The 270,987-nt window shown below is 49.2% G+C and overlaps 17 protein-coding genes and 3 non-coding genes across 24 annotated transcripts in view; 12 read left to right on the top strand and 8 right to left on the bottom strand.

Moving 5' to 3' along the window:
• Positions 1-61,281: 61,281 nt before the first annotated feature.
• Positions 61,282-84,711, bottom strand: TMEM132E (transmembrane protein 132E). The gene is made up of 9 exons (XM_030962612.1): positions 84,575-84,711; positions 72,903-73,788; positions 71,654-71,794; positions 68,449-68,641; positions 67,875-68,018; positions 63,864-64,069; positions 63,023-63,302; positions 62,756-62,947; positions 61,282-62,329 (listed from the first exon to the last, which is right to left on the bottom strand). The coding sequence occupies exons 1-9, from the start codon at positions 84,645-84,647 to the stop codon at positions 61,301-61,303; spliced, it is 3,144 nt and encodes a 1,047-aa protein (XP_030818472.1). The 5' UTR covers positions 84,648-84,711; the 3' UTR covers positions 61,282-61,300.
• Positions 84,712-104,916: 20,205 nt separating this feature from the next.
• LOC115911681 (C-C motif chemokine 4-like) lies at positions 104,917-105,972 on the top strand. Its single transcript, XM_030962836.1, has 3 exons — positions 104,917-105,006; positions 105,372-105,486; positions 105,608-105,972. Exons 1-3 carry the CDS (start codon positions 104,934-104,936, stop codon positions 105,711-105,713), a joined length of 294 nt encoding a protein of 97 aa, XP_030818696.1. The 5' UTR covers positions 104,917-104,933; the 3' UTR covers positions 105,714-105,972.
• A 1,156-nt stretch (positions 105,973-107,128) lies between these two features.
• LOC115911772 (C-C motif chemokine 7-like) lies at positions 107,129-108,161 on the top strand. The gene is made up of 3 exons (XM_030962969.1): positions 107,129-107,198; positions 107,696-107,813; positions 108,062-108,161. The coding sequence occupies exons 1-3, from the start codon at positions 107,129-107,131 to the stop codon at positions 108,159-108,161; spliced, it is 288 nt and encodes a 95-aa protein (XP_030818829.1).
• A 6,918-nt stretch (positions 108,162-115,079) lies between these two features.
• On the top strand, positions 115,080-115,859 carry LOC115911702 (C-C motif chemokine 5-like). The gene is made up of 3 exons (XM_030962878.1): positions 115,080-115,201; positions 115,400-115,508; positions 115,691-115,859. The coding sequence occupies exons 1-3, from the start codon at positions 115,129-115,131 to the stop codon at positions 115,782-115,784; spliced, it is 276 nt and encodes a 91-aa protein (XP_030818738.1). The 5' UTR covers positions 115,080-115,128; the 3' UTR covers positions 115,785-115,859.
• Positions 115,860-122,046: 6,187 nt separating this feature from the next.
• On the bottom strand, positions 122,047-142,793 carry LOC115911517 (merlin-like). Of its 2 annotated transcripts, XM_030962550.1 has the most exons (19): positions 142,610-142,793; positions 139,619-139,857; positions 138,330-138,447; positions 136,610-136,735; positions 136,129-136,251; positions 133,650-133,733; positions 133,257-133,325; positions 132,732-132,814; positions 131,989-132,064; positions 131,439-131,576; positions 129,721-129,795; positions 129,268-129,381; positions 128,043-128,165; positions 127,347-127,564; positions 126,366-126,468; positions 125,601-125,728; positions 124,919-125,069; positions 124,018-124,227; positions 122,047-123,070 (listed from the first exon to the last, which is right to left on the bottom strand). In XM_030962550.1, exons 2-19 carry the CDS (start codon positions 139,624-139,626, stop codon positions 123,035-123,037), a joined length of 1,983 nt encoding a protein of 660 aa, XP_030818410.1. In that variant the 5' UTR covers positions 139,627-139,857; positions 142,610-142,793; the 3' UTR covers positions 122,047-123,034. The 2 variants fall into 2 exon arrangements, with proteins under 2 accessions (XP_030818410.1, XP_030818411.1); XM_030962551.1 differs by lacking the exon at positions 136,129-136,251.
• Positions 142,794-144,536: 1,743 nt separating this feature from the next.
• Positions 144,537-147,640, top strand: MRPS17 (mitochondrial ribosomal protein S17). Of its 2 annotated transcripts, none has more exons than XM_030962613.1 (3): positions 144,537-144,620; positions 145,800-145,946; positions 146,922-147,640. In XM_030962613.1, exons 2-3 carry the CDS (start codon positions 145,824-145,826, stop codon positions 147,210-147,212), a joined length of 414 nt encoding a protein of 137 aa, XP_030818473.1. In that variant the 5' UTR covers positions 144,537-144,620; positions 145,800-145,823; the 3' UTR covers positions 147,213-147,640. The 2 variants fall into 2 exon arrangements, with proteins under 2 accessions (XP_030818473.1, XP_030818474.1); XM_030962614.1 differs by lacking the exon at positions 144,537-144,620 and adding an exon at positions 144,649-144,744.
• Positions 147,641-150,106: 2,466 nt separating this feature from the next.
• Positions 150,107-164,794, top strand: NIPSNAP2 (nipsnap homolog 2). The gene is made up of 10 exons (XM_030962708.1): positions 150,107-150,255; positions 154,779-154,918; positions 155,174-155,219; positions 157,861-157,955; positions 159,831-159,901; positions 160,243-160,383; positions 160,784-160,815; positions 162,010-162,104; positions 162,887-162,970; positions 163,683-164,794. The coding sequence occupies exons 1-10, from the start codon at positions 150,170-150,172 to the stop codon at positions 163,745-163,747; spliced, it is 855 nt and encodes a 284-aa protein (XP_030818568.1). The 5' UTR covers positions 150,107-150,169; the 3' UTR covers positions 163,748-164,794.
• A 3,912-nt stretch (positions 164,795-168,706) lies between these two features.
• PSPH (phosphoserine phosphatase) lies at positions 168,707-178,452 on the bottom strand. 2 transcript variants are annotated; one of them, XM_030962698.1, is made up of 6 exons: positions 178,217-178,452; positions 173,042-173,200; positions 172,043-172,177; positions 170,461-170,606; positions 169,619-169,767; positions 168,707-168,893 (listed from the first exon to the last, which is right to left on the bottom strand). In XM_030962698.1, exons 2-6 carry the CDS (start codon positions 173,179-173,181, stop codon positions 168,783-168,785), a joined length of 681 nt encoding a protein of 226 aa, XP_030818558.1. In that variant the 5' UTR covers positions 173,182-173,200; positions 178,217-178,452; the 3' UTR covers positions 168,707-168,782. The 2 variants fall into 2 exon arrangements, with proteins under 2 accessions (XP_030818558.1, XP_030818557.1); XM_030962697.1 differs by lacking the exon at positions 178,217-178,452 and having other exon boundaries at positions 173,042-173,215.
• A 4,156-nt stretch (positions 178,453-182,608) lies between these two features.
• CCT6A (chaperonin containing TCP1 subunit 6A) lies at positions 182,609-188,460 on the top strand. The gene is made up of 14 exons (XM_030962831.1): positions 182,609-182,793; positions 183,090-183,153; positions 183,481-183,615; positions 184,190-184,363; positions 184,512-184,615; positions 185,216-185,326; positions 185,790-185,949; positions 186,136-186,218; positions 186,567-186,663; positions 186,911-187,058; positions 187,287-187,420; positions 187,536-187,638; positions 187,911-187,983; positions 188,137-188,460. The coding sequence occupies exons 1-14, from the start codon at positions 182,660-182,662 to the stop codon at positions 188,207-188,209; spliced, it is 1,593 nt and encodes a 530-aa protein (XP_030818691.1). The 5' UTR covers positions 182,609-182,659; the 3' UTR covers positions 188,210-188,460.
• On the top strand, positions 183,935-184,066 carry LOC115911790. Its single transcript, XR_004061288.1, has one exon. It is a non-coding gene; the product is annotated as a small nucleolar RNA SNORA22 (small nucleolar RNA).
• Positions 184,973-185,109, top strand: LOC115911789. The gene has a single exon (XR_004061287.1). It is a non-coding gene; the product is annotated as a small nucleolar RNA SNORA15 (small nucleolar RNA).
• Positions 188,461-188,688: 228 nt separating the features above from the next.
• Positions 188,689-193,361, top strand: SUMF2 (sulfatase modifying factor 2). Its single transcript, XM_030962815.1, has 9 exons — positions 188,689-189,163; positions 189,481-189,631; positions 190,340-190,454; positions 190,902-190,946; positions 191,181-191,331; positions 191,599-191,654; positions 192,084-192,168; positions 192,584-192,743; positions 193,098-193,361. The coding sequence occupies exons 1-9, from the start codon at positions 189,106-189,108 to the stop codon at positions 193,201-193,203; spliced, it is 927 nt and encodes a 308-aa protein (XP_030818675.1). The 5' UTR covers positions 188,689-189,105; the 3' UTR covers positions 193,204-193,361.
• PHKG1 (phosphorylase kinase catalytic subunit gamma 1) lies at positions 192,769-200,984 on the bottom strand. Of its 2 annotated transcripts, none has more exons than XM_030962814.1 (10): positions 200,750-200,984; positions 199,020-199,136; positions 198,562-198,737; positions 198,002-198,056; positions 197,317-197,382; positions 196,984-197,147; positions 196,383-196,473; positions 195,453-195,606; positions 195,242-195,367; positions 192,769-194,334 (listed from the first exon to the last, which is right to left on the bottom strand). In XM_030962814.1, the coding sequence occupies exons 2-10, from the start codon at positions 199,100-199,102 to the stop codon at positions 194,083-194,085; spliced, it is 1,167 nt and encodes a 388-aa protein (XP_030818674.1). In that variant the 5' UTR covers positions 199,103-199,136; positions 200,750-200,984; the 3' UTR covers positions 192,769-194,082. The 2 variants fall into 2 exon arrangements, with proteins under 2 accessions (XP_030818674.1, XP_030818673.1); XM_030962813.1 differs by having other exon boundaries at positions 192,770-194,334; positions 199,020-199,153.
• Positions 200,985-201,986: 1,002 nt separating this feature from the next.
• Positions 201,987-204,587, bottom strand: CHCHD2 (coiled-coil-helix-coiled-coil-helix domain containing 2). Its single transcript, XM_030962610.1, is given in 5 exon segments — positions 201,987-202,311; positions 202,849-202,999; positions 203,627-203,818; positions 203,820-203,874; positions 204,418-204,587. Coding segments are annotated over 5 exon segments (459 nt in total). The 5' UTR covers positions 204,468-204,587; the 3' UTR covers positions 201,987-202,300.
• A 2,890-nt stretch (positions 204,588-207,477) lies between these two features.
• Positions 207,478-224,916, top strand: VKORC1L1 (vitamin K epoxide reductase complex subunit 1 like 1). Its single transcript, XM_030962565.1, has 3 exons — positions 207,478-207,701; positions 217,343-217,452; positions 218,101-224,916. Exons 1-3 carry the CDS (start codon positions 207,508-207,510, stop codon positions 218,325-218,327), a joined length of 531 nt encoding a protein of 176 aa, XP_030818425.1. The 5' UTR covers positions 207,478-207,507; the 3' UTR covers positions 218,328-224,916.
• Positions 224,217-235,204, bottom strand: GUSB (glucuronidase beta). The gene is made up of 12 exons (XM_030962564.1): positions 234,958-235,204; positions 233,217-233,405; positions 232,097-232,278; positions 231,548-231,690; positions 231,200-231,387; positions 230,325-230,477; positions 229,672-229,850; positions 228,867-229,013; positions 227,767-227,851; positions 226,125-226,301; positions 225,516-225,651; positions 224,217-224,436 (listed from the first exon to the last, which is right to left on the bottom strand). Exons 1-12 carry the CDS (start codon positions 235,192-235,194, stop codon positions 224,279-224,281), a joined length of 1,974 nt encoding a protein of 657 aa, XP_030818424.1. The 5' UTR covers positions 235,195-235,204; the 3' UTR covers positions 224,217-224,278.
• An 865-nt stretch (positions 235,205-236,069) lies between these two features.
• On the bottom strand, positions 236,070-243,080 carry ASL (argininosuccinate lyase). The gene is made up of 16 exons (XM_030962601.1): positions 243,066-243,080; positions 241,172-241,366; positions 240,978-241,061; positions 240,614-240,670; positions 239,958-240,055; positions 239,723-239,800; positions 239,410-239,487; positions 238,976-239,028; positions 238,704-238,766; positions 238,419-238,533; positions 237,712-237,796; positions 237,487-237,546; positions 237,269-237,352; positions 236,950-237,030; positions 236,751-236,857; positions 236,070-236,308 (listed from the first exon to the last, which is right to left on the bottom strand). Exons 1-16 carry the CDS (start codon positions 243,078-243,080, stop codon positions 236,158-236,160), a joined length of 1,404 nt encoding a protein of 467 aa, XP_030818461.1. The 3' UTR covers positions 236,070-236,157.
• A 2,389-nt stretch (positions 243,081-245,469) lies between these two features.
• LOC115911640 (argininosuccinate lyase) lies at positions 245,470-253,151 on the bottom strand. The gene is made up of 17 exons (XM_030962772.1): positions 253,130-253,151; positions 252,707-252,769; positions 251,277-251,471; positions 250,593-250,676; positions 250,229-250,285; positions 249,902-249,999; positions 249,199-249,276; positions 248,894-248,971; positions 248,698-248,750; positions 248,321-248,383; positions 248,042-248,156; positions 247,354-247,438; positions 247,138-247,197; positions 246,808-246,891; positions 246,530-246,610; positions 246,066-246,172; positions 245,470-245,710 (listed from the first exon to the last, which is right to left on the bottom strand). The coding sequence occupies exons 2-17, from the start codon at positions 252,716-252,718 to the stop codon at positions 245,560-245,562; spliced, it is 1,401 nt and encodes a 466-aa protein (XP_030818632.1). The 5' UTR covers positions 252,719-252,769; positions 253,130-253,151; the 3' UTR covers positions 245,470-245,559.
• A 4,129-nt stretch (positions 253,152-257,280) lies between these two features.
• Positions 257,281-257,351, top strand: TRNAG-GCC. Its single transcript has one exon. It is a non-coding gene; the product is annotated as a tRNA-Gly (tRNA).
• Positions 257,344-270,987, top strand: part of CRCP (CGRP receptor component) — a 22,254-nt gene continuing 8,610 nt past the window's right edge. The window contains exons 1-4 of the mRNA XM_030962774.1: positions 257,344-257,561; positions 259,489-259,525; positions 260,824-260,922; positions 263,092-263,186. Of these exons, the coding sequence (XP_030818634.1) occupies positions 257,554-257,561; positions 259,489-259,525; positions 260,824-260,922; positions 263,092-263,186 (239 nt within the window). The 5' untranslated portion in view covers positions 257,344-257,553. The remainder of the gene's footprint in view (positions 257,562-259,488; positions 259,526-260,823; positions 260,923-263,091; positions 263,187-270,987) is intronic.

Here is a 270,987-nt window from a genome sequence, read left to right on the forward strand (position 1 = left end):
CACGGAGCAGATCAAGGCTGAGGGACACCACAAAGGGAATGAAACAAAGCAAGGAGAAGGAGAAACTCCTGTCTCCAACCACACACTCCTCCTCCTCTGTTTGCTTGGGTTTCTACTCCTGCTGAGGAATTCCTCCTCCCCATGCTCTGCCTGCTCAGGGAAAACAAACCTCCATATCCCACTGGCTTCTCGGTGCTGTGCAAAACATAAACAAGGAAAGCTTTTGATGTCGGGGAAGTTGGGAGCTCAGCAGCCCTGTTTGCACAGCTTTGAAGGTGAGGATTTGCTCAGGTGGGTGGGCAGAGGATGCCCCTGGTGGGAGAAAGGAGCTGAGCTCAGTGTGCAAACAGGAACCTGATGGGATGGGAGAAATGAGGGGAAAGAGGAGCCGGTGTTGGATTTTGTCCCCATTGACTTGCAGAGCTGGGGGAGGCAGCAGGGAATTCCCTGCTGGAAAGGGCAGCAGGGGTTTTACAAGGAAAAAGGGATTTTTCTGGGTGTGGGGAGGTGCCTCTGCCAGTTTTGTCCAGCCCAGGAGGGAGTTGTGGTCACTCAAACTGCTCTCCAGACCCTCCTGGTCAGGATGGACAGGAGCTGGAGCGAGGTTCCTGCACACATGGGATTGGGAATGGTGAGCTCACACTGGGATGCCCCTGGAGACCCCTGAGGAAAGGGTGAGGGAGAGGAAACAGAAGGGAAGGACAGGGGCACTCCCAGCTCCCAGAGTCCCATTCAGGTTTAGGTCTCCTCTCCCACACCATGGACAGGAATGACCATCAGTTTCCATCCTGCTGCCTCTCCTCAGGGCTCAGAGGCTCTGGGAATTCCCACCAGGATCTCCCCACCCTGACCCATGGGCAGTAACAGGTCTGTGGATGTGGGAGCTGCTTCTGAGGAGGATTTGGGGGAGCTGTGCACATCCTGAACCACCGTGGTACCCCAAGGAGCTGTGAGCCCGTGCTGAGCTCAGGAATGCTGGTTCTGCCATCCTGGGAAAACCCAGATGTGTTAGAGCAGACTCTGTCACAGACATCTTTTCTGAAAAATCCTTTCCTTAGGATTTTTCCTCCTGGGAAGCTGAGAGGCCTCAGGAACAAAATGTAAACATTGATTATCTGCTGCTGTGGAATGCAACAGGTGCATCTGTGATTGGCCCATGTTGGTTGTTTCTAATTAATGGCCAATCACATGGCTGGCTCGGACAGAGAGTCTGAGAGAGAGCCTTTGTTATCATTTCTTCTTTTTCTATTCTTAGCCAGCCTTCTGATGAAATCCTTTTTTCTATTCTTTTAGTATAGTTTTAATGTAATATATATCATAAAATAATCAATCAGCCTTCTGAAACATGGAGTCAGATCCTCGTCTCTTCCCTCACCCACAGACCCCTGTGAACACGGTCACAAGACTCCAAGGCCATTTTCCCTGGGATGAGCAGCCAGGAGGGAGCAGAGCAGAGGAGCTGCAGGTCCAGCAGCTGCCATCCATCCCCATTCTCATGGCTGACCACAGCATTCCCTCTTCATCCTCTTTTCCAGCTCCTGAGGGTGTGATTCAGGAGCTTGACACCCCTGCACATCCTCCAGCATGGAAACTGCAGAGAGGAGCCAGCCCAGGGCCGGAGCTGCAGCCAGCACTGAGCTGGGTTTGCTTGGTTTAGTTCTCAATCCAAAAACAAAAATTGAGCTGCGTCCAAGCGAGAGCTGAAGGGAGGGGTGGGGATTCATCTCCTGGTGGGAGCAGGATCCCATTCCCAGCTCCATCCATCACTCTGCTCTGGGAAAGGAGAGATGTAAGCACAGAGAAACCTTCGGAGTAGAGCCCAACACAGACCTTGAGGGCATCAGAGGGAGGTCCCACAGCTGCTGGCCACAGGTGGGTCCCCACAGCCTCCTTTGAAGCTGCCCCACTTTGTTTGAAGTGCCAAGTTTTCCCTAAGAGCTGGGATTTCAACCCAAATCTAATCCCGGGCTGGGGAGCTGTGCCTGGCTGCTCCTGTTTTTGATCTGTGTTGTTTATAGCCACGGATGTGTCCCTCAGGAGAGCCTGAGGCAGGGGCAGCCCCTCAGCCTCCCCTCTCCTCAGGCTGCACCAGCTCTCTCCAGCTTTGCTGGATGTCCTGGGAGCTCAGCTTTTCTGGGAAGGTCCAGCTCGGGCTGAGCCAATTCTCCTTGTGCTTCTGTTTTTATCCCAATGGGTTTGGATTGAGCCCTAAAGAGCTGGGAGGGTTTTGCCTCTTTTTTTTAATTTTCTTTTTTTTTTTTTGTTTCTCTCCAGGATGCTGCCTCCCGTCCCCCTGCATCTGCTGGAGCTTCTGTAACCATGAGAAATGAGGAGATAAAACCACTCCTAGCTCTGCAGCTGGAGCAAGGATTTGGTGCTATCAAGTGGCTCCAAAGGTGACCATCATCACCACCACGAGGGTCACCAGTGTCCCACAGACTGACCCAACAGCAAACTCAGCACTGGGACCTCTTGCAGGAGAGATCTGCATAAATCCAGGCCTCATCTCATCCTTCAAATGTGGGGTTTTTTGGGCACTGGTGTTGGAGAGGAGCTCTTGGTGTAGTATAAATAGATTTTGGCGTGTATAAAAGCCTGGGCAGAGGCGCAGGGAGGTCCTGGGTGGTGTGAATCTGCTCCTGGCCCTGAGGGTGGGAAAGATTTGCAACGTTTTTGTGGCTTTTGGAGCAGGTTTGTTTGGGTTTTCAAACTTTCCTCGACTGATTTAGGGCAGCTTGGGGATAATTTCATTTAATGGGTTTCTCTGGGGGGCTGCTGTGGGGTATTTGCTGCTGCAGTGTCCTGCCTGTGGGAAGAGCTGCTGAAAACCCTGGGGGAGGTCATTTCTTAGGGCTGGGGTGTGTTGGAGCCCATGGATGATGTTTGGAGGATTTGGGAGATGATCCAGCTCTGTCCCAAGGTGAGGAGAGGGTCTGGAGCTGCTGCTGTGGGGGAAGAGGGGCAGATCTGGAGGATTCCACAGGGGTGAGGTTAAACAAACTCCTGGTGCAGATCTGCTGCAGCTGGGGGGTGCTGGAGACCTGCCCTGGAGCCTGAGACCTGCTCTCCCTGCAGGGCTGTGGGAGAGGGGAAGGTTCAGGTTCAGCGCAGCCACAAAACTCAGTTTCAGCTGAGGAATTGGTGCCAAGGGCAGAGCTCAGCCCTGCAGCCCCTTCTGAAACCTGAGAGAAGCCCAGGGCAGGGGCACAGTCAGGCTCAGCCCCCTCAGAGGACCCAAAACCGCAGGGGACAGGGGAGCTCTCAGCATTTCGTGTGCCTGGTGCTGTCCAAGCGTGGTCAGGGGCTGGAGAGCTGCTCCAGCTCCAGAAACATTTTTTTTTTAATGCAGAATAAGAGTCCTCTGTACTATCTTCACAATTCACTGCCACTACACCTAATAAAGCAAATGCTTTCCAAAGCATTTAATAGATATTGCCAGCTTTGGAGAATGAGGAAGGACAGAGCTGAGATTGTATTGGTATGGGTCATAATGCTTCGTTTTATACAATTCACATGTGTGAAAAGCTTTCTTTTCCCCAAAACAGTTTCGGTGTATTTTAAACAATCTCTTGTGTTTAATTTTTGTTTGTCCTCAAACAACTTGGTCCTGGGGCAAGTGTATTTTAACTGTCTGCCCGTGGCTGAAATATGAGATCAGCCAATAGGTTTTTAAAATACATATAAGCAGTTTTAGCTCAGTCAATGGTCTCAGAACAGGGCCTTCTCTGGGGTCTTTGCCTGCAGAAAAACCCTAAAAGTGATTGGAGATCACAGCCATATTATGCAAAACACAATTTGCATAATCATCATGCAAATTGAGATGGATAACAAGCTTTAACCAGACTCGAGTTGCTTTCAAGTGCCTCTTTCTCAGCTGCTACTTCAATCACTTAAAGGAAAGGAAAAAAAAAGAACCAAAAGTTCCAACTTTCCTCTCCTGGTTGAGCACGGTCACGGGGCCAGGGAGGGACAGGAGGCGACAAGTGCAGTCCCCGAGTGGCCTGGAGGGGTCACTGGTGGCTTTCACATCCAGGAGACCCCGAAGGGAGCAGCCAGAGCTGAAAGCCCTCGGGGCTGGAAGAGCCCAGCGCCATTCTCTGCTCTATCCCAGCTTTCCCAGACCTTTGGAAAGTCTCTGGGTCTCTCCACCTGCCAACAATTTGTGGGATTGTAGGGACAGAGGACGTGGTGGGATGTTCAGGTGATTTGTTGGGAGCTGAGCTGTTCCTCTTGAGAGTTCTGTCTCCTGCTAGAAAAGGTGTCTGATATTAAATATAACTGTGTGGAGCAAAATGAAACAGAGATCTTGCTTGTGCCTTCCCTCCTTCCTGATGTGGAGGGATCATTCCTAGAGGATCCCATCCCTCTTGTGAGGGAGCTGGGCCAGGATCTGTTCATCCCCTGGCAGGCATGGGCACAACTGCTGCACATTTCCAGCTCCCATCTCCCTGCCCTCCCTGTGCCTGGTGCTTTGGGCACAGCAATGGCTCTGTGGCTGCACTGACAGCTCCTTCCTGGGGAGCTGGGAGCTGCTCATCTATGGCTGGCCGGCTGCTGGAGCGCTGTGATCCCACACTCATCCTGCATCCGTCCTGCATTGGTCCCACATCCATCCCACATCCATCCCACATCCATCCCACATCCATCCTTCATCCATCCTTCCTCCATCCTCCATCCATCCCACATCCATCCCCCATCCATCCTACATCCATTCTCCATCCATCCCAGATCCATCCTGCATCCATCCCACATCTGTCCCACATCCATCCTTTCATCCTGATTGGTTCCACATCCATCCTGCATCCATCTCGCATCCATCCCACATCCACCCCACATCCATCCCCTATCCATCCCCCATTAATTCCCCATTCATCCTGCATTCATCCCACATCCATCTCCCATCCATCGCACATCTGTCCCACAACCATCCCACATTCCTCCTTCACTGGTCCCACATCCATCTCCCATCCATCTCCCATCCATCCATCCATCCATCCATCCATCCATCCATCCATCCATCCATCCATCCATCCATCCATCCATCCCTCATCCATCCCCATCCATCTCAAATCCATCCCCCATCCATCCCCCATCCATCCCACATCCATTCCACATCCATCCCCCATCCATCCCCCATCCATCCCCCATCCATCTCAAATCCATCCCCCATCCATCCCACATCCATTCCACATCCATCCCCCATCCATCCCCCATCCATCCCACATCCATCCCATCTCCATCCCACATCCACCCCACATCCATCCCAGTTAGGCATCACTTGGAGCTTTTCCTTCGGCTCTCTGCAGGGAAATTCCCGGTCATGGTCCTCCCAGATGCTGGCGATCTGCAGATCCTGCAGAACCACCCAAAATCTCAGCTCTTCCCCCTCTCCAGCCCCTGGGAACCCTCGGGCAATTCCTAACGAAGCCGTTTCTCTTATCTGCGGAGTGATTAAGGGATATCACTGCATGTCCCCGGGGAAAACAGATTAGGGAGAGCACAGGGTGACCCAGATAAGGACTTTTATCAAGCACAGAGGCGTCTTGAACACAAGAGGTGACATGAAGATGTCACCTCATTAGTGACAGCTGCCCAGGGCTCAGTGCAAACCACCCTGGGTGCATTTCAGCATCTCCTGACCCAGCTGACACAGTGGCTCAGGTTCCTGCCAAATTCCTGGTCCCATTGCAGGGAAATGGGGTCCCAAAGGGTTTTGGGGTGACCTGAGGACAGGGCTGGAGCTGCAGCTGCCTTCAGCCCATGGGATTTCTGGGACAAGAGTGATGGGCACACACCTGAGTGGGAATAAGGTGGAGAGGGGAATTTCAGCTTGATTAAAAGAGGTGAAGCAGGGTCTGTAATGTTCCCTGGGTTAAAAGGCAGCACTGAAACCCCTCCTGTGGCACCAACGCTGCTGGGGATGGAGGCGAGGGGTAAAACCCCTGAGGGTGTATGGAGCACACACACACACACCTGCAGGAGCACGGCGATCTGAACTGGTACAGAATGGGTAAAATCCTGCTGGAACGCTCGAGGGTTTAATGGCAAACAGGAGAAATTGCTGAACCATCTGTCTGTGAGCTTCAGGGAGATGATTCAGGACTCGGGGGTAGGGAGAGGGGCGACTTTGGGAACACTTTGTGTCTTGAGGAACAAGCCAGCCCCCAAGAGAACGCAGATGAGGGATGACTTCATCGTGCAGTGCTGGCACACAGCACAGCCCAAACCTTGTCCCCGCTGAGAGAGGAACATCAAAAATAAATTAGCAAAAAGAAAACTCCCGATTTCCATAAGGAGGAGCAAATATAATTTGATTCCAACCCTTTCCTATTGCTGCAGCCAGCAGTGAGCAGTGTCTGACACTTCAAGTGTGCTGAAACTGGGATTTTTTCCCTTGTTTTCCTGCTTCAGTTGTGCACAGGTGTGGGGAGGAGGGAGAAAACAGAGAAACAAATGTACTGGCAAATGCTAAAAAAAGGAATGTGTTCCTTAAAAATACAAGTAGCAGCGGTTGAGAGGAATCAAAGAAAATAATGGACTATGAATGACCAGAAGGGTCAAAGAAAATAAGAAAGCACTTAGAGAGAGCAGGGGATTTATTTCTGTGTCAGAATGGCTCTGTTGTTAGAGCCAGATGGCAAAATTGTAAAACAGCAGAGTGGGAAAGGTAGGGATGCTCCACAGATATTCCAAATCCAGAAAAAAAAAGGAGGCAGGAGCTTTTATTTGCTGCAGTTCTCAGTGCAGGAGGGGCTGGAGGGCATCCAGGGATTGTCAGCCTCAGCTTGCAGCTGCAAAATTGTTCCCCAAATTCTTCTTCCAGCTTCTCCAAGCTTCTTCCACCCAAATCATTAAAAACTGGGAGATTCCCTGGGTGCTGAGGGATCCCTAAATTATTGCAACTTTTAGGGAAGTAATTGGGTCATCCTAAAGCAAAGGAAAATCCATTTGGGGTTTAACTGGAGAAGGAGCTGCGAACACCTCAGTGAGTCAGTGAGGGGTAGATTGGGTGGATTTAAGGTTTTTCCAAGAACTTTGGCTGGGCCCCGTGTGGCCTCTTGTTCATTTCAGGAGTATTGTGGGGAATTAAAAGGGTCCTGGTTTGCTGGAGGGGTCACTGATGTAATAACAGAGGGATCAATGGATGTTTGTTCCCATGGATTCTTCCCCTGGTTCAGTGCCATTTAATAACCTGCTGAGGAACAGGAACAACCACACTGAAGTGCAAGAATCACAGTGAGAGGGGGGAAAATCCGGCAGGGACATCCCCAGTGGCAGCAATGGGGTGAAATCATCCCACTGTTCCATCAGGGCCACACAAAAGGTGTTCCATGCTGCTGGAAAGCAGGAAAATCCAAGTTTTTTTATATCTACATGCACAGGGCAAAGGACCAGCCTCTAAACAGTGACTCTGAGTCAGCAGGGATCTCTATCTGCAGCAAGAGGAGAGTGCTGGGGGTCCCGGGTGATCCCTTTCCCAGTCATGAGCCCATGCCTACTGCAATTCAAATCAGCATTATCCCTAAAATCCATCACTGTTTGTGTGGCTCGTTATCCAGCGGCTCAAGGAGTTGTTAAAGCACCAGGCAAGGTCAGGCCTGGAGCAAGGTGTGAAAAGCAGGAGCTGAGATGTGTAAATGTGGGATTTAGGGCATTCTTGGGGTGGTTTTGAGGGAAGTTTCAGCAGGGACAGCTCCATCAGCATCCCACAGCTCACTTGCTTCATCTTGGAGGATGGAATCATTGCAAGGAGCTGTTCCCCCCTGGATCACCCATCCCTGATCCCAGCTGGGATCCACCGGGGCTGGCTGGGGTGGTTACATGCATTATTCTTTTTTAAGCTGAAAATAAGGAAATAACACTCCGAGCTCCTTGCTCCCACACTGGAATCACAACCAGCCATGAATAATTCATTTTCAAATAATTAATTATTCAGCTTATTTCTTCATTAGCTGAAGAACCTGAACGTAATTAGCTGCTTACCTCCACAAAAAGTACCAACTTTTTCTGGCACAAATAAATAAAATATGAGCAGATTTTCACCCCAGAAAAACCCAAACAACCCAACCACTGGTGACCCTTTAGAGCAGGGTCCCTGAGGATTTTTCTGGATGTTCCCATGCTGCTGCTTATCCATGGAGGTGGAATTGGATCAAAGTCTCCAGTGTTCCCCTGGAGAGAACCCCTAAAAATCAGATCTGAGCCAGCTGGGATGGGGTTGGAGATCACTGGGGGATCTGGAGGAACTTTCTCAGCCTGGTTTCCAGAGCTGCCACATCTCCTGGGGCGTGGGGGGAATGCTGCCTTCCCATCTCCTTCAAATATCGGTGTACTGTGCTTGTGGATCCTTTAAAAATTTATCCTTCCAGGTGAGACTTGCCCCATGCCATGGGCTGTGGATCAAACCCTGCTGGGCTCCTGAATTCCCAAAGGTGTTGGCAGAGATGGACACCAGGAAAGTTCTTGTCCCTTGTCCCTTGTCCTCGTCCCTTTAGCTGGCATTCCTTATCCCACCAGGGCTTAGCAGGGTGGCTTTGAGGGGAAAACTGGACCTTTCCTCGTCTTGTCCCGCCTGTTCCCCTCTCATTCCTGTGGCTGTGGAGGGGAATTTCCTGGGAAAAGCTCCAGTTTTCCATGGTGGCTTGTGGCTGGCAGAGGTGACATCCCAGCCAGGGCCTCCTGGAATGGATCCTGGGGCTTTTCCTGCTTTGCTTTGTCCTCTGCAGCCACCTCAGCCCTGTCTGGTTGTGTTTTCATTGGCAGGGCAGTAATTTCTCCTCCCCACCACCCTGAATGTCCCTGCTGGATTTGGGAACTCCTGGCGCTCTGGGCTCTGTTATCCTTGGCCTTGCATGTGCTCTGCCCCTCCATTCAATATCCACCCAGGCTCTGGGATCAATCCCTGTCTCCCCTTTGTTCTGCTGTCTCCCACAACCAGAGGAGGGTTGGGGTGAGCAGAATGTTAGGAAAATTAATCCACAAGCACCAGAGGTTTATGTCCAAAAATGAGACAGGGGAGTCCTTTCTGGCTTTATTCCAATAAAGGGAGAGGCCATGGGGCATTCCCCTGGGATCTCTCCAAGTTTTGGAGGATGCAGCCTCCTTTTTATCCCAATTTCCAGCCACATTTCCCTTCTCTCTTTCCCCATTGGCTGAGGTGCTTGAGAGGTTCAGACTCTTCAATATGCCTGAAATCAAAGATTTCCCTCTAATGTATAAACCTCCCTTTTAATTTTTAATTCTTACAGAATTTAGGGGTTTTTCTTCCCCATTGTTTCTTTCATCTCTCAATGTCTAATTTCGTTTATCAGCAAACCTAAAGTTTATTTGTAAAAGCAAGTATCTTTTCCCATTCATCAATCAGTGGGATCCTTTCCATTGTTTCTTTTATTTTCCAGAGCTAGTTTCATCTACTAGCAGCCCCACAGCTTGTTTGTAAAGACAAATCTGCTATTCCTCTCGAGAAGATCCCAATTGCTTGCTCTGAAGAAGGCTCTGCATCCTCTGCTTGAGGCATCCCTCTGCCTTCCCCCTCCTCCAACAGCTCCGAGCGTTCCTTCCCTTCCATTGTGATGCCCTTGCAGCTTTCAGGATCAGCCTTGGCAGGGAAGGAGCTGGAGATGTCAGGGCTGCCTCCCTGGGGCTGTGAGCTCTGGTTTCACACCTGTGGGCACATCCAGGGGGGCTCAGCCAGGGGAAGCTCCATCCCACAGAGGGCTCAGGTGGGGATGGGCGGCTGGAGGCGCCTTTTGCTCCCGTGGGAGAAGGAGCTTGGGGCAGGGCCAGAGCTGGGACAAGCCTGACAGTTCTCTGGCCAATAATTCCTGCTCTTCACAGAGGGTTTGGAATACTCAGTATTCCATGGTGTCTGTGGCAGCCCCAGGCTGGCCCAGCAGAGCAGCCTTTTGGCAGCTGCAGGAATGGTCCCAGGCCCTGGGATTTGTGGATTTTGGGGTCACAGTGGCTGCTGCAGCTCAGCCTGGGCAGTGCAGGAAGCCCTGGGGTGGCCTTTGGATCCTGTGCACCTGCTGGATGCCCCTGTGAATCCCAGAATGGTTTGGGTTGGAAGGGACCTTAAAGCTCATGGAATTCCCACCCTGCCATAAGAATTCCCAGCCTTCCACTATCCCAGGTTGCTCCAAGCCCTGTCCAACCTGGCCTTGGACCCTCCCACAGCTTCTCGGGACAAGCTGTTCCATCAGGATTTCAGCCCATTCCAGCGATCCTGAGACTCCCCAGCAGTATTTGGGCAGTGCTGGCTGTGACTGCTGTCCCAAAGCTCCCAGCCCTGCTTTGCTCTCCCCCTGCACGTGATGCCAGCTCCTCTTTTTCTCCTGCCTTCCTGTTTGCCATGCAGTTCTGCTTGAGCTGGCTCTGTCAGCTCCACGCTTTCCTGCCTTTCTGCTGAGCTTGGTTGGAGCTGTGCAGGCTTTATCCCACTCCTTTTTTTATTTATTCCTATTCTTCTGCCTTGTACCAGAGCCAGGAGTGCCTCAGCTCTGCAGCTGTGTGCTGTGTACACCCTGTACCTTCCTGTGTGTTCACACCAACTTTCCTGTGCCCTAAATATTTTTTGGGGGAGAGATATTTTAAAGTATTAAATTATTAAAATATTTTATAATGTTTTATTATATTATAATAAAATTATAATATAAATTTATATGAAAATTATATTTTATTTCTATAATATACTATATATAATTATATAATTATATCCTATTTAATATATTAATTCTTATATATTAAATATGATATATTAATATATTTTATTTAATATATCAATTGTTAATTATATTTTATTTATATAAAACGTTTATTATATTTTTATATAAATAATATATAAATATGTTTTTTATATAAAAATACATTCTAAATTGTTTTTCCTCCCCAGCTGTCCCCTTCCCCTGATGCCCACACCTTTTGCACAGCCTCTCCTGGAGGCTGCAGGTGGTTTTCCCCCCCCATCCTCTGGCTGTATCTTTGTTTTTATCACCCATTTCGACAGGTTGTAATGACAGCTTTTATCTGTTCTCCTAGCAGTCTGCATCTCCAGGCAGCTTTTGCAAATGCTGACTTCTCTTCCTTCAGTGATCTCCCTGCCTCAAATTCCAGCTGCTGGAGATTAGGCTGTGTGCTCAAGGATATGCATCTCAAAATTGCCTCCCTTATCAGGTTTAATGGCTTTGCTCCCTGTTCAGCTCTTCCCATGGAAAACTTTGCAGTGCCTGCTGTACCTGAGGTCCTGGGGAGGAGGGCAGTGCTTTTGGGACCAGGAAAGGGGGAGACAGAGGTGGGGAATGCTGGAGCAGATCCTGTTTGGAGCTGTCTGTGGTGCAAGCAGACCCTGAAGCAGCAGCAGGGTTGTTTACAAGGGGCTGTTGAAGTCATCATTTGACCATATTGATGCAGCCAGATCCTCACTGCCCGTGGGAGGAGCTGCTCCCAGGCCTGGGCGGGGATCAGGGCTGCTCCAGGATGGATGGGGCACCTCTGGGGAGATGCCACTGCAGCACCAGTGAGGCCCCTTACCCCATCCATCCATCCATCCATCCATCCATCCATCCATCCATCCATCCATCCATCCATCCATCCATCCATCCCATCCCATCCCATCCCATCCCATCCCATCCCATTCATCCATCCATCCCATCCCATCCATCCATCATCCATCCATCCATCCCATCCATCCCATCCATCATCCATCCATCATCCATCCATCCATCCATCATCCAACCATCCATCATCCATCCATCCATCCATCATCCAACCATCCATCATCCATCCCATCCATCATCCATCCATCATCCATCCATCTATCCATCATCCATCCATCCATCCATCATCCAACCATCCATCATCCATCCATCCATCCATCCATCCATCCATCCATCCATCCATCCATCCCATCCCATCCCATCCCATCCCATCCCATCCCATCCCATCCCATCCCATCCCAGGGGCTGGCACTGCTCTCCCACCATCGCCTTCTCTCCCTCCAGCCCCTCACAGGACTGCAAGCACCAAACCCCTTCAGGGTGCCCATGCCAGGGAGATCCAGAGGGTGTTTGCATTGCTGAGGAACATCCCTAATTTTCTTCTCAGACCTGGCTGGAATTCCCATGGCACCACCTGATTCCAAGTCCTAAACGGGCATGGTCTCACCCTGTGCCTGAGGAAGATCAAGGTAATTTTATTTTAATGATGAAATAAAAGGAGGATCCTGCCATAGGCTCAGTGGTGCTGCTGTGGCCGTGGGGTGGTTCCTATCTGGAGGTGTCCTGAGGGGATCTTTGGAATTTTTCCATCTTTCCTGCCTTGCTGTCAGTGCCTCCCTGTCCCTCTGTCCCTCTCCAGGTGGATGGGAAGAGCTGATCCCACAGGCAAAAGGGGATGAGACAAATCCACTTATTCTGGCGTGATCTCCCCTGGCTAAGCCCTTGTAATGTTGTTTGCTCACTTTCAATTAGCCCCGTGTTGGAATCCTCTACGAGATCAGATTAATGGGTTTGTGCCTCATGTTTAAACACAGCCCCCACGTGTGCTGTGCTCCAAACCAATAATACTTTATCTTGATGTAATAAAAATAATTGCAGGCAGAAATGCTCTCCCTCGTGCCTGCTCCTCACCACTCCAGGGAATTGCTGGCTCCTCTCTCCCATTTCCCTGCTTCACCCTGGTGTGAAATCCATGAAAAAACAGTGCTGGGATGTGCCCCAAGTTATCCTTTCATGTTTTCCCTGCTCTCCTCACCTCACACCCCTTGTTCTGTGAGCCGCAGAGGTTCTGAGGCTCTGTTTGAGATCTATCAGCAGCTTTTTGCTCCAGGACCTTTTCTGTGAGGTTCAGCCCTGTCTTGATGCAATTTGTTCAAATCTTGGTGGCCTCTGCGACCTCCTACCCCAGGGCTCCTCTCTCCCATCCTGTGCAGGGTTTCTGCTGCTTCCCAACCTTCAGGTGCCTGCTCAGCCCATTACCTCACAAAGCTCTTCTCTGGGAGTTTTATTTTTAGTTTCTCTTCCTCTTGCTTGGGATTTCTTGCAGCTCCAACACCCTTTCACTTGATGCCATTCCAGGTATCCTGCCCATTTCTGTCCTTGACCTCTCTCCGGCTGAATTCACTAAAAATTCCTTTTGTTTCTTGATGTCCACTCTGCTTGAAATCAAGATCCACAGCTGCAGCGTTATTCCCTTTTGTTCCTCCCTCCAATCACTTGTGGATTTAGGTCAAAGTCTTCCATTCAGGGCTCAATTCTGCAATCAGCCCTTCCATAATATCCCCATTTCTCACCAGAATAACCTAAATAATCATTGCCTCATGGGTTCAGGTGAAATTCAGCTTGCCACCTCTCACGGTGGCTCCAAGGCTTTTTCCAGACTTCCTGCAGACCGGAGTCATGAATTGGTTTTCACAATGAAGAATTTGCCTCCCCAAGGGGAGCTTTGGTGTACAACGAGGTCACAGTTGGTCTTCACATTCCCAGTTATTCCTGTGAGGAGGATTTACCCAACCTGGGTGTTCAAAGCACTTTTTCCTTCCTCTCAGTGCTTTGGAGTGCCCAGTGGATGCTTGGAGAAGACCCAGAGCATCCAATGGGGCCCATTCTGAGCTGAGCTACCCCAAACAGGACAGTTTGGGTTGGAAAGGACCTTAAAGCTCATCTTGTTCCACCCCCTGCCGCCTTCCCCTGGATTCCATCTCCCCATCCACCCTTCCTGATGCTGCCAGAGCTGAGCCTGCCCTCAGGAAGGACAGAAATGTTCATTCCTCAGTTTCCAGGGCAGTTTCTCTCAGGGGCAGGAGATTCTGGAATTTGCCAGAGCTCGTTAATCCAGGCTGGACTCTGCAGGTGGAGGCCCCACTCTGTCACAGACATCTTTTCTGAAAAATCCTTTCCTTAGGATTTTTCCTCCTGAGAAGCTGAGAGGCCTCAGGAACAAAATGTAAACATTGATTGTCTGCTGCTGTGGAATGCAACAGGTGCATCTTTGATTGGCCCATGTTGGATGTTTCTAATTAATGGCCAATCACAGTGAGCTAGCTCGGACAGAAAGTCTGAGCCACAAGCCTTTGTTATCATTCTTTCTTTTTCTATTCTTAGTTGGCCTTCTGATGAAATCCTTTCTTCTATTCTTTTAGTATAGTTTTAATGTAATATATATCATAAAATAATAAATGAAGCCTTCTGAAACATGGAGTCAGATCCTCGTCTCTTCCCTCACCCTCAGACCCCTGTGAACACGGTCACACCACTCTGCTGGCTCAGAGGACACTTGATGATCTCCTGACATTGATTTTCTTCCCCCCACCCCAGCCCCAGGAAGCTCTGGGATAATGGAATGCATATCTGAGGGAACTCATCCAGAGGGCTCTCCCTCACCATTGGCTGCCTGGCTCAATTTGACCCCCTGGGTCACCTGTGCACTAGAGAAACTGCCAAAAGAGCAAAATCAAGCTGGGAAGGTTGTCAAGAAGACTAGGAGGGAAATCTCCTTGTGCCCAGCTTTTGGGCCCTTTGTAGATAAAGCTGAATTTCCAGCAGCTCAGGGCAACATTTAATTTTCTGGTTGGCTTTCCTCGCACTCCACCTGGCTGCTCTTTGCCCCTTTGTTGCTCCATGGCCAAGCCACCCACATCCTCCCTCCAGCTGCCATTCCAGACCCTTGGAGGATCAGACCTGAGCCTGACAAGCACCCCACTATCCCACTGCCCACTCTTCCAGCTGGGACTGAGCCCCCAGAGCCACCAGAGCCAGGCTGGAATGTGACAGGGTGCCAGGTGAAAAGGAGGGGTGAGGAAATCATGGCAAATAGGAGCTGACTGCCCAATAATTGTGGACAACCAGGCTTTTCAGCAGGGCCATAAATCAATGGCAGATGGAGCCACGTTGGGTGGTGCTTATTGATTTCTCTTTTTCTTTTTTTGGTTTTTTTATTTTATTGGTTCTTCTTCCCCCCGTTTGCTGCCCGCCGGAGTGGAAAGGCTCCTCAGACAGCTCTCTGGGTTTTCTCTCCGCCTGGCAGCTTTCCCACCTTCCCTCTCCTCTCCATCCTGGCAGGGAGGGAGGGCAGCACTCCCAGCACCCATCCATGGAGCCAGGTGCTGGATCTGGGCCTGGCTTGGAGCCCCAGCAGCAGCTTTTGGGGGAAAATCGAGGCTGGAGGTGGGGGTAGGATGGGGTTAAAAGAGGGAACGTCTCAGTTGTGGCCAAAATCCCCTTTTAGCACCTCCAGGACCACCCTGCACCACCCATCTCAGACCCCATCCCTGACTCAGCCCTTGTGTCCCTGCTTCTCCTCCTCTCTGCCACTTGCAGCTCCCAGATGTGACTGAAGGGACCTGCCAGCTCCCTCTGTCCCCTCTGTGAGGGGACACCAGGGCTGTGTGGGTCTGTCCTGAGGGACACCTCCACCCTTGCAGTCCCATGAACAAGAATAACTCTGCTAAAGGAAATCCAGCCACAGGAATGGGCAATACCACGGGGGGTTTGCTTGGAGCAGTGCTTAAAAAAAATAGGATTTTTCTTCTTGTTTATGCTTTTTAAAGCTCTCTCCTCCACCTCCTGCGCTCTGAGGGGGCTCAGCCCTTCAAGGAGATCTCTGAACAGGATTTTGGCTAATGAGGGGCTGCATCCTCTGGTCCCTCAGGGTGGCACTGAGGGTCTTGCTGTCCTCTGGCTGCTGAAGGCTCTGTTATCCATGTGGGATGTTCCTTTAGGAATGCCTTTCTTTCCAGCATGAAAAGCTCTGCTGTTACAGCTGGTCCAGACTGTAGGGTTTGGAGGGTTTTTTTTGGTTTTGTTTTTTTTTCCTTCTCTTTTGTTCAGGGCTGTGCAGAGCACTTATGGATTCATAAAGTGGTAATTTATCGAACAAGTCTTTGGAGAAGGAAAGTAATGAAAGCTGCTGGATAAATGACGGGAACGTTCGGGATCCGATTGCTGCCAAGAGCTTGGTGGCTCCAGGGGCTCTCTCGTGGGGGAGCAGGAGCCTCACAAAGCCACACAAAAAAATGGGATTTGGGCCAAAATCAAAGCAGGAGCCACCTCCTTGGAGCAGCAGCACTCCAAGGAAGATGTGGGGGATTTGTTATCCCTGGAGTTCCAGTATGGAGAGGCTGCGAGGGCGTTTTTGGCTGATTGGAAATTCCAGTTATTGGAAATTCCTGTCTGCCCCAAGTGCTCTGTGAGGATCAAGGAGATCCTCAGGGAGAGGGAGCCAAAACATCAACACAGGATCACTGGGGTTTTCCTAGTGCTGTGCAAAGGGAAAAGCCAATTTTTGGGATTGGGGAGGAATCTGGGTGGATGAGGCTTTTTTTTGCTGTTGGGAGCGGCCGACACTGAGCCCCTTTTCCATCTCCAGGTGCCTCTGCTCCTGGAAATGAGGGAGGTTTGGTCCAGCACTTCCAAGCCAGAACTCCTGGAGAGTGCTCTGGAAAACTCTTCCAGGGAAATGCCCCCTCAGCTCCACGTGGAAGCTGCTTTGGGGTTAAAAACCATCTCTGGGTGAATCCTGCTGTGAGCTCCCTACCTGAGCAGCATCAATAAATGAATTAATGAATGGATGAAATGTAAATTGTGGCAGCTTTAAAATGAAAGTCAGAGTTTCCAAAAGTGCTTTTAACCAGCACTTATTTCTGCAGCAATATAACTGTCAGCAAGGGCTTAATTCATTAGCACCAGAACAAAATGAAGACCCTGTAAATTTGAAGTCCAATTTAATTTCTCACAGAAAGAGCCTTTTTCTCATCTTCCTTTCCCTTTGCTCTCTCTCTCTGCCCAAGGAAGGAGGATTTCCATCACTTAGAGCTGCTCTGGGCCTCCTGCAAATGGGATTTTCTCAGCCTGGTGGGCTGGGGAGAGGAGGTAGCCCTGAGGAAGGCCAGCACTGCTTGGAGGGTTCAGGATGCAAATCCACTGGGATCAGCTGCATGGGGAGGGACACAGAGACTCAGAGGAGCCTTGCCCCAGGTTGGGTTCATGGCAAGGACCTGAGTGCCCAAACCTTCCCCTCTGCCCAGCCCCAGGGCCATCAGTGATGTCCCAAAAGAGTTTGTAGGGCCTGTTGGTCACAGCTGAGTTAAAATCCCCCAGGTTTGGGTCCTGCTGCTGGTAGGTCATGGCTTGAGGACCCCAGGGAAGGCAGGTCCTGGCAGGGAGATGGAGGTGGAGCTGGGGCTCCTGGGGATCTCCACCTCGGGGGTCTCTGCCTATAAACCATCCTCCGAGTCCCCTGCCCCTCTCTCTGCCACCTGCTGCCCCTCACTTTGTCACCAAGGAGAGGGAGCAGTGGCACAGCCCAGCCCTGGTGCCACCCAGGTGGCTGCACAGGAGCTTGGTGTGTGTGTGGGTGTGTAGGTATGTGCCTCTCCCAGAGCTACAGAAACCCAGCAACAGCATCTTCCTGCCCTAAAATGTGAGACAGAGAAATGGGGGAAGGGACCTGATGCAGCTGGAGGAGCCGAAACCCGTGGTCTCCATGGAGTCTTTGTTTATACTCCTCTCATTTCCCTGTCTTCAATTATTTTCCCTTTTTATTTTTTCTAATTTTTTGTGTGCGTGGTGGGTTTTTTGTGTGGGTTTTTTGGTGTTTTTTTTTTTGAAAGGGAATATTTTTAGCACGGAGGGAAGAGAGCAGTGCTGGTTCTCTGCATGCAGGGTGCTCAGGAGCAGATGGTGCAGGAGCTTCTCACGCTGCTGTGCTCCCTGGAAAAACACCTCTGTACCTCTGTCTGGAGTTACCCCGCTGTCCTGGGCTCTCCATCCTCCTCCTCCTCCACAGCCCAGACCTTTCCTGGCTCTCCAACCACATCCTGGACTCCTGGCACTGCTGTCACAGGGAGAGGTGGAGGATGAGCCCTTGTCCAGCTGGGTCAGGTGCAGTGGATGTGCCACCACCCTCCCCTGGCTTTTCTGTCCCCTCCCTGCGCTCAGGAATTTCATTCATAACACCAGGACATTACACCGGGGCATTCATTACACCAGGACACCCCGCCAATCACTCTGGGCATCACCTCAAAACCTCTTCGCTCCTTCCCCAAAATCCCGGGAGCAAAGGGAGCGCCTCCAGAGCAGCATTCCCAGCTCGGGGGCTCCTACACCATCCCCACATTTAATTAGAGACCCCAAATTCCTGCCAGGAATGACTCGCAGGGAGCTCCCGGAGTTCATCTGGAGCACGGCTGCTGAGACCTGCGGGTAATTAACGGGCGGCACGTAATTAGCAGGAACAATTGCAGCGCTCCCCATGGAGCCTGGGTGTGGCCTTGGGGACATCGTGTCGTGGAGGGGACAGGTGTGCAGGGCTTGTGGGGCGGCCCAGAGAGCTCCCACCTGCTTTTTTTCCAGCCCTAAGCATGGAAATGTGGGAAAAATGTGAGGGGCTGCACTTTCTGGTTGTGTTTGCTGGGATCTGCCCAGCCCAGCCAAAACATCCCCTTCCACCTCCAGCTCTTCCACCCCAGCAGTCAAACATTCACTGGAATATTTAGGTGTAATTAATTCATGTAATTTCAGCTTTTATACTCTAGTGAAATATTCATTTTCAGATAGCGTAAAGGTTGAGACTACATCCATCAAGAATTAAGGGGGTGAAAAAAAGATAAAGCCTGAAATAAAGTACGAGTCTGGGTGGGGGAGAGGTGAAACCAGGGATTTGTCACAGGGGAAGGAGAACCCTTGGGAAGCACCTGGGTATTCCCAGTGCCAGGAGAGGATGGGAACTCACTGGAGAGCTCCTTTTCCTCAAGCACAACCAGCTCATGGGCAGGGGGAGCCAGAACCAACCCCGCTCTTACAAAATAAACCAAGCTTCAAACAACACCCCTTGCAAACAGCCTGGAGGAGAAATTCCTCGTATTCCAGGACCTCCAGGCTGGGAAATCCTCTTGCAGGATTTTGGGGTCCTTCTGGAGAAAAAGAGTTGCTACAAGTGGCAGAAGTTTCTCCTGTTCCCCAAGAGTCCTAGGAGTCCTAGAAGAACCTGGGACCTAGTTTGGTCTCCTTCCTGTGCAGCAGAGCCCGGGATGTTTGAGCCCACATTTCTCCCGCTTGCCAGGGGTTGGCTGCACTCTGGGATACAGAATGTCCAGGAAAAGGCCGCCATGGATCTCTCCATGCTGCCTTGCCTGGAGCGCATCACGGCTTCTCTTGCCCACCTCCAGCATGCCCAGTGCCACACTGGGGGAGCACCTGGCCTATGGTCAGGGGCTGGAGTGACCCCCAGACCTGTCCTGGAGCTGCTTCAGTGACCAGCCCCAGCTTGGATGGTGTTGTGGGGGACCTGGGCCACCCTCTGGCCCTGGTGAAAGGTTTTCATGGAGCAGTGTTCTCCAAAAATCACCTGGTGGAGAGCAGTGGAGAGGGAAGAGCAATGATTGGGGCAGTGCAGGAGATCTCTGGGCTGAACCTGGGACAGTGAATTCCTCCAAGATGGGCTTAGTGTTTTGTTGGGGATTTGGGTGTGGAGTAGAATCAAAAGCTGAGTGTTTGAGTGTTGTTCTAATTACAGCCAGGCTCCTTTGAAGGAACAGAGAGGCCTCAGCCATCAATAACATCGCTGGAGGAGAAAATTGAAGGGATATCTGCCCAATTAAATAACCTGCGGGGCTGGAATTGAGAATCAATGTGCCATGAACCATGAGGGATGGGCTGCTGGAGCCCAGCACTCCATCCACCTCTGCAGCCTCGGGTCTCCCCAAGGACAGGATGGGAATTCTGCCACTGTCACTTGTCCAGGAGATGGACAGAGAAGGGCTTGGCATTGTCCTGTGGGCTGTGACACTCTGGATCTTGGGCGGCTCAGGTGGGGGACATAGGCACAGGTGGAGCAGGGATGGATCCGTGTTCCCAGGGAGCACCCAGGAGCTGCCTGTGGGTGCCAAACTCCCAGTGGTTTTCTGGATGTCTTCCTTTTCAGGGAGGCCTGGAGAAGTGGAAGGGAATTTGCTGCGTGTTTGAAGGGCTGGGCTTGTTGAACATGAGAGGGATGGGATGGGATGGGATGGGATGGGATGGGATGGGATGGGATGGGATGGGATGGGATGGGATGGGATGGGATGGGATGGGATGGGATGGGATGGGATGGGATGGGATGGGATGGGATGGGATGGGATGGGGGGGCTGCTGAGGACACAGGGCTGCAGCTGGAGAACATCAGATTTGTCATAAAAAGGTGGGTAATTGGAGCAGGATTTTAGGGAAGAACTGTAGATCTATTTTTCCCTCCTGGAAGAAAACCAAGGCTTGATCCATGGTGTTTGTGTGGTTTTGCAGGACCCAAGGCAGAGCAGGCCCTCTGCCTCTGTGGAAGTGTTTTTCCATCATCCTGGCACTTTTCCAGCTGGGATTAAGGGTAAGAAACCCCTGCTCTGTGTTTCTGCTTCCTCCTCCTCCTCCTCCCACCTTGCCACTGTGGCACAGGGGCCATAAAGCCAAGCCCACCCCGTGCTGGGACAGCAGGAGCCGGGCACAGCCAAATCCTGCTCTGCCACTTTAATTTTTTACAAAGGAGAAATTAATTTCATCTTTGCCTAAGTACCTGTCACGTTCAATTACTGCGGCTGATAGTGAAAATGACGAAGCAGCCAGGTCATTAGGCAAATTTTAATTAGAGACTCAGCTGCCCTTTACTAATAAGATGCTACAACTCTTTCCTGGTGTTCCCGCTCTCCATCCACGGGGTCTTTCCAAGCCTACCCAAGGATGTTGTTCCTCTTCTCAGCACCCTTGGGGGCTTCCCACATTGAGAAAGAGCTTGGGATGAGATGAGGGATGCAGGGGATGGTGGCCAATGGCTCAGTGTCCAGGTGCAGATTGGTGACAACCTGGGGGTCTGGAGTGGGACCAGTAATGTGTGATGTCCCCACCAGTGTCACAGAGTGAGATTGAGGGCACCCTCAGCAAGGGTGGGGCACCCTCAAGCCTCAGGGGTGGGATGCCTTCCACAGGGACTTGGACAAGACCAAAAAAATGGGTCCTCATGAGGTCCAGCAAGGCCAAGAGAGGAGAAATCCAGGAGCAACCCCATGGAGAGGGGAAAACCAGGATGGAGGAGGAGAGGAACAGGTTCTTTCTCCCCCTCCTGGCTGGTGACAGGATCCACCCTCCTCACAATGTCCCCAAGCCTCTGTGCCCTGCAGGGACCTGTTTCTGCGTGGGCAATCTCACCAGGGATCCATCACTGAGCTGCCCATCCCAGTCATTCCACTGCTGTCAAAGATCCCACAAATGCAGTCCTGACCCATTTCTATTTTTTCTCCCTGTCCATGGAGCTGGGCAGGGATGCAGGAAGGGAATCTGTGCCTGGATCCCGCTCTTTTGGGAGGCTGGGGACAGAATCCTGTGGTCCAGCCTGTGATAGATGAGTAATGTGATGGTTGACTCTCACAATTAAAAAGCAAATATCATGTATATGTGTTAAGAGAAGTTTTATTGATTTATAGACGTGTTTTACCCCCCTTGTGTTGTTATCAGGGGCTGGCCTGGGTTTGGGACATTTGAAAGGGTCAGTTTGTTTGGCAGCACCTGAGCTCCAATCAATTTAATGAAGTGATCTCCACCCCTGGATAGTGAAGGAGTTGATGGACAGAACTTTTGAGAGGGGCTGAAGGGTTAAAAAGTGAAACCTCCATTGTGTGGGTGAGCACATGGTGGGAAAAATCCTTCTCTCCCAGCACCATAATATTTTCTCTATTCAGTCTCCTGTTGTATTTTTGAGAATATTTTAATAAACCTTTTAAATCTTTTTGAAAGTGAATATAATTTCTCACAAGCCCAAACATTTTCTGTGGTGCCTTCACCACGCTGATTTTATCGTTCCCATCACTTGCCCATCCCCGTGGATCTCCACGGTGCCTGGGAATCCCCAGCAGGAGCAGCTTTATTGACAGGAAAGGAGGTTTTCTCATCACGAAAACTTCCTGCAGGAAAGTGGTGCTTTCAATCAAATCCCACGCAGGAGGGCCAAGGGAAGGGAAAATTCTGTCACGGAGCTTTTTGGCAAAGTGAAAACATCCCTGTTTCCACACATCTGGAAGGGAAAGCTTCAATTTTACACCTCAAAGTGATTTTCACGCTGACATTTCTTTTATTCCATATAATCAGGCAGCTCTAAATATTAGAGTTTCGTCGCCAGAAGGAAACATTTTGAGTGGCATTTCCCTGCCTTTCCCACCTTCCCTTTTCCTTGCTTTCCCTCCCTTTAGGTGTTTGGGAAGAGTGGAGTTTTTCTCAGGCGCTAAAAATTTCACTGCTTCTTTGACTGGGAGAATTTTCAGCCTCTTTGCCCCCCCAAAAGCCCCCCAAAAATCTCATCCGTTGCTTGATTCTTCCCACCTTTCTGGAATTTCTCCAGCCTTTCCCTCTTCGGATGTTCAGCCTAAAACTCGGTGGTTTTCACCAGCAACCAGGAGAGAGGAGATTTAGAAAGAAGATTATGCAAAGAAGTAGTGGCCCTTTTCTTTTTCCCCCTTTCTCCTCATCTTGTGCAAATTACCCTATTATTCTGCTCCCTTAGGATGCCTGAGTGTCCTTATTTCTTCTTTTGAGCTAAAGTCATCCATGCATTAAATTAGTTCTCTGCCTAGAAATAGCTTGATTACTTTCTCCAAGCCACACTTAATGGGAGGCTCCAGGAGAGTTTTAAAAATAAAAACTGGGCAAAAAAGGGAAAAAGGGGAGGGAAAAGGAGGAGCAGGGGTAGGATGCAGCCTCCTGGAGCAAATAGAGGAGGGATTTGCCTTGTGTGGGAGGTGTCCTGGAGGGATCCATCCCCATCCTGGTGCTCAGGGAATGGCTGGGGCTGGATTTGGAGTTCTGTGAAGTCCTGGCCATCATCCCTCCCACAGCTCTGGGTGAATAATGGGAGTTTTCCTCGTTATTTGCTTGAATTTTGCCTCAGATTTCCGATTTTTGCATGTGGTTGCTGTGATGGAAGGGGAAGAAGGGAAATCTTGGTGGGATACCCCAGAGCAGAGTGTGGGACTACTGAGAAAAATGCCAGAGCTTGGGAAGGGCCAGGATCCCTCAGGATTCCTGATTTTCCTCCCTACAATCAGCCTGCCCCCAGTGCAAGGCTCCCGAGGTGCAGAAAGGAGCAGATTTGGATAATAAACCTCAATTCTGCTGATGTTTTTGCTGTAATAACGCCACAGGAGCCAGCACAAATTTCATTCTGGGAAAGCTGCAGGACCACAAAACTCCCTTCAAGCCTCCCAAATTCCTCCCCTCTTCCTACAGCACCTTTGAGCCCTCCTTGCTGGGGCAGCCAAGATCCTCATCCCGCATTTATTTCCTCACATCCCTCTATTTCCCTCCACATTCCTCATTTTTTCCCTCATACCCCTCATTATTTCCCTCAGATCTCTCATTATCTCCTTCATACCCTCATTATCTCCCTCAAACCCCTCATTATTTCCCTCACACCCCTCCTTGTCTTGCTCCCATCCCACATTTTTCCCTCATATCCCTCACTTTTTCCCTTACATCCCTCTTTATTTCCCTCACATTCCTCAATTTTTCCCTCACATCCCTCACTTTTCCCCCTCACATCCCTCACTTTTTCCCTCACATCCCTCATTATTTCCCTCACACCCCTCCTTACCTCACTCCCATCCCACATTTTTCCCTCACATCCCTCATTATTTCCCTCACATTCCTCACTTTTTCCCTCACATTCCTCAATTTTCCTTCCCATTCCTCACTTTTCCCCTCACATCCCTCATTTCCCTCATACCCCTCATTATTTCCTCACCCTCCTCCTTATCTCGCTCCCATCTCTCATTTTTTCTCTTTATTTCCCTCACATTCCTCATTTTTCCCTCACATCCCTCACTTTTTCCCTCACACCCCTCATAATTTCCCTCACATCCCTCCTTATCTCGCTCCCATCCCACATTTTTTCCCTCACATCCCTCTTTATTTCCCTCACATTCCTCACTTTTCCCCTCACATTTCTCACTCTTCCCCTCACATTTCTCTTTATTTCCCTCACATTCCTCACTTTTCCCCTCACATTTCTCACTTTTCCCCTCACATTCCTCACTTTTTCCCTCATATTTCTCACTTTTCCCCTCACATTTCTCTTTATTTCCCTCACATTCCTCACTTTTCCCCTCACATGTCTCACTTTTCCCCTCACATTTCTCTTTATTTCCCCCACATTCCTTACTTTTCCCCTCACATTTCTCTTTATTTCCCTCACATTCCTCACTTTTTCCCTCACATTCCTCACTTTTTCCCTCACATCCTTCTCTTTTCCCCTCGCACCCCTCATTATTTCCCTCACACCCCCTCCTTATCTCGCTCCCATCTCTCATTTTTCCCCCTCATCCTCCTCATTTCTTTCCCCTCCCTTTTCCTTCGCACCACCCAGGCTGCTTTCCCATGGGAATTCCCACTCCGAGCATCCCTCCCGGAGCTAAAATTCCCCAGCTCACTTTTCCCGAGGCACAGAGGAGCTCCTGGCCGCGGGTGTCACCGGGTGGGACGGTGACATCTCCAACCTGGGAAACACCAGCACAGGAAATGTCCCCAGGCCCTTCCCTGATTGCTGGAGGAGACACAAAAACGCTCCGGGAAAATCCTGCCCGAGCTGAGAGAGGCTTTTCTTCCTTTAATTAAACAGAAAATGTCTCCCTCCAAAGTCATTAATTACTAATGACACAATTAGAGCCCTCAGTTAAAGAGGGGAAGGAGGGATACGACAAAAAAAAAGAAACAAAGAAGAGACAAAATAAACTCAACCCCCCCCAAAAACCCACTGGCAATCAGAGACGTTTGAAACTTGAGAGAAATTAAGGAAATAATTGTTCGATTTGAAGTTAATTCTCATTCCTGCTGGGCCCACACAGGATGGGATGGAAACCACCTTCCCAGTGCTTCCCAGAGCAGGGAGAGACGTTTCTCTGGAATGTGATTCTCCTGCTTGGAGCAGATCCTGAAGAATGTCAGGCTCCTGAAAATCTGGACTAACTCCATAATCCCAATATTCACCCTTTTCCACACCTCCCTGGCCATCTCTCACAGCCTCAGCCCTGCTTTTCTCTTCCCAGCCAAGGAACATTCCCCTCCTGCCCCATCCCGAGCTCTGCTGGTCCCAGGGATGGAGCAGAGCTGAGGACAAGCAGGGACAACTCATTCCTGAGGTTGAATCTCCTTGGCTTCCAAAGGCCAACTCCAATTGCTTGAGGACTCCCTGAAGAAACAGATTAAGGGTATGGGAAGGAGGGAGCCCAGCAGAATTTCTTATTCCTGCCAGTTTAAACTCCAGAATCTCACACTGGAATGGCTTTGGGGAGCAGAGGGAGGAGAGGCTGGATTGGGAAAAAAGAGCAAATTCCAGCCTCTGTTTTGGGGGTGAAATCAATCTCTGAGCTTGAGGTGGGGTGGGAACAGCCCAGGGAGTGGCAGAGGAATGGGTGAAGGTCACCTTGTGGGGGATCTCCAGGGTTTCCACATTTATTTCCATGCTGGACATGCCTTGGGAAGTGAAGCTCCCAAAGCTCGGCTTTGAATGTCTGGAAGGGATGAGGACCTTGGCTGTCCCTCTCCTCTGGGGCCCACAGGGTTTCTGTAGGTCCTGCTTTAAGTCCCCTGGCACTGATGATTTCATTGTATCCCAAAAGTGAAGTTTTCCAGAGGGATGGCTCCCACCCCACAACATCTCTGTCTCACCCCTCTCCCACTCCAAAATTTCCCAGCCCCGAGATCAGAAAATCAGGAAGGAGGAAGGTCCATCCTTACTGTTCCTGCCCTTCAGGCCACCAAACCCTGCTGGGCACCACGCTCCTCCCTCAGAAAGCTGCAAAGTTCTTGCAGAATTCCCAGGGCAAAGCCAAGCCCTTTTCCCTGTGCCACAGCACCCTCAGGCAGCAAAATGTGCTCAGCATCAGTTGTGAAGGGCCCAGTGAAGGTCTCTGGGCTGTCTCTTCTACGGGGATGCCCTTTCGCATCAATTCCCACCGACTTTTTATCAGGGATGTGCAAAAAAAAACCAATGAAAGGCAAAAAATGGGAAGAAAAATCCAAGATTTTTTGACTGTTCAGTCCCCAGGGAGGTGGGGAGGGAGAAAAGCTCCTAATCCATGGTTTTGTCTTCCAGCAATTATGTGCAAATGAGTTAATCACAGGGTCACAGGAGCCAGAACCATTAATTAATCCCCAGCATGAGCTGGAAAGATGAATTCTTTGCTGCAGTAAACAAATGTGAGGAACATGGGGAGGAATCAGCTCCTGCTGGATGATCCCAGAGCTTCCTGGAATGCTTCGTTTGCTCCCCCAGACCACAGAGCAGCCCTTTGCATCCCTGCCAAACCTCAGGAACAGCTTTCCTGGAAAATCCCTGTGTTTGGGAAAGGGGAGCAGGGGAATGAGCACAAATCCAGATGTTCAGTCACCCCTGGAAAAGGTCTGAGACAAAGAGTGCTGCTTCCTCCTGGTGTTCCCAATGTTTGGAGCAGGGGTAGGAGGACACTGGATCCCATTAAATCCCAGATGGATCCAACATATCTCCAATGAAAGGGCTCTGAAACCAGCCCAGAAAAAGGAAACTTTGTTGTAAATCCTAGGAAAATATCCTATTTTCTCATTTTTCATCTTTCCCCCTCCGCCTTTTTTTTTGGTACTTCCCCTCATTTCCCCACATGAAGCAGTTGGAAAGGGTAAGAAACCTCCTGAGATTCTTGTGGCAAATTCTTCCTCTAAACCCAAACCACCCCAATTTCAAAAAAATCCTGATTTGCTTTAGGCTGTGTGAGCTGACTGCAGACAATGAAATGAGTTTAAACCCTCTATTTATTCAGCTAAATTGAATAGGAATAATGGAAATCATCCCAAATTCCTCCTGGATCGGGCAAGGCAGGATGAAACTCCCCTGTCTGGGTCTCACCAGCTCCCTGCTCTGCATTCCTTTTTCATCCCCCTGTTCTCCCTGGATCTGTGGGCTCATCCCAAGGGAGAGGCCCCCAGATCCCCATGGAGATGCTCAGCATGGGGACTGCAATCCCAAAAAAACAACTGAGGAAGCTGGGAAGGACCTTCCCTTCCAGATCAGTGGGAAAGGTGAGGGGGTTTTACATACTTTCCCCAAAACCCCATAATTTTAGGTCTCATCCACTCTTTTTTTTTTAATCTCAGTCAATTAAAACAAATAAATCCATTTAAAAAGAAGTCATAACTCTCACTTCAAAGCGATCTAAAGGGAGCTGGGTGTCCTGAAGCGAAATTTCTTGGTTTGAAAGCAGCAGAATGAAACATCCCAGCTCCTTCCAGACACATTTCTGGGCTGTCCCTTTGTTGGGTGTCACCAGTGGTGGGGTTTGATATTGGACCGAGGGACTCTCCTATTGACACTGGTTAATTCCACAATTCCAAGTCGTTTCTGCTCTTGCATCCAGGATAAACCACACAGGGATAAACGTGGAACCCAAAAACCACCCTGGGTGTTGCCCCAGGAGCTCCAGGTGTGACACTTAAATCCCCACCCACATCTTCATCTTCAACCCAAATAAATTCCTCGGAGCAGCAAAAATCTTTTTTAGGGATAGGGAGCAAAATTAACTCCAGACTCCAACCAGTGATGAGAGATCCATCCATTCATGTGCTCAGCCCATTTCCAAGAGATCAGGGGCGTTTTCCTGGGATTTCCCCTCTCATTTCTGGGATCCCTGACCTTTACAGACTTGGCCAAGTCTCCCAAGGCCCAGCACTGTTTGTTCTCCCTGCTCCTACTGATCCCTCTCTTCCCAGCCCTGATAACCTTTGGGAAGAGCATTTTGGGAGCCTTGTCAGCCACAGGGAAAGGTGTCCCATGGCCCTGGAGATGAAGGGAGGGATCAGGATGAGGAATCTCCCCATGAAATGGGATATTTTGCATCAGAACCGTGCTGGGAGATCAGATGGGAAGAGCTGGGCTGGGAGAAGCAGGGAAGTGTGAGCTGGGAAGGAGCTGCTGGTGACATTCTGGGGACAAGTGAATCGTGGCCCCAACCCCAGTGGTCAGAGAGCAAAAGCTGCTGGTGCCACGGGGAACAAAATTCCTGCTTTGATGAGTTGAGGATGGGAATGCTGAAATGCAGGGATGGGGATGTCTCTTTCCCAGGAGTCCTGGAGGACCTGGAATCCAGCCCTGATTCACCCCAGCAAAACCCTGAAAACCCCACAGATGGTTCTGGGGCTACAGCACCCGGGAACAGCAGGATGGAAAATTCCTTGGACCATGGGGAGTCTGTGGGGAAATCAGCCAAACAAGCTGCCCACCCTGCACTGAGACATAATCCCCTGCTGGAAAAGGGGAAAAAAGGTTGGGTTATCTAAACCCTGCCAGCAGCAGAGCAGGAGGGAGGCCAGGCAGCACCCTGTGTTAAAGGAGAGAGAGAAAATGAGTCCTTTTTGGTCTCCTCACCCATTTACACACATCAAACTTCCCAAATGCTAAGCCAAATAAAGTCTTCTTATCGGTGTATTACCACTTAAGGCTCTTTCAGGCAGATTTATGATGAATTAGTGCTTTTTTTAACCACAAAAAAAAGAGCAAATTGAAATTTCTCACTCCATCAACCCATGCAGCCTCTGCCTTAACCCTTGGAGGGGACAGCGGGGTCAAGGCTGGGCCAAGGTCCCTCCTGGTGCCAAGTTTTGGTGTGGAAAGTGCTGCTTCCCATGGATCCTGGAGATTCTGGGAGAGGTGTTGGATTGGCTCCAGAGCATCCTGATAGTCCCCTTGTTAGGGTGAGTTATGCAGCTTTTGGGAGCACAGGGAGTGCTCCAAAGTCCCACCTCAGCTCCAGCAGTGGGAAAACGCCACTGTGGCTCATTAGGAAGGTAAATTGGCCACTTGGGATCCACAACAGATCCAGGTCTTGTCCTCCTTCCCACCCAAGCTGGATGTGGGACGCAGCAGGACGTTGTCTCCACCTGTGCATGGAGGCAGGAGTCATGAGGAACTGGAGCACAGAACCTGTCTCAGCTGGGAAAATGGGAATGGGGAGCCTGGAAGTGCTGGGTGATGCACCCCTCTCCCAGTGCCCTGGTCTCAGGGGAATATTTGCAGCTCCATGCCCAGGAGCACAAAAGATTCACTTGATGTGAGTTCACAGGGGTGGAATTGTCCTCCCAGAGGAGCCACCAAACCCATCAGGGAGCCACCACTCGTTAGCAATTAACTGCTTGACTTAATTGCTCTCCATCCCTCCCACTGTTCCGCTGTTTCAGGAATGCTGATGCTTTCCAAAGCTTTTTTTTTATTTTTTTTTCCCTGTGTGTGTGTTTAGCAGGGAGCAGCCGTTGGAGGTTTTGTGGCTAAAATTATTCCTGGGGATGAATGGCTGTGGCTTCTGGAGCCTCCAGGAATGGAGTCACCATCTGCTCGTGCTTCTCAGGGAGACACATCTTCAGCACACACCCACCCCCACACAGCTCTGCTCCTCCTGGGCAGCCACAGAGGGCCCAGCCTGGCTGGGAAGTTATTCCAGGGGGGAAAAGCAGCTCCAGAGGGGACCACAGCACTTGGGAATCTGCCAGGAGGATAAGGGCTCTCCAAAGGATGCTCCAGCTGCTGTGGGTCCATCCTGACCAAGGCTGGTGGTCCCTGCTCTGGAGGGGGTTTGAGGAGGAGTGGTTGAGTCCCATCCACCGTTCCTTCTTCTCCATCCACCATTCCTCCCTTCTCCAGCCACCATTCCTTCTCCATCCACCATCCTTTCCTTCTCCATCCACCATTCCTCCCTTCTCCAGCCACCATCCTTTCCTTCTCCAGCCACCATCCCTTCCTTCTCCAGCCACCATCCCTTCCTTCTCCAGCCACCATTCCTTCTTCTCCATCCACCATCCCTTCCTTCTCCAGCCACCATCTCTTCTCCAGCCACCATTCCTCCTTCTCCATCCACCATTCCTCCTTCTCCAGCCACCATCCCTTCTCCATCCACCATCCCTCCCTTCTCCATCCACCATCCCTTCTCCAGCCACCTCTCCTCCCTTCTACAGCCACCATTCCTCCTTCTCCAGCTTCAGGAATGTGCTCCTACTCATGTTCCAGAAAAACCTCCTCCGTGTCCCCAGAATTCCAGGCTGAACTGCCAGCGCTGGAGATGCTGCACAAACCAGCCCTTGGGAATAAAGCTGGGCTTTTTTAGGACTTGGCAATGTTTTTCCTTATCCTCAGCTGCTCCAGGGCTGAACCAGGATGGGAACAGGTCACTCCAGGGTGGCTTCCAACACCTCCTTCCTGATATTCACGGGGCTGCCATAGGCACAGCACTTTGGGCTTTTCAGTTGGGATCTTCCAGGGTCAGCCACGACCCAGAGCTTTGGGAATGGGGCTTTTGGCCTCTCTGTGGTGGTTCCCTCTGCCCTACCCTGGACACAGCTTTGGGACCCACCACCAGGAATTGTAATTCCCTGTCTCCCAGAAGGAGAAGCTGCTGAGATGTTGCTCCTTTGGAACCAACCTTCTGCAGGATGCCGCAGGGTCTGGGGTGGGCTGGCACCCGGGATATGGAGACCCAAAAAACCTTGGGAATGACCCAGCCAGTGGCCACCAACCCCCACAAAGCCTCCCAGGCCATCCCTGGTGGTGCGGAGCTGATCTGGGCCGTTTGTGCGGAGCTGATCTGGGCCGTTTGTGGAGGTGAAGATCCAGAGCTAAACCTTGGCAGGTTCACCTTCAAGTGGGACAGCCCTGGTGCCCTTCCCACATCCTGCTATGGATTAGGAGCCATCCACAGAGCTGGGAAAAACCTCCCAGGACCCAGCCTGGCAGAGCCAGATGGTGCAGGAGGGATGGTGGAGGAGCTCCATCGGCATCTCCCGGCGTGGGAGGCACCTCCTGCCACATGCCAGGGGCTGGATGGTGCCAGGAGCTGCTCCAGGTGCTCCCTTTCCTCATGTCACTCCTGGATATCTGCCCTGGGCTGGGGCCACGAGGCTCTGCCACGCGTGGCTGCTCTGGTGGCTCGAGGGAAGTTGGCCTAGAAATGATTCGGGGTTTTCTGGTCACTCCTGGGCTCCGTGGTGATCCCCCCACTCTCCAGCAGACTCCAGTTCCCAGCTCTGGCTGGAAAGAGAGTTTTACCCTCAGTGAGGAGTCAGCTCCTCTCTGATTTCTTCTCAGGGACTGCCAGGATGAGAGGAAAAATCAAAATATGCTAAAGCTCCAGCTGGGTCTGAGAGACCCTCCTCGACCCTTCTCTGCAGTCTGTTAGCACCAACTCCACACTCTCATTCTCACTGATTTTTCAGAGCTCCTGGGCCATCCTACTGAATTCTGAAGCTGTCCAGGCCTCTTTTTTTATTTTATTTTATTTTTTTTTTTTTAAGAACACTTTCTTCCCAAGGCAAAAGCCAACTCTTTGTGTCCTTTTCACATGAGGCAAGTGGAGCTCACTTTGAAAAAAAAACACCACAAAGGCAGGAGTGATGCCACATCCCCCCACCCCAGCTCTCCTCCACTGCACCAAAGCAAATTAAAAGGGAATTTTCAAGTCCTCATTCACAATGGGGAAAGTGCAAGGGCTGAGTTTGGATTCAGGTGGGAGGAAGTGATGCCTTGATCCTTTCCTACAGCTGCCCCCGGCATCTCCATCCTAATATTAGATTAGATGTGGTTGTGGAGAACTGCCCCCAGAAAGATCCATCTTCTCCCAGGAAATACAAACTCCAAAAGAAAATTTAATGCAAAGCAAGGATCCTTCCCCCCCACCCCCAGCTGCAGCCACAAATTGTCATTTACTGGTGAATTTAGAGAGGTTTTTTTGGGGGAAAGATGTGCTTGGAGACCTTTGCTTGCCTCCCACTTCCAGCCCTGTTTTTCTGACTTTGGAAAAGACAAAAATCTGGTCTTTGTGAAAACCTCACATTGCTGCTGTGGGAGAACCCAGTTTTTTGGTTTTTTTGTTGCTTTGCTCTGGGATGGCTTCATGGGCTCAGTGTGGTGAGGAGCAGGAGGCTCCTGGGAAATGAGGGGTGGAAGATGGAAAACTGACAAATATCCAACCCCACTGAGTCCCTCCAGTGCAGCTTGGACCTTCTGGGGGGCAGCAAGACTGTAAAGTGGGGCTGGAGCTGCCTTCCCAAGAGCTGGAAATCCCTGGATTGTGCAAATTAAGGGCATAATTAGGTGCATCAGTCATTAATGCAACCCACAGAGACTCACGGCTGCTCCCTCCATGGGTGTGGGACATGGCTTTGTTCATTTTCCCCCAAATTCCTGGGATCACTGAAGTCTGGGGAATGGATCCAGCTCCCAGATCCCAACATCCCAGCCCATCTGCAGGGCCCCAGATCCCAGTTCCCCTCTGAGCTCCCAGAAAAGCTCTCAGGTTCTCCCAATCCCCCAGCCTGGGGACATGACCATGCAGGGGACAATTCCCACCCTGCAGTGACACTTTCTCCATGGATCACCATCACATTCCTGCTCCCTTTTCCCACCCCTGCCTGGCTCTGAGCCAGCAGAAGCATTTCTCTGCATTTCCTTTGCAGACCTGGAAGGCAAAAGGGATGAAGAGCCGTGGCTGTGCATCCCAAATGTTTGAGGGGAAAGCTCTGGCAGCTTGGAACTGTGAGGGGTGAGAAGCAGGGAAAGAACTGAGTTAATTAACAGCAGCAAAATGAGGATCTGAGGGAGATGATGGATCAAGGACTGCTCACAAACTCTCCAAACACCTCCTGTGTGTCACAGGACTGCAGGAAATGTGACTTTATTGCCCAAACTTATGGCAGAGACAGCTTTTCTTGGGAATAAAAAATCCTTTTTGTGCCGCTCACAGAAAACAGGAGGTTCACATCACTCTGACCTCCTGCTTTATTCCCATCTCCACTGTATTATTACTCCTGAAAAGTCATCATTTTTCCACTTGATCCCCCAAGCTCTTGGGGAGGGAGATGGAGCATCCAAGGTCCATTTACAGCATTGCTCTGACCCCAGGGCTCCCAGGGTGTTTGGGATGCTTTGGGAAGCTTTCCTGAGCTAAAAGCCTGCTCCACTCAGGTGGCTCCTCTCCACAGACACCACTTCCCTTGGGCTCTCCCTCTCACACTTCCAGGGCACTTCCAGCATGTAAATGCCCAAAGTTTTTCCCTGGGATGAAGCTGGGAACCTTTTCCTTTGAACAAAACCCACACCAGTGCGAGAAATGATCCTCACTTCCAAAAAGATTTAAAAGGTTTATTAAAACCTTATCAAAAATACAACAGAAGACTGAATAGAGAAAATATTATGGTGATATATGCCTTCTAATTGTGAGAGTCAACCATTAGCATTGCTCATCTATCACACCAGGAACTGGCTGAACCTCTGCACAGGTGGGGTGGTTGGAAGGGCAGCACAGAGCTGAGTTCTCCAATGGGATTGGACAGGTAGAATTTGGATAATTCTGGTTTTTGGATCTGTTATCCTGTGGAGTTTTCCCTCAGAGCTGCTCCCAGTATCCACATTCCCAGCAGCCAGCCCTCTCTCAGGTTTAAGCAGGAAGCATTTTTGGCTCCTTTGGATGCCAAACCTTCAGCTCAGCATCTCCAAGTGAAGCTAAAACAGAACAAAGACTCTCCCAGGCCAATCCTGTTGTTGTGTCCTCTCAATTCCAACATTTAACTTGCAGAGCCCCTTCATTTTTGCTTTTTTTTAGCCAAATTTGGTCCTGTTCAACTTGAAGGGAAAGTTTTTCCTTCCTGGAGCAGTGCAATTTGGTGCCAGACACCCATCTGACTGCATGGCTCTGGGCCAGCAGCTCCCAGCCTCGCCAAGGATCTGAGGAATTTCAGAATTTCACCCCCAGACTCCAGATCCTGTTTGCTTCCCATAGCAGGGACTGGTGCTGGTACTGAGCTGGATGGAAACAGCACCCCCAGAAGTTGTTCTGGGAGATGAAAATGGGTTTTTTCCCCCTCTTTGCATCAAGCTTGGAGCTGCAGATGGGCCCAGCTCAGAGAAGGGATGGACTCAGCTCCATGCCAGGACTAACCTCAGACATTCCAGACACTCCAGAAAATTTCCCTCTCCAAATTTTTGCCTTTCTGGAGCTGTCACAACCTAGATTGTCCTTCCTGGGTCACCCTTCATATCTTCCCATGTCCTGATTCTGCACCCTCACATGGTGCACAGGTGATCTCCTCCCATGCGCAGGTCACTGAATCCCTGGGAGCCGGTACCAGTGGGAGATCAGCACTTTCCTGGCCAAAACCTCACTAATCTGTGCAGGAATGAGCCCAATTCACCTCCCTGATGGATTTTCAAGCCCACCCAGCAGCAGCCTGGGGTCTCAGCTGGAGGCTGAGCTCAGAATCCTCCTCTGCTTCCCTCCCATGCCCATCCTTGGGGAGTGACTTTGCTTTTCCCACCTTGGAATGTGACTGGCAGGAATTAGGTGCTCCAGCTTGGAGCAGCCTCTTGCAGGAGCCTGGGGCAAGGGAACAAGCCCACAGCAGGGGACAGGGTGGGTGAAGGTCCCAGTGTACATTCGGGAACTTTTTCTCCCTTTCCTTTCCCTAAAACCCAGGCTGGAACATTGCAGGGTTTATCAGAGATCTCCCCTGGCTTTCCAGGGCTGAGCAGGTGGGTGGAACTGGAGCAGCTGCTCGGGAGTTGGGGATATTCCTGTCTCATCCCAGTGGCTTGGAGAGGCCTGCAGGAACCCTTTCCCTGATTTATTGCCCTGTTGTCACCTCCTGTCCCCACTCCTGGGGAGGAAATCAAAGCCTGGAGCCGGAGGGCACCAGCTCCTCTCTGAGCAGGGATTCATTTCCCCCAAACAAAGGAGGGCTTCTCATCTCCCAAACCCCATCTAAATCCAGGAATATACCATAATTTACAGCAAAATAGAAAACCTTTTGTTTAAATCGCTGAATCCATGAGAAAAATCGATCCTTTAAGTGCGGGGCTGGGCCCAGCCTCACCTGTGAGGGTTGGGGGAGGATCGGAGCTCTTTGGGATTTCGGGGGAATTTTGGCTGCTGCGTGGTGGTGGCGGCGGCTCCATTTGGCAGTGCAGCAGCAGGGACCTATTTCTGTCGTCCTTCTGGCGCTGGGAGGGCTCAGGCTTTTTTAGGGGCTGCGGGTGCTGCTTGGCTCCCGTTTCGCAGGGAGGGGGAGCTGCCAATTGCATGACTCAGGGTGCTTTGAGGAAAAGCGGGATGAAAACACCAGGGGCTGCTGCTGGCTCCCACCTCCTGTCTCTCCTGCTGCCAGAGTTCATACAGCTGTTTCCTCCAGCTCAAAACCCGCTGCTAAAAATACTTCGGAGAACTCGAGGATGCTGGCGTTCCAAATCGCCTCATTCCGAGGTCTTTCCATGGTTTTTTTTTCCCCTTTCAGTTGTTTTTCCCTGTGCAAAGGAGCTGTCCAGGTGCTTCCTGTGCTGTACCAAGGTTTGGGATGGGTCATGAGCAGGAGGAGGAGGATGGGGGTGGCAGGGACAGTGATGAGCTGAGCCCAGCTGAGTCAGAGCTGCGAATGTGACCCCCGGGAATGGCCAGATTTACACCAGCCCCAGGCTGATCTTGGTCCAGCAGGGAAATATTCCTGCTCTCCCACTCCCTGCTGGCTGTGGTACAGGAGTTCTCCAGCCTGGAGCTGCCCACGAGGCAAGATTTGGGCAGCTGGGGCATCCCATATCCCTAAAATCCAGATCCTGGGAGCTGGGCAGAGCAGCAGGATGCTCCCAAGCACCATTTGCCTTTTTTGCTGCTGGGCACAGTCAGATTTTGGGGAAAGGCTGGATTTGGGGCTGCCCTGGGAGGGCAGTTTTGCTTTGCCAGCCTCTTCAGAGCAAGAGGAAAGAGGAGCAGGAATGTGATGGCTTTTTCTCCATATCATCCCTGGGGTTTTGGATTCTGTGACAGTGTTCACAGGGGTCTTAGGATGAGGGAAGAGACGAGGATCTGACTCCATGTTTCACAAGGCTGATTTATTATTTTATTATATATATTACATTAAAACTATACAAAAAGAATGGAAGAAAGGATTTCATCAGAAGGCTGGCTAAGAATAGAAAAAGAAAGATGATAACACAGGTTTGTGGCTCAGATTCTCTGTCCAAGCCAGCTGGGCTGTGATTGGCCATTCATTAGAAACAACCAACATGGGCCAATCACAGATCCACCTGTTGCATTCCACAGCAGCAGATAATCAATGTTTACATTTTGTTCCTGAGGCCTCTCAGCTTCTCAGGAGGAAAAATCCTAAGGAAAGGATTTTTCAGAAAAGATGTCTACAACAGGATTCTGCCCCGTGTGATCCTGTCCATCAGTTCTCCCAGCACCCTGAATTATCTCCTGCTCCCAGCCTGGAAGGATAGAGTCCAGGCGCTGTAATTCCAAGAAAAACCAGAAAAAACCACTCTGCTTGGTTTTTGCTCTTTTTTTCCCCCCTCTCTGGTGTCCCCCAATCCAGAGCCATCCTTGGGCAGGGTGCAACCCAAATTCCTGCCCCTCAGAGCAGCCCCACAGCGGGATTGGAATTCTCCTTGGATCCAGGTGCTCTGGGACTTTCTCTGCACCCCCCTAGGGGCCACAGCTCCCCAACCGAGCAGGGAATCACCACAAGGAGAAGTTTCCTTTCAGATGTTCAATTTCAACTCCCTCTTCCTTCATTTAATTCCATCATTCCTCCCTTCCACCCCGGGGGAAGCGATAGCACATCCTGATACCCGGCGAGAATTCGCTTCGCTTGTCTTTCATTTGCCTCCGCCACAAAAAGAGGAAAAGAAGATGCCACAATTTGTCTGATGGGATTTTTTTGTTGTTGTTTTCCTCTCACCCCGTGCTTCCTAAATCCCCGAGTTCGTGCTGGCAGCACCTTTAGGCGCTGCTGGTGCTGGGGCTGCTCCGTCCCAGTCCCTCCCAGTTGCTCCACCAGTTAATCCCTTAATGCTCTCCCGACAAGCTCCCATTTCCTGAGTGTTTCTCTCCCCCACCCCGAGCTATTTTTACGAGGCCTTTTGTTACTTCCTAATTGTCCAAACCACTTTTCCACATTTCTCTTGATAAAGGCAGATTTCTAAAAGCAGTTCGGCATCTCAGCCATTTCAGCCTCATCATCTGTCTCATCCCTTTTATTGTTTAGCAAATGCCCTACTTTTGCTGGAGCATTTTTATTCCCCCCCAAGAGAGGGTTTATTCCCCCCCTCCCTTTTTTTTTAACAGCTTTTTCTTTCTCTTAAATAATTCCACTTACACTGATTCCTCTTGCCTTTATTTCACTATTTTATTCCCAGTCATTCCTCTACTGGGCCAGCCTCCATGGGCTCTCGCAGTGCTTAGAGTTGGGTTTATTTATTTTATTCTATTTTTCTTACAAACATTTTGGGTTTTGAGGGGGGTTTAGTGCATTTATCAAAGGAGGGGAAGTACTGGTGCTGAGTCCCACCCACCCACAGTGATGTGCTGGGGGCTCTCAGTGGCCAAACAGAGCAGGTTATTGAGGTTTTTGAATTTTCCAGCCTTTTCTTGGCCAAAAAAATTCACATTTCAACACTTTTCTGAGGCTTCCAATTGTTGGAGGGAAATCCCAACAGGCCCTTGGTTCCTCACCGCAGTAAGAGGAATTTGGTCCCTAAATGGAGCTTTTAGAGCTGCCTGGGGACCACTCGAGCAAATTATCTCCTCTCAGGGGGAAGGAAATGGAGAGGAGACAAAACTTTGCTGCACAAGGGTGTTGTTTGTTTCCAAATACTGCAATAAGGGACGTGAAGGGAAAGGGAATCTTGGAGACAAACAAAGCCTTTCCCTCCAGCTGAGGCAGGGGAGAGAAAAATCCCTCTGGGAGAGGAGAGGATCCTGAATCCCACCCTGGATGGTTTGTACAGAACTCGCTTTGCTCTGAGCTCGACAGAACCAGGAGCTTTTTGCTGTTTAAGTCGTTTTTTCTTACAAGGGAAACAAAAGATGTCAAGAAGATTCAAGCCCAGGTTTGAAACAAACCTTTCTATGAGCCCTCCTGAGGATCCAAACTGGTGTTTCCTCAGCTCACAACAGCCACATTCCGTGGGATTCTGGGGGAAAGAGTGACATTTTAAGATGAAAGGGATGTAGAGCCCATCCCTGTGGCTGAGTGGGAATGGCAGGACAAGCACAGGGGGATGGTGTCCGTGCCTGGAAAATTAGGGCAGCACAGCCTGAGGTGCCTTGGTGGAGGGTGAGGATGGGGGAAGGATCCAGACTGGGAGGATTGGGGTGTCCATGGGCTCCTGGCTCTGGCTGATGCTCCTTCTTCCTCCCATGAGTGTGGGACAGGAGGGGACAGGGGAGGTGAGGATGGAGGGAGGGATCCGGGCAGGGAGGATCCATGAATTCCTCAAATCTTCCCGCAGCTCCTGCTTCCTCCCATGAGCTTGGGACATTGAGGGTGAGGATGGAAGGAAGGATGCAGACTGGGAGGACTGGGAGTGTCCATGGGTTCCTGGGTCTGGTGAAGCTCCTGCTTCCTGCTGTGAGTGTGAAACAGGGAGGATGAGGATGGAGGGAGGGATCCGGGCAGGGAGGATCCATGAATTCCTCATTCTGCCTGCAGCTCCTGCTTCCTCCAATGAGTTTGGGACAGGGAATTTGAGGATGGAAGGAAGGATCCAGCCAGGGATGATCTATGAATTCCTCAGGTCTGGCTGTAGCTCCTTCTTCCTCTTATGCCAAAGGGGACAGGGTGGATGAAGATGGAAGGAAGGATCCAGCCAGGGAAGATCCATGAATTCCTTGGGTCTGGCTGTAGCTCCTGCTTCCTGCTGTGCGTGTGGGAGAGGGAAGGTAAGGATGGAAGGAAGGATCCAGCCAGGGAGGATCCATGAATTCCTCAAATCTGGCTGCAGCTCCCTGTTCCCCTCATTCCACAGGAGGGGACAGGGAGGGTGAGGTGGCTGCCAAGCAAAGGGAAAGGGAACTTTTCATCCTGGAGGCAAACAAATGCATGGAGCAGACACCAGAGCATCCACACAGGACTGGGGTCTCAAATAGGAAACACCTCCCTGAGGCAGGACTGTCCCACAAACCACCCCAAAGGAGCACAGCCAGCTGTGGATTTCTTGCTGCTGCTGGATGAAGCTCCAGGAATTTCCCCAGGGACTGCTCCTAATTGCCTGGAGAGTCCCTGACGGCTGGTGAAACAAAGGACGACATTCCCAGCACGGCCCTTTCCTCAGCAGGGCCATTAATTATGTCCTTCACTCCTCTGGCAGGCTGGGGATCCTCACCAAGCCTGTCAGAACATAATTCTCCTCAGATTCCCATTATTGCTGTCAAATCCTGTTCCACTTGCTTCCTAAAGTGGAACATGAGGAGAGCAGACGCTCCAGCTGCCTCAGGCACAGGGAGGGAGACCCCATAAACCTCTTTTCCTCAGGAAATCAGGCTTGCGGAAACCAAAATGCTCCCTTTTTGTTGTTGTTGTTTCTCTGGAGCTCAGCACATCTGTGCTGGCACTGATCTCCAGCAGAATGCAGGGGCCCCTTTCTCCAGGAATCTTGGGGCACTCCTGGAAAGCTGTCCCAGCAGGAATGACCTGTCCTGGTGTCACAGGAAAAGCTCCTGCAGCAAACCCAGCCCTGGAAGCAGCTGATGAGAACCACGGTAGGAGAAATCCCTCTGCCTTGGGATTTCACCCTGGGAATTTACACAGGCTTTAGCTATGGGATAATTCCTTTTTTTTTTCCTTCCCTCTGTGGGGTGCAGAGCTTGGTGCTTTCAGGGATTGGGAGCAGCTCTATTTTGAGGGCTCAAAAACCAGTTAATCCCTTCCCTGGGGTGCACCAATGTCTCTGCTCATGGACAGCTTGGCACTTGCCATCTGCAGGGAAAAAAAATCAAATAAAAATATCTTTACAAGGTGGAATCCTGTCCATCCTTTGTCACCATTCTGCAGGGAAAGCAGGAGCCAGCTGGGGCTGGAGGAGGGATCCTGAGATCCAGATCCATCTCAGCTCTGGAACAAACTAGAACAGAAATTCAGTGTTTTCTCTCCCTTTTTAGTGTGCCTGATGCCTTTTTTAGGACTCTCATGGGAGGCAGGGAGAGTGCAGGGATGTGGCAGAATAAAGCACTGGCTAAAGGTGGGGGAAAGGAATTCCAGGTGGGAATAACTCCTTGCAGGGGGAGTGACACAGGGACCTGTGCTGGGTGGGCACATTGGGGTTTGGAGCGAAACACAGCTCAGGAGCTGGAATATAAAAGGTGGGAAGAGAAAATCAGCAGTGGATGAGGGTTGGGAACAGGGCAGGGCAGGACCTTGGGGACAGCTGAGCCAGTGTCACCTTGGTGGGCACAAGGATTTGGGCTGGGGTGCTGTGACAGTGTTCACAGGGGTCTGAGGATGAGGGAAGGGACGAGGGTCTGACTCCATGTTTCACAAGGCTTGATTTATTATTTTATGATATATATTATATTAAAACTATACTAAAAGAATAGAAGAAAGGATTTAATCAGGAGGCTAGCTGAGAATAGAAAAAGAAGGAATGATAACAAAGGCTCTGTCTCGGACTCTCTGTCCGAGCCCGAGCCAGCTGACTGTGATTGGCCATTAATTAGCAACAACCAACATGGGCCAATCACAGATCCACCTGTTGCATTCCACAGCAGCAGATAATCATTGTTTACATTTTGTTCCTGAGGCCTCTCAGCTTCTCAGGAGGAAAAATCCTAAGGAAAGGATTTTTCATAAAAGATGTCTGCGACAGGGCGTCACATTGGGAAGGTGAAGGATCAGGATTGATCTTTCCTGTCTGGGAGGAGAATTTTTAGGGGCTTCTCTGGTCCCTGTGACAAAGAAGCTGCAAGGAAAACTCTGCCTGAGTGCTCAGGGACTTTGTTCCCTCGGCCCATCCTTGCTGGCTGGGATTTGGGAGAAGGGATCTGGTTGGGATGAAGGTGCTGAGCTCCCCTCTGCTGCCTGAGCATCCAGCCCCGAGCACAGCATGCAGCTCCCAGAACTCCAGAAGGAGAAACCAGGAGAGTCTCTCCCTTTCCCAGCACTTCACAGCTCACAGGAGCTGTTGGTGCTGCAAACAGGAGTCCTCGTTTCCTCTGCTGGGAAAGAACCAGGCAAGGGAAGGAAGGAAATGAAATCATCCTCCTCCACAAGGCACCAGAATGCCAAAACCAGCCAGGATCCAGCTCACAGACACCTGCAGAGAGTTTGGGGGTTTGGTGTCAGGGTGTGACAGCACTGGGGGCTCTGTGTGACCTGTGCTGGCTGTGCTACCACTGGGCAGCGCTGGCTTTGCACCTCCTTCCCTTTAACATCCCAAAGAACTGGAAATGCTGGAAGTGCTGGGAATGCTGGAAATGCTGGAAATGCTGGAAGTGCTGGGAATGTTGGAAGTGCTGGGAATGCTGGAAATGCTGGAAGTGCTGGGAATGCTGGAAATGTGACTGCCAAGGTGCGGGGCTCCGCGCCTCCGAGCAGATGTTGCTCCTCCTGCTACACCAACGCTCATCTGCTTCCCAGATGTCCCTGACTAATGAGCAGCTCCTTCCCCTCGTTCCAGGGTCATCCCAGGTCTGAGGGGTTTAAAAATATCCATGGACACTGCAGCTCAGCACAGTCAGGGTGTTGTGCTGTGCTTTGGGAAGTTCTGGTCCAGTGAGTGACCAGGAGGTGGATGTGGGGAGCATTTTAAACTCCTTTATAAACCAGGAATGGAGCAGAAGTGTTGATGCACGATACATCCCTCACTTTTCCTCCAGCAAACTCCATGGATGCTGCAGCCAGAGGATTCACCCATCCTGGTGGAGGTGGGCTGAGTTTCTACATCATTCCATGCAGGAGGTGGATAGAAAATCCCAAACCATCCCATGCAGGAGGTAAATGGAGAATCCCAAGGTGGATGGAGAATCCCAAATCATCCATCCCATGTAGGAGCTGGATGGAAAATCCCAAATCATCCATCCCATGGAGGAGGTGACTGGGGAATCCCAAACCATCCTATGTAGGAGGTGGATGGAAAATCCCAAACCATCCCATGCAGGAAGTGGATGGAAAATCCCAAACTATCCCATGCAGGTTGTGACTGGAGAATCCCAAACCATCCCATGCAGGATGCTCCACCTGGTCTTTTTCTGAGGGATTTTGGAAGGGGATGAGCATCCTGCCCCTGACACCTGCACTGAGCCATATTATTGGGCTGGGATTAAGCAGAAACCCCTCTGCAGGTGCCAATGCTGTAAAAATAAATAGGTACCAGGGCTGGAGTGGTGAGGAGGAGGCAGGAGCCTGCAGCTCTGGCTGCACTCGTAATCCGGGGGGAAATGAGTGTGTGAATAATGAATGGGCACTGGAAAAATAAAACACATTATTGTGGGGAAGATAAGTCTATTAAAGTCTTGCTGCAGAGCCTGCCTGATGGATTATGGAGTTCTCTGCCTCTGGCTGCAGCTCTTCCCTGCGCTGGGCTGGGTGAGATCCACCCAGAGCTTTCCATGTGCTGTCCCTGCGTCCCAGCTCACCTGGATGGACATTCCTGGCCTCTCTTCCTGCTCCCCATAAGTGCCCTGCAGTGGCTTTTAGTGAGCCCAAGGGAATCCCCCCTGAATCTGCCTAAAAACAGAGGCCAGACAGAATTAAGGGAATACAAAGCAGTTTATTTATATTTATTGAAGGGCCTTCAGGTAGATTTAGGGCAGATGAAGTCCCTCAGAGGCTACACCCAAAGTGGATGTGGGGTCACAGGTTTTTATGCTTTTATAGTTTTGGTCCATTTGCATATTGGGGGTTAACCTTCCAATTACAGCTTCATGTTATGAAGTCATTTACCACAGGTTTGCTCCCCCCAGCTCACTTTTATTTACATTTCTCAGGGCCTGAGGCAGTGAGGTGGCCTTGATTGCCAGGCCTGGAGAGGAATTTTTGTGTCTGACCAAAATGGGAAAGCAGCAGCTCACACTGGATATGGAATTCAGAGTTATGCACCAAAGAACTGCAGGATTACAAATACATGAAAAATACAACAGCTAAAATCCAAAGGGATCAGTGGGAGCTGAATTTGGGTGAATTTGGGTGAATTTGAGAGCACAGCATCCTCAGTCCGTGAGTCCTGGGAACCCCCCACTCCTGTCCCTTGGGATGCCACCTCAGCTGCTGTGTCCTGCTCTCCTCCCAGAGGTGTTGGAAGCTCTGTTCCTTCCCCATCACCCCTGTGTCACCCTGGTTTTTTAAGATTTTCTAAGCCTTCTGACGTTGACATTCTTGTAGTGAACTTTCTCACGCACTTTCTGTAAGTAACTCATTGTTTTGCATTCCTTTATGGAGGAGGAGAAAATTGATGGGCTGTTGGTTTGCCCAGTGTCATTGGAGAGGTGGCACTGTCACCCTCCAATCCACTGTCACTCGTGGAACACTATAAATGTTGGAGTCAGAAAATAAACTCCCCTTTTTTCTTCACCTTGAGAACGGTGCTGTGCATGTGTTCCTTCGTGTCCGATAAGTGACAGCCCTGGCTGTGCTGGCAAAGGGGGAAAACACCTCTGGCCGTCCCTCCTGGCCGTGAGTTTTGCTGTCACTGCTGCTCCAGGGGATAAAGGCACCTCCTCACCCACCATCTGGGCCATCCTGGAGCTCCAGAGCAGCCCCACCCGAGCAGGTGGGCAGCAAAAGCTGCTTCTCCTCTCCCTCAACCCCAAAGCAGCAGCAGCAGTCAAAGCCCCCATGTGCCAGGACCCTGTGGGACACACCTGTGGGCAGGGATGGGGTCACAGTGCTGTCCCCAGGCTCAGCCCCACAGCACCGAGCCTGGCTGTGCTGCCCTAATTAGAAACACCCAAATTAATCAGTGCACTGCAGCTCTGAGAGGAGCCTGTGTTGTTCTGCACTGACCTGAAAGGATTTGTCAGTGGTCGCTGCAGCTTGGGTGGGGAATGGTGTCTGCTCCCATTCCAGCTTTCCCTCTGCTCCGGGCTTGTTTCTTTTCTTTCCCTCAAAGAAAAAGCGGTTTTGTTTGTGTTTCTCCTTCAGTAGCAGGAGATTTCCAGAGGAGCAGCCACTTTCAGTCAAAGTCTATCCTTTCTGAAGGGGCTGGTGTAGCTTGGGGAGGTTTTCCCCATTTCTTTTTGAACTTCTCTGGGATGGGACTTGGGCAAGGTGGAAGTGGGGTGTGGGGTCAGCACCCTCAGCTGTGTGCAGGGACAGATGTGAGGGGACAAACTGCTGTGGGATCACTGCCTGGCAGCCAGACTCATCCAGGGAAGGCTTCGGGGTCTTCCTCCCTCCACCTCAGTCTGGAGCTGTGGCAGCTCAGGCTGTGCTGAGTTCATCACCCCAAACAGGGCAGGGAGGCTCCTTTTGTTTCCAGCTGAGCCTCAGTCCTGAGCTTTGATGGCGACAGGTGGGGATCAGTCTTTTCTCCCAGGTAACAAGAGGAAACGGCCTCAAGCTGCTCCAGGGGAGGGTTAGGTTGGACATTATGGAAAATATCTTCATAAAAGGGCTGTCAAGCTCTGGCACCGCTGCCCAGAGCAGTGATGGAGTCTCCATCCCTGCAGGGGTTTCAGGGCAGCGTGGATGTGGCACTTGGGGACATGTCTGTGGTGGCCTTGGCTGTGCTAACACTGAACTCAGTGACCTTGGAGGGCTTTTCCAACCTAAATGGCCCCATAATTCCATGCCCACGGTGCCAATGCTCCCACGAGGGAAAGTTTCCATCCCTATTTCTGCTTCCTGCCCTCCTCCACGCACACACCAGCCCCTCAGTCCATCTGTCACGCCCTGGAAAAGGTGAGCAGGGCACAGACCAGCCCTGAGCAGAGGTGGGATCTCAGCTGGAGCCTGGGATTGTCCCATCCTGCAGTGGGACATTACCCCACTGTCACTGTCACTGCTGAGAGGCAGCACAGAAAGGAGGGATTTACTTTGGGATGGTCATGGAACCTCCAGCCACGGGCAAAGTGGCATTTTGGGGCATGTTTGAGCTGCTGGGCTTCATCTCCTCACTCAGATCTGCACCATAAGAGCTCAGGGATGTTGATCCAAACCAGTCTGAGGTGTCACACCCCATCCCAGCTTTGCTCTGTCCCAGAGTGATGCTCACAGTCTCGAGGGCAAAGCTGCAGCTTTTCCATTTTCTTTTCCTTCTCCTTTTCCTTTTTCTTCTCCTTCTCCTTTGCTTTCTCCTTTTCCTTTTCCTTCTCTCTCTTTCTCCTTTTCCTTCTTTCTCTTTCTCTTTTTCCTTTTCCTTCTCCTTTTCCTTCTCCTTCTCTTTTCCCTTTTCCTTTTCCTTCTCCTTCTCCTTTTCCTTCTCTTTCTCCTTTTCCTTTTTTCTCCTTCTCTTTCCTTTTCCTTCTTTCTCCTTCTCCTCCTCCTTCTCCTTTTCCTTCTCTTTCTCCCTCTCTTTCTCCTTTTCCTTTTTTCTCCTTCTCTCTTTCCTTTTCCTTCATTCTCCTTCTCCTCCTCCTTTTCCTCCTCCTTCTCCCTCTCCTTCTCCTCCCTGGGTTCCACCCTTGGGGAAGGTTCCTGCAGCACAGAGGCAGCCCCAGCCCAGGACTGATGTTTGGAGAAGGAGCTCAATGCCTGCTGCGTGATTTTGGGAATTGCAGGGGGGAGCAGCAGCTGGGAATGTTGGGGGTAAAATCACATCAATAATGGAGAGAGCACGAAGGGAAGCAGCCAGGGCTGCCTGATTTAGGATTCACTTTGAAAACAGATCCCCCTTCAGGGGAAACACGTGTGTGCCCCTCTAGGAGGAGAGGGAAGGGAAGGGAAGGGAAGGGAAGGGAAGGGAAGGGAAGGGAAGGGAAGGGAAGGGAAGGGAAGGGAAGGGAAGGGAAGGGAAGGGAAGGGAAGGGAAGGGAAGGGAAGGGAAGGGAAGGGAAGGGAAGGGAAGGGAAGGGAAGGGAAGGGAAGGGTTGCGGGAGCAAAGCAGAGTGAAATCCGTTTGGGAGAGGAGCTGGGCTGGCAATTCCCTCTCCATCAATGGATGTGAGTGGCCACGCTTTGGCTCCAGGTCATCCTCAGTGCAGGAATCCAGGCACATCCCTCTGGGAAGAGCTTCAAAGGCTCTCGAGCACCTTTCCTGCTTGTAGCCTCTGCTTTGCCTTTTCACTGCTCAAACACCGCCCAATCACGCTAATTAATACATTCTGGGATAATTCTTCCTGGCTTCCATCGAATTGAAACCAGCTTTTCTCAGCATTTTGCCGTGGCTCTGGTGGTTGCTCAGGTCCTGGTGCTCCTTCCCAGCCGCTTTCTCCTCCCCAAAGGTGACACCACGGGATGGTGCTGTTTGGAGCTGCCCTTTACAGCCAAAATTGATCATTGTGCCCTCTGATCCTGCTCTCTTCTTGCCTCCCCTTCCCTGGTGCCAGCAGGAGCAGTGAGGGACGCTGGGGATGGATCAGGACAGGCACATATGTGGGTTTTTCTCCCCAAAGCCAATTCCTGGGGCACACAGGAGCTCACACACCCTCCTGCTTCATCCCTGTGGATGATGGGGGAGAAGGAGGGGCTCAGGTCCATCAGACATGGGATGGGAGGCTGCATCCCTCTCCCTCATCTCTCACAGTGGAGAAGTGGGTGTTTAATCCCAGATTTCTGTGGCTGGGGAGCTGAGAAGGTTTGGAGGTTACTACAGGAATCACTCCAGATTTTGTCCCTCATGTTTGAGGTCAAAATTCCCCCTCTGACACCACAGAGAAAGCAGAGGCTGTAATGGAAGAGGCTTCAGGAGGTTTTTGGCACATTCACTGATATTTCCCGGGGGAAATTCCTGCTGCAGAGCCGAGCCACCCCTCCCTCCCTCCTGTCCCTGCTGTCCGTGATTGATCCCCCATGTCACCCCGGGCCAGGTCAGGGCTCCTCGAGCTGCGGGGGAAGAGTCACCCACATCATCCTCACGGTCATTAATCTTAATTAGACATGCCAGGGCTCGGAGCCCATCAAGCCCGGCTCATCTGGGCTGTCAAACCCAGCCCCTGCGTGCCCAGGGGCAGGAGGGGGAAAGGATGGAAATTCAGGGAGAGGAGGAGTGCAGACACCTGTGTCACAGACATCTTCTATGGAAAATCCTTTCCTTAGGATTTTTTCCTCCTGAGAAGCTGAGAGGCCTCAGGAACAAAATGTAAATAATGATTATCTGCTGCTGTGGAATGCAACAGGTGCATCTGTGATTGGTCTCATGTGGTTGTTGCTAATTAATGGCCAATCACAGCCCAGCTGGCTCGGACAGAGAGCCGAGCCACAAACCTTTGTTATCATTCTTTCTTTTTCTATTCTTAGCCAGCCTTCTGATGAAATCCTTTCTTCTATTCTTTTAGTATAGTTTTAATGTAATATATATCATAAAATAATAAATGAAGCCTTCTGAAACATGGAGTCAGATCCTCGTCTCTTCCCTCAGCCTCAGACCCCTGTGAACACGGTCACACCTGGTTTTTAAAGCACACAGATATTGGAGCCTGCCCTTGCTGTCATCCTCTCCCTTCCCATCCCAATCTCCCCTTTCACAGCCCGATGCAGAAGCCCCCAAAAGGTCCAGAAGGCAGGGTTAACACTATCCCGATTTTTTTCCTCTTTTCCCAGCAATTATTTGCATTGAAAATCTCAGAGATTTTTGCCTCTGGCTAACACAGCCCCTCATCTCTGCACTTCTTCTGAAAGCATTCCCAAAATATTCTGGTTGTGGGGGGGGAGAGGAGGGGGTTTCCCAGCTGTCTGGCCATTTAGGAGGGCAAAAAAATGATCAAATTCCAGCAGCTGCTCAGTGCGGGAGACTTTGCTGCTGCATTAGCTGGATCAGCTTGGAAAATGTATCCTTCAATCAGTTTAAGCCCCTAGGCTTGATGTAATTTTGCTGCTGCCTTCTCTCCGAGGTGCTTTCACGGCTGCTATCTCTGAGTATTTACAGCAAAGTGAGGAGAGGCTTGGCTGGGTCTGTCCCCACCTCGGGTGGCAGCTCCAGGGTGGTTTTCCGGGGATTCATCCTGCTCTGACACCAGCAAAACCCCCAGCCTGGGCAGGAACCGGTCCTTCAATCCTCCCATCCCAGCTTTTCCCTCCCGGGAGCTGAATTCGCTGTGGGTGCAGCTCCTCCTGGATGGACGAGGCTGCTCTCTGATTTTTGCCACCCCTTCTGTTATAAGTAAAAAAATCTGCCAATTTTTTTTTTTTTTGGGGAAATAAAGGTTGCAGAACCAGTTAAGCCAGTTGCTGCCAAAGTGAAATTCTACCTGTCCGTTATTGTAATCAGCGGTCGTTCTCATTAATTGCTCCTTTTGCATCGGTATGGCCCTGCCTGGGGCTGAGCTGATGGTTCTTCTCCCCGGACGGTGAGAGGAGGGCGCATGGTGGGGGGGGGCATCAGAAGATGCAAAATAACCTCGGGACCAGCATGCCATGGGAAGATACTCCTCCAAACTTACCGAAAATACCCCAAAAACAACGAGCCAATACAGAATTAAGAGATCAGAGTGATGTCTGGACGTGAGGAGGAACAGAGCGCTGAGCCTGCGGAGATGCTGAGAACCTTTGTTGCCCCTCGCCCGGAGCACAGACCTCATCTGGAACCATGACCTGAGCCTGGAAAAGCCAAAAGTCAAAATCTGGGGTTATGTTGACTGCTCTTGTGAGAATGGACATCCCAGCTCTGCCTTTTAGGGGACAAATCTGCACCTTCCTCCTCCTCCGAGCCACTCTGGGAGCCTCGACAGAGCGGCCGCGGAGCCGTCCCAGCCTTAACCGGATCACTTTTAATAAAGGCATTGAAAGGAGAAAAGGTCTCCTGCCCTGTTTATTTCACTTCCATCCAGGATTTCAGGAGGAAAAGCCTCCCTGGGGGTGAGGAAAGCCGCAAATCCAGCGGTGGTGCTGCACACGCCGAGCTTGGACCGAGGCTTGGTTTTAAAGCGGGCGCAGAACAAGCGCCAGGTTTGGGCGTGAGTTTAATCCCAACTCCAGTAAAGGACTAAAGGGCGCTGCTTAAAGTTCAGCGCGAGTTTAAAATCGCTCTGCGAGCGAGGTGGAGCCAAAGCCGCCGAATCCAGCCCCGCAGCGAGCGCTTTAAATGGAGCTAATTGCGCATTGTGTGCCATGGGCGAGCCCTCGCCTCCAAAATCACCGCCCGTGAATTCTTGGGAAGGCTCGGCAGCAGCTGCAGAACACTTTTTCCATTCATTTTTCTATCCAGTGAACAAAATTCCAGCAAATCCAGCTGGAAGCACCGCTGGTGTGGACAGGGGTTTATTAAATCAGCCCCGGGCTGTGTTTTAGGTACCTGGGGTAAACCCGAGTGGGATTTACCAAAAACCCACAGGGGACCAGAGCAGGGAGAGGAGAAATGGTGGGAACCCTCACCGTGGCCTGCAGTGCTCCGTGTTTGTCCTGCACCCCGAAAATGGGAGATTTCTGCATCATTTCTGCTGCCCTGGATCTTTCTCTCCATCCAGAGCATCCCTGCTGTCCCTGCTTCTGGCGGGGGCACCATCCTTGCTCTCCTCCATCACTTCTGGTGCTCCTGGGATGCTCAGGGTGGTGGCACCTCCAGTGGTGCCTCGTGTCCCAGTGCTGCAGGGTCACCCGGGGGTGCTGGGCAGGAGAAATGTGACAAAATCCAAGTGTCCCCAACAAGGGCTGAGGTGACAGCCCAGGTTGTGGCTCCTGGGGACGTTCACCCCCATTGAACCCCTTGAAACAGCTGATCCCACATCCCAGGGCCTTCAACTCCATCCAGCTTCCCTGGATGGAAGAAAATCCTAAACCCACCCTGTAAATATTTTATATCCCCTGTTTTTTTATCCCACCTCGCAGATAATCCAAATTCACCCTCATGGCCCCAGAACTACAATGACTTTCCCCAGCAGCTCCCTTGGCCTTTGACACATCCCTGCTGCAGTCATTTTGAAATAAAACAGCCTGGGTGGATGGAAATGCTCCAGATTTGGGTGGCAGGGACAAAAACTTGTCCTGGGAATTTTCAGCTGCCCTTTCACCTCATCCATGCACCACAAGGGATGCGACCGAACTGATTTTGTTGTCTGGGACAAAGCCCATTTGTCCATCCCTCTGTCCATCCCTCTGTCCCTCACATCTCAATTTAGCCAAGGCTGAGCCAGGGCCTTTTGCTGCCTGGACCATGCAGATGAAGGTAAAGTTGTTAATGTGCTAAATGAAATTCATTAATCAAGAGGAAGAGAAGATTCTGAAGGGATGGGCTCTCATCCATCCCCTCCCTGCCACCTCTAATGGGACTTTTGTTTGCCTGCATCTTCATCTCACAGATGCAGAAATTCCAGCACTGAGTTGGAAATTCCAGCAGGAGGAAACTCAAAAATCCTTCTCCCCACCTCCCTGTGCATCCTCCAGGCTGGGGAGGTTGCTAAGTGACAGCGTTTCTGCTCTCACTAACTCACGGGGAGAACCTGAGTGCTTAAAAGCAAAACAAAAAAAAAAAAAGGTAAAAAAGGTGATTTAAGGACCTGATAACGCCTGGGTTTGGGGGGCTCTTTGTTCTGGGAGGAATGGGGGGAATTCCCCGCGGGAATTTGGAGGGGATGGCTGGGAATTCCACCTTGCCTGCAGAGCTGGACAGGCATCCCTGGGGGCATGAGGGATGCCGTGCCTCAGTTTCCCCATCTGTGTGAGGAAAATCAGGTCTGTAGGGACAGCCGGGTGCCACATCTGGATGCTCAGGACCGTGGATCCTGTGTCAGGCGTGATGCTGAAGGGCTGATCCCAATTTTACTGGCTGTGACAAAGGAGCCAGAAATCTTCACCTTTTCTTTGCAACCTTGCCTCTTTACCCAGGCAAATTCCCGAATGGATTGGGGGGATCCCGAGCCCCCGGAGCCCACCCAGCAGCAGAGCTGGGTGCAATCAGCCCAGCCCTTCCCCTCTCCCTCCTGCCAGGCAGCTCCATTTGTATTTTTTTATCCCGCTGTTGCTGGGATTGCTGCTCTGCGATCCCGTTTAAAACCATTGATTTACCGCCGAGGCCTCAATAAGCAATTTGGAGCAATTGGAGCTGTTATCTGGCTGTAAATCACGTGCTGCAGGCAGTGAGAGGGGGAAAAGGGGGAAAGGAGAGGGAAAAGAAGGAAGGGAAACAGCTGGAGCTCCCCACAGCCAGCCTGGGTCCATCCCTCCCTCCACTCCTCAGCTCTGGAAGGCTGTGGTCCAGGAGCAGGGAGATGCTCCTGGCTCCTTTTGTTGGGATTTATCCTGGATTTGCCAGCACAAAGCACCTGCAGGACAGGGAAGATCCAAGGAGGGCCCTGAGGGTGAGAATTTGGGAATAAACTGGATTTTTCCGTCGCTGATTGGACACGAGGACAACGGCAGCCACGGGCACTTGTGGGAAGTGTGGCGCAGCCCCAGCAGCAGTGCTGGCTTCAAAAGTTTCCCCTCTCTCTGCTCAGGTTTGCCAGCTTCCCTCCAGGCCGTGTCTTCTGCTGAATCCTTGGAAAAACCTTTTTGGGGGAGAGGAAAATGAAATCCCAGCCTGATTAGAGGGAAATCTCTGCACCAGTGAGCTCAGAAACAAAACCTCCCCCAGCTCCATCAGGCAAAAAAAAAAAACAATTTCCAGCATCGAGGGGAAGGATAAAACATCCCAGCACTGTCATTTTTAGCAATAAATTTCTGGTACCTTCAGGGCCCACCTGGAAAAGAGTTCAGGTGTTCAGAGTGCCTCAAACAGCACAATTCAGGGGGGTTTTGGGGGCGTCTGTGTCTTTTCAATCAACAGAATGAAATCACAGAGCCCTGGGAGGCTGGGCCAGAGAGGCTTTGCCTCCTTGCTGGTGGGTGGAGAATTCTCTCCTGGCCAAAACCTCCAAGACAAACCCCAAAACCCAAAATCTGCTCATGGAGAGAGTGAGAGGATCTGGTAAATGTGAGCACTGGAGTGACTGAAAACCAGTTGTGAGCATCCTTAGAGTGGAGAGGAAATAAATCAGCAGTAAAGCAGCTACCTGAGAGCTTTAACAGCACCCTAATGAAGTGATCCAGCTGCTTCCCAGAGGGTTTGGGAGCTCTTTTTGGGATGTGCAGGGGGTTCCTGCGCCCTGCTTGCACTCAGTGTGCAAAGTGATGCTCTTTGGTGGCAGGGAAACACCTCAGAAACGATGGGTTTTGGTGATTTGACACCAAATTTGTTGCTGCTGCTCCCAGAAATCCCTGGTTTGTGTTTCTCCCAGCTCCAGTTCTTGCTGCTGGGATGGAGATCGCCCTCAGTGTTTGTTTCACGTGTTCTGGGTGGTTTGGCATGGGAGGCATTGATGGAAGCGATGCAAAGCTTCTGTGGGATTGACAATTTGTTGAACCACTAAAAAGCTGTACAAGCTCCTGTAAAAAACACACTTTAAACATTAAAAATCCAGGGAAATCTCAAAACCACTACACCTGGTTTGTGTGGGTACCACACACAGAGAACCTGGGGTGACCCCGGCCAGTGGAACCAGCAAAAAACACCCAAGAAAGCACCTCAGAAAAAAAAAAAAAAAACAAAAACAAAACAAAACAAAATAAACAAAAAAAACAACAAAAAAAAAAAAAAAACAAAAAAAGCAAAAAACCCCACAAGAACAAAAAAATCCCAAAAATCCCACAAAAAAACCAACCAACCAAACAAACAAAAAACCACAAAAACCCACCAAAAACCACAAAAAAAACCCAAACCAACAAAAAACCAAACAAACAAAAAAAAAAACAACAAAAAAAACCCAAAAACAAAAAAAAAAAAAAAAAACCAAAAACAAAAAACCCCACCAAAAACAAAAACAAAAACCCAAAACCAAAAACCCCTTCCAAGTTGTAAAGGTCCCCAAATTCCCTTCAGCTTCTTTCCAGAGGCTTTTTGGCATCTCCAGCTCCTGGCAGAGCAGAGCCAAGGCCATTCCTGCCAGAGACCTCCACAAACCCAATCTCTCCTTCCCAGCCATGCCAACAACAGATTTATTTGGGTTTTTTCTTTTTCCTGGTTCTGGAGTAGTTGAGGAAATAAAATAAAACCAGAAATCACTTTCCAGAGACATCATCTGCGCTCTATCTCCGTTCCAGTCAAAATCAAAAGGGCTTGGGTTGATTTCCAGCTTTTTAAGGTGAAAAATAAATAAATGCAATCAAAGGATGTGTCAGGGGGGAAGAAACTCCAGATCAAAAGATTGAGGCGGCTCCTTGCGAGCCAAGGAAACATGTCAAGAGGAAATATTTTTATTTCTGAATGTGGGGTTTTTTTCTGTCTTTTTTCCTCTGGGAGTTTTCAGGGGATAAATCCAAGGGGTTTGGAGCAACTTGGGACAGTGGGAGGGGTTGAAGGTGTCCAGGAGGGGTGGAAGGAGATGATTTTTAAGGTTTCTTCCAACCTAAAGCTTTCCATGATCCAGCAGGTCCCTGTGGGGGATCTGGGGTGGGGGGGGGCAGGGAGTTTCCGGGGGATGTGCGGCTTCCCATGGATCTCCTGCTTCCAGAGGGGTTGGGATGGATCCAGAGGGGTTGGGGTGGATCCAGAGGGGTTGGGGTGGATCCAGAGGGGCTGGGATGGATCCAGAGGGGCTGGGATGGATCCAGAGGGGCTGGGATGGATCCAGAGGGGTTGGGATGGATCCAGAGGGGTTGGGGTGAGCCAAGGGGTTGGGAGGGCTGGCCAGGGGGTTGGGGTGGATCCAGAGGGGCTGGGATGGATCTAGAGGGGGTGGGATGGGTCTGGAGGGGTTGGGATGGATCCAGAGGGGCTGGGGTGGATCCAGAGGGGCTGGGATGGATCCAGAGGGGTTGGGATGGATCCAGAGGGGCTGGGGTGGATCCAGAGGGGCTGGGGTGGATCCAGAGGGGCTGGGATGGATCCAGAGGGGTTGGGATGGATCCAGAGGGGCTGGGGTGGATCAGGGGTGGTGGATCCAGGGGGTTAGGATGGATCCAGAGGGGCTGGGGTGGATCCAGAGGGGCTGGGATGGATCCAGAGGGGTTGGGGTGGATCCAGAGGGGCTGGGATGGATCCAGAGGGGTCGGGATCATCAGCATGGGGGGTGAATGGGTGGGCACAGCCCTAGAGATCAAAGGTGGGACTCAGAGGTGCTCATGGACCTCTCCCAGCGCTTCTCCCAGCTCATGTCCCCTCTCTGCAGCTCCAAAAATCCCTGATTGGGTTAAACCAACCCCAAAACAGCATTTTCCCCACCTCCACTGTGGATCCCACTCAGAGAATCCCGCCCTTCCTCTGGGTAATCCCATCTGAGCAGCAATTTTCCCTCATTTTTTTCAGCAGTAAAACCAGGAACTGTGGTACCTCTGTGTCCCCCACAAACCCCAACCAGGACTGGGTTTGTTAATCTGCTCTGGGGGGTCCTGCCAGATGAAATGTGAGGACAGAAAGGGATGAGCTCCCAGGAAGCAGCAGGATCATTTCCATGGCATTGATCAGGGCAGAGCTGCTGCTGCCTCAGCACTTTGAACCCCTGGATTTCATCAGCGGAGTGCTCAGCCCTCAGCTAATTGGATTTGCATCGTTAGGGTGATCTATGCCTCCTCCAAGTGTTCTGGGCACGGGCCTGGCTGGGATTTTAGCAGGGACAGGGAGCCAAAAAGGCCTGAACCTGCAAGGTCAGGCAGGCAAAGGCATCCTGGAGAGCTGGGACATCAAATATTGGGACACCAAACCTTGGGACACCAAACCTTGGGACATTATCCCCAGGGACAGAGCTGGAGCTGAAGTTTGGGCTGAGGGAGGGTTTTATTTCTAACTGGCACCTTGCAAAGGACGCAGTCAGACCCTGCAAATCCAGGGTCAGAGAGGGTGTGAAAACCAGCTGGGATTAATTACTGAGCAGTGAATTCCTGTCGCGTTAATTAGGCTGCATCCCAGCCTGCAGCCCTGAGCCCGCCACGGGCCAGGGGCAAGGTAAACTGAGGCACGGGTGGTGAAGCTTTGTCACTGGGCCACCTAGTGGGGCTTTGAGGGGCTCTGCACCTTGTCCCTGTCATGCTGGACCATGACAAAATTCTGTTTCCATCCCCACTTTGGTTTTTCCAGATGTGTCTCAGTTTAAGCCGCTTTTCCCTCAATCTGGTTTCTCCCCATCCTGTGGAGCAGCTCTTTAGATTTCCAATGAAGACACAGAGCCACAACCAAAACCAGCTGTAAACTCACCAATTTACAGGGAATTAAAATCCATGATTTTTTTTTTCCTGGCCAATGGGCTTTGCTTTACCCAAGCTGGCAAAAAAAAAAAAAAAATATATATATATATATATATATATATATATATACACTCAATTTTGGCTCCAAGAAGGAGCTCAGCTGTGCCTCAAAAATCAGGTATTTGGGAGATGTTTTCTCCCATGGATAGAAGGAAAGCCTCCAGCCCTGCCCAGCCCTCACAGCCTGGTTTTCAGTCATGTCCAAGGGGAGCCAGGATAATTGGGAGCTCTGTCACAGCAGGTCAGACAAGCTGCTCTTCCCTGACCTTTAAATCCAGGAACTCACAAAATTGGGGCTTTTCTGCAGCCAGGCAGCCGGGACAGCATCTGCTGCCTGCCCTGCCTGGCTGTGCATCCAGGAACTGGGATTTATCCATGGATTTATCCCAACCATCCCTCCGGGTCTGTGGGAACCCAGGAAATTCCTCTGGCTGCCCTGGAGGACTCGAGACCCTGCCCAGGGGGCTCAGAGACCTTGGCACAGAACCCAAGACCCCTGTGCCTTTGATTTAGCCCTTGGGAAAAACAATTACCAACCTTTACATGAAGGATTACAAGCCATGAAAGTTTAAGTAGAATGACAGTGAATTTATCACGGGGTGGGAAAGTAGATTTTGGGGTTTTTAGAATGGGGGTTCAGGGGGCAAGATGGAGGGATCTGGGTGTATCCAGCCTTCCTCCTTCTTCTTCTTCTTGGCCTCCATCTTCTGCTGTGATGTTGGCACTTTTGGATTGGTTTAGAGTAGAAGCTCACTGTCTAACATAGGTGATGGGTATTGGGAAGGAATTGTAAGTATTGTACATGTAGTTTTTAGTATAAAAAGATAACACCGCCCTGGGGCAGGCAGAGTGCCTGGGACTGTCCTGCTGGATGGACCTCGGCAGGGCAGGAGAACAATTTTTATAGATAAGGAACAATAAACAACCTTGAGACCGAGAAATTAAAAGCTCTGACTCCTTCTTCAAGCATCAGGCTGGGAAAAGAGACTTTTAACTTTTCTTGGGGTCACTCTGGCCAGCTAGAGACCCCGACATGGGTCCACCCCAGAGCAGAGTGGGGAGGGGGGACAGGGAATCCTGGCATGGGACCCCCAAGAACAGTCGGGTTTATCCATGGATTTATCCCAAACATCCCCCAGGAGGGGGGACAGGGAATCCTGGCCTGGGACACCCCTGGCAGCGCCGGGATGGTCCCGGCAGGGGCAGGAGAGAACCGCGGGAAGGATCCCCGGCCGTGCTGAGTCGGGGGAAAGGGAATGAGTCTGCTCCTTTACAGGAATCCACGGGAGCTCATTGGAAATGCAGCCGTGGTTAAAGGATCTGCCTCTCCCAGAGCCGACCTGGGGATGGCTCCGGTTTCAGCTTTTCTATTTTTCACGTTCTGTGCTGCTTTAGTGTGTGGGTCTGAGCTTTATATCAGGGGATGCTGAGCTCTGTGCACAGAGCAGGGAGACAAAACAATTCCTGCTCCAGCTGGGCACCAAGGACAAATGATCCAAATCTCAGCCCCAAGAGCATAAATAATGCTCTTCAATAGTGGTGATAATAATATAATATAATAAAAAATGGTGAATTGAAGAGAGAAAAACAAGAAGGATGGGACTGCATAACCTAAAGCTACAACTGGACAATTAACCCCAATATGCAAATGGAGCAGAATTTATAAAAGTGAGAGACCTCATGACTGGTTGTCCATTTTGTGACCATTTTGGTCCATCTTGGGTTCATTTTGGGACCATTTTGGTCCATCTTGGGTTCATATTGGGACCATTTTGGTTCATTTTGGGTTCATTTTGGGACCATTTTGGTTCATCTTGGGTGCAGCCCTGGCTGGGCTCTTGTGCTGCCCAAGGTGGATCCATGGAGGAGATCCTTTGAATAAATCCCTGCTTTATTCTCTGTCCAGCCTCTGCTCTGGCTCAGCCTTCTCGAGGCATCACTGGTGATTATCCTTTAATGAAATGCTGGAAGGAAAGCCCAGAGGTTTGGGGGAGCAGCCTCTGTCCCAAATCAGAGAATTCCTGAATGATTCGGGTTGGAAAGGACCTTAAAGCTCATTTAATTCCAATGACATTAGCAGAGACACCTTGTCCCACACTAAAGAAACCCAGAAAGGCCCCAAAATTCCTGGCAAGCCCGAAGGGAATCCTGGAAAGCAACAAAAGCTCCCAGCAAGCCCTGAAAAAAAAATTCAGAGGGAAAAAATCAGGAAAATCCCTGCTGTCCTTGGAAAGTGCTGGGGGAGAGAAAAAGGGGAGAATTTGAGGCTCCATGGTGCTCCTGGGGGATTTGGGAACCTGCAGCCAGGATATTTAGAAGGATTCTCAGCTGAGAGGATGGGAACAACCTGGTGCAGAGGAGCAGCCCCAAAATTCGGTGTCTGATGGGTTTTCCTTCTCCTGCTCCCTGGAGAAGCCGGTGCTGAGCTCCAGCTGGTGCAGAGACAGGAGCATCCCTCCTTCCTCTCTCCCTAGGGAGGGATCTTCGCTGAGCCAGGCACAAAAAAAAATAAAAACACCAAAAAAAAACCCAAAAAACAAACCAGCCTCGAGCCCCCAGAAATAACAGCGCAATTAGCAAAGTAATTAAATCGCAAATCCTGCCCCGGTAATGTCAACAGCGGGGAGGGGGGACAGAGCCGGGTCCTGCCTTGATTAAACCTGCCCTGGAGAGTCAGGGATGGCTTTTCTGATCCCGGGAAATGAATCTGCCTGGCTGTGGGGAATATCCCTCCATCCCCTGGGGTGTGGGGCAGCTCGGGATGCAGCACCTCCTCCTGCCCCACAAATTTTGGGGTCCTCGTTCCTGGACAAATCCCACACGGCTGGGAGTGGCTGGAGGCATCCCAAGGTGGGGAATTGGGGAAAAAAGGCTCTGAGTGAGGTTGGAGGGTGAGGAAGTGATGGAGGGAAAGGGAAGGGGCTCAGCTCAGCGCAGGATAATCCCCATTTTTCACTGTGCTTTGATCCCTCCTCTCTCTGAGCCCGGAGACATGGATGCTCCGCGAGGTCTGTGGGGTTCTGTGAGAGTTTAAAGGATTTGTGAGGCGCGGCTGGGGGCACAAGCGCCCCGTGGGGAGCAGGGGGACATCAGGGTGCAGGCCCCCAGCTCTGCCTGCTCCTCACAGGTGGCTCCTGCAGCCTCACAAGGCCAAATTAAAATGCAAATATGTCCCTGCCTGCTGGGAACAGATAGTGAACCACTGAGCAGGGAAAAGGCAGCAGGAATAAACACGGAGAGAGCTGCTTTTTCATTATTTTACACTGGTTTTTTTTCTTTCTGTGGCACTTGGCTGTTTGGTTGGGGATTATTTAATGGGGTCTCAGGCAGTCAAGGGGGAGGTGCTGGGTTTGGGGTAGCACAGGTGGGTTTGGGGTTTGTCCCCATGGGTGCCACCAACCCCCAGCTGCAGCCTCCATCTCCAAGAGCACTCTGGGGTCTTTTTTTATAAATTATTGTGTCCCAACTGGATCATTCTTATGGAGAAAAAAAGAAACTGGCAGCGGTAGGAGTGAAGAGGACCAGACACCATCAGAGCCTTCAGAGAGTTCCCATTTTCCTGGGGTTTGTCCCTGGGTGTTTTGCATTTGCTGATGGACTCCCAGGGCATCATGACCTTGGAAAAATTGGTGGGGAGCTGCTTTCCTGGTATTCTGAATTCCCAGAGGGGCTGGGATGGTGGGTGAGACTCGGGGGAGTGTATTTAGGGGTGTCTGTAAGTGCACCCCTGCCCCTGAGCAAAGCCTGTATATATTATACAGCATTTATACATATATATATATACACACATTAGAGATTCATATATATGTATGAAGTCTAAACACATCCATATGTATGAATTATAAATATCTGCATCTAAAGGTACCAATAAATAGATGGAGCCACACAGAAGGGTTTGCTCTCTTCACCCTGAGCAGGAAAGGCAGCAGGAGCAAACACAAAACCCTGAGCAGGGATTTTTCTCTGGTCCCTCACCCAGGAACGGTTGGAACCAGGGATACTGGGATGCTGGATATAGCCTGGAGGAGATGCCAGGGGGTGCAGGGATGCTGCAGGACACAAACGGGGGACACACAGCCCTGAGAGCCTCCTACAAACCCCGTGGGGCTGTGGGTGCTGAATTCCCAGCGCTGAGCTGGATCCATCAGCTGGGATGGGAAGTGATGGGCTGGAAAACCTCTGCTGGTGCTTGGTGCCAGACCTTGGGCTTGGCTACAGCTGGGAGAGCAGCCAGGAGAGGTGGGAGAGCCTGGCACTGGGGACAGCCCCTGCCAAGCCCGGCCAAGCTCCCTGATTCCCACAGCTCTGGCCCTGCTGTCTCCATCTCCCACCTCCACACGGACCAGAGTCAGGCACTGCCAGCTCTTATTACAACTACAAAATTTTATTCCACCCCTTCCCGACCTTCCCCCCCCACCTTTATTTTTTTTTTCTTCCCTTTGTAGATCTTTTTTTTCTCCCCACAAATATTCATTTATGTTAATTCAGCGAGGAGGTTTGGTGGTTCCAGGCAGGGGAGGCAGCTGTGTTAATTTTCCTGCTCGGAGCCACAATCAGCGCTGTGGCTGGTTCAGACAAAACCAGCTCCCTGCGTGCCCTGCCTGCACTCTGAGCACGTCTCGACTCCCTTGTATTTATATTTATATGTACATATTTGTATATAGAAAACCAGCATAGAGCTCTCAGGTAAATTTTAAGGCCACCCAGGGGAGAAACTTTCACAGACCCAAAATTGATAAACTCCTTAAAGAGGCTTTTGAGACACCACACACCACCCCAGACCACGGCTCGCCTGCCAGGGAAACTGAGGCACAGGTGGGGCTGCTCTCTGCCCACCCAGGCTGCCCAAGAGGGGAGGATTTTGGAGGGGAAACCCTCAAAACCACAGTCAAAGCTGAGCCATCCCCCAGCAGACCCCACAGCCACCCCCAAACCCACAGCAGAGGCAGGGCCCATGACAGTGCTGCCGCTTTGCTTTTTGTATCATTTTTTTCCTTTTCTGGTCTTTTATTTAAGAAAAAAAAAAAAAAAAAAAAAAAAGAAAAAAAAAAAGAGACACAGTGGTGGGTAACTTTCGATCCAGAAATAATCCGCTGCCAACTTCCACCAGGTGATGCTGGGGGGGTCCCTGTCCCCACATGCTCAGTGCCCATGGGGACAATTGCACAGCCCAGGGTGCCCTGGTGTCCCCCCAAGGCTGGGGATGCTCCACACTGGGCTGGGAGATGGGGAGGCCCTGGGCTGGGGGGGCCCCTTGGGTGAGCCAGAGGGGCTGGGAGGTGCCACCAGCACAGGGGGACCGGGAGGCATCGGGTTATGGCAGTCAGAAGGCACCACACAGGCTGAGCCTGGCCCCGGGCATCCCTGCTGGGCTGGCACTGGGGGAGCTGGGCTGGCCCTGGGACACACGGGCCAGGTCCCATCGAGGGTGTCCCCAGGGCACTGGGGAGCCCCCGCTCCACATTTCCATCCCAGAGCCACATTCCAGCCCTGGGAGGGGGCACAAAGCAGTGGCTGCCCCTGCAGACCCCAGCAGGGCTGTGGGGTGGAGGGGTCCCAGCACTGGGACAGAAGGACAGGCAGGGTGGACAGCAAATGGCCCCACTGGTCACCCCCAAACTGCCCAACAGCCAGGGAGTGGGGCACAGCGGGAATTTGGGGCTGTGGTGGGGACAGCAGTGCCCTGGGCCCGTGGCCATTGTGCCCCCAACTCCTGCCTCCCCCAGCATCACCCAGCGTGGGCCAATACCCCAAAAACCGTGGGGTGACCCAGCACTCACCTCCAAAATTGTGCAACTGAGCGCGGCAAAGGCTGGGGGAGGCCCTTGGGGAGCCCTCACCCACCACCTCCCTGCTGGGCTCCGGGGGGAATTCGGGATCTCTCCCTTGTCCCAGCCCCTTCCCGGCAGGACCCCCAGCCTCCTCCTGCCCGGGCCACCCGCACACCCTGAGCTGTGACCCCATCCCCTGTGGGCAGCCGGGGGGCCACGCTGTGCTGCTGCTCCCCTGGGACACCCGCTGAGGAAAACTGAAAAAAGGCCCCCCCGGAGGTGCCTTTGGAGGGGGTGAGGACGTGAGATGTGCGGAAGAAGGAGCCGAACGTGGGTGCCCGGCCCCGGGGAAGCGTGGTGGCGGCGTGGCACGGCGTGGCGTGGCACAGCGTGGCAGCCCCTCCCTCCCACCCCATCGCTGCTGCTGCTGCCCCTGCGTTAAGCAATCTCCTTGATCCTGCGGATGTAGTTGTGGAGCTCCTCGGGGTCCTGCAGCCCCATGTCCTGGCACACCCATTCCAAGTCCTCCTCGTCGGCGATGGGGATGGAGTTGTAGGCCAGCTCGTCCGAGGGCATGGTGGCGAAGGTGGTGAACTTCACCCGCTTCCGTTTGGAGGTGGGCGAGTTGAGCGGGTCCTCGCTCTGGTCCCGCGTGGAGCCCCCCGAGGAGCCGTCCCCGCGCCCGTGCACCTGGCTCTGCACGCTGGTCTGCGAGCTCCCGCTGCTGTGGTGGTCCCCGTGGCAGCAGGTCTGCACGTTTTCCAGCGGGTTCCCCGGGCTCTCGGGCTGCGGGGAGAGGTCATTGTGAGCCCTCAAGGGCTGCCCGTTGCCCAGGAAGACCCAGTGGTGGGAGTGGTCCATGTTGGTCTGGCCTTCCGGCGGGATGCGCTTGTGCCGGTACTTCAGCACAAAGACGATGCAGTTGATGAGGAAGACCAAGATGGCCAGGCAGAAGACGCCCAGCAGGGCGTACATCCCAATCTCCAGGTCCGTCAGCCCCCGCGTCACCTGCACGAGGCCGGTGGGGATGGTGGGGAAGTCCTCGGTGGGATGAGACGCGCTGGACATCCGGCTGTCCTGGCTCGGGTCCGCCTTCCTGTCCACCTCTGCCCGCAGGGTGGTGCTGGCCCCGGCCTCCCCCAGCCCCGGCCTGCTGGACACGTGGTCGTAGTCATACGTGGGGTCCTCCTCGGAGCCGAAGTGGACGCGCACGGTGGCCAAGGCCGTGGAGAGGACGCTCTTGCGCTTGGTCTTCTGGCAGCTCTCGCAGATGACCAGCTCCGCCCGCAGCAGCTCCCCCGCGCCCTCGCTCTCTGCCACCACCAAGGGGAACGCCCGGTCCTGGGTCACCGACACCACCTTCTCGTCCAGGCTGGTCACCACCAGGTTGTAGTCCTTGGGGTCGTACAGGGACAGGGGGGCCGTGGTGCCGTCGCTGTAGGAAATCCACAGGCTCAGCAGCGCTTCCTGCAGGACCAACACACGCACCGGTTGCCCAGCAGGAGGCCAGTCCCACCCCTTTGTCCATCCCCCATCCACCCTTTTATCCCTCCATAATCCGCCTTGTTCCAAACATTCCCTGTTTTTTCTCCTCAGCCTATTCTTCTCTCCATGTCCGCCGTGCTTGCCCAGGCTCAACCCAAATCCCAGGTGTGGCTCCCAGAGCTGGGCCAGGAGCTGTACAGGATTCCATCCCTCCCCCTTTGTCCCCACGGTTGTGTCCTGTCCCCAGGCTTGGATCACAGGTCTCCATGAAGGTTTCTGAGGTGTTTTGGGGTCACCAGGGTGTTGTGAGGACAGTGAGTGCTGTGAGGGCTGGAGTGTGGCAGGATTTGGGAGGAGGAGGTTGCACCCCAAGTTCCCCCCCAGGCCTGGATGCACCCCTGGCCTCACCTGCTTGAAGAAGCTCAGGGTTTGCTGCACGGACGTGCGGGCAATGATGGTGTGGCTGTTGCCAGGGCTGGGGTGGAGGGACAGAGAGAGGCTGGAGACCACCTGGGCCTTCAGATCCGTGATGCTGACCTTCTCCTCCGCCACTGTCACCAGCGTCTCGCCCAGCACCGCCTCCACCAGCGGGGACACCACCTGCAGGGGACGAGGTTCTTGTCACCCCCACCAGCCCAGCCAGGCTGGCAGAGGGGGAAAGGTGGCCAGGGGTACCTTGAAGAGGGTGGTCCCTGGCTCCCGCCCGGCCAGCGTGGAGCTGTCCACCATGTGGGCCACCCGCGGGTCGTCCACATGCATGAAATCGCTGACCAGGTCGGTGACCTCCACCAGCCAGTCTGGCCCCAGCATGGTGACCACCTGGCCCGTGCCCTCGGCCGCCGTGGTGTGGAACTGGGTGAAGACCTGCAGCGTGGAGTGCTGGTACTGCAGGGCACAGCCCCGGCTCTGCTTCCGCTCATCCTCATCCTCCTCGTGCTCGCTGTCCCTCACCGACCTGCAGACAGACGGATGGATGGACAGATGGATGGATAGGGCAGTGAGTGGGAAGTGCTGCCAAGCTCCCCACACTATGGCTCCTCAGCCTCCCTCAGGAAAGGTGACCAATCAGGGAAAAACAAGATGTCACCAAAAAATGGTGGCTCCTGGGCAAAAGATGCCTGCTGTCCATGAGGGATTCCAGGGATTTAGCAGGACGTGGTAACAGCAGGGTCACCAGCATCTCTGCCCACTCAGTAAATGAGAGGACAAGGTGTCTCTGCTTGGGATGGACACTTGGAGGTCTTTAGATCTCAAAAAAGGGACTTGGGAGCTTGGCTGTTCCCAGTTTCATCCAGGGAACTTTTGACCACAGCCAAGGAGGGATGTTCTCCACCAACCTCACTGTGAAATTTATTCCTTACCCATAACCTGTGCCCATGACCTCTCCCCTTTCCACCAAAGACCCCTGAGACACCTCTCTCCCCACCACCTTTAAAAACCTCCTCATGAAGTAGCTGAGAAAGACAATTAACCCATGACCACCTCGCCTTCTCCAGGCTGGCTCCTCAGAACCCACCTCCTGTCCGGCAGGATGGGCACCCTCCAGCCCTTGACCTGGCTCAGCCGGGCGTCCGAGAGCTCGATGTGCAGGGGCAGTTTGGGCACCCACACCGTCATCTCCAGCGGGGCCGACAAGTGCTCATAGGTGAAGGTGACCCGGGCACTCATGGAGCCCCGCGACTCCTTCCCGCTGACAAAGACGTAGTCGCAGCTGCTGGAGACCTGTGGGACAAGAGAGAGGGTGGGAATGGTCCCGTAGGCATGGCAGAGATGCTGGCAGGAGGCTGGAAGAGCAGAACGTCACCCAGCATGAATCCAGCTCATGCCCCTGGAGCAGGGATGCTCCCTCCTCCTGGAGATCCTGCTCAGACAGAGGTCCACACCTCATGTCCACCATGCAAAATGTCCCCTGACCCAGATGCTCCTGAGATACAGATCCACATCCCGTGTCCACCCTGCAAAATGTCCCTTGATCCAGGTCCTCCAGCCAGCCCGCACTCTCTCTCACCTCACCAAGAACCTCTACTTGATGCCTCAGCTTCTCTTTGGCCTCCACACTGAATTGTCCCTGAGCTAGAGGTACCCATGTGTGATTTACAGAGGTTGCAAATTGCTCAACCTGGAGATTTGCCCCAAAATCTCCTCCAGAGGAGGCAGCAAGCACAGATCCCTCTCATGCCTGTCCTCACCATTGCCTTGTCCTCATCCCTCCTGCTCATCCCAGAGCAGGATTCCTGTGGTTTGAATGAATCCTCCTGAACCTCTTCTCGTTCCTCCTCCTGTAATTCCCACTTATGCAAACGCCATTCATTAAATTTGCTATAAAACAAACCCATCCTGCAGGGGGGGGTCATTCATTACCACCCGCCTGAGCCAGGTAAGGAGCTCAGGGGACACCAAGCTCCAGGGTTTGGGGTCAGGTCACCAATCAACAACTCCTTCCCAGCCAGAGCGGCAGAAGACAGCCAGAAGAGGACTCCAAGCTTTCATCTACAGCTGCCCCATGGCCAAACCCTGATCCCCTGTCAGGAATTGCACCTGATTTGTTGGATGGTGAGGAAGAAGAGAACCCGTTTGCTCAGCCAGCAGCACTGAGCACCTGAAGAGCACAAAAGAGTTGATTTCCAGCAGCTGGGAATCCCTGGATTCTCTGGTGGCTGATATAGGGCTGAGGCCAGGCTGCAGTGGAGGTGGCTGACATCCCCGTCTTTCTCCCAGCCTGTTCCTTGAGCATCTCTGGGCAACCAGTGCAGGAACTTTGCTTTTTTGAGCCCACAGCAGGGTTTGACTTCTACAACAGCTCCAGGAGCTCGATGCACAGTGTCCACAGTCCCCTAGGGCTGGTGGAGGAGGCAGAGTCCTGGACCTGAGCTCCTGGGGACATCCCCGAGCCCAGGAGGGAAGGGTGATGCAGGAGGGTTTGTTCCTTGTCTTCCTATCAGAGGTACCAGCTCAGCAAGTCTGACAAGACAATCTCATCCGTGGCGAGGCAGTGCCTGAATAAAGATGAGCTCCCAGGTGAATCCTGCAGCAGAGGATCTCTGGATATTGTGCCATTTATCACAATAAACACGATGGGCTCTGCTGGCGTTACCGCGGCTAATAAACCCCCCCGGCACCTCCTTCTGGGCACCACTTGCTCTGCAGCCAGGAGGGGGCTGAAACTATGACAACAGAAGATCCCTGCACACCAGGCCTGTCCCGAAGATGGAGTGAGTGCAGATTAGCTTGGAAATGAAGCTTGTTCGGGGAAACTTCCCGGATTTACGGCGAGCTGTCAGGAACAGAGAGGCTGAGGGCTGCCTGGGCTCCCAGCCAAGCACCGCTGCCTCCGCTGCTGTGGCCAGGAGTTCCCAGCTTGGCACAGGGACAGGCCTGGGATCAAGGGGACACACGTTCTCCAAGGCCCCCAGGAGTGGGGAGAGCCAGCATGGTCCTGGTGGTGGCTGTGGGTGAGCAGGGTCCCTGAGGATCGGTCCCATTGAGCTCCTGGGGGTTCTCCAGGGGATGTGGAGTGTGGGGTTCTCAGAAGGGTCACACACAGGTGAGGTTGAGCATCTCCCACTCTCTGTGTGACCCTCCACAGCCCACAAGGTCACCACCCATTTTAAAAACAGGGGGTGATTTCCACACTACCTTGAGTGGTGATGTCCTCCTGTACACCTTTGTCACCGCAGAAGGGGATGAGCATGACAACTCCCACTCATGCTCTCCCACCACATCCTTCAGAGCCACGTCCACACCAAGCCCAGGACAAATTCCACGTTACACAAGAGAGCAACCACCAGGGAGCCAGCCCAGAGGCAGCTCCCCATCCCGCCCTCACGTTAAATTATTTACAGCAACAGATAGCACATCCCACTCCGTAAGCTGTGATTTATGGAGCAGGTTTGGAGCCCTGACACCGCAATCATACTCCCCGATCTCAGCAGGTAACTGAGAGCTCCCTCGGAAATGAAGCTCCAACACAAACACCAAATAACTCAGCAAGAAATGGCACAGGGCTCCGAGCAGGATGAGAGCTGGGGCCGGAGGGCTGCTCCCTGCATCATTCATCCCAGCTCCTGGGCATGTGCCTGCTCCCCCCAGGGCTGGGGACAGAGTGTCAATAGATTTATGAGCAGAAAGGCAGCACATTAAACAGTTTAAGTGTCTTGGAGTCCATCCTGAAGTGTATTATTGCTCCAGTGTTTTATCACGCTGGGGAGGACCGGGCTCCATAAATTAGAGCCGGTCCTGTAAATCCCACGGGTGTGAGTTTGAGTCAAGAACTTGGCTAAGCACTTTGGGGCACTGGATGTCCCCCATGGAGAGCAAATCCCAGCAGGGACAGAGCTCTGCCATCACCCCTGTGGCAAAGAGGACAAGGGGCTACAGCCCCCTGGAGAATCCAGACCCTTCCCTGCCTCTGCCCAGCCCAGCAGAACATGGAAAGGGAAAGCTGGCTGGGTGCACGCAGGGAGAGGGGTAGGAGGTGTTCAGGAGAAGGGAATGATGTCTGGGGGCGGATGGATGGATGGAAATGGTGGCAGAGTGACACGGGCAGTGGGCAGATGGATTTATTCAGGGATGGAAAAAATGTATATGGATGAACAGGGCTGGTGGTGGAAAATTGGAGGGTTTGAGGATCAGGGGCTGCCTCAGGGCAGGGGCAGGGAGACTTTGGCACTGGCCCCATCAGCACCTCTCCCACCCGGATCTTCCCCCTCAGCTCCCCTTTTCCCTCCATCATTCCCATCTCACCAGTCCCCTGATCCTATCAGGACATCAATGTCACTCAAGGCCCGAGTGCAGGCGCTGATGGGAGCGTGCAGCTCAGCCCACAGTGACAATATTTCCCCTTATCAGCACTTAGTGTTTTGATAACCCACAGTTACAGCTGCTGCCTGCTGCCAGCGTGGGAGCATCCCATGGCCTCTCCAGGGACAGTGACAAAGTGTCTTGTCCTTCTCCCAACAGACCCCAGGGAGAAGCTTGCACAGACTTGTCACAGACATCTTTTATGAAAAATCTTCAGGATTTTTCCTCTTGAGAAGCTGAGAGGCCTCAAGAACAAAATATAAACATTGATTATCTGCTGCTGTGGAATGCAACAATAGATCTTTGATTGGCCCATGTTGGTTGTTCCTAATTAATGGTCAATCACAACCCAGCTGGCTCGGACAGAAAGTCTGAGCCACAAGCCTTTGTTATCATTCCTTCTTATTCTATTCTTAGCTAGCCTTCTGAGGAAATCCTTTCTTCTATTCTTTTAGTATAGTTTTAATGTAATATATATCATAAAATAATAAATCAAGACTTCTGAAACATGGAGTCAGATCCTCGTCTCTTCCCTCAACCTGAGACTCCAGCAAACACGGTCACACAGACTGGAGCCACCAAGGGGTTGACACTTGGTTTAGGTGGGGTTGTGAGCCACATCAGCTCAGTCACCAGCCCCAGCCCAGGGTGCTGTTGGGGTCAGCACTCCTGGAAGAACCCCAGCCACCCATGAGGGTCACAAGACCCCCCCATTCCTCACACCCACCTTGATGATGTCCTCGTTGTTGGACTTGCACTCCACCATGGCCGAGACGTCCACGATGACGCCGCTGAGCTCGATGGCAATGACCTTCACGGGAATGGCCACCGTGCGCCCCGTCAGGATGGCCGTGTTGATGATCTCTGTGTCCTGGGGGGGGCATGGAGAGGGTAACATCGTGTTAGAGGGCAGAGGAGGACCTGGGTGGGCATGGGATGGAGGGATGGATGGAGGGAGGGAGGGATGGAGGAATGGACGTAGAGATGGATGGATGGATGGATGGATGGACATACAGATGGATGGATGGATAGATGGATGGATGGATGGACATACAGATGGATGGATGGACGGATGGACGGATATACAGATGGATGGACATACAGATGGATGGACATACAGATGGATGGACATACAGATGGATGGATGGATGGATGGACATACAGATGGATAGATGGATGGACATGCAGATGCATGGATGGATGGATGATGGATGGAGGGATGCTATAGGGCAGGTGGTCAATCTCTCAGGGGTTGCCAACCCCTCAAAGCAGGTAACAACAGAGGGCAGGAACCTGCTCACCATGGCCAGGGGCACGATGGCCCTGATGTCCCTCTGGATGACCGTCAGCTCCGTGACCACCTTCTCCAGGTCGGGCGGGGGGTTGCGGCCCCGGTAGTCGATGTGCCACATGATGCGGCGCGTCACCGACTGGCTCGTGAAGTTCTCCATCTCAAAATCCAGCTGCATGATCTCAGACGAGGAGTCCCCATCCCTGGGCAGGGGGACAGGAGGTGAGGTGGCTGTCCCAGGTCCCACAGACGCCCTGGGATAAGCACCAGGCCATCAGAGTCCCCAGCAGGCGTCCTTGGTGTCCCCAGGCTGCCAAGGGGGACTGGCAGTGGGTGCCACCCAAACCCAGCAGCCCTGACCCCACCTCTGCAGAGGCTGCTCCTGCAGATTCCCATGGGGATCTCCCCAGTGGGAGAGAGAAATGTTTTTCACCACCTCCCCCAGCAGGACGAAAAACCTCATCAGCTCTGCCAGGGCTGCTGGGTGACATCACAGGGTGGACAGTGGGTGGCTGCAGGTGCTGGCCTTGTCTCCCTGACTCCATCTTCCCAGCAGTGTGGATGGATTTACTGCTCCTGCCTGGACGCTCATGTCCCACAGGCCAGATCCCACACCCAGAGCACTCAGGAATGACAAACGAGTGTCAACACATGAGCTCAGCCCAAACTGGTGACTTTACAGGCCTTTCCAAGGGGATCCCACAGGGAAACTGAGTCACAGGAGAGTTTCAAGCCCTGACAGCAGGTGGGACAGCACTGAGCTGGGACATGGGACAGGGCTGTGCCCAGCCTGTGACGGAGGATGGGCAGGGGACAGGGGAGAACAGCCCAGGACCATCAGCTCAGCAAACACACACAAATTAATGCCAGGGCTGAGGACAGCAGGACATGGAGCTAAAGGACAGGGTGGACACCACCTCTGGGGTGTCCCCAAGGCAGGACATCATGGCCTGGACACAACCTCACAGCCACAGCATGAATTATTGCTACAGCCCACGCCTACAATCAAACCTCCCCAGACCTGAGCCTGCCCTCCCAGCTCTGCAAATCCTTGGAGTGACGCAGGCTTCAGCCCTGCCCCAAGTCAAACTTCACTGCTCCCCAAAAGTTGAACACCCCCAGAGGAAATCCCAGAGCCCCCACAAACCACAGCACTGGTAAAAGCCCCCCAGAGCCAGCGAGGAGGGGAGGAAAAGTGAAATTCCAGTGGGAGGGAAGCCAGGACTGGCTCCAGTTTCATCTCAGCGCAGCAGCAATGGAGAAGGTCCCATCGATCTGGGGATGCAGGGCACAGCTGGGTTTCTCTCTAATCAATACCTAATGAGTGACAGGGAGCAGGGAGAGAGGAGAGCAAGAAGCTGGAGCTGCTCCAGGCCACGGCAAGCCCTGATCCCTGCTCCCTTCTCCCTCATCCCACAGCAGCTGTGATGGGCTTTGCAGTGGGGCTGACCCACAGGGGCTGCTGGGGTCTTGCCCTGCCCCAAGGCAGCTCTGGGCTTCAAGAGGAATCACCAAAGGCCACAGGGTTTAAAAAAGCAGATTCGGCTGCTCTTCCAATGCCAGGAGTACCAAACCCAGCTGGGAAGAGGCAAGTCCAAAGGCAGAGCAGAGCCAGAGGTGGTGTGGCAATGGGACTCCTCGCTGTGGGGTGCCCCGAGGTGTCCCAGAAGCGTTGCCAGGTCCAGCCACCATCCTCTGCCCTCACCCAGCATCACCTGCTCAGAACAGACAGGAGCCAGGCTGCCAGCATTGGGGGAGCAATTTAGGATGCAGCTGCTGGGGTGTAAAACACCCCAAACTGGCCATTCTGACCCCAAAGCTCAGGGCTCGCAGCCCCTCCCTGCACAGCCAGCACTGCCAAAAGCCCCCAGGGCTCCAGTGAAGCAACTCCTCTATTTGCACAGCCTGGAGGGCAACACGGCTCGGAGTCATTCATCCTCTCCATTCGTTAATATTTGATGGAGTTGTTTGTCTAAAAGGTGATTGTAATCACTTTAAATTCCTCGCCCGTCTCTAACCTTTGCAGGCTGATTGGAAGCAGTGCTGGCAGCGGGAGAGGGGGAAGGGGGACAGGATCCTGCTGCTGGCAGCTCTGCTCTCTGTGCTGTGGGGTGGCCAGGCATGGGACAGGACACTGGTGGCCCTGGGGACGCTCCAGGATCATCCATAGGGCAGTGGCTGCTTTTACTGCCTAGGGTTTAGGGTTTCACCTAGGGTTAGGGTTTTGAAACACAAAGCCCAGAGCTCCAGGCCCTCTGCAGCTGCCAAAGGCATCCCAAGGGGAAAGTAAAGCTGCCACACCATGGCTGCCTCCACAGCTTTTTCCTTGGAAACAGCCTTAGCTGGTGTTGGTGTTTTGGGTGCCTTTTGGAAGAAATGGGATGTGTTGAAGGAAAATCTGCTCTCCTGGTATGAAATGGGTTCTGCAGGGCTTAGGAGGTCACACCAGGGCGAGCAGAGCTGAGGAGATCTTTTTCAAAGAGTCTGGCCCAAGATTTGCTCAATTTTGTGGTGGAGGACAGAGATGTGGGGAGATTTCCACGGCAGAGGACAGGAATGGCTTGAGCACCTCCCGTTGCTTTTACCCAGCTCCTGGAGACACTTGTGTCCCTTTCTCCAAGGCACAGTGACAGAGACATCTCTGTTGTTTTCCAGCACTTCAGAATCTTTCCTGCTGCTGCTTTTTACCCCGTGCCCATCCCCTGCCCTCACATGCCGTGTCCTGCCAGTCTCACATCTCCCCTTCAGGCTGAGAGCCCTCTGAGGTCTCAGCTTGGCTTTGTGGGTCCTTTCTCCTTCAGATCATTCTCAACTCCATCTCCAGGGCTCTCCTCAGCTGCTCTTTCCCAGCGTCTCAGGAATGTGTGAGCAGGGCAGAACTGCCTGTCTCAGGAGCTGACTTGGATCCTGCTCCCCATCTAACACTCATCCATCACTTTAGGGTTCAGATGGGACCTTGCCTTTCTCCCTTTCCTTCCCAGAGGAGACACCAGGACAGACAGCAAAGAGCTGCTGCTTCTCACACCATTAAAACCTAATTTAAAAAATTAAAATTCTTCCACCCCAGACTAAGGAATTCTCCACATCTTCACACCTCAGCCCTGAAATCCTCAGTTTCCCTTGTGAGCACCCAGGCAGCACTGCAGCCACCCAAGCAGAGCTGCTCCAGGCCCAATCCCAGCCCTCCCCAGCATTCCCAGAGGTGCAGCCCTTACCTGGGCCCGGCCCCATCCACCCTGGACACGTCGACGGTGGCAGTGGAGTGCTTGCCACCCGTCAGCAGCTCCGAGCTCACCAGCCACTGCCCGCTCCTGGACTTGGTGCTGAGCAGGTTCACACCTTTCTTGGCCTTCACCCTGCAGAGAGCAAGTCAGGGATGGATCCTCACCCTCAGGCACCCCTGGGTGCCCTGGGATACCCTGCCACGGCACGGGTGGAGTTTTTTTCCCTGATCCCTTCAGGCTGTGGGAAGCACCACCCAGGCTGGCAGCAACAGCCCATTCCAGCTCCTGTTTCATGGCACTTTGTCCCTCCAGCAGGATTTTGGACCCCCAGCGTCAGTGCTGACCCCAGGCCTTGGGCACCCCTGGGGTGAAAGACAGGAGAGCCTGGAGCACCACATCCCCCATTCCAGGGGCTCCCTGCTGGTCCAGAGGCCACAGCAACTCTTGCAGGTACCCTTTGAAGAGGTGTGGCCGGGGCTTGTGTCCCCATCTTCAGGGACACGCAGTGATGGGGGTCCCCCCTGCACACCTGCCCACACTGGGGTTCTCAGCACCTCCTGCCCACCACCCCATTCTGCTCCCACCTGGTTCTGGGGCAGGAGGAGGGGATATGGGGCAACCCCCTCACTCCACAGCAGCCCCAAAGCCGTACCACACCTTGTCCCCAAAGTGGCTGGGAATAAACCCAGAGCTGCTGGCAGGATCCCAGTGCAACTGGGAGCACTGGGAGAGCAAAGGCAGCAGTGCAGAGATGTCCTGCAGGGACAGCCCTTCCCTTTCCTGTAGGAAGTTCCCGCTGCAAACCCACATTCCATGTGCTGGATTCAGAGGCCTGTGTGCCAGGAATAAAGCTCTGGATCGAAAACCTCCAGCAGAACTTGACTCCTTTCCTTCACCTCGCCTTGAAGCCTCTCCACCAGAGGTAAACCTGAGCTCCTGCATGCCTGGTACCTGTCCCAAGTGCCCAGCTGCATCATCCAGCTTAGCCAAAGGTGTCTCTGAGGTGAAACACCACACATCCGGCTAGCCAAAGGTGTCTCTGAGGTGAAACCACCACAGTTACCACCTTTGGTCAAGCAGCAAGGGCCAGACATGTTCCATCCGGCTATATTGGTATTTAATTCCAATAATTCCAGATATTCCAGACCTGCCCCAGCCTCCAGCAGATCCTACAAACACCCCATCCTCCCACAGCTGCTTTTCCTTTTCCAAAGCAGCAGGAACAGCCCCAGGGCCTCACCTGAGGGTGAAATGCTCCACCGTGGAGTTGGACATCAGGTAGAGGAGGATGCTCAGCACCTCCCCGGGCTTCAGGGGCTTGTCGGGCAGGCGGATGAAGACGTTTCCATCGAGGTGGTGCTCCTGCAGGGCGGGCCCCGGCGGGGGCTGCAGGAGGCTGACGCTGCCGATGCGCAGCAGCGGGTGCTGCGTGGGACCCTCGGTGCGGGCGCCGCCAAGGCCGCGGCGAGCGTCCCCCAGGCACTGCCCGGCGCCGTCGGGCGCATGCAGGGTGTAGTACAGCTCTGCCTGCTGGCTCTCCACCTCCAGGCTCTCGGCGCTCTTCCTCCTGCCCAGCGGCACGGCCGAGGGGCCGAACCAGGCGTGGGGCAGCTCGGCCTGCACCAGGCACATGGCCAGGCTGCCCCGCAGCCGGCACGAGCTCTTGAGCTCGCGGGCGTCGCGGAAGGCGTGGAGCCGCACGCACGGCAGCCGGTCCGTCACGTCGAAGTCGTCCCAGTCCCGGCCGGCCACGTAGAAGAGCACTTGGACCACGGGCTGGCTGGCCACCAGCCGGGGCTGGACGATGAAGGCGCGCACCTTCCAGTTGACGGTGAGGCGGTCGGGCACCTCCAGGGTGCTGGAGGGCTGCAGGTGCTCCTTGGGCAGCACCAGCCCCGTGCTGAAGGGCCCCAGGGTGACGTTGAGGACGGGCAGCTCCTTGGTCTGGAAGACGACGAAAGGCTCGGAGCGCTGCAGAGGGGCGCTGCCGTTGCCCGCCGGGCTGGCTCCCAGCTCCTTGAGGAAGAAGGCCAGGCGGGTGTTGGACAGGCGGTAGCTGACGGGCAGCAGCATGGCACCAGGGGGCTCGGCGGGCTCGGGGCTGGGGGCCGGGCCCTTGGCGTGGGCTGCAGAGGGGAGGGAAAGTGCAGGTTAGCATGGGCATCCCCTCTGGAACAGCTCCTGAGCAGGGAATGCTGAGCCAGGCAAGAGCAGAGCAAGGAGGAGCTGGAGTTTCAGCCCCTCAAACCAGCAAGAGCCTGGCTGGGTTTCTGTGCCACAAACCAAAAATGCAGAAGATCCCAGGAGCTCGAGCAGAGCCAAAGCCACCCTCGTGGGATGGGGTGTCCAGGGTGTGCTGAAGCCACGTCCAGCCTCATGTGGTCCCTGGGGAGCCCAAAGCATTTTCATCTCATTGCAAAGCTCCCACACCTTCTCGGTGATTTCTCATGGGTATCTTCCTCACAGCACAGCCAACAAACTCCAGCTCTCTCCTCACCCAGCTAACCCACTCTTTTTTGGCACTCATCCTCATGGAACACAGCTGTGGCCTGTTAAAGGCAGGCCTGTTCCTAACCTTTGGTAATTAGCACACCTGCAACTCCTCAGCGGTGAGATTACCTTCTACATTATCTTTCTTTTCTTACATTCTATCCCCCCACACCAAAGCACTGGTCACCCACCCCAGCACTGCCTGAACCAGCACAAACCCTTCCACAGAAACAGGGCTGGCTTCCTCCCAGCTCCATCCCTGCTTCCCAAGGCACAGATGCTGAGTTTCTCCAGAGGCTCGTGACCAAATGTTACATCCAGGTTGATTTTTGGCTGGCAGATCCCACCATGTATTTATTATTATCATCAAGGCTTTCCTTCCGCTTCCAGCTCCCAGATCACCCAGGAAAGGTGGCTAAATCAGCCCCCAGACCTGCTCTGTCCCCACACCTGCCTTAAGCATGGTGTCACAGCCACCCTGTCACCTGCCACCCACCCAGGGGTGTCACCCACATTCTGCTGTCCCCACATGACAAACCTGTCCCAGACTAAATTATTCCAGACCTGGCGGAAAGATGACACAGGTGATGTTGGTGCCACTTTGTGCAAACCCCAACAGCGCCCAGGACCCTTCAAAACTCCCCTTTTGTCCTTCATTTTGATCAATTTTGCCTTAAAAAAAAATAACTCCAGGGCTGGCAGAGCAGGGAGCCCCTGCCAGCCGAAGGGCAGAGCTGCTCGAGCCCCTCGGAAGGATCTGGTTACCACACTGCAAGCAGAGGGAAAACCCACGGAAATCTTCCTGGGAAAGGTGTTGTGCTGGCAGCTGCGGGAGCCTGGAAGACATCTCAAGGTCTTTGCCTTCTCCAGCGGCTGCCAGGAATTCCCAGGAGCGCTGGATCCCCCCCGCTCCCCGCATCCTCCGTTCCCGGTGCTGATTGCAGCCGCTCCCAAGCGGCTCCCGAGCAGCAGAGCCCAAATTACCGATGTCAAACCACGGCGAGGAAAGGCGCGGATGTGACGGCTCCTCTCCCGGCAATCACTCAGTCCCGTTCCCCACAGGGGCTTTGCATCGTGCTAGGACCCGGAGGAATTTTCCAGCCCTAAAAAGTGGCCCCAGACGCTTTCCTGGGGGCTCCAAAGATGCAGGAACCCCCAGCCCCATCCGCTTTCCCAGGGGCTCAAGGGATGCAGGAACCCCCAGCCCAGCCCCTTTCCTGGGGGCTCAGGGGATGCAGGAACCCCCGGGCCAGGAGGGGAGGCCTCTGCTGTGGGGCACAGGGGAGTTAAGCAGCTTAGAGGGTTCATATGAAAGGATTAGCACTGGATGGGGGACAGGCAGGACCTGCATCCCGGGATGGAAGCTGTCCCGGAGCCAGGCAGAGAATTCCCCGGGGCTGGGGGAATGCTGGGGATGCGCTGCCACAGCTGCAGCCCCTGCCACCCCATCCTGCCGGCTCTGCCTGTTCTCCCATCTCCCGGAGAGGCAGGAGCTGCAGGAGAGGTGCTAAACCCTGGAATGCACCCATGGGTGCCCCTCTGCTCAGGGGCACCAGCACTGCTCCAGAACCAGCAGCTTTCTGCCCTCAAGATTCATGGGAGTTGGTTTCTGCTGTGAAAGGTGAAGGTTTGCATCCTCCTGCCATCCCCAACGAGTGGAAAAGGGAATTTTTTTCCAGGGTATGAGATTATTAGAGGAAAAGGATCCAGCAGCTGGAGCGACACGAGCTGGGCCCACTTGGGTACAGGGAAAGGGCTTTGCTCAACCCACTCTGAAACAGCATCAGATTTCAGCCCTCCAAAACCTCCAGGGTTTGATCAGGACATTTCACAGGGAAAACCCACCCAAATCCCACCCAAATCCCACCCAGCTCAGTGCCCAGCACAGCCCCAAGCAAATCCAGCCTTGAGGTGCTGCAGGATTTCTGGTGTCACAGGAGAAGCTCTGGTGAGCACCCCATGCCTGCAGTGAGGGGCACCCTGTGTCACCCACCCTATGCAGGGTTCGGGTGCCATTTGGCCCCTCCAGCACCCAGCTCCTCCCTCCCTGCCTCCGTGGGGATTCTCTGCTGGATAATCAGGGTTGGGTGTAGCAGGATGAGGAAATCGCCTCCCAAACTCGTTTTGGTGGCGCAGTGGGGACAAGCAGGGTGGCCCTGTCACCGAGCCCTGCCAGCTGGGGCGGGGACAGGGCCAGGCTGGGCTGGAGATTAATGGCATGGTCATGATGAGCTGAGCGCCGGCGGATTGGCGGCACCCAGGGAAGCGATTTCCTGCCCAGACAAAATGCATTTAAATGATGCTCTGATCTGCGGCCGGGAGGGGACGGGAGCGGCGCCTCCCTTCGCTGGCCCTAAACTAATCCCGACAGGAGCGGGTCTAACCCAGGCTGGAATTACAGCCGGAGGGACGGAGAAGGCAGGCAGGAGATGCGTGGAGCTGTGGGTGCAGGAAAGGGGGAATAGGGATAAATAAAACAGAGGGGAGAATAAAGAATGGATGTCAAAAGTGACAGGACAGCAAGAGAACAGCTCCTGGATAAGGAAAGGGGGAAAAGGGAAAGGGGGGAAAAGGAAAGGACCCAACAAAGAAGGGTGCCTGGAAGGAGACAGGAAGGATGGACATACAGCAGAGCCCAGCACTCTGCAGTCCCCACACCGCTGTCCCCAGCCCCTATTTCCCTGTCACCCCCGGGAGCGGAGGTGGCCTCACGTCCCCCTGTGGCCGGGCCTGGGGGACAGAAGGGTTAAGCCCTGCCGGCCGGCTCTGCCCTGCAGCCCTGCTGCCGCTGTGGTGAGCGGGATTTGCAGCACCTGACCTGCATTCCGGGTTTATTGGGCCGGCACTGAGGGGCCCATCTGGCCCTTCCAGCCCGGCAGCTCAGCACGGGCAGCCAGGGCAGAGCTCTCCGTGCCTGGCACATCCCCGCTGCCCCGGGCTGAGCAGCCGCCCCCAGCCCCATTGCAGGACGGGGCAGGGCTGCCCTGTGTCCCTCGGGAAGCTGGGGGGACCTGCCCAGATGTAAACACACCCTGGTGATCCCTTTGTGGAGCGCCACATCTGCCCTGCCAGATGTGCCCCAGCCACGGGGCCAGATGGGCAGAGCTGCTCTGCCCGCCCGGGAGGGCACGTGGGGACAGAGGCAGAGCCCTCCTGCACTGCCTGAAACCCCAGGACGGGGAAAAACAGCACCAAAGGCCCTGCACATCCTCCCAGCATCGGGCAGGTGGGTGCCCCGTGAAAATTAATTGATTCTCATGTTCTGCCGGTCCTGGGGAAGAGCTCAGAGCAAACCCAAACTCCCGCAGGGGATCAGAGGTGACAGCGCCACGAGAGGTAGCAAAGCCACCCCAGCAGCACCTGCTTGGGCTTTTAGGGAAAATCCAGCATGACATCATCATCTTCATCATCATCATCTTCATCATCCCCACTCCTGATGCAGGGGATGCTGGGCTTGGCCAGCCTGGTGGAGAGGAGGATGGACAGACTGCATGGAGCCACCAGCTCCTCAACCACCTTCCCCTCCTGCCCTGAATGCCCAGAAAACGGGGCACAGGCAGAGCCTCTCCATCCTGCTGCCTGCATCCCTGCTCCCACCTCCTCTCCTGAGGCTGAAGAGCTTCCTCCTCCTCCTGTTGCCCTGCTCCAGAACCAGCAGCTTAGCCCAGCCCAGCTGTCAGCACTCGGGATCACTGCAGCCACGCTCCAGGGGGGAATCTTGATCCTGGCTTATCCCCTGGGCCACAGCGGGGGCTCCCGGGGCTATATCCCCACTTATGGGGGGAAAAGCACACAGGGAAAGCCCTGGACAGGAGGGAGGGGAGGTTTGGGGTCAGCCCAGGAGGGTTCAAAGCTCTCTGGATGTTAATGGGTGGCTCTGGGGGCTCGGAGGGTCGATGGATGAATGCAGCTCCGGGGAATGTGGGACTCCAGCCCCAGCTCCTGCCAGGCTCCCGTGCTGTCCCAGCTTGGAACAAGGCAGGAGAGCTGTCCCGAAAGCAGTGACCTGAGCTGCCATAGTGGCAAGGCCGCCCCAAATGCCCAGGGAGGGATGGAGGGGGTGTCACTGTCCCTGCCAGAGGGCTCTACCCCGGCTCCCAGCCCAGCTCGGGGCTCCTGTGGAGGGGTTTTTGTGCCCACCAGTGCTCCTCATCCCCAGCTCCAGCGCCATTCCAGGGTGACAAGGTGACAATTTTAGCCCTGAGCAGGGTGATGATGGCAGGACACACCCAGAGGGGTCAGTGGGGTGACGGATTCCCCCAAAACCCCGAGAACCAGGAGTCCCCAAAGAGGACACCCAGCCTGGCTATTCCCCACTGGACACCAGCATGGACCTCTCCCTTCCCTTTGCTTCCAGCCCATTCCCCTGAGCCTCCTGTGGATCCCAGGCCCAGCCCCAAAATCTGCTGGTTCAGGCTTTGCCACCCCATCCATTCAGGACCAAGCACAAAGGGAAAACAGGGGTGGCAGTGGCCCCAGACACCTGGGATGTGCCACATCTGAAGCTTCTAGAGATGCCCCACACCTGGAGCTCGCACAGCTGGATGTTCCCACAGCTGGAGGTGGTCCCAGGGAAGGGTCAGGCTCAGACATCTCCCTACCTCTCTCCTGGGAATCCCTTCCCTCCTCATCCCACAGCACCGACCCCAGTGGGGTCAGCACCTCCAAAAACCCTAAAAACCAACAAAAAGGGAAAAAAGAATCCTCCAGGCCTCCATTAAAACTCAGCCAGCTTCAACATGTGCCCCTCTCCACTCCACACTCTCCCAGAGTGAAAAAAAAAAATAGAACTAGGAATTAAATACAAACCAAAAGCAGAAAATACAGAGAGACCCCTCATGGAAACCTCCAAAACATTCCCTGCAGGCAAAGCCTTGGAAATTGGTTTTGGTGGCATAAATGACAACAAGCCTTCCCTCTGATGCATCCAGAGCCTCCATCTCCAGTCCCAGCTAATTGGAACTCAATTAGGTGAATAATTGTTACAAATGTGGAATCACCTTCCCCTGGCACAGAGCGGGGAGAGCGTGGGAAGAGCAGGATGCAGGGATGCTCCTGGAGCTGTCCAGGAGCCATGGCAGGGATGAGCTGGGAATTCCCATGGCTCTGAGAAGATAAACTGCTTCCCAAAAATCAGCCTGGGGCAGGAATTGAGTGGGAGCTGGATGGGATGTGGAGTCCTGGGAGCAGCAGGAGGGGATTCTCTAACACAGGGCTGTGCCTGGTGGGCTCATTTCTTGTAGATCCCTGAGATTTCTCCCTCTCCCAAAAGTCCAACCTGGCTTTTCCATCAGCAGGAGCAATAAAATCCAATAGCAGTGGTGGGACAAATCCTGGGATATTTTTGGGTGGAGAAGAAGCATTGAGCAAAAGGGAACCGTTCCAGCAGTGCCAAGGGCTGTGCTTCCCCCAGGAAATTAATAAAAGGGAATAAACAAAACAGGGGAAGGAAAAAAAAAAAAAAAAAACAACAAACCAGAGACCTAAAGGAATAAATAAATATGGCCTAAATGGGATGTGCCGTGCAGAGGCACAGCCTGCCATAAATTCCTGGAGCCAGCAAGGCTTTTACACAGCAGCTACTTTAGAGCAATTTCCACAAATCACGCAAGGGACAGGCTGGGGGACGGGCAGGAGAAGGCCTTTCCAGAGGAGGGAGGAAAAAAAAGGAAGAAATTAATTAAAAAGGGGGGATAAAAAAAAGGACAGGGAAGTGGCTGATTATGAATGTCCAGAAAGGAATTCAATGGGAGGGGAGATAGCCTGGGATAAACGGGGCAGCCTTGGATGTTCTGTGGGGCTGCTGGGCTGGGGGAGCTCCACGCTGGGGGCAGCCCAGGTGCTTTCTCCTAAAAACCACCCTGGGGATGCAGAAATGGGAATCAGGGGCAGGGACAGCAGCTCTCAAGGGACAAACCCCCAAACCCCCAGCGTGGGGACAGAGGCAATGCAGGGACACCCCCGAGGCCGCGTGTCCTGCTCGGATCACCCCATCCCCTGTCCATCCCTTGCCAGCAGGGCCAGGAGCTGGAACATCCCCTCTGAGCACTGAATGTGTCCCCAGGCTGCCCTCCCCAGCACTCCAGGCTGTGCCCACAACACCTTCCAGAAGGATTCCAGCTCATTCCTTTCCCTCTGGCGGCGCGTGGTGGAGCCGGATTTGATTCCAGAGGATTTCCCAAGGGAAATCCAGCCCCGGATCTCAGCTTTGGGGTCCAACATCAGCCCCAGACCCCCCAAAAGCAGGGCTGGGAACTGGTACCAGCTCAAACACAGCTGGAATTCATCCCGTTCCCTGGCTCCAGGAGAGGAGCTGATCCCGCAGCCGCACGGAGCCGGCAGCAGCAGCGATTGCATTTCCAACCTGATTTATCCTCCAGAGCAAAACCACAGCTTCTCCTTAAAGGAAAAATAAATGAAAAATTAATTCATTCTCATGTTTTGCCGGTCCTGGGGAAGAGCTCAGAGCAAACCCAAACTCCTGCAGGGGATCAGAGGTGACAGCTCCACGTGAGGTGGCAAAGCCACCCCAGCAGCACCTGCTTGGGCTTTTAGGGAAAGTCCAGGATGACAAATTTTATCCAGGAGGTGGGAAAATGCTCAGCAGAAGGCGACAGTGGCTTCATCAGAAGACTGAATTGGCCTTGGTGGTGATGTCGTCGCCAAGGCCAGGGCAGAGGTGAGGGGGGATGAGGGACACGGGACAGGCCAGGAGCAGCAACAGGTCAGGGAGCAGCTCAGGGAAAAGGGACATCCTGAGGAATCCCCCAGCCCAGCTTGGCCACCCCCAAACGCGCCTGGAGGAGCCCAGAGCTCCCAAACTCCAGCCAGGGGAGCTCCGGCCTCCTTTTCCCTGGGGGATGAGCAGCAGGACTGCCTCACTCCACCCCGCTGAACCATTTCTCCTTCTGCCACCACCACCTCCAGGGGCCACCCCTGGTGTCCCCAACCCCATCCCAGTGTGTCCCACCCCAGGAGCAGCCACTGCCCTGCCTGCCCGCCCGGGGGGCTGCTTGTTAGCAGAGCCATGTATTTAATAATAAAAGATTCTGATTAGATTAGCAGGAGTGACCTTTTCCAGATGGATGGGACGCTCCTGCGGTGGCAGTGACAGGCGCCACGCGGGAGGGGACACCCAGCAGCTCACACACCCCTGATATTATTTTGGCCAGGCAATGCAGGGGCCAAAAAAATCAAAATTGTCAAAATTGTGCTGTCTAAGCAGCCTTTCCCTCACCCACCATCCCCCAGGGTGATGCCACATCCCCCTGACTCCCTCCACAAGAGGCTCTGGAGCTGGGATGTGCTGCTGGAACGTTTGGGATGCTCTGCAGGGATCCTCAGTTTTCCCTTTTTTAGTGTTTTTTAGGATGCAGAGGAGCTGGGAGAGGGATCTCAGCAGCTGGGGTGGTTTAAATAGTAGCACTTCAAAAGAAAAATTCTCAAGGAAATAGCCAGGTTTCCAAAAATCCCTGAGCAATCCCCAGCCAGGGGGTGCTGCCACCCCATCCCCTGCCTCAGTTTCCCCCAAAAGGACTGGATGAGGACCAAACCCTGTGGCTGGTGCTCCCCAAAACCATTGCTCAGAGGATCTCCCTCAGCCTTTGCCCTTCCCTCAAAAACACCAAGAGGGCAAAAGGGAGAGAAGAAAAGAATTTCCCACGGGGGAAATTCAACTTCATACCCCTAAACCCCAGCATCGAGCTGAGATTTCAGTTATTGGGGTTTGGGCGAGCTGGAGCGGGTTTTGGGGTCACACAGGGCCACTCCGGAGCCACAATCCACAAGGAATATCCCTGCACATCCCCCTTTTCTGTGGCACCAAGGTAAAACTTGTGCCAGCTTCAACCCAGCTCAGAGACTGGGTCCTCCCCCAAAAAAATCCCATTGCCCTTCCCTGCCCCTGGGAATGCCCAGCTGCTCCGAGCCCACCCCAAAAGCCGGCCTGGGGGGGCTGCAAACCCCGGGAGGGGTTCCCGGGGCACATTCCCGGTGTTCCCTGAGCAGAGGCCGGTGTGGGTTCCCGGTTCCCGGCAAGTTATGGCACATCTCCACCTGCTGGTGTGCAAACCCCGGAGCTGGAGCCCTCACAGGGACGGGCACGGGGCTGGTTTGGGGTGTGTCCCCCCGGGTTTGGGGTGTCCGGGCTGGAGACCCCGGCAGGGATGGAGCCCTGGAGCAGCATCCTCCTCCTCCAGGATCCCACCGGCCTGGGGTGTGGGGGCAGCCAGGGATTGGATGGGATATGGGATCCAGCACAGGACCCTAAAACCTGCCCGGAATGCTGGCACAGGATCACCCCAGCAGAGCCTCCAGGCTCGTGTGGGAGCAGGGAAACTGAGGCACGCTGCAGGGAGCTGAGGGAAGAGGCAGAATCCAGGTTCGACCCTACAAGACAGCTGAAATCATCCCATAAACCCAGAAATGCTACATCCCAACAGGTCCCAGCACAACTGCGCCGAGCAGACACCACCAGCGTCCATGCTCCACATGTCCATCTGTCCATCCTGCCGTCCTGGGGCCATCCCACACTAGAGATGCCAAAAAACAACCCCAAAAATCCCATTTCTGGGAGCATTCCTGATCTGGGGCCTCGGCCAAGCAGCTCCATGCAGCGAGGCTGGCACAGAGGGCTGCTCTTAAATAAAAAAAACAAGAGAAAAAGGGAAAAAGGGGATGAAATCCTGCAAGCAGGAGAGCAGAGCTGTGCTTCACCACGGGCTGACCCCGAGCCATTTGGAAGGATCTCTGGAGAATCAGGAGCTCTCCGTGGCTTTTTCCGCCTCCCTCCGAGACCTTTATTTGTCCAGGAAAGGCCAGAGAGGGCAGCTGAGCGTCCTGGAAGGGGAATAAAAACTCCTGGCAGAGGTTTCCCTTCCCGTGGGCACAGCCCTGGCACAGGCCACCCTCACCCACCTCCCAGTGGCACCAGGGACCCCCCAGCGATGGGGACACATCCCCAGTGATGGGGGGACAGGGCATCCCCCAGCCCAGGGGACACATCCAGGCCTGACCCTGGGGGTTTGTGTGCTCCCAGCAGCAATGGGGGATCAGGAACAGCCAGCAGGGGATGGGGAGCAGGGGGCACATCCAGCCCCTGCAGCAGAGGCCGTTCCCCATGGATCGCATTGCCACGGGGATGCTTCCCACAGCCCAGCCAGACAGCTGGATCTGCTCCAGGGAGATGGGGCAGGGGGAGATCCTGCTTCCCCTCCAGGCTGCCAGACCCCTGAGCTGGTGCTCCCAGCGAGCTGTGCCAGCAGAGCCACCCCAGGAACAGTCTGGGCTGGGAACAGGGAGCTCTGCCACCCCTGAGGATGGATGCTACGGAAAGTTGTGGCTCCGCAGCCTGGAGCATCCCTGCTCCTCCACTGGGCTCTGAAAACCCCTTCCAGCCCCCATCAATGCTCCCAGTATCCCCCTCCTCGTTATTTCACCCCTCCTCAAGCTCCTCCAAGACCCTCGGGGTGCTGCAGATGCCGGGAGAGCCCCCAGAGTGCCTCGGCCGAGGGCTCTCGGTGTGACACAGAGCCAGGCACGGTCCAGGGATCCCTGCCACTCCTGGAGGGGTCACTTGAGCTGGGCAGTGTCCCCAGGACACCCCGAGCCCCAGGCCAGAGCCAGGTGCCCCCCCAGACTGCAAACAGCCCCCACTTTCTGCTTGGCCGGGCCGGGCAAAGCGGCTTCAGCCGGGGCTCGATTTTAAATGGAAAGCATCCACAAAAACCATTGCTGGAAGCCAGCCCCGTGTCCCTGGGGGTGTGTGACCCCTCGCTGGCCCATCACAGCCCCCAGCAGCAGGTGCTGTCACCAGGGCAGGCCGGGATGTCACCACAGCGCTCAGGATGCGACTGAGAGCCAGGGGAGGGCAGGGCCCCCAAACCCAGGGGTGGGAGGAGGGGGGAGGGGGATGCCAGGGGCTGCACCCCCACCCCAAAACGCTGCCACCCGGGCAGAGCCTGCCCAGCAACTCGGCGCAGAGCGGGGCAGTGTCTGGGTGGGGGTCTGGGGGATCAGCGAGTGGATAATAGCAGATAAACCCCTGATCCTGCCGCTAAAGCAGCTCTGCATTAAGGAGACAAGACTCGGAAAGGGGGGGGAGGGGGTCAGGGGACACCCCCCTCGCCTGGTGTGTCCCCCTGCCACCCTGCTGGCAGCCCAGGCTCAGCCCAGCCCGCTCACAAGCACAAGCTGTCATTTTATTAAGCCAGGAATAAACTCTAATCTTCACCCATTCGGCTTTGGGGGGGCACCGAGGGAGCCAGGGAGGGGGTGGCCGTGGGAGGGGGGACACGGAGGGGCAGGGGGTTACCCGAGGCGGGGGGGCAGATGGCGCAAAGCTCCGTATTGCAGGCAGGGATGATATAGAGATGTATTTGTAAATATTGCCCCCCCTCCATCTCCCCCGGTGCCCGCACTTACCGGGGAGCAGCAGGGAGCAGAGGCAGCAGAGCAGCGCGGCCGGTCCGGGCAGCATCTTCTCCAGAGAGGCCATTGCAAGGTGGGGGACAGCCAGGAAAAAGCAGTGGGGGAGAAAAAAAAAAAAAAACCCGAGGCACCCCAGCGGCGAAAAATAAAAAAATTAAAAAAAATAATAATAAAAGGAATCCAAACCAAGCACCGAAAAAACCCGCAGAAATCCCCCTAAATCCAACCACGTGCGAGCCGGGAGCAGCAGCCAGCGGCGGAATTTGGGGAGGGGAGGGGGAACCGGGTCAGGTTAGGGGGGGCTCGGCTTTGCCCCCCAGCTCAGCGAGCAGAGCGCCCCATCTCCGGTCCCCCAACCCCTCCCCAGCCCGCACCCCAAAGCTGCCGCAACCCCCCCCAGCGCCTGCAGGGCGGCCGGGGGAGCGCCCAGCCGGCGGGGGAGGGTCCCCCTCCTCTTCCTCCTCCTCCTCCTCTTCCTCCTCGGGAGCCGCGAGCGGGGGGAGCAGAGCACGTGGAACCCCCTTTTCCCGGAGGCAAAAGCAGCCCCGATGTGCCGATGGAGGATGAGGAGGATGATGCTGCAGGGTGCGGGTCGCCAGCACAACCCCCTTCCCCCCCCACACCTTGCACGAGAAGAAAAATCAGAATTCCAAGCGCTGTTCTTCCAAAGGGAAAAAAAAAAATAAAAATTGGGGGGGGGGGGGGGGGAAGCGGAAAAAAAAAAAAAGCGGAATTAACGCGCTCCCCCCGAGGAAAAAGATAAACAGGCAAAAAAAAAGAATCAAGCAAAAATACAAGAAAACAAGAAGAACGTAACGCAAAAACCACAGCCCAGAGCCGGGTGAATAATTAATCCCAGGCAGATGCGATTAATCGGCGGCAGGAGCAGCTCGGCGGCGGAGTCCCCGCATCCCAAGGCAAAGTTTGGGGGGCTGGGGAGAATGGGGGGGGGACACCCCGGGGCTCAGCGCTGGCAGCGGGGGGACCCCGCCAGGAGCCCTCCAAAGAGGGGGTCCCCGCGTTAAAGGCGGGGTGTCCCCCCCGCTGCTGGCAGGGGGAGGCAGGCAGGGGGTGCCGGGGGCTCGGGAGGTTGTGGGGGGCTCTGCCGGGGCCCCCCCAACCTGCGCCGGGCCGGGCTGAGCGCTCCGGTGCCCGCTCGCCCGGCCCGAGCCGCATCGGGCTCCGCTGGGCGCCAGCGAGCGGCAGGGGGAGGCGCCTTCCTCCTCCTCCTCCTCCTCCTCCTCCACTTCCACCACTCCCTCCTCCTTCTCCCTCTCCCCGAGCCCCCCCACCCGGGGTGGTGAAATCTGGGGGGTTCCGAGCCCTCCTGGGCAAGGGGAGTGCGGGGAGCAGCAGCCGGGCTCGGCCACCCTGGCGGTCCCGGTGCCACCTCTGCAGATTGTCCCCTCCGTGCCACACCTGCAGTGTGTGCAGGGGGACAGTCAAGGTGTGTCTCCGGTGCCACACCTGCAGATTGTCCCCTCCGTGCCACTCGGGGGATCAGCCCTGCCACCCCTCCTGGCTGTGCACACAGGCTGGGGGTATTGGGGACCCCCTGTGCCCCCCTGGGCTGGGGGATCCCTCCCCCTGTCCCTTCCTGGTGCCCTTCACACCTCGGCACATCCCGGGATCGGCTCCTGCAGGGCCTGGAGATGCTCCCAGCACGGCTGGGGAGGGATTCCCTTATCCCTTATCCCTTATTCCCTCATCCTGGCTTGCTGGAGCCATGGGACAGTTGGGTTTTTGGGAATGCCACACTCCCCTCAATGCCCAACAGGAATGTGAGAGCATTTTGGGGGGCTGAGACCCCATTCCCAGCCATTCCCACCAGGGCTGGCTGCGTTTTCCTGCCCGCACCAAGCCCGGGTGCCTGCCCTCTCCCTGCTCTGCTTCCATCCATTCCCTCCCATCTCCCTTTCCCAGGAAAGCTCGGCCAGCACGCTCCTCCTGGCAGCCTCGCTCAGCGGTGGAAGTGCACAAGACATCTCCATTAACGCCAAAATAATTCACGGCAATTAATGGGACTGACCTTGAGCAGTGACAGGAGCTGAAGATGCCCCCGGGAAGAGGCGGCCCAGCAGCGCTGAGGAGGAGGAGGAGGATGGATCCCCCCACCCCGAGGGTCCCCAGCACCTTTGGGTGCTGCTGGGAGAGCTTTGGGAACAACACCAGGGTGAGGATGAGGAGGAGGGAGATGGGATGTGCCTCAATCCCCGCCACCTGGAATTCTGCAGGAATGGCCGAGCGTTGTTTTGGAGCGGCCCCGCCACCTGCCAGGCTTGTTTCCATAAAAATCCCATAATTTATAAACCAATCTCCCAATTGCTTCGGGAGAGGAGGGCTGAGCCCCCCGGCACGGCACCGCCCAGCCCTTGATCTCCTCCCCAGCCTGCCCAGGTGGGACAAACCCTCAATTTCCCCACTCCAGAACGAGCCCTGGCAAACTGGGGATAGTGCCCTGTCCTTCCCCGCCTCGGGATGCTTTTCCCACTGATGGATGAGGCTTTTAAAGAGGAATGTTTGGGTGCAATCCCTCCCGCGTTCCCGCGGTGCCTCTGGCAGGCTCTTGGCAGCACCGCTGGGAGATTTTTATTTTTTTTCCCAGCCGTTCCAGAAAGGAGTATTTTTACCCCAGCTGGATTTTATTTATGACTCCAGCGCTGGAGTGGGCTGGGATCTCTCCCGAGTGAGGAGCAAAGCCGGGGGGAGATGCCAGAGATAAATCCCCTTATTTCAGCAGGAGCTGAGGCAGGGAAGGGCAAAACGTAACCCCAGAACCATTTCCCATGTGTCCTTGTGGGGACCCACCTGAGCAACTCCTGGATGGATTTTCCAAGGAGTTATCCCCAAAAAAACCCAAACACTGAGAGATGTCCAGGCAGGATTGGGTCTGGACAAATTCCCAAATGGTGATTCCCATGTGTCCTTGTAGGGACCCACCTGAGCAACTTCTGGGTGGATTTTCCAAGGAGTTATCCCCCAAAAAAACCCCAAACACTGAGGGATGTCCAGGCAGGATTGGGTCTGGTCAAATTCCCAAATGGCGATTCCCAAATGGCGATTCCCAAATGGTGATTTCCACGTGTCCTTGTGGGGACCCACCTGAGCAACTCCTGGATCGATTTTCCAAGGAGCTATCCCAAAAAAAAACCACTGAGGGATGTCCAGGTCTGGACAAATTCCCAAATGGTGATTCCCATGTGTCCTTGTGGGGACCCACCTGAAAAACTCGTGGATGGATTTTCCAAGGAGTTATCCCAAAAAAGCCACTGAGGGGTGTCGAGGCAGGATTGGGTCTGGTCAAATTCCCAAATGGTGATTCCCAAATGGTGATTCCCAAATGGTTATCACCCCCGGGACAGCAGCTCCGTCCCACTCACCCCATGGGCTCCGCTCCCCAAAACACCACAAGCACCCCATTGTCACCCAGCAGGACGGGACGGGCTGGAGGCGCTTCCCACGTGGATCAATCCAACCCCAGGGAGGATTCGGTGCCAGCTCGGGCAGGGAGCAGCGCCGGCCTCTCCATGTCGGTAATAATCCCTGGCCGGCGGTTCACCTGCCCTAATCCCACTAATCGCTGGGATAACAGGGCGCTAATCACCCCCGAGCCAGCCCTAATCCCTGTGGGAGCCGCTCTGGAGGTGTCGCTGCTGCCAGGGGACCTCCGGGGGTGGCATCAGGAGGGAGACACGTCCCCTTTTCCTGGGGAAACTGAGGCACGGCCTCTCTCTCCAGCTCTGCTGTTTGCAAGGCTTTGCTGGGATGAATCCACGAAGAGCAAGGAGAGCTGCTGGCATGCAAACCACTCCTCTGGATGCATGAAAACACATCCTAAACCCCATTTTTGGGGGGTTTTACCAAAAAGCCAAGAGCCCCAGCGCTGAGCTTCGCACCTGGAGTTGTTCTTTTTCACCCTTAGGACCCTCCAAAGGAGATAAATTCCTCATAAACCAGAAAGAATTAATCCAATCCAGCCCTGGGGACGTGTCAGGTGAGGGAAAGCCTCACTCCAAGCCTCTGTTTTTCCCATTATTTTCCAATAATGCACACAGGGAAATTCCTTGGGAGTGGCAGGAGCATCCCAGCCCTGCCCCGGAGCTAATCCTGGGTGGGAGCTGAGTGGCTGATCCTAAAACGTGATTAAAAACACATCCCAATTCCCTCTCTTCCAGAAATCCATTTGCATCCTCAGCCCTTCCTTCTGTAGTTCTGATAATGACAGAAATAGAGGAATCCCGTAATTGCCATAAATTCATTTTATGTGATTATTCCTAAGGAGACAGAGGGGGGAAAGCCTTTTATTGGAATTAATTGTCCAGCTGGATTAATGATTTATTCTGTGGATCCATGGCTCTGTCACTGGTCCCAGAGGCCACCCCAAGGTTCTCCATCCTCCCAGAAAAAAATGGGTGGAAAAAGCAAAAAAAAAGGGCTGAAATACTTCGCTCCCGAGCTGCTGCAGGTCCCGAGCACATCCCAGCAAATTGGCCTGACTTTTGGGTGCCCCAAAGAGTGCAAAGGCACCATTAGGTATTGAATGCAATATTTATAATATTAAAATGAATATTTTAATAGGCCCATAAAAGGAGCGGAAGGAAGAAGCAAAGCAGTGGCGCCAAAGCCGCTCCTTCCTGCGAGATGAAAATGTTTCATTTCAGTTTTACTGCTCGGCTCCATCCCTGCCTCGACTTTTATATTCTATTAAAATATTAATTCCGGGGTAGAACGGAGGAATTTAATATTTCAGCTGATTTAAAAAGTCAATATTATCAAAGTTGGGGGTTGGGGAGGGGTCTCAGAGGAGAACATCTCAATAGACCAGCAGTGACATTATTTCCCCTTTTCCTTCCAAAAATTCTTTATCCCGTGGGGAAATTTCTCCCTTTCCGCTTTTACCTCTATTTTGAGAGGAAAAATAACCACCAAGGATGGGTTCCCCGATGTTTAAATCACTGTTTTGTGTGCATCCAGAAGTCCCTGATGGAAACAGAGCATCCCAACATCCTCCAAATCCAGGGAATTGATGAGCACCCCCTTCCTCCAGCACCAGGGAATCAAAGCACCTAATTACAGCAGCTCGTTAGGAGGGTTGGTTATCTTGGCAGCCAGAGAGGCCGACAAGAGAGTTTCTTTCCTTGGCTTGCTGCTTGTTTTGGGTTTAAAATTAAAAAAAAATTAAAATATGGAGATTTGGAGTTGGATTTAAGCACTGGGTGAGCTCAAAAGCAGCTCCTCTGAAATCAGGGCTGGGCTGGCCGTGGGAATTTGGGGCTGGGAGCAGTGGGGGGAGGACCAGAACATCATTTTACCCCACTTTTGGAAGGGCTGAGGGCATTTATGGCACAATGAGGGCCAGCATCCCATTTTATCCTCATTTTGGAGAGGTTGAGAGGATTTGCAGCGTGGTGAGGACCAGCATCTCATTTTATCCTCATTTTGGACAGGTTGAGGAAGGGATTTGCAGGACAGTGAGGACCACCTCATCATTTTATTCTCATTTTGGAGGGGCTGAGGGCATTTGCAGCCCCTAAATCAGGCTCTTGAAGTGAGCAAGGCCTAGCAGATGCTGATAAAACCCAAAAGCGACAGGTCCTGCCTTAAACAGAGCCCATTTTGCCTCCTGACCCTGAGCTTTCGTGAGGGCAGGACCCCAAATAGATAAACACATAAAAATCAAAGAATCCTTTCTGTTCCAGCCCTGCTCCACTCCCTGTGCAGGTGAGACCTTGCAGGAGAGCACCTGGAGGTGTCCCCAGCAGCATCAAGGACACTTTGGGGACTGTCCCCACTCCATCCCACAGCCTGGTTTGTTTTTTGGGGTGCCTTGGGATCAATTTGCTCCATCCCACAGCCTGATTTGGTTTTGGATTTTGTTTTGTTTTGTTTTTTATTTGGGGTGCCTTGGGATCAGCTTGCTTGTGATCCTACAGCCTGATTTGGTTTTGATTTTTTTGTTTGTTTGTTTTTTGATTTGGGGTGCCTTGAGACCAGTTTGCTCCATCCCACAGCCTGATTTGGTTTTTAGATTTTGGTTTTTTGTTTTTTTGATTTGGGGTCCTTTGGGATCAGCTTGTTCCATCCCACAGCCTGATTTGGTTTTGGATTTTGTTTTGTTTTGGTGGTTTTTTGTTTGTTTTGGGGTTTTTTTGGTTTTTTGTTTGTTTGTTTTTTAATTTGGGGTGCCTTGAGATCAGCTTGCTCCATCCCGCACCCTGATTTGGTTTTTTGGGCTGCCTTGGCCATGGGGTGGTGGCAGCTCAGGGGTCCCACCACCCCCATGAGTGTCACCTGTGTCCCCAGCTGGGCTGGGGTGTCGCCTGCTGCACCCCAAACCCACCCAAGCACCCCCCAAACCCCCAAACCCACCCAAGCACCCCCAAACCCCCAAACCCATCCAAGCACCTCCAAAACCCCAAACTCCCCCAAGCATCCCCAAACCCCCAAACCCATCCAAGCATCCCCCAAACCCCAAACTCCCCCAAGCATCTCCAAACCCCCAAACCCATCCAAGCATCCCCAAAATCCCAAACTCCCCCAAGCACCCCCAAACCCCCAAACCCACAAACCCCAAAAAACTCCCCAAAACACCCCAAACCCCCAACACCCATCCAAACCCCCAAACCCACCCAAGCATCTCCAAACCCCCAAACCCCCCCAAGCACCTCCAACCCCCAAACTCCCCCAAGCACCTCCAAAATCCCAAACCCATCCAAGCACCCCCAAAACCACCCAAGCACTTCCAAAACCCCAAACCCCCCAAACCCCAACACCAGCAGCAGCAGCAGGAGGGGGTTCCCCTTCTCCCTCCGTGCCTCCCCCGGGGGATTTTAACCCCGACACTTCCCCAGGGGAATCTCCCCGAGCAAGGAGGGACCAAACCCATCCCAAATCGCCCCGGAGCCCCAGCGGGCACTGCCCAGCCCGGAGCGCCCCGGTGCCCGCGGGGCTCGGCAAAGCGGAGCCAGCCTGGCTCTGATCCCGGAGCTCCCTCCCGCTGTCCGGCGCGATAACGATGGAGCAGCTGCGCAACCAGCTGGGTCAGCCTAATGGGCATCCCATAATGGCCAGGGGGGTGCTGGGGCTGCGGGATCCCAGCTGGAACAGGAACAGGATCCGGGAAAATCCTTCCCTGGCTGCCATTAGCAATCCCAGCTGGGATTGGGGCTGGTCCCATCCCGCCTGGACCCCCCTGGAAAGAGCGTTTAGGAACATGAATTTTTCAGGAGCTCGTTTAGCGTCTTCCCAGCTGGTTCTGGGCAAAGAGGATTAACCCCTTGGGGTGGGGATGGAGGGGGCAGATCCCCAGTGTGAATGGGGCCGCTGGGATTTGGGGGGTGGACAAAGCAGAATTAGGAGCAGGGGATGGGTTTGGCTCCTTGATTTCCTCTCCGGGATCAGGGAATGGCAGCAGGGATTGGGTGTCACCCAAAATATCCGTGAAACAAGCAGGGGAAACCCTTCAGGAGAGGCAAAACATGCCGGGAAACCCGTGCAGAGGGTTTTGCCCGCATCCCCCATCCGGCAAACCCGGATCCGACGGGAAGGAGCCACCGGCAGGACCGGGAGGCGTCGGGGGAAATTGCATTTGAAGCACAGCCAGTGCTGGAGTCTGCAGTAATTATAGCAGCAGGGTCAAAAGAGCCTCCTGCAACATCGTTTGGGGTTTTTTTTTCCCTGCTCAATAGGCAGCAGCTGTTTAAAATAAAATTTTAAAAAGCCCCCAGAAAGTCCACACGAGGGAAGGGTGGAGAACAGCCAGGAGAGAGCGAGGATTCTCCACTGGGATAATGGCTGGGCTGTCTCGGGGGAAAGAAAATCAGCATTTTCTGGCCGATTCTGCTGTTGAAGGTTTCTAGCAATGATTTCTCTCAGAGGTTTTTCAGCAAAACTCCCCTGCCCTCGGTGGTGTCTGGCCAAAAATGATTCAGGGTTTGGCTACAGGTGGGCACAGCTCAATTAAAGCCCCCAGGGCCTCTGGGGAGGGTCTGATCGATCCTTTCCATCGACCTGATAATGGGGCTGGCTGTGGGCAGGGATTTTCTGATGTTTCCAACCCTTTCAGACCCTCTGGGAGCCAGGGGAGCATCCGCTGGGTTATCCCATCCTTCCTCATCCTCGTCTTCCTCCCCCGGAGCTGGGAGTGCAGAGAGCCCCCATAGCTGCATTTCTCCAGTCTGGGATTAGGATTTCTAAAATCCAGCAGTTTTTGAGGGCTCTGCAAAAGGACTGAGGTGCTGTCACCGATGTCCAGGGTGTCCTTTGTCACCTCCCTTCACTCAAAAAAAAAAATTCAAAGCCAAACACCCTGGGATTTTTGACCAAAATCACACAAATTTGAAGCCAAACCCCCTGGAATGGCCAAACCATCAGATCCCAGAGCATCTGCCCAGTGGGGGATGGCAGAGAAGAGCCTGGATCCACACAGGGAGAAATTCCTGGCAGGAATATTGAATTTCATAACTGATGGATGGGAGTTTTACCAGCAGCTTTTGATGGCAGCAGATTTTGGTAATATCCCAGCCTTATTGCTGGGAAAAAATGTGAGGATTCCAAGCAGATTTTAGGGTCCTTAAAGGCATTTTCCAGTCATTTCTCCCTTCTCCCATCGCTGCTGCTTCACCCAGGGATGCTGAAGGATCTGGGAAAGGGATGGGAAGGTGCAGAATCCCAGTAAAACCAGTGGGCAGGTGGATGGGATGCACTGGTGAGGATTTGTGGGCACCAATTTTTGGGATGGGATGGCTTGGGATGGGCTCATCCCAGCGGGGCAGCTGCTGCAAGCACCAGGGATTATCCTGAGGAAAATCCCTGAATTCCCTTTCCTCCAGACAGAACTCCTGGTTCTGTGCCTGACAGGGGATATTTGTTCCTCTTTTGGGAATAAAATAGGGGAAATTCCCGAGGGATCCTCAGCCCTTCCTCATCCTGGTGATGGAGGGAGGAGCAGGAGGATGGAGAGTGGGGAAATGGCCAAAATGCTGGGAAAAAGGGTTGGCAAATCCAGGAGAGGGCTGAGCAGGGAGTGAGGGGTGGCAGCTCCTCCGTGACTGCAGCTGAATTCTGGCCCTGGCTTTGGCAAAGACAGGAAAGAAAATCCCCCTCTGGGACTGCGGGCTGGCATGCTCTGGATCACCCAAATGGGGTTATTTTCCTGCTTTTTGGCCAAAGCTGCTGGCGCTTGACCTTGAACCAGTGTCTGGTTCCCTCCTGCCAGGTTTCCAGCAGAATGAAATCAGGGCTGGGTGAGAGCTGCTCCCGCCCAGCCCTGGCTGGCCCCCCAGATACCCCAAATGACCTCAGGGTGGCTGCCAGGCTCCAGGGGGGGTTTGCAGGTGAATTTTGGGGGCTCCCAGCAGCAGTGAAAGGGAAGGGGAAGCAAACAGCCCCTCCCACCCCCAAATCTCCCAATTAATGCTCCTAATTCCTCGTTTGCAGCCCAATCATGGTGCTGATGGAATCAAGGATCCCTCTGGAGGCTCCCTGCCCCACGGGCCGAGCCTGACTCCAGCACGGCGGCGTCACACGGGGGATATTGAATTATTTCCCTGCCTTTTTCTGGGAATTGCCAGTTAAGGCTCTTAGGCAGGGCTCACTCCCAGCTCCTAATCTCATTCACCTGCCATTTACCCCAGGAGCAGAGCACGAGGCAGCCCTGCCTTCCCAGCACGCACAGATACGGGGAGCACGTTGCTAATTAGGGGGAATAATCAATATTTAGCAATGGGATCACACTGCTTAGCAGAGGGAATAATCAATGTTTACCAGGGGTGCTGCAAATTGCAGAGCAGGGCAATTCCAGGTGTGTGGAGTTGGGGTGCAGCAAAGGGAAAAACGGGTCCTGGCACTCCAAAATTCCTCAAGAAAGGAAATGGAAAAGCAAAAATTGGGGTTTGTTGTGCATGTGGATTAATCACATTAATAAAAAATCAAAATAATTACCGAGTTATTTAATTTTAAAATTATATTATAAATATAATAAATATATATATTATAAATACTGTGTATAATTTATATCATTAATATAATATAATATAATATAATATAATATAATATAATATAATATAATATAATATAATATAATATAATATAATATAATATAATATAATATAATATAATATAATATAATATAATCTTACATTACATTATACTTTTTAATTTTGAAATTTATTTTCATTTAAAATTTAAAATAATTCCCTAAGCATCCAAAACTCCAGCCTGGCACCTGGGAGTCTTCAGGGAATGTTCTCCCAATCCCCAGGATTTCTGGGCCCTAAAACCAGATTTGGGGGCACCAAAACCATTTGCAAGCTCAATCAAACTTGGCCAAGTTGCTCATGAAATAAGGAGAGAGGAAATCTGACAGTTTGGGTTTCACACTGGCAGAGGGAGAGGCTTTGTCCTGAAATCCCTTCTCCACTTCCAAGTTGCCTTTGGGAATGCTGGAAATGCCCTGAAATCCAAGCAGCCCCTCTCAAATCCCTTCCTTTTGGCCCTCAAAGTTATCATTTAATTAAATACAACCCAAAACGCTTTGATTAGGGCCCAAGACTGATATGCCTCTTTTTTCAAACCTATTAAAAAATTAAAAACCCCAAAAGCCATGGGGGTGGAAGTTCCCGTCAGTTTGAGGCAGAACAAAGCAGCACCAGGAATGGATGTGGTGCCACGGAGGCAGATGGAGGAGAGCTCTGGATGAGAAATGCTCTTTACCCCACCTATATTTTGCTAAATTTTGATTTTTGTTTTTTGACCATAAAGTTTTTTAAATACCCTGTTTTTTAACACCTTTCCATAGGGCTGCAGCTCCCTGCCGAAAATAGGGAGCCTGCTGACACCCACTCCACGACTCCTGCCGTCCTCAGTTCCACTTTTTTGTGCTATTGATATGATTTTTTTTTTCTTTCTCCTGGCTCATTTCAAGCCTGAGCTCCCCAGACTCCGGCTGACATCTGTTAATATCCTGAAACCCCAGCCCCAAGGCTCTGAAACCACGACTGCTGCTATTTTCAGGCCGTGCTGGGATCAGGAGGGGTTTTCCCCACCCTGGGCTCGCTGGCAGCCCCGGGCGATCCAGGACATCAACCCGCTGAGTTTTCCACTGGATTTGCTCTCCTGGGACTGCACAGGCTCCAGAGAAGGCAGAGAAGCTGCTGGGCTCGGGTGAAACCAAAATTGTCCCCAATAGTGGGGACAGAGGTGAGAGGAATGGCAGATCCATCTTTATAAACAAGCTGTGGGTCTGCTGGTAGATAAAACCATCTCTGGAAAATAAAAGAAGCAAGGGGAAGAATTCCACTGATTGGAAAGGAATGGAAATGGAATGGAATGGAATGATTGGAAATGAATGGAAAAAGATATTTGCTTTTACAAATAAACTTTAGGTTTGTTGATAAATCAAATTAGACATTGAGAGATGAAAGAAACAATGGGGAAGAAAAACCCCTAAATTCCGTAAGAATTAAAAATTAAAAGGGAGGGTTATACATTAGAGGGAAATCTCTGGTATCAGGTGTTTTGGGAAGTGTGTACCTCTCAAGTACCTCAGCCAATGGGGAAAGAGAGAAGGGAAATGTGGCTGGGAAATTGGGATAAAAAGGAGGCTGAGTCCTCCAAAAATTCGAGAGATTCCAGAGGAATGCCCCATGGCCTCTCACTTTATTCAAATAAAGCCAGAAAGCACTCTTCTGTCTCCTTTTTGGACATAAACCTCTGGTGTTTGTGGATTAATTTTCCTAATAGAAAGAACCAGCAGACCCCAGGAAAGACAAAGCACATCCCACCATGCCCAGCCACCTTCCAGCCTCACCTCTTCAGCCTGCTAACTCAAATCAAGGAAAACGCCATCTGGGGAGAAGAGAAAAACAATAATTTAATTTTTTTTTAATTATTTTTTGTGCATATTGAGTGTGCCGCGCTCTCCGCCCGAGCCCAGCCTCTGTTTTACTGTACTAATGACTTTTTACACTCCAGGTAAAATCAGAACAAGACAAGGAGGCTTTTCGAAAGCTCGTTCTGACAAATTCCTCGCTGTAATTACTGGAGCAGAAAGAACTCATCAGCAGAACACGCCGTTGCTCGGGGCCCTAAAAGTCTCGAGTGCTGGTGAATGGCCCAGATCTGGGAGCGGGGCAGGGCTCGGCAGGTCCTGCACGCCCAGCCCCGCTCCCCTCCCCGGCCCAGGAGCGATTTTATACCCCAGTGATCCCGAGAAATGCCCGTCCCCCCGGGGCACGGAGGGGGCTGGGCTGGGTTTGGTGGTTAAAGGAGATTCGGGGCTGGTTGGATTCCCTGTGAAGGGTGAGGGTCCCCACAGGATCGTTCCCACTGATCACCCAGCTCTGGGTGCTGTGGTGGGAAAAAAAAATCCATTTCCATCAAAATCAGAATGAAATCCACGGAAAGCAAGAGGGGGGAATAAAGCCCAGCCTGGTCTGGTGGCAGTGGTTTCAGCAGCCAGCTGAATATCCCTTGGAACATCCCTTGGAACGTCCCTTGGAACGTCCCTTGGAACGTCCCTTGGAACATCCCTTGGGATATCCTTTGGAATATCCCTTGGGATACCCCTTGGAACATCCCTTAGAATGTCCCTTGGGATATCCCTTGGGATATCCTTTGGAATATCCCATGGAATGCCCCTTTGATCATCCCTTGGAACATCCCTTGGGATATCTCTTGGAATATCCCTTGGAATATCCTTGGAACATCCCTTGGAACATCCCTTGGAATATTCCTTGGAACATCCCTTGGAACATCCTTGGAACATCCCTTGGGATATCCCTTGGAATATCCCTTGGAATATCCTTGGAACATCCCTTGGAACATCCCTTGGAACATCCCTTGGGATATCCCTTGGAATATCCCTTGGAACGTCCCTTGGAACATCCTTGGAACGTCCCTTGGGATATCCCTTGGAATATCCCTTGGGATATCCCTTGGAACATCCTTGGAAAAAGAAAGAGTCGGTGCTCTGAGGAGCAGCCCACAAGAAACACCAAGAAGGTGTGGAACTTTTGTGATAAGGAGACAACAGTGTGGAACTCCTGCAATCAGATGACAACATCGTCCCTCACGTCCTGGCCACAGCACAGGGAAAACCCATCCCAGCTTGGCTCTCACTGCCCTCTCCAGCCAAGGCAGCTCCCAAAGAGGGAAATCCCACAAAAAATGGGCTCTAAACTTGGACTGAGCAGGTGAGAGATGAGGGAGAGGAGAAATCCCTCCATCCCTGATCCTCTCAGCATGGAGGGCTGGGGGCTGCAGAGGTGTCCCCCTGCCGCAGGGGACAATGAGGACACACAGCCCAGGAGGGTCCCCAGCATCACACAGAGTGTCCCTCCCCTGCCACCACCCCGCAGCCACTGCTGCCACCTAAAAGGACTTGTCATTAGGGATTCATGGTGGATTAGACACCCAGCCCCAGATGGCTTCAACACCCCGGGCAGAGCATCAGCGGGAAACTCCCTGGGAGGGACGGGCTGGGACAGGCTGGGGGACACCTGGGGATGGGCAGCACCTCCCTGTCCCCATGGCTGGGGCTGAGAGCTGGGGGCGTTCCCAGGCACCAGGGCAGGAGGGGGATTTGAAGCCCAAAAAGGGACAAACATGGACCTGGATGGATCCAAAGCAAAATGGATCCAGAGCAAGATGGATCCATGGAGCTGGATGGATCCAGAGCAGGATGGATTCATGGTGGACCTGGATGGATCCAGAGCAGGATGGATTCATGATGGACTTGGATGGATCCATGATGGACTTGGATGGATCCAGAGCAGGATGGATCCAGAGCAGGATAGATCCATGATGGACCTGGTAGGAACCAGAGTGCGGATGGATCCATGGACCTGGATGGATCCATGACGGACTTGGATGGATCCATGATGGACCTGGTTAGATCCAGAGGATGGATGGTTCCATGATGGACCTAGATGGATCCAGAGCAGGATGGATCCATGATGGACCAGGAAGGATCCAAGATTGACCTGGATGGATCCAGAGCACGGATGGACCCAGAAAGGACCCGGATGGATCCAGAGCAAGAGGAGAAGTCACCTCCAGCTCACCCCCACCGAGGTCAGCCCCACAGAGCGCCCCAAACTGAGCGCTTCCAGCAGCACCACGATCCCACAAAGCTCTCCCTGCCCCCTGGAAAAGCTGGAGCTTGGATCCTGACCCACCCTCTGCACTCTCCAGCTGCGTTCGCTGCCCTCAGCAGCCAATCCATTGATGGGCAGCGATGCTGTTTTGGATCCTGAATCTCCAAAAAGACTTTTAGCTGTTTCCTTGGCTGGCTGGTTTGGATTTACAACACCCAGGTCAAGAGTTCTCTCTGTTGGAAAACAAAACCTTCCCTTTTTGGAGGGGCTCCCTCCCTTCCTTTGGGGTCCCTGCACCCCAATTCTGGCACTGGGTGTGACCCCAAGAGTTCCCCAGCACCCCGAGAGCGGGGCTGGAGCAAACAGGGAGAATGGATCCCTCTGCTCTTAATCTCCCTCTATCTGCTCATTAAATATTGATGGTAGTTAAATATTCATAGAACATTTGGCTCGGAGTTTTTATCTGTCTTCAGGCGGACGTGGGGTCTTTGATGTGTTATTTTCCTGGTCACCCAAGGTCCCAGAAGCCTCCAGACTTGTCAACACTCTTTTGAGGGAGCTTTTCCCCCCCCTTTTTGCCACGTGTTGCTGGGAGAGGGTTTGGATTCTTTCATCCCCAGCTTCTTTTTGCTTTGCATCCTCTTTCCTCCTGGATCTGTCCCCAGATGATTCCCGTGGTTCTGGAGGTGCCTGGGAGCATCCAAAGGGGAGGTTGAGCATCACTCGCTGCTCTGGGAGCCTCTATCAGCAGGGAGAGGCCCCTGTGGGTCTCCCCGGGTACGTCCGGACCCCGAGGTGCTGCACCCCAGTTTGGGGACCCCCAGGGAGCACCGTGACCCGGCCAGGCCGTGCGGAGGAACAGCACCGAGAGCCGTTCGTGGGGCAGCACTGACATCTTGTGCCAGACGCCGGGAAAACAGCATCCAGGGGTTGTTGGGATGGATGCAGGGGCTCCTGCGCTGCTGCTGCTGCGCCCCAAACCCTGCCCGTGCCCACCCGGGGCTGGCACCGCACCCAGATCAGGGCTGGGCTGCTGCCATGAACGCCCTGAGGGGACAAAAGTGACAGAGGGACCCAGGCCTCACCCCAGACCTGTATAGCTGGTGCTCATCCCCAGCTTCATCCCCATCTTCATCCCCAGTTTCATCCCCAGCTTCATCCGCATCATCCCCATCTTCATCCTCATCTTCATCTTCATCCTCTTCATCATCCCGTCTTCATCTCCATCATCATCCCCAGCTTCATCCCATTCATCATCTCCATCTTCATCCCTGTCTTCATCCCCTTCATCATCCCCATTTTCATCTCCATCATCATCCCCAGCTTCATCCCATTCATCATCTCCATCTTCATCCCTGTCTTCATCCCCTTCATCATCCCCATTTTCATCTCCATCATCATCCCCTCCATCATCCCCTTCATCATCCCCATCTTCATCCCCATCTTCATCTCCATCATCACCCCCACCATCATCCCCTTCATCATCCCCTTCGTCATCCCCATCTTCATCCTCTTCATCATCCCCATCATCTTCACCCCCATCTTCACCCCATCTTCACCCTCATTTTCATCCCCATCATCCCCATCTTCATCCCCACCTTCATCCCCTTCACCATCTCCATCATCATCCCCAGCTTCATCCCCATCCTCACCCCCACCATCTCCCTCATCCCCTTTGAGCTGTCCCCATTCCAACCCTTCCCACCTGGAATTCTCCCTGCAGCAAACTCCTGGGGACATCAGGAAGGTCCTTCCCCACTCCCAGCCCAGGAAATATTTCTGGGAGGATTTTAGGGGAATTTCCAGCACGGGGGAAGGGGAGTTCCCACCGGGGCTCCATCCACCCCACCTGCTCGGAGCGATGCCAGGGGAAGATTCTCAAGGAAAACACCCCGGGCTGGGCCTGGAGGAAATGAATTCACCTCCCTTGGGGTGTCTTTTCCTCCCTGGTCAGGCGGTGGCAGAAAATACGTGTGAAAAAGGTCACCGAGGCCACAAAGGCAGATCGGAGCTGCTGATAGCTGGGAAAGCACCGCGGGAAGCCGGGGCCGGCTAGGGGAGGGGGATTGGGGTGGGCTGAAACAGAATTCCCCAAACCCTGGTGATGCTGATCCCCCTTACCCATCACCTGCATCCCATGGGCACTGTCCAGCCTTAGGGCTGCAGCCTGGAGGAAACCCAGAGAGCTCCCGGTGTGGGTTGTTGGGATTAGTTTTGATCCCAACGCCTGGGTGCAGAGGATTTTATGAGCATCTTCCTTGCTGGTTTGGGATTTATCCTTCTTTTTCGTGTTTTGTGCCTTTCAGGTTGCTAGGAAATGATGAGGAGAGTGGAAACTGCAGGAATGGGGGTGCAGGTCAGGAATGGGGGTGCAGGTCAGGAGTCAGAGGAGGCTTTGGGTTTATTTGAGTTCTGAACTCGGGGTTTTCAAAGGCCAGGGCTGGGGAGAGCTCACTCAGCTCGAGCAGCCCAGCCCTGATCGCAATCTCAGGCAGAGGAGCTGGGTGTGAAATCAGCGTTTGAGCCGGGGCGTCCCTGCGGGGGCAGCCAGGATGCCGGGGCCAAAGGACACGGGAAATGAGTCAGTGAGCACCCGGAGATGTGCGGGGAACGGGGAGAGTTCAGCTCGGGACGGCTGAGAGAGGCTGAAATGCCCAGGGGGAAGGGGACAGCCACAAAACCCCTGCCCTGTGCCCAGGGACAAGGGGATAGCCACAAAATCCCCTCCCTCAGGAGATGGGGACAGGGGTTGTCACTCCAAATGGGAACTTTTCACCTCTCCGAGGTCACCATCACTGTTTTGGGCTCAAACCCCTTCCCTTTGGGGCTGCTCTCTCTCTGGGCCAGCGGGATGTGGGGACGCAGCTCCAAAATCAAGAGAGGAGCCCAAACTCCCAGAGATTTACACCAAAGCCACACAATGCCATGTTTTTCAGGGTGTTTCCACTTCCCACAGGTGAGAACATCACTCCCAAGCTTTCCTGAATTAGGGAGGTGAGGGTGACATGGGCTGATCCAAGCCTGGACCAGCTTCTTCTTCCAGCAACACCTGGGACCTGCCCAGCACTCCTCCCACAGGACTGACATGTCTGAAATTGGATTTAGCTGTGATTTTCCTGGTGAAATCTCCCCTGGAAAAGGACGGCAGCACTCATTTCATCTCGATTCCATAGGAGGAAGGAGTCTCAGGCCAGCTGGGTGCCAGGCGATGCCTTGGACAAAAAAATACCCCAAAACATCTCCACTGCCCCAAAACATCTCTGCTTTCTGGATGCAGAATCCAGCTGGGCTCTGCAGGGTCGTGGGTGGCAAAGGGGACACCTATTTTTGGGGACATTTTTTTGGTGGCCCAATCTGACAGAAACCATCTCTGCAGCAGCTGGGGAAGTCCTGGGTGGCTGGGGCCGGACAAGGACTTCATAAAACAAGGAAATGGCACGAACGGGGTGTGAATTCAGCGGTTACCTCGGCGTCAGATGGAAAAGCTGACCCGACCACGCTTGAAAAGGGAGAAGAAGAAACCAAACAGAGGGAGAAGAAGAAATCAAACAAATCCTTGTTAGAAACAGCCCTGACCTGACAAAGCAGTTCTGCTCCCGGGCTGACTTTGGCTGCCCCAGCTGCAGCAGCTGCCCCGGGGGTTATTGATCGGCTGGGAGGGAAATGCAGCATCGATAAAGCATCGGCTGGAAAAGCAGCTCTGCCCCGGGGGCGAGCGGCATTCCAGGGCTGTCCCGGGTTGTCCCGGGCTGTCCCTGCGTGTCCCAGGCTGTCTCACACCCAGAGCTGGGAGTACAGGCACAGAGCCCCCAAGAAACAATATTGTTTTGGTTTTTCTTTAATTTTTTCTAAGCCTTCTGATGTTTATGTTTTTGTAACAAAATTTTTTACGCACTTTAGGCAAATAGCTTATTGTTGTGTATTCTTTTATGGAGGGAGAAAAAATTAATAAACTGTTAATTTGTCTAGTGTCATTGGAGAGGTAGCACTGCCATCTTCGAATCTACTGTCACTTTTGGAAATCTGTAAATATTAAAGTTAGAAATTAAACTTTCTTCTTTTTTACTTTAGAGAGCTGCATGACAGTGTTGTTTTATTTCGTGTCCTGTAGCAACAGAAACAGGGGAAGAAAGGGGGGGAAAAGATGTTTTCCAGCCCAGATGATTTGTGGGATCAAAGGACTTTTGGGGCCACCCCAGAGCAGAGATTCTGCCCATGTCCTGTGCCCTTCTCTGCATCAAACACTGATGAGCTGGGAATGTCATTCCCAGCCTTCTTTTCCTGCTGCAAATTTTAAAATTCCTGAGATAGAATTTTACCTCGGAGTCACTAAATGGGGTTTTCCCAGAACGATAAACCCTCTTTTGTTTCCCTTCGTTTTGTTTTCCAGGGAACATTTTCTACCCTTAGAGGGCCGTGTTTGCCCCAGCTGTAGCAGGAGCTCTGTGGTGCGTGGGGGTGGGAAGAGGGATGAGGGAAAAGATGGATCCAGTCAGGGAAAGGCGAGCCAAGAGCTGGGCCAGAGCAGAGCCAGAGACATCTCTGCTCCCCCAGGAGGGATGAATTGGGAATTTGGGGGATGACAAAAGGTGCTCAGCTCTACCAGACAAACACAAACCCCAATTATCTGCTCCCACCACCCTTGGGGCATCCCCTGGCACCTCACTGTCATCCCACACAGCATCCCAGACAAACTGAGGCTGGTTTCTGGGAAGTGGCTTTGGAGAAGAGCAAATTCCCATTCCTGTCACAGACATCTTTTATGAAAAATCCTTTCCTTAGGATTTTTCCTCCTGAGAAGCTGAGAGGCCTCAGGAACAAAATGTAAACAATGATTATCTGCTGCTGTGGAATGCAACAGGTGGATCTGTGATTGGTCTCATGTGGTTGTTTCTAATGAATGGCCAATCACAGCCCAGCTGGCTCAGACTCTCTGTCTGACACACAAGCCTTTGTTATTCATTCTTTCTTTTTCTATTCTTAGCCAGCCTTCTGATGAAATGCTTTCTTCTATTCTTTTAGTATAGTTTTAATGTAACATATATCATAAAATAATAAATCAGCCTTCTGAAACATGGAGTCAGGTCCTCGTCTCTTCCCTCATCCTCAGACCCCTGTGAACACCATCACACATTCCCCTTCCAGGAGCAGCACCCCAAGGCAGTCCAGGACACAGCCTCAAGCTGCACCAAGGGAAATACAAGTTGGATATCAGGAAGAAGTTTATTACAGAGAGGGTGATAAAGTTCTGGAATTGCTGCCCGGGGAAGTGGTGGAGTCCCCATCCCTGGGCGTGCTTAACAAAGCCTGGATGTGGCACTCAGTGCCAGGGTTTAGCTGAGGTGCTGGGGCTGGGTTGGACTCGATCTTTAAGGTCTCTTCCAGCCTGGAGGATCTGTGGTTCTGTGCAGGGCTGTGTCCCCAGCACCCCAGGATCCCTCGGCGTTCCCAGCTCAGCCTCCGCCTCTCCCGCTGCTCCCCTTCCTGCGCCAGCTGCAGGCAGCTGGGAAGCGCCCTGGGACCTGCAGGGCTGGGGGGAGAAGGGGCTTTTTTGACAGCTGCAGCCAGGCAAAATCCACCAGGGATTCCCTCACTGGCCTCTGCTTTCCCAGCCCAGCACGGCCAAGAACATGAGCTGCAGCTTTGGCACCGAGAGCGGGGAAGTGGAGCCACCTGCCCGTCCTCCCCCTGGGCCCCAAACACCCCCAAAAATGCACAGAGGAGTTTGTGTGACTGATGCAAGCACACAAATGTTTTGTGGTTGCTCTATAGCTTTATTTTCTCTATGGCTGGGTGTTTTGGGGCGTTTTTGGCTGGTGGTCCCCAGGGCCAGGATACAAAACTGCAGGGCAGGGAGAGGACAGACACTCTGCAGGATGCTGTGCCTGTCCCTTGACCCATCCAAAGGACATCTCCAAACCCTCTCACCTCCCCTGGGGCTCCCCCACACAGCCTGCCCAGGCACTGAGGGTGCAGAGCCAAGCTTTGGGAACAGCCTGTCCATCAGCCCCAGCGCTGGAGGCCCGAGCTCAGGAAAAATCCCAAGCCCATCGGTGCCAGAAGCACGGCCTGGGAGCACATTTTTCCTTTCCCAGGGCTGGGGAGGGGATGAGGCGATGAAGTATCACTTTCCCTCTGTGCTTTGGGACGTGGCAGCGGCCAGGCCCTCCCCCTGGCCCTGGGGGAAGATCCCCCATAAAAGCAGCCGGGGCAGGCTGGCCCCAGCACAGGCGGCTCAGCCACTGCCACAGCCCAGCATGGGGACAGCCTCCAGGGTGGTGTGTGCCCTCCTCATCCTCTGCACGCTGTGCTGGCACAGCCTGGCTCAGAGTGAGCATCGCCCCCAACCCAGGGGCTGGGGATGGGGACAGGACCTGGGCATGGGGGGACAAGGACGGGGATGGGGATGGACAAACCGGGGCAAACGGGATGGGATGGGATGGGGGGACAGAGTGGGGATGGGGCCCAGAGCGGGAATGGGGACAGAACCCAGGGATGGGGATGGGGCAGAACCCCGGGCTGTGGACAGAACCCAGGGATGGAGCACAGGGACAGAACCCAGGGCTGTGGGGTCCGGTTTGCTTCATGCACAGAGTGCAGGGGGATCCCCCCCAAAGAGCTGCCACTGCCATGGCAGGAGGGCTGAGGAGGGGCTGGGGGTCTCCAGGCTGAGCCAGGCTTGTGCTGTCCCCCAGGAGCTCCAGCCATGCCGGACAAGTGCTGCTTCAACTTCCAGACCAGGAGGATCAAGAGGGACAACGTGGTGGCCTGCTACCCCACCAGCCCCGAGTGCCCGCACCAGGCTGTGATGTGAGTACCCCAAACCCACCCCTGCACCCTGCCACACCCCTGCCTTGCTTTGGTGACCCCCTGAGCCCCTCAGGAGCTCTGTGTTGGGGTCCCCACTGACCCCAGCCCCTCTGTGCCCCAGCTTCAGGGTGAGGAACGGGAAGGAGATCTGCACCCAGGCCAGCAGAGCGTGGGTCAAGAGGTACCAGCAGAGCTTCCAAGTCAGCTCCTTCTCCATCCCCAGCTAGTGGGGTGGCTGGGGACAGCCCCGTGGGGGACAGCACCCCGGCAGAGGGGACACTTCTGGGTGGAGCAGCTCACAAGGGACATCCTCCCCATCACCATGACCCTCACCACAGGAGGAGGCCTTCTCCAGCCTTTGCCAGCCCAGCAGGATGGGGTGCCCAGACTCTCTGTGGTCCACGGAGAGGCTGCAGCAGGCGGGGGGTGAAGGGGGAGCAGCTCCACATTTGTTTTTTGTCGACTCTGAACAGAATTAAACGCGATTCCCACACGCAAACATCTGTCTGTGCGAGTCTCTGGGGCCTGGGCAGGTCCTGCTGCCGCCTTTCCTGCCCAGGTGTTGGGAGCAGCAAGGAGCCAGCAGCAGCTGGAGCCTCAGCCAGGTCTCTGTGAGGCTGTCCAGGGGTGAATGGGGCCAAACCAAACCCAGGAGAGCTCTGGGGAAGAACCAGAGGGACAACACGGCGGGGAGGAGGGAGCTCCCTGTGCTCCTCATCCACCATCCTAATTAACAGCCCAAATTACCTTAGAGGGGGATCTCAGGCAGCCCAAAACCCCAGGATGCCACCAGGAAATGTGATGGGCGCTGTGACAGTGGCAGAGCCAGCCAGCAATGGGTGATGGATGTGACCGTGTTCACAGGGGTCTGAGGATGAGGGAAGAGGCGAGGATCTGACTCCATGTTTCAGAAGGCTTGATTTATTATTTTATGATATATATTATATTAAAACTATACTAAAAGAATAGAAGAAAGGATTTCATAAGAAGGCTGGCTAAGAATAGAAAAAGAAAGAATGATAACAAAGGCTTGTGGCTCAGGCTCTCTGTCTGAGCCAGCTCACTTTGATTGGCCATTAATTAGAAACAACCAACATGAGACCAATCACAGATGCACCTGTTGCATTCCACAGCAGCAGATAACCTTTGTTCCTGAGGCCTCTCAGCTTCTCAGGAGAAAAAAATCCTAAGGAAAAGGATTTTCCATGAAAGATGTCTGCGACAGATGGAGAAACAAACCCGGCCACCAGCCCAGAGCAAGCAGAGGCCCCAGAGCCAATGGCAAGGGGTGGTTTTTGCACAGGAACTCACAAGTGTGAGCATCATCCTGTGCTCTTTGCTGGTGGCCACAACCCAACCCAAAATAGACTCCCAGCCCAGCATCACCAGCCTCTCCCACACCTCTCAGCAGCCCTGGGGTGTCACGGTGGCCAGAGTGGCTGCCAGGAGGAATTTCCCCTCACCACTCACCCCTCATGGAGAGATCCAAGCGGTTCTTTCCACGGGGAGGGTCCAGAGCTGTCATGGAAAGGCTGGCAGGGGTTGTTATAAACCACACAGGGCTGCAGGCAGGAGGGCAGGCAGCTCCTGGTGGGTTGAGGAGAACCAGAGCTGCTGGTGCTGACAGAACCTCGGGGTGGACATGAGGATCTCCTTGGCCCTGCTCATCCTGCTGCTGGCAGCTGCCTGGACTGGAAGCCGGGGGATGTCCTGTAAGTGCCAGCAGGGAGATTTTCCCTTCTGAGGTTTTTCCTCCGATGGGATTTGAGGGAGGGGAAAGGGAGCAGAGCTCAGCTCCTGATGGGGTTGTGGGGCTGTGGGGCATCAGCAGCTGCCTGAGCATGGGGGTGGCCTGGATTTGCTCAAAATGGGTAAAAATGGGGTTGGTTCAGCCTCAGAGTCCCAGATGGGGAGATCTATGGGCAGAGAACTCACACTCTGGGGCAGAGCATCACCCCTGGGGCTGCAAGATGCTCCAGCTGCCTGAGCATGGGGATGGCCTGGATTTGTTCAAAATGGGTAAAAATGGGGTTGGCTCAGCCTCAGAGTCCCAGCTGGGGAGATCTATGGGCAGGGAGCTCACACCCTGGGGCAGAGCATCACCCCTGGGGCTGCAATTTTTCCCTTTGTGGGATGAGGGAGCAGGAGCAGAACCCACACCCCTCATGCCAGGATGGGGAGAGCACTGATCCCTCCCTCCTGCTCCCAGTGCGCAGCTCCAGAGCCACGTGCTGCTCCAAGGGAATGTTCTACCATCGGAAAATCCCGGAGTCCAGGATCCTGGGCTACCTGGAAACACCCTCCACCTGCACCCACAGGGCTGTCTTGTGAGTAACCCCAGCTCCCAGCCAGCCTTCCTCCCCTCCACCCCATCCTCACCTCGCTCACCCTCCTTCCCCACCAATCCCCATTTTTGGGGTCTCCCCTCCCTCCCTGCTTGACCCAAGCAGCCCCAAACGGCCCCATTTGTGCTGCCAGCAGGCCCTGGCAGGGAAAAGGGGGGCAGGATGCTGCAGGAACCCCTGGGGGCATCCCCCACTCCCAGGCTCACTCAGGATATTCTTTCCTCCCCAAGTGTGAAGCTGCTGAAGGGGATGGTGTGTGTGGACCCAGAGAAGAAATGGTTCCAGGAGTACCTGAGGAGGCAGAAGAATCCAGACAGCACCTCCACGTGAAGCTGCCTTCCCCAAATCTCTATTTAATTGTACCCCATAATTCTCTGTGTGTGGTTTTTTTTTTGTATCATTAATTTACAGAGCTGGCTCTGTCCCCTTCCCCTGCACTCAATAAACCCTCCTGTAAATAAACCTGTAGCTGGAGTGAGATGTCAATCCTGGGCAGCAAATGGGTCACATCCAGGCTCAGTTTTCCCAGGAATAGCCCAGGAAACCCAAAGGGATCATCTCCCCTCCAAGGCGGAGCAGCCCTGCCCAGCTGTGGGGTTTAAGGATGCCCATGGGATGGGGAGAAATGGGAGAAAAATTCCCTTTGGGGTGTTTGGGGGTGTTTAGGGGTTGGGTTGGCTCAGTCCCTGGGGAGCAGCACTGGTGACAGCCCCAGCTGGGTGTCACTGCCTTCCCCAGCTTGTCACCCAAGCAGGGCACCCGTCCCAGCCACGGGCAGGCAGTTTCTCCAGAAAAACGCAGCATTGTTCACTTTCCTGTTAGTTTGTGACTCACTTGAATCATTTTTTTGATGAGCTAGGACATGCCTCACTCTTAAAGACACCTTTACACGCACTGCCGGATTTGTTGCCATTTATCTGCCCCCATTTAGGGCATTTTTTGTACAAAACAATGACCAATTTTGTACAAACCAATGGCCAATGGACAATCAATCTGCCACAATGCCCACAGGACTACATCACCCACAACCAGTCTGGAATTAGAAGGAATATCCTTGCCTAGGACTGTGTAACTGCAATCCTCAGTGTTTTGCAGAGAAAATGAGAGTTAACCAGATTTTTTCTGGTTGCTCTTTGGTGCTGGGAATCCCAGCATCCAGCAGAATATTTGGGATGTGTGAAGGACAGGGCAGGAATTGGTTCTCTAAACCATAGGAGCGTTAAGGAAAAGACCTTGAAGGTCAAGTCCAAGCGTTAACCCAGCCCCAAACCACATCCCCAGGGGTGACACATCTTTGGAGCACCCCCAGGGCTGGGGATCCCACCCAAACGCCACATTCACCCCGAGAATCTGACTCAGAGCTGGAGCCCACACAGTGGTGCCAGATGTTCAAAATGAGTAAAAATTTCATCCTCTTGGAGATGAAAGGTTGCCAAGGGTGGGGCTGAGGGCGCCAGCTCGGTGTCCCCGTGCCTCTGGTGGTGCTGGGTGGCAGGCATGGTGCCTCAGGTTTCAGCGTTTATATTTTTCACATTCTGTGCTGCTTTGGTGTGCGGGTCTGGGCTTCTTATTATGGGATGGTGAGCTCTGTGCACAGAGCAGGGAGACAAAGCAATTCCTGCTCCAGCTGGGGACCAAGGACAAATGATCCAAATCTCAGCCCCAAGAGCATAAATAATGCTCTTCAATAGCGGTGAATATAATATAATATAATATAATATAATATAATATAATATAATATAATATAATATAATATAATATAATATAATATAATATAATATAATATAATATAATATAATATAATATAATATAATATAATATAATATAATATAATATAACATAGCATAACATAATATATAATAAATAATGGTGAATTGAAGAGAGAAAAACAAGCAGGATGGGATTACACGGGCTAAAGCTGGAACTGGACAATGAACTCCAAGATGCAAATGGAGCAGAACTGATCAAAGGGAGAGACCCTGTGAGCAGTCGTGCATTTTGGGACCATTTTAGGTCCATCTTGGGTTCATTTTGGGGTCGTTTTTGTTCATCTTGGGTGCAGCCCTGGCTGGGCTCTTGTGCTGCCCAAGGTGGAGCCATTGAGGAGATGGATTTTAATAAATCCCTGCTTTATTCTTTCACTCCATCTAGACTCAGTTCTAGCTCAGCCTTCCCAAGGCAGCAGGCACGTGTGGCTGCAGTGCCAAATCACCCCCCCTGTTGCTGGACATCGTCCCCCTCTGATCCCACTAAAGATTGGGATTAAATGTGTGAGATGGTATTTTTTTGTTTGGACTTAGATCTTTATTAATTCTTATTTATATTACAGTCTCACAAACTGTGAGTTCTACAGCACTAAAAATAAACTAAATGGAGAGTTAGAAATAAACTAAAAATTGAGCTGTATCTCTCTCTCTACAAGCCTTTTTAAGGACAAACTGTCTAATTAAGAAATGACACAAATTATTTTTGCTTTTAACTTAATAACTAATTACTCGTGGCCCACAATGAGGATTTTCTAATGTAATTATACAATACCACTCAAACCTATGAAGAAGGTGACAAAGGACTAGTTTTTGCCTTAAAACTTCTATTTTGTTTTTTATATATTACTATATTCTAAAACTTCAAACTCTGAGTTTTTTACTCTGTGATATTACACATTTCTATTCAAACTACACACTCATAATCTCAGTTCTATAATTCAATTCTGGAAGCCTTCTTTATGGCCTCAGGTTAAATGCAGTGTTCTCTTGGGGGTCAGCACTTGTCAGCACAGAAATGTTTAATAATTCTTTAATTAATTTAATTAATTTAAGAATTAATTTAAGGGGGATTTTCTGGAATGCCAACTGTGCTGCAGCCTCCTGCCTAGGAGAGGTTGTTCTTTTTCTTACCATTCTTCCTCTCAGTCTGGTGCTAAAGCCACTCTGACCACAGAAAACCTGTCCTGGGCTGGGGGTCTGTGGTATTTTCTGAGACCCCCATCAAAGGGAAGAATGATGAATCTGACTCCATGTTCTTAGAAGGCTAATTTATTATTATTATTATTATTATTATTATTATTATTATTAGTATTAGTATTATTATATTACATTATTATATTACAATTATATTATATTTATAATAATATTATTTTATTATATTATATTATATATATTATATCATTATTATATTATATTATATTATATTATATTATTATATTTATAATAATATATTATATTATATTATATATTATATATTATATCATTATTATATTATATCATTATTATATTACATTATATTATATTATATTACATTATATTATATTATGGTATACTAAAACTATACTAAAGAATAGAGAAAGGATACAGACAGAAGGCTAAAAGATAATAATGAATAACACGTGACTCCTTCCAGAGTCCTGACACAGCCTGACTGTGATTGGTCATTAAGTAAAAACAATTCACATGTTGGATAAACAATCTCCAACCACGTTCCAAAGCAGCAAAACACAGGAGAAGTAAATGAGATAATATTATTTTCCTTTTTCTCTGAGGCTTCTCAGCTTCCCAGGAGAAGAAATCCTGGGCGAGGGGATTTTTCAGAAAATGTGCAGTGACAGGGGTCTTACCACAGGATCCTCAGGGAGGGAAGGAACTTTTGGAAATTTGAGCTACAAATCCATCAGCAGGGCCTGCTGCAGGAACTGTGCTTTGAACGCTGAATTATTCCCAGAAAAACCCCACACAGCAGGGTCAGGGCCAGCTCATGAGGCTGCCCCGTGCTCTCCCCGGAACCCTGAGCCACAGGAGCCCTTTGCAGCATTTTTATCAATGAGTGTCACTTCCAGGGGGATGTTGCATAACCCCTGTGGCTTCCTCTGCCCTGGCACGGGATCGAGGTGCTGGCAGTGACTTTCATTTCTTCCTGCTGTGGGTTCCTGCCCTGGGGAAGGCAGAGGTGGCTTTGATCCCTTTGGTGCTCCCCAGAGCATCCCTCTGCCTCAGGGTCAGAGCTGGACTTGATGATCCTTGTGGATCCCTTCCAGCTCAAGAATATTCTGTGATTCTCCTCTTATGTCTTATTTCTGGGATAAGAGCCCTAAGGGAGAGTTCCTCACCCTGGGACAGAGCAAATCTGGGGTCTGCTCTGGCCCCACACTGTCCCTGCTGCTCCCCCTTGTCCTGTCCTCAGCCAGGGATGGTCCCTCTGCACAGCCCCAGGGGGTGAGGGGGTTTCTGACCTAATTCCCTCCTTTTCTTTGGGATACTCATGAGAGGCAGTGCCAAAATCGTCAGATTTTGTGAGACCAGTGCCACGTTTGCTCTCCCACCCCATGTGAGTTTATCTGGTGGTGAGGTGGCCACAGCCTGGCTCAGGAGCAATTTATGGGAATCTTTGTAGCCCTTTTGTTTTGGCTGCACCTGCCTCAACTGCCTCTTCCTTCCTTGTTTATTCCTCATTTATTATTTGTTCTCTTTATTATTTGCCTCTTCCTTCCTTATTTATTCCTTATTTATTATTCCTTATTTATTATTTGTTCTTTTTCACTTTTCTTTCCTGAGCGCACAAAATTTTGGTGGTATTGAGGACTCAATCATAACCAGACAAGCCAAAAAAGAAGTGGCATCTTTGGCTCTTTACTCCCTACCATTAACTAATGGGCTTTTTCTTTCTTTAATTTTTCAAATTTGCATTTGTAAAGCTGAAGTTTCTCTTTCCCTGTGTTTCCTCCCCTCCAAATTCCTGTTCCTCTGCTGGATTCCAACGTCACCTGCTCACAGAGATCTTCCACTGCAGGAGAAATAAAACCACAACTCATTTCTTTACTCTCCCTTTATATCAGTTCCTGATATCTAATTCCTTAAACAGAATTAAACACCAACTGCCTGCTCTTGCTGAGCTGCACTTTTGTGCAATTCTCTGTAATATCCTCGATTCCAGTCACAATGGAAAGTATTTCATCAGCATCCAGTAAGAAGTCCCATCCGGCCCTCAGCTGAATGGAGAACTGAAAGCTTGGCCAGTCACTTCTGCAGCAAAGAGGAAATAATTTTTTTTTGCTTTTTCCATCAGAAATAATCTATTAGTTGTGAGATTTTCTGTGGTTCCTGCCGGATGAGAATTCATCCTCTGCAAACTGCAGTGCCCACAGAGCCCTGATCTCAGTTTCCAGGTTTTTCTGGCTGTAGGATATTCCTCACCCTGCTCCTGGTGTTTGTTGGCCCCAGTGCTGCTCTCTTGCCCATGCTGCCCCTTTCCCTCTGTTTGGGCACCCAAGCCAAGCTCAGCTCATCCCTGGCTCAGAGCTGTTCTCTCCAGAAAAAAAACCCATCCAGGCTTTGGATAGCTCAGGGTCTCATTCCTGTGGTTGACCCAGACAGCAATTCCAGGTTTCTTTCCTCCTGTCTGTCCCTCTCCCACTTCTCCCCCATGCACAAACCCAGCTGGCCCTGGTGAGGCAGGAGAGGTGCCAGAATTCCAGGGGTGGCTGGAGGGCAGAGAAATCTCTGTGGGTTTACAGGCAGAGAGGGTCACGAAAGCACAAAAATCTTCCACTGGCTGGCCCTGAGCTTGGGACTCCTCTGCACACACAGGGTGCTTTGAGCTCTGGAGAAACCTCTTGGTGTGTCTGCAATCAGCAGGGCAGAAAAACAGAATAAATTAATGCAGATCTGCATTACTCTGGGGAATTGAGCCCCTTCCTTTGTGCATCCAGGGACATGTGACAAGCAGGAGCCTTTACAGCAGGTGAATTTTCCAAGCCTTCCTTCAACCACCACGAATGGCTATTGGCAAATCCAAAGGATTTATTCATTTATTTATTCCTTTGTAGCCCCATGCACAGAGTGGCTGACACAGAAAGAGCTGAAAAATGGGAGGTGGAGAAAGAGCTGGAACAGCTGGAACAGCTGGACCTGTTCTTCCACCAGCCCAAGGGCACATCAGCCCTGCCCAGCACCCATTCCCTGTCCTGCTGACACCAGGCAGGACCTGTTGTTGGCTGGGGAAGCTTTGCTGGACGAGAGCAGGCAGTGCCATGGCTCAGCATTTTGGGCAGTCGGACTTTTCCCTTGAATCAGTCAGGAATTAGTCACAGCCCAGGCAGGGTCAGCAGCAGGGCCAGGGGAAGCTGGGCTTTGCATGGTAACTGCAAACCCTCTGTGGCAGCATCAGGAAAAGCCTGGAAAAAGCAAAAAAAAATGGAGGAAGGAGTGATTTTGGCAGCTCACTCTGTTTGGGTGTGCAGCAGAGAGGAGTGTTTGGGGAATTACCCTCTGGAATTGCAAGTGCTGCACTTTTTCAGTCGCTCTGCAGTTTCCTGGAGATTTTATCTGCAATGAGCTGATCCCAGTGGGTACCAGCAGGATCCTCTCCTCCCTCCATGCTGTGTCCTGCCATGGGAGTCTCAGCTTGTTGGGGCTAAATCAGGAGAGATTAAATTGGACTCAATTATTAAATTGGATTAAATTCTGCTTCGGGAGAAGTGGGCAAGCAGTTATTGCAACAACTTCAGCGTTGAGAGGCTGCAGCCAAAACTGAAACTCTTCAGTGTAAATTCAGTCAGGGGAAAGGGAGGAAAGGGAGGAAAGGGTGGGCTGCAGCCAAAAATGAAACCCTTGGAGAGGTGTAAATTCAGTCAGAGGACAGGGAGGGTGGCAGGGTGAGCTGCTGGCCTGGGGCAGGGCACCAGAGTCCAGGCCCTGCACCTGCACCTGCACGGACTTCATGTCTCTGCAGCCTTTCCAGTAGGGAATTTGTTCTTTTGACCAACCCCAGCAAAAAGGGACAAATGTGAGGCCCACAGTGACTTCTAGCTTGACACAACCTCATTCCCTCATGACTTCCCCTGTCCAAGCAGGAGCTGGTGTTATCAGTGGGGATGAACGCGCATGCAGTGGTTGTGGACTTCGCTCTGGATCCCCATGGTGGAGCAGGGTGAAAAGTGGCATTTGTGGCAAACCCAGGGAGAAGTTGGCACCTATCTCCTGGCAGGGCTCTTCTGCCAGCACCACCAGAGCTGCTGCAGAGCCCTGACACAGTCTGGGAGCACCAGGCACCCAAGGAGCACCTCGGAAGCTGCAGCCTCATGGACGGCGCTTCCCCTTCTGCGGTTTCGTTGCCTTTTCCAGCTCAGCAAAAACTGGGTGGTCCTGACATAATTTTCCTGGTATGATGCTCTCACTTTCCTTCTCTGAAACCCTGCACCCGCCCCTGGGATGGGGATAAAAGGGGAGCACGGCCCCAGGGCCACAGACAGAGTCCTGCAGCCTCCCCAGCTCCAGCTCCAGCTCCTCTCCGAGCCCACAGCACCATGAAGGTCCTGGCAGCCACCCTGGCCACTCTGCTCCTTCTGGCCACCTGCTCCCCAGCTGAAGGTCACCTTGGTGAGTCCAGCATCGCTGTGTCCTCCTGGAGAGTCCCAGCCCTGGCAGGGTGGCTCTGGGGAGGGTTTGGGGGGGGTCTGTGTCACGCTGAGGTTTGGAGCTGGGGGTTCTGCCAGGGGATGTGGAGATCCCTGGAGGGGGCAGAGGCTGTGCCGGGCTCTCACCAGGGCCATGTGTGTGTGTCCCCTGCCCTCACAGATGGTGTCCCCAGCACCTGCTGCTTCAGCTACCAGAGGCAGCCCATCCCTCGGCGCCGCGTCAGCTCCGTGTTCAACACCAGCAGCTCCTGCAGCCAGCCAGGGGTGATGTGAGTACCCAGGGGGGACAGGGGGGACCTGGGGACACACAGGGGTGTGATGTGAGCACCCAGCAGTGCCAGCACTGCCAGGGAGGACCTGGGGACACCCATGGGACGCTCAGAGTGCTGCTGCTGGCACCCAGATGCCGCTGCCCCAGCCCAGCAGCTCAAGGCAGGTTTTGTCCTGGCAGCGTGGTCACCCTGAAGAAGAAGCAGCTGTGTGCAGATCCACAGGAAAAATGGGTGCAGGAGCTCCTGAAGCACTTCCAGAGCCCAGGAAACTGAGCCTTCCCTGCTGACAGCCACAACCCCACCCCTGCACAGCTTCCAGACTCGGGCACAACAGAGAGGATTTGACCCCCCAGCCTTCTTCAAAGGAGAAAATTATTTTATTTAACTTATTTAAGTTAAACTAAATATTGTTTTTCTAAGCATTATTTTTAAAAATAATTTCTAAAAATTATTTAAACTATGTCAGAATAATACACTAAAAATAAAGAACATTTCAATCACATCCACGTGTCTGTTAATGAAGGGTCAGTTTTGATGCCTCCTTGCTCCAAGGTGGGAGAAGGGACCATGGGGACCCCTGGGTTTGCTGTTCTCAGCCTGGTGCCACCCAATTTGTCCCCACAGGTGACACCTGTGTCTCACCTGGGGCTGCCAGTGGTGGCTCTTGTTTGGGGAATGTTCTGGAAGCACCTGTGGTACCACAGGAGAGCTGGGGTATGATTTTCTATGGGATGGAAAATCCTTTGGTCAGCGTGGATCACCTGGCCTGACCCTGCCCCTTCACAGCAGCTCCTGAGTCCCTGATGAAGGAAAACATCACTTAGGAACAGCTAAAACAGCAACATTACTCTCATTTGCTGAATCCATCAGCAAATGGCTATAAAAATAATAAAGTTGAGCTGCAGATCCATTGTCCCACACCACTGGTGACACCACCAGACAGCAAACAGGACACAGGACATGGGGACCCAAATTTCTGTGCCACCCAACTCTTCCTCTACAGGCACATTGATATAATGGAAGCTATTTTTGTGTGAACTTATTATCCTGACATCTTTGAAATACCACACCTAATAGCTGCCTTTGGTAAGTTCAGAGGTATTTGTGCTGAAGGAAATGCAGTAGATTTCACTCATCTGGGCCCCAGGAAGACACTTGAATTAAGGCCAGATAGTAAATTATGAGCAAAGGCAGAGAAGATGTGACTGGCATGTGAAGAGTAAATTTGGTGAAGAGCTGCCTGCAAGGGGCATGGTAATTGCTTCAGCTGGAAGGGGCTGTGTCACACTCACAGGGGCTGACCCACACAGTTCCTTGAGTTTCTGCCTCAAAAAATATCCTGCTTGACATTTGCATTAATGACCTTGGCACACAAAGCAGGAGAAGGCAGAGGAAATGTGCTGATGAGGCAAAACGAGATGGGATCATCAATCTGCAGCAGGCCAGGACATCACACAGAGGGATTCCAACGCCCTTGAGCGGTGGAGGAGGATCCAAGGCAACAGTGCAGAGCAGATCCTGCTGGTGGGGACAGGGATAACAGGAATAGGAACTCCAGTTTGGGAGCTGGGAATGGCCGGGGCAGGGAAAAGCCCTTGGCACACATCACAGGACTGATGCTACCATGAAAAGGGTTAAATGCAAAAGGTTTGGGTTGAAAAACGAGGGACTGGTCCATGTGAAGGCACCAGGGGTTGGGAGGAGGTGCTGCTGGTGTGAGGCCAGGCTGGGAAGCAACAGAGAGGAAACCAGATTTGCACAGGGATGTTGTAGAGTTCTCATGCAGGTTTCTGACCCAAAATAAAAATCAAGCACTGCTCCCATGGACGCCAGTCCCACTGATGCCACAGGTTTTGGCTTTTCTATTTTTCACATTCTGTGCTGCTTTAGTGTGTGGGTCTGAACTTCATATGAGGGGATGGTGAGCTCTGTGCACAGAGCAGGGAGACAAAACAATTCCTGCTCCAGCTGGGGACCAAGGACAAATGATCCAGATCTCAGCCCAAGAGCACAAACACCATGGGCTGGAGAGAAAAAAACAAGGATGGGACTGCAGGGGCTAAAGCTGGAATGGGACATGAACTGCAAGATGCAAATGGAGCAGAACTAATCACAGTGAGAGACCCTGTGAGCGGTCGTGCATTTTGTGGCCATTTTGGATCATCTTGGGTTCATTTTGTGGCCATTTTGGGTCCATCTTGGGTTCATTTTGTGCCCATTTTGGTTCACCTTGGGTGCAGCCCTGGCTGGGCTCTTGTGCTGCCCAAGGTGGAGCCATTGAGGAGATCCTTTGAATAAATCCCTGCTTTATTCTTTAGCTCTGCCCAGTCTCTGTTCTAGCTCAGCCTTCTCAAGGCATCACCACCAGCACATTCCACAGCCATCCTGCAGCTGAGATTCCTTCCCAGGAGAGCTGCCCTGTGCTCACAAGGGCCAATTCCCAGAGGCCTTTCAGAGCCCAAGGTGTCCCTCGAAGCAGCTTTGCTGTGGAATCCAATGTTCTCCAAGGCTGTCCAAGCACCAGCAAACCAGGAAATTCCTCCCCAGGACAAACTGTACTCATCCCCCTGCAGGCCTGGAGGTGGTTTTGGTGTGAGCTGCCTCATTCTGAAACTGCTCAGCTCATCCCTTCAGCCTGGAGCAGCAGAATAGCAGCACTTCTGCCCAATTTCCTCCAGAATGTCCTTTTTGGACACTCCCACCCCTAACACCCCTTGTTCTGTGCCCTGAAGGAGCAGAGCTGAGGCAGCCTGGCTGCAAACACCCCCATTTCCTAAGCTGACCCCTTGCTGCTCCCTCAGGGCTGGATTCATTTTGTGGTTCCAACATTTCACTCTCCACATTCCCTGTGTGCGCCCACCCCAGCTCACTGTCCTTGGGACGTGTGTCCATCTCTGCAGAACTTCAGGACATCAAATCTCCTCTGAGATCATCAGGGGTTTCTATTTCTTTATTTCTCTCCTTTCGGTTTCCTCCACATCCTCATCTCTGACCAAATCCCTCAGAGCTTCCTGGGCCACCTCACTGCTGAGTTGAAAGATTTTTATAGCACGATTTGAAATTTTCAGGCTTTTTCTGTCGACTTCCTCTTTCTCTGGAATTTCTCTTTCGAATTAACAGGGACAAGACTAATCCTGGGGTCTGCTTGGATCCCTTTCCTTTTCAACCACAGGATGTGGGACTGACTCACATTTTAGGGAGAATTACTCCTATCCCCCCTGATGTGTGAATCCCAGCACCCACAGCATCCCTCCACTCCCAAATGCCAGCCAAAGCTGTCACTCTGGACACTCTCTCCTGCTTTTCTCCTGAATTTTCCTTCTGTGAATTCCCCAGCTGTGAAACCTTTGCTTTGCTTTTAGGACCAAGCCAGGTGATGGCACCCATCAGCCCTTTCCCATCCTTTTCAGAGCCACTTTTTTCCTGCAGCCTCCATGCCTGGACCCTGCTGGGTGTAATTCAGCATGACAAAGCCTCCTCCTCCTCCCAGAGAGGCATCACTCCTGATTCAAAGTGCTTTTTGGTGTAAAAACTGCTTTTTACCCCGGGCTAAATGCCTCAGAGCAGCCCCAGGGTGGGCTCCCCTGTGTCCCTCCAAAGAGCTGACCCTGCTACCCCCAAAAATGCATTGCAGGAAGGTGGGGAAGAGCCCAGACAGTGCAGAGAACCAGAAATAACAAAACATAGGCAAGTTTTGCATCTGGGCCTGCCTTTTGTCTATAAAGCTGAGTGAAAACAAAGCTGATTTTACAAGCAAGGACTGAGCACAGCAGGACTGTGTCCCCATCACCAAGAGCAGCAGGCTGGGTGCTCAGGTGACAATGACAAATGACAGGTGCCAGCCCGGAGCTCATGCACACCCCTGAGGCTGGGGCAGGGATGCTCTGGGAAGGACCCAACCTCCAGCAGACCTTGGTGGCTCAGAGGGCACGAGCAGAGGAACAAGCCAGACCCAGGGGTGTCTGCAAGGAGAAAGAGGAAGGAATTTGCTCCGGGTGTGATTCTGCAAGGGGCAAGATGTGAACTCATCCTGCTGCTGGTAAGCGGCTCCAGAGCAGCAGCACGGGCAGGAAAGGGTCAGGATGAGTCAAGGCTCAGCCACATGTGTGGTGGTGCCCAAATTCCAGGGCCAGGTCAGCCCTGGGTCATCCAGGAGGTGGAAATAATCTGGTTTTTGAGAGATAGGTAGCAGAGGATGTGCTGCCCTCCACAACTCCGGGCACCCTGAGGAGCTTCCCATGTGCACAGTTCACCATCCCAGGGCTTCTGAGGGAAGGGAGAGGCCCTTGGGGTTACAGCACGTGGCCTTTCAGAGAAACAGAGCAAGCAGGGCTGAGGAAACACAACTTCCACTCACTGTGTCACTCTAGGAACAGACTCTTCCCCTCTCTCCAGGTGATCTCCCAGCACCTCCTCACTGCTGCAGGAATTTTTCTCCCATTTTTTTCTCCGTTTGAGATCAGAACACCACGTCCTTTCCAGCAGGAAAACAAAGGATGAAATTGTTCAGTGACCCCTGTGGCCCATTCTCAGGCCTCTCTCACCCTCCTTGCACTGCACGCCACGATTCTTCCACGCTCTGCAAATTTAACAAATCCCCGCTTGTTTCAAGCAGGATTAATAAAAATATCACATAGCAGCAGAGCTGTGGGGTCCCACACACTCCTGGCAGCCAGGGCTGAAACCCACCCAGGCCATTTCCAGGCTGACAATGACAATGAGGTGTCAGAAGCATGAGGGGATTTTTATTTTTTCGCAATTTGGGGATCTGCTCAGGACCAAGCTGCTCATGCAATAATCCTTTCCCAGAGCACAGCACTCCCAGATTTTGAATCCCTGTCAAAAATGACGTCAGGTTAAACTCCTGGAGAAGAACAGGAGCCTGCTGGTGTGGGAACACAGGGCTGGGCAGAGATTCCCAAGGATTTCCCAGCCAGCTCTTCCCAAGCTGCTGCAGAGCAGCATTGCAGCACCACCTGCTGCTCCCCAGCTCCCCAGCAGGCAGCTGAGAAATGCCTCAGTCACCCCTCAGGGTGACAAATCCTGCACTCACTGATGAGGACGTGGATCTGCGGTCTCTTCTTGGGGGGAAATCAGGGCTCAGGCTCCTCAGAGCTCCCTCAGTCTCAGACCTTGTGGTCAATACTGCAGGTGAGTGTGAGCAGCAGAAGCACCAAGTTACAGAGTTTAATTGCTGCAAATATTTACTCAGGGTTTAAGCAAATGAACACCCTGCTGGCACTGCCCTTTGCAGCAGCCTGCCTGTGAGGGCACAGCACACCTGGCTCCGTGTGGGGCTGTGCATTTCTCAAGCTGATCCCAGCTCCTCCTGCCCCATCTGAAAGGTTCACAGCAGATTCCAGCTCCTCCTGACCCATCTGAAAGGCTCATAGCAAATTCCAGGTCCTCCCGTCCCTTCTAAAAGGTTCACTGCAGTTCCCAGCTCCTCTTTCTCCATCTAAAAGGTTCACAAGAGATTCCAGATCCTCCTGCCCCATCTGAAAGGTTCACAGCAAATTCCAGCTCCTCCTGACATCTGAAAGGTTCACAGCAGATCTCAGCCACTCCTGACACATCAAAAAGGTTCACCTAAAAGGCTCACGGCAGTTCCCAGCTCCTTTTTCTCCATCTAAAAGGTTCACAGGAGACTCCAGCTCCTCTTTCTCCATCTAAAGGGTTCACAGCAGATCCCAGCTCCTCCTGGCCCACCTCAGAGCCCAAACACCCATGCCAGCTGCAGGAAGGTGGTGCTGCCCAGCAGCAATGCCCAGCAAGGACACAGCAGGCTGAGAACAGCATGTAAAGGCAGGTTTTGTATTTGAGCTGGCAGGAGTGTGACCCTGCCCTTTTCTTCACTGGGATTTACAGGACTAAATCCAAAGAAATAAATCAAAGGTGCAAATGGAGCAGGTCTCCTCCTCTGGGCCCTGTTCCATGGGGCAGCTCAGACCCAGGAGCAGAAGGAAGGCCCAGCACGTGGGGAGGATGAGGCACAAGCTGCCTTGGCTGTGGTAAGGCACATGCCAGAAAAAAAGAGGGAACAGGAAAAGAAGAACCAGGGGAATCCCAGCATTTCTCCTCACCCTCAAACCCAAGAATGCCACATTCAAAGCTGCTGCAGCATGGTTAATACAGGAGATGGTTCACTGTCCCAAATCCTGGCCCATGCCCCCTCCCCAGCCTTGGGACCATGACAGCATCTGCCTCATCATTGTGGCATTTCTGACAGCTTCACACACCAGGTTTCTGCAGACAGCTCAGGAATTGTGTGTACCAGCCAATATTCTGCAAACATCTCGTGCCAGACTGAGCTGGGAGAGAATGGACACAGCCCAAGGCAGCCAGGCAAGGCAGGGCAGCCCTGCAGAGCACTCCTGTCCCCTCCACAGGCAGCTGCCATCCCCCTGTGTGCTCAGCCTGCTGCAGATGTGTACAGAGCAGATTTGGCTGTTTGTTCTCCAAAGCTGCCTTGTTAATGCTGGAGGAATATTGACACAACGCTCCCTTTGAAGCAAGTGGAAATTGAAGCTTTTTGTTGAACCTGGCTTATTCTTTAATCTCAGCTTTTAGAACAAGACATTTAACAACATTACCATTCATTTTTACCTCACATGTCACAAGTTCAGCTGGGTTCCTGCTTTAGCTGCAGCTGAATGTTGTCTGCTTCCCCAGAAGTCCTCAGAGTGAAGATTCATGGAGAAGCAGGCACTTAAACACACACAAAACCAGAAAATGCAACTGGGTTTTACTAATGAGGCAGGCACTTTGCTGCATGCACCTCTCTCCACCAGAAACAAGTCCCACTTTAGCAGACACCAACAGCATCTTTTGTCTTTGTCTAATTTGGGAGCTGTGCTGCACAGAAGTAGGAAGGCAGTTAATGTATGCACAGTCTGCTCGAGCAGAAAATGCTTGATCTGGTCAGGGACTGGAAGAACAGAAGCTTTGCATTCCAAACAAAGGATTCCCCCAGGAATGGGAGGTACTTGAAGATGTCCACTTCTGCGTCTGGAATTAAAAGCTGCGATTTCTCACAGAGAAATGCAAATCAATTAAGTGAACCAAGAAATGTTTGGGGAGGAGAAGGAAAATACTTGGCAGGCAAACACTAAAACGTCGAGCAGCTCTGTGGGAGTCATGTCCCAGGGACTGGACCAAAACCATAATTAGTCTGTTGTGGAGATAAACACCAAGCTTGTGTTCTGTTTTCTCATCCCAAACACCTCCTGGGCACTTGCTGCCTCACATCCTTCCTCCAGCAGCAGAGGTGAAACACCTGGGGGAGGAAGGGTTTTAGCAAAGTGTGAAGTGTTCCTTCCAAAGTGCACAGGCAATAAACCACATTTCCTCTGGCTTTGCACTTGTGGCATTCCCAGCTGACGGCACCTGCCTGGGAGCTGGATGGCAGCTCTGGATCCACAGTGCTTGTCTCTCACAGCTGGCAGCAGCCAGAGCTGCCCAAGTGTCCCCACAGAGGCAAAAAGGCCACCAGCCCCACCAGGCTGGCAAGGAAATGAGGGGCTTCAAATGTAGATCACATCTGAGTCATGCTGCTGAACCTGCAGGCAAATCAAAGAGGGAGAATTAGTGCTGGCTGAAAGCAACTCCCTTTGCTCTGGGTCTTCCTCTTCTCCAGCTCTGGAGCCTTTTGCAAGATGCTCTGCAATAGTTTTTTCTTCCTTCTTTAAACAAATTTGCCTCACCCCTGAGTTTAGTCTTAAAAGTTGTTTCTGTTGCTGCTCCCTCAGCTGCTGCTGCACTCAGCTGTGTCCTTTAGTTCTAAGCACACCAACCCTGAAGGAGGTATTGAATGTTATATTCAGGAGCTTTTAATTGATCCTAAACCCCTCCAGTTTTGTTCAGCTAAACCACAGCAAATCCATCAGGCTTTCCCCATTCCCAACACCTTGCCCAATTAGCATTGCCCACAGACAGCTGATTTCCTTCCCACTGCTCCAGACCACATTTCCTTCCAGCTCTTCCTCATTCTCCAGCCCAGTGACATTTCAAAGCAGGCTGTTTTCTCCTGCCACCCAGCTCATTGCTCTTCAGGCCTCTTTGACAGGGAGCACATGGAAGAGAACTGAGCTGTTGGGAGCCTGGGGATTTATTGGTCTCTTCCTCCCTGCCTTTTAAAAGCAGGAGACAGGCACAGTATGTTTTAAGCTCTCTATACCTGGGAGCACATTTCTCATTTCCAAGTCTGGCTGGTACAAATAAAATTTAACACAGATCCTCCTACTGTGTACAGACATCTTTGCTTCATTTACCAAGGCTTACAGCTTTGCACTCCAGCTTAGATCAGAAGTGAGAAAAAACAGGCAGCCTCGAGTTATAAACATTCCCAAATGATGTGCCAGCACCAGGGGCTCCAAAATCCTGCAAAAGCCTTGTCAGCTGTGAGGCTGGGACAGAGCAGGACAAACCAGGTCCCTACAGGCAGCCAGCCTCTCTGAACTCCCAACTTTTAGGCAACATTTAGGAATTTATTTATGAATCTGATTACCTTTATAATCTGTTTTCTGGTTCCTGTGCCCACACTGTTGGCAGCCAGGGAATTGGCTTGGGAAGATGACTTTTCCACTGGCACCATGTGCTGAATTTTGTTGGTGCAGGGCCAGCTGCTTGCTGTGTTTAACAAGTAAGCAGGGAAAGGTCTTTGCAGATTTACATCCACTGCATCTCCAGTTTCGAAGGTTTTCATCCATGATGGGGCCTTTAAAAGAACAGAGCACATGGAAATTTAATGCCCTCTCTATATCAACACTCATCAAGCCAAAAAGAACATCAGATGAGCAGTCAGAAAATAAAGACCATCTTTCCTCATCATTTTTCAAGCCTCCCTTCTGTCTCTAAAAAACCATTGACTCAGAGCCATTTTTGCTACATGAGGAAAAACCTGTAGACAAAGCCAGCCCTATTCCTGCCCTGCTGCAGGAAGAAGCCAAAGAGTTTATTTAAATAACAAGCAACTTATGACAAAAATCTGGGTCTGGTTCCTCATTGCCTCCAAAAAAAAAAAAGAAAATGCACCAAGGCTTTTATGACTTTCAGCAACCACAAAGCACATGAATGAGAATGTGAAGCAAACTGTAAGAAACCACATTTAAATGTGTTAGTCACAACAATTTCATTTGCTCCAAGACCTTAAACCCTGATTGGGATTTCATAATCATAAAATGAGATGATTATTTTTTGCTGATGGTCCTGGTATTCAGTGCAGGAAAAAAGGCTTTAAGATTTTGTTTTGACATGAATTTTCCTCTAAAAGTGCTCATGCTTCTAATATTTTATCATCAAGGGTAGTGAAGGCTTGGGCTGGAACAGAGCAGCTCCCTTTGGCACACCCACACTGTTCCATTTTGGGGTTCATGGTGGAGAAAGGGGCAGGGATTTGGGGTTCTTACACTTCCTAAGGAGCGATCCAAGGAGCCCAGGACTTCATTCCAGTGACTGTAAAGCCCAGCCTGTTTTTCCTCCAGCTTCAGAGCATGAATTTCAGATTTCAGTTCTTTCAGTCGATCTTCGAATTTCCTGCTGTTTTCTAAGTAGTCCAGCCTGAGTCCACACATTGGAGGCAAAAGGTTTAGGGTGGCACAATTTAACTCAAGAACAGGTGTTTGTGGAAGGAGCAGAGCTGGTTTTTGTTTCCTTTTATGTTTTATAAGTAAAATGAACTCTGGCAATGCCAGCCTGGCTCCCCTGACCCAGTGACAAGTTCACTCCTTTGCTTTTTGCTTCCTAACTTTGCACCAAGCATTTCCTTCCAGACTAAGGGATGGCTGATGGATCAGCCCCCAGCAATTCCACACTTCAGCACTAGAGGGAAACTTCTGTCCTCTCACATGCTGTTGGTTCAGCAAGGTGCTTTGTCCCTCCCCAAGACAGAAGGTTCTGGATTTACCATGGCTTGATGCCACCAAAAAACCCTTCCCCTGTATGAAAAGTCAGTGTGACACAGACATCACACACACCAGCTCAGTAAAAGGCCTCCAGCCACATGCACATCCAAAATTATTTTAAAATTAAACTGATTCTGAAAGATTTCATTGCCTTTCTCATCCATTTGCACCACAAGCATGCTGATACCTCTCTCTCTCTATCTCAAAGGAGAGTCTCTTGAGGTCGATGTCCTTCAAATCCAGCTTGATGGAGCCTTTGTCAAAGTTGGCATCTCTGCTGTCACCTGGGGAGTACTGGGGGTACTTGGCCATGTGCTGGAAGAGGCAACACAAGCACTGTCAGCCAGATCTGATGGATTTGGGATTTCTCTCCTCAGTTCTGCAAGACTGCCATGTTGAGCTATTTTCTGGGACACACAGGTGCTCCTGCAGCCCTTCCCTTGCACCCAGCTGAAGCCCACAACCCACAGATCCAAGAGCAGAGATTTATCCTGGCTGCAGTGCTTCTACTTCAGCAGAGAATGAAAACCCAGCCTCAGCATGGGTGGAGAAGAGGGAGCTGGAGTGCAGACCTTCAGCAGTGCCTTCCTGCAGGGGACAACTTCACCTGCTTTGCCTAAAGACAGATGGATGTGCCAGGATGACACAGCTGGCTCAGCACAGCCATGTCCACAAAAACTGCCTGGCTGAAATGGCACCACGAGTCAGGCATGAAGGCAAGCCAGCCTCTGCTCCCAAGTGCATCTCCAGTTCTGGTTTTAACTCTTCCCTTGCCCTTCTGAGCACCCTGAACAAACCCAGCTCCCACTCTCCCTACTCTGCTTTTCCACACCACTTTGTCCCCCCGCTGGATGCAGCCATGCCACTACTCAGCTTGATGGGGGCTATAAAAATGCCATCAACACCTGACTATCCCCGAGGATGAAGTGGTGCCCAGTGGAGCAGAACTTACAGGATAATTAAGCCTGGTTATGTCTAAGAGCTTCTGCTTGGCTTTGCGTTCGGCCTCGCGGGCTTCGTGCAGGTCTTGCTTCAGGTGCTCTGCTTCCTTGGCTCTGCAAGAGAAACATCCTGAGGGCAATGGCTGATGGTTTCCAACCAACACAGGGAGTTCAGGGCTCACTACCTTCCAGAGAAGCCCACTACTGTGTTATCTTTACACCAAGGCACTCATGGAGGATGCTCGTGACTGGGCACAGCAAGACAGAGCCACTGCTGCACAGAGTGGCTGAATTACCATGATTTTCCTACTCCTAATTTCCATGGGCTCAGTCACAACCTGCTGATACAGATTCTCACCAGGCCATTAGAGATCCTCCCTGAGGTGAGGAGAGGTTGCTCTTTATTTTGGCAAGCTTCCTAAAACAAGTAGCAGGATTTCTTAATAACAGGGTTAAACATCCTGTCAACACTGGCCAGCTCTGCATGTTCAGGGAACACGCAAACACTCAGAGTTGTTTATATTCCACATGAGTTTACCTGGCTTTACACTTCTCAAAGATCTGAAAGGGAAACAAGAGACCATCCACTTGGTACTAATGAATGAAAACAGCCTCATATCTCACAGGGTACAAAGAGTAAATTTAGATTGGTAGCCAGTGCTTATTTGATAACACTAAATAGAAGATGCTTCAGCATTCTGGATATTTCTTGCTGAACATTCTCTTTCTTGCTAAATATTCTCTTTTTTGCTAAACATTCTCTTTCTTGCTAAACATTCTCTTTCTTGCCAAACAAGCTTTGCATCTGATCCTCTGTAAACCTGACCTGCAATACAACAACAGCATCCAGGTGGAACAAACACGGCACAAGGAGGCTTAGTTCCTCTGAAGTGTCACTTCAGGAGTGATTCCCCCTTCCTGGGCTGGGTTCTGGGGAAAGCAGCGCTCCCTGCAGCCCAGCTGGGAGCACACAGAGCCGGGGAAAACCCCACCTCCTGTCGGACTCCTTCACCAGCTTCACGGCGATCAGCTCCGCCTCCCGCATCTTCTGCTCCATCAGCCGCTTCTCCTCCTTGCTTTTCAGAGCTGTGATCTCCAGCCTCTGGCGTTCCTGCTCGGCCTCCGCAGCATTCTGGGCCAGCAGCTTGGCCTCTTCTTCTGCAATCTGGGCTTTCTCAGCCAGCAGCTCTGCTGCTTCCTGGGATCGGAGCTGAGGAGAAAGAATTTTCCTTAGTTCCTTGTCTAGAGCCTCCACCCCTGCAAGCAGAAGACATCTTTTACCAAGTGATAAAATATATTTCTTAAATAAAAACCAGACAATTTAAGGGTCTGATGTTCCTCCTCTGCTCCAGAATTTCCTGTGTCTCACCTCTACAAAGCAAGGAGAAAAATCTTAGAGCTGGAGAGAGCTGAAGCCAGCCCCTTCAGCTGCCTCTTTCTCCCAGTTTCAGCTCCAAGATTGTTTCCTTTCCCCTTCTCTTAGCCTGAAGAGAGCGCTGTGAGCCAAATGGAGAGAATGGCTCACAGATTAGGGCAGACCAGGGTTTTCCCAGGGATTCCTGCATGCCCTTTCCACCAGTGATCAGAAACTCTCCGGCCTTGTCTGAGCTACAATTCCTGGTGTCAAGAAAAAAAATAAAAATCCTGCTTCCAATCCAAGAAAGCCCATCAAGCACAAGAATATTCACCAGGGCCTCGTTGGCCTGCCTGGCTTCATCTTCCAGCTGGAAAAGGCGCCTTTCCAGCTCTTCTTTGGCTCTCTCAGCTTCTTCCCTGAGCTGCTTCTCCCTGGCCAGCCTCTGGTTCTCCATCTGGAAACAGGAGAGCTATAGTTGGTGGGATGTTGTATTTTCAGGGACCCCCGAGGAAAGGAGGAATGATGAATCTGACTCCATGTTCTCAGAAGGCTCATTTATTATTTTATGATATTATATTTATTAAAGAACACTATACTAACTATACTAAAGAATACAGAAAGGATATTTATAGAAGGTTAAAAAGATAATAATGAAAACTCGTGACTCCTTCCAGAGTCCTGACACAGCTTGACAGTGATTTTAGGTTAAAACAATTCACATGAAACCAATGAAACAATGACCCGTTGGTAAATAATTTATTATTTATTATTACTATTCCAATTAATCATATTATTTATTATTATATTTATTTTAATATTATTTATTTATTATTGTGTTATTTATAATATATTATAATTATTATGATTAATTTATTCTTTTATGATACCATATTATATTAAAGAATACTAAGCTAAAATATACTAAAGAATAGAGAAAGGATACTGACAGAGGGCTAAAAGATACTAATGAAAAACTCATGACTCCTTCCAGAGTCCTGACACAGCTTGACAGTGATTTTAAGTTAAAACAATTGACATGAAACCAATGAAACAATCACCTGTTGGTAAAAAATACCCAACCACATTCCAAAGCAGCAAAACACAGGAGAAGCAAATGAGATAATGATTGTTTTCCTTTTTCTCTGAGGCTTCTCAGCTTCCCAGGAGAAAATCCTGGGCAAGGGGATTTTTCAGAAAATGTGGCAGTGACAGTGGGATTGCAGCAGAACCTCACCTGGGCCTGAGTGAAATGCATCAAATGAAGAAGGGGCTGCTCTCCAGCTCACCAGAGATGCTGAAGCTGCCTGAACTTTGCAGCACTGAACTCCTCAGGCAGGCACTCTTGGTTATTTCAGACTGCTGGGAGAGCCCTTGGTTTGTGCCCCAAATCTTTGGGATCACCTCTCCACACAAACACCTCTGACCCCCTCAGATGCCAGAGCTGCTCCCACACTCAATCCTGCTGCACTTCCTCACCTCCCACACACACACTGATGGAACACAGAGCTGCAATAATAATCACTGTCTTCAACAACAGAGGAGCAGGAAAAATCTACCTTTTTTCTAGCTTTTTCTTCCCTGGCTTGTGCTTTCATTTGCTGGATCTCTATGGAGTCCACTTTTCTCCTCCTCATAAATAGGTCGTGGTTTCCAATGCACAGCTGGAAAATCTGCATAGGAAAGGCAAAGCAAATGGGGTTTTGATGGATTTGTGCCCCTGCCAGAGGAACAAAAGGCCCACAATGGCTTCACAGGACAATTCTGACTTCAGCCCAAGTGCTGGCAGCTCCAAGAAAATCAGCACCCAGGGCAGGCTCACAGCCAGACACACAACAGCTCAGGTAAATTTGTAACAGGATGAGAGATTCCTCCTGTCCTTCATCCCCCTCTGATCCCATTTTCCTGAATTACACAGGCTGAGATCCCAAGATCACCATTTTGTTTACAAACAATATTTCTCAGTCAGTATCACCAGGCTCAGCCTTAAAGCAGGAAAGCAGTTCACTCACCAGTTTGTTCACTTTGAGCTGAGAGGAGAAGAACTTGAAGACTTCTGCTTTTTTGTCAAGGGGTTTAATAGTTAACTACAAAGGCAAAAGGAAAAAAAAAAGAAAGGCAGCACAGTGAGGAGGAAAGCAAGTTTAAACTATTAAAACCAAAGCAAACCTGAGCTCATCTCCACTTCTTTCTGGGGAAGCAGTGATTTATGCCACAAATAGGGGCAGAGTGATGTAAAACTGGTTTTGTACATAGAATCAAGCTGTGTTGGAGGATAAACCCCCAGGCCCAGCCCAGTGCCAGTGTGGATGGGGATGTTCCTGATGCCACCTGTGCACTGTTCCCCAGAGCTCTGGAACAAGCCCTGGTTATCAGGAGAACAGGACACAGCAGCAATCCCTAGAAGCAGGCATGGCCTTAAAGCCAGGGAAATGTCAAACACCTCTCAGAGCAGCAACAATTGAAGAGATAAACAAATGTGACAAGGGCCTAAGGGCTTGTTCTTCAGAGCAGCAGGTCAAAGTCCTGGAGACTTCCTCACTTTTTCAATCCCAAGCTGTTCCCAGAAGCCAGGCAGGGTGTTCCTGCTGCCAGCTCAGTGCTTCACTCCATTCCTTGTGCCCTGTTTGGCTGCAGAACAAAATATGGTCCCTTTTTTTTTCTTCAGGCCCTGTATTCTGTTCCTCACAGGTTCCCTGGTATTTAATTCCTCTAATTCATTTGCAAGGTAATTCCTGTATAATTCCAGGGCATCTGAGTTCACCAGGATCATGTCCTGGAGCTCCTTTCACCCCCTAGGTAATGACTGGGTGCCTTTTGAGGAGCAAGGCTGTGATGTGTCACTGAATAAAGTGAACCTTAAACACAAAATTTCCCCCCAATAGGGAGTTAAAGCAGTTTATTCACACATCTCAGGGGCAGTTTGATGATATCAGAGACCAAAACTGTTTTGAAGGCAGCAAACCTGTAGTCCCCTCTGATTTAATGGATATGAATCTAAAATCTCATCTCAATTTTAGATCTCAGTTTCTGTCGGCTGTTTTCCAAAAGGCCCACAGAAAACAGAACAGGCTGTACTGTCCTTTGGCTGACAAATTCCAGGTATTCCAGTACCACTGTAGTTTCCCTGGGTTTGTTTTTTTCCGATTATAGCCTTCCACACAGCCCATGATTTGGACTGAGAATAAATTCTCCCCACTCCTTCCCTTTCTAGAAGCAAAAGCTGAGCTTCACAGTGAAATTGCAGTGGTGGGGAGTGAAATCATGTCCTAGCAAACTGGCAGAAGTGAGGCAGAAAACCATTAATACCTCCCTGCATGTCTCCTCTTGCCACTGGGCTCCAAGGCTCAGCTGCAAGGACTTCTGTGTGTGCAAACAGCATTTAGGTTTTTATGGATCATGGAGTTCCTGCTGGGATAACTGAGGAAGGCAGGCACGCTGGCATTCGTAATATCTGTCTTTTTCAGAGATCAACACATTTGTTTTGCAAAGGCCAAGCAGCAGGGAAGGAGCCAGAACAGAGCCAGAGCTCAGAGCAGCCTCAGGGAACTGAGGTTTCGAGCTCATCTGCAAGGCAGGGCTGTTATTTTTAGTTTTGTAACAAAGCTCCCCAGGATTTTCCCCTTCTCCCCCAAAATTATTTCAACAGAGGAAGCTTTCAGCCTGTTCCAAGAATCCCAGTCCACACCCATGCCCATGGAAAAAGAATAATACATCAAAGCCATCATACCTCTTTCTCACTACAGGAAATGTTTCTGATAGAGCTCCACTCAAAGGATTTATTGGGGGAGAACCTGTTATTAATGCTGTAGATATGAATACCTTTGGCATCAACTCCAAGCAGGAGATCTGTGTGGTTTTTGTTTTGCTAAAAAACAAGAGAGATGAGTAAATGGCATTTTTGGTGACATTAAACAACCACAGACAAGAAGCACCTATTTTAATATATTGATATTTGCTTGTATTTAGGCAGTTGGTGTTTATATATAATATTGTGAATGCTGTCACTGGTAATAATAAACTCAGTCCTCTAGGCTGCTTAGAGCAGCTCAAACTATTTCTCCTTCCTATTCCATACCTGGAGTTACTCAAAACTTCTCTCAGGTTGTAAAATATTAATCTTAACTGTTTTATTCACCTGCTTATTTAGCAGGCAAGAAAACCAAGTCAGAACAAAACCAGAAGTCACCAGGAGTCCCAGCTCCAAACTCCCTGGAGGACTTTAAAAGGACAGCACCATTATCTGCAGCAAGTCAAAACTGCTAAAATAAGGCACTTACAGCAATTGGGAAATAATTGACACCATACATTTCCAAGTCTTGGGCAATTTTCAGGTAGTTCATCTCAGCTTCATCCCTGGAGAATAAAGCCATGATTATGAAATGCCTTTCCAGCCTTTCTCTCCTGGCTGACTCTCCATTTCCCACTTAGAAAAGAACAGGCAATCTGACCCTTTGTACAAACTTAGTTTTGCCATCTTGCTCTCAATAATAGAAAAAAAATGATAATAAAAACAGCATCTGGATGGAATAAAGAATAAAATAAAGAATAATAAAGAATAAAAGTTGCAGCTATTTCAAAAGATGACTCATGGATAGTGTAATCTTCATTAAAATTCATTAAAAGTCTTATCCTTGTGTTGGTTTTGCCACTCCATGTCTTGGAAAACCATCCTTGCATTGTTTTCCATGAATATATTTCTTTCAGGAAATAGAGTTCATTGAAAAATGAGTCTTGGACAGAGCTTTTGGCCAAGGCCAAAGAAGAGTGAGAATCTCTCCACCCACTTTTCTCCTCCCATCAAAGTAAATCAGTAAATCTTGAGGAAAATATTCAATAAAAATAATGCTAAGAAGCCTCCAAAACAGAAAGAAACAGAACCCAAATATTAGGAAAAGGCTGCCTCTGGGTGCTAACAGATCCTATTTATTGTTTAATTGGATTTCCAGACGGGCTGAATTACACTGAGAACAACAAATCCCAGAAATAAAGAAATTTTCCAAGAAATGCAAAGGTTTCCTACCTGGCAATACCCCTGTGCTCAGCATACCAAGCTGTGATCTTCTCTTCCCACATCTCTGCTGTCAGCTGGTACTGCCTGAGCACCTGCAGGACAAGGAGGGAGGTTGGATCCCTGGGAAAATCCAAATCCAAGCTCTGCCTCTCCCAAGCAAAGTGAATGCAGAGGTGCTGTTCACAGCTTGGGCATTTTGCAGAGTTTTTAATTAATTGAACATTAATTAATGTTTTAAATGTTTTTAAATTAATCCCCAGCAATAGCTGCACTGCAACAAGGAGACTGAAAAGTTTTGCACTGCAAAAGAGGAGATTCAAATATTTTATACTGCAAAAAGGAGATTCAAATATTTTACTGTAAATGCAAAAAAAGAGATTCAAATATTTTGCACTGTAAAAAATGAAATTCAAACATTTTGCACTGCAAAAGAGGAGATTCAAATATTTTGCACTGCAAAAGAGGAAATTTAAAGCTTTTGCCCTGCAAAATATGAGATTAAAAGATTGGGTTTTGTATCAAATTAAGACTCACCCTTTTGGGCAGCAGCTCATCATGGGCTAGAAAGCCTGGCTCGTGGAAATTTGGGTCGTAGTCACCATACTGTCCCAAAAAAGAAAAGTTATTTCAGTTTGTTAGAGGCAGAATGCTGAGGGAGTTGTTCCTTGCACAGTTTGAAGTGAAAGCTTTGAGGCAGATTTTATTTTGGTTCCCCTGCACACATCTCCTCATCTGAGCAGGCCATGGAAGATCCTTCCAGAAAGATTACACTAAAATGTTAGGATCAAATAAATCCCCTAAATTGCAGGAAAAAATCCTTGTAGTGGCATTTAATTTTTCTTTTTTTCTAGTTGTGCTTGTACCTCCTAGGATGACCAACTTTACCAGGAGAAATTCAATTAAAAAAGAGATTTTCTATGCACAAACCTTGGCCTGAACAGCATAAGAAGCCAGTAAAACTGTAGCTTCTGGTGAGCAATAGATTTCCTCATCCAGGATCTGCTTCTTCACCTAAACCAACAGAAAAAAGGGAGCAAGTTCAAAGTCAGGACTTAAGTCAGGCTTGAAATGAAAGCAGACATGCCCAGACTAGAACTTGGCACCAAATATCACCTTCAGGAGTTAATAACAGCAACAAGAAATCGGCATTCAGGAACACAGGAAGCCTTTAGTTAGCATTGCATTTAATGAGACCAAAAATGCCAGTCAGCTCTCTCCACACATTTCCATAAGGAGTCCTATAAAAGAAAATCCTATAAAACATCAATTTTATTGTCTGCGCTTCATTTCTTTTAACAATCCTTCTCTTTTTCTTTTTCCTGCCTTTGGAAAAGTCAGCTTTGCATCACATCAGCCATCAGATTTTAGGTTGGGAGGGAGCTCTGGAGGTCAGGTCCAAGCAGAGCAGACTCAGGGCTGTGCAGCTGCCATAGAAAAACCATAAGAAATGTTCTCCAGCTTTCCAGAATGAGAGAATAAAGGAGATCCTCAAAAGAGCAGCTGAATAATAAAGCACTTCATTTATTCATTTTCAATGGTCTAAGCACAATCAGACAATGCTAAAGAGTCTTTCAACATTCTTTTCATTTTAATAACCTGTGGTGCCACCAAGAGCAGAGGTGTTATAGTTTGTAAGGTGTTGTTTGATTTTAAATCAGCTGTGCAATTTCTGTTTGAAAATCCAAAGAGGGAAGGGGAAATTAATCTTCCCAAATCCTCCTCTCAGGTGTATTTAGCCTAGGAACAAGCACAAGACAACAAAATTTTGCATAGCTCACAGTCTTAAACATTTCCAAATAGAAAAATGACTTGAGCTAGCACAAGTTCTGTTTACAAATACACCTCTGGAGGTGCTGGGAACTGAAATGAGCCATCAAGAAAGTTTTTGCTTTTAAATTTAGTCCCTGGTGAGCAAAATCTGTGAGGCTGAGTTACAGTGCAGGGAACATTCTTTCTAAGCTGTTAAAATGGAAAGAATGAAAAGATTTTTCTTCCAATTTGGAAAGCTCCAGCTTTCATTCTCCAGAGTGCAAATCATGCTCCAGAATTTAGAACAATGTGGATAAATCCCCCATAAGCGTCTGGGTTGTTTTGTTTGTTTGTTTGTTTGTTTTTTCTGATCAGTTTTTACAATGACTTTTTGTTGAACTTCATGAAGGAGCAATAAATTACCTCATCTTTAAGCAGACAATATTTAGCTTTAGTCATTGACATTTATTCAGGCATTTATGCCACATTAATTTGCAACGGTCTGAAGAGTCAGGAGAGCTGAAATCTTCAGGCATCCAGATGTCTGAACATGTTTTTCTTATTAGCATCCAGGTGTGAGCTGAAGTTCTTACACTCAGGAAACTTTGCAAGTTCCAATTTGTTTCAGCCTTGTTTTCCTACTTTGGAATGAGAAGAATTTGCTAATTGCATATCTGCTAGTTAAGGCAGGTTCAAGCAGAAAAGAAAAAAAAAAGTGGAAAAATCAGGGTTAAAAGAGTTCTGCTGTCCTCATTCCTTTCCAAAATTAGCTGAAGAAATAAATTGCCAAGTGGTTGAAGGTTCTGGATGAAGTTCTGGTGGGTTATGAACCCTCAGAGCTGCAGCATTTCCCCAATATTTCATTAGCACATCCTCCTCAGGGAACAAGGGGATTTACTGGGTTTATTGCCAGCTGCAGACTGAATTTATCCCAGCTACCTGCACAGACTCATCCTGCTGGAATAAAGCAACACTCCAGGGGCTGAAAGTTCCAGAGGGATTCCAGAGCAACTGAGGAGAGAAGCTGGATGTCCCAGACATGGGAATTGACCATCCCAAACTCAGCTGTGGAGTTTTCCTGGTTGATCCATTTTTATTTTTGATAAAGATCCAAGAATTTGCTCCTTCATCTGCTTTTTGATGGAGCTCAAATGGTGTTTGCTGCTCTGCTGCTCTCAAACCTTGCCATGTGAACAAACCTGGATTTCAGAATGCCTATCAAATTCCATAACCTTTTATCCCTACAATCCAAAATGAAGGTTTAGGGAGTTCTTGTTTTCTAGAGGTTTTGCCCTCCAGCACAAAATTTCTCTAAAAGCCTCACAGCTCTTCCAGCAGTTCCAGCTCTGCATGGAATTGTAATTTTTTTAACACATATTAAGGAGCAAAACAAGCCTGGAATATCCAGATTTGGAATTATCCCCCAAACTGCGGGGTGTTGTCATAAAAACTTGCAGAAGATGAAACATTCAGCTTACCTGGACACAAACCCACAGCAGGCAGGAGAAATGTTTGTATTTCATAAAAATAATGTCTACAAAGTTCTTGATACAGCTGAAGCAAGCAAAATTACCCTGAGCTGCCAACAAGATCAAAGACAGCACAAAAGGACTGGGGGAAATACAGAAGGAATTCATGGTTCAAAACTTTTCCTGACCTGAAGGAAGAATAAATGCTGGGTAATTTCCTGTAAGAGTTCCTCTTCTACCTTCTCTGGGTAGAATTTAGCCAAAAAATGAAAGCTAATGGGATCTTCTTTGGGGATTTCTTGATCTAAAACCTGTTTACAGATAAAATAAAATCAAATCAGCAGCAGAAAGGATACATGAGTGTCTCAAGATAATATTCCCAAGGAAAATCAGAAAGCAGCCAATAATCCACTTAAAGCCTCCCCATGTTTTAGAGGGAAGGGTAATTCTGAGCTTTAATCTAACAGCAATCAGTGGTGATTAGTGTGGGATGCTGCAGGTCAAATGGGATAGAAGCATTCAGAGCAAATAATCCCATTTTCACCTTAAAAAAAGCCACCATGTCCATTTCTGAGTTGTCATGGAACACATCCCTTTAGCTCTCATGCTCCAGAAAGTCAATATTTATAGAAGTAAATAATTCATTGCCACCCATTTTGTCTCCTGTACCTTTTTGTCCATCTTTAACCAGGTGCACATTCCTTTAATTGTGTACTGCAAGCCAAAGAACCAGGTCTCCCTTAAACCAAGGGCTCGGCACACCAGGTCAAACAAATCCTTTCCCTTCCACTTCATCTGAGAGAGAAAAATCAAGAAAAACATGTATATCCTAAATGAATTTGCTCCATTTGAGCCTTTTCTCCTATGAAATCTTATTTCATCTTTAGGTTTTTAATGAAATATTCTTGCTGCTGTGTCAGAGTTGCTGGTTCCACCTCCTCTCCCTCTCCAGACACATCCAGAGAGCAGCTGCAGTCATTTCACCACCGAGCACTTGAGGGAATGAGGATTGTATTCTTGATTCCCTGGGATGTGGCAAGTCTTTATTAATATTTGTCCAAAATTTTCACTCAATGCTTTATACAAATTGGAGAGACTGAGAGAAAGCCAGGGGAAATCAAATCAGGGCATGGGGTAGGAATGCTGAACAATGAGAACAGATCCACCTTTCACACCCCTCAGGTATTGCAGTGGCACCAGGCCAAGCCTTTATCCTACTCTGATTTAAATGAGTCTTCTCCAATATTTTCATTTCAATTTAGCAGCCACAGAGAGCAAACTTTGATTCAAGGTCCCAAATTCACACAAGTCTGATGCCTTGTTCCCTTCGCCAAAGAGGCTGCTCGTCTGTTTCACCACAGTTCAGAAAGATGATTTTAGCTAATTGCTAAAACTAAAAAATGAATGGCAAAAAAAAAAAAAGGAACTTTTAGGCAGTATTGGAGTGGAAACCTGGAAATTATCCCAGCAAAGAGCAGTGTCTGGGCAGAAAGGAGAGGTGGCAAAGGAAGGAATACACTATTTGTTAACAAGGACTCTGATCTCAAAATCAGATTTTCCAAATCCTTTATTTTCACAATTCTGCCTGCAAGTACTGCAGAGCAGTAAGTCATACAGGATTTATCTATCCTGTTTCTGAAGGACCTAATAAATTACATTAAATGGCTCACAGAGCAGTCAGGTCTCACTAAAACTGCCAGTCCCACTGGAACTGAGTTTTCTAACTCCCCAAAATACCTGTGTGTCTTGTTTTGCTTTTGCTGGATGATTAGGAATTAATTAATCAGGGACAGTTCTGTCCCTTCAATAGTGCAGCCCAATTTATTTAGCAATTGATCACTTCTTTTTCCCCAGCCATGATTTCCCTAATTAATTTATCAGCCATAATTAATAGAACTGCCAGCTTTTTCATCAATCCTTTTTTTCTCTTCTGCCCAGAGATCCAAACACCCATTGCAGGTAAAGAACTGGAGTTTATAAATGGAAAATTGGAAGAGAATGCCCCAGCTCAACAAAAGAACCAGTTTATAAACTATTTTATCAACATCTTAGCAGCAGCTCTGACCAGTTTATCCAAGCTGGATGTGTATTAAAGAGCCGTGTCAGTTCCAAAAAAAAAAATAATTTTATGGAGAAATAGGAATCCTTGCAAACAGTTGGAATGAAGAAAGCAGTTTTAGCATTAATTTAGCTGTGTCAGTCAAATGGATTTCATGCAAACAGCTTTAAATCCTGAACAGAGTTAAGAGAACACACCTGAGATTAAATAATCCATTATTTATAAAAATAACAGATCAGTTTTAAGACCAACCACAAGCTGATAATCTGAATTTTTCCCAGTTTCTTGCTAACACAAAGGGCACTCCCCAGCACTTGCTGACACTCTCACCTCACAGCTGAACTCCATCTCAGCATCCACTGTTATAATTCTGACTTTAAAAGTCTTTGGTTGTTTCTTCTTCAGGCCTCTGATGGACATATTTTTCAGCTGATGAGGGCAGCCACACCTGAAATTAAACATTGAAGGATGGAAATTCAGCAGCATTTTCTTGGTTAGATTCCAAACTAGGATGAGTCCAAACACGCAGAATAAATTCACCGTTAGAGATGCATTTTTTTGTGGCTAATAAGGATGTTGAAAGAAAAACCTTTTCAATTAGTTTGCTCCTTAAAGGAAGTTGCTCAGAAAAATGTTATTGCTGTCTTTTCTCAGATTTTGGCTATCATAAAATAAAATTCTCTTTCTCTGCAGCATCTCCACTCAGTAGAAAGTGCAGTTAAACTTTATTATATAAAACCCAACACAATCCTTTCCCATCAGTTATGGCTCCTTTCAGCAACTAAAGTATTTGATTTCTTTAAAACATGAGGTTTTAACTCCCTGAAATTATACAAATGCCAAGAATTTATGCAATGAAATTCAGCTGAATTTACCACATTCCCATGTGCTACTCATGCACAACAGTAAAAGTCATTTAGAACAGGAATTTTCCCAGTGAAGTTCTCGTGAAATTAATTTAATTTTGCAGAAGCTGACAGAAAATTCCATCAGAAATCTTCTATTCTAAATGTAATCACCTCCATGCCACCCAAAAAATTGAGGAGATGCTGCTTCCACAGGCACAAGAGTCTTGTGGAAAGCAAATATTGAAAGCTGGAGTTAAATGATGGTGTGAATCTGCTCCAGGCAGTTCTCAGGCATTTCTTTCTGAACACAGGAAATCAGCCTGTAAAGGTTTTTGCTTCTTTTTACTTTATAAAATTAACAGGTCAAACCTGTATAATGTAGTGAGAATCTGTGAACTGTACAGGGCAAGAGACTGAGGCATTCCTGGTTTTCTGCAACACAAAACTATTACAGTGTGGCAGAATTCCAACCTCCCCTTGAGGAATTCCAAAATAAAGCTCTAGTTGAAACTGAAAATTTCCATTTGCCTGCACCTTCCAGGATTTCATAAAATATTTTGCTCCTTTTTTTTTTCCGCTGAGCTCTAAATTGGCTTGCAAATGTATTGGTTTTTCCACTTATTTTGTTTGTGCCAACCTCCCACAAATTTTGAGGGGTTCAATAGGAGGTGAAATAGATATGGAAGTGGTTTTTTTGAGGTGAAACAGATATGGAAGTTTTTCTTTAGAGATTATAGGGAAGTTGAGGCAGGGAATAGATAAAATAGTTACCAAATCATAGGGATATCAGAGGGAGAGCTGAGAACAAGTGATGGAGATAAGTCAGAGTGGGGAAGAGGAGCTCAGGAGGAAATTCATCCTTCTGACACCACTGGGGAGTTGGGGAGTCCTCTCCCTCCAGCTGGCTCTGGTGGAGCTTCTGCTGAAGTCTTGTTTGGGTTAAGGGCACCACTTTGGAGCTGGGAAGACAATGGGAGTCCAAAGGAGATGTCCCAGGGCTAGAAAATCATCTGTGGGGAGATGAAAGCACAGGTTAGAACAGAGAAAGGATGAGTGGTGAGACATGGCTGCTCTGCAGGACAAGGAATAATGGGATTAATGAGGTTGCAGACTGAGGAAAATTCAAGAATAATCAGGATATGATGGTGCTGGAAAAGCACAGGGAGGCATTTCTCTTTCTGAACTTCCCCCCAAAACAGTGTGACAGCATTGTCCTCAAGACTGGAGGCATCTAAACCCTCCAAGGACTCCCCCCAAGCTGGTCCCTCCTGGCAGAGCCCACAAGAGGCCACACCACCCAAAACCAGGGAAATGCAAGAACAGCACTCCCAGAGCCCAAACCCCATCACCCCCACAGCACCTTTCTCCTCAGGCATTATATTTTAGAGTGAAAACCAGATCTTGCCACAAACTTTCCTCTATCATTCAGGCAGCTCAGCTGAGCAGAGCTCAGGTCTTTTCTACTTAGCACAGCAAAGAGTTCTCAATTAAGGAAAAATATTGAAAATCCCCAAAGTGACCACAGCAATATTGTCAGGGAGAGCATCATGTGAGGGCATCCAAACCAGCAGGAAATTACCACAGACATCTTTTGATCTCTAACCTGCAAAATTAAATTTTAACCTGTTGCATTCCAAAGATCTTTTCCATCAGTCTTTTTTTGTTTCAAAACTGTAAATAATTGTACCATACAGCATTTATAGCCTGAGAACTACAGACTTCTACCCAAAAATGGAAATAGTTTTATTAGTTTCTAGAAGAAACATCAATGGTTGAAAATTAAGGAGAAAAAAGCTTCATAATTCATTTTTAATATGTAACCTGAAACAGCCAGCTGAGTTAAACAGGAACCTGGAGTTAAGGCCAGTACAGAACATTCTCAGAGTTTCATATGGAAAATTCTGAACAGATAAAATTGAACAGCTGGAGAAAAATGTACTCATTTTCTCAAAATATGAGAAAAATACCAGAGCTTTTCATTTGGACTTTGAAGTTATTTCTTTTTTCTTATATAACCAGATTGAAACGACAATATAATTTGTTCAACATTTCCAACAGCATTTTTTTTGTTCTTTCCAGAATTTTTATTCCATGGAAAAGTACATTCTGACTCACAGCAAAAAGACATTTTTGAATATCAAATTTTCCCCAGAAAAGTAAACTGCATTTTAATCAATAGCACGGGTAAAGAAAATGGAAAGGGTTTTCACACTGAATCGCTGAAATGAATGTCAGATCCTGACAACAGAAGCAAGAGCACTTAGCAGACAAGATTTTAGAGAAAGAACTTTTTCAAATAAGAGGAATATTGCTGAAAAAAAAAGACAAGATTAAAAAAAAAAAGAAAAAATGACAAGGGTTTGCAAATTTTTTGTGTAAATGCAAAAGCAATTCCTTCTAACAACAGGGAATCAAGTGCTCCAAGGCTCCTGACACCCAGCTCTAGTGATTTATTCCTGCAGGTGCCACAGGGAATCCAGAAGGAGCAAAATGTGATGGATCAGAGCATGAGTGCAAAACAGGGCTGGGTGATGAAAGATTCCTGCCCAGCCAGAACCTGGGAACAGAGAGTTCAGGAGCTGGGAGTGAGCACGGGGAGAGATGAGTGATAAAAGCTTGGTGTGGTGAGGGGAACAGCAAGGCAGAGATGGGGAATAAAATCAAGGAACAAAAAACAACCAAAAAAACCCAAGTCTCTGTTGGTGCCCAAGATGAAAGGAGGGACATCCAGCAGCTCTGGGTTTGAGTGTTCTCCCTCCTGGAGAATGAGAAAGCAGGAGCAAAGCGTGGGGGAAGAGCAGGACGAACTGGCCAGGTGGCTGTGTCACAGCGATGTTGGTGTGTCCCAGCGCAGCCCTGCACTTTGATCCGCGTGGGGAGGCACCCGCAGAGCACACAGCGCCCACTCACGGGCAGCCAGGGAGGGAAAGGGGAAACCAGCAGCACCACACACTCGCCAAGCTGGAGAAATCCACCAGAACTCAGCACCTTGCCGGCAAAAACCTCGAGCTGCCCAAGAGTGAGAGTGCAATTTATGCTCAAGGTGAATGGATGGGGTTTGTAGGGTTCTCCACGGGGTGTAAAAAGTTCCCTTCAGGTGGCACTGGCTCTCAGTGACAGTCATGACCATCCATCACCCCTGGGGCAGCCACACTGGGGTGAAAAACCATCTGTTTTCACACACACACAAAACCCAGCAGCACTTTTTAAGGTGAGAACTCAGGTGCAGACAGGCAAAGAATTAAATTAATGGCAATCGAGACCCCTCTTACACCTTCATAATGAATCAACCTTGAAAGGATCAGCATGGTCCTTCCAGGAGCTGGAAACACAAAACCTTCGGGACAGCAATGAGGATTCAAGAGGCAAGGCTTGGGAATGACTTAAGAGCCACCACCAGAAGATGCTTGAAGCGCCCCGCTGCAAAATCACATTAGCTGCAGCCTGAAAAGAGTGTCAGCGCTGAAATATTTACTGCAACTCCGAGTGGCGAATTCCCCTGACTCATTATGTTTCTCCCGGTCCCTGAATTTCCATACTCCAGCTCAGGAATGAATGCGAGCGATTTGAATGCAGACAACACAGGCGAGCACAGAGCGTCGTGGGCTCCGTGCAGTTGTTGACTCACGCTCCTGCCTCTGCTCCCTGCCCCAGGAACGATTTCAGCAAAGAATTCATTGTTTTAAAATGGGTCAGCGAGATAAAGGTTGTTTTTTTTTACCCCTGAAGTTATCTAAAGTCACCAGTTGGATCAAGACTTACCTCACAGATCCTTTTTTGAATGATGATAAGAAAGGGGGGGAAAAAAATCCCTTTCAATCCAAAAACTCCGTATTTTCCCCGCAGACATCAATATGCAGCCCTCACAAGTTTTGCCACTGAGAATAAAATCCAAGAACAACTTTTCCACTTGATCCCCTTCCCTTTGTTTCCATGAGCTGCAGCATGTTAGCGCCCTCTGAAAAATCAAAGGATTGCTTTCCCAGGTGATAGGAGCTCTTTAACCATTTCCTGCCTGCACCAGGGCTCCTCCCCACCTCCCCGCTCTGTAATTCAAATAACCGGGCACTAAAATAAGAGAAACCCACGAGTTTTGGCTCGGAGAGCTGTAAAAATGGATAATGAACTCCTGAATAATTCCTTAGATGGTATCTGATCAAATTATTTTAACAGTGTCTCCTGTCCTGCCCATATCAGCCACCTTAAGAAGGGAAACTGCCTGGAGTTGTGCTGTTAATATAATTCCCGACCTGTCCTCTTCCTGCCGTGAGAGATGATGGGACACCCACAGCAAAAAGAGAACAAGGCTCTAAACTGGGCAGCAGCCAAAATATCAGCAGAAAGGGGTAAATGAGCACATTTAAATAAAAAAAAAGGGATGGTCTCAGCCTGAAGTCACAGACCAGGAGCGTGTTACCTCAAAGTCCAATAATTTTGCCATTATTCTAAGTTTCTAAGTGGTTTGGGTTTTGTTTTTTTGCTTGGTTTTTTTTTTTGTTTGTTTGTTTTTAATACAGAGATTTATAGAAACTGAATATGTGCCAGGTTATGGATATATATCCAGGTTATGGATAGCAAAGACAGGCCAGCTCTCGCTCCATACCTACTATAATTACTCCGGATTTATATGGAAAACCTTCAAGATTTGTCTCACATCCATCACTGATCAGCAGGGGGAAGAGCACAGCATTTGTTGGTGTGCAAAAACCTCAAAGAGGCTGCACTGAGAGTCAGCTCCATCCCCAAAATTCCACGTAAAGGATCCCTCAGCACCCACAGCATGTGTTTGGAAGAAAAGGATCAGGGAAGAATCTCATCCCTCTCCAACATTACCTGAGGAGAGGTTTTGGTGAGGTAGAGTCACTTTTTTCTACTGCAGTGAGAAGACAAGAAAAAACAGCTTTAAACTGAGATGGGAGATTCAGATTAGATATTAGGGAAAAGTGTTTTCACTGTTTGGGTGGTCAGGCATGGGAATAGGTTGCCATGGTGGGGTTACCATCCCTGGAAATGTCTGCATTGGGTTTGGGGTTATGGTGGCAGTGATGGATACACAGCTGGACTTGACAATCAAAGAATCAGAATATCCTGAGTTAGAAGGGACTCATCAGGAACATCAAGTCCAACTCCTGACAGTGCATAGAACATTCCAGGAATCCCAGCATGTATCAGAGTTCTTGAGCTCTGTCAGTTTTGGTGCCATCACCACTGCACAAAGGAGCTTGTTCCAGCGCTCCTGGGTGAAAAAATAAAGAAAATTCACCATGCTCTGGGTGAAAAATAAAAAAAAAAAGCTTTCCCTGATATCCAACACAAACCTCCCCTAACTTAGCTCCAGCCATTTCCTCAAAGCCCGTCACACACGAGATGGAAGGGATCAGAACCTGCTCCACCTCTTCCCATCATGAGACTACTGAGGACTACACAATGAGGTGTGACCTCAATCTCACCATCTCCAAGCTGAACAGATGAAGTGATCTCAGCCACTCCCCTTAAGGCTTCCCCTCTACCATCCTTAAAGGATTTTTAAAGAGCTCTTAGAAATCTTCTCCAACTTTAATCAACCTCCAGAGACATAAAGCACACTCCTATCTCCCTTACCGTTTCTGAGGGGGCGGCCGCCGCCTGCGCCTTTAAATACCCCCGATAAGCCCCGCCCCCTGTGGCCCCGCACAGGCCCCCCCCTTCCCGCCGCGCGGCGCTTCCGTGCTCGGCGCCGCCCGTTCCGGGCCCGTCTCTTTAAGGCCCCCGAGGCGCGGCGGCGGCAGCGGCGGTGAGAGGGGACGGGGCTGCCCGGGGCCTGGGCTCGTTTGTGCGGGTTCCCCCTGTGCCGTGGCTGCGCTCTGGGTGCTGTATGACCCGCCCGGCTGAGCCCCGCTGCCTGCGCGGCCCTGCTGGTGCGGAGGTGCTGGGGCAGGGCCTGGCACGGAGCGCTGTGGGAGCCGCGCTGGGGCGGGCTGAGGGCTCCGTGTCTTCAGTTTCTTCTTTTTTCCTGCCTGATGGTGCTCCGTGGGTGTTGTTCGTGCTGCACACGCCTGGCTGCGTGGGGTGTTTAGCCGTGGGGTACAGGAGGGACCCCCACGCTGGTTCCTTGCAGCCCCCGAGTGTTTGCTGAAGTGTTTCATCCTCTGGCTGTGTCCCTGTGTCCCTAAACTCTGCTTTTGATGTGTTGGGACATCAAAGCGAGTGTCTCACAAATTGGGGGGCATGGAGAGTTCACAGGTGTTGGTTGTGCTTAACCAATCTGAGTGGGAGAGAAAATGGTCATTAATCTCCATTAGTTTTAATATTGATTCAAGGCTTCTGTTGGCTTTTCCCCTGATTCTTGCAAGAGTGGTACAGAAAGCTCTCCCCAATTAAACCAAGTAAGGTAATGGAATAGAATTTACTTGCAGGAAAGTGCTCAAAAGCAAACACACGTACTAGGGATCAGACAGCTCTTTGATGTGTCATTTATGGCTTGAGAAGCTCATTACCTTCCTTAGGTTCCATCAGCTGTGCTGATAATGAGAGGCACAGAAGCAAATGGCTTTGAACAAAAGCTGTAGGCTGCTCCCTTGTTTGGCTGAACAGGTTTCCAGCCCAAACAGCTGCTGGAGCGTGTTTAATTCATTATTAAATGAATAATTTCCACAGCTACACTTTTCTCTGTTGTGTTTGTGACAATTGGGATGATTCATTTTTTGTGGGGTAAAGTCTCCTCCTCATGCTGTTCTGTCTGGTTTTGCTGCTGTCCTGAAGGAACTTTTACTGATAACAAGGACATAGTGATATCCCTTCTGTATTGTCAAAAAGGCTGAACTAGTGCAATAGATGGAGTTTTAAACAGTTCTTCCAACAAAATGACCTAATGAAGCTGTTAGTCTAAAATAAGGAGATTTTTGGGATTGATCAGAAAGCATTTCTGTTTTTTACTTTGTTGCAATAACACATCTGCTTTTCTTGCTGCCAGGCACTGCATGACCATAACTGCACAATGTCTGTCCCACGTGGAGCTGTCCATGCAAAATGGATAGTGGGGAAAGTAATTGGGACCAAAATGCAGAAAACTGCCAAAGTGAGAGTGACAAGGCTCGTGCTGGATCCCTACTTGCTAAAGGTAACACCAGTGAACAGCTTCTCCTGCCTGGTGGGTTTTGTATTTTGTGCAGGAATGTTCTGCTGATTCAACTCTTAAAAGTTTTGATGACTCTTTACAAATCAAACTCCTTAAGGATCTGGCTGTGGGGATGACTGCAAAGGATGAAAAGCAGTGAGTGGTGAGGACTTACAAATTACCTCTAAATGTATTTCTTTGAAGTGCCTTGTTAATGCACTTCATTTGATCTTTTTGGGAAGGTAAGCTTTTGTTGTTTCACACTTAGATTTAATATTTCATGTCGATGTGGAGCACGCTTTGGAGACTTGACAGTTTATTAGTCACTTGTACAATAAATTTTATAGCTGTTTTTTCTGTATGTGTAATTGTAACATTACTGTGATCTTGGATATAGCCCTTATGGATGCTCTTCAAGCAAGAAGGTTAAAAATTGTATTTTTCTCCATTTTAAATAGGGAAACAATGGTAAATAGAGGTAGAATAAGTTGCTTTTGGTGACCAAAAGGTTAAGTATAGAGTCAGGAAAATGAGTCTTGTGGAACCCATTTCAATATTTTATCCAGTAGAAGAATCTTTATTTATTTCTTAGCCCAATTTAATTCTTAAAGGATTCTGAATTCTTAAAGGATTTTGAATTCTGCTATTCTAATAAGAAAAAAAATGATGTGAAAAAAATTATTTCAGCAAGAAAACTCTCACATAAAAAAATATCAAAATGCAGATTTCAGAGCTTTTTTTTCCCCATCTCCTTTCCTCCAGGCTCAGTTGGCAATCCTGGCAAGAGATTGGGAAGGGCAGTGCTGTGCTGTCTGTGGAGAACCTGTAGAGTGCACAGTTGCATTTCTCCTCATGATCCAAACTGAATCTCACTTTAAAACATACATAATTCATTTATTTGATATTAATTATATATTTACCCATTGCATAATTTGAAATATAACACCAAGGTTTCTTTTATTTTTGTTCCTTTTACAGTTCTTTAACAAAAGAAAAACCTATTTTGCCCATGACCCACTGCAGCAGTGTGTTGTTGGAGACATTGTTCTTCTGAAAGCTCTGCCTGAGAGAAGGAGCAAACATGTGAAACACGAACTGGCTGAAATTGTGTTCAAGGTTGGCAATGTCATAGATCCCATCACAGGAAAGCCCTGTGCAGGAACCAGATTCCTGGAAAACCTGTCAGATTCAGAAAATCTCACCGAGGCAGATACCACCTATCTAAGTGAGAAACTTCAGGAACTTAAAGTTTGTTCAACAGACAAATAGTGGGGGAAATGTTTTAAGCAGAGGGCTTCCAGCTTTTGTGTCTCTCTGTCAGGGATGTTTGAGGCCCTGCTGTGATATGTTAAATGTTTCAGTGAAATTTGTAGTCAAAATAAATAGTAAATGTAGTTGCTTGTGCAAAGAGATGTTGCAGATTGATGGGCACCTGGAGCTTTGAATGAAAATACAGAGAAAAATGCAAGTTTAGTGTTCACACTTCATTTTGTTGCCTGTAGTTTTGCCCCAGTGACAGTTGCCAAAGGCAGCTGCCCTCCTGGAATGACCTCTCTGTTTTAAGACAAGACTACAACTGTGTGATGTTTTATTTTGGTGGGAGGGTGGGTATATTATTTGGTTGTTCTGTATTTCAGGCAGTCTTTTGTGGTTTGTAGGGTTACTGGAGATGATGCTATTAAAGCTTTTGAAAGGAAGTGTAGAATTTGAAAACCAGCTGCATGCTTGTGTCCTTATTTCCTCTTACAGTGCCTTCTGACTTCCAAACTCTTAACAAACACACAGCCCTTTGCCTTTATAGTGGCAGAGAGGTGAGAATCAAAGCTTTGGGCAGCTGAGTGTGGGTGGCTCTGTCACTGTCCAAAGGCAGGATTTCATTCTGGGAGAGCTGGATCTCTCTGAGCTGATGAGAATACAAAGACTAAAAGTGATTCGATTTACTCTCATCAGAAAAGCTAATTAAAAGAACACATTTTGGGGAGCTAGAGGGGCTGGTTTGCTGCATGCTTTAATGTGGAGCTAAAGGCCAGAGCAGTTAGTGATGAAAGATGACTTTATCCTGGTACAGTTCTGGGGATCTCATGTCCTCTCCTCCAGGGCATGCAGCAAGCTGAGAGCCTGCAGCTGTTGCAGCAGCCTCAAGTTCTGACTTTGGATCTAAAAGGGCATCTGCCTCAAAATTTGTAGGTGTTGGAGGGGACAGTAGCATGTGAGAGCTGTGAGAAATCCTTTCCAAAGAAAATGTCTGTTGTCCTTTAGGATCAGAAGCAAAACAAGGTGTATCAGACCTAAAGTCTTCTCTTCTGACCTAAAATATCTTCCTTTAAGCAACTGAGTAGCTTCCAGTTGTCTTTTCTGCTGTTGTCAGATTATTAAAGATCATATGCCCTTTGACTTCTTGCACAAAATCAGTTCTGGCTGCCTAAAAAGCCTGACTGAACTCAGCAAATTATTTGGGACAGAGGAATGAGAAATTTAAAGTTCCTTTGGTGCTTCAAAGCAAAAAATGCTGCTCTTTGAATGCCAGTGTTCACGTGGGATGTCAAGAAACTTTCACTGAATTGTCTCTGTGTAAAATTCTGTGGGCACAGGCTCTGAGGTTGAGGAAGTGCCTTAAATATGTGGCTGTAGGGTTTTTCTTGTTCTTTGTGGCAGAGGTTTAGGTTTATGTAAATTCCTCAGGAACTGGAGCTGGCTGATCGAAGCAAAGGAAAAGAAAAACCTGAGCTCTGATTCCTGCCCAGGTGAATGCAAAATGTGAAACTTCATCCAAGCAGAGATTGGGAGAGCTTGGATACAGGGTAGAGTTTGGCCCTGGGCTGTAGCAAATGCACTGAAGTTGTATCCAAACAGAACTTGACCCTCAATATATGGGATATAAATGTTCTAATACTACTTAATTTTAAAAAATAGAAAAGGTTTCCTGTTTGCTTAATAAGTTGCATCTACATCTAATTAGGGGAATGAATATTTTCTTGTCTTGTAATTCCCCTTGAGTAGCTGTGAAAATGCTTTTTTTTTTTTCAATAAGATTGATTCATCACAGGAGGTTATAATTTTTTCAGTGTAGGCTCTGGGAGGGTTGCTCAAGAACTTGCCACACTGTCAGATCAAAATGTGACTAAAACCAAATTACATATCAGACTGTGTTATTTAATAGAGTGATGGCAATTGTAGGTTAAATTGTTTTAAAGTACAAAGCTTGTACTTTTGTGATTTTAAAGCCCATCATATGTGTTATCTTCTGGATTAGTCTGAGAGTGCTGATGGAAAAATCATAAAATGGGAAGGGAAAGTTTATAGGGCCAAGATAGAATCATTAGAGGTGTTATGTGGAATGATAAGGATTAGTCACTGACTGCTTTCTGTGTTTATTGGCTTGATGCTTTTAGAACTGCCCTTTAATTATTACCCTAATTATCACTTTATCCTCAATTTGAAGTGATTTAAGGATTCGATGCCAGCACACACCTCCTCCTCAGCCAAAATTTCTCTGAGTACAGCAGAGCAGCGTGAGGAAAACCCTTCAGCTGCCAGCGAGTGAAAAATGTACGGGGAGAGCAACAAACAGGGACTGGGAGGTCCCTAAATCCAGCTGGGTCCCCTAAAACCAGGGCTGGGATTCCTAAAACTGGGGCTGTGATCCCCCTAAATCTGACTGGGGGGCCCCAAACTGGGGCTGGAGTCTCTCAAAACTGGGGCTTGGGGGTCTTGCTAAATCCAAGTGGGTCCCTCCCAAAACCGAGGCTTGGGTACCGCTAAACCAGGCTGGGCATCCTCCAAAACTGTGCCTGGGGTCCCCCCAAACCGGGGGCTAAATTCCCAAACTGGGACTGGGCTTCCTCTGTGTCTGACTAGGTGTTCCTAAACCGGGGCAGGGTCCTCCTAAATACGACTTGGTCCCCCCAAACCGGGCCCTGGGGGTCCCCTAAGCTAGAGCTGCGTCCCCTATATCTGAGTAGCAGTTCTCAAACTGGGGCAGGGTCCCTCTAAACCCGACTTAGGACCCCAAAATTAGAGCTGGGTCCCCTAAATCTGAGTAGCGGTCCTCAAAGCTGAGTAGGGTCCCCCTAAATCCGACTTTGTCCCCCCAAACCGAGCCCGGGGGGGGCTGAGGGGCCGTGAGGGGGTCCCCGGGCCGCCAGGGCCGCGCATGCGCAGGCGGCGCTGCCCGCCAGGGGGCGTGGCCGCAGCCCCCGGCCCAGGAGGGAGGCGGCGGGAGCAAGATGGCGGCGCGAGTGCTGCTGCGGGGGAGCCTGGCGGGAGCGCCCGCCCTGCCGCGCCTGCAGCCCGGCGCCGGGCTGACCCTCAGGTGAGCCCTGAGGGGGCGAGGCGGGCGGGACGGGGCCGCCCGGGGGAAGCCGCACGCGGAGCCGGCGCCGCCCGAGCCACCCAGCGCCCCGTCGCGCAGAGCGTCCCCTTGCCAGGCTGGAAATGGCGCCCCGCTGGCGGGGCAGCGGCCGGGCCTGGGGCGGGGAGTGCGAGGAGGCGCCGGGGTGTCCCTCAAGGTCACGGGCCGCAAGGCCGGCCCCTTCCTTCCCTCCTCCCAGTCCGCCCCTGGGTGGGAGCGTGGCTGTGGCCGGGCCGGTGCCCGGGCTCGGGGGGCAGCGAGAGCCGTTCCCTGCACCGCTGCCTCAGCCCCGCAGCGCTGCATGGACACCCCCGCACGGAACACACGGAACCGGGCACCCCGCGGCTTTCGGGGCGCCCTGCACACGTGTACTGCCGGCATTTCGTACCTGGATGCTCGCTGGCCCTCCGGGATCGGGGCGTGCAGCCCAACTCCTCCGAGCAACAGGGTGCACAGCCAGCAGCGGATCCTGCCAGCACGCACAGCCCGAAACCTGCATTTCCCCGGGGCTCGGCTGCCTGGCTGCACATCCCGACATCTTCCTGCCTTCACCATTCGCGGCCACTCGCGGGATTCCACTCGTAGGATTCCCTTGGAATTCCCTTGGCTGGTGTTTCCATGGCAGCTGGGCTCTGCACCCCTCTCCCAGTGCCAGGGCACACAGAGAAGCACATCCTGCAAGTTTTGGGGTGCAGGGGTGCCCGAGGTCCAGGCACGCACACAGAGCTCCTGGGGCACCCCCCAGGTGTAGGAAGCGGGTGCAGGGTGATGGAAACACGGGAATTCCCAAGCTGGGATGGATCTACACAATTTTTCCTCCCTTTCTTTGAAACACGGAAAGCTGCTGCTTAAAGCCTCAGAACAGGCAAGACTAAAAGCATCCTGTAAGCAGCTGTTGAGGGGATATGTTGTGAGGTTTTACGTGCATGTTTTGGGGTTATTTTAGTTTCAAATAAACTTCGTGTAGACCACAGATCAAGAGCTGTCAAATATAGACAAGTTAGTTTTCTTACTCTTCCAGTCAGATTTGGATTACTGCAAAATAAATACTTGGTGTGGTGTGTCCCACCCCGGTTGTATTTTGTGCTAAAGCAAGAGCTAAGTGTAAAGAAGTGTTTTCCCTTACATTTTTAATCTAAGCAAGCTATTCAGTGTTAGCCTTTGTGTTCAGAGCCCAACCTTTGCAGCAGGAGAGCAAAGCCCACAGTTAATATTTGCAGCTTGAGAACTTGCTGCCAAAGACAAGCTGATGCTCACAGCTGTTGAAAGACCTGAATTCAGTCCCTGTTCCTCCAGAGCTAATTTTGGGTACAGACTGCCCAAAAAATAGAACCAATGATCAGTCCAGGGCTTCTTGGTTCAGTGATATTTTAGGATATTGATTAAAAATCAGGCTCTTGAATCTCAGTTTGGGTGCAGTGAGTATCTGCTTTAATAAGCTCAGCCTGTTCCCTTTGTTCTGTGTGAGGTGTATATTTAGTTGTGGTTTGTTAATCAGTGCTCATGAGGAGCTTTACAGCTGCTGGGGAGAAGATTTTCCATAAATGTAAAGTATTACTCATGTCATTGTTTTGAAAATTAACCAGACCTCCAGTTTTAGGTGCAGTTGAACATTCAAATCATGAGAATCTCCTAACAGCAGAGAAATTTGCTTTTCAGAATTATCCCTGTAGCTCCAGTTTACTCCTGCTGCTGCTGAAGTTCACAAAAAGCATCAGGATTATTTCTCTTTCACTTCAAAGTTTGCTGCAAACAATGAACCTTGTAGATGGGCTTTCTAAATATTACTTTGCTAACTTTGTTGAATAAAGGAGAGGGAATGGTTTAAAATGAGAATTTACAGGCCTGAGTTTTGCAAAAGTGGGCTTGACTTCTGCCTCCTGAAGCCAGTGAGGGCTTCATTTGAGGGAGCTTTTTAAAACAAAATTGAATTTCTGAGGTGGGCTTCACCTCTGTGCTCAGAGCTCAGAGAAAGCTCCACTCCAGCAGCAGCCTTATCATGGTATGCCCTTCAAATGCCTGCCCTCAGGAATAGCTGCTTGGCTTCCAGCACAGCCACATGTCTGTGTGTGTGCCCAGAGCAAGGGAGGCACCATTTTCAATAAACACACCAAGATTTAGACATTATTTCTTCCTGCTGAAGGTCATCTCAGCTGTGGTTGTTGTTTCTCTGCTGTGAAATACTTTCCCTCTCTTCCATCCTGCTCCCATGGGCAGAACCAGGTCATTATGTTCTTTTCTGACACTGGGATGAAAAGGTGGGTTGTTGTAAAAATCTGCTTTTGTGTAGTTCAGGTGTGTCCAGGGGGATGTTTTCCCAAAGGAAATTGAGATTTTATTTCCTTTTTTTTTTTTTTTTCCTGGAAGAAAGCTTTGGGCTGGAGATCCAGCTGTCTTCTGGATCCTCAAATCAGTAACTAAGGGTGAATATTGACATCTGAGGCAGAAAAAGGCTGAGATTTCCAGCTTAGAAGTAAATATATGTGGTAAATATAAATACCACATTTAATATTTTAGCATTTCAGGAGAAGCTTGTGACAGAATTTTCTTCACTGTGGCTACTATGAGGCTGTCAAAAAAAAAGGCAAATTGAAGGAAGAGAAAGAAGCAAAACCATTTGAGCTTCTCAGACATTGTAGAGGATCAGTGAAATGCATCAGATTCCCTGTCCTGCTCATCTGGAAAAGAGGAGTAATTCTTTTAACACATCACTTAAAAAACACAGTTATCACTTGGTCTGTGTGCTCTGATGTAAAGGGAGGTGACACTATTCTGAAAGTGTACTTGGAGAAGCTGAATAAAGATTAGATAAGAAAAGAAAGTGAAAATCTTGTGTTTTGAGGCAAGGAAACGTGGATGTTGTGCAGAGAGCCTGGCTCTGAGTCCCTGTGTGTTGCTGGAATCTGGAATTGAAATATTTCCTGGCTGGTTATTTCCTATCACTCATCTTTTTCCCAAATTAGTCTTTCATGCTATTTTTCCTCTTGAAAGACATTTCCCTTTCCCTTTTGTAGAGCTGTGTTTAAGCAGCACAGGAACATATGGCAGTTCCTTTCCCTTTTACACTGTGCATTTTTTCTTCTGCACCTTTTTTGCTCTTTTTCACTCCTGACTGTTTACACCAGGCCAGACCCAGCCCTGGGCAAAGACAGTGGGTTAAAAAGAGGAGAAATAGCAGCAGAAGGAGCCACTGCACAGGGAATTACCTGTGCATTGTGGGAAATGCATTTGTAGAGATTTTTTAAAGTTTCACAGAAGATTTTATATACATTAATTGTTACAGTGACAATGTTAATACCTTGTGTACTTCACACAGCAAATGATGAGCAAGGCCATCAAAGAAGGTTTTTTCTGTTCAAGAAAGAGGGGGAAATGTGGGAAATGGATTTGTAGAGAATTCTCAAAGCCTGGCAGAAGGCTCACACAGTGTGTGCATCTGTATGCAAACTTGGAGATAAGAAATGCTGACTTAGAAATGCCATAAAACAGAACAGACCTTGTTGAAAGAGAAATAGAACTAGAAACAAGTTAAAAGATGGCCTTGCAAATCAGACTAAATACTTTAGAGAAATAGAACTATGAAAGATGCATTGTAGTGGGACCCACGAGAGGTAATTTTAGATTATTGGCTTTAAGGCATTTACAGCATGGTGTGGCAAAAGCTGATAGGCCAAGAAACGTAGAATGTAATAATAATTTTATAATACTTATATTATACATAATTATAGTTTTAATGTAATTAAGCTTGTAATGTATTATAATTAAAAAATAGCTTCTGATTGTGATGGCATGAATTATAACATCGTTATAACGTAATAATATATATTAATTATATATTGTAATATAGTTAATTATAACGTCATATTAAAATATAGCATATTGTCTCATCCTTCACGTGAGACAGAAAATAGAAATAAAGTTTTTAAAGCATCTCTCAGTTGCCCCATCTCTGGGTCAAAAAAGAGCATAATCCCACAGTGGATAGCTGTGAGATGATAATCTCTGTGAAATTATAATCTCCAATGTCTAGTGAAATAATATAATTATGTGTAAATATATTCTATTCTATTCTATTCTATTCTATTCTATTCTATTCTATTATGTTACTATAATATAATTAATACCTTATTGTTTTATTAATTGATTATATTGTTAAAATTGTTAATAATTAATTATAATTATAATCAATTATATAATTATATTTTATTATTACATTGTTGTATATAATATATTAATTTTATATTAATAGAATAGAATAGAATAGAATAGAATAGAATAGAATAGAATAGAATAGAATAGAATAGAATGATCAATCTCAGTGGGGAATAAGCCACCTTTGCCTTGCTGGGAGAGACTGGCTGGGATGTTTCAGCAGTGTGTGAGTGTACCTTGTGCCATTACAATTTCTGGTTGTGCTGTGGTCATTTCCATGCAGTGACACGAATTTCCTGCCTGGTGTTCAGAGCTGTCCTTGTTCCCTGCAGGGGGCTGGGCTCCTCAGCCCGCAGTGCCCGTGAGGACAGCTGGCTGAAATCCCTCTTTGTGCGCAAGGTGGACCCCAGGAAAGACGCCCACTCCAACCTCCTGGCCAAAAGAGAGACCAGCAGCCTGTACAAACTGCAGTGTGAGTGATGGCTCTGTGCTCCTAGCCCCACTCCTGTCCCTGTCCCTGCCTGTACAAGCTGCAGTGTGAGTGATGGCTCTGTGCTCAGCACCACTCCTGTCCCTGTCCCTGTCCCTGTCCCTGTCCCTGTCCCTGTCCCTGTCCCTGTCCCTGTCCCTGTCCCTGCCTGTACAAGCTGCAGTGTGAGTGATGGCTCTGTGCCACAGCACCACTCCTGTCCCTGCCTGCCTCACGGCTCTCTTGTTGTTGTTGCAGTTCACAATGTCAAACCTGAATGTTTAGAGGCCTACAACAAGCTCTGGTAAGTGTGTGAGTTCTCTTTTCACCTTTTGGCCGTGTTGATTTGGCAGCTATTGTAGTTATGTAGAGGGGAGGTGACAAAAATTCTGCTTTTTTAGGATTTGGTATTAAATATATCCTGTGAAAGAGCAAAAAGTCCTGTACTCAGTTCACCCCACCTCCCTCTTGGCAATGCCATTTCCTGAGCTGCAGTGGAGGATGATTCCTGTCCTGAGAGCTTTGGTGACATTTGCTGGAGCAGCTCTCCCCCTTCCCTGAGTGATCTTAAAGTTCTGATCCCTGCAGGGAGGGGTGGAATGTTGGCATTCCCACTGCAGCTGCCAGGTTGAGGATGGGGTTTGTGTGCACACTGGAATGAAAGAGAGATCAGTGTTAAATAAAACTTCACCAGTGTTAAACTCAGATGTTAAAACTCCAGAGGTTGATTTCCTCTCAGCTCATTTAGATCTCTCTGCACAAGTCCTGTTGCTGAGCCCAAGAGTTACAGAAACCCTTGCATGGGGTTTGTGCATTGGGGTGATTCCCTCCAGAGGGAGCAGTACTGGGACAGCTTTCCCAAACAGTTACACCTTTAGGAATTACTCACATTTGAAATTGACTGCTTTAAGAGTAAATCTGCAGAAATATGACTCCGTTTTGTGCCTCCACAATCCCCCCCTCTGGAGCCCTGAAAGAACTTTGTGTTTAAATTTGGGGCTGGAGTGAACCTGGCAGCCAGCAGTGCTTTTCTCACTGCCAATACAAACATTCTCAGCATAATGACAATAATGACACCTTCCTGCAACCAACTTTGAAGTGTGAGCACAGCAGCTGGGCTGGAGGGAGAGGAGGAAATCCCAGCTCCCAGTTCATGTCCTCAGCTCATCTCTCACCTCTGTGTTGGGCTGGATAACCCAGAACTGTTCTCCCTGGTGTAGAAGCATAAAAAGCCACTAGAATAACATTCAATTGAGGTATTTTTAGCTTTTTTTTTGTTTAAAAAATAGATATACAATAAAGGACAATTAGCATTCAGCCAGCTTGCTGTTTGAAAGCTCACTATAAACATGTCCAATTATGCAAGCCAGGGAATCACTTCTCTGCAGTATTTCATGAGCTGCCTGAATGTTGAGTGAGAGCAGAGATTTCTGTTTTCAAGGAAAGAGACAAACAGCAAAGAAAGAAACTGCTGACAGCAGTCAGATGAAATATCTGTGGTTGGATTGATTCTTTCCAAAGCAAATTGAAGCATTTCAGGCAAGGAGACAACTTGAATAAAGTAATAAACAAAATTAAGCCTCTCTGAACTTCCCTCCTGCCTCCTCTTAAAGGAAAAAAAGAGAACAGGTTAATTCTGTATCATATCAAAATGAGGATTAGTCATGATCATCATCAGGCATTCATAAATAATGTAATGAAGACAATTACAAGAATATTTCATGAATCACTGTGGTTTAGGAGCCCTTCTGAAGAATTAGGGACTTTTTTATTTAAAGATGTTCTGTGGGCATTTTTCCTCTAATTTTCAACAATATATGGTAGAATTATGCAATAATTTCCCATTCCTCTCCAAAGCTGACTTTCCAGGATCTCATTCTGCTTTGCAAAAAATGAACTATCCTTGAGAACATCCTTGGAGAGTCATTTTATCATATTATTTACACTGGCTAGTGAGAAAATATGAAGGTACAAATTGGTAATGAGATTTGCTCAAGGTTGTCTGGAAAGTCAGTGGCAGAATCCAGAGGAAAACTCATCTCTAATGACTCCCGGCCCCAGCTCAGCCTACTTTTTATTCCTTGATTCTGTGCAGAGACTCTGCCTGTGAGCCAAACTGAGGAAGAAGGGTAATTATTCAGGGAAAAATAGAAAAAAGGCAGAGTTCAACCAGACTAGTTGACTTATTCATCAAGGCACAGTGCAGGCAAAGCTGTCTTGACTGAGTCAGCAATCAGCAAAACTTAATTTCCTCATGCTAATATGGGCCACTTCTAAAGTTTGAAAGAGTGTGAGAAATCCTGGGAAGAGTCAGACAGGAATTTTGAGTTGGAGGTATTTTTAAGGCAGTCCCAGTGTTCATTAGTGGGTGAGTTGCCTCAAAGTAAGAGCACTTGCTGAAATCAAAAATCAATACTGTGAGCTACAGCCACTATTTCATTTATCAAATTATTTTTATTCATTCAGCTCAGCAGTTCTAACTGGTTTAGAAGAGTGTGCTTTCATATTTCTGATTCTTCTCCGTTGAGGGGAGCTTTTCCTCAAGCAAAGAAAAGCTTTTCCTCAAGCAAATCACCCATGTAGGCTGAGTTTTCAGTGAGATATCCTGACATTTGTTTTCCTGATGTGTTGGATAACCTTTTAGATAAATATAATTATTTAGATACACCTAATTTACTGCATCCAAAGATGCAGTAAATGTTATATATTATAGAAATGTTGTAGATCTTTGTTAGAAATTTCTAAAAAAATGGTAACACTCACCTTAATTCTCCATGGGGGTGTAGCCACCTTCCCCCTGCATAGCAGAATTTACTATTTCAGCTTTCTCCTCTGCCAAATAAATCTTGTGAATGTTCCTAGCATGATGCTGTGTTATACATTGATCAACTGTGGCCTCCCTGAAGGCAATGCAACCCAGTGTCTGTGTGTTCCTTGTTTTCAAGTCAAGAGGTGCTGCCAAAGATTCATGAAGAAAAACACTACCCTTGTGCTCTGGTGGGGACTTGGAACACGTGGTACGGAGAGCAGGATCAGGCTGGTAGGAGATAGAAGTACAACCCAATGTACACCCATGTGCTTGGCAGGTTTTCTTCTTTTGAAATCATCTCCCCTGTGTGCACTCCAGGGGGTGTGTGCATCACTCCTCAGCTGTCTTAAATAAATGTGCACTGCTTGCTTTTTGTGCTGGGTTGGACAGCAGAGCGTTCATCCCTTCAGTTTTGTCTCGTTGTGGATGTGTTTTCATGTTTTCCAGGTGGTGATGGTTGGTAAAATGAAGAGGTTTTGGGGATGTATTTATAAAATACACTCCTGTGGGAACCTGAATATTTATTGGTGACTCTTGCAAAGGCAGAGTTTGTCCCTTCCTTGGGCACTATAAAAGCTTTGCTCAGCCTTTCAGGCTGTAATTGCTGTATGACAATAAATTATAAATCATTCCAAACCATCTGCATTGTGAACTTCACATTAAACTTTACTGGGGGAAAATAAAAATCTTTCTGTTCATGTTCATACAAGGATACTGCCTAACTATGAAAACAAACTGGAGCTAGACATGGCTGAAGAGCTGCTACAGAGGTAACTCCAAAGAGCCCAGTGTAGAGAGAAAACCTGAAAAATGCCCTGGGAATTGGAAGGAATGGGAAGCCACAAATCCAAATCCATAGAGGTTCTGTGAGAGCTGTGCCAGGCTCAGTGCTGGGGCTTCCTGATTAAAAAATCAACTCCTGCACACAGCAATTCTCCCTGCAGTGCCAGCATGTTGCAATATTGACCCTGAACAAATGCAGGGAATTAACAGCAGATGAACCAAACAATGTCTGAGACCAACCCTGGAAGTCGAAGGGGAATTGGGGAACGAGGACAATTGAAATGGGAATTCCTCAGGCAAGTCCCAGTGGCTGCTTTTGGAACAGATGAACACAGGCTGGGTCTGTCACTGCATCCCCAGCCTGCCTTGGAAATGTTCTTGCAGCACTGGAATAAAGCAGATTGTGGGGTTGGACTTGTTAGCATATTGTTTACACTGGCTAGTGAGAAAACATCAACATAATGAGAAAATGAACAACAATAATGAATTATTAGTGTTCAGTGCTGGGTTAATATCAGGTGGATCCATCAAATCTGCCCTGGGGGTGAGGCAGCAGGAGCAGGAGGAGAAATCTGCTCTCCCATCAGCCTGTGGAAAAGGCACAGAGCTGCTCAAGAGGGCAGAAGATAGGTTTTATTTTTCTGTGAGGTGAAATTACTGCCTTTCTATACTAATTGCTTGTAAATACATATTTCTGTGATTTATTAAAGGGCTTTATTCTGATTTATTAAAGAGGGAATGCTTTGAAAAAAATTTAGATACAACTATAGATACTGGAATTGTTTTTATAGGGGAAATCCCAGCAAATATTCAGCTTTCTTCTGCTTTTATTCATGTTGAGCTCAGAAATAACATTTGCATCGTTTTTCATGTCCTACAGAAAATGTCTTGCTTGTGTGCTGGAGTAATTTACTGAACTGAAAATCTGCCCCTCTGCTGCTCTTAGATGAAATTGGTACAAAGCACCTTTTTGGAACTAAGTCATCCTCTTCAGCTGAATCTTAATTTCAATAACAGTCATGACAAGTCATCACATCTTACTAGCATGGCAACAAAAAGTCTTTTCAGAAATTCTTCTGTTATCCTCAGAGTAAATTGCAAAATTTTCCAAGGAAACCCCTTTCAAATAGCAGATTATTCCATTATCCCTAAAATAATCCAATGTGATTTTCATTAATGAAAATCTATTTTCAAACCTGCTGCTTGGTTTCTATTTTTGTGTAATTTTGTAGTGTGAAGGGCATTTTATAATGTGATTTTTCCATAAGATTTACCACTGGTCTGGGACATGCCTGAAAAAAACTGAAATTTTCTCTGTTTCAGTTCATTTGTGGAGATATGAGGGAGGTTACCCAGCTCTCAATGAGGTCATGAGCAAACTTCGTCAAAATAAGGTAAAAAATACTGATTTTGTTACTCAGAAAAGAGCAAAGAACAGGCAGAACAATTTTTTAAAAAGCAGATTTAGACACCAGAGTTTCTCCTCCCTTCCTGTACAAGCCCAGAAACCTCTTGGAGAAAGGATTTATTGTCACATTAATGTTTCATTCATGAATACTTCCCCTGTAAATCCTTGGAATTCTCAGATTCACCAGAGAGAATTCAGGTTCCTTTCAGGATTTCACTGTCCCACAACCCTGGCAGCATTAAAAAAAAAACCCAATCCAAGGCACATCTGGTGTCCTGCTGTTTGTTGCTGCAGAATTTGACCCATTTTGCCCCATTATTTTTTTAGGAATTCACAGAATTCCGGAAGGAGAGGGGTAACATGCTCCTGTCCCGTAAGAACCAGCTCCTGCTGGAGTTCAGCTTCTGGAATGAACCTGTTCCCAGAGATGGCCCTAATATTTATGAACTGAGATCCTACCAACTCAGAGTAAGTCCAGATTTTATTTCTTTCTGATTTTTGATGATCTGTGCTGTCCTAAAAAAACCTTTGGAAGGTTTTTATGGCAGACAGAGCTTATCTGAAAAATCTGATTTTTATCCGGGGTGGTTTCTGAGTCAGGGCTGCTCTCAGTGTGGGGTCTGAGGTGAAGGCAGGCTCCAACAAGATCCTGATGTCTGCAGGGCTGAAACCCTGTGGTTGCTTTGAGGGATGCTTCAGAGATGACTGAGAGGTGCTAAGCAGAGCAATTAGAGATTATTTAAATATTCTTATCACTCCCAGCAAGGGATTGTGTTAATGCAGGGCAGTTTCCATACAGAAATGGTGTGAAAATTGTATAATATTTTGTTTTAAACTGCAGTTTTAACAGTGGGTTTTGTTTCTGCAGCCTGGAACAATGATTGAATGGGGCAATTACTGGTAAGTGTTAATTAATTAAGGTAAGTGTTGCCTTCAGCCCTGGGCTGCTCCTGCTTGAGAGGTGCAGGTGTAGAAAAAGGAGGGCAGGAGGTGCCAGGGTGGCACCAAAACCACCAAACCCCCAGTCCAGGGGCCTGGTCAGACAGTCCTGTGACCCTCTGAGGGGAAAAAAAAAGCAATTTTGTGCACAAACAACCCTCTGTGGTTTGGCTTTGCTTCCCAAAACCCTTTCAGTTTGCTACAAAAACCTGGATTTTCAGCAGAAAGCTGCTTGGGAAGAGTGGCACTTCTTCTGGGAGCCTTTGTTCATCTTTCCCAAAACACTTCCAGCTGAAACCTTGGCTCTTTGAGCTTTCAAAGTCAAGTTACTTCTTGAAAAGCTGCTGAGCAGCACATCTGTATTTTAATATATGGGTTAGAAGTATTTGAGACAGTTTTCTATTGATTATATGCTTGTGGGTTTGTCTTATTTTTAACCAGTGTAAGCTTATTTCAATTTACATTCCCTGTTCTAGTGGTTGATAGTTAAACAATTTGAAGTATTTTCAATTATTTGGGCAAAGGTGAGGACTTAGATTTTCAGCCTTGTGATTGATATAATTTTTTCAATTACAGTCATTTGAACAAATTGAATTTAGAATTTTTTTTTAGAAAATAGGCACATCTCTACTGGTAGAAAATCTGTTTTATAACATACAAGAAGAGAAATATTTATCTTAATTTATGCCAAGATCTGAATGAATAAAAAGTTGTATTCCACTACCACAGAATCTTTGGAAAATTAATGTGGCAAAGCTGACATGACTAAAATTTAAGGATTTAGTGATAAAACCTTCTATAAAGGTTAACTGGTTAACTATAAAGGTTAACTGCTGAATTTAACTGTCCCAGCAATTCTCTTTATCCTGACTTTGGTTGAGAAAAGTGATTAATACAAAATTTAGTGAAAATGTAGCCTCCAATTTTAATGCATCCTAACAAGATACAGAAGTAAATCTTAATTATTTAGTGCTGAAAACGAGCATGCTGCAGCTTTTTTCTTTATTTTAATTGCTGGAGTGCACAGCAAATGCAGTTTAACATTCCAGCTTCCCTTCCAGTCTGTTTTTTTCCCATTTTCCCCTGGTTTTTCCCCATTTTCCCTGATTTCCTGCCCAGATGTGCAGGCTCTGATGTCTCCTTGCTCCCCTGCAGGGCTCGTGCCATTCGGTTCAGACAGGACAGCAATGAAGCAGTTGGGGGATTTTTCTCCCAGATTGGACAGCTCTACATGGTCCATCACCTTTGGGGTAAATTCCTCTTTCTGCTTTCTTCTCCCTCTGAGCCAACCCAATCACTTTGCCCAGGAGGAAATAGTTTTACAAAAGTTTTACATAGAGTTTTACAAAAGGCAAAGGAAATGTCTTAAAAGTTGAGGTTTAAAGTTTTTTTATTTTCCTAATTTTTTAATTTGCTGATTTTTTTTTTTTGTGTAGATAAATTTATTCTTCACCAAATAAGAAATGAATATTTCCTGTTTTGTTCTGTTTTTCCCCCAGTTTCTGCTGTTCCTTTCTCATTAGGAGCTCAGTGTTTGCTCTCAGTCCCACAGCCATGACCCTGCTGTCCCAGCTCATGCTGAAATCAGTTTTTTTACAGTTTCATTTCAAACCTCACATTCACCACACCTGCAGAAAGGAAATCAGGCATTTATTTCCACTCCTGCATGGAGGTGTTTTGCCTCTCTCTGTACATTCATATTCATAAACACCTTAGGATTGTTTCAACTTGAAAAATAGTAATTTGTTAGAAATGACTCAGTTTTTTCTTCATATCCCAACAATCCAGAATTTTAGATTTCAGCAATCTGGCAGCCCTCATGTACAGCTGTGCCCCTGCTTTATCTTACCTGTGCCCAGGCATTTTCTGTCTTCCCCAGCTCCTTCTTTTTGAGATTTTCCTTCTGGCAGAGAACTCCTGATTTTTTTTTCCTTCCTGCTTTTCCCAGCCTCCTAATTCCTCCTTGGAATTCTTTTAAGGGATTTCTTCCTGTTCAGGAGGGAAAGGAATCACTTTGTGCTTGTTTTCCCAGCTTACAAAGACCTGCAAACCAGGGAAGATATAAGGAATGCAGCGTGGCATAAACCTGGCTGGGATGAACTGGTTTATTACACAGGTAACCCATTAACTTCTCTGGAATGCTGGGGGCAGACTTTGAGCTTTGTGCCACCCTCTCTGCTCCTCAGCACATCCCACTGGCAGAAAAAGTTTTGTATCTCGGGGGAAATGTGTGTCTGTGTCAGTTTTTAGTCTGTAAAGGAGCAGAGGGGTTTTGCACTGAGCTGTAAGGTGAATTTTGCAGCTGGTTGTACATGGAAAAGTTGCCCAAGTGCTAAAAAATTGCTGCATTAATACTGAATTTTTAGAGCAGCATTTCTGTGGAATGTGAAAGAAACAGATTTATGTAAATGCTTGTCCAAAGATTTAAGGAGCCAGGAGTGAAATTTACCTTGATATTAAATGATTACTTCTGATATTTAATGAAATACAGGAGCCTTGTTAAATGCATTGCTGGGAAAAGGGAATTTAGACTTTGGAACAAAAAGCCAGGAGATCTTTGAGATCAAAGAAAGCTGTCACAACAGAACTCCCAGAAGTGTGCCAAGGTGTCAGATTTGGGCTCCATAGGGCACATTTCAAAGGAAGTTACACCACAAAAATGTAGGATCACTTCCATTTTGGTGGGAAAAATGGAAATATTTGTCTTCAAACGAGCAGAGAGATGATATTAAAATATTTTTTTCCCACAACCACCGTGCTAGAGGGGTGATTACTGAATGTGCTGAACTCTGTCAGTGAAATTCAAACCTCTCTCCCATTTTTTTCAGTGCCCCTTATTCAGGAGATGGAGTCCAGAATCATGATACCCTTGAAGATTTCTCCACTTCAGTAAAGTCACTGATTTTCTTGTGCCTACATAGATGAAGTGACAAGTATTTGTCTTAATTTATGGTATACACTGTATATCATAGTCTGAAATATAAAAGTACTGTATTGAGCTTATAAAAGAGACCTCTTTTCTTCAGAACCCACGACCTTCTGCTCTTAGGGGAAAAAAAAAATAACAACAAGACTGTGATTAAAAGGTTGGTGAATTGAAAACAAGTCCCGATGTGTGGGCCAGGTCCCCAGGGAATGTGTGACCTACAGGATTGGGAATCTCCTGCTCCACAGGCAGTGCCCAGAGCTCAGGAGCAGCATTGCTGTGAGCATTTAATGACTGCAGCTCTCCAAAGCAAACGTGGGAGTGAAATCAGAAGCTCTGGAGAAATGAGAATTTCATTGCAGGTTGTGAAACCAGCAGCTCTGGGGCTGCTGTGAAATCACCCCTGGCTGGTGGAGCAGGCCTGAAATCAGCCAATCTCCATTTCCAAGCAGGCAGTCATTAATTTGGGATAGTGCTGTGTGGCAGGGGATGGATTTGGGACAGAAGGGGCATTGCAGGGTCTCTGAGCACACGTTTGTGTGCAACCTCCCCCTGGAATGGATCCCAGGCAGGGTGAGCCACGCTTCCCCCGCAGACACTGCCTGAACACCCTGCAGGGAATCAATCCACCCCAAAGCATTTCCCTCCCCAAACAGCTCCAAAATCTGGGAAAAGGGGTTGAATTTAATAAGCAGTGCTGGTTCAGCCTCAGAGGGGGGCTGCAGTCCCCGTGGCTGGGTTGGTGTGTGAAGCTGGGCTTGGCATTTCTGTGTACCATGGTGTCCAGTTCTGTTTTGGTTTCACTTTTAGGCTAGAATGTATCCACACTTTTTGGTGTCTGCAACGATGTGAACATCCTGTAAGTGACAATAATATTCTCTCTCTCTCTCTCAAGTGGCTCCAAGAATCAGTGTAACATACTGAATGTACAAATCAGTTCTGAATGTCCAGTTTGTACATTTCAAGAAGTTTTCAGGAAGAACATATCAGTCAATAAAAACCTTTTAATTTTCACTTTTTTCTGGAATCTCCTATGTATTGCACCACTTGTGTTTTTTCTCCTCTTGCAGTGTTTAGTATAGAAAATTTAGAATATTTCAGCTCAATTAACCAATATCACTTCTCTGGGCTGGGGACAGCATTTCCCATTTTCTGCTCTCCTTCTCCAAAGTGAATTTACAATCTCTCCATCACATCCCATTCTGCTGAGTGTTCTGTGATGATAAATACAAAACACTTTTCCTTTTGATTTTTCTCCACAAATGATGCTTCATTTTGCAGGTGTGGTTTCTTTCCCACTTGCACTCGTGCCTCCCCTTGAGTTTCCCCTTGAACAAAGTCAATATTTGATCTGGTTCTTGTCTGGTTTTATATTTTCCTCCTGTTGCCAAGTGATGATGGGATTTTACTGAGGCACACTCTGTGCTGTATCAGCTTGAAGTTGCTCAGTGGGCCAAGGAAATCATTTGAGCTGATCCTTCCTTGTAAGTCAGCCCTGAGTACTGATATCACCTGGGGCTACCATTTTTCCTTATTTTGGGGCTGCTCTTGAGCTGCAGAAGGAAAAAAGGGATGCCAATATCACCTCCCAGTCCTTTTGATCTCTCCCAGATTTCTTTTCCCTGGAGAATTGTCCTTGTAACTCCCACCCAGCAAACTCAGCCAGAGACAAACAGCAAAAAAACATTTTTGGCGCCACAGGATTTTTTGTGTTCTGATGCTCTCTATGTTTTTTACCTTCACCAGGAATTCAGTTCTGCTTGGCACAGCTTTGTTGTCCAAAGACCACAAAGTTTTGCCTGGATGAGGAATCAGAGCAGTAACTGGGTGTTCTGTGGGGTGAGATCACAGAGTGCAGGTCCCTCACCCACTCCCAAGATCTGAATTCCCCCTGGAATTCTGAATTCCCCCTGCCCTGATGTGTCATGGATGAACCTCCCTTCATTCTGAGCTTCCTGCTCTGCTCTGGCTGCCCTCTGGGACAGAAAAAACAGATAAAAACTGATAAAACTCCTTATTTTACCTGCAGCTAAAGCAGTTCCTGCTATTTTCCTTACAGATATCAGTGTAAGCTCAAAAGGAAATGGGCAATGCCAATTTTTCCTTGGCTTCCCTTTGCCTGAGCTGGGTTTTCCCTGGTTCTGTGAACTCTGTTGGGATTTTCCCTCTTGATTCCATGGCTGAATTCAAGTTTTCCTTAGGTGAGCAATCCCTCAGCATCTCTTACAGAGCAATCTCTCAGCATCTCTTACAGCACAGCTGCTGCAGTTCAGAGCTGAAGTCACTTCCCAAAGGTGAAAAGTGGGGACAGTGCTTGGAAAGGCCTCTGGCAAATCTCAACTCTTATTCCACTGCAATGACACAATTAAAACTCAGGTTTAATTGTCCTGGAGAAGGCTGCAAACTGTCCCACATGCAAATACATAATTTAAAGCAATTCTGTCTTACTGAATAATCACATTAAAAGCTTTTTTATAAAGGCTGGTGATCAAAAGACCCACCTGGATGGAGCCCAGGTCCTCCCTGTGTGCCCTGTGCTGCTCCCCAGACTTTGCCCCTCTCTGCTGGGATATGTCAGGCAAACCTGTGACACTGAAACTTTTCCTCCCCCTGCTCTATTCCCTGCTGGGAATTTTCCACTATTTCACAGACAAAACAGCTGAGCCTCTCCTGAGCTCAGCAATGCTCCTGCTGCCTCCTGGGCTAGAGGTCAGCCTCCAGTGCAAGGGGAGGGGGGCATTTTATTTTTTCTTTTCCAAGGCAGTGTGACCTAAAGAGCTGTTGTGAAATCCCTGGCACAGCCCCACGTTTCCATAGAGCCCCGAGTGGCAGCAGCTCCTGCTGTGAATGTTAACTTCATTTCCAGGGCTCTGCCAGAGCCCTGAGCCATGCCCCAGTGCCCTCCAGCTGATCAGCTCCATGGCACATTTATTTCCTTTTTGTTTCCTTATTTCTTTTCCTTATTTTCCTATTTATTTGCTAGTTTTAATTCCATAAAAACAGCAGACAAATTCCTTCACTTCCTAACTGTGGGGTTGCACAGGGAAAAGTAGGAGCAGAAACTCTTCAGATGTGCCCTGCTGGTGCAGCCCTGCCTGAACAGAAGCAGGATTGTCCAGGAGCTGCCCTGGGAGCTGGCTGGGATTTCCCTCAGGAAGGATTTCCATCTTTAACACTCCCAGAAGTTGTGGGGAGCACTGCCAGCCATTGTCTGCTTGGCTTTTGTGGGGTTTGCTGAAGCCTCTGCAGATCCTCTGGGGCTTTTACATGTCTGCCTTGCTCCAAAAACCATCCCAAGTCTGGTTCTGGATTTGTTTCCTTTTAACCCTTCTCTGCTATTTAAATGCTGTTGTAACCTCAAGCCAAAAACATTTTTCAGCTGCAGCCCTCTCTCTGGGCTGTGGTGACTCCTCTGTCCCCCATCTCCTCCTCACAGAATGAACAGAACCAGTGTTTGCTTTAAGTGCTGCTGCTGCTCTAATGACTGGACAGCAGCTGTCTCGTGGCACCTTGGTTTAATCATCATAAATTAAAGACATTCAGTGCTAATTGTGAAAAGCAGTGATTATTATGAGAAAATGGGAAATTTTGGAGGGTAGGGACATCCCTTGTTTCTGTTTCTGAAATATGTGGTGGGGTGAAAGACAATTGCCACACTTCTGGAAAAATACTGGGGCTCTTTGTAAGCACTTAGAAGATAAAAACCTCAGCAGATATTAAATGTTTTTAGTATTGAATCATGTCATATTTACCCATCTTTCTCCTGTGTGCTGTGGGGATGGAAGGAGGGGGCAGGTGTGATGGATTTTAACATTGGTAAAGCTTTCCACATCCTCACAGGTGAGATTCTTACAAGCCAGGGAAATAAAAGTCCCACAATGTGAAAAACACTCAGGAGAGCTGTCAGCATTTACCAGGTGTGTGCTCCTGGATCAGACACTAGAGACTCCTTAGAAAACCAGGCTCCATCAGCTGGAGCTCAGAGGAGTTCTTAGAACAGGTCAGGCTTAACTCTGGCAGAGTTTAGGGGTGGTTAATCCACGCTGGAGGCAGAGGAAGGGACTGAGGTTTCCTTTTTAAAGGTTGATGAATTCACTCCCATCCTGTTACAGCTGCTGGGGGTGGGTTGGAAATGAATAAAACATTCCACAAACACTGGGACCGCTTCCCAAAATCAGCAGTTTGGAGTTTGATTGGAATATTTTGGTGAAGAATGGGAACCACTCAGTCCCTCACCCGAAAATATTTCTTGGCCAGGGATGAACATTGGCTCTCAGATTTCCCTGCAGCTCCTGCCCCAGACAGGTTGAGTAACTGATGTTGAGTAACAGGTGACACCACAGGTTCTCTGTAGTCATAATTTAATGAAATCAGAGATATTTAGAGATGTTTTCCAGCTGTTCACTGCTTACCTGCAGCTGGGATTCTGTGCAGTGAAAGGTACTTGCCAAACTGCAGCCTGAATTACATTATTAATATTATCATCATCATCATCATAATTATTATTATTATTGTTATTATTGATTAGGCAAAGTTCTTGTTTGTGCAGTGAAAGGTACTTGCCAAACTGCAGCCTGAATTACATCAACATCATCATCATTATTATTATTATTGATTAGGCAAAGTTCTTGTTGGTGGCCTTGTTCTTTTTTTGTCACCCAAAATAAATAGAGGCATTACTGATGAAACAACAGGTGTGCAATATTGACCAGGAGAGAATCTCTTCAGGTATTTTTAACTTTTTATTTTCTATGTTTAGTCTTCCCTTGGAAGTAAATAATTTATTTCTTCCACCATAGGAAAGTTTTATTCAAAATCTTCCCCATTTTCATTCCAACCTATCTGAGCAGCATGGTGCCATTTGCCACACGAGCCAGAGTGCAAGGTCCCCAACCCCCAGAATCATTAAAAACTCCAGGCCACAAGTTTGCAAACAAATAAATGTTTAATGGCATTGTAGAATGGATTTACAGGTGTTAAATAGATTATTTTACAGGAGGATTTATCGCTCTTCCAGCTCCTTTAGCAGTTCATCAAAGTGGGTGATGTACCACTTGGCTTTCTCCTTCACTTGCTTTCTGACCACATTGCCTCCAAATCCAATGAAGCAATCCTGGAAAAACACAAGGAATGGGCACATGGGTTATTGCCTGGAAGGAGGGGAGTTCTCAGTAATTAAATTTGCTTTTAAGATTGGATTTTAAAACCCCTGCCCTGTTTTCCTTTGCATTCATTTTTCAGATTTATTAACAATTCATTCTGCAGCATTTTGGTTATTGGGGTTTTTCTCAGTGCCTTGTAGCCTCCAGATTGTTCAGATGTGAGATTTTACTGAGAATCTGATGTAAATGTGATGCAATTCCATTCAAGAGCAGGTAAACATTGGCTCATGCATGAGCATCCCACAATTACCCCTCTCCTGTTTATCTTACCTCTGTTTGCCTCATCCCAGAGATACCAAAAGCAAACTTTAACCCTGTCCTCAATCATTAACCAGAGCAATCCTCATTTCTGCATCTCACAAAACCCCCTGCAGTGAAAGTGCAGGGTTTAAAATTTCCACTGCAGCTTTTTTTTCTTTTTTTTCTTTTTTTTTTTTCTTTTTTTTGCCTAGAGGTGGGAAGCATTAAACAAATCCTGAGCAGTTTTGGGGTATTGGGGGAATTTTGTGTAGGGAAAGGAGCTAAAGGGGAGGTGGGATTAAAATCTCTCCCTGAGACATGAGCATTTATAAAAGTTTTCTTTCTGGTAATTTTTTTATTTAAGAATCCAAACTTCACTCTTCTCTTTGCCCCAAGAATTTGCTCAGAAGGAATTCAGCGTTTCTGTAATACTCACTCCAGGGGGGCAGGCTTCCATATCTGTAGCTCCATCTCCAATCATAACCACTTTCTTGAAATGGAACTGTTCTTTCAGATGAGTGATAACCTTTCCTTTCCCCCCTGATTCAGCTGTTGGTTGTGTTTCATCGAATCCTGCATATTCTCCTAGAAAACAAAGGAAGGACAAGTTGGAAATACAGATATTTTGAAGGAAAAATAAATGAAGGAAAATCTCTGTCTGTGGTTTTGATTTCAGTGCTTGCAGCCCTGTAAAACTCACAGCACAGCATCCCAAATCAGTAATTCTGAGGTAAGTTTAAGGCTGGGATTTCACCCAAGTGTTTCAAAGAAAAATGGAGACATTTTCAGAGAAAACCAGAAACCTGTGTGGGCAGTGCTAGCAATCGATTCGCAGCCACTCTGGTGTGAACATCCCAGAGCAGCACCCAGGATGATGCAGAGACAGAGCAGAAAACCCTGAGTAAGAACAAGCTCAGCACCTACAGCTCTGCTGGGGCAGAGCTTCAAACCCAGAGCAGCTCCAGAGCCCAAAGCCCCTGCAAGGCAGGGCTGGGAGAGCACCTCAGGTCATGGACTCTTTAACTTGAAGGAGAGGAGAAAATGAAACTCTGCTCTCAGCAGCTGTACAGAGTTTTACCTTTGGCACAGCTTGCAATTAAAAAGTAACTGCAGCTCTATTCCTTACACTGAGCACACCCTGAGCTGGTTTTTGGTATGGTTTTGTAATTTTCCTCCATGGATTGGTAAGAGGACAGTGCCTGCAGCCAAATACCTGAGAGCTGGAGGCAGGAAAGTGCCATTGATTAGCAGAGGGAGGAGTTTGGAGGGGGCTCTCACCGTTGAAGTAGAATTTGAGCCTGTTGGCAAAGACGTTTGCTGTGGGGATGTTCAGCTGCAGGGCCACGTGTTCCACAATGCTCTGAAAGCCCCCTGAGACCAGGAACACCTGAACCCCTCGCTGGTGGAGTCTGCTCACCAGCTCCCTGGGAAGAGACAGACAAAAGTCAAAGAGATCCTCCCTGAGCCAGGCTTTGTGCTGCTCCGGCTTACTTTGGGGTGTGCTCCATCCATCTCTGCTGCCCAAAGCTTTTCCCTCTTTGTTTGTGCACACACCTGGCTGGCAAGAGCTGCACAAAACCATCATTTCATTCCTCAAAAACAAGCACTCCCTAAAACTGCTTTCTTTCCACTTTCACATTAGTTCCGTTGAACAAGTGAGAGCAGATACAGGTCAATTTTTTTTTTTTTCCTCGGCAAGAAAATGAATCTGGAATGCAGCAAAAAGCAGGGGATGAGAGAAAACCACTGCTCCAAAATGCTAAGTGGGCTGAAAAGTGCAAAATGCAAATGTTTTCTAGCTCCCAGTTGGTTCACCAGATGCTGGACACCAATGCCATCTTTAGAAGAGGGCACCAGCTAGAGAAAAGGAATCAAAAAAAGAAGTTTGCGAGCCCAGTAATGCCAGCAGGACTTGAAGGCAGTGCAAAGTCTTGGGATTTGGCTCTGGGGGCAGAAGATCAGCCTGCAGCAAGGAGAGCAGGGGAAGGGGTGGCAGGACCAGCAGAAACACTGAAGACTGAAATGCAAAGCAGAGGCTTAAAGCAGGACACAGAAAAGGAGGAAGAAAGGGAAGGAATGAAAAGGAGGAAGAAAGAGAAGGAATGAAAAGGAAAATCACATGATCCTGAACAAGGAAACAATGTTCTCTTTGTAGCTACCTCTAGCTGTCTTCTACAGAAAAAAAGATAAAATACAAGCACAGGATCATCAAAAACTCTTTTTATATGCTAAAAATATTTCAGACTTGAAGCTATGGTCAGATTTTGTAGCAAAGAAATTCTTTTCAATTGATAGAAACAACTTGAATAGGGGAAAAAAATCCCCAGAGCTTTTCAGTTTAAATAGTTCATGTTCATTCCAAACCTCAGGATGAATGAATGCACATATTTATGTGTGTTTGCTTTAATTTTAATGTTTTGAGGGACTGCAGAATGGGTAGCTCTAAGCAATGGATCCCCCAAACTGCACTGAGCAGAGCCAGAGAGAGGCAACAGAGTTGCAGAATAGACCAGATTGGAGGAGGTATTAAATCTCCTCCAAGTCCCATCACCCATGAAAAACCAGTGGTTGAACAGATTCTTTTCCATGCCCATTTAATCCTCAAACCAGGGTCTGAGCTTGGCAGATCCTGGTTTGAGGGTTAACTGGGCATTTCTTTTTCCATGGATGTTTAACCACCAGCCATGGAGCCAGGCTCCTGATCCAAGCTCTGTACACACCCAGCATGGAGATGGGGCAGGAAAGGCAACACAAACCAGCTCTGTGGCCTTACAGCATCACTAATGACACAGAATTTGCTTTATTTATTCCATCTGCTTCCTGAACACTTCAAAAAAAATAAAAATTCAATTCTTCTTACCTTATTCCTGGAGTTAGCTGAGGTGGGTTGTCAGATATTAATTTCTGCACTTGTTCATAGGAGGGCCTGATGAGACCCAACCGTGCTGTGAGAGCTGCCTTGAATGTCACAGTGCCACCCATGGCTCTGCGGGTCCTGAGGGACAGCCAGACATCAAATCAGGGACACTCCACCAGCTGGGGCTGCTCCCAACACCACAGCATTAACGAGGAGGGACAAGGAGCCAGGTAATGCTGAACCCCAAGGATTGGTGGCCAGGAGAGCTCCATGCATGGGGGAACCAGTGGAGCAAAGGAAAAGGGCTCCATTCCCTCTGTGATGCCTGACTGGGAGCACATTCCTGAGCTGAACCCAACAGAGCTTTGGCTAAAAACTTCAGCTTGTGCTGTTTCCCAGCCTCAGCAATGGGTTGGGATTGCTGTCCCCTCTCCTCCATCTCATGGTAAGGTTTTCTTATTCAGAACAGGGTTTGGTACGGCTTAGCCAAGTTTAATGATGAGGGCTACTCTTAGCCTATCAAAATTACTAATAGAGTAATTTAAAATTACCAATAGAGATGGTAATTCAAAATTACCAATAGAGATTTAATTCCAGGATAGTTTTGTTGGGCAGCCTCACAATTCCCAAACAAAGTCACCTCATCCTTATTACCCCATCCTGGCAGCCTCACTAATTCCCTAACAAATTACCCCACCTCATCCATTTATTACCCCATCCTCATCCACTTATTACCTCACTTATTATCCACTTATTACCCCATCCTCATCCATTTATTACCCCATCTTCATACACTTATTACCCCAACCCCCTTTACAAACTGTAACCATCTCCAACAGAACCAAATGACTGCAAAGGACAAATCCATGCTCACAGACCAATCTATGCTCACAGCTCCATCACCCCTGGCTCACTGTGCCTGACCTGTGTGAGCTCCCCAACCTCACTCACATCTCTGCCATGGCTCACTGCGCCTGACCTGAGCTCCCCAGCCTCACTCACATCTCCGCCACGGCGTCCCCGACCCCGCAGAACTTGGCCAGCTCGTCGATGCCCTCCTCCCTGATGACGGTGCTGTCCACGTCGAAGCACACGGCGTCGGCGCTGCGGAAGATCTCCTTCAGCTCCATCAGGGATGCCATCCTTTTGGGAGCCTTCTTACTGTGAGGGGACAAGATGAAATCTGAGTGGGAGTAGTGCACTGTTTCCTGAGCCATTGGTGCTGCTGCTCTGGCGCGGGCGAGAAGGGCCGAGCGCAGGCGGCTCAGGGCTTTTATCCCGGGGGGAATGGTGGTGGAGGTCTGCCCCAGCTGCTGATTTGCTCCTGCTGTTGCTGCCTACTGATGGTCACCTCGTGCTCCAGGTGGGCTGTGGAGCCCTGGGCTGCTGCTGATTTGTTGTCTGCAGGCTCGGCCCATTCGTGGGTTCAAGGTTGCAGTCCTTGGCATTGCCTGAGGCACCGGGCTGCCAAGAGCTCTGTGGGGTTGCAGGGCTCTGGTTCAGCTCAGGGGGGTCTTGGTTTCTCATCTCTCCCAGGCTGGGGTCTCACAGCAGGTGCTGCAGGACACCCAGGTCCTAAGGATTGATTGCAAACTATCCTAAACCTATCAATGAGCGGTTGTCCCTAAGTCAGGAGGGTTTAGATCCTGTCCTACATCCTCATTAATAAAAGATTGGACCATTAACATTGGGGATTAGCCTTTCATAAACCCATCAAACCCTTGCCCTTTGAGAACTTCACTCAACCCAAGACATTGCATTTTCCATAATAGTCCCTGAAAAATCATTTTAATCCCTTTCCATAATAGTCCCATTTTCTAGCCCTTTTGTTGACAAAAGTTTCTTTTCTACCCTTTTAGATCTGCCCACTACAACATGTTGAGCACTTCTGCAGATCAGAAGCTTAAGGATTTAAATATCTTCTTACTCATCCCTACTCACCTTGTGCTTTCATAGGGGAATTAATTCAGTGTGGATGTTACTGTTTACTAATCTATAATTTAGACACAAACAACACCTGCCTATTTATCTCACTTCTCAGATTTTTGTAGAAGTTTTTGTTTCTTCCAATCTCTCAGACATCTCTCAGGACATGTCTTGTATGATTGATCTGGGTTGCAGGTTCTTTTCCTGGGACAGGGGAAAAACACCATCAAACAGCACATTCTTGAGAATTATGGATGTCTTTATAACCTTTCATCTTTTGTTTCCCTCTCACTAATGGTCAAAGCAGGAACAAGAACCTTTGGGATTATTCCCAGGACATGATGAATATTGGGATACACAAAAGGCTTTATGAAAAATACCCATCATCACTACAAATGTAGAGCACACACCTCTCTTATCTGCTCTTGAGCATGGAATAAAAGAGAATGCTCCAATCTGTTGTTGGGAGGTGGAAATCTGTCTGAAGGAACCACCCAGCCTGAGTGGTGGAACCTGTTGTGAACAGCCATGAGCTGTGTCTGCCTGACAGATGTCAATGAGCAAGGGACAGAGACAAGGAGTGACATGAGAGGCTCAGATGGGACATTTTTGGGGTTTATTCTGCTGCCTTTGAGGGGGTGGTGGCACTGGAGGAAGTATCCCAAAAAAGGGCTTTTCCAGAGCCCCTCTGAACTGCAGTTTGGCACAACTCTGCCCTTGGTCCATGGACACACCATAAAACCCCAGTCCAGCCTTACAACCATGGCTAAAGGATTATTTGCTGCAGGCCATGTGGGATTTTATCTTTTTCTACAAAGACTGCACCGGACATGTAAGAAAAATTAGTTATCATGAGTAACTGATAGTTATATAAGGGTCATAATAGTTATAGAATAGTCATAATTAGTTAAATGAGTTATCAGCCATCAGCACAGCATGTAAAAGAAAAGTGGACATCAGAACTTCATGGACATCAGAACTTCATATATAATAGTTCTATAATAGTCAAAATTAGTTAAATGAGTTATGAGCCATCAGCACAGTATATAAAAGAGAAGTAGACATCAGAACTTCATATATAATAGTTATATAATAGTCATAATTAGTTAAATGAGTTATCAGCCATCAGCACAGCACGTAAAAGAAAAGTGGACATCACAACTTCATGGACATCAGAACTTCATGGACATCAGAACTCGCCTCTGTCAGCACCCAGTTCTGAGGTGAGGCCTGGTGGCCAGAAGCCAGCTCTGAGGTCAGGCTTGGCACTGGCTGGGCAGGTGCCACGTGAATTGCACGTTTGTTTCAGCCTTGACTTGCAGAGCCGCAGAGCTGTGCTTGTGTTTGCAGTGAAAGCTCCCAGATTTCCAGGCAGCAGGGCCGTGTTCCAGGGCAGCTGTGACACTGGCGTCACCAAAGTGTGTCCCAGCAGCCACCCTGCTGATGCAAAGCCACCATTGCCACACCTGGGGCTGCTCTGTAACCCTGTGATGCAATGGCACCGTGTGGGGACATGTCACTGTCACATTTTCTGAAAAATCCCTTTGCCAGGATTTCTTCTCCTGGGAAGCTGAGAAGCCTCAGAGAAAAATGTAAATCATAATAATTATCTGATTAGCTTCTCCTGTGTTTGCTGCTTTGGAATGTGGTCTGGACATTGTTTACCAACAGGTGAATGTTTGATTGGTTCCATGTGAATTGTTTTGTTTACCAACAGGTGCATGTTTGATTGGTTCCATGTGAATTGCTTTTACTTAATGACCAATCACCATCCAGCTGTGTCAAGGCTCTGAGGAGTCAGTCACGGGTTTTTATTATTCATTCTTGTTAAGCCTTCTGTAAGTATCCTTTCTGTACTCTTTAGTATAGTATTCTTTAATATAATATCATATCATAAAATAATAAATCAGCCTTCTGAGAACATGGAGTCAGATTCATCTCTTCCCTCATCCTGGGGACCTCACAAAGACCACAGGGACACTGCTCTGTGACGTGACTGCTCAGTGACAAGCTGCAGTTTGGGTCTGGATGCAAGGCTTTAATCTGCCCCAGGAAAAGGTTATCTCTCCACAGGTGTGCTGGGAGTGATGAAATGTTCACGTTTCCTTCTCTCTGATATCCACATTTCCCATGCTCCTTTCCCTGCTGGATGAGCTGACAATGATGGCATGAAAGCTGTGCTGGACTTTGCACTTTGATGGACAAATAAAGAAGAATTATTGTGGAGTCATAGTTGGAATTAACCCTGTCCTCTCTTTATTCCTCTTTGAAAATAGTTTCAAACTGTGGGTTTATGCTGTCTAAAAATGACAAATCGGAAGGGAAGAATTGCAAAAATCATCAGTAGCACATTAGAGCAAAAAGAATTAAAGTTGTGTAAAACCCTTCTACGGACAAAACTCAGCTGCAGTCAGGGAAAAGCAATTTTGTATTCCAGAGTGGTCCAGGCCTGGGTAAGTGGCAGACGTTAATTATTCCAAAATACAGAGCATCTGATTGCTTTAAAGTGTAAATGTTTTAATGAGATGGGAAGAAAAATGAAATTCCCACTAATAATGGGTTCTGTTTCCATATGAAAAACACTGATAGGGAATCTCTGATCTTCCTACCACTGAATTTCAGGTAGGTAATCAATTCCTAGCCTGAAAAGCATCCAAGCAGCAAATATTTCAACAGGTCTGATATAAAATACCATGGGGAAGAGAAGAACAGTGGGCAAAGAAGACAAAAGAGTGAGAGAGAGAGTGAGGTAGGGTGAAACTTGAGATAAAGATGGAGAAAAAAGAAAATTGTAAGGGGAAAGGGGAATTCTCATGAGATCTCCTTGCCTCCAGACTATGAAGTGTTTGATTGGGCTGTTTTAAAAAACTATAAAGACATTTTCACAAGAAATAATTCTCTTTCATAATAGACAGGGTGGAGTCACAAACAGGGGAATTATGTAAGAGCACATGGGAAAGGAAAACAACTGAAATCCTCTCTGTTTGCTGTCCCTTCAAAGAAGGGCACTTGCCTCACGGGGAAAATCTGCCCCATCCTCTGTATCCACAGGTAATGTGGAAATGCAAATGGAAGCAGTAAGTGGTGCTCAGAACTGCAGGTGTTCTGGGGCTGCAAGGTTCTGATGAGATCTCAAACCCCTCATTGTGACTAAACCTCCCTTGTTGTCATATTTCATCTTTCAGAAGTGCTGCCACGCTGCTACTTTGCATGATGATCACATTTATTGCTGTTAAAAATGAAGATTAAGTGAATCTTAATGGAATATTACCCAGCACTCAGGAATATCCTTGTTTGCAAACAATTTCTGATTCATTTCCCCACTTAACATTGTACTGAACAGTAACAGAAGTTCAACCACATCAAACTGTTTCTTTTGCCTTGAAGGGAAACTGCTGCTCAGAGCAAAGGATTTGGAGAAAATAGTTCTTGAAAGTTTTTTTCAGGACCTTTTCCTCCTACAGCTTCTAAGAACATTCCCAGGAGTGTTTCCATGGTATGAGTTTAAACAAACCACTTAATCCTCATTGTTTCCAGTCCTGTGTCTGTAAAATGGGAATAATACAGTGGCACAGCTTTTCTGTGCTGAGCTTTCATCCTCAGAATTAGCAACGTCTTGAAAGCTTTAGAGGAAAGCTGATACATTTAAGCAGATTAGTTATATTTAAGGAAATTGTGTTTGTGTTTTATATAAGTTTTAGAAGTTCAACCCATCCACACATAACTTTCTGTGGTTTGCAGGGTGAGAATAGGAAGATTCAGTCCTTAATCTCCTGGGTTTTCTTCATTTTTTTAAGGTTTTTGTTAAACGTCCTGGGTTTTCTATTTCATTTTGGGTTTTGCTTTAACCTCCTGCTCAGTTTGTGAAGGGAGAGGCACAAAACTGCCTGCGAGTCAAGAGATGAGCAGCTCGCAGCTCCGCACGATTATCTGCACAGCAGTGCCTCACAGCGAACTCATTTAAACACCTCGCGAAAAGCAGGTGAAAAAGGCCAGAAGGAACCTGTTGGATGTTGACATCCACCTCCCAACTCTCCAATCCCCTCTCGCCCGTCCTGCCAAAACGCTGCTGCATCCCCCGTGCCCGATTGCATCATTCATTCACGCCGCTGTTATACACCAGCCGGGCAGCACAAGGCACAAGATCCTCCTCGTTTTCCCGGCTGGAAAAACCCCCCTTGTGTTATGGAGCTGCGAGCCAAACTCCAACCCCTTCCGAGCTGCGAGAAAAGCGCGATGCCGGGCACTTACAGAATACAGAGGGGAAGTGGCCGTGGCTGCTGCTGCCGCCGGGAGGCTCCGGGCTGCGCCCGGCAGGGAGGGATCAGCGGAGCCCTCAGCGGCACAAACCCCGCGCACGGGCTGCGCTGGACGAGAGCCGCATTTTGCCGCTCGGCCCCTGATAAAGCGCTGAGTCAGGCGGCCCGGGGGGTTTGTTTGAGGTGCTCGCACACATGGGAGCAGAGCAGGGCAGCTGTTCGCTGCCAGCGAGGGCGGCAGAGGTGTGACCGCCCCGGGGCAGGGGAGGAGCCGGGCCGCGCCGGGCCGGGCAGGGAGCGGCGGGCGCGGGGGCTCGCTCAGCCCGGCCGGGCAGCTCCGGGCAGCGGCAATCGGGAGCTTCTCCTGGCTGAAATCAGCGAGGAGATCTCCTGATTTCGGGAGAAAAGGGAGGATTTGTGAGCTGGGATCATAGAATGACCAGGTTGGAAGAGATCTTTAAGATCATCGAGTCCAACCCAGCCCCAACACCTCAGCTAAACCCTGACACCCAGTGCCACATCCAGGCTTTGTTAAACACATCCAGAGATAGGGACTCCACCACCTCCCCAGTCACAGAATTCACAGAATTCACAGAATGACCAGGTTGGAAGAAACCTTCAAGATCATCGAGTCCAACTCAGCCCTAACACCCCAACTAAACCCTGGCACCCAGTGCCACATCCAGGCTTTGTTAAACACACCCAGGGATGGGGACTCCACCACCTCCCTGGGCAGCCATTCCAGAACTTTATCACTCTTTCTGTAAAAAATTTTTTCCTAACATCCAAACCAGATTTTCCTTGGCACAGCCTAACACTGTGTCCTCTGGTTCTGTCAGTGCTGCCTGGGGAAAGAAACCAACTCCACCTGAGCACAGCCACCTTTCAGGAATTTAAGTTGCAATATCTCCTCTTGGCTTAAGCTGTTAGTGCATCTCTGAGTGAAGCTACACACACAAATCCCATCCAAATCTGGCAAAAGCTCACCAGAAAAGGGAAAGGTGTGGGAAAAGGCTCTGTGTTGTGTCCCCAAAAGCTGTGGGAAAATTGCCAAAGCTGCCCATGCTGGTGTTTTGGCATCCCACGGAAGAGCCTCCCTCGCTCACAGCCATGGCTTGGAAAATGGGAGAGTGCCAGGCCAGGAGTTGTTTGGTTCAAGGTCAAGAAAAGCTGATTTAGCTGATTTAGTTGCTTTTGTCCACTTGTGCCAGGAGTCCTGTGACTGCTGCCTGTCTGTTCTGCACCGCCGGGTGCTCCAGTCACACTCTGTGCATGACCTCTTCTGCCATCCTGGCAGTGTCACCCCTCAAAATTCCATTTATTCATTAAATCCCATCACCTTTTGTGCCCCTCCTCCCTTTATGTTTTTTCAGGATTTCTCAGTACATGACAGGATCATCTCTCAGGAGCTTCTTGAGTCAGGAAAAGATGGGACCAAGGCCCTGTGCTGCCAAACTGGTGCCAGGGATCAGCAGCCCGGTGCTGTTTGTCAGCTTTATCATGGCAGGACAGGATGTTGTTTAAAGCAGATTTAGAAATCATTTCTGTGAATAAGGTTAAAGGAAAACCCATCTTGATAAAGATGAAAGAAAATGGCTTTTACTGAGAATCTCAGAGGGGTTTTTGCCAAGATAAGCAGTGCCTGGCTTGACTAAGAGAATTGCTGCTGAATATTTCATGAAGGATATTGCCTTTATTTGGTTTAGTTTAATGGACATGTTGGCTTTAATTTAGTTAAATATTTTGATTTTAACCTGGTGTAATCCATTGAATTCATAGGGCAATTTAAGTCTGGTAAGCATTTGCCCTTTATTTTCATTACACATAAAAAACAAATAGAACAATTCTACAGACAAGACTGAAAAAAAAGGAAAAAAAGCTTGTCTTGATGGCTGAAAAATGCTGCAAAATGGGATTTTAATGTGAAGATGCATGTGAGAAATGTTACTATAACACAAAATAACTATCCTGAGGAATGTGAGCCAGCAAGGAAACACAGAAAGCTCTGCCTGGGAGCTGTAGGAGGATGCTCAGGAAAATACAAACACAGCACCCAACTCTTGTACATCACACAGAACCTCTCCATTTGTACAAAAAACAGCAGAAACCACCTGCACGGGAGATGAGGATGTCTTTGAAAACAGCTTTTCCCTTTTCCCCCCTCTGGTCCTAAAAAAAACATCTCAAAACTAAATTTTCTCTTTATTTTTCAGCAGAAATAATTCCTCTCAGAAACCTGAACCTGGCCCACATCACTGCCAGCCCCACAGGTGTTTTAGGATGGGCAATTCCTGCCTTTCCATAGGCATCAGCAAGGAAAACATGAAATTTAACAAGCCTGCTGGGATGGGTTTGACAAGGCTGCCCTCTGCTGAGAACAGCCCTGAGAGGAACAAGTGAAAAAATAACAAACCAGAGAAGCAAGAGCTAGAAAATGTTTGATCTGGGAGTTCCAGAATCCAGGGCAGAGCTGGGGATCCGGGTGTTTTAACTGGACATTGCATATTCGCTATTTGCACAGCAGCCTTGGGTCAGGTTTGGTGGTTTGTTTTGTTATGGTTTCAGCATCCCAGTGAAGTGCAGACAACATTTTAACAGAGTTCCAGAGCCATTATTGAAATGGCACCTGTGATTCCCTGCATTTTGTAATGTTTAATGTTTATTTCTAATGACTGCAACCACGGAGGAGAAAGCCCAGCCACCCCACTGGAGTCAGCGTCAAAATATTTCACAAGACACTGCTCAACAATAGAGTTCCAAACTTGCAGGATGTCCAAACACCACCTAAAACATTAAAAAACCAGAATCCCAATGATATCAGCAGCTGTCCCCTCCAGGGAGACAGACATGTGGCAGTCCTCCTCTTGTGCACAGCGTGGCATTTTGCCCAGAAACCTGAGATCCTCACCCAAAGCAGGTGCCACAGCCTGCAGCCAAACCCAGCCAGGCTGCCCTGACACTTGACACTGACATTTCCCATCAAGCTCCCCCAAAAGTCCTGTGCAGCAAAACTGGACCCAGCAGCAGGCTCGGGCTTTACTCCTGGAGGTGGTGTGGAAATACATCCAGCTCATTGCACTGCTGAAACAATCCAGGGCTGCATCCAGAGCTCCCTGCTGCAAAAAGTGGGATGGAGAAGGAGACATTTCATACAATCCATAGGTTTGGTTGGAAGGGAACTTAAAGAGAATTTTGTTTCAGCCGCCTGCCATGGGCAGGAACACTTTCCACTATCCCAGGCTGCTCCAAGCCTTGTCCAACCTGGCCTTGGACACTTCCAGCTTCTCTGGGCATCTTCACACCTGGTGAGAGAGAGCTGGGGAAGGGTCTCTGCCTTCACTGCACTAAATAATGACAAAATCCTGGCCTCAGGGCCATTGTGCCTGTGGTCAGCAGCCTCTGGAGCAGCTGGGCTGCAAAGTACTGGCAACAGCCTGGGGATTATTGTGGGGCCTCATGCAACACCTGGAATAAGAAGAGGTTGTGTCACACCCCGTGTCACCATGTGCTCCAGTGGGTGTTGGAGGGGACAAGCCCAGACGGAGCAATTTGGGATTCAAAGCTGGTGCAATCAGTGCCCGCAGGGCGTGAGGGACCATGGCGGGAGCTCCTTCTCCAGGGAATCTCCAGGGAATCTCACTCGTCCCTCCGTTTCAGAGTCAAAGACACAAATATTTTATTATCTCCAGGAGTGAGCCCTGACAGGCCACGTAGGGAAACGTTTCAGCACCCACCGAGGTTGTCTTGACAATAGTATTTCTGGTTTTATTCTACACAGAAACCTCTGTGTGGACCATCCTCATCCTTAGAAACCCTGGGAGGGATTCAGTCCAGGAAAGCCCCGGGCAGAAGGTGTGCAATGGGGGCTATAGAGGCCCCGGTGCCCCACACATCAGTTTGTGTGTTATGAGAAAATGAGGTTTTATTAACCTCAATCCCGAATTTAACCAAGAACCATAGATTATTAATCCAGTTCATTTAACTATTAATTCTATTCATCTAATGTGAAATCACCGGGTTTAATTATTTATTCTGAGGGTTCTGCTGGGGGTGTCCGTGACACGGGAGAGGCCGGATTGAGCACCGACCATCCCCCCCGTTCAGACAACCCCACCCCGACCCCGCGCTCCCCTCACGGCCCGCTCTGAGGGCAGCGCCCCCGCCCCCGCCTCAGCGGCGGGGAGGGGCGGGGCTAGACGGAGCGACAGGCTCCGCAGCCAATGGAAGCGTGGCTAGTGCACCAACGAACCAATGAGAACCAGGAAGCCTTGGCGGCGGGAGTAGCCCGGATGAGGGACAGGCATATTAGCCAATAGAAATGCAGCACCGCGCCGGGCGGCCAATGGTCGAGCCCAGAGTGTTCTAGAAGGGGCGGGCAGGAGGCGGAGCCGCAGTGCCCCGCCCCGCCCGGCGCAGCCCAGAGCGGAGCGCAGTCATGGCGGTGAAGGCGCTCAACCCCAAGGCCGAGGTGGCCCGTGCCCAGGCCGCTCTGGCCGTCAACATCAGCGCGGCCCGCGGGCTGCAGGACGTGCTGAGGACCAACCTGGGCCCCAAGGGCACCATGAAGATGTGAGGGAGCCCCCGTGCCTCTCGCCGCGGGTGGGGTTGGGGGGGAGCACGGCCTGAGGGGAGCGTGAGGGGAAGCGGCGGGGGCCGCGAGGGGCGGAGGGGAACAAAGGCGGGAGGGGTGCGCGGCTGAGGGATGGGGAGGGAGCGGCTGGGCCCGCGGCCCCGCACGTGTTTTGGGGCCGGGGCCGGGGCCGGGGCCGGGTGGATGAATGGATGGGGAAGGAGCGGGGCGGGCCCGCGGCCTCACACGTGTGTTGGGGCCGGGGCGCTGCTCACCCGGCCCGTGCCGCCCGCAGGCTCGTGTCGGGCTCCGGAGACATCAAGCTGACCAAAGATGGCAACGTGCTGCTGCAGGAAATGGTGAGCTGGGGCTGGTCCTCGCAGGGGGTTTAGGGAGGGACGAGCGCCTTTGGGTGAGGGGGAATCGCGTCCCCCCTGCCCCAGCCACCCTTATCCATTGAAGCAAAATGGGCCTTGGGAGGAGGGTGAGGAAATAAATGCAGGTTAAGACAATTCTGTAAAGAAAATAATGTTAAAAATATAAACAGAATGAGTAAATAATCAGCCAAAGGAGTAGGAAACCAGTTAGGGTAAACCATTAGAACATCATCTTCAGTTCTTTATTAGCTGATCTCAGATTTTCGTTTGCTGTACCACTTAACTGCTCATATTCTTATTTTTGTCTAGCAAATCCAACACCCCACGGCCTCCTTGATAGCAAAAGTAGCAACAGCACAAGATGACATCACTGGAGATGGCACCACCTCGAACGTCCTCATCATTGGAGAGCTCCTAAAGCAGGCAGATCTTTATATTTCTGAGGTGTGTATGCAGTGTTTCACTTGTAGGTGGGCAAGTTAAAACCTTCACTAGGACCCCTCAGTGTTTTGGGGTTTTTTTTTGTTAAATGTTTAGTAGGGGTGGAACATAAATACATTGTTCTGCTTAAAATGAAAAGTTGTAAAAAGGGGGGAAATCTAGAGGGGGGGACTTAAACCCTGTTCAAAATTGAATCCACTTATTGTGGACTGTAGCTTTCAAGGTTTTGTGTGATACCTGCTGTTACTTTGTTTGGTGTGAGTCAAAACACTTCTGGAGTGTTTGGAAGGAGCTCCTCCCTGAGGGCAGGTAAACGTGGATATTGCACAGCGAACACCCAAGTGTGCTTTGTAGCTCCCTTGGTTTGAGTTCTGTGCTAAATTAATCTGTGCTTTTCCTCTGCATTGGAAGGATTTGCATTCCTTTTATATGTATTCAGAAGGACAGAACACATGGCCTGGGTAGCATATTCCCTGTGTTTTGCCATTCCATGGAATGTTGAAACCACAGGTTCTGTTTGTGGAAGAAGAACCATTTTGCCTTCCATTGTTCAGTGATCTCTCTTCCCTTGCCTTAGGGTTTGCACCCTAGAATAGTAGCAGAAGGATTTGAGATTGCCAAGGAAAAAGCACTTGAGGTTTTGGATCAGGTCAAAGTGTCCAAGGAGATGGACAGGGAGACCCTCATCGATGTTGCCAGGACATCCCTCAGGACTAAAGTGCACGCTGAGCTTGCTGACATCCTGACAGAGGTGAGTGTCCCTGTCCCCTCTGCCTCTGTGAGTGAAGAGATCCAGCTGTGAAAGTGCTGGAATTATAATTGCAAGTGTGAAAGGTGTGAACTTGCACTTTAAAAGACTGATGGTCATTTTTGGGATGTTTCCCTCCCCTGTGCTGCAGGCTGTGGTAGATTCTGTCCTGACAGTCAGAAAACCAGGGGAGCCCATTGACCTGTACATGGTGGAAATCATGGAGATGAAGCACAAATCAGAGACAGACACAACGTAAGTCAGGAGCATCCTTGGGCTTCAGTTTAATGGGACCCTGAGCTTTGAGGAGCCTGAGGGGGTTTGGTTTCTCTTTAGGGTGTCCTAAAGCTACCACTGGAAAAGTTGAAATACAAATTTCAGCCATAAATATCTTGGCAGAAGTTTCTCACTCACTGAATTGATTCCTTCATGAAATTACCAAATAGCAAAGAGCAACACTGGCTTAACAATGTTGGATAAATATTATTTTTTCTTAGTGTCTGTGGCTTGATGATGCTTTAGGGTTGGCATCTGTTAAATACAAAGCAGCATTTGATAAATGGAAACTGGGTAGTGGATTGGATATTCCATAGGATTTCCATTTCCCTCAGTGCATGGATGAATTCTGCCCTAGCTTTCCTCAGTAGCTGGTGCAGTCAGACACCATGCCAGAGCAAATTCCTTTTTTTCCACTGAGCCTGGTGTGCTTTTAATGGGAATGAGCATGCCCTTGGAAGGGGAACACATCACCCAACAGTGCCCAGGCAGTTTGGGTTGGAGCAGTTGCACTCTGTGCACTCCATGGAATCCTGTATTTGTGTCCATGGACACCCAGAGTGGTTTTTAACCTTGCAGGCTGATCAGGGGGCTGGTGCTGGATCATGGAGCTCGCCACCCTGACATGAAGAAAAGAGTGGAAGATGCTTTTATTCTTACCTGCAATGTGTCTCTGGAGTATGAGAAAACGTGAGTACACAGCACATGCTCGTGTCCTGAGGACTTTGATTTAAAATGTGCTTAAATACCAACCAAGACTGTGAAGGGGAAAGGTGATGCCCCTTCTGCAGCCCTTTTGGAAAAGATGGTGGGTGAGCAAAACTATGAGAGGCAGAGCTTCACAGTGGTTTTTATTTTGTTGTGTTTATTTCAACCTTTACAGAAAGGTTGAAAGTCCTTCCTTTCTTGGGCACAATTTGCTGTTGTAGAGCAAACACATTAATAGGCAGACACTTGAAACTGAGAGAACTCTGAAGTGGAAAAGCATTGAACCAGAGAGCAGAACATCAGTGTGGGTTGGAGGGACTGGTTTGCTATGAGTTGATTTCTTCAGAATGTTACTGAAGGGCTCATTCCTTATGCTCAAGTTTATTTCTACAGCAGAGAGGAAGATTTATCACTGCTTTTTTGTGGTTTTTTTTTTTCCTTTCAGAGAAGTGAGCTCTGGATTCTTCTACAAAAGTGCTGAGGAGAGGGAGAAGTTGGTGAAAGCAGAAAGAAAGTTCATTGAAGACAGAGTCAACAAAATCATAGAGTTGAAAAGAAAAGTCTGTGGTGACTCAGACAAAGGATTTGTTGTGATCAACCAGAAGGTGAGATGAAGAGAATAACTAAAAATTATTTGAAATGCCAGAATTAGCTAAATTTAGGCTGATACTTCTGAATATAATGTGCAGTTCCTACTTGAGATCTTCTTTGAGGAAGAACTTCTAAGTGTCAGAGAGAGAGGAGGTGTTTTTAGCTTTGTCCTTATGCTGATGGTCACTTTGTGTTTGCAGGGAATTGACCCATTTTCCTTGGATGCCCTTGCCAAAGAAGGAATAGTTGCTTTGAGGAGAGCTAAAAGGAGGAACATGGAAAGGTCAGTTTTGGGGGGAGGAGAGGATACAATAATCTGCTCCTCCAAACTGAGACAGTTAAGTCTGGCTTAAATCCATCTTTAAAGGCTTGACTAAAAATTCCACTTCAGTCTGTGCAGCTCTTCTGGTGTAACTCAGGGCAGTTTGGACAAAGTGCAGAAAGGGCAGTTTGAGCTCTCAGGATGCTTTAAATGCAGACACCTACAGAGGAGCCTCAATTCTACAGTTTTTAAAAGAGCTCTTCCATGAACAAAACCAAACTGTTGCAAGCCTAGGCTTAAAATACTGCACTTATTTGTGACTTTGGGTTTTATTGAACATAAAGCTGAGCTGTGCCTGTTCTCTATCAGACTGACCCTGGCCTGTGGTGGCACTGCCATGAACTCTGTGGAGGATCTCACTCCTGACTGCCTGGGACACGCAGGGCTTGTCTATGAGTACACCCTGGTGAGTGACCAAGTGTTGGAGGGTAAAGCTGGAGTATTGAAATAAAACACTTAAAATCCACTTGGATGTGAACATCTGCCTGGATGTTTGCTCCTGTCATAGGCTGAGAAAACAGAAATAAAGTTCTGCTGCTTCTCATCACTTCTTGAAGTGCTGTCAGTGCAGAACCCAACCTGAAAGCATCCAGGTTATTAATTTATGTCCACAAATTGCTGAAGCAAGTGGCTGACAAACCTGTTTTCCCCAGGGGGAGGAGAAGTACACCTTCATTGAGAAGTGTGAGAACCCCCGCTCGGTGACCCTGCTCATCAGGGGCCCCAACAAACACACGCTGACCCAGATCAAGGATGCAGTGAGGGATGGGCTGCGGGCTGTGAAAAATGCCATTGAGGATGGTGAGTGCCCTCCCTGTTCATCATCATAAAGATTTGTAGAAACTCATCCCAGAATTAGGGAATTATGTATCAGCTCCTATGATTCCTGCTCCAGTCCAAGCCTGAGCTCAGGATTTTATAGTTCTGTGATTGATTACTCACCTGTTCAGGTGCAGGGTATGGAGGGAAGACATCAAACTGCACTAAAAATATCCAGTTTAAACTGAAATAGGTGATGTTCCCTTGCAGGATGTGTGGTGCCAGGAGCAGGGGCACTGGAGGTGGCAGTAGCCAATGCTCTTGTGAAACACAAACCCAACGTGAAAGGAAGAGCCCAGCTCGGAGTTCAGGCTTTTGCTGATGCTCTGCTCATCATTCCTAAGGTAAAAGGAGTTCTGGGTGATAAATTGACTTTAAAGCACACACAGACTCAGTGCTTTTTCTGCTGGAGGGCTCTGTAAACAGCAGAGTGAAGTCAATCCCTCTGTTCTGTGCCAGGTGCTTGCTCAGAACTCGGGCTACGATCCCCAGGAGACGCTGGTGAAGGTGCAGGCAGAGCACATGGAGTCGGGGCAGCTCACTGGGGTTGATCTCAACACTGGTAAGGACTCCCTCAGCCACAGGCTGATGCTCCAGTAAGAACCTGGCTCAGCTCTGTAGCACAAAGGGCTCTGAGTGCAGAAAGTTTTATCTTTATTGATAAAAAGCTGCACAGAAGCCTTGGCAGTCAGGCTGCTGTAGTTCAGTGTGTGCTGATTTGAGGTTTTTAGAGGATAAGGCACACAGTTGGATACAGTGAGGGATATCAGATGTCAGCCAGCAGAAAGTCTCTGTGTGAACTGTTTTTTTAAAGGCTCTTCACTTCTGTTGCAGGGGAGCCCATGGTGGCTGCAGCAGCTGGAATCTGGGATAATTACAATGTCAAAAAGCAGCTGCTTCATTCATGGTAAGGCTGGCAGGATTTCACTTGTAACATTACTCTGTGTATGTTTAGGTGATGTAAAACTGGGGATCCCATGTACAGGAAGATGTCTTGAAACACAAAAATGAAGCTGACTTTGGCAATTGTAACAAATATTTGCTGTTTCGCTGTTTCCAGCACGGTGATTGCCAGCAACATTCTCCTGGTGGATGAAATCATGAGAGCTGGGATGTCCTCCCTGAAGGGCTGAGCTGGAGCTGCTCCCTGTGGAATTTCTCCAGGGACTCCAGCCCAGGGCCCTGTCCTTGGCTGTGGTGCATGTCCCAGCACCAGGAGTCACTCTGCCATGAGGGGCAGCCCCCTTGGGAACACGGCCACTCAAAATCTCAGCAACTTAATCAAAGATTTGGCTCTAAAAAGGAGTTATTTATTTTTGATTTCACTGAACTGTGTGGCTGCAGTTGCTTTCCATTTTTACCCAATAAACTGTTCTGTTCTGTGCTTTGGGTGTCTGTTCTTTAAACCTTCACATTCTGCAGTGGGGGCTGCATTCCTGAGTCCTGCTTTTGGCAATTTTGTGAAATTACTACTCAAGACTTTAGTGAAATTACAGCTACTGCTGCTCTGAGAAACAGGGTGGGATCAGATCTGGAATTTGTTCAGTAAATTAAAAAACAGGATTAAGGTAATCACTTAATAGTTTTGTACTTGCTTATGAATAAAACTGAGTTCACTGCAGAATGGCTTGGTGGGGGGGTGAAGGACCTGTTTTAAGGATTGGATTTTTAATCGTGGTGCTTCTACATTAAAGTATTTATGGATAACGAGTGCCAGAGCAGCTCTGGGCAGAGCGTCCAGTGCTTTTGTGGCAGGGGAATGGAACGATTTTCCCTAAAACCAGCGGTGCTTTGTGTTAAGAGGAATCTCCTTCCTCTGTCACACGAAACCTTACAAACCCCCCCAAAGACCCCAAAAAGCCTCCCTTGTGTGGAAGGGTGGCGGTAGCCCCGGTGCCCGGCAGTTTAAGCCGCGTGTGCAGCCGGGGAGGGACAGAAATCCCCGTTCCTACAGAGCCGATGCCCCGGAAGCGCTTCCCGAGCCCGCAGCGCCTCCGGGTCGGGCCCGCGGTTCCTCCGCGGCTCCGGGATGGGAGCGACGGCGGGGCTGGTGCTGCTGTGCTGCGGGCTGCTGGGGGCTCTGCGCGGTGAGAGCCCCGAAATCCCCCCTGGCACCCCTAAAATCCTCCCCTGGCATCCCCAAAATTCCCCCTGGTATCCCCAAAATCCCCTCTCGGATCCCCTGGCATCCCCAAGACTCCCCCCCGACATCCCCCTCCCGGAGCCTCTTGCTGCTCCCCCAGCCGGGGATCGCTCCCTTCCCGAAAATGGGATTTTAAATGCTCTGAGCTGTGCGGACACCGATCGCTGTCACCCCTTCCAGCACACGCAGGGACGTCCCGTCACTATCTGCGCCTCGCTGATGTTTAAAAATGAAACTTGTGCTGAATTTGTCCATTTTCAGCGCTCGCAGAGGACGGGAGCATGGTGCAGCTGCCCGGGGGCACCTTCCAGATGGGATCTCTGCAGAGGATGGGCGAGGAGGTGCCCGCCAGGGAGGTGACAGTGAAGCCCTTTGCTCTGGACAAACACCCGGTGACAAACAGGGACTTCAGGTGAGCCTCGGGTGGCTGTGGGGAGGGGCAGGGCCAGCTGTGGTGCCAGCTGTTCTGGGGCTGGTTCCTGGCGTCTGAAAGCCAGTGCTTGGGTGCTCGTTGGGAAAAAAATGTGTCTGTCAATAGGAAATCAGTGTCACAGGTGCAAGCTGAGCCATCGTGGCAGTGTAGCTTGCAGACATACTTTTATTTCCTTTTTTTTTCCTTTTCCCCTCTCTTTCCTCTTTTTTTCTTTTTCTTTTTCATCTCCTCCTCTTCCTCTTCCTTTTTTTCTCCTCCTCTTCTCCTCCTCTCTTTTTCTTCTCCTCCTCCTCCTTTCCCTCTCCTCTCCCTATTCCTTCCCTCTCTTCTCTCTCCGCTCTTCTCCTCTCTTGTTTCTCTCTTCCCTCTCTTCTCTTCCTCTCTTCTTCTCCTCTTCCACTAACAGCAGCCACAGGTTTTATTGGCTTTTAAGGGATTTTTTCTCTCTGCACTTATGGAAACCTGAGTGCAGGCTGAGTTTCCCTGCACAGGTGACATAAAAGCTATCAAATCTGTGCAAAGATGCACACTGGACTGTTTTATCTGTTAAATCTAAATTAAACCATCTGGAGCTGGGGGGATCTGTAAGTTTTGTACCTTCTGCCTTGCTCTGAACTTGTTGCACGAGCAGATTTGTGAGGCAGAGCTTGAAGAACTCTTACCCAGAGCATGTTGTGTTTATGCCAGGGAGTTTGTTAGAGAAAAGAAATACAAAACAGAAGCAGAAGCATTTGGCTGGAGCTTTGTCTTTGAGGATTTCGTATCTGAAGAGCTGAAAAAAAAAGTCACCCAAAAACTGGAGGTAAATCTGAATCCTATGATTAGTTTGGTGTTGCTTTTTCACTGAGGTGCAGTTGCCTCTTTGCAGAGCCTGCTGTTCTCAGAGGGTTTTCTTTAATCTGAGGTTGTTTTGCTTTTGAACCTCAGCAGGATTGAGCTGGGGTTGATTCATGTGCTCCTCTGTTTCCATGCTCTGTGAGCTGGCAGTCTGGACTTCAGGGAGCTGGGAGGACGTAAAATGTATTTCAAAGTACTTCAATAATCCAACTTTAATATAGAAAAACTGAACAGTATGAGCCTCTTGATCTATTCTCACTTTTAAAAGCAGATGCCTCTGCTCTGTGGGAAAGCAGCATCCAAATGTCTGTGATAACCCAGCTCAAACTGCAGCATTTCCCAGACTAACACACCCTGCTGTGGGACAGTGTCACCAGTCCACCTTTAATCTTGGTGTCATTTCTTCCCCCAGTCAGCCCCGTGGTGGCTGCCCATTGAGAAGGCTTTTTGGAGACAGGTGAGTAAAATCCTGGTGTGGTAAAATCTTGGTGTGATATAATCCTGGTGTGGTAAAATCCTGGTGTGGTGACTCCTCTCCATGCTGGTAGTTCGTGTGTGTTGTGTGTGCTGAACCTTATTGACTAAAAAGAAGTGAAAAACCATTTTCCATCCTTTCATCTCTTCCACCCCTTATTCCCTTTGTAATGAAAACTGTATAAAATTCATTCCCATCTGCTTCAATCCCTCCCAGCCCTCAGGCCCTGGCTCCAGCATCAAGGACAGGCTGGATTACCCCGTGCTGCACGTGAGCTGGAACGATGCTCAGGCCTTCTGTGCCTGGCAGGGGAAGCGGCTCCCGTCGGAGGAGGAGTGGGAATTTGCTGCCAGGGGAGGACTGCAGCGTACGTAGCACAAGCTCTGAGCTGTTCCCAAAGCAGGCATGGAGTGGTGTTAGTTCCACCAGATCCAAACCTCCCTCCAGGGATGTTCTCAGATGTTGATCTGGGGGGGGTTTGAACCACCTCTTCTGGCCTGAGAGGGTGGTAATATTAATAATTAATAAAATAAATTAATAAAACTTCAGTGTCCTAAGCTGAGTAGAAAAGGACAATCTTAAAAGCCTGGCTGGAGTGACTCAGGGCTAACAAGTGTCTTTTCCTCCCTGGCAGAAAGGATGTATCCCTGGGGAAACAAGTTCCAGGCAAACCGTACAAACCTGTGGCAGGTAAGGTCCTAAAAATCATCCCATCCATGCTGGGCTAAAAATCATTCCATCCATGCTGGGCTAAAAATCATCCCATCCATGCTGGGCTGTCCTCAGGGAGGGTTTCACTCAACCACTGAGTGAGGGTGTCCTGGGAAACACTGGGGGTACTGAAACTGAGCTTCTGAGGGGGTGTAAAAATACCTTCAGAGGGAGCAGGCTCAGCCCATCTTCCCTGGGAAAGCAGGACTTTACTGCTTCTAAAAATTCACCCATAAATTTGTTTGAAGAGGGAACTTGGGACAACTTCAGGTTGATCTCTTTTGTGCAACATAAATTGCCACCAGAGAGTTATTTGCCTACTTGGAGTGTGGCACAGCCCTGTGAGGAGCAGGATTTGGGGTTGTTTCTGGGGTGGTTCTTTGCTGGGAGTGATCTCTGTTCCCCCAGGGTGATTTCCCTCGGGGGGACACGGCTGAGGACGGCTACCACGGCGTCTCCCCAGTGACAGCCTTCCCTGCCCAGAACAGCTACGGTACACAGCACCCTCACCCTGCTTTGGGGATGGCATCTGCTCCCTAAATTAATGTTAATTATCAAATCCTGGAGCTGAGCAGAGTTTAGATGTGTGGGATCTGGAGTAGAGGAAAAGCATCGATGGTTGGTGCTGGAGTTGGCTGAGATGCACCTGCTGCACCTCAGGCACCAAACCACCTCCTTTTAATTAAAACTGGGTTGTTTTGCAACTCAGTGGGATGTAAAAAACTTCCAAGGACGTTTTCTGGCTGCCATGTCCTCATGCACTGTTTGAAATACAGTGAGGAATTTCTTCAGCCTCACCATTAAACCACACTTTTGAACAATCCTTTGAATGTTGTTCCCCCTCCCATATACCAAATTTACATTTCTTGCACACCTGCTCTCCTAATTCTGATACAAAACCATCTCAGGGCTCTATGACCTGCTGGGAAACACCTGGGAATGGACAGCATCAGAATTCCCAGCTCCAGGAAGGGCATCCAGGGCTCAGAAGATGCAGGTGCTGAGAGGAGCCTCATGGATTGACACTGCAGATGGCTCTGCAAACCACAGAGCTCGTGTCACCACCAGGTAGGTCTGGCCAAAGCCCAGGTGCTGCTGCACAAGGATTTTCTCTGGGTTGGTTTTATTTTAAAAGATGTTTTTTTTTTATTCCTACATGATTTTTTGAGAAGCATTTGGCAGAGCACACTAGAAATATGGCTAAAACTACCCCTGCTATAAATCCATTCCTAAATGCTTCTCAAATCATGTTTTCCAGCAGGTATTAATAATGAAATGTTTTTCCCTAAGTTACTCAGGGGAATTGGAAGATGTTTCTAGGCTGTTCTAGCAGATCACATTAGGGTTGTAAGTGTTGTAACATATCAGGGATATGTGTAACAAGGCAGGATCCCTAATTTTGGGTCTCTCTTGCCCTGTGAGGATGGGGAACACACCAGACTCTGCCTCTGACAACCTCAGCTTCCGCTGCGCTGCCAACGTCCCACCCGTGCCAGCCTGGAAAAGCCAGAGCAAATCTGAGCTCTGAGGGCTCCCTGGGAACACCTGAGGCATTTTCTCCTGTGGAGATGAACAGTAACCCCCAGCTGTCACTTCCATTAAACCCCAATTGTTTCTAAAATTAAAAATAATTTCAGCCTTTTCAGTGCTGGCATGTCTGGGTGGGATTAGTGATTGGGAAGGCAGGAAGGGGGGTTTGTCTTTAGTGTCCTTTTGGTGTGGGAGATGCTCTGGCTCTCCTGTTGTTGTCCATGTAAAGCAGAGGGATGCATGTGTGGGACTGGGCCAGAGCTGCTCTGACCTCCAGCCCCAGTGAGGGCACACCCAGAGCCCCCTGTGCCCATCAGGGTGGGGCTGCCAGGGGGGAAGTGATGGGGGCACATAATCAGTCCCCATTCCCTTGGGAAATCACAGCTTTGGAGCAGTGCTGGGCCTTCCCAGAAGCAAAACAAGGCACCTTGACTGGCATTTGAGCAGTGACAAAATGATGTGTGTGACAGATGTGTGTGACAAACCAGTGCCCTACCTCTCCCAGGAGATGTAACAAGCACAAACTCTCTGAGCTCTGCACCAAACCTGACCAGGAGCCTTGACCACAAGGGTGGGCAAGAACACTGCTCAGAGATCCCTCATCCACCTCCAGCTGTCCCAAAACAGGCACTGCAGGTGCCTGAGGGCTGAGCCTTCCCCATGGGGAGCTGCAGCTGGTTCTGGCTCTGTTAAAGGTGGCTTTTCCAAACCCATTCCTCCAGTGAGACACACCCCAAGAGCAAATTATTTCCTGGGTTTGTATTTGCACCAGTCCTGAGCCAAGTGAAAGAAAATTTTAAAACCCCAGAAATCACCATTTTGTTTTCCAAGATTTTACTCGCCTCACTGTGAGCCAAACCAGGGGCTGGGGCAGGGATTAGAAGAGCCCCTCCTCGGTGGCCAGGGTGAGCAGGATGGCCTTGCAGGTGTTCTCAAAGAGGGCAGCTCTGTTCTGGGCCTCCCCCTTCTTCACCCAGTGGCGGTAGGTGCGGAAGGCACAGGCATCGATGAGCTTGCGGACGGGCTTGAGGGCGTAGGGGTCCCTGACCACCAACTCCCTGGTCACTGACTTCACCTGCCTGTACTGGTAGTAAATCCTCACCGAGGCCAGCACGGTCAGGCAGATCACCTGGGGCACAGGGAACAGCCTGGCAGTCAGGGGAATGCTCCCACAACAGCCAGGAATTCCTACAACAACCTGGCATTCAAGAGAATTCCCACAACAGCCTGGAATTCCCTCAACAGCCTGGGATTCAGGGGAATCCTCCCACAACAGCCTGGCATTCAAGGGAATTCTCACAACAGCCTGGGATTCAGAGGAATTCTCCCACAACAGCCTGGCATTCAGAGGAGTTCCCACAATGGGGTGGTCCCAGTGCATCACCCCACGTGGGGGAGTCAGGAGGGAGCTCAGTGCCTGGCACAGTTTAGTTTCTGCAGGGCTGACAAAGGGCAGGGGCTCATGCCAGGGAATCACAGAATCACAGCATGGTTTGAGTTAAAAGGGAATTTAAAGCCCATTTTACTCCCTGCCATGGGCAGGGATGTCTTCGCCTATCCCAGGTTGCTCCAAGCTCTGTCCAACCTGGCCTTGGACACTTCCAGGGATGGGGCAGCCACAGCTTCTCTGGGAAACCTGCCAGAGCCTCTGCACCCTCACAGCCAAGAATTTCTTCCCACTATCCCATCTGACCCTGCCCTCTGGCAGTGGGAAGCCATTCCCCCTTGCCCTGTCACTCCATCCTTTGTCCAAAGTCCCTCTCCAGCTCTCTTGGAGCCTCTTTAGGCAATGGAAGGGGCTCTAAGGTCTCCCTGGAGCCTTCTCATCTCCCAGCCGAACTCTCCAGCTCTTTCAATGATATTTTTTGGAGGTGAAAGGCAGTTTCTACCCTTCTCCCTTAACTCATGAGGGAGCGCTTGGCCTGCCCAGGCTGCCACATCCTCCCAAAACCCATCCCCATCAGCCTTACCCGACCCCCAGTTTCTCCCAAACCTATCCCTCTGCCGGCTCCTGCAGCTCCCAGCCTCATCCCCACCTTGAATTTGCGGAAGGGGCTGAAGTGCCGGACCTCCTCCACGTCGTACTGCTGGAAGAAGGGGTGTGCCAGCGCCTCGCCCGCCGTGTACCGCTGCCGCGGGTCCACCACCAGGAACCGCGAGATCTGCAGGGGGAGCCGCTCGCTCTGGGCTATCCCAGGACTCTGCAATGCCCCCTCCACTCCAGGTTTTCCCAGCCCGAGCACCTACCAGGTCCTTGACGGTGTCGGAGCGGTCATCCCACTCCGGGGAGCCGAAGTGGTAATCGCCGTTCATGATCATGCGCAGCATCAGCATCTGCTTGCGGTGCCAGAAGGGCGGCGAGCCGGCCAGCAGGGTGTACATGATCACCCCCGTGCTCCACCTGTGGGCAGCCCACATGGAGCCTCCAGCACCCCTGTGCCACCCCCAGGCACCCAGCTGGCTCTGCACCCCAGGGGAAAACCAGCAGGGAATCTGGAAACACCTGGAGAACCAGCAGGGAACTGCCCTGCATGTGCCTGGGGAGGGGGGCTGAGCTGAGCTGAGCTGGAGGGAGGTTTGAGCTGAGCTGGTGGGGAGTTGTTCCCTGGAGGATGCAGGAGGATGCCTTGAGATGGAATATTTGGGCCTTGCAGAAATTTTTAGGGAAGGGAGTGAGGCTTGGAGATGCCAGCCAGGCTGGATGAGCTCAGGCTGTGCAGTGCCAGGTGTCCTGGCTCAGACTGGAGAGGGGATGAAATGGCCTGGTGTGTGTCACAACTCTGACCACTGCAGCCTGAAGCCACCAGAGGTGGTGGCAAAGTCCCTGCAGAGCTCTGGTGGGCTGCCCTGAGCTGGCTGCTCTCTCAGGGGCTGCACAAGGTGTGTTTAAAAGCCCCATGTCTTGGAGCTCAGCCTAATTTAACTTCCATGAACAGAAAGTGTTGCTTTCCCTCCCACAATGGGGCAAAGTGAGGAGATGGGTTTGTCCTCAGGCTGCTTCATCCCCTGTTCTGTGCCAGAACCCCCTGGTGACCCAGACAGCCCCTCAGAGCCACCAATATTGGCTTTTGGTGCATCATTTCATTCTTTCCAAACACTCCAACAGGTCCCCATGGGCACAACTCTGGCCATGCCTCAAACCACGTGTGTGTGTTTAGGGAACAGCTTCTCACTCACATATCCACCTCCTTCCCGTAGCCTTGGTGCTCATCATCCATGGAGCACTGCAGGATCTCAGGGGCCAGGTAGCCAGGAGTGCCACAGATCTCTGTGGGGACAGGGACACAAGGCAGAGCATCAACCCAGGTGCCATTCCCACCCACCTCCAGGCAGCCCATGGTGGCATCTTTGCAGGGATGGTGCTCACAGGGAGGAATTGCATCTCACTGGTGATTTTTTGGTGAATTATTGTGGCTAAAAAGTGAGCAAAAAAAGAATTATATGGATGCTTGTGAGAGGAGATGCTCGTTGTTGGGTATGTGGCTCTTTGCATGTAGGAGTTGGGGGAAACAATGGGGCAGTATGTGGATGAGGTAATGGGGATCAGCTGGAGAAAAAGGAAGTGGAATGGATTAGGATGGTTTTCCTAAAGAGCAGCAACTTTTTCATGGCAAGGAGAGAGGTGTGGAAGCTGTATGCAGGCAGAACTTGTGTGTGAGGACAGCAAAAGGAGCCAAACAGCACCAATTTGCACCCCCAGGTGACACTGGTGACAAGGAGAGAGTGAGGCTGGAAAAACTCACCAGCCCAGCATCCCCCCAGCTCACCAGCCCCTTACCTTTGAGCTTCTCATTCTCATTCAGCTGGCAGGAGAAGCCAAAATCTGTCAGCTTGATGTTCATGTCATCATCCAGCAGGATGTTCTCCGGCTTCAGGTCCCGGTGGACGATGTTGATGGAGTGCAGGTACTGGATCACTTCCAGCAGCGCTCGCATGATCTTCCTGGGGATGGGGACAGCTCATTCCCTGTCCCAAACACCCACTGGCACCACCATCCCAGGGAAGGGGACAGGGACAGGGCACAGGGACACAGCCCAGGGTGCTGTGCTCTCCCCTCAAACCACGCTCTGCTCTTGCAAGGTGCTTTTCACCCCTCTGCACCTGGCCTTACCTGGTTTCTTTCTCACTCAAGGTGACTTTCTCAGTGAGGTAGTCAAAGAGCTCCCCTCTCTTCATCCTGCATAAGGGAGGGGACACAGAGTCAGGCAGAGGCTGAGCTGCAACAGCAAACCAGCCCTGAGTCCCTGGGGAGGATCAGTCAGGGGTTTGTGCCCCTTAACAGCCCAAAATAACTTTCGTAACAAGGGGTAAAAGTGCCTTGATATATATTTCAGTAAAATATCAGGCAGAAGGAGAAGAAGCTGTGCCAGGTTTTGGACAGAAACACAATTGTTAAGGTTGAAAAAGATCTGTAAGATCACCAAGTCCAACCACCAAAGATGGGGCAGGGATGGGGCTCTCCCAGTGCCATCCCACTCCTCTGACATCCACTGCACTGTCCTGGCATTGAATATTGTGACTTTGCAGACACCCTGGTCCCACTGAGCATATAAATAACCCTCAGGGATGCGTGACAGCTCCCACCAAAGGTTACAGGGAAACCCGAGCAGTGCTGAGCCGCTGACAGAGGGAAAACAGTGCTGGCAGCAGAGCTGCAATGAGCTTGCAGTAATTGGGGCTTGATTCTACCTTAACGGCTGCTTGTCCCTCCGCTTTGCCATTTTTGGGCCATAAAAAGCTGGGACCAATCTGCAGAGAGGGAGTGGGCCCAGGGTGCTGAGCCAGCTGGTACTTACAGGTCAAACACCAAGAAGAAGAAGGTGCTGGATTCATAGCTGTCCTTCAGCTGGACTGTAATAAAGCACAGGGGCTGTGAGCACAGTATGAGTCCATCAATGGACTAAAAATCTGATTAAACTGCTAATTGAGTTAATGAGGAGCTGATCTTCACAAGTGTTGTGCTTGGGAGACAACATGGGGGGCACTGCTGGGGTGTGTGTATGGAGGGAGAGCAAACAATGCTCCGAGCAGGTGCCTGGCATCATCCAGGGATTTCACCCCAAAAACCCTTCCTGGGGGCTGGTTTTGGGGTCCCCTCTGCCCTGAGGAACACACAGGGCAGAAATTGCTAATTGAGTTAATGAGGAGCTGATCTTCACAAGTGTTGTGCTTGGGAGACAACATGAGGGGCACTGCTGGGGTGTGTGTGTGGAGGGAGAGCAAACAACGCTCTGAGCAGGTGCCTGGCATTTCACCCCAAAAACCCTTCCTGGGGGCTGGTTTTGGTGTCTCCTCTGCCCTGAGGAACACACAGGGCAGAAATTGCCCTTGAGGGGATGCTCAAGGTCTGACTTACTGACGTTGGGGTGGCCCGAGACCTTGCGGAGGATGTCGATCTCCTTGGTGGTGGCTTCGCGCAGCTCCTGCACCTCCTTGGGGGAGATGTTCCCCGCCGTGATGTCGATGATCTTCACAGCATATTCCTGCCTCGTGGTTTTGTGGATGCACCGCCGGACCACGCTGCTCACCCCCCTGCCAGGGACAACAGGGACAAAAGGGGGGGTTCCATCCCTGCCTGCCCAGCCACCGGCACCTGGGCTGGCTGGGATTTTCATGCACCAGCGGGTCTCGCTCTGTCACCCTGTCTCGGTGGGACAGAAGGTTTTGAGCTGATGGAAAGTGCTGTTCCATGCTATTTTTAGCCCCATGCTGCTGTGGGCCCTGTTTGTATCAGATTCCCAGGGAACACTGTTCCTATCTGGCACTGGGGGATGTGAAACCAAAACAAGCCGCTTGCCAAAAATAAAGCTTTACCTGCCCAAAACCTCCTTTGGCTCATATTTTTCATAAAACTCCTTGGATGAGTTCCAGTCTGGTAGATCTTCTTCCTTGGTCATCTCTGGCTCCTGTCAGGCAGCACTCTGGGCTTGTCTAAGAGCAGAAAGGAACTGCAAGGAAAAAAGAGCCAGGATAGGCACACACTGCCCCCAGAGCTGGGATCATCAATTCCTTATGGAAGAAAAACATCGAGGAGGAAGGAAGAGAAGGAAGATCCTGGACCAACCAAAGGGGGTGTTTGGCTGCTTGGAAACACCAAGCTTTGCCCTTGGGATGCTGCAGAGATCCCACTGGGAACAGGAGAAACCCCACTGGATTCCCTCATAGCCTGGCTGTCCCCAGGGGCAGAAGCAGCCTGGCTGGGACCAAGGCTTTGGGAAATGCTGCAGCACCCAAAACCTCATCCCTTCCCTGTGCCCAGCTCACAGCAGCAGCCTCCAGAAACAGCACCCCACACCAACACCACCCCAAGTGGAATCTGGAATCTGCCCCTGTTGTTTTTCTCTTTCAATTCCTTATTATTTTTAAGCAGCGAGAGGGGCTGGGTGGGTCAGGGTGCAGGTGGGGACACAGGGACTGGGGACAGTGGGAGCTGAGCCAGCGTGAGGACAGAAGCTCAAAGAACTCCCTCAGCCACTCCGGTGCAGCTGCCAGCAGCCTCCACAACTCCTGAAAGGCTCTTGTCCCATTTCTTTTTCCTGTTTCAGGCTTGGAGGGATTTTTATGCAGCTTGTTTCTGTGCCCATACACGGAGTCCAGGCAGTTAGGATGGAAAGCAGTTCTTACAAGCCTAGGCAGCAAAACTGTCCCTTTGGGGTGACAGTTTGTTGCTGGGGAGGGGACAGAAGTGGGCAGGAGATCCCCAGTTCTGTGAGCTCCGCTTTGCCCTCCTCTCAATAGCTCTGCCAGGGCACTGGCAGCTCTAAATACACTTAAATCTCATTAGCAACATGTTATCTGTCCTGACCTGGTTTTAAGGACCAAAGTGTGTTTTGGTGACTGGCTGCTGCTGCCAGGGATGTCTAAAAAGGACTGAAGCATTTCTAAACAACCATGAGCTTAACTTAAAAAATTTTAGTTGTTGGAAATACTGTGAATAATGCCAAACCAAGCTGAAAACACAAAGGAGAGGTAGGACCAGGAAGTAGAGAAAATAAAATATCTCTGAGGTGGGAGGGGGGAGGTAATCAAAATCTGATTATTTTTGAAAATCCAAGTCCTGGGGGATGGTGCTGTGGGGAAGGGCTGGGGAAGCATCCACGGAGCACTGCCTGGAATCTGCGTGCTACCTTCTCCTGGGTGGGAACAACCCGGGAGTTTGTTTTAAAAACCCTGGAACTATAAAAGCAGCAGGTGCAGGGCTCTAGGGAAACTCTGGGTTCATCAGCAGAGTGCAAGGGGGGTCCTGAGGGGATTTTCTGCCGGGAGGAACGCTGAGGGTGAGGCGCTGGGCATCGCCCCCGGCCCGCAGCTGGGAGGATCTCTGAGCACAACAAAGATTAAAATATCAATCGGGATAAACCCACAAAGCTCAAGGAAAAGCAAGCTTTCATGCCGGCAGGGGAACGCGGCCCCTCTCCCTCAGCCGCGGGGCGCTCCAGCGCCGACCCTCCGCCGCTGACCCGGAGCCAAAGAACGCTGAGCACGGGAGATTCCCGGGGCAGGACCCCCCTCACAACCCTCCCTCAGCGCCGCCCGCTCCTCACCTCGCTGAGGGCAGCGCCGGGCCGGGCCCGGGCCTGGGAGCCGCCGGGAGCCGAGCGCTCAGGGCCGGCCGCCGCCGCCCGGCCCCGGAGAAAGCGCAGCGCGACTTGGCAGCGGCGGGAGCCGGGCGGGCATGGCCGGGCCACGGGCAAGGGGGGGCCGGGGGCCGCCCCGGAGCTGCTGCGGAGCTTCCCCGGTTTAACCCTTCCGCCGCCGAGCACGGCCGGCCCCGGCTCCTCCTCCCCGGGGGCGTTGCTGTGAAGCCGCCGGGAGCTGCGGCTGCCCCGGGCACGGGGAGGCTCGGCCGGGAGGGGCTGCGGGACGGGCTGGGAACGCGGAGCCGGGAATGGGAACGGCGGGAGGGAGCTTGAAGAGCAGCCGGTCCCAGCGCTGCCACCCTGGGCACCGAGCTGCTGCTCTGTGCTCACCCAGCGCCGGGTCCGGGCCCCTCTTGGACACCTCCACAGCTTCTCTGGGAAATTATTCCAATGCCTGACTACCCGAACAGGGATTTTTTTTTCCTAATTGATAACCGAATTTCCCCTGTATCAGCTTAAGGCCATTTCCTCTTGTCACAGAGTAGCCCAAACCGCCCACTGGTTTTATTTCATTTTCACCAGGATGGTAAAACACCCCAGAAATGAGATGGGAGCTTGATCAGCAGAGGCAAAGCTGCTCCTGTCACAGTTCTGTCCTCATCCCCACTGCGTGAGGTGACTCCTCTCCCTTCTGAACACTGACTTAATCTTTTCGCTTTCAGAACTGCAGGTGAGAGGTGAAGTGCTTTAAGAACAGGCAGAACATCCAACAGCATAACAGCACTTCAGAGGAAACAGGTAATGCTAGGCAAAGTATTTTTAACAGGAACTGCATTTTTCAGAGCACGGTTATTCCTCACCAGTTCCTGCTTATCCAGGCTTTTCCAGTGCTGTCCAGGAGGGCGTTTACTTTATCAGCCCCAAGGATATGAGCAAGGCATGATGTGGCAGCTCCCTCCAATGGAAAAAGGAGGGTTTGCACTTTGCATCAGTAAATACTTTAAAAATAATTATTATTTTCATGTAGCAGCCATGGCTTTGTAACTTGCCTGAGCCAGGCAGGGGGGGAAAGCCACAGGCCCATCCTCTCATGGTTCAGCCCTATTACAGCACAAAAAGAAACACCTGCAGAACACCCTGCCAAAATCAATTCTCACCTCCTCACCCTTCTACTCCAGCACTCAAACTCAACCAAAGCAAGGTACTCCTAGAGAGAGAAGTTTATTTATAGACATTACGTACATTCAACACAACAATCAGCAAAACCAGTAAAACCCATGTTAGCTCATTCTGCTTAATTATTCACCCTTCCATTTTGTGCTAAATTAAATTGCGGCTGTGAAGTTGGGTCACATCAGAGGCAGCTGTGGCAGGAGTCAAGCCACAGAGATGACAGTGTGAATATATGAACTAACAAGATACCAGACAGCTTTAAACTTTATTACTGAAGCTTTTTGTTTTTCATTCATAGGTCAGTTCTTGTAAGATGATCTTCAGCAGCCTCCTTGTGCAGGCTTAGGCCAAACCTGAAAGGGAAGGAGTTAATCTCAGTGAGTTCTGGATCCCTGAATGGAAGGGTAATGAGGTATCTCAGTGAATTCTGGATCCCTGAACAGGTGTTTTCCCTGCCACAGGAAAGATTTGTCAGGGTGTTCCCCCTTCCCTCATGCATTTCCTGGGATATGCTGAGCTGCAGCCATCAGCACTGGTGATGATTTCTTGCATGCAATTTTTTTTTTCCCCATGCCTCTTTTGCACAGCTGCCTCCTTCCTCCCAGGACAGGATGGTTTTGTTATCCTTAGAGTTCTGCTAATGCACCAAATGTGCTGCTGCCACTTTTCCAGTCACCTTCAGGCCATGCACCAGCACAAAGCACCAGGAATTCACCCCCTCTCCACCCCAAAGGACCCAAACGTGAAGCCCAACAGAACAGCAGCTGCTTTACCTGACTTCAGAGCATCTTCATCACTCCCCAGCTGCATCAAAGCCCCAGGACATCATTCCCACAACACTTTTACTGATTATCCCATTTAAGAGCTGCCTGCCAGCACTATGTACTTACCATTGGAAACCCTGCACTGCTTGAGCACCTCACTGAAGCCCTCACACAGCTTGAGGTCGGTCTGCTTCTGGGCACACTCCAGGAATTGTTTCATCTCATACTGGCAAGGGCCTTGCTGCTGCTGCTGGGCAGCCTGAGCGCCCTGGGGCTCCTGAAACACCAAATGGCTCTGTAAAGACTCTTCCAACAAAGCCAAAGCACCCCCACACTGCTTGCTGAGGACTCTTCCCTGCATTTCAGTCAAAACCTTCATTTTTTTTAATGGAAAAAAACATAGCTCTGCTGCACTGAGGCCTATCTTTCTTTCCCACCAATATAAGACCCTCTAACTTTATGGATTCCTACAAAGGACTAAAGTACAAAACAATTTTCCAGCGGCAGAATGCCACATTCAGAGCAGTTTTTAAAGTTACAAATACTTGAATGATTTTGATACATTCAAGTAACTCTGGATGGCACCTGAGCAAAGGTCTCCCCAACATCAGACCTGGAACATGGAAGTCCTGCCTGAATCAGAGGAATACAGTAGAAAATAACACCAACACCTTGCCACACATCCCTCCTGCATCCTTCTAAACTCCTTTTAAGATGACTCATGGTGAGTTACCTTGGAGATTCAGTCTGTAGTTATAATCTATATATAGTTTTATATATATATAGATTATATAAAGACTGTAAGCACCCCAGCTGTGACTCATGTGGTGTTTAAGGCTCCAGCAACTCCCTGAGCATGGAGCTGAGCTGCCATCAGTCAGTGTCCAGCCGCGCTTCCCCTCACCTGGTAAGTGACATCAGGCCTGGCAGCTTCGGAGCTGCCCCCTCCACTAAATCCTCCGGTGATGGCATGGCCGATGGTGTGGCCCACGGCCGAGCCCACGGCCACCCCGGCAGCAGTTGAGGCCATCTGGGCCATCAGCCCCGGCTGCCTCGGGGCCGGGGACGCCACGGCTGAAGGCGGAGCCGCTGCGGGGAACAGAGGCCTGAGGAGCCGGTGCTGGAGACGCGACTCTCCTCGGGGGTGCCCGGCTGCAGGGACACAAACAGAAACATCATCATCATCGTGATCCCAAACCATGCCGGGCAGAGGCCACACGGCTGCAGGGTCTGGAGTCCGCTGCTCCTCTTGTGAGGCACGGAATGTCCCCAGCTGGAAGGGACACACAGTGTCACAGAGCGTGCTAGACAGGAGGCCCCAAGGATCACGCTGGGATTACACACACCCCCGTTACACGCTGAAGGAATGACCTCGGTGTTCTGGTAAGCGTCTTATGCAAGACAGGGTCAGAATTACAGGCTTCTTTCTGCTCACACAGCTCTTTTGGGGAAAAATACAATATGACCCAAAAGCGATTGATCACCACGGTGCTGGTGTCCTGTCCCTGCGGCCGAGCAGACACATTTCCATCCCCCAAATCGCCCAACCCCGCTCCGCTAACCCACGGCCAGCCCAGCTCAAACCAGCCAGGCGCTGCCACCACCCCGGTGCGTCACCCGCCCGCACAATGGCGGCCAGGCCACTGCGGCCTGCGCGGGGGAGAGGGGAGGAGAGGGGGCCCCGGCCGCCCTCACCTAGCGGGGGGCGCCACGCGGGACGTGCGGCTGCGGTTGCCCCTGGGCATGGCGGCGGGGAGCGGAGGGAGGCGGAGGAAGCCCCGAGCGGCGCGGAGGGAAGCGGAGGAAGCCCCGAGCGGCACGGTCTGGTCTGATACCGACACGCCGCCTCTGAAGGTCACCGCGGGCTGCGTCACTTCCGGGACGGCGCGCGGGGGGCGGGCCTGAGCGGAGACCACGCCCCCTCCGCCCGTCTGAGGCGGTGCGCGGGAGCGGCCGCGATGGCGGCGGTGCGAGTAAATAAAGAAACATCTAAACTGCCGTTAAACCTGGGTTTAGGGGTCCGTAGGTCATAATATACGTGTAAATAGCGATAGACCTGCATCTGCCGGACTTTCAGCCACAATAGGCACCTAATTGTGATAAATATTTGCGTGCAGGGTCCTCCGTCACAATAAACGCTTAAATCGCGTTAAGCCCGCCTTTGTAGGATCCTCAGTCGTAATAAACACCTAAATAGTGTTAAACCCTCGTCTTTGTGGGACTTTCAGCCACAACAACAAACATCTAAATAGCGATAAATCTGCTCTTGTAGAGACCTCAGCCACAATAAACACCTACATCTGTGTGGGACCATCAGTCACAATAAACTCCTAAATCTGTGAGGGACAATCGGCCACAATAAACACCTAAATCGCCATGGAAAGTGTTCCAGCCTTTAGGGAATCATTCTCTGAGGAAAAGGAGCCTTAGAAACCTCTCAGACTTCAGCCCTTCGTTAGAGTTACAGATTTTTTTTTATTTCTATGGATTCATGGGTTCCTCTGGAGCAAAGAGGAGATCCCATCAATCCATAGAAACATCTCCAAATGCCAGAGGATGATCCCGGATTATTTTTATTGATGCCCAGCAACAGGACGAGGAGTAATGACCATAAACTAAAACACAATAAGTTTCACCTCAACAGGAAAAAAATTCTTTATGTTGAGGTTGGCAGAGCTCTGAACCTGCAGTGTCCCCCTCTGGAGACATTCCTGTCCTACCTGGATGTGGTCCTGTGTCACCTGCTCCAGGACCGTGCCTTGGATATCTCCCAACCATTCTGTGATTCTGTGATTCTGTAATTCTGTGATTTTCACCCCAAAATCGAAACTAGGGTCCCTCCTGGCACTTCATCGCCACCCAGGGACTCAGCCTCCTTGCTTTAGAGACACTGTCTACTTGGAGAAATGAATTTTGAAATTAATTCATTAATTATTGCATTAATGAAGCTGTTTCTACACACAGCAGCAATGATAAGGGATACCACAGTCAACAGTTATGATAATTAACGATTAAAAAATTGCTTGTTGGCAGTTTCTTCACTTAAAAAGGAGGTGAAAGACCAGACATTTCAACATCTTTTACATCAGGGGATGTAACTGTTGCCTGATGAAAGAAGTGCTAACATTGTGAGTTTATAGAGCAGGAGTGCAGCTCAGAAAAGCAGTTGCTGACAAGAGAATTATCAGGAGATAAATATAAATGATAAACCACACTCAGAACAAGGACATCTGTAGAAGCTCAGACCACTGGTGTTGCTTCAGGACAGCTTCTTCTCCCTGGCTCTTGGCCTCTCTCCATCTCTGAGAGCAATAATTGAGCAATAATTTTGCTTTTCTAGAGTTCAAGCAACTCGTTTCTTAATGAGTGGTTTTCTCAATGCTTTTTAATTAATAGTTTTCAATTTTCACTCTTTTTTTTTTTTTGCTGGCAGAGCGATTCTTGACGCTCAAAGTCATTTTGTGACCGCGTCCCTCTTGGATTTGTTTTGTTTTGCAGAACAATGAGGGCAGGATGGCACTGCAGGCAGGATGAATGCTGCCATTGTGCTTTGTCCTGCTGCTTTCCTTGGGAAAACTCCAGAGCTCCCTTTTGTACCGGCTCACCCTCACATCTGCCGATGCCCACAGCGCACAAGTGTTTGGGGAAGGACACAAGAACCAGTAGCAGGTGGCTATCCCAAAAAAATCAGCAATAACGGTGGTTGTGGTGATGTTCACAGCAAGCAAAATTGTTTATTTTCAGCTGTTTTGATGTGGGTTCACCACAAGGATTAAGTGGTTTTTTAACCACCAGCCAGGTGCTGATGCTTCTTTTGATAGAAAGGTGTAAAAGAAAGAAGATCCAGCTCTGATTTTTGGTTGTGTCCGTCTGATCGTGACCCAGTGTGGCAGAACGGGGTCCCAGATCTGGGAAATCAGTGATGAAATCCCATTGCTCAAGTGCGAGGCTGAGCCAGCCCTGGGGGAACCATCAGCAGCTGGCTCCCGAGCCAAGTGGAGCACGAGGCTGTGGTGTGAAAATCAAACTTTTCATAAAGATTTCTTCTATTGTCTGTCCAAATGACACATCCCAGACAAGGTCGTGGTGAGTTTGGAAGTGCATCAGGCCCTCTGCACACCAGATGGGCTCTGGGCAGGATGTGGGAGTTGGGTGCATTCTGCCCAAAATCACAGAAAAAGCCCTGGGGAGCGGGGCTGAGGCTCACATCACCTGAGCTCCGTGAAGTGACACATCCTCCCTGACGGTCAGCTCAGCTGGGGAGACTTTTTTCCCATTTTTCAGAACTGCCCAGTTTCCTTACATCCCAGATCAGAGGGAAAAAACGTGAGGAAATACCCATTTTCCTTTTGAAAAGCCCATTTTCCTGCTGGAAAAGCCCATTTTCCTTTTGGAAAAGCCCGTTTTCCTTTTGGAAATGCCCATTTTCCTTTTGGAAATGCCCATTTTCCTGCTGAAAAAGCCCAATTTTCTCTCGGGATTCCGGCGGGGCGGGGGCGGCGCTGTGAGGGGACTCTGCCGGGCTCGCGGCGGCCGCCAGGGGCCGCTGTGCCACGCCCCCGCCCAGGCCTGACGTGACGTCGTCGCGAGGCGCCACGTCCGGCGCGAGAGGCGAGGGGCGTGGCCAGCGCGGGGGGAATGGGGAGGGGGCTGTGGCGCGCCCGCCGGGCCGGCCAATGAGGGGCTCGCGCGCGTGCGCGGCCGGCCAATGAGGAGCGCGCGCGTGCGCGGGGCGGGGCGGTGCCGGGCGCGCGTCGCGGGCTGAGGAGGAGGGACGGGGCCAAGATGGCGGCGCCCGTCCTGCTGCGGGTGTCGGTGCCGCGCTGGGAGCGGGTGGCGCGGTCCGCCGTGTGCGCCGCCGGCATCCTGCTGTCCCTGTACGCCTGCCACCTGGAGCGCGAGAAGGGCCGCGACAGCCACTACCAGGCCCTGTGCGACCTCAGCGAGCGGGTGCGCTGCTCCGCCGCCATCACCTCCAGGTGAGGCGCGGGTGGGACCCGCCGCCGCCCCCGCGGGGGGAAGGGGCTGAGGGCTGCGGGAGCGATGGGGACGAGTCCCGGAGCGCTGCCTCCGGTGCCTCGGGGGGTGCTGAGGGCCGGGCCGGTGCTCGGAGGGGCTGCGGGCCGGGCGGGGGCACGGAGGGGCCGGGGCAGGCGGGAACGGGGGCAGCGCTCCCGCTGTGGGGCAGCCCCGTGGTTGGAGGGCCGCTGTGGGAACGGGGATTTTCGGGATCGCTACGGCTGCAGGGTGAGGCACCCGCAATTGCTGTGTTGTAATCAGCGGCAATTAGGTGGAGTGACAGGCGTTTTAGTGGTAAAAGCTGGGCAGAGTGGAGTGCTGTGTCTGTGAGCAGTGGGTAAGGACAACATAAACAAGTGCCATTGCGGCTGGTTCGCTTTGTTAGCTTTAATTGCAGTGTCTGTATTGCGTTCTCGCTGGGACGTCTCCTGGCAGCACAGGAGATGCTTTGGTGATCCAGAGGAAGTGCTTCATTCAAGGGAGGCTTGGATGCCTCTGCAGCACAAGCCCAGTCCAAATCCTGACTTATTTTGCAGATGTCCAGCCCGTTCAGCAGTTGTTTTCTAAAGGCCAAGAGCTCTTATTTCTGTTAGGGGAATCATTGTATAAATCTGGTTCTTGAGCAAATCTATGTATTAAATCCTTCCTTTTTATTTTAATGGCAATTTTGTTATTATTGCCTTAGTGCCCTCAGCTGAATGAGTACTTGAGATTTCCTTTTTCCTCTCTCAGTGTAACCTGTGCAAAAGCTGCCACAATTTTTATAGAGGTACTTGCTGTATCATCATAACAAGCCAGTTTGAGGGAGCATTCTCATCTTCTGTCAAGCTGGAAGCTGTGAAATCTTTGAGGGAAAACATCCAGGGATCTCTTTTTCCTAAATCCTCTTCTGTGGTGATAGAAGTGAGATTGTGTGACAGAGATCTGTATCTCTGGCCACCTGATATTGTGGTTGAGTGAAGGCTTTAACTCTGCTGTTCTGTCTGCCTCAGGTCATCTTTAGTTTGTGAAGGTGCTTGTTCATGTCTCTGCTTGGAAAGTGGCCTGAAATGAGAAGTTTGCCTCTAACTAGGGAGAAAACATCAATAAACTCACCAAATAAATTCAAATAATATAAATTAAATTGTGCTCAGGCTGCTGAGATTAAACCACCTGAGTCTCATCAGTGGTTTAACTTTGATCACAGACAGAGGGGTGAAAAGAGAATAACAGAGACTGAAGCCTGTTCTTGTATAGAATTGGTCCTCAAACACCTTTTTGTTGTTGCAGCAAGTGCTCCTGTTGTGGCAGGGAATTGCATGTCACAGTTTTGATGCCTGTTTACTGAACACTTGGCAGAAGGAAATTACCTAAAGATATAATTGGAATTATTTCTAATTATGGAACCGAGCTCGGTAATTACAGCGTTCATTAGCAATGCTGCAGCTGACACGTTGAGTAAGACCTGGGAATCCTTGGCTGGAGGAATTGTGGATGAAAATGTGAGGAGTTGGGGATAAAATGCTCTCAGATCTGCCAGCAGTTGCTAGGAGAACCATGCCTGGAGTGAAGCACTGCAAATGCCAGGAGAGCTCGTGATCGTGTGAGCAGGTGGTAAAAGGAGTTTGTGCAAAAGGAACGTGCAAGTTTCTGCTCACTCCAACCATATTTGGAGAAGAATTTGCTTTCCAGGCTGTGCAGGACACAGAGGGGGAGTTCTGCTTTAAAAGTAAGGCAGGAGGGCAAGGCATTAAAGTTGGAAAGAAATTAATCTTATTTTCCACGTTGCACAGCTCCCTATCCACTGCTCTCTGTCACTTTCTCCAGCTGAGTGTTCCTTGCTCCCACATCACCAAAGTTTCTCAGGAACTTCATTTCTAAAAGGAACTTTTAACCACATCTTAGATTTCAGTGGGGTTGTAAAATTTCAGTTTTTCAATTTTACCTTTTTCACAGGTAATTCAGATTTAACTTCCACATTTCTTTTCTCATTGAGCTGTTACAGTGACAGTCAGAAATTAATTGATTAGCTAATGATTAGAGCTAACTCTGCAGAATTAACTGGGTGAGAAACTTCTGTTCCTACTTTGGCTTTTAGATGGTTCATTGGGTTATGTGACTTTTTATCTAAGCTGGAATTGCTGATGGAACTTGGGATGTTACAATCTTCACATCTTGAGTTTTGACTCCAAGAGTGAGCTGAACTTTAAAAAGCACTTAATGTTGTTAGGATTCATTTTAAATGCATAGAATTAGAATAAATTAGTTTATTCCTTCCCAAGCTGACTTTCTGGTATTTTGGGCGGAGTTTTTTTCACCAGCTGTTGGTATTTCCAAGTCTTGCTTTTAAGCCAGATCTGGCTTTGGCACAAGAGCAAGAACAGAAATGTAAAGACTGCCAGCATGCAGAGGGAGGAGCACAGAAAATCTCCTATCAGAGCCTGACTCATGCAGAAGGTTATGTTGGAGACATCCCTGCCCAGTATCCCTTACCCAAAACATGAATGGTCAGCATATTTCAAATTTTTATCAAGGTGAAAGTTCATGAAATAGTTTAAAAATAAAATTTGCTAAGGAGTGGCTGATAATGGCAGGTATTACCTCCCATCCATGGCAATTGCTGTAGTTATTTTAAATTAATTGCTGCCTGATAGTTGAGAATTATTAAGGGTCAAGAATGGCTTTATTTCAAACTGGCTGTTTTATAAACTGGATAATAGTTTTCCACTGAAAACTATTTTTGGTCTTGCTGTATTTTCACAGTGGGAATTAAAGTAATAAAACACATTTCAAGTCCTACAGGTCATGCTACAGCTTGAAATAAAATGTGACCTTTAAGTGGTAATGCAGAGACTCAGAGCCTTTGGCTTTGCTCTTTTCCATGCCCTGAGAGATTTTGGGATCTGCTAATACATTTTTCCTTTGTGTCTTGATGAATTGGAGGATAAATGAGTGGTTTTAAATGACTTTAGTAGCCTGGCATGCATTAGTGAATGCTGTAAGAGCCTCAAGACAGCAGCACAAACGAGCAAAGGGCACATGTGTACCTTTAGCAATATTCGCAGCTGCGTCACTGAAGGGGTTTGGCAATAGTCAATATTGATCTTTGCCTGATTGCTGAGGGAGTTCTAGAGTCAAAATAGCATTTTGAGGATCTGGATGTCGTTGGTATTTTAGGAATTCCCTATTCTGTTCATGGGATTGGTGTTTTGTGTTTGAGGCACTTTGAAAAGTCGTGGAAAAGTCTGATGTGACAGGATGGTTTGGGTTAGAAGGGACCTTCAAGGTCGTCTTGTCCCAGCCCCTGCCATGGGTGGGGACACTTTCCTCTATAAAAAGTAGCACATCCACCTTGTATTTTCTGCTGGATGCACCAAAATATTCACCTGGTAGTTCCTGAAAATGCCTGTTAAATGTGGGGTGTGTTGTGGGCAGGTCTGAAAGGGTGGCCTGTGACAGGTGTAGTGTTATTGTATGCTTCTGCCACATCCATAAATCACTTTAAACACTGAATTTACACCCTGTGTTCTGTTTGCTTGTTTGTGCTGCTGTAGAGCTGTTCCTCTGCAGAGTGGGTGTGAATTGCAGGTAAAACTGCCCCGTGCTGGTTTCTCAGCAGAGCACACCTTGCTAGAACTGCTCTGGTGCATCTTTACAGGGATCAAAGTGACAAGAACAACCCCATTGTCCAAGGAAATGGGACATGGAGAAAACTCCCTAAGCTGATGTTTAAACAGGTTCAGTTGTGAGGCAATTTCTATAAACTTCTTGTCTGTCAAGTTTGCTTAATTCCAAATAAAGAACATTATGTGGCAGTTATTCATATTTGTAGTAATAAATTCCTGATATCCCAAGAGTTTTTTTCATTGCTGCATGTGCAGGCAAATATCCAGATATGTTGAGGTTTTCAGCTGCAAGTGTTAGTGACTGCTGTAAGTTGTTAGGAGATGAAAAAGGGATTCTGGATTAGTGGATTTGCTGTCTGAGGGAAGCTTGGAAAATCTCTGGCTTGGAATCGGGCAGGGAGAAATTGGAGGAGCCAAATTCTGTGCCGCAGGGGAGGGGAGGGAAACCCAGAGTGACTCCTGAAGGGAAGCCCTGCCCTGGGAGCCAAGGTTCTCTGTCCCTTATCCCCAGCTGGGCTGGCACTGCAGGCAGGGCTCAGGATTCACAGGGGAGCAGAGGGTGTGAGCTGGGAGGATCCAGAGCTGATTCCATGGGCTGGACAGGAGAGGGGTGCCAGGAATGCTTGGAGCTTTAAAGTTGCTCTTAAAGCTGCAGAAACTGAGAACTCAAATATTTTGGGGGTTTTTTTTCCATCTTTCTAGTAGAAAATTGATGGTTTAATACTGATACAACACTTATTGACTGAGGCACATCTTTTACAAAACACAGCAGTGCCCCTGCTGTGGTAATATTTTATTTTCCATCTTTACAGTGCTCACACAAACATGTTAATTTTTGCTTTTCATAAATACATCATTTCCAGCTTGACTGGAATTTGTGATAGGGCTAGGAATTATTCTGCTTGGTGCAAAGTAAATTCAACAAAGTGCTTATAATTCAGACTTGGGCTTCATTTATGGTAGCTTAATAGAAAAGATTATTAAGGAAGGAATAGAAGGAATCAGTGCTGTTGGCTTGTATCTTGAACAGCCAGTGCTTCTGTAAAGGCTGCTATAAAATAATTATCCACTGTCTGCTTAATATTTTGCTGATCTAGACACTGAAAGTTTTTTACAGACTCTATGTGAAGTAGAGCTGCAGGATATATAGAAGAAAACCTTCATTTGGTTATGCTAAATGCTGCTAATAGATTTAAACATGAAATTAAGTGTATCAACAGTTTTGAGCACTCCTGGCAAGTTTACAAATGGGAATTTTTAATCTTCTTTTTTGTGGCTTCTAATTGAAGGCTTTTACTTAATTTATTAAGACTGTTAAGAGTGGCCTTGAAGCCATGAATTAGATTTAATCCAAAATCCTCTGGTGAAGCTGGAAAGAAGTTGCAACCCAAGTTTCTTAACATGCTCCAGATCCTTTGACCTTTCTATGAGCTTTCCACTGAAGGCAGGGGGTGAACTCTGCTCCCTTTGAGAACTTTCATTCTGGACCAGAAATTATCTCAGAAATCCAGCGGTGCTTAAGGAAATGTGCACATCACTTATCAAGTGTAGTGTTTTTTATTATTTGTTTTTGATAAAATTAGATTTATTGTTTCCTCTAGGTTACAAAGTGGTAAGGGGTGCTTTGTTGTTGATAACAAAATAATGCTCATGGGATGAGAAATAATCCTGAAATGAGAGGAAGTAACTACTGCTTAAGTAACTACTACTACTACCCAAAAACCACCCAAATTTGAGTTCTTTCCTTGCAGTTTGAGTACAGAATCTTGGTTATTGCTTGCCCTTTTGCACCAAACCCAACAACTGAGAGAGAATTGTGTTGGCAAAGCTGCTGCTGCACAAATGCAGAGATTTGGGGTCAGAGAAGCCTTTGAATAATCTGGTCCGCTGAGGGATTTGATTGCATTTCCAAGCAGTCCTTGAGGACACTGGAATGAGACTTGGGAATTTTGTCCTTTTTCCAAGGCATGCTGGACCTGTCCTGAGCCAGTGGGCTTCTTTCCATGGTAAAATGGAAATCCAGGGGTTGGTTCAGTTCTGGGCATAAACCAGGGGGGTTTCCAGGTGGAATCCAGGGGATGTGGTTCTGCTCATCACCAGGGGTGGTGGCTGAGCTCAGACCTGCTCAGAAAACATCTGGGACACCCAGGAAGGCCTCAGGGGATGCTGCCAAGTGTTGGTGCAGGTGAAACTCCAGTTCAGGAGTTTCAGCTGACCCTTAAGGACAGTGGAGGCCAAGGAAGGATCGTTCTTGGGAATTATCTTTGATAAAATTGTTCAAAACATCTGCAGGCAACTGTCAGAGCTGGGGCTTGGCTACAGAAACGCTCCAGCATTTCCTACAGGGGCTGCAGGGGACACTGATCCAACTCCTGGCTAAACAAACACTTTCTGCTTGGTTTGTTTGACTTGGTGGGTTTGGCAGGATTGGAATTCTGCTGCTTTTGGAGCCAGTGCTGACAGCTCAGAACTTGTAACCTGTTAAACTGGAAGGGTGTTTGCTTGTCCTCTAAAATGTTTGAGATGCTGGTGGACTAAATGAGGTTCTTGTGTTCCATTTTAGCATTTTCTCAGCTAAATTATGCTAAAATGTTTCAAGTGTGTCCTGTTTTGGAACACAGAGGATGTTCATAATTGTGCAAAAGAGATTGAAATGATTTTAGTGATGTAAAAGTGTAAGATTTTATTGGAGGTACATCACTTGTGGAGCACAGTGACTTCAGTTCTTTTTGTCTTCCTGTTAAGAAGTAACAATTGCACACAAACACTGCTTCAAACTTCTGAAAATGCAACATTGCTGAGCTTTGTGAAGTACCTCAATCCAAAAGGGGCATTGTTTAGAGGGTGGATAATAAAATTTCAAAACCTCCTTTTGATAAAAGAGGACTGAAAAATCACTGCAGTGTTCAATTGTAGATGTTGGGAAAGGAGATGAATCACTTCATTTTCGATTTCTTGAATCACTTTTTAACGTTTTAAAGAACATCCAGAGTGGTACATACAGATAGAGAGGGGAAACAGAGTTACAAAGATGTCTTAAAGGTTTGTTCCTTGTAATTAGCTCCGATTGCTTTTGGTTTTTAACAGCAGTGAAACTCGGGCGTGGTGAGAGTGGGTTTGGCACCTGAGTGTGTCAGAGTGCTCTGAGTCACCTCGGGTGACAGTGACCTGGATCTCAGCACGGAGCTCCTGCTCCTCAGGGATGGAGCCGCCAGGCAGAACCAGGAAAAGCCTGCAGAAATCAGGCTCTGCTTTTATCTTGCTCTGCAAGCAGCTCTGTACATCCTGCAGGTCATTTTGTTTACATTCTGTAGCCAAAAAATAATAATGCAAATGATAACACTTCTTCTAAATTAGTTTTTTTTTGTAAAATGCAGATTACATTAAATAATTCTGAGTTTATTTTTTTGCAGCTTATCTTGCTATTAGGACTTTCTTCTTGCTATTTGTTTGCCATATTTTTTTTAGACTTTGAAAGTTACCATCAATCAGGCAATTCACACCTGAGTCTGGTGTGAAAATGAACACTATCTACTCAAGTTTTATCCTTCCTGCACTTGCTGGCAGAAGTTCTTTGTTCATTGTGAGTTTTACAACCTTAATAAAATTAGGAGACAATTTAGACTTTTCAGCAGGGAAATGAGATGGGAATGGGAGTATACAAAGTAAATCTATAAAGTCTGAATACTTTGCTTTTCAGTTTGATGCAGAACACTTGCTCCCACTCCAAACCTTATAAGGCTGGGAAAAGTGTTCTGTGCTAAACCCCAGGCTGCTGAGCTGGCTCCAAGTGTGTGGAATAAGATGTGAGATTAGACCTGAACTCCATGGGCTGAAATTTAATACTTGATGTCCTCAAAGCTGCTACAAGGCCAACAAGACACTTAATGAAGTCCCACATGTGGAAGAAGCTTTCCCTGTGCTCTGACCTTGCAGCTCTGCACAGATCACTCCAGGACTCTGAGTCCTGGGAAGGGCTGGAGCTCATTATCCTTCCACTGGCAACATTTTATTATTCTTTTGCAGAACAGCTGCAGGGTCGGGTTCTGTAAAATGCCATTTCTGATATTTTAAGCTGGAGTTTGCTCTCAGACAGATCACAGGATGTGAGAGCACTCAGGTAGGGATGGATTCAGCATCCTGCACTTGGTTGGAGTTAGGCTGATGCTGAACCTTTGCCCACTTTGGGTTGTGCAAGAAAACCTGAGTGTGTTCAAATCATTTTAATGTCACCCTGACATGAATTCTCAACAATAAACTGAACCTGTGGATGGCAGGCTGAAGCATCTATAAATGTAATAATACAGAAAAATAAACTATTAAATGTAAAAACGATAATTTCTTTAATGTATTTGTGTGGCTCTTTAATTCAGCCTTTGGAATTTGGACAACACAAGACAGTTGTTACATGTGCTGTGACCATCAGGAAAGCTAAAAAATTAACATTTCTCACTTAAAATCCAGATAACCTTTGAGGTGTGGGAGGAAATCGCACCATAACTGAGATTCTTTGTAATTCTTTGTAACTTCCATAGCCCCAGAGTTGCCCTGGGGTGAGAGCAGAGAGCCAGGCAGTTCTGCCCTGCTTTTCCTGCCAGCTCTGGGATGCTGAGGCTCTGTCCCCTGGAAGAGCATTGTCTGTGCTGCCTTGAAGCTTAATATTGGCACTAAAGTTCCACTTTCAAAAGATTTGAGACCGAACTAGCTGAAAGTGTGTTTAATTTTTGACTGTTTGTACAGTAAATCTGCTTTCGAAGAATTGGGACCTGCTGGGTTTCTTGGGGAGAAGAGCACAAGAGTATTAATAGTAAATTCAAACTTAGTCTGCAATTAAAATAATGAGTTTTGCACAGATGGCTGTGAGACTAGAAAGTGTTTTGGAGATGATATTTAATTATCCTCATTGTGGTGCCTCTTTCTGTGAGAAAACTGCTTGTGATGTGGTGATGGCAGGTGCCAGGTGAGTGACACCAGCACCATTCCTGCCATGTGCAGGGACACACCTGAGCTGTGTCCTGCTTCAGCAGGGCCATTCCCTCTAGGACAGGAACTTCCTAAAACTGCACTTTCCTTGGAGTTTCCTGCTGCTGCAGGATGAGGATTGGCACTTTTTTACCTTGCTTTAAGCTGCTTATGTGAAGCAAACCTTTCATTTGTTTGCTTGGCTTGATGCTCCAAAAATCTGCTGGCAGATATCCCAGTGTGCTCTTGTGAGTTAAATTACCTTGGAGTAACAAAATAACTTCATATTTTCAAGTGACACTAATAAATAGGGTTCTCACTTTGCTTTTACAAATAATGGCATGATCTGCCTTAGGGCATGGAATTAATGGTTTCTGGCACAAACACAATTGCTAATTTAATCTTTCCTCCTCCTTTTGCAGCTGCAGTTTTGTAGGGCTTGTGCTGCTTTCTGCCTTATCACTGGAAAGTTGAAAGTCACTTTGTAGGGATTTCAGGTGTTTGTTCAAAGTGTCACACTGTGCAAGAGCTCCAAAAAATGAGGGTTGGGGATCTTGTGATGGTGCCATGCTCAGCTCATGTGCTTGACAGATTTGGGTTCCTCCTGAGCTGTTTGAGGAGCAAACATACAGATTTATGTCCTGATTCTCCTGCTCTGATGCAGACAAGGGAGTGGAACAAATCCTTGCCTCAGCTTTGTAGTGACCTTGTGTCCAGTTGACTGTGGTGCAGAGAGCTGCTAAAGCTGTCACTGGGGGAAGGAAATGTTTATGTGACAAAACAGCTCCAAGCTCCAGCCCTGGGAAGCAGAGCTGGCGTTCAGTGAAGTTCCCTCAGCAGTTCTTGGTGTGTCAAACAACTTGAATCAGCTGTGCCCAGTGCTCCCCCTGTTGCTGCTTGGTTTTCCAGGAGAACACCACATAAATCATGTTAGAATTTGTGTCCTTTTCTTTCCCCAAGAGCCCTGAACTGGAAATGCTGCAGGAAAGCAGGAGGTGGGCAAATGAGAGTTAATTAGTTTCCCTGTTTTACAGATGGGGTCGAGGATTCGGTCTCTTGGGTTCCATCTTTGGAAAGGACAGTGCAATAAATCAGTCCAACAGTGTTTTTGGCCTGGTGTTTTATATACTACAAATGCTACTTGGTAAGTATTCATTCACTTCAGAGCCTCAAAGCAGGGCTGTGGGGATGAGGGAGGAGAGCAATATCCATTGCACAATCTGCAGGAAACCAGATAAATGCTTCTGATTTTTATATCTCAGGGTTTTTTTAGCAGCACTCTAATGATACATCTGTCCAAAGGGCTTAAAAACCCAACTGATAACAAGAGTAATTGCATTTTCTCCTGATATGCTATTAATAATCCAAGTGTGAAGACAGTTTCTGTGCTGGTATTTTCACTCCAGTGTATTTGGCATTGGATTGCATGGTGGAAAAGAGAGGGAATAAAAATGGAATGGGCAAGTTTTGGAGGAGTAATGGAGAGAGCAAAAAAGTGCATGAAATATAATTTTATATATTTCTTGGTAACTCTGTGGTTTGCTACAAAGCTGTTAATCCTGACAGAAATAACCTGACCACGAATTTTCCTATAACTCAGGAATATGAGGATGATTAATCCTACACACACTCCTTATCACAGGGCAGTCAGACAGAGCCTTAGACACTCCTCTCCAAATACTCAGGTGGTGTTTTAACCAAAATTTTATGTAACCATTGCTGAGTGGCTGAGTTTGAATTCAGTTTTGCTCTGTGTGGAGAGGGGTGAGTAACTTTGTCTCTCTTGTTGCAGGTATGACAGCAAGTGCAGTAGCAGCTCTAATCCTCATGACATCCTCCATAGTGTCTGTAGTAGGGTCCCTGTACTTGGCATACATTCTGTACTTCGTGCTGAAGGAATTTTGCATTGTCTGCGTGCTCACATATTTGCTGAACTTCATTCTCTTTATCATCAACTACAAACGACTAGTTTATTTGAACGAGGCCTGGAAGAGGCAACTCCAACCCAAACAGGAATAACCCCTGCTGGAACTTTTGACTGACAGTCTGAAGACCCAACTTCCATTAAGTTTATTTTGCAGTAATTTTTTTATTCTCCATATCAGACACTTTTTGCCCCCCCTTTCCCCCCCACGAGAATCATAATGGAAATTTTGAATTAGAAATTTCAAGGGGCCCCAGATAATTTCTCTGTGCTAATCTTCAGTTTCAATGCGGTTATGAAAGAAAGCTCTATAACAATCAAAGACAAGCTTTAACTTTACTTTGAAGGAGTTTTAGCCACAGCAAAACCTAGACTCTCTCTCTCTTCCCCCTCCACTTGTGAAGTGGGTAACACTTGCTATAAAATATCCTGTATATAAATTCAGGTATAACAAGATGTGATCATGACATGAAATATTCTAGACTAGCATCACCATATTTAATGTTGCCATGTTTACAGTAAGTGTATTTTTTTTTTTTTTTTTTTTTTTTTTTTTTTTTTTTTTAGCTGATGGACTTAGATTTGACTAGGACTTATACTGTAAATAAAATTAGAACTCTTGGTTTCATCCCTGGAGAACTCACTGTCCCATGGGTTTGGTTAGGAGCTGTCAGAGGGTTCAGCTCAGAGTCGACTGACACGATGGAAGAAGTGACCTCTAAAGAACATGGAGTTGCTGCTCTCACTGTTGTGCTTTCACAAGAATGATGCTTGGGGTTGGTTCCAATTTTTCTTCTTTTTTTTTTTTCTTTTTTTTTTTTTTTTTTTTTTTTTTTTTTTTGTCTCCAGTAACAAAAATGGAATTAAAGCTGAAACCTGAAGTATGTTGATTAAACGACAACCTCATTAATTTCTGTACAGAACAAAAATAGCTTCATGTGGTCAATGAAAAGCTGATTTGCAGATTGGGGGTTGGATGAAGTGTTCTTTGAAAGGACTCCATTTCTAAGCAGAGCTGTTCCATTTGAAGCTGTGCTCAGCCAGCCAGTGTTACTAATGTTTGATGTTCTGTGAATGCTGCAGTATAGAATTGCAATTTGCAGTGGAAACCACTGAGTGAGCAGGATAACCAAGCAGTGCACTGAAAAAGCAGTTCCTTAATTGATCTTGGTCAGGATCTTTGGTTTGTGCTATATTGGGAAATGAACTTTAGGCCTGACACACACACAGAGAAGATCTCTTGGAAGGGCAACCTGTTTAATGGGATAAGTAAGTCAATGTGCTCCTGAAAATGAAATGTGATATAGTGCTATCATTGCTCTTTCTAAGAACTAATTGGGGAAAAAAAATATTAAACTGCAGATTTAAACAGAGGAACAAAATTGTACACATTGTTTCTGCGCTCAGTATTCTAAGGCTGAATGTTAAAAGTGCCTTCTGTCTTCAAATCTTAAACCAAATACTTTGTGTTGAACTTGGCAGGCAGAAGTGTCCTTGCTTTAAAAATGAACAAACAAAATTCTCAGCAAACTTGCTGGGGATAGAAGAGTATTAAGAGATCTGGGTTTAGTTTTTAGACTGAGAAGTGGTAGCAGTATTGTTTTCAGTTTAATTTAAAAGGTTGATGTGATTTGGAAAAGTGAAATATTTGTGTTTCAGACTGTGTGACACCAATGTGTGGGTTCAGCTACTTTCTGTAATTGGTGCTGTGCTGCTTTTTGCCCTTGTCAGTTTGAAACATGAACAATTCCAGCTGCATACCCGTTTATTTAAAGAACTAATTTAACTCCTTTTAGCATTTTCATTCTCAAACATGAATGTCAGAGACACTTCCATTGTAAGTGATTTTAAACACTAAGGATGAACTTGACTGTGAAACGAGCAGTGTTTCCATAGAGCAAAACAAGGTTGGAGATCAAATTCACAAAATTAATATTTAAATTACTACTGAAGTAATTCTGGTTTGCACCAAGGGTAGAGGTGGAAACTGCTTTTCTGTACAGAGTTGTGTGGTGTGAGTAACATCTGTTGCATGTAACACTAAATGACTTGTCCCTCGTCTGACAGTTTTAGCCAACAATCCATTAAATGAGTTTTGTATTGACCAGAGTATAGTTAAAGCTTGTCTTGATGTTCAGTTCTGTCTCTCAAATGCCTTCCACTTTGATATTAAGGGGAATGAATGATGTTGAATTGGTCCCTCGAGGCTTGGCTTTGTTCTCTCCCAAGCCCTGAGGCAGTAGCAGTGTTTAATGTGTTGTATAGATTTTATTTCAGTGCATTCCTGTGATCTACACTAAAGGCATCTTTTTTTCATCCAAGGAAGAGGTGAACATGTGCTGCCCTAAAGTTGCTCCTATCTCAGAGCAAGCAGCCATGGAGACAAGTCTAATCCACGAGTACTTGGTTCAATTTTGGGAAAAAAAAGAGGAAAAAAAGCCCCATCAGCTGAAAGTATTGGTGTTGACTTCACTGTGTCTTGTGCTTGTTTGTGTGGGCATAGTCTGTTGATTCAGTTTGTTCAGTAAAAATGTTTAGGGCCAGATTTTCAGCAATCCTTGTTAGTGTGCACATAGGGAGCAAATGGAGCTGGAGTGTGGGCTCTGGGAGAATTTGCAGTCACACTTTTTGTGCACAGCTTTGCAAATCTGATCCTTAATTGTGAACTCTCTTGTCTTGTGTGCTTTCCTTGCAGTTCCTTTTTACTGGAAGTGATTTGCTAGAAATGGGCCCTGATTTCTTCTCTTTCTCTCTCGTGCTTCAGAAATGCAGTTGGCCCGAATAAAGGGCACAATTATCTTAGCAGGAGAAATTTGGACCTTTCTGCTTCCAGTTCTTTTGACTCTTTCCTTGCTGCTCCCAATGATAGAAACAGCATTTTCCTTCCAGTAAAATGGGTTGTGACTGAAATCAGGAGTGCAGCTGTGCCCCCCTGCCTGCCCCAGACAAAATGTGGTGGCAAACGTGTGCTTGATACTGATTTTATCCTTCCAAATCCAAAGGCAAATCCTAAAAATTCTCAAGGATGCAGGAATCTGGGTAAAGGCAGGTAAATGATATTTGGGCTGGCAAGGGACAGGGGGTGTTACAGAGATCCTTGTTATGGTTTCAGCACTCAGGAGAATGGAAGGGATAAAATTCACAGTATCCAAACAGAGGTTCTGAATTTGGGCTCTTCCTGCCCCTCTTTGGCTCTCTCAGAATCCTAAAATTCCTTTAGGATCATGGAATATTCTGAGTTGGAAATTTCACAGTGAGGGGCGGATTGGAAAGGCAACAAAACCTCATCCCAAACCCTGCTTAGGAATGAACCATTCCTGAAATCCTCTTACTGTAAGGTACTTGCTACTCTTTAAGGCCAAGGAGGAAATGAATGTTCTTGGAAGTTTCTCCCAGTGAAACATTTGTGACACTGAGGCCAATGAAACATTGCTGAGCACCTTTGGGATCTGAAGTGACAGCAGATCTCTGCTGAGGAGGTTTCTGAATGCTGGGGTTGGCATTTTTGTGCTGCTGTGGTCTCAGTTGTTCCAGGAGGTTGGTGAGGTGCTTCAGGCAGTTCTGCTCCTCATATATGTGGGCTGAGATCAGAGCTTGGCTTTGGTTGTGCCAATGTTGTTTAAAGTGGTCCAGAAAAGATATGAAATATTCTGTTACCACAAAACTGTGTTAAGCATGGCCTAAATATAAGGTGTTTGTTCTGTATAATATGTTCCATCAACTATTTATTCCCAGTGCTTTCAAATCCAACACCCATTTAAAATGGAGTCATTGGGCAGATGTTCCTTTTCTCAATATAGGCTGAGAGATTCTCTACTGGAGGTTTAGGATACAATTTTGCTAACAGGTAAAAAACCATGTAAATATGTACGAATTCTATTTGTTGCACATAACTTTTTTGGTAAAAAAAAAAAAAAAAAAAAAAAAACAACAAAAATAAATGTAGAAATTACCTGTGGATGTCTTGCTGCAATCATTCTTATGCTGCATTCATGCAGTCCAAACATAAGAGCTTGAATGAACCCAACCAGAGGCCTTTTTGGACTCAGTCTGAGCCTTAGAAACTGTTTTTAATGTCAGTACTGTAATTCTGTTTCTAGAAATTGTACCAAGTCGTGTGGTTTTTCCCAAGACCTTGTGTGTGTTTAGCAGTAGAAGGGTCAAAGCACTTGATTCTCCCCAGATCCCAGTTTTCCCAGTAGAATTCCTGCAGCTTTGTGTCTGGCTGAGCATTGTGTGTAAAGGCTGAGCAGCGTTGACTTGAGGCTTTCAATGTTTACAGTTCTTTAATCAAAAAAAAGAAACAAAAAAAAAACCAACCCAACCTTGTGATTTGTATCACTTTCTGCTTTTATTGGGGCTGCTCAAAGCTGGTCCCACAGACCACAAAATCTCTGGAAAAAGTGCTGGAGTGTCCCTGGATTTGGGGAGGGAGCTGCTGGCAGGGTTGGGTTTGTTGAGAACAAGCAGGAATTAACCCTCAAATGTGTGCTCAGATTTTGGGGCGTGCTGAGCTGAGCCCTGCTTTGTAAGGAGTGACCAATGTCAAATCCTCATCTGTGTTTTGGTCAGGTCTGTTGAAACTGGGGAAGAAAATGAGTTTTTAAAGGATGATGGAGAAGTTGAAATGACTTTCAAACACTGCTAGTTGGCAGTACCATGGTGTGGTTAACAAATGTCTTTTTATTGTGCATAGAGTTTTATATTCTGGGGGTTTAGTTCTAGAGAAAATCTAGGCCTAGCACGGTGTGAGGAATGCTGTAGTGTTGTTTCTTTTCCCTTAAAAACACAAGAAAAATTGCTGTGGAGTCTGCAGTGAACATCTGTGTCCTTATTGTGCTGGGGCAGGGTGGAAGGTGCTGTTGGTTCCTCATGTACCACCTCTGAAGGGAACAGAATTTGGCCAGCACACAAGAGAAAAGCAAATATTTCCTTTATATGGTCAGATTTGGTCACTTCCCTGAGGCACTGACCCAGAGGCAGCTGCAGAGCAGGAGCCATGGCACCACTTTCACCCAGGATCTGAATTTCAGTAACCAGACTCCAGACTGGAACTTCCCAAATGCTTTGGGCAGCCTCTGCTTTTGTTGTTCTGCTCCTTGTGCTGCTGCTTTTGGGAAGTTTGCAGATCAAATATTCTGAGTTTTGCTGAGTGCTGGTGTGATCCAAGCCAGGCTAAAGCCTGGCCTAGGCTGCTGTGCAGGCCTAAGGGGACAGCACTGCAGCAGCACAGGGATTTATTTACACCTGGCCCTGCCCCAGAGGGCTTCAGGCCACTCTCAGAAAGGTTTGGAACAGAATTTCCCTCTGGGCTGCTCTTCCTGTGGTGACATTGAATATGAAGGAAGCCCTTCCACATGGAAGTGGCATTGTTGGACACGGTTTGTGTCTGACAGTGGCAGTTTTGGTACTGTAAAATAAATAGATTTCAAGTTGAGTTGATGTAGTCCCTCCCTCTGTAACATTCCACCTTGCTGCTGGAACAGGAATTCCAAACTCTCTGTTGGAGTGTCTTGGGTGGCTCACACCCCTCCTGCTGCTGGGAATGCTCAGGATTTCTCACACATCCATCCTGTCAGGCCCCAGAGCAGCTGCACAAACTGTGCTCCTCTGCAATCCTGTGGACAGTTTGCTGTGATCTCAATAGTGTTAACTCTTAGGGGAGTTTAACTGGAAAACCTTATTTGCTTTAGAGGGATGTGATGTTCATTTAGAGTAACTTAGATTTTGTTTTTAAGTTCAGCATTGAGTTGTGTCATGTAATATTTGTAATTTTTTTTTGCCATAAACAGATACCTCAGTCAGGATTTCTTAACTTCAGCTCCTTTAAAGTGAATATTTGTTTTCCTGCCTGGAAACAAGAAGCCTCCAGACTTGGCTGAGCAGAGGAAACAAAAGTTTCTGATCTGCTTTGCATCACAGTAACTACTTCAGGTGGACTAGAAATCGCACTGGACTTGCAAGACTTCAATCAGGCATAAAACTTATTTAAACAGAGATTTAATAACGAGTTCAATGTAATCCCCAGCCACTAAACCCTTTGTTTTTATTTTAGGAAGAGGGAATGTGATGTTATTGCAGGAGGAAGACAGCTTGATTCATTTGCAATCCTCCAGTACCTGTCCCTAAGGACAAAGGCAGCGGCTTTGGGCTGGCGCTGGCGGGTGAAGATTCCCTTCTTGTTCCCCAGAACTCGTGTGGTGCCTGCAGAGAAGTTATAAAATACAGAAATGTACAAACCAGGCTCTGCTGTGAGCTGTGACAATGTAGGTACTAAATCAGGCCACGTGGCAGAGACCTCTGCACTTTGTTTGCACAGTCAGGGGAGCCTGGCAGGACCCATGGATGGGACAGGGCAATCCAGCTGCAGCTCCTGATTTACAGCTGCTGGGCTGGGACATTCACTGCGGGGTGCCCAGTGCTCAGAGTTGTATCTGCTGGAGATTAGCTCCACCTTCAGATTGGATGGAGGAAATGGTGGTGACTATTTACTGTCCTGTGTGCTGTCTGGATCCTTTCTGCCTGGTCTAGTTTTTGTAGGAAACTGGAAAAAAGGATTGCAACAGGTAGAGAGCCTGGAACTGCATCTGTGTCTGACCTTGTCTACATTTTCTCAGTCCTTTTTGATGCTGCTTTTCTGGGCACTGCCATCATTGAGCTTTCTAATGCCTGTCCTGGTGCTCTGCAGGGTATTTTAGTGCTGTTCTCCCTCTCCCTGACTGCTCACCAACCCACTACAGGTGGCATAAGCAGAACAGGTTCATTATTAGATCTGAGTTGTGATTGTTTCATTTCTGTAAATTAAGGAATTTCCCTTCCTTTGTGACTGCACTTATCTATTAATAATGGACTGGGTGTCATGGTGAGCCAGCTGTGTGCCAGTGTGGCATCTGCTTCTCTGCTGCTGAACCTCTACCAAGTAAATTGTGATTATTTAAGGTGCTGTGTTCCCAGGGCAGCGGTAGGTGACACTGGAAGCAAGTGAGATGTCCCTGACAGCTGCCTGAAGCTCTGAATTAGGGTGGCCAAAAACCAGGAGCAACTGGGTCCTCACAAGCTTCCCCTATGCATTGTCTCATGCTCCTGGGAGCATCTGTGCAGGAGAAAGGGTGAATTAAGCACAGGCAGGACCTTCCCTCTTGGCTCTGGGCATGCTGGATTTTGTGACAAAACCTGGTGAACAGAGAGCCTTTTGTCCTACCCTTCAGCACAGTGTTTGTGTAGCATCAACCACTAAACTCCCAGGGAAGATGGAGAGGTTTAGGATATAAATAAAATCTCACCTTGATTGGTCATGAAATCAGCAAAATTCCAGATGAGCTCCCCAACCACGTACTCCTTCCTCTTCTTGTCCAGGACAGAGTGGTACTCCCTGAGCATGGCCTGCTGGTACTCCTCACTGAACATCATGGGGGGGTCCTGCAGCCAGGAGAGAGGCTCAGGGCACAAACAATCCCACTCACAGCTATTCCTGACCAGCAGCTCTGGGGCTGCCTGCTCTGCTGGCTGTGCTGCATTAACCTGGCTCTTGTGACCATCAGCAAACACAGAACTCCAGGTACTCCCAGGGGGAATTCCCCTGGTGGCCTTTGTCGTGACAGAGACAGGAGTGCCACCCCCCTGCATGGGACAGCACCAGGAACCTCCATTCTCCAGGGTCTGCTTTCATTTCAGCATTTTCTAGCACTTCCAAGGACACATTTTGGAGTCCTCTTTAAGCAGACAGAGTGAGTGGCAGAGCTCTCTGGTTTTGGTGGAGCAGGGTCCCAATCCTGGAACCTTCTGGACACTCCCAGCTAAAGCATCTCCCAGCAAAGCCAGGCCCAGTGGTGCCAGCCTCTCCCAGTTACCATTTTCTGCCTTCTAAGAGCTGTTTCCACCACAACACTCACACTGTGCAGCCCAGGCACTGAGTCTGCTCCATATTCACTCTGGATAATGGGTTTTTGGTAGGTTTTATACCAGTTCTCAAACTGGGCTGTGAGTTGGAGTGGGATCACTTCCAGGTGGCCTGGGTCATGGTACCAGGAGAAGTAGCTGTTCACACAAATCACATCCACATAGGGAGCCTGCAAAAAACAAGGTGAGAGTGTTCTGGCACAGACTTCAACCTTCTCTTGTAAATCTAAATCCTCCTTTGAGTTCAGTTAATGGAATCCAGGTTTATTACACATAGAATTAATTGTTTCCCCCATCACTCAGGCTCTCCAAATATAATCTCTTTCCCAGAAAAAAAAAAGGATAAATTTAATGAGCTAACAGCATTAATTTGGCATTTTTCTTACAGATTAGGAAGTCACAGCAAAGAGTTAGACAAGATCAACACGTTTCATTCTCAGGTTTGTTAGAAGTTTTTTTGTTTCCAAGATGTCTCTGGCTTGCTGGTACATTTAGATGTACTTTTTCTTTTTGAGTATTGGAATGTGATTATCAAGTGAGTGGTCAAATATTTTGACTAGCAACTAAATTTTGTGCATCAATGGTGCAATACTAAGACTAAAGCATTCTGCAAGTTATTTGCCATTTCTACCACATGGACAGTGTGATAAAAGGGCACAAAGCCCCCTCAAAATAAAGTGATGTTGTATGTAACTTGTTCAATGTTCTCTTAACATGTTTTGTAATAAAAGAAAAAGAAAAGTTCTAATATCACATCAGTGTATGAGAGATCTGTTCTCTGGGTTTGTTTGCCTGAGCTCCAGTTGGGCAAAATGGGAATGGGATATCCAAAAGCAGATCCCTGCTGGGCTCCTTCAAATTTAAAACCATCAGAGATTTGTTTTCTTTTCTGGGGTGGGGAGGAAAAACCTCAGAGTTGCAGCCATTCCTGCTCATTAGAGGATATTTGAGAAGAAATGCAAAGTGTAACCTGGATCAGGGATGTGTGGCAGCACCAACTCACCTGCTAGAAATGATTATTGTGCAAGGATCTACCCTGGAAACAAATACAGATGTTAAAAATCCTTGGTCCATGCTATGAAAGGCCCAAAAATCCAAGGAAAGTGCATTTTGGTTATTTATTCAGCTCCAGGGCTTTAATTGTAGAGCTGGAGGAGCTTTTAGATTATTCAACACAAACAGACATCTGCCAGAGAAGATCTAGAGCAGTTGAAAGCAGGAATTAAAGCAAAGCTTCCTTCCTTTAGACTTCCACAAGGGTTGTGAGCATTTTAAAGAGGTTTAAGCTTTGGCTTAATTGCAAGTGAAAATCCTGAGTATTAGTAAACAGAATCAATGGCATAGCAAAGCACAACAATATGAATGGAATCCAGGGGCATAATCCTGCACACAAAGAATTGTTCTCTCTTACAGATCCTTTTTTTTTTCAGCTGGACAACAACTACAGAATAAGGTGATTACTACCAGAAACAAAAATGTAATTTTTCTTTAGCCTTTCCCTGCTAAACATCTCCAGTAAATTTAGATAGGAGTGGGGGGAAAAGGAGTATAAAACAAGTGACAAGAGAAGGAAATTCAATGTATGAATTTAAAAAAAAGAAAGAAAGAAAAAGCTAGAAAATAAAGCAAACTTACACCATGATCAAGAGCGTAATTAGCATCTGTCACAAAGGTGACTGGTCTGGAGGGGTCGAGAGCTTTAGTGTGAGCTATCACTGTCCTGTTTGCAAACAGTAAAGCAAGAGTTCAACAACAGCATGGAGCAGCACAGCCCCTCTCCCCAGGCTCTGTGTCCTTCCACCCCCCAGACCGAGCTGCTTTTGATTTAGCAGCCAGTGTTTGAGTGAAATAAAGAGAATATCTGTCACCAAGTGGTTGCTACGCCACCTGAAAAGGAGCAGAGTGGAAGCACACCAAGCACAGGCATGTGGGTGGTGCCAGCAGCTCAGAAGGTGGAGGGACAGTTGAGTTTGAGGACAAAACTGTAAAAAGGGCAATGGGAAGTGTCTGAACAACTCCTGGGATGTGGCCCTGAGGCCCTGTGCCACAGCAGGCAGAGGTTGGATGTTTCTGAGGAAGCCCTGAGTGAGGGAGATGGGACAGAATGGGAGAGTCAAGCTCTGCTGCTGCCCTGGCATTGCAGGAGGGTGGTGGAACATGCTGAAGAATGAAACTCACACTTCTCTCTTAATGTACCTCAGCTCCCAGGGACATTCTGCTGCCCATTGCACAGCTGCCTCTGGGCTACCCAAAGCTTAAATCTCTTTAGAAATAAACCAAGGGGGCTGCAGGGACTCAAAGCAGTGGCTTTGAAGTGGGAAGCCACAGGACAAATAAGCAGCACTGACTGCAGAACCTTGTGTTCAGAATGAAAGGCCAGTTATTTTTACAGCTTTGCTGGAAATCTCAAAGGATTCAGCACTCATCTTCCAGTGCTAACAAGGAATATTCCATTCTCACCAGGTCTGGTTTTACTCAACCCTCAGCTCAAGAAGAGATGATCAAACCTAGTGGACTCCAGGGAATTTTGTGGAGTCTTGGTGGGTCTGAACCAACACGTTGGGACAGTTCTGAGCATCAGTTCCACACATACAGCATTTCTATTTTAGTTTGCATCCACAGGTTCAGCTCCAGTGTTCCCAAAAAACACCTGCCCTCCCTTTACTACCTCACTGTGCCATCCCAAAGGAAGAAGAGGCATCATCTGCCAGGAGATGAGGAGCAGAGGCACTTACTTGAAGTAGTGAGCAGCTGGGGGCAGCTCTGAGGCCGGCTCATTGGCCACTGACCACATGACCACCGAGGGCCTGTTCTTATCCCTACGCACCAGCTCCTCCATCACTGCCAGGTGGTGCTGCAGGGACCTGTTCCCAAAGCTCTCTCTGCAACACAGAAGGAGGTGAGGGTGTAAAATCCATCCATTTCCCTGGGGAAACTCAGCACAGCAGATGCTGAGGATGGCTGTCACTATAGGACATGGAAGAACGCAAGCGCGCACCGCTGCTCTCCAGGTGAAGAAAAAAAAGGGAAGATTATTTTCTGACTCCAACGTTTATAGTTTTCCAAGAGTGACAGTGGATTGGAGGGTGACAGTGCTACCTCTCCAATGACACTGGATGAACTAGCAGTCCATCAAATTTCTCCTCCTCCATAAAGGAATGCAAAACAATGAGTTATTTACAGAAAGTGCGTGAGACAGTTCACTACAAAAATGTCAACATCAGAAAGCTTAAAAAATCTTAAAAAATCAAAGTGACAGATGGCTTCTGCCCTATTTCCCCAAAGTTTACTGCACAGTTCAGGGCCATGGTTTGGGCTCATTAATGGAGCCATGTGGCAAAATGTGGCAAAATGCCCTCATCATGAGGCATTGCCCAACATCAAGAGGCACCACCAGTGGCGCAACGGGACATTTCCAAACAGAACAAAGTACTCCCATTATCAGCACTGAGGACAGAAGTGTAAGAGCAGTAAAGGGACCGTGGGAGCAGCTGAGAGGGGAGCAGAGGGGCGAGGGCAGGGCGTGCTGGCAGCTCTTACGGCAGTTTGATGCCCACCCCCGGGCTCTCGTCGATGACGGCGATGCCGTAGGCGTCGCACAGGTCCATGATCTCCTCGGCGTAGGGGTAGTGGCTGGTGCGGAACGAGTTGGCCCCCAGCCAGCGCAGCAGGTTGAAATCCTTCACAATCAGGGGCCAGTCCAGGCCTTTGCCACGGATCTGGGGGGAGAGAGCAACCAGCCCTTGTCCAGCCCCAGCTCCAGCCCTGCCCGGGGTGGGGAACCTGACAGCCACTGCCACAGTCACAGGTGTTTGGGTTGAAGGGGATCTTAAAGCTCTTATCATTCCACCCCTGCCATGGTTGCTCCAAGCCCTGTCCAACTGGCCTGGAACACTTGCAGGGATGGGGCAGCCACAGCTTCTCTGTGCAACCTGTGCCAGGGCCTCCCCATCCTCACAGCAGACTGACTGTCAGCATGGCTGGCTGAAAGCAGAACTGGGAGACGCTTCAGCATCTCCACCAGCACATCCATGTGCCCTGAGGGATGGCAGGAGTGTGGCAGGACTGGGCATGGTGTGGGTGTCCCCTTAGTGCTTAGCCTGGGAGGAGGGTGTGAGAGGAGAGGGGAGGGGAGGCAGCACAGGTGCCACCTGGGCAGTGTGAGCGGAGGTGGCCCTGGGTGTCACACTTACATCTGCATCCTCGTGCTTGTTGACTCCATGGAAGTAGAAGGGCCGGCCATTGATGAGGAACTGGCTGCTGGTGACGTGCACGGTGCGGATGCCCACGGGCAGCGTGTACACATCCTCCAGCAGGGCCCCGTCCAGCTGGGCCTGCATCCTCACCTGTGTGTCCAGGGAGGAACAGGAGGAACCCTCACACGGATGCCCAGGCCTCCCTCCCCTGTCTGGGAGGGAGATTCTGGCCCCACATCCCTTCCCAGCCCTCAGCACACTGCCTGCTCCTCACGGCTGCTGCTCAGGGGGAGCCAGGTCTGACTGAACAGAAATACAAATCCAAGGTGTGGAAGCTGGAGGATGAAGAATGAGCCCCTGGATCACCCTTTTTGCTCATCCCAAAAAACTTCAGTGTCTTTTCCCCATGGCATCCCCCCAGGTCATTTCTGTGCCCTGCACCTTGATGCCAGGCAATGACTGCCACATCACCTCCTCCCAGGTGTGACCCTGAGTCCCTGGAAACTCAGAGCAGCTCATCCTCCCTGATTTCTGCACCTGAACATCAGAGCAGCTCATCCTCCCTGATTTCTGCACCTGAACATCACCACTGCCCTTAACTCCCACAGGATCTCCCAGGCTCCAGCTGTTAACTCATCATCTCCCCAGAGGGGATGGATGGACCCTCAGTCAGCAGCTCAGAGCACACTCCAGGAATGCCCTTCTCCCTGCCAGGCCCCTTCAGAAGCTGCCAAAGCCTGATTTGATTAGTGCTTAATTAGCAGAGCCACTCTGGTCACACGCACAGGGCCCGTGAGAGGACAGAGGACAGGCCATATGGCAGTGCCTTAACCCTATTAAACACACCCACAGAGGAGGAAATGGCACTTTACCTCCAAGGAGTACAGGTATCCAGGGTTCTCGTGCATCAGGTAAGGCCACCAGAGGTTTGGGTTGAGGACTTTGAGCTCTCCCACTGGGCCATCACCTGTAGCCACCACCTTCCCCTCTTGGTCACGTAAACTCAGGGACAAGGAACTGGCTGTGCTGCCAACCACTGACACCTGATACTGCACCCTGGCTGCCTCAGAGGAAACAAAAAACAATCAGAGACTGCAGGAGACAGCTCAGCCTCAGGAAAAATCCATTAGGAAACAAATTCAATCAGACTCATGCAGGATATTCTCCCTGCTGCCCTTGGCACTTCCACTTGGGGCCTGAGGGAGCTGCTCTGGACCTACCAAGACTGTCTGATGAGGTGGTTGTCACAGTGATGTCATCGATGTAGGCAGCAGGAGTGGTGTACAGCACAACTGGGCGGTGGATCCCAGCATAATTAAAGAAATCAAACTTGGTGTTCTGCACAAAATAGTTCTTGGGGTACCTGAGTGAGCAAGACAGGAGCAAGGCTGCATTACACTTCACTACACAGCTGAAGGCAGTGCAAAATAATCCTGTAAAATATCTTTATGACAGGCTGGATCTGTCTGTCAGCTGCTACACTGAAGGATTTTGCAGTTAACAAAGATTTTCATCCTTCAGGATAGCTGGTACTTGCAGCTTCCAGCTGAATCCAAGCTTCTCAAACCTGCCCTGGATTCAACTTGACAAATCACCCAATCTGGGCACAAAACAGATGCAGTAACTCACTGCTGGTTCCTCACAACTCCACTGACAAATCCACCATAAAGATAACCCCACAGAGGGATTTCTGAACCATCAGCTGAACAAACTCCCCCTCTCCACACCCCTGGGATGAGCCCAGCAGTAAAACACCCCCCAGAACTCACCTTGATTTGTCAGCCATGTACTGGATGGAGCCTGGGGGCAGCGTGTGGGGGGTCAGGGTGTTGTTGAGGGCCACAGTGATGCGGCACAGGGAGCCTGGGCTGCCCTGCACCACGCTGCTGATGTCAGCCTCAAAGGGCAGGTGCCCCCCTTCGTGCTCCACCACCTGCACCCCGTTCACCCACTGCAAGGAAAAACACCAAAAAAAAGGGTTATTGGGATTTTGGGGTCAGCACAGCACGGGGAAGGGAAGCCCAGTTACGAGGAACATCAGGGCTCTTGATCTTCAAAGGGTCTTTGAGGGATCAGCCTTGATCTTTGAGGGATTCCCTTTGCTGGGAGCTAGGTCTGGGTCACATCAAGTGTCACTGAGGGACACAGTGTCACAGACATGTTTTATGAAAAATCCTTTCCTAAGGATTTTTCCTCCTGAGAAGCTGAGAGGCCTCAGGAACAAAATGTAAACAATGGTTATCTGCTGCTGTGGAATGCAACAGGTGCATCTGTGATTGGTCTCATGTGGTTATTTCTAATTAATGGTCAATCACAGTCCAGCTGTCCAGACTGTCTCGGTCAATCACAAGCTTTTGTTATAATTCCTTTTCTATTCTTAGCTAGCCTTCTGATGAAATAATTTCTTCTATTCTCTTAGTATAGTTTTAATATAATATATCTCATAAAATAATAAACCAGCTTTCTGAAACATGGAGTCAGCATTCTCCTCTCTTCCCTCATCCTAAGACCCCTGCAAACACCACCCCAACAGATCCATTAATCAGGAAATGTTTAGTTACCAACCCCAAAACTGCAGATGGGATTGGTAACTAAATTAATGGGGCAGATCCATTAATCAGGAAATGTTTAGTTACCAACCCCAAAACTGCAGATGGGATTGGTAACTAAATTAATGGGGCAGATCCATTAATCAGGAAATGTTTAGTTACCAACCCCAAAACTGCAGGATCAGAGAAACTGGAATTCATTCTTACTGGGGGAAAGCAGGCACAAGCTCAGAAGGGGATCCAAAATCGAGGCAGGGACGCATTTGCCGAACAAACCACAAAACTGCCTTTAGCCCAGCCTGATTCAGGAGGCACAGGGCCGATGCCCCGAGGCACGTACCACGATGGAGTAGTAATGGGCGCTGCCAAAGCGCAGCACCACCCTGGGGGCGGGATCGCCCTGCAGCCAGCGCAGGGGGAGCAGCACCTCCTTCTCGTACCACACCCAGCCGATGTAATTCTCCAGGCTGGGGTCCTGCGTGATGTCGTTGAAGCTGGCGGGCACCGGCATGTCAATCACAGGGCCGGTCTGGCAGGAATTGCGTGGAAAAGGAAGGAACAGAGAGTTTAAAAAGAGGAATTTTATTACTGGAGGTGTCCCCTTCCACTGACAGCCCTACAGTGCCTTTGCCAAGGGGAAATATTTGGGAAAAGCTGTTTAAAAACTGCTGAGATCTCTCACAGCTCCTGTACAAGCCCTGATTAGCACCAGGCACAGGAACCTGCCTGCTCCTACAGGAAACAGCTGCTCCTTTCTTTTCCCCTCCTGCTGTACAATGAAATGTTTTCATTAATGGCCCTGGCATCATGGAATCACAGAAGTGAGGAGGGAGAAACCCAAGCCCAGGTTGTTGTTTCAGTGCAATTTTTTCCTGCACAGCTCCAGAGCAATGTGGGAGTTGTGGTGCTGTTTGTCTGCTAAGAGTTGTAGTAAAAGTGTAACAAAATAATAGATATTTTGGGCAGTAATGGGATATTTTGGGATATTTTTCTCCCTGCGGAGAGAGGCTGGGCTGATCCCAAACAGTCTCACTGCATGAAACAACAGAGATTCCTTGGGATTACAACAGAATCCATTCAGTTGCTTATTCCAATATGAAGATTAGAGAGGCAGCCTGACAATACATTGAATATTGGGGAATCCAGATGCTGCTGCCAAGCTGTTCATTTTCAGCACGTTCTGCACTCAGGATGTTGCACAAAGGAGTTCTGCAGTTCTCCTTTCCTGAGGAAGCCTCAGGAAATGGAATGAGGAAGGTCTGGGCACCCAGGGTGGGCATCATGTGCATGGCTGACTCAGCACTGCCGCTGCAGAGCCCAGAGCCCCCATCAGAAAATCCTACGGGGAAAATCCTTGGTTGGGCAAGAGGATTTTCTAGTATCTGATGCAGGAAAACCCTTGCCTGGGCTGGCCAAAACCTGTGTGTCCTTCAGGGAGATTCTCTGAGCTCTAAAACAGGTTGAGTGCACTCATCTAAGCCTCTCTTTGAAGGGACATAGCTCAGGGTTCCTCTCCTCTGCAAAATTTCCAGCAGCACAGTGCCCTTCAGCTCTTCCCTCCTTCCACAATCCAGCAACAAAATCGGCCAAAAGGCTAAAAACAGAAATAATGAACGACTTATCCATTTTATGCATAAAATCCCTAACTCCTTTCTGACAGGCAATGCAGTTAATTTCCAAGCAGATCTCAGTCACACCAAAACTTTTCTACCAGCACTCTGAAACTTTGGAATAAACAATCCCCAGTGCCTTTCCAGGCACATTTGTGCTGATTCTGCGCTGCTGGAAGCTCAGCGCTGTGCAAGGCTCCTGGAGGAGCCACCTGGAGGTGAATGGGGCTCACGCAAAGGGTGTTTGCCTTCGGAGCAGCACCGGGGGCATCATCAGAGGCTGCTAATTAGGAACTGCCCCAAGATCAACCTGGACAGGGCCAGCACCGTGAAGAGAACGGCAGCCCGGTGGGGAAGAAGGCAGGGAAAGAGGAAGAAAGGAGTCCCTACAAGGGGCCGGAGCCCGGTTCTGAGGGGAAGGAGCGCAGCCCGTGCCCGGGGATGGGCAGCGCCCGCCCCGCTCCCCGCTACCTGCCGGAGCGGCCGCCGGTACCAGCGCTGCGCGAACCCGGCGTCCCTGCCCGGAGACAGATCGGCGCGGAAGCTCCAGAGGCCGCCGAGCTCCCTGCGCTCGCGGGAGGGGGTGTCCCGGGGCTGCAGCATCCCGGCGGGACCGGCCACGAGCCCCGGGAGGAACAGCAACAACACCGGCAGCGCCGGCAGCGGGCATGGACCGGCCGCGCCGCCGCCTGGAGCCGCCAGCGCCATCTTGGCTGTGGGCAGGGCCCGCTGAGGCAGGGGGCGGGGCTGAGTGACGGGGCGGGGCCTCGGCTGAGGGAGAGGGGCGGGGCCGAGGCTGAGGGGAGCCCGGTCCCTGTCGCGATGCGCATTCCTGTCACGATCCCCGTCACTGTCCCGATCCCGATCCCAGTCCCGGTCCCGCCCCAGCGCGATGAGCGACTGCAGAGCCCGACAGGCACCGGGTCCTGTCCCACGGTCGCCTCAGGACACAGGCACGAGTGTCCCGGCGTAAAGGCGCCTCCAGGAACTTTCAGGCTCTGTCCTGGATCGCTGGATTTCATTGAGAGGCGAGTGCTCCCATTCTCTCCCTTCCCCTCCATTTCATTTATTACTTAGGGGTTTAAATGTATTTATCACCTACCGTTATTACTTATTCATTTGCCTACTTATTTACACTATTTATTTATGTGTCACAGAATCGTTTAGGTTGGAAAAGGCCTCTGAGGTCACCAAGTCCGACCTGTGACCCAATACCCCCCCTGGCACCCACATCAGGGCATTGAGTGCCACATAAACTCTTCCCTTAAACACCTCCAGGGTGGTGATTCCACCTCCCTGCATGCACCAACTTGTTCTGATGTTTGGTCACCCTTTCTGGGAAGAATTCCTCCTGATGTCCAATCTAAACCTCCCCTTAAGTACAGCTTAGGTTTATTATTGTTGCTTGCTTACTTTTGGTTGTTTCTTTACTGCCTGCTTGCTTACTTCTATTTATATTCAGAGCCACTTGTTGAAGTGTGCAGGTTAAAAGTTACAGGAAATGGCAAAAGGAACACTGGTGGCTTCTTGGGGAGAAGAGGGAGGGTGAGATCTTGAAGAACCGAGACACAGGAGCAGGATTATCAGTGAACTACAGACACCCCAGTGTTTATTGACTCCAGACCAGTGGCACAGGCACTCTGCTGCAGGCACGGCATCTCTCCCCACACTCTAAGCCTGCTCCTTGAGCCTCTTGAGCAGCTCCCGCAGCTGCTCGATCTGGGCGGAGACGCTGCTCTTGGCGGTGCCGCCCGCGGCCGTGTACTGCTCCACGCTGCTCAGCACGCTGAACACCTGCGCCACGTCGCTGCCAAACAGGGGGCTGGGGGCACAGGGGGGGCTGTCAGGGGGCTCTGGGCCCTGTGCAGAGGCTGAGGGAGTGAGGGCGGCGCCTTTTCCCCAGGGGAAACGCTCCTGAGCTTCTGCTGGCTGACATCAGCTCACCGAGGAACTTGAGAGCCAAACCCCTCTGGGGGCTTCCTGCTCAGGGCAGAGGTGTCTCCCAGCCCCTCCCAAGAGCTCCTGCCCATGCCCATGGCCATTCCACCCTGCTGGAGTGGAATGGAGGTGATGTTGTCCCCCTCCAATGTTTCAGCCCCAGCAGGAGCAGCTGGGATATTCAGGACACCTCAGCTGGGATATTCAGAGATATTCTGTCACCTCAGAAATGCTGAGGTGCTGCCTGGCCCAGGCACTTTGAGGAAGGCAGATCAGGGAGGCTGAGCCCTGCCTGTGCAGGGAAGTAAAACAACAGAGGTACAAACCTGATGTTCTGCATCTCCTCCAGGCTGAGGTGGTTGACGGTGATGCCTTTGGTCTCAGCCAGCTGGACGGCCTTGCCAGAGGCCACATGGGCTTGTCTGAAGGGCATCTGCAGGGGGAAGGGGACAGAGCAGAGGGGACTCAGCTCAGTTCTTCTGCATCCAAAGAAATCCCAGCTCCAGCTCTCCCTCTGGCACTTACTCCCTTCCGAACCAGGTAGTGAGCCAGGTCAGTAGCCAACATCTCCGGGCTCAGCGCCCTCTCCATGCTCTCCTTGTTGATCTGCAGGAGGAGGATCCCAGGGACACGTTACCATCCTTGGGTCATGTTAGTGGCAGGGTGAGGGGAATTCATCTGGAGCTCTGAAAGAATGCTCTGAGCAGCTGGCAGAGGGGACCAAAATGAGCAGTGTGGGTGAGGTGCTGAAGAGTTTTTATTAGGGAACAATCTGGAGCTGTGTTACTCACACAGTATGCACCATGATAATGTTGAATAGTGAGAGGATGAGAAGAATCCTCACCTGGAGGGTGGAAATCACTCCAGTGGCAACCTGGAGCACAGCATTCAGGGTGTCTATGACATCAAAGACAGCCTCCTTGTCTTCCTGTGGTGGAACAGTGATGGAAATGGCTCTGAGCCAGCCTGGTGCAGCCCAAAACCTCCCAGCCTGAGCAGCCCAGCTCTGCTGACTCCTCCAGCCAGCAGGAGAGATGCTGTGGAGAGGAACAAGGGCTCTACCTGCAGGTCCTTGTTGTAGGTGCTTGGGAGTCCTTTGAGGACCATCAGAATTGCAGCCAGCTGCAGAGGGAACAGGAGAGGCAGGGAGTGAGCTACAGACTAAAGCACAGCCCCAGGACAGCCCCAGAACCCACAGCTCTTTACAAAGAGAAGGCAAAGAAAAAGGAGATGTCCAGCCCCAACAGGAGCAGTTTCCTCTCCCTCCTCCTCCTTTTTGGGGCTCACCCGTCCGAACACTCGCCCGGCTTTGCTGCGGATCAGCTCCAGACTGTCGGGGTTCTTCTTCTGAGGCATCAGGCTGCTGCCAGTGCTGGGTAGGACATGGAGTGCACTGGTGAGCAAAACCCTCATCCATACACACACATCATCACTGACCCAGCCCTACAAAAGCAACGTGTAGGACTCTCTTCACTGTACTCCTGTTTAGGGTGAAGGAAATCAGTGAACTGACTGAGTTGCTCTTTGATTTTGCACCTTGTCTGGAGCTCCCACACAGTCCCACCTCTCACAGAGAAACTTAAAAGGGGGCTCTCTCTCCAGGGTCATATCAGCAGGTCGGACTAAGTATTAGTGTGACTTCATGGAGGGAGGGCTGTGGCTGTGGCCACCCTGCAGACAAGGAGTCTGTTGGGATTGCAAACCCAGCCACACAAGGAACGGCTCTGGCAGCATTCCCAGCACAGGAGGAAGTTCTCTCTGCCAGCACATCCTGGACAGGACTTGCTGGGCTGAACACAGGCTTGGCTGAGTTAAAGGAATCAGAAAGAAGTGACCATTGCTGAGGAATATTCACCCTGAGGGTGCCTCTGTGCCAGGCTCTTGGTGCTGGGTGAGCCTCGTGCACAGACAGACCCCAAGCACTGCCTCACCCAGTGTGGGGAGCTGAGGAGGAGAGGCTGAGGGAGGAGCTCCAGCCCAGAGCTGAGACCTACCTGTAGGCATCAGAGAGGGTCACGAAGCCAAACTCGCTGGTGCTGTAGATGATGAGATCCTCAGCCATCTTGCTGAGGTGGATCATCAGCAGGGTGGCAGCAGAGAGGAATTCCACTGCAAGGAAGGCAGGAAATCAGGAGGGGAAAAGGTGCTTGGACAACCCAGAGAACCCTGACTGGGCCTTTACATCCTAATGATGGATTTCAGTCCTTTATTAAGGAAGGGCAACTGGAAAGGTGTCAGGAGCTGCTCCCCCCCATGCTGGAAGCTTTGGCTGTGCTTACCCACAAAGTCCCTCTCGCTGACGGCATCCATGCTGTTCAGGCTGATGGAAGCAAAGTCCAGCTCTGCAAGGAAGGGGATGGACACAGGAGCTCACACTGGCCCTGGCAGGAGCCTGAATGCACCAGGCTGCCCCAGAGGAGGTGACTTTTTATCTATTCATTACCCTCTACCCCCTTGTTCAGGTGCTGCAACACATCCAAATAACATTAGGACAATGTGGTGATGTTTCCCAAAATCCCAGATATTATGAGTAGTCCCAAGGTATATTTACCACTGCGCAGCAGCTCTCTGTCAATTCCCAGGGGGTTTCCAGCCAGAGCTCCACTGCCAAGGGAGAAAGAACCAGAAGTCACCCATGATCCCCCAACTGATATCTGACCAAAACTGAGCTCTAGTGATGACACCTCTCTGAAGATTTCCCTCCCCCAGTTCACTTGGCTTTCACAGTGTGGTCTGAGGCTCATCAAACCCTGAACTCTGGACTAAACCAGATTTTCCCTCCCAAACAGGAAGATTTTCTTAATGGAAGCCTTGTAATCCTTGATTTTCAAGAAATAGAAAAATATTTCTATGGTGAGAGTCTTTGGAGAGGCAAGCTGGGCTGCAGTGTCTATGGAATAGAAACCTCAGTGGCTTTGGGGATGGACAGATCTTTACCTCAGAGCAGAGTGAGGGCTGAAGGTCACAATAAAAAATAAACTTTACCTTCCCAAAGGCAAGACATTGATCCTCCTCTTCACCTCTCCCAGGCGCTCAGAATCACGGGTCAGAGCAACAGCATGGCTGGGGATGGACAAGAGAGATGAAACAGAGAGATGAAGCTGGAAAATGGAAAGTGCAGGAAGAGAGAATGGCCAAAGGGTGGAGAACAGGGAGTTGTCCAATCCATGTTTGGATTCCCAGCTGGTCAGAGCCACACAGGGAGTTCCTGTTCCAGTTTGCAGGGCTCCCTCTGGGTTATCAGCAGCCCTGGCTGTCCCCTCAGCAGAGCAGGGCCCCGAGGGTGGGAGGTGCTCACCTGAGCAAGAACTGGCTCCATCGGATGGGCTGAGCTTTCTGCAGGTGGGTGTAGCCAGGCAGGATCACATCGATTTCTCTGGGAGGGAAGGGACAGAGAGGTGAGCAGCAGGGACAGGTCTGGAACTCCCTGCACAGGACACCCTGCAGCTGCACAGTCACACAACAAGCCTAGGAGTGTCCTGCCCCAAAAAAGCAAAAGTTATGGAAAACAGGGACTGTAGAAAAGGACTCACATGGCAGCACGTTCCACCAGGGTCTCAATGAGCCGCAGAAGGTGTGTGGAAATGATGGAGAGGGAATTCTTCATGAACAGCTTCAGATCAGTCACAACCTGTGGGGGATTGGCCACAGTCAGGCCAAGCACAACAGGACAGATTCAGTGACCAAATATTGCTCAGCAGAACCTCCTGGCACTTTTATCCAATCATGGATCTGTGTGATGGGAAGGGAAATCTTGCTCCTGTGGGATGCATCCCTGGTCACTGATTTGTGAAAGCTGCTGTTGTTTTCCATGGACAGAACCAAAATCTGTTCTTTTCAGTGGACTAGCCAGATATTGTCAAATTTGAAGCAGAAAATTCCCACCCAACACAAGTTGATCATCCTGAGGAAGACTGATCCTGGAAGATCACCCAGCCAGCAGAGTCAGGGGTTCTGGAAGTTTTCAGAGATGTCAGTGGAATTTTGTGGCCTTTTACCAGCAGGATGCAGCCCTGCAGATCCCACTCCCCTGGGTGGATGACTCACTGCAGCATCATTAGTTTAAAGCCATCGTTAATTTAAAGGGAATACAGGCTGGAGTGTGTCAGGGATGAGAGAGCATAAAAATATTCAATTAAAGAACTGAGGTGGAGGAATACAAAAGGAGAAGAAAAGATTCTGTCCATACCTGATCATTCCTGCTTCTGCCAGTGTGCAACTTCCCAGCTACATCTCCAATCAGCTCCTGAGGACAAGAGCAGGGTTTCTGTCAGCATCTCTGTGTTCTAAACAGGACAATCCACAGGAGCACATCTCCCTGCCTGGAAGGGACTCAGCTCCAGGATCCTGTGAGGAACCATGGGATGTGTTCTGGGGAGGGGCAGCTTTGGGTTCTGGGCTTGCACAGTGCCACAAAAGGGGGCTTGGAGACCCTTGGCTGTGCCCCAGGGGCTTCAGTGCCAGCAGCTCTAAAGGGATTTCCCAGAGGGACAGAGGGACAAGCCCTGAATGTCAGGCAGAGGATGAGGAAGAAGAGGCTGGAGGAGCCAAACCTTCAGCCTGCGCTCGTTGGCAGTGTGGATATCCTCATCAGTCTGGATCACGCCAAACACTCCCTTGGACCATTCCTCAGAGATCTGCAAACAGCACAAACACCAGTCAGCCACAGGAGTTATTAAATCCAGGGAGGCTGCTCTCAGGTCAGGAGCCATTCATTCACCTGACAGTTTTTGAAGGAAAGAAATACCTTGTCCAGGCCACCCAGGATCTTTTCCAGCTCCATTTTAGACAGGATCCCAGACTTCTCCAAGGCTTTGGCATAAGCCATGCTGCCCTGGATGTCCACCTCAGCCAGCCTCTGGTCATAGCTGATGGAAGCATTGAGCATCTCCATGATGGGATCTGTGCTTCCACTGAATCTTCCACCCCAAAGTTTATTCCCCTGAGAGAGAAAATAGCTAATTAAAGAGGCCTGATGACTCAAGATAAATCATGTGCAGTAAATGACATCCTGTTGTCCATTTATCTGATACAGAGCCCATGCTCAGCTCCTTTCAGTGGGACAGCACTGACCAGAAAGTCCCCTGGACTTCAGGACCTCTGGCAAGTGGTTGAAGAGCTGGAGAACACATCACTGTCAGTGTTTCTGAGATCTGGCCCAGGAACCCTCTGAGATATTTTACATCTGCAGGACTCTGCTGGGAGTCCTTGAAATTAATATCAGGGAAAGATGCAAGACCAGCACAGATTTCTGTTTTGAGGCCTTGTAAAGGGAGGGAAACTAAGCAGCCAATAGGATTAGAATGAAATTAATATCCTCTAATCCTTTTGGTGCTGTTTAACTAACAGATTCTTCTTTGATTGACAGATTCTTCTTTCTGTGAAAAAAGAGCCCACAGCTCTTTTTTCACAGAAACAAAAGTGGAGTTTTCCTATCCAAGCCAGGATTCCTGTGGTGACCTCATGCCCTGGAATGTGTCACCCACTTCAGCCAGTGCCCAAAGGCTTGTGCAGGGTTCCAGCTGTGCCCACAGCAGGGTGTGTGGGGTGTGTGTTGTGTGGGAGCTTCTCCAGCAGTGATTCAGAGCCTGCCTGGCCTCACCTGAGCTGTGTCAGCTCAGAAGATTTTTTCTTGCCCAGGTAAAACAACCCAAGAAGTTTTAATTCTGCCAGGCTTGCATTGAAGTGGGTAAGAATTTTACTTGGGCAGAGACAATTTATCCAAGATTTCAAAAGCAACTTTCCAGTGCTACCAGGCACAAAAAGGAATTGGAGGACACCTGAAGGAAGGGACTCTGCATTACAGAGTGGATAATTACTAATCTACTTGATTTTTTAAACACCACTGGCAAGTTTCTTCTCATGCTGGTCACTATAACTACCATGGACAGCAAGGAGCTGGCAGGACAGGTGGAAGCTGGATCTGTGCCAGGGCTTTACCAGCCAGACAAAACACTTAAAAATGTTTTCCCTGGTGACTGTTTCCATGTCCCTGTGCCTGAAAGGACAACAGGAGAGAGCCTGCAGAGGTGAAAATGTAGCCATGTGTAAAAGGCAGCTTTGTTAGAAAGCTGAGGGAAGGCAGAGAGGGGAATCAGAATTGAGAAAGAAGTGTTAGAGCTCCTCAACACTAATTTGGTGCACCCAGGAGTAAAATGAATGCTAAATTAAAGGCCATTCCAGAGGCTCAGCACTTGACTGAGGACCAGGAATATCCACGTATTTAAAGCTTCCCATCAAAGCAAGAAGGCTGTCAGCAGAAACATTGCAATGTACACATTTACAATACAGAAATCAAAGCTGAAATGTTCATTGTGGGCATCTCCAGGACTCTTTGGAGCAGTGGCTGTGCAGCCTGGCAATGACAAACACTGCCTGGAACGCGGAGCAGCGATTTGGAGAGCAGAAAGTGTGAACTCGCCAGGATGCCCGGTCACGTCTGGGCAGGGAAGGAAACTGAAAATGCAGCTTTTGTGCCGAGCCGTGTTTGTTTACACAGGCTGCTGGGAAGTGCCTGAGCACGAGTCCCAGGCACAAGGATCGGCCTTTCCCAGGAGACAGAGGCAAGAACGCGGAGGGCCCGGGACAGCTCCGCTCGGCTGAGCACCCCCGACACCCCCGGGGAAGCAAAGTTCGCTCACCTCGGCTGCTGCCATCGCGGCCGGGCTGGCTCCGTGTGCACCGCGGGGCCGCTGCGGGCCGGGGACACTGCGGGGCGGCTCCGGGCGCGGTCCCGGTCCCGGGCACAGTCACAGTCACGACTTCGATACCGGATCCACTCCCGGTTCCGATCCCAGCTCCAGTCCCGGTCCCCGTCCCAGCTCCGGTTCCGATCCTGGTCACGGTCACGATCCCAGCTCCGGTCTCGATGCCAACTCCGGTCCCGATCGCAGCTCCAATCCTGATCCCGATCCCAATCCTGGTCACAGTCACGATCCCAGATCCAGTCCCGATTCCAGCTCCAAACCCGGTCCCTGTCCCAGCTCCAATCCCAGTCCCGATCCCAAACCCAGCTCCGGTCCCGATCCCAGCTCTGTCCCGATCCTGATTTCAGCTCCAATCCGTATCCCAGCTCCAATCTCTATCCCAGCTCCAACCTCGATGCCGATCCCAGCTGCAATCCTGGTCCCGATCCCAGCCCCGGTACCGATCCCAGCTGCAATCCCGGTCCCGATCCCAGCTGCAATCCCGGTCCCGGTCTCTGTCCCGGTCCCAGCTCCAATCCCGCCGCGCTCCCGGCGCTCCCGCCGCTGGTCCCGCCCGCCGGGGCGGGGAGTTCCCGGGCCAGCCCCGCTCCTGGTCCGGCTGTGCAGTGGCACGGCTTGTCCCTCACAGCACACTCAGAAACGGCATCCCCCTTTTTCCTGTCCCCTTTCGGGGTTTGCTGTCCTTTAACCAGCCTTGGTGTCATACAGCTGGGAAGGAGCCTAATCCAGGTCCTCGGCTCCTTGTCTGGAGCAGCAGGACACTGCCGGTGACACCCAGCCGCCTCTGGCGGCCCCACAAGGTTCCTTCGCAGCTGCGTTTCCCGTGTAGTGCCCTCAGTATCCATCCAGAACAAGGCTCAGACTCTCTGTGTAGCCACCAATTAATTCACTGCTTCTCAAACATTTCCACCCATGATTATTTATTTTTCTCCTTCAGACTTGCAGGCTTGAGGATGCACAGACCAACACACTGTCCAGTGAGAAAAACTCCTTGAACAGTTTTGTTGCCAGGTTCCTCCTTCTTTTGGAGTCCCTCACTTTTAATGTTTCTTTTTTTCATGTTCATCCTTTGTGGATGTCCATACTCCAGCTTTGACAGGAGGTTGCTGAGGGTTTGGAAGAATGGTGAGCAGGAGATTTACATCCAGAACTACCCAGCTGATAATCAGCCTGAGTGAATTCCTGGCTCAAGCACCTTCCTGTGGCCTGTAATGAGCAGGGGCTTGAAACCAAAACCCAAATCCCAGTGAGTCAGAGGAGGGTGGTGGTGAAAATCTGAAGACACCGTGGACCACACTCTGTAATGTCTGTGGAGCTCCACAGGCCCCTCCAATCTGAAATATTTCACAATTTTAAGAAAAGGGTGGATGGGTGGGAAGCACCAGTGACTGTAAACTACTTATTTAAGTAAGAGACTAAAATGTGGTAGTCTGCTGCTTCCCCTTTCATTTTGGCCCCGTGCCACCAGTGCTGGCCATGAGGGACAATGCCAGACTTTTGCTGCTGGGAGCAGGAGAAAATCTGTTCAGCTGAGGATCTGAAGAGAAGGAACCAGAGGATACAAACAGAAACAATAAGGGGAGTGGTGTGGATCAAGAAAGATTATGAGAGGAAAAAGAACTGTGAGGGGGAAATCTCTGTTCTTCTGACTGCAGGTGTTGAGTAGTGGTGCTACCTGTGGCTTTCTTGTTCCTTTAGCCTGGCAGCTGAGTGTGCAAAAGTGATTTCCTGGCCAGGTGACCAGTCTGGAGAGTGAGAACAGGAACACAGCAGGAAGGGAGCAAACACAAAGGAGGTTTGTGGAAAGGTAAATTGAAATGTGCTGTTTAAATGCCAAGTGAATGGATTTGTTTAAAGGCCAGAATAAGGAGAGATTGAGAGGGGTGAGAAGTTGGTAAAAGGGAATTTTGCTGTTGCTGATCCTTCTTCCATATGTTAATAGCACAAATGCTCCAAAGGTGCAAGCACTCTGTGTCTCCTGGGGTACTTTGGCTGGAGATTTAGCTGCTGACAGTTTGTCCTGCCTGTGCTGCAGCCCTTGCCCCAAACTTGGTGAGGCAACACCTTTGTTATTTCTGTTCCCTGCCTGTGTTCCAGACCTGCAGCTCTGAGTCAACAACACTCTGCTGCCTCAGCATAGGGACAAGGGGCTGAGCAAAACTCCAGCTTTGCTGGAGGTGGGAAAGGAATTTTGCTGAGTAAAAAGGGACAATCCCCATCTGCCAGCCTCCCCTGCAAGAGACATCCCCTGCAGGAAGGGAGGAGAGCCCACATCCTTCCAAACCTGGGCTGAGCTCAGCCCACCCTCACCCCGAAAAACCAAGACACGAGAGCAGGATTTCAGTGAACTACAGACACCCCAGTGTTTATTAACTCCAGACCAGTGGCACAGGCACTCTGCTGCAGGCACGGCATCTCTCCCCACACTCTAAGCCTGCTCCTTGAGCCTCTTGAGCAGCTCCCGCAGCTGCTCGATCTGGGCGGAGACGCTGCTCTTGGCGGTGCCGCCCGCGGCCGTGTACTGCTCCACGCTGCTCAGCACGCTGAACACCTGCGCCACGTCGCTGCCAAACAGGGGGCTGGGGGCACAGGGGGGGCTGTCAGGGGGCTCTGGGCCCTGTGCAGAGGCTGAGGGAGTGAGGGCGGCGCCTTTTCCCCAGGGGAAACGCTCCTGAGCTTCTGCTGGCTGACATCAGCTCACCGAGGAACTTGAGAGCCAAACCCCTCTGGGGGCTTCTTGCTCTTCCTCCCAAGAGCTCCTGCCCATGGCCATGGCCATTCCACCCCCTCCACTGTTTCAGCCCCAGCAGAAGCATTTGTATATTCAGGACAGGAGGATGCTGAGGTGCTGCCCGGCCCAGGCACTTTAGGGAAGGCAAATCAGGGAGGCTGAGCCCTGCCTGTGCAGGGAAGTGAATTAACAGAGGCACAAACCTGATGCTCTTCAGGTCCTCCAGGCTGAGATTGTTGATGGTGAGGCCTTTGGTCTCAGCGAGGTGGACGGCCTTGCCAGCAGCAATGTGGGCTTGTCTGAAGGGCATCTGCAGGGGGAAGCAGAGGCGGCACTCAGTGACCAGGCAGCTGGGCTGCTTTTCCATGAGGAGAATGCATGTGCTACTTTCTCAGCTGGCCTGTTTTCCCTTAGGGCAATGCAAGCTGAATCTGGCAGTGCTGGGGTGGAAGAGGGGAGGATTTAGGAATAAATTATGATCAAGTAATTTGGGTGTAAATTACTATGAAGTCCCCCAAGGTAGCACTGCTTGAGATGCATGTAAAGGATGTGTTTTCAGCTCTCATGGTTGTTGACTGCTCATCACCCTGGGGTCTCATCCCAACTCCTCACTGAGCAGTTCTGCATCCAAAGAAATCCCAGCTCCAGCTCTCCCTCTGGCACTTACTCCTTTGTGAACCAAGTAGAGAGCCAGGTCAGATGACAGGATCTCAGGGCTCAGTGCCTTCTCCATGTTCTCCTTGTTGATCTGCAGAAAGGAAGGGCAGAGGGAGATGTTATTTATCATCAGCTCCTCCTGGGGCACATGAGCTCTAAGAGGGACCAAAATGAGCAGTGTGGGTGAGGCACTGAAGAATTTTCACTTTAGGACCAGTCTGGAGCCCTGTCCCCTGTGTTACTCACAGAATGTGCTCCATGTTCAATACCTAAAAGATGAAGCTTTACCTGGAGGGTGGAAATCACTCCAGTGGCAACCTGGAGCACAGCATTCAGGGTGTCTACAACATCAAAGACAGCCTCCTTGTCCTCCTGTGGTAGAACAGTGATGGAAATGGCTCTGAGCCAGCCTGGTGCAGCACAACAGGCTGAGCAGCCCAAGCAGCAGAGCAGGGATGTGATCCCAGAGGCTCCTGCCATGGCACTCAGGGGGTCACCTGCAGCATCCCCTCCCTCAGCCCCTTTCCCAGCACACAGAAATGGAGGGCTGGGACAGCTCAAGGGCAGGGGATGACTGTGTCTGCTCAGAGAGAGAGTGGAGAGGAACAAGGGCTCTACCTGCAGGTCCTTGTTGTAGGTGCTCGGGAGTCCTTTGAGGACCATCAGAATTGCAGCCAGCTGCAGAGGGAACAGGAGAGGCAGGGAGTGAGCTACAGAGTAAAGCACAGCCCCAGGACAGCCCCAGAACCCACAGCTCTTTACAAAGGCAAGAAAAAGGAGATGTCCAGCCCCAACAGGAGCAGTTTCCTCCTCCTCCTCCTCTTTGGGGCTCACCCGTCCGAACACTCGCCCGGCTTTGCTGCGGATCAGCTCCAGACTGTCGGGGTTCTTCTTCTGAGGCATCACACTGCTGCCAGAGCTGCAGGGAAGGTGTGTGGAGTGCACTGGTGAGCAAAACCCTCTGGCTGAAATCCCTGTTCCTGCCCTCTGAAAGGAACCTCTAAATCCCCTTTCTTTGTAATTCAGTTAAGGGTATAGCAAATCAGTGAACTGACTGAGTTGCTCTTTGATTTTGCACCTTGTCTGGAGTTCCCACACAGTCCCACCTCTCACAGAGAAACTTAAAAGGGAGCTCTCTGTCCAAGCCACTGCAAAGTTGGTGTCAGCAGGCCAGGCTAAGTGATCCCAGGGAAGGAGGGCTGTGGCTGTGCCACCCTGCAGACAAGGAGTCTGTTGGGATTGCAAACCCAGCCACACAAGAAACGGCTCTGGCAGCATTCCCAGCACAGGAGGAAGTTCTCTCTGCCAGCACATCCTGGGCAGGAGTTGCTGGTGAATGTAAACTTGGTTAAGTTACCAGAATGAGAAATAAGTGACCATTGCTGAGGAATATTCACCCTGAGGGTGCCTCTGTGCCAGGCTCTTGGTGCTGGGTGAGCCTCGTGCACAGACAGACCCCAAGCACTGCCTCACCCAGCGTGGGGAGCTGAGGAGAATCCCCCATCAGAGACCAAAAACCTACCAGTAGGTATCAGAGAGGGTCACGAAGCCAAACTCGCTGGTGCTGTAGATGATGAGATCCTCAGCCATCTTGCTGAGGTGGATCATCAGCAGGGTGGCAGCAGAGAGGAATTCCACTGCAAGGAAGGCAGGAAATCAGGAGGGGAAAAGGTGCTTGGACAACCCAGGGAACTCTGACTGGGGCTTTACATCCTACATTTCAGTCCCTTATTAAGGAAGGGTAACTGGAAAGGTGTCAGGAGCTGCTCCCCACCATGCTGGAAGCTTTGGCTGTGCTTACCCACAAAGTCCCTCTCGCTGACGGCATCCATGCTGTTCAGGCTGATGGAAGCAAAGTCCAGCTCTGCAAGGAAGGGGATGGACACAGGAGCTCACACTGGCCCTGGCAGGAGCCTGAATGCACCAGGCTGCCCCAGAGAAGGTGATTGTGAGCCCTTGAGCAACATAAACATGTTTAGTGGGGTTTTTTTATGATCCCAGACAGGCAGAGTACAGCAGGGGCTGCTCTTCCTCCCACCTCACTGGCACTGCCTGTCTGCAGCAAAAATCCTGGAAAATGAAAGGCTCTGGTTCCAGGATGGGGCATTGTGGTGCCATTCCCTCCCTCCCAGGTGTGACAGGCACTCCCTTGTCCCTCAGGCCCAGGATGACATTTACCACTGCGCAGCTGCTCTCTGTCGATTTCCAGGGGGTTTCCAGCCAGAGCACCACTGCCAGGGGGAAAAGAAACAGAAATCAAGCAATCCTCCTTTCCTATCCATCCAAAGCTGAGCTCTGGAAAGCAGGGAAGGCACCCCCGAAGTCTTTGCAGGGCAAAGCAAGGCCAAATGATCACACAAACAGTAGATCTTACCTTCCCAAAGGCAAGACATTGATCCTCCTCTTCACCTCTCCCAGGCGCTCAGAATCACGGGTCAGAGCAACAGCATGGCTGGGGATGGACAAGGGGAGAGAGCATGTGAAGCAGGGAATGGCTGCTTCCTTTCCAGTCATTATCCTGCCATGCCTGGAGCCTGGGATCCCCCCTCAAACATGAGGAGCCTGGACAGAGCCAGGGGACACAGGGAGTTCCTGTTCCCGTTTGCAGGGCTCCCTCTGGTCTGTCAGCCCTGGCTGTCCCCTCAGCAGAGCAGGGCCCCGAGGGTGGGAGGTGCTCACCTGAGCAAGAACTGGCTCCATCGGATGGGCTGAGCTTTCTGCAGGTGGGTGTAGCCAGGCAGGATCACATCGATTTCTCTGGGAGGGAAGGGACAGAGAGGTGAGCAGCAGGGACAGCAGGGACAGGGACACAGCAGAGCTCCTGGCAAGGTCACAAACTGAGCATCTTTAGCCTGTGTTGTGCTGAAGCTTGTCCATCTCCTGTCAGCCTTCAAACCAAGCACACTGGGTTTAGCTATTCCAGAGTGGACAATCTGCCCTGGGCCCCCTGGAAAGTTGCCTGGAGCAGCAGCCCCTTAGTAGCAGGCAAGGATTCCCCAGCCCACCCCAGCTCTGGAGTATGAGGAGCAGAGCCAGACAGGGAGGTAACACAGCTGAGTTTTTTCTCCTCTAGAAAAACCTGAAACATTTTTTCCTCTCCTTCTGATGGGTTTGGTGCCTTGCAGAATCTTGTGTGGACCTCCCACCTCAACTCCTTTGCCAGGCATGAAGGAAAGTTTCTCTGAGAGATGAGGAAAGTTTCTGTGAGGTGAACTCTGGAGAAAAAGGGGCTACTCTGTCCCCTGGGCTACCCCAACCTGCCTGGCTGTAACTCCCTGCACAGGATACCCTGCAGTGCAGTCAGACAAAGGACAAACCAAAGAGTCTCCTGCCCCCAAAAGGCCAAAGTTATGGAAAACAGGGACTGGGGAAAAGGACTCACATGGCAGCACGTTCCACCAGGGTCTTAATGAGCTGCAGGAGGTGTGTGGAGATGATGGAGAGGGAATTCTTCATGAACAGCTTCAGGTCAGTCACAACCTGTGGGGGATTGGCCACAAAGAATGTCACATATGCAGTGCCAGCAAGGCAAACCCCTCCTTGTCCTGTGTGATGGCAATGTGCATCTTCTTCTCATCATTTGGTTGTATTTCTGTGGTCATGTCAGCATTTCTTGCTCTCCAGTTCCAGCGGCCACTCTGGGCTGAGGTCTCCTGAAGTGAGGTAGAGGAGGAATACAGAGGGAGAAACAAAAAGATTCTGTCCATACCTGATCATTCCTGCTTCTGCCAGTGTGCAACTTCCCAGCTACATCTCCAATCAGCTCCTGAGGACAAGAGCAGGGTTTCTGTCAGCATCTCTGTGTCCTAAACAGGACAATCCACAGGAGCACATCTCCCTGCCTGGAAGGGACTCAGCTCCAGGATCCTGTGAGGAACCATGGGATGTGTTCTGGGGAGGGGCAGCTTTGGGTTCTGGGCTTGTACAGTGCCACAAAAGGGGGCTTGGAGACCCTTGGCTGTGCCCCAGGGGGTTCAGTGCCAGCAGCTCTAAAGGGATTTCCCAGAGGGACAGAGGGACAAGCCCTGAATGTCAGGCAGAGGATGAGGAAGAAGAGGCTGGAGGAGCCAAACCTTCAGCCTGCGCTCGTTGGCAGTGTGGATATCCTCATCAGTCTGGATCACGCCAAACACTCCCTTGGACCATTCCTCAGAGATCTGCAAACAGCACAAACATCACAGTTACCCTGCTTGCCTGGGGCTGTGAGTGTCCCCAGCAATTCCCAGCTCCTGGCATTCCCAGAAGTCTCATGCAAACTCTGGCATTCAGGCTGCTCACTGCATCCTGATATTCCATACTGTTGGTGGGATTCACCTCTCTATCCATAATAACCCTGCAGTGTTATGGAGGATTTAAGCATTGACAGGAAAAATAGAGCTTAAATATCAGTGATTTCTTTAGCATCATCCACAGATGATGCTAAATCACTTTTCCTACAGAACATTGCACAGACTCACCCTTGTCCAGGGTGGGTGATCAACAACAATGGATATTTTATAAAAGCAATTCTCTGCTGCCTCCCCTTCCCCCTACACCTGCTATGCATTGCCTCCTGCCAAGCTGGGCAGCCAGACTCAAAATTCCACGTGCCAGCAGGAAAAGGATGTTCTTACTTCCCACTGAAATGATGCCTAGTGACTGCTCAGTCTGAAGAGGACACAAGGACACTTAAAGGCACTCTTTAAAACAGCAAGATGCTGTCAGGTAAGGAAAGATTCATTCCAGCACACATGAGAGGTTGTGAAGGGAAGAAATACCTTTTCCAGGCCACTCAAGATCTTCTCCAGCTCAGTTTTGGACAGGATTCCAGCCTTCTCCAAGGCTTTGGCATAAGCCATGCTGCCCTGGATGTCCACCTCAGACAGTCTCTGATCAACAGTAATGGAAGCGCTGAGCATCTCCATGATGGGATCTGTGCTCCCTACAAACCTTCCTGCCATCATTTTGTCCCCCTGCAAGAAATGAAGAGACACAGATTTATGGATATATCCCCTAAAAATCTCTTCATGTCATCCTTATCAGAGTAAAACTGAGGAGCATCTCAGGAATGGTTTTATTCAGTCTATACCAGCAAAACCCTGGACTTAGAGCATGTCACTGTCACTAGAATTTAGCCCTTGAGGTTACAGGTCTGGCTTGGGGATCCTCCAAGATATTTGACTTCTGCAGGACTCTCTGAAAATAAGCATCAGGGCGTGGGGTGCAAGACCACCATGGAACTCTCTTTTAAGGCAGCTGCTGATCTCTGACTCTTTGATGGACTTCTGACCAAAAAAAAGAAAAAAAAGAAAAAGGTAAAGGAGTCAGGGATATAGTGAAAACTGTTCTCTGATCCTTGAAATACTAAAAAAATCCCACTCTTTTAGGGAGCCTGGAAGAAAATATTCAGCTGACAAGGAGCCGTGGGCCAGCACAAGCCACACGCTCTAAGCCACTCCTGTAACTACAAAGTGTCTGAAGTCACCGTTTGAAGCAGCTCCAGAGCCACGACGTTGTCATGTAAAATTAGGATAAAACCCGCAAAGGAGCAGGTTGCAGAAAGGGAGGCCTGGGTGCCTTTCGGTGTTACAAATGTTCGAGTGAGATGCAAAGGGAAGAGAAAATCCCAAAGCAGCCCCAGGAGGGCTCGGCGGGCGCGCGGCGCCGGGCGGGCGGCGGAGCTACCATGGACAGCGGGCAGGGACGGCGGCAGCGGCTCTTTTCCCTAAGGATTGGCGCAGGGAAGGGCAGGAGGGAGCCTGAGGGGGCAGGATGAAGACTCGGAGTGCCGGAGCTCTGAGTTTGTCCGCAGGAGCTGCCCCGGGGGGGAAATGGGGGAAAAAAACCAAAGTTTGGCCTCCGCTCGCTGGACCCGCCGTGATGGGCAGAGGGGACAGGGAGTGAACGGTGCTGCTGGAGGGAAGTGCTGGGGTGGGAAGAGGTGTCCAGGGACATCTTCACTGCCGGGATCAGAGGTGGGACGGTGGATTATTGCAGCAAAGACTTTCGCTGTCCCCTTCTCCATGGAAAACCAGGGAAAACCACTCAGAGGATCATTAAGGTTGGAAAAGATCTCCAAGATCAGCGAGTCCAACACTGCCAGGACCACCCCTAACCCACATCCCTCAGAACCACACCAGGGATGCTGATCCCACCCGTTCCAAACGAAGCAGAGAAGGACCCGCAGCAAAGCCAAGCTCCCCCTCACCTCGGCTGCCATTTCGGACGACGTTTTGCTCGTTTGTGCAGCGATCCTGGCACTTGGTGCAACCTGCGGGACAGCGCGGAGATGCTCAGCTGCCGCCGTGCGCACTCCCGGTTCTCCGGGCATCACTTTGTGCCCCGCTCCCGGTTCCCCGGGCACCGCTCTCGGTGCGCTCCCGGTTCCCTGAGCATCACTCCCTGCTCCGCTCCCGGTGCTCTCCCAATGCCCCGAGCACCGCTCCCGGTGCGCTCCCAGTTCCTCGGGCATCGTTCCCGGTGCGCTCCCGGTTCCCTGGGCACCGCTCCCTGCCCCGCTCCCGGAGCGCTCCCAAGTCCCCGAGCATCGCTCCAGGTGCGCTCCCGGTTCTCCGGGCATCACTCCCTGCCCCGCTCCCGGTGCTCTCCCGGTTCCCCGGGCACCGCTCACCTGCTCCGCACGCAGCCCCGGCCGCTCTGTGGCTCGCTGCTCCCCGGCCCCGCTGCCCCGCTTTTACAGCCCTCGGCTCGGGGCTGGCGGCTCGGCCCGCCCCGCCTGGGCGGGGTGTGCCCGGGGCCGGCCCCGCTCGGGTCCCCCCCGTGTCCCCCGTGTCCCTTCCCACCCCTGCGCTGCCCGGGCACAGTGGGGGCTTGGGAGGGAGGCTCGAGTGGTGCTTCTCACCCGGTGTAGCTCCTGAGCTGTGGACAGGTCAGGACCATCTTTGGAATGCTTTTCTGGCAGTATCCATCTCTCTGTCACACCCCTCTAACGAGCAGTCTTTAATATAAACAGAACTGATCCAGTGCTCTGTGCCCATTGCCACCCAGCAAACACAAAAAATAGATGGGAGCCTCTTGTTGTTTCCCATCTCTGCATTTCCCACCTGGAAAGATGCTGCAGCCCCAGATTTGGGGCTCCCCTGCTGTCCCCAGGTTGTGGGGTCACCTGAGAGCCTCGGGCAGTGGCTGTGGGACTTGGAGTTGTACCTGTGGCAATAACCTCTATCTTAAACTCATCACACCCTCCATATCATGGAATGAAGTGACTGATGGGAAGCACAAGGGACCTTTTAGAGCAGCAAGGCTGGGGCTCAGCGCGAATTTCTCACTAACTCCTGAGACAGAGCATGTTCTGCAGCCCCTCCACAGAAAGCTGAGTGTTTGCTGCTTTCTCCAAGTGAGCTCCTGCAGTGCAATATTTTTCCATGTACATTGTCCAAACCTCTCACAGAGCTCAGGGAACATATTCCAGCTTTCTCATCCACATTTTTCGTTGGATTTTCCTCCCTTAAACTGACCCTCTTGTTCTTTTTCTACTGTTCTCCCAGTTCTACAACTTATCCCCTTTCCCTTTTTCCACTGGGAAACTGAAATAGTTCCCAATTCTTTTGCAGTCCTGTTTCCTCTTGTGAAATCCCTCATTTTTACCACCTTTCTTTTCTTCTCCACCTTTTCAAAGTGTCCTTGTCCTTACTCTGGGCTTTGTCAGGAGATTGCCAATGTGTTGTGAAGACATTAAGCACTGTGTTTATAACTAGAGTGAGTGGGTGTAAATAAGATTTTGTTAGCCTGTGTCTGATATTACATATGACAGGGGATATTCCATCCACATGAGATCTGTCAGCAATGCCACTGTGGATTTAGCAAACTTCCCTGGGATTAGTTGGCTCTGGTCATTTCGTACCCCAGTGTATCTAGGAAATTATGAATTCTCTCTTTATTTTTAGCTCAACAATTATGTTTTCTCTATAATAATCAATGTAGGATGTAGATTAATATTTTTATCACGAGAGTGGAAGTAAAACAAAATACAAGCAAAATTCCTCAACTTAAAAAAGAACATTAAAGAAATAGGATTTCTTAAGGATGCTTGGAACTGGAGAGTTGAACTTTTTTGAGGAGAAAACAGTAAAACAGCAATGCAAAATATACCTTCTAATGCAAACTGAAGTGCATTCTCATTACTCTTCTCCATTTGTTCTGGTTTGGAAACAGAACAAATCCATCATTTCATCCATCCAAATTTCCCATCATCACCTTTCAGTGATTTATTTGAACCAGAAAGATTAACTTCAAAATCCTCATCCCACAGGTAATACTGGGGAAGTTCTGAAGGAAAAGTCTCCCATTTATTTTCCTTTCTGGCACAGGGGATGTCAAATCATTCCTACATCAATATTCCCAGCTCCACCCTTTTAGAGGTGAAAATAAGTGCTGGAGAGTAAATTGCCAATTCTGCAGCACAGAGGAGTTTAATTAAATACATTTGAATGTTCTCAAAGATCTGAACTTTATTTGTACTTCTGTAATCAGTCTTTCTCTACTATTTTTTGCTGGAAGAGTGCAATGCTGAGGGAGTGCAGCTCCAGGAGAGCTTTGGTGGCTCTGGAACTCCAATTTTCACAACAGAAATGTGAAGGAAAAGGATGGCAGAAACAGCTACAGTGCACCTTCTTTTAAAAACATCCTTTTTTTAGCTGTCTTTTTGCTTTGGAGAAAGAAAACAGCTCCATGAGCTGAACGTGCACTGTCAGCTCGGTTGACACAGAGCCCTGCTGACATATTTTTGTTCAAAAACACCCCAACTTTGTTTTTAACTATTTTTTAAATGTAAAAGACAAAAAAAAAAAGGGGGGAAAAAAAGAAAAAAAAATAGCCACCATAGGGTGCTGAGGGAAATGCTGAACACAGTAAACATCTTTCATGACAAAGAACACAAATACCCTGCAGATCTGCTGCCAATAGCAAGTCCTGGGCCCCCTGCTTTCAATAGTTAATAGAGGCCCCTCTCTCCCCAAGCCTTGCTGGCAACAATCACAATGTTAAAATGTTGACATGCTAAGCACATTTGGAAAAACCCATGTCTGCATTCCCTATGGATGGTGTAGCATCATCACTGTCTACCACCTAAAGAGCAGCAATTAAAGCCAAAGTGACCTTCTCACCTCAGCCCCTGCCCCCGTGGCTTCTCTCTTGATATTCCCTTTCATGGGGGCAGTGGAGATGGAGTTGAGCCATATTTGTATTTACAGCCTGCCAGGTTTCCTGTGTGCACTGGGAAATGTTTAGGAAATCTCTATTTGGGTGGAAAAGCTGTTGGAAGAGGTGTTTGTGTTGTGCTCCTTCATCCCCAGCTGGGTCTTCATTGTGGGTTGTAAAAAGCAGCACTGATTGGAAAAATGTGTCAGGAAAGTGAAGATTTTGGGGGAAAGGGTGGGAAAAACGTGTCAGGAAAGTGAAATTTTTTTGAAAGGATAGATAATATGTGTCAGGAAGGTGACATTTTGCAGAGAGGGTGGGAAAAACGTGTCAGGAAAGTGAAATTTTTGGGAAAGGATAGAAAGAATGTGTCAGGAGGTGAAATTTTTGGGGAAAATGGAAAAAAACATGTCAGGAAAGTGAAATTTTGGGGAAAAGGTGGGAAAAATATGTCAGGAAATTGAAATTTTGGGGAAATGGTGGAAAAAACATGTCAGGAAAGTGAAGTTTTGGGGAAAAGGTGGAAAAATGTGTCAGGAAAGTGAAATTTTGGGGAAATGGTGGAAATAAATATAATAATTTGCTGCTGGGGGCGAGGTTCAAAGAGATGTAAAGGAGAATTGAAATTATCGTGCTGAAGGTTCTGAACCCTTAGCTGAAGAGAGTGGTGAGAGGCAGACAAGGATTAGCAGATTTCTGGAATGAAACCCTGAAATTTGATTGTCTGGAAATGCACTATTTTCACAGGAAACCTGCCATCCTTTCCCTACTTTCAGGCAGCTGCATGTGGAGGGTTTGGGACACGGCAGAGCAGTCACAGAGCTTTTGCTGTGCCACTTTTGGCCAATTTACAAGGCCAGTTAATCCTGACATGAAAAAGGGCAGCATCCATCACATCCTGTGCTCTGAGTCACACCAGCAGCTTGTGTTACTCTGAATTTGTTTGGGATTTGCAACACCCCAAGGAGAAGAAAAGGTTTGATTTTGTCTGGTTTGGTCATGGAGAGAACAGTGGCTGGTGGGTTTTGCGCTGGAATTGCAAGGCAGAGGTTATGGGCACAAAGCTAATACATTCAGCTCCCTAAATCCCTAAAAGGATCTTAAATCCCAGCTGCAAGCAAGCAAATACATCTGTATGACACTCCTTAGGGAGTTAGAGGTGCCATGTCTGCATATGAAATTTTCCCTGAGAGATAATGTCAAAATGAAGGAATTAATATTTCCCTAGCCAGGTAATTTTCCTTGCTGTTGCCACTTGGATTTTCAGCTGTTTGCACTCATGGAAGTGTCACTGGTTTTACTGAGGATGAAAAGAGCTCTTGGAAAATTTAATAGCCCATGGTTTAGATGGGAAAGAGTCACGGTGACAGCTGGGGAAGACACGGTGCTGATGAATTTGATGTATGGGTGCTTTAAAAGACAACAGCAGTATTACACAACTACCTGCAGCACTCCGCGGCGTGGTTAAAGATTTGATTAGAAAGTGTTTTCGCCATACTGTTTACCTTTGTCACAGTTAACAGCGGCTAATTGTCAATCTGGATGATTTCAGAGAAAAATTTAAACCCTTTTCTGTCTGATATACGCACAAAGGCTGCGGTGAGAGCATGATTTTCATCACTGGCATTGGTGGTTCAGTGGTAGAATTCTCGCCTGCCACGCGGGAGGCCCGGGTTCGATTCCCGGCCAATGCAGTTGATATTTTCCCGCCTCACCTTTTTTTTTTTTTTTTAAGTTCCTTATTTCTCCTTCCTTTTCCGCTTCCGTCGCGGCCGCCAAATCCTCCTTCATCTCCACCGGGCCTCGGCCCGCTGCTCCTCCGTTGTGCCCCGCCGGGCTGCGGCTGCCCGGGGGTAGCGGGAGAATCCTCGGGGAGGCCGCGCCGGGGAGGACAAGATGGAGGTGTAAGGAAGGGCCTGAGGGGGGAGCACAGGGCACGGCCGGGCCTCAGAGCCGCCCTGCCGTGGCCACAGCGGGGCTGCAGGGCATTTCAGCGGGGTTTGTGTGGGGAAATTCTCTATGGGGTGTGTGGGTGCATCTCTATGGGCGTGGGGTGTGTGTGGGTACATCTGTATGTGGTGTGTGGGGGTACATCCATGTCGGCCTGTGCGTGAGGGGTGTGAGGGTGCAGTGAATACGTGAGGGGTGTGAAGGTGCAATGGATCCGTGAGGGCAAATATGAGCTATTTAAAGACTCTACAAAGTGTTTATATTTTTGGTGTTACCATTTTTACCTTTCTGCTTAAATATTAATCACATAAAAATTAAGCAAAGTGTTGAGCTGACTGCTTGAAAATACACATTACAATCCATTATTCAGAATTCCTTCTTTTGTGGCTGTAAAATTGGTAGCTGTGAGTCAGGACCGAAGGAAATTCTATTTCTATTGCAAAAGATGATAAGTTTATAGTTCTGGTATTTCAGAGCTGTTGTAGATTTGAGACTGACTCGTTAGCAGAAGTGAAAAAAAAAGGTTTTTTTCTGAATGACAACGTGGATTGAAATGAAAAAGGAAAGAAGGAAAGCAATCGTCTTAAATAATTTCATTCTCAACCCTTGATTCCGCAGCCCCATTTGCATGGCCGTGTGTTTGTTTCATCCTCTTTCAGCCGAAGAATTCCATACGTAATTCTCCCTATAGAATGCCTTTGATCCGCGGGGATTTCTGTAGGGCCCTGCTGAATGCAAACATTCTGAAGACTTGCATTTACCTCCCAACAAAAGCTATATATGGTTTGTAAAACATGAATGAAAAACTAATGCGTGCCTGAGCTCACTTGCTGAAGTTTCACTCGGGTCAGCGAAATGGAAGTTGAAGTTCATCTCAGCGTATTTTAGAAGGTCCTTTTCATTTAAAAACAATGCTAGAACCTGTGGAAGTTTGTGGATGCATTTACCATTTGAAAGTGATGAACGTGACAGTTCTATTCAGGCCATTCTCTGTGCTTAACAACACATTGTACCTTTTTTGTTGGTTTTTTTTTTTTTTGCTTTTTCCTAAGCTGCTGCACAGACCTGAGAAAGGCTTTTTTTTTCCTTTTGTATGGAAACTTTCTGTTGTTGTGGCTACTGACTACTCAGCAGAATGTGTTGTTCTGGGAATAGAGGATGTTCTGGGGCAGGTTTTCTCCCTTTTTATACTTTAAGTGTATAAATTTACAATATGCAGGAGGAAGAAAGGCATGCTCTGCAGTCACCCTGCCAGCCTTGGATAAGGATTCTGGTTTAATAGGGACTGAGGAAGTGGAAAATGGGAAACTCAGCCTTGCCCTTCTAATATGGGAACAGGCACATAAAGATGGGAAGAATAAATAAAGAGGAAATGCAATAAATTGGTTTTTTTTCACTCAGTACAACACATAAAAATTAAACCCTGTTTGTGTCTATACACACACACGTGTCCATGGTACTAAAATACTCAGGGTGCTCCTGACTGATAAAGAAAACAGTGCTTGTAATCTGAATTCCTTTTCCCATCAGTTTTTATTTTAATAAAATCAGTGGCATTTTTTCTAAGGAAGAAGCAAAGCAATTTGGTTTGAGTGTGTGAAATTGGGTGAGTGAGTAAAATAGGATGACTGAGTGAAAGGAGTGTGTTGTACAAGTGTGTTATGATTTATGGGGCAAACTGTGCAAAATATACTCAATATTTATTCACAATTTTACTGACAGCATGGAAAATATTTTCCCCAGATGGCAGCTGTAGAATCACCAAAATAAGATGTCTTGGGGCTTTTTTTTTAAGTTCTTTTAGTGTCTGTGAGTGTGCAAAGAAAAGCTTCAAACAGTTCCATTTGGAACATAATTAATTGTTTTCATTTTTCCTTTTAGAAAAGATGCAAATGCTGCATTGCTGAGTAACTTTGAGGTAAGTTTGTCTTCATTCTGCTTTTAAAGCAGCAGTTCCAAGCTGTCATCAGTCCCTTGTATAATCTTTGGAAGCTGAAACCTGTGGCAGTGGCAGTCAGGAAAACCTGCAGGGGATTTACTCTTCCTTGCATTTGGTTTGGTTTCAAGAAAAAAAAGCCTTTAAAGAAGATTTGGAAGGGGTTTTGCTAGTAATGGGTACTGAATTATTGTTTGTTTGGTCTTGAGATTATTCTGAAGTGGGTATTTTCCTCTCTCATTTTAAGAGGAGTAAGAAGAAATGTTTAATTTACCTGGTTTAATTTAAGCCAGGTAATGGAAATATTTTGCCTTGCTGATTAATTTAATTTTTGGAGCAGTTTTAATAACCCTAGTGGTTTTGTCTGTGTTATTGTATTGCTGAAGCTGCTTTTTATTGCAGCTGTTTCATTCTGTTCTGAAATTAATCTTGAAGTGTTTTATCCTGCAAACAGCAGAGCAGCACCTGGTGAGTGGTAATGAGGCATCTGGGAAGGACTCTGCTAAATTTCCTCTGAGAAATAGAGGATACCCTGTCACCTAAAATGGTGTTCAATGTCTGGCTGTTGAAATCATGTGAAAAAAATAACAAATATGATTTTGAAAAGTACTGATTCCCTCCAGCTGCTGATCCCTTTCCATTTGCTCCTCTCCCCAGTGGCAGTTGCACTGCAGAGCCAACGTTCTGTAAATCCAGGGGATGTTTTGCACACCAAGTTCCACCCCTGCACATCCCTGTGAGCTTGTTGTCCTTTTGTGTTCTCAAAGCTCACAGCCTGAGTTTGATCTCAGCAGTGACAGGTGTTCCTTTTCCATGGAGGTGTGAAGTAATGGAGGGTTTGTAGCTGATTATGTTCATATTTCTCACTGTCTGGAAATGTCTGCTTTCTTATTTCTCTGGAAGTGTCAGTTTGTGATTCCCTGGGCTGGATCTTGAGTGAAGCCAGGTAAAAATGAGGGGATGAACAGTGAGAAGGGCTCTGTTGCTTTGCTCTGGATATTTACTCTGGATATACTGCAAAGCCTGAAGCAAAACATCTGAAAAAGTTCCATTCATCTGTTTAAAATAGTCACAGCTTTTAAAAATCAATTTACATCCTTATTCACCACTCTGGGGCCAAAACATTTCTCATTCCAGTTGTTGGTCCATCCACCAGAACAACCACACTTTTTTTGTTGTTTGGCTGATAGGAATTTCCTGTTCATTTATGATTTCCTGCTGTAATATTTGTAGGTAAAATGCTCTCAGATGCTCTGAACCTCTTTATTTTTTATTTTTAGGTGTACCAGTTACTTACTGATCTCAAGCAGCAGCGTAAGGAGAGTGGCAAAACCAAGCAGAGCTCTGGGCAGCAGAATCTGAACACAATCATGTATGAGGTGAGCAGCCCTGGGAAAATCCATTTACCAGTTGGCTCAAGCTGCAATAATTCACATCCTCAGGGCTGTGTATTGATAATTTGGTATCAAATTTCCCCTGATTCAAACCATAATAAAATGTTTGATCTGCCACTTTTCTGTGGTTGTAGGGTAACTGTGCTGTCAGGGCAAAGTTAGGCAGCTGCTGTTCTTAAAATCTGTAAAAGAATTTCGACATTTCAAACCCCCTGGTTTTCAGCTGTTTAATTTTGTTAGGATTTTTTTAAATTCTAAGTATTCCATCCTTTTAAGACACAGGGCAGAGCTTGCTATCATCTGATATCACTATCATTGTGATATCACCTAATGGAATAATTAAGATGATGATTTCAAAGCTGAGGCACAGATGACATGGTATTTTTTAATTAACAAAACTAAATCAATAATTCCCAGCCAAAACAGATAACCTGAATTGGTTTTTGATCCAAAGAAAAGCCAAACCACACATACAGATAACATCACTTGGATGCCAGGTGGGGAATAAACATTTAATCCCTTTCTGGGAAGGAATTCTAAAATCTTATAATACCGATCTTACAATACAAATACAAATTTATTTAAAATAAATTAGCAACTTCCCAGAGCCTTGCAGAGGGACCCATTGTGTGTGTGCTGCAGAATTGCATGAGCAGCAATGACTGGCAGGCAGCTGAAAGCACTTTGCTTGCATGAGTAATTCTGTTGAGCCCTGAAACCACTCATGTGGATAAGATCTGGCCTAGGCTTTGGTTTTGTTTTAGTTCTGGCTTTGTTTGAAAAAGGTACAGAGGTTGTAATTCCTGAGCCTTGTATTCAACAAAATAGGGGCTTACCAAAAATGGGAATTAAATCTTCATGGAGACTGACAGTCTCTTCCTGCACCTCTGGGAAACAGCTGAGGGAGATCCTGTAAGTAAATTTGATCAGGATGCACCTGAAATCTTGAATTGCTTTGTTATTTTATGTGTTAAATACCTATAGGGAGCTTGGGGCTGTAGTTGGTGTCAGTTCTGGGTGGATTTTCTATGTTTGAATGAAAGAAGAGCAGAATTTGATTTTATAGGATTGTCTTTGGATTTCTCCACAAGCTCCCTCTGCAGACTTGGATCCATTGGCACTGAAGTAACTCCATAAAAGGAGCTTTGCTTTTCTGTGTTTTTGGCTTTCTCATTGATTTGAAATTGCCAAAAAAAAAGATGAACCTGGAAGAAAAATTACTCCTGTGAAATAATCACATTACGTGACATTATAATAATTTCATTTCAGTCACTAGTGGTGAATAACAGCTTCATTTAATCTGGAAAGATCAGACAGGGCTTAAAGAAATTAATAATAAATTATAATTATTTCCAGCTCTTCATTTTGGGGTTTAATTCAAGCAACAATAAATATTTAGGAAGACTTTAAGTCACTTCCAGTGAAAAATCAGCTATGAACTGGAATTTTTGTGGGGTTTTTAATCAACCAATTGGTTTTTTACTCAGCTCAGATTACTTTGTGTAATGTGATTATTTTATCCAACTGCTCAATGTTGTTATTGTAAATAAAGCAAATAAATGGAACATTTGCTGTCAAAGTTAAGGTTGGTAGGTGTTACATGGAAAAAACTGATCAAAGTTTAATTGTCCCAATTAATTTTGAATAGCAAAATATCCTTGTAGATTTCATAACAAGCCACTTAATCTGCTTCTCTCAACTTTAAATTGCCAAAAATGCAGGTAAAGGATAAAAATAAGGATAGATTAGAGATCTTAAAGAGGAATTTTTGGGCTGGCAGTGAGAATATTCCTGGCACTGGGCACATGAAAACTGGGGTTTAGGATGAATTCAACTTTCCTGTGTGTTTTTAAAAGACAAAAGCCAAAAAAGGAGCAAACCAAGCAAATATCTCACAAACACAAGAGGGTTTTTTTAGCAGTCAGAGCTAAAACTCAACCCTTTCCTGTATTCCTCAACTTGCAATTTTGTGCTTTGAACAGCTCAGATAAAGTTGATTTCCAAACCTGAATTGATTTTACAGTTTTTCTTGAGACTTTTCAGAATACTTGTTCCATACACAACTGGTAAAACAAGTATTAATTAAATAATTAATAATTAATTGGTCATTAAATATGTATTAAATAATACATATTTTCTTTCTGTCCCTTGCAGACACTGAAGTACATTTCAAAAACACCCTGCAGGTACCAGAGCCCTGAGACTGTCAGGGAGTTCCTGATAGCAATGAAAGACCATAAATTAACCAAGTAAGTGCAGCTGTGCATTTGAACAGGAGTAAAAACTCCATTAGTGCTGACAAACTGATCCCTGTGGACGGTATGATGATCTGATTAATGGATTTTAAGGATTTTCTGCCATTATTTAAATGCTCAGCCGAACATATTTTCCTTCACTTGTGGTATTTCCATCTTTATGAGGTGTTTGTGCAGGATCTCTGAGATCTACAGTTCTTTAAATGTTGTATCAACCAACCCCCCCCTCCTTCCCAGCAGTTTCCTGTGGAGCTGAACATCCAGTTGTTATTTTGGGAAGTTCTGCCTGGAAAGAAAAAGATTTCCTTTGCAGTTCCAAGACTCCAAGGGCTTTTTTCCCCTCTGTGAGTGCCTGTTCTTGAGGCACATAATCCTCCTGGAGCTCTGCAGAGTGGGACTGAAGCCTGATGTAAATAGAAATGGAATCAGCTGGCCACTTGTTTGGATAACTCTGATCACTCCTGACTTCTAAAGCAGAAAAAACCCAATATTTAGTGCTTCTAAATGACTCCACTTCAGAGGAGGAGTTTTCAGGCACTGAGTGTGGTTTTATTCCCTGCTGGGACTCCCAAGGAGTTCATCCTCTGGGAAAGAGGCTTTTCACTCATTTGGCTGTGCCACAAAATGCACAGTGAGGGCTCTGCAGTGCTGCAGGGAGGTTTTTAGGCTGTCCAGAGCAGGGAGAGCAGATTGGCAGCTTTTTGTTGGAGTTTCAGTGCCCCCTCTCTACAGCCAGGCACATCCAGCCCAGCAGCAGCTCTGCTGCTCCTTGGGAATCCTGGCCTGGAATTGTGCTTGGAGGGCTTTCTTTGCCAGCTCAGTAAATCAGTGTTTAACCCTCATTTTATCCAGCAGGATACACATTTATGTATCCTCATTATTTTCTGGAGGTGTTCATGCATGGAGAAAAGAAAATAGTCTGCAATAAAAATACCAGAGGTGTAAAGAGGTGGTAATATGGCACTGAGAGATCTTAAAATTGGCAGCAAACATTTCTTGAGTAGTAGTGAGCATCCTTTCCTTCTGGTAAAAGTGTAAACCAACCCTTTCTGAAGAGAAATAACCTTTGCTGTCAGTGCAGGGCAGCAGTTTAGGAAGAACCAGCAGAGTAGGATTTTTCAGAATAAAACAAACTGAATGATGTTGGTGTAAAACTCCCATTACAAATCAAAGTGTTTATTCTTATTTCAAGCTCATTTCTAATTTTTTTTAGGTAGAATTTGACCAGAACCTGAGGGTTAACTCTTAGTGTTATCACTTCGGGTACCTTCACTGCAACTGCTCCCCTGGATGGGATCCCCTAGAGTGAAATACTAAACAATTTAAATTATGACAGAGAAACTTCCAGCTACAGATTCTCTGTCTCCCACAGTGCTGAGCACTTTTGTAGATCTACCCAAATATTCACCTTCCCACAGCTGCTTGTTCAGTGAGCTGGGAAGGTTGGAGCAGTTACAAGCTTTACATGAGCTTTTGGACTGTTCCATTTTTTGTGGATGCTCCAAGATGCCTTTGGGGCTGGGTATCATCCTGTTTGTACTTTTCCTGAGACACTGAAGCAAAACAATTTTTCCAAAATCATTTCTTGTGCATGGTGGCAGCAGCATGAGAGTGAAGAGCCAGCCAGTGGTGTAAGTGACAAATTTACTCTGTGAGAATTCACATTTGTTTTGTGAGCATTCTGTACAGCTTTTATCTGGTAAAGAACTTCCCAACTCTGCCACGTGCTTTACAGAATAAAACCCAGAACTTTTTTGTCTGGCACTTCTTTTTTTCTGATCTTTTTCATCTTTTCCATTGTCAGGGCCCACCTGGCAGCCCCTTCACCCCAAAGCACAGAGAGCACAAGGGGTGCAGTCCTCTTTAAAGCACTTTATGTTAAACCACTTAAAGCAGTGATGCCTCCAAGGCAGTTTGGAGCTACCTTTGCTTCCTAACCAAGATCATTTCAACACTGCTCTTCTTGTTAAATAAAAAGGCTTTGATGGTTTCCATTCTGTGGGATGCAGGTGGTGTTGAGGGATTTCATTCCAGCTGTGTGCAGAGAGCTTCCCTCCCTCAGAGAGGAAAGAGCTGCAGTGTTTGCTCTTCCAGGACCTTGCTTGTGTGATCCCTGGAATGACCTTTCCTCCCACCAAGAGTAATGAGCTCCAGACTCCCTTTGCTGCTTCCTTTCTGGGTAAGGCACCCCAAAATGTGCTCTCTGAGCTGCTCAGACACTGACTGTGCTGCTAACCGCTCTCTGCAGTGGCTGATGAGATTTAATTTGTGTTAATTGGGGTCTGTCCTCACACAATTCAGTCTGGATAAAGGGTCAGCAACTCCCCATCACCCCAAACTGCTCCCCTGCCCTTTACATTCCTCTCATAACTCCACTTCTAATCAGAGGGGAAACAATTAAGCAGCGTGTTTATGCTGTTAATTAGGCTTAGCCTATTTCTTAATAGCAGGACTTTGGAGCCCAGGATTTGCAGCCCTGCCTGGGCTGTGCCATTCCCTGTGATTGCTGCCCTCAGCACTAGGCTGTGCTCGTGGATGGGAGAATCCCCAGCTGGGAGGAGACAGCAGCCAGGGAAACACCAGGAACTGAGGCACAGCACAGCTCTGAATCAAGGGAATTCTTGTTTTTCCTTCCCCAGCCCTGCAGGACGTCAGGCTGCACGTGATGTCTGTGCTCCAGTGAGAGAATTGGTAACATAATTCTGGCAAATTCTGCAGTTCCTGGAAAATCACCTCAAATCCTTCTGTTATCGCTGATTTTTGCCACTCAAAAAATGAAGTTAACACACTACCATCCATTTTGTGATGGATTTGTCTCTTTAGTGTTACAGACACAAAAAAGTGCTTCTAAAAGGCAGAATTTAAAAAATCAATTTTAAAGATTTTTAAAACATCAATATGTGCAAACAAATATTCCAGAGTCATTTCAGAATGCTGCCTTGCTAAATGGAGCAAATTCAAAGGCAGATATTTCACTGACACAGTTAAGGTGTGGTAAAACAGTTTTTCCCATAGTTTTTCATCATTACTTTGGTAAAATTCAAACTGTAGAACTGAGATTTTTTTTAAAACTACAGCTCTAAACCCACATAATGAATTTTATTATTACCTTGTTGAGGCCTCAGGCTTTGGCTGAAGCTGCAGTTCAGTGAGCCATGTTGTACTTGGAAGTAGAGTTTGCCACTAGCAGCTCATTTTCCAGTCTTAGTGCTGGAATGGCTTCATATTTGGAAGTTATAGTGAATTGCATTGCATGAAAAGATCATTTATTAAACTGGAGCTCTGTAATTATGGTTCAATGACAACTAGCTCTACTTCTGCTTCTTCCTGCCACTGATATCCTGTCTTGCATCTAATTTTGGGATAACCAAATTTCCAATCACTCTATATTATTATAATTTTAAAAAAACTGGTCAGGAACATTGCACTTTTTGTCTTTAAATCAACACAGTCGAGGAAGTGTTGAGCTGAAAATCTTCAGTACTTCTAGAAAATATTTTCCCTCATGACTGCCAAAAGCTACAACAGATACAAACCTCTGCAATATTAAAGGCTGAAGGATTTGCTTTGTAATTTTTGTCTCCTCCAGAGCTTTCAAAATGAATATTCAACAGCAAGTCAGCATCGTGCTCATTGAACAACAGCATCATTTAAGAGATTTTAAGAAGATTATTCTCAGCTTTTCCAGTGGGAATCTGTGTGGAGAATCACAGCACCCACTGGGGCTGTGATTTCCCATTTTGGGGAAATCCTCCCTCAGCCAGACCCTGTGCTCAGGACTCAGGCACTAAAAGCTGCCATGCTTGATTGAGGACCATGGGATTTATAATTCCAGCAGGAATCAAAGCCCTGGTTGTGTGTCCAGCTGTTACTTCATGGTTTTCCTAGTAACCCTCAAACATCCATTCCTGAGGATAAATTTGCTTCTGCTCAGGCACAGATGTTTGAAGGGTTTTTTTAGCTCTCTGTGCTGGATCTTGGCACTTTTCTCTCCTAACCCAGACCTCTTGCTGGAAAAACACTCTGGGAGTTCAGCAGATTAAAAAAAGGGCAATACCAACACACAGAGGAGATTTTGGTTAAAATATAAACTGCAAAAGTTTGCTTAGTGCTGACAGAAAATGATGCATTTTGTCTGAATTTCCACAAGAGCATGCAAGTATTTGTATTATTTTTTAGAATGGTTGTATCAATGTAGTATTGTGCTGTCTGCTCTGTCTGTGATCTTGAACATGACCCAGAGGTGGTTTTTGTCCTGTAGAAATATTTTTTAGGATTTTTAGGTTGGAACTCAACATTTTCACCTCCTCCAGCACTCTCCCCTCACACAGACCTCAGACACCTTTTCCTCTATAACTGCACAAGTTTTTGTCCCCTGCAGCCTGAGCTTTGTGTGTGTCCCCAAACCCAGTCCAGAGCATTTTTCCATCCTGGACAAGCTGCTCCTGGCTGCAGCTGAGCCCCAGGGCTGCAGGATGTGGGATTTCTCAGCAGGAATTGCCATGTTGGGATTTCTCAGCAGGCAGGTCCTGTACAAGTCTGCAGCACGGCTCATTAACTCTGATTAGTGGGAATCTTGCTTTTATGTGAGAAAATTGCTTTCTCTGTCACTCAACTTTTGTATGGATTCTCCTCTTGAGTGAGCAGCTTTCGTGTTCCAAACTGCTACTAAAATCCAGGCAGGGCAGGGAAAATGCAGATGCTGAAATTTGGGGGCAATGAGGCTGAAAATGTTCTTCACCTTCTGTTTGGATGAGTGGGACATTGCTCCTTTTATTTAACAAGCATCAGCGTGCCCTGAGTGCTGTAGGAAGCGTAAAGATGAATTCATGGGAGCTGGAAAAAGTTAATTTTACTTTTTAGATTTAATGGAGCATGAACTAAATTCAAGCTTAGGTCTGTGCCCAAGCCAAACACTGCAATCAGGGCTGATCCTAATGCATGGTTGCCTTACTTAAAGCTAATCTCTGATGAAATTGTGGTTATTCAGGTTTTAATTTGTGTGTGTGCTGTCAGGAAATTCCACATACACAGAGAGCCTGGTCCCAGCAGTCATTTTGTGGGATCAGGAAATTCCAGGTACACAGCTTGACCCCAGCAGTCAGTTTTTGGGATCAGACCCAGAGCCTGATCCCAGCAGTCAATTTTTGGGATCAGACCCAGAACCTGGTCCCAGCAGTCAGTTTTTGGGATCAGACCCAGAACCTGATCCCAGCAGTCAGTTTTTGGGATCAGACCCAGAACCTGGTCCCAGCAGTTTTGGGATCAGACCCAGAGCCTGATCCCAGCAGTCAGTTTTTGGGATCAGACCCCGAACCTGATCCCAGCAGTCAGTTTTTGGGATCAGACCAGAGCCTGACCCCAGCAGTCAGTTTTTGGGATCAATGTTAAAAAGGTGCAGTGGGTACTGAGCTCCCACTCAAACCTCTGCCTTCTGCTGAGGGCTGAGCAATCCAGTTTCCTACTAAATGCATTTTAGAGACATTTTGGGAGTGTTTGTTTCATTTCTTCCCTCATAATTACACATTACCATGCCTAAAGATCCTTGTGTCGGGGTGTTAATTAGTGCCTGTGCTGCACAAGCAGTTCTAGATGAAATATGGCATTTATGCAGCTTTTGGGGCTTTTTTTTTGCACCCTGCTGCTTGTTCCTTTGTGTTGTTCTGCATCATTTTCCAGTAGGGAGCTTTGCTGATCAAAACCAGACATGAAATCCTTCAGCTGCCAAATCTGAATGTGTTAATCACTGTCAGTTCTCTCTCATTCTTCTGTACACTTTTATAAAAACTGCAAATCCCCTGAAATGATGCTTTTAGGGTCTGTTTGGCCTGACTGTAAAATTTCTGTCTATCCCTAATGAGTTGGAGTGCTGTTCATGGCTTATAAGCAAAAACTCTTGGAGAGGTGACCTTTTTTTGTTGTGCCCTCTATTTCTTCAGGAAACACCAGCAGTTGCACTAATTAATTGTTTTAGTCACCATGTGTAATTGGTGTTAATTTATTTCTGCTTGCTGCTGCTGTGCCAGTAATCTTCCTGTGATAAACACAGCCCTGCCTGCTTGAAAAGAGCTCTGGCTAAATCAGGTTTGCATTCTTCAGCTCAGCCATAAAATGGCTTTTGCTATTTGATCCTCTTTATTTGGCTCTGGGGTTTATATTTCAAGGATATTACTTTGAAAAGAAGAGGATGAGGAAATTTATTTAATAAAAGTCAGATAATGTGCTTTGTGTGGAGCTGGAGGATTGGGATGTGTCTTGCTGCAAAAGAGAAGAAAGAGTTGTTTGAGAAGGCTCTGAAGTGTCATGTGAGAGAAACTTGGGTAAAATGTGAATTCATCAGTCTGTCCTTGTAGGTAGGGCTGGGGGAGGAGGAGGAGGGAGGTTTTTACAGGGAGGAGCTGTTGGAGAGCTCTGGAAATTGAGCACCAACATTTGCTTGGCCAGGGAGCAAAGCAAAGAGCCCTGAAAGCACCAGCTCTGCCTCCATCAGGCACCAAAGCAGGGAATTCCCAGCTCTGGAGGAAAAATCTTTCAAAATTCCAGCTGAATTGGCCAGGTTTTTATAGAATAAAGTTATTATTTAATATTCTTTCCCCAGCTCTGCATGGCAGTGCTGCCTTTAGCTTTGCTTTTACACAAGTGAGTTTTATCTCTCATTGATTCCTTAAATCACCTGTTTTCCATCTCAAGGATTTGAGTGCTCACCTCCTGTCATTATTGGGGTTTTATTCCTGATTTTTTATGACTCTGGTAGATGGCAGCAGTTGTAAACACCTCATCTTCCTGTCTGGAAAGTGCTCTGAGTTCAGAGCAAAATCCAGCCTTGTTCTCCATGGCCTCATGTTGGAAACACCAAATGGATTTGAGTGATTAACAGGGAAAAACAAAGGATTCCCTGCTTCCCATCACCAGTGAATACATATTTTATCTCTCCAAAAGCAAAGCAAACTAATAATAAATAAATAAATATGAGGTTTTCCTGAAGCTTTCTATTAGGGATTGTTAACATCTCACAAATGCCAGATTGAAAATTCACAAGCTTTTTTTCTGAAGCTGAAAGTGATGATGAAAATGGACATTTTAGCTGGGTCATCCAGCAGCCAGTGGCAGAGGCCTTTTGAAATAAAATTATATCTCTGAGGTATCTCCAGACACAGAAATTGTTGGTTGTAAACATGGAGTGATCTGTGTTCTCTTAAAAGCTGTGAGGTTTCCTTTCTAAAATCTCCCAGGGGGAAACCCTCCAGAACCAGATTAAATATGCTTTAAACCCTCCAGAACCAGATTAAATATGCTTTAAATCCTCCAGAATCAGTGTAAATATGCTTTAAACCCTCCAGAATCCATTTAAATATGCTTTAAAATGCCCTATAATAAAAAGTCAGGGGATGTTTAGCCCACCATGAGGAATGGTTCAGCTTTACTTAATGCTGAAGATGAAACATCATCTTTTTTTAAGGAACAAATTGCTCCACGTTTTTCTCTCTGAACAGAAAAGCAGATTTTAATTTTGTGCTTTTGAAAAATGTATTTCTACCTTGGAGAAGGTAATAAATGCCAAGATTTAGTGTTTTCCAAATTGTAGTTCCCTGCTGGAACTTTGTATTTGCAATGAGCTAAGAAATAAACAAGTTGCTGCCATTTGGTGGGATTGGAACTCCTTAGGTATGAAAATTGTTCTTGTGGTTGTGTGTTCATGGCAGAAGTTCTGGATGTCTGCTGAGTTGTTTAATATTTCTGCAGAGCTTTAACAAAGCAGCAGTTAATTAATCTTGCACAGTAATGATCTCAGGGT

This window comes from Camarhynchus parvulus, chromosome 19, assembly GCF_901933205.1.
Source record: "Camarhynchus parvulus chromosome 19, STF_HiC, whole genome shotgun sequence".
In the NCBI taxonomy this organism is placed as follows: domain Eukaryota; kingdom Metazoa; phylum Chordata; class Aves; order Passeriformes; family Thraupidae; genus Camarhynchus; species Camarhynchus parvulus.

What these genes read in the sequence shown, in the direction of transcription:
- TMEM132E (XM_030962612.1), bottom strand. Translation starts at nt 84,647, where the DNA reads ATGGCCTCTCTGGAGAAGATGCTGCCCGGACCGGCCGCGCTGCTCTGC. An exon ending in GTGGAGCATTTCACCCTCAG is followed by an intron (nt 71,795 to 72,902) that starts GTGAGGCCCTGG and finishes TGCTCTCTGCAG; the next exon opens with GGTGAAGGCCAAGAAAGGTG. An exon ending in CCCATCCTGCCGGACAGGAG is followed by an intron (nt 63,303 to 63,863) that starts GTGGGTTCTGAG and finishes GTCTGTCTGCAG; the next exon opens with GTCGGTGAGGGACAGCGAGC.
- LOC115911681 (XM_030962836.1), top strand. Translation starts at nt 104,934, where the DNA reads ATGGGGACAGCCTCCAGGGTGGTGTGTGCCCTCCTCATCCTCTGCACG. An exon ending in CTGGCACAGCCTGGCTCAGA is followed by an intron (nt 105,007 to 105,371) that starts GTGAGCATCGCC and finishes GCTGTCCCCCAG; the next exon opens with GAGCTCCAGCCATGCCGGAC. An exon ending in TGCCCGCACCAGGCTGTGAT is followed by an intron (nt 105,487 to 105,607) that starts GTGAGTACCCCA and finishes TCTGTGCCCCAG; the next exon opens with CTTCAGGGTGAGGAACGGGA.
- LOC115911772 (XM_030962969.1), top strand. Translation starts at nt 107,129, where the DNA reads ATGAGGATCTCCTTGGCCCTGCTCATCCTGCTGCTGGCAGCTGCCTGG. An exon ending in TGGAAGCCGGGGGATGTCCT is followed by an intron (nt 107,199 to 107,695) that starts GTAAGTGCCAGC and finishes TCCTGCTCCCAG; the next exon opens with TGCGCAGCTCCAGAGCCACG. An exon ending in TGCACCCACAGGGCTGTCTT is followed by an intron (nt 107,814 to 108,061) that starts GTGAGTAACCCC and finishes TTCCTCCCCAAG; the next exon opens with TGTGAAGCTGCTGAAGGGGA.
- LOC115911702 (XM_030962878.1), top strand. Translation starts at nt 115,129, where the DNA reads ATGAAGGTCCTGGCAGCCACCCTGGCCACTCTGCTCCTTCTGGCCACC. An exon ending in CCCAGCTGAAGGTCACCTTG is followed by an intron (nt 115,202 to 115,399) that starts GTGAGTCCAGCA and finishes CTGCCCTCACAG; the next exon opens with ATGGTGTCCCCAGCACCTGC. An exon ending in TGCAGCCAGCCAGGGGTGAT is followed by an intron (nt 115,509 to 115,690) that starts GTGAGTACCCAG and finishes TTGTCCTGGCAG; the next exon opens with CGTGGTCACCCTGAAGAAGA.
- LOC115911517 (XM_030962550.1), bottom strand. An exon ending in TTTGAGATAGAGAGAGAGAG is followed by an intron (nt 125,070 to 125,600) that starts GTATCAGCATGC and finishes GTGTGGACTCAG; the next exon opens with GCTGGACTACTTAGAAAACA. An exon ending in TGGATCGCTCCTTAGGAAGT is followed by an intron (nt 124,228 to 124,918) that starts GTAAGAACCCCA and finishes GTTCTTTTAAAG; the next exon opens with GCCCCATCATGGATGAAAAC.
- MRPS17 (XM_030962613.1), top strand. Translation starts at nt 145,824, where the DNA reads ATGTCTGTCCCACGTGGAGCTGTCCATGCAAAATGGATAGTGGGGAAA. An exon ending in TGGATCCCTACTTGCTAAAG is followed by an intron (nt 145,947 to 146,921) that starts GTAACACCAGTG and finishes TTCCTTTTACAG; the next exon opens with TTCTTTAACAAAAGAAAAAC.
- NIPSNAP2 (XM_030962708.1), top strand. Translation starts at nt 150,170, where the DNA reads ATGGCGGCGCGAGTGCTGCTGCGGGGGAGCCTGGCGGGAGCGCCCGCC. An exon ending in GAGGCCTACAACAAGCTCTG is followed by an intron (nt 155,220 to 157,860) that starts GTAAGTGTGTGA and finishes CTTGTTTTCAAG; the next exon opens with TCAAGAGGTGCTGCCAAAGA. An exon ending in ATTGAATGGGGCAATTACTG is followed by an intron (nt 160,816 to 162,009) that starts GTAAGTGTTAAT and finishes GCTCCCCTGCAG; the next exon opens with GGCTCGTGCCATTCGGTTCA.
- PSPH (XM_030962698.1), bottom strand. Translation starts at nt 173,181, where the DNA reads ATGGCATCCCTGATGGAGCTGAAGGAGATCTTCCGCAGCGCCGACGCC. An exon ending in GGGGACGCCGTGGCGGAGAT is followed by an intron (nt 172,178 to 173,041) that starts GTGAGTGAGGCT and finishes GCTGTCCCTCAG; the next exon opens with GACCCGCAGAGCCATGGGTG. An exon ending in TGGAAGCCTGCCCCCCTGGA is followed by an intron (nt 168,894 to 169,618) that starts GTGAGTATTACA and finishes GTGTTTTTCCAG; the next exon opens with GATTGCTTCATTGGATTTGG.
- CCT6A (XM_030962831.1), top strand. Translation starts at nt 182,660, where the DNA reads ATGGCGGTGAAGGCGCTCAACCCCAAGGCCGAGGTGGCCCGTGCCCAG. An exon ending in TCTCTGGAGTATGAGAAAAC is followed by an intron (nt 185,327 to 185,789) that starts GTGAGTACACAG and finishes TTTTCCTTTCAG; the next exon opens with AGAAGTGAGCTCTGGATTCT. An exon ending in TTGTTGTGATCAACCAGAAG is followed by an intron (nt 185,950 to 186,135) that starts GTGAGATGAAGA and finishes TTGTGTTTGCAG; the next exon opens with GGAATTGACCCATTTTCCTT.
- SUMF2 (XM_030962815.1), top strand. Translation starts at nt 189,106, where the DNA reads ATGGGAGCGACGGCGGGGCTGGTGCTGCTGTGCTGCGGGCTGCTGGGG. An exon ending in GTGACAAACAGGGACTTCAG is followed by an intron (nt 189,632 to 190,339) that starts GTGAGCCTCGGG and finishes TGTTTATGCCAG; the next exon opens with GGAGTTTGTTAGAGAAAAGA. An exon ending in AGAGCTCGTGTCACCACCAG is followed by an intron (nt 192,744 to 193,097) that starts GTAGGTCTGGCC and finishes TTGCCCTGTGAG; the next exon opens with GATGGGGAACACACCAGACT.
- PHKG1 (XM_030962814.1), bottom strand. Translation starts at nt 199,102, where the DNA reads ATGACCAAGGAAGAAGATCTACCAGACTGGAACTCATCCAAGGAGTTT. An exon ending in CCGACACCGTCAAGGACCTG is followed by an intron (nt 195,368 to 195,452) that starts GTAGGTGCTCGG and finishes CTCCCCCTGCAG; the next exon opens with ATCTCGCGGTTCCTGGTGGT. An exon ending in GCCCCTTCCGCAAATTCAAG is followed by an intron (nt 194,335 to 195,241) that starts GTGGGGATGAGG and finishes CCTGTGCCCCAG; the next exon opens with GTGATCTGCCTGACCGTGCT.
- VKORC1L1 (XM_030962565.1), top strand. Translation starts at nt 207,508, where the DNA reads ATGGCGGCGCCCGTCCTGCTGCGGGTGTCGGTGCCGCGCTGGGAGCGG. An exon ending in TCCGCCGCCATCACCTCCAG is followed by an intron (nt 207,702 to 217,342) that starts GTGAGGCGCGGG and finishes CCTGTTTTACAG; the next exon opens with ATGGGGTCGAGGATTCGGTC. An exon ending in TATACTACAAATGCTACTTG is followed by an intron (nt 217,453 to 218,100) that starts GTAAGTATTCAT and finishes CTCTTGTTGCAG; the next exon opens with GTATGACAGCAAGTGCAGTA.
- GUSB (XM_030962564.1), bottom strand. Translation starts at nt 235,194, where the DNA reads ATGGCGCTGGCGGCTCCAGGCGGCGGCGCGGCCGGTCCATGCCCGCTG. An exon ending in ACCGGCGGCCGCTCCGGCAG is followed by an intron (nt 233,406 to 234,957) that starts GTAGCGGGGAGC and finishes AATTCCTGCCAG; the next exon opens with ACCGGCCCTGTGATTGACAT. An exon ending in CACCTCATCAGACAGTCTTG is followed by an intron (nt 231,388 to 231,547) that starts GTAGGTCCAGAG and finishes CCTCTGAGGCAG; the next exon opens with CCAGGGTGCAGTATCAGGTG.
- ASL (XM_030962601.1), bottom strand. An exon ending in CTGGTGGAACGTGCTGCCAT is followed by an intron (nt 239,801 to 239,957) that starts GTGAGTCCTTTT and finishes CTTCCCTCCCAG; the next exon opens with AGAAATCGATGTGATCCTGC. An exon ending in GAGTGATTTCCACCCTCCAG is followed by an intron (nt 237,031 to 237,268) that starts GTGAGGATTCTT and finishes CTCCTCCTGCAG; the next exon opens with ATCAACAAGGAGAGCATGGA.
- LOC115911640 (XM_030962772.1), bottom strand. An exon ending in CTGGTGGAACGTGCTGCCAT is followed by an intron (nt 249,277 to 249,901) that starts GTGAGTCCTTTT and finishes CTTCCCTCCCAG; the next exon opens with AGAAATCGATGTGATCCTGC. An exon ending in GAGTGATTTCCACCCTCCAG is followed by an intron (nt 246,611 to 246,807) that starts GTAAAGCTTCAT and finishes TCCTTTCTGCAG; the next exon opens with ATCAACAAGGAGAACATGGA.